This window comes from Sparus aurata, chromosome 11 (assembly GCF_900880675.1).
Source record: "Sparus aurata chromosome 11, fSpaAur1.1, whole genome shotgun sequence".
NCBI classification, from domain to species: Eukaryota; Metazoa; Chordata; class Actinopteri; order Spariformes; family Sparidae; genus Sparus; species Sparus aurata.
The window spans coordinates 16,538,902-16,827,259 of NC_044197.1; the positions used below are offsets into that span (position 1 = coordinate 16,538,902).

The window sequence follows — 288,358 nt, forward strand, 5'->3', positions numbered from 1 at the left end:
TATTTTCATTTTTGGGTGAACTTGTCCTCTAAGTTATTACGGTCACTGTTAAATTCTTATAACATAATGTGTTTGTTAACCTCCAGTTTAAAGCAGTTTATGCAGAATCATATGCCATTAAAGCTGGCTGCCTAATCCTCCCATGTTTATTTGCTGTTGATAACCTCTTTTTTAGTGCTCACTTTATTGCGCATTTGCCATTTCCTGTTTTTGTCATTGTATCAGCTATAATTGGGCTTTACTAATCATGTTGATGGCATAATAATCCGTCATCTATTGTCTCATCATTTTCACCAGGAAAAGACCACCACAATAAGAATAGCTGAATTGTCTGGTACAAAAGAAACTGGACACTCCTCTGGTCAGGTCTGTGTTCGAGGCCTGAACCCTAAATGCAGAAAGACTTTATCATCGTCTGCTCGTAGAGCCCGGATTCCCGACTTATCAGTTAAGAGGGACACAAGCTTGCCCTTTATTTTTCCCGCCTAACCTAGATATTGCTGTCACACTGTGTAGTGACGGTTGGAACGCACATCATCATGCCAAGAACCACAAAAAAAACATGTTGTTGAAATGGCCACAAAGTTCTATTTGTCACACATGTTAGGGAATACGGTTATAATATGAACCGTAACGCGAGTCTTCCTTTAATCTAAGATGAGAAAGTGGTTCTGTCACTGTGGGCTGATGTAAATAGAAACCATGCAGCAGACACATTTCATCTGCCCTAATGGCTCCAGGCACAGCTGCTGACTCATTGACCAAACAGGCTTCAGGCACAAAATACACCAAGTAAAATCCCCATTAGAGTATTCAAGGAATGTTAGAGAGACTTTCGAGTGGTGGAACACAAAGGCCTTTATTGATCTCGCTGCCAGATATTTTTTAAGCACTGCCTAAATAATCATAGCTTCTGTGATATACTGAAAACTGTGTTTGCCACGCTGTATTACAAGAAATGGCAGGATGAGACCATTACTTTACAGGTTAAAGGTAAATGTCAGGATAAGGAGGGAGTGTTACATAATTTCAGTTGGAGGTGCTGAAGCTGTGGAAACCCCCCAACAAGAGGGCCAAAGCTCCAGCAGCTAATACTCTACTCTACTCTACATCGTTGGGTGGGAAAGTAATGGATTATTTTCATCAAAGTGCATGAAGACTACTAGAAAGTCCTTGCTTGTCAAACAAAATACAAGATAAACTGTGATTTTCTTGGAACTTAAATAAAGTTACATTTGAAAAATGCACAAAATTGAGATGCATGGAAGAGGAGTGCTTATCTGCACCTTGACTAAAGATGTCTTATATCCCGTCATTTATTCACTTCCTACTCAGATTAGGGCAGAAATTGGGTGGGGGTCTGTTCTGTGAACTCTCGGGGCAAAGGGGCTCCGTCCGCCTCTGTTCTAAGTCCCACAGGGCATCAGGGACAACAAGGAGGCTGCTTTAAATAGCACCACAGTTGTGGCAACTTATCAGCACTGTAAGGACAGCTACCCTGAGTCTGACTGGGCCTTCGCTTCAGCTGCTGCAACTCAGCCCTGACACCCCTGTGAATATTTTAGTGGTGGTACAGCCCACTCACACCCCCGATGAAGCCCAGGAGACTGGCTCAGCAGGTCAAGACTGTGTGTTTGCGTGCGTGCGTGCATATGTGTGTGTGTGTGTGCTGGTGGATGGACTCAGCAGTGCCAGCTGTCCACACCTCTACTCAAATGGTTCCAGTTCATAATAAATTTTCACCGTCCGCTGCTTTGAACAGAATACACTGATCCAACTACGCAATTTGTCAACAAATCATCCGAGATTCAAGGCTTCCTCCCTCGCATCAATTGTATTACAAACATAATCTAACAGGTGAAATCATCTCTGACTCATCTCAGGCTGCTCACCAATAGCTGATGGGATGCTTCAGCTTCTTGCCCTTCAAAACATCCCGATGCCCCTAATAAAAACAACTCTTTCTAATTCATGTCTAACAAACAGTATATTAATTTTGCACGCATATCAATCATGACTTAACGTCAGTTTACAGTGACAGTACTGCTCACTGATCAAATAAGTATTCAAGTATTCATTTTGTACAGAAAATGGAGATATTCTGTTAGAAACCTTCAGGACTCTGTTGTGTTCATGCTGAGGGTTTGCATGTGCTGACCAGACCAGACTGTGACCAGACCCTAGGTGATGAACTCTAACACCATATGATCTTTTGCCCTGCAGCTGCCCAGTTACACAGGGTTAACTAAGGTTAAAACAGTGCTGTCTCTTGAATATATCATGGACCGGCAACATGTAACATTGGTGTTTCATCTCAGAGGAGTAAAGCTATTCAACCATTCCTTTTTGACACAATTGAAATACTGAAGTATTTGTTTCTGTGAGGTTCATTTTCAGCTGTTTCTCTCCTGACCCACACAAGCAGTGGATACATGTCACAATTTCCCAGCTGTGACTGCTGAGTGCTTAGCTGTTACATGGAAAAAAAGCAACTCCATTACAAAACAGGTGCTGCCTGTAAACAGACGCAGGCCAAACTCTTACAAAGCTCCTTTAAAGGCACATAGAGAGCACTTTAGGCAGGAAAACAAAATGCTTTTTTAAAGGATTTTTTGAAAGTGAAAGTGATATAAATTAATATTACATGGAAGTCTACAGCATGTATCAAAATGATTTTATACATTTGGCTACAATACACTACAAGATTGTGACTGTAAATAATCATTTAGTGGATGGGAAAAATGCCCTATATGTGTCTGCCCCTGTGCAGTGTTCGAAGACCTAATGTCAGCCCTGTCAGCTAGTAACATTAGCAAGATATAGGTCTGCTTGTTCGCAGCACTGGTCCATCGAAAGGTGTTATTATCCACAGCTGTACACAATAGCTTAAATTCATTGTGTTCATTTTATTGTTTTTGCTGCAGGAATTACGAAGAAGGACAAAGTTGTGCCTCCTCAACTGATCAAACCAATTAAATCCTAATGTGCATTTTCCCTTAGAGACACCCATCTGTGTTTCTTCCTGTTATTGTCACTGAAGTGTGCCTGTGCAGAATTCATGGATCTCTCATTGCCCCCTAGTGAAAACATGGACACATGCTTCTGACATAAATTCTGTCTTTGCTGTTACAGTCTTTACACATCTTCTTTGAGTGCTGGCTTTCAACCAAAAATGCGTGAGACAGTAAATCTCTAAATCAATAAACTTGATATTTTATACATACTTAATTCAAAGGCTGTTCATAGATTAAAGTAGACTGAAAACTGAAAACTGAACTTAAGAAGAAGATAAATAGAGGTAGAGCAACATGACTACTTTTTCCATCATACAAAGTCTGTTTTTCCTTACAAATATTTTTGTTGGGATTGTCAGCTCATGTCAGCATCCCTTAATATTGTCAAATAAGTATATATATATATATATTCTCTTCTCAAAACATACTTTTATCAGAGAGTGTATCCCGATTTCCCGATTATAGTCGAGTCTTTTGATATTATATTTATTTTGCTTTCATTGTATGTTGTTTTATTATTGAATAAGATAAGCAATTGTTATAACTTGTGTGTAGCACGTTGTAACTTGGGTCTTCAGAGAGCCCTATAAATCCCTGTTTCCTTATGTGTCCATATCTTATTAACTGGTGTGGAGCTGGTGTGAGCTGAATAGATGTAAGAGCTGCAGTCTGTTAAATCCATTTGTATTTGTAGCCACTAGGCTAGTTTTTGAGGTAAAACTTGTAGCTTTTGAGTATAAAAGAGTAAAAAATGAATGGAGTTCTACCACATGATCAGCGCAGGGGCACGGCATACAGACATGCGCAGTACTGACAGCATCAACCAGCCGATTTGAACAACTTCCTGGTCCGGGAAAATCTGACATTATCGCGATAGACAGCCTGTTCGTATGCAATTCAGCGGCAGCGGCCTTACGCTGGAATGTGAAACTACAAGTTATTTAGCCAGAACAACAATTTGACAAACCACGGCGTACTGTTTCAGAAATATCACAGCTCTCCTCGGGACTCAGCTATGGTCCGACACATGAGGGAGACTCATAACATATGGTAAGTTTTATAAAGCCGTGTTTGGCTAACGCTCGCCGACTTTAGCATGGCTAGCTAGCTAATCCATCAACACCCAGGCTTGTGACAGCTGACCAGCCAACAGGACCTAGCTAAGGCTAGCATTAGCAAAGTTAGCTGGCAGGCAGTTGACGATTGGGCTAATCTTATTTGAACTGTTGACTTGTTTGCGGGATTGTGTTGCTGAATTAGCTACGGGTAACATCGGGCAATCTTCCGTGAATGGTAATGATGTTTTCTGCCTTAGCCACACAGCACACCGGTGAGGTTGTATGTTTGAGTGATGCACGGAGGCTAACTGATTCTGATAGCTAGCCTGCTAGCTAGCGATGGTATGTCGTCGTTGCTTGGCGCAACAGTATGGCTAAACAAACAACAACAGACTGACAGGCACCTGGCTAGCACTCGTGTGTCACTGAGAGTGAATACCAGTGACGCTGGCGTGTTGTCGCTGCATTTGTGTGTGTTATATTCCGTTTGTTTCACCTCTGTTGATAGATCATTATTGCTCTATAAAAAGCTCAGATTGACATGCCTCACAAAGACTGTTTAATTGATCTGGAATTACTGCTGACACATTGGGTGTGTGACAGACTTTCGGGAGGCCAACAGCGCTTACAGGATTATTGAGAGCGCTTCCATGACATGTTTTGTCTGTCATGTCTGCATGTGCAGGGGATGAGACGAGGTCGGTTATCGAAGCGTTTGCAGCGTTGGGCTCGTTGACTTTCTATGTTGGCTGAGGATGGCGCAGGGAGGCTCTCAGCTCGACTACCACATCCTGCAGGACCTCAAGCAGCGTTTCCCAGAGATCCCAGAGGGGGTAGTGTCACAGTGCCTTCTGCAGGTATTCACACATACACTTATGCTCCATATGCTCAGATAGACTGTTTGCACAGCATGGGATATAGTTACAGGGTGATGTTCACTTTGAAAGAGGGTTGTTTTATTTCTGTACCTATTACCTTGTTTGTATGACCTGTTATGGTGTGATGTAAAATGGCAGTAAAAGCAAGATGAGCATTTAAACACTCCACATTTCCTGGCTGAGACTGTTCTCTGTTGCTGTCTCAGAACAACAATAACCTGGATCTTTGCTGCCACCTGCTGGCTCAGGAGAGTAATCGATACCTGTATGGCGAGTTCCATCACAGTCCAGAGGAGGGGCGACTGAGCCGAAACCACATGCTACACATTAGCCTGGGATACCCGGGCTCAGATGCAAACAAGGCAAATGGAGGCGCAGCAGGAGCCGGGCGCTCCCTTGTGCACAGCACCAGTGACAGTCATATCGAACCCCAGCGGCCCAGCTATCCTGAGCCACTGTCGGCCCCTGCCACCATGGCCCCCTCCCCTGGTTACAATCCTTTCTTTATGAACGATCAAAGCCGGTCAGCTAGTACTCCCACCCCTCCACCCACAATGCAGGGCATGTCTCCCACATATGCCCCCGTCCCACGTTATACTATGAACCCTATAACCGTCACACTTTCGCAAAGTATACCCAGTGTCCCACAGGCTCTGCAGATCCCTCCTGGGCACTATCCTAACAGCACTAACACCACCTTGTACATTCGACCCTCACCTTCCCAGAGCCCCCAGCCAGCACCCTGGTCCTCCTCAGGGCCGCCTGTGTATCAGCATCAGCAGTCCCCCTACAGCACGCCCACATATGGTTCCCCTTACAGCTCCCCGCAGCATCAGGTACAGCCACCACAACCACAGCCCCAGCCGCAACCCCAGCACCAGCAGTATGTTTTCCTTCCCATTAGCTCCCCAACTCTTCCCAGCATGCCCTACCATCACCAGCAGCAACCCCAGCAACAGCCAGCAGTGTATAGGCCCTACCACACAAAAAGCCCCCTCAAGAACCAGATAGAGATTACCCTGGAGGGTCCACGACCTCGCAGCAATTCACCTGTGCACACCGCCCACCCCCAAGGAGCGCTATACATGGCCAACAGCCCCTCGCCCAGCTCCCCTTCGAGGGGCATCACCATGAGTGGACCTTCAGGCCCAGCATCCTTCCACCCCGGCATGTTCCTGCAGCATCAGGGTCCTGCAAGGCCTCGGCCCGCCTCCTCTCCTCAACCGGGCCAATCAGCCTACACCTTCAAAATCAAAGTGTCCCAAGGAGGCCAGGCGCAGAGGTCGCTCAGCTCACCTCCTGTGGCAGAAGCAGAGTCTCTTCTCAACATAGTAGACCAAGGGGCGCACAACGCTGCTCCTGCACCCATCCTGCCCATCTCTGCTCTACCAGGGAATATTGCCAATCAGCTTCAGCAAATGCCCCGACGTTCAAGCTCAGGCTCTGATGACTATGCCTACACACAAGGTAAGAAATTCTTGTTTCATTTCTCTTTTTCTATTTACTAGTTTTCGTGTGTGACTTTCTGTCCGTTGGAGTTGACCTGGGATGGGTGCTTGGGGTTGTATTGCCAGAGGTAAAAACCAGAATAAAGCCTAAGAATAGCTGATTTAATCTTAGATGATATTTGACCTCCTATCGGTGTGAATGAAACCACCATTGATGTGAATTGACAAGTAAACATCATCTTAGAATTTGATAATTTTAGTAACATTGAGATTTTTAGTTTTTTGTGTACGAGCGGGTCCGACTGCTTTTGCATGTCAGTACATGTGAGCCCCCTCCCTTCAGAACCGCTGGGCCTTCCTGTTTATAGACAAAGTGGCCAGGGGTGTATGTGTGAGAGAGAGTGAGAGTGACAAACACTGATCTCAAGACCTACTTTCATTTGCATGAAAATAGTTCTACCTAACTGCCAGCACTTCAAGGCCATGTCCACGCGTACCAAAACAATCTTTTCCCCCCCGTCTTCCTTGGCATCGTTTCAAGAATATTTGCATCCAAATGTATCCATTATAAACTACTCAACACACTTTAGTTAATATTCCAGGCCTAAAGGTGACGCTTGAAATTCACTAAAAACGGAGAAGAGATGGAGCATGCGCATAAAGCTTGCACACTGTATACAAACAGACAGTAGAAGGAGAAAGCCCTTCTAAGATCTAAAATGATTTGGCGTATGCGGTTGTCCATAATCCTTTTTTGCTCAGCGTAGTGGCAGAAGAGCATAATATTTTGCCATAGTAAGCCTAATAAGCTCAATATCTTCTGCAGCACGAACGCAAGCATGTAGTCCGCCGTTGTTGTTGTAATGAGATGTCATAGGGTTAAAAGGTCAAAGGCTAGAGGTCGAGGGGTGGGGCGATGGCGTCATCGATATGCAAGTATGCAGATTCGCCGTCCAAACGAGAACGCAAGGGTGGCATTTTCAAAATGTTTCACCCTGAGACCAGGTTTCAAAAAAGTGTGTTTACAGGATCCATGTGGACGATCGGCCAAAACAATGCAAAACATGTGCATTTACACAAAAAAACGTTTCCATTTGGATGGCCCCCAAGAGTTGCCCGAGACTGCAGGAAAACAGTGGACTTGGGCTACTACTAGGTATTTTCTCAGGGGAGGTGTGGCTGGCATGCTGGCAAGTTTGTTTTGGTCTAACATGCTGATGCTGCGACACCTCGCGCTGCTCAATATGGCATTTAGGACCTTTTAAGACGTGGAACATAAAAATTGCATCTTTCTCTGTTTTGAATGTGAGTTTTTTGTTTCCCGCCTTTCTCTCTCTGTCCCCATCTTTATTGCATTTGTCTACACAGTCACTAATAATATTCGAAAGAAACATATAGAAACACTCAACTCATGTACAGTTTACTGACTGAAAAGGATACACCAATCCAAAATTTAAACCAAAATCCTTGCATATATTCTTACAGATTTTGAATGAGATCAAACTTCTCAATCAGTCATATACTGCTGCATTTTTGTGTGCTTGCCATGGATAGTAGATGTTTCTACTGTAATTGGCAGTTTTTATCAGATATCAAATATTTTTTTCGTCCCAACTGTGACAAAGAAGTGTTAATTATGTGTTAAGTGATCATCATTTTGTTGTGTTGAGCTGCGATCCTGTTGGCATAGTTTGCAGTTATATTGATATTGTCATGTGTGCTTTGTGTCTGCTTGTCCTCTTTAATTATTTTGATGTCTTTTGCCAAACTGGTGATGGCTAGACTTCTTTAAATGCAGACATTGATCCTGTACTTGATGATTTGTCTGTGATACCATCTGTTGTTTAATCAGCCTTGTAAATTGATGTCAGTGCTGAGCTTTTATATTTGTATGTTATAGTAACGGAGCACTGAAAAAAAGTTATAGCAGGTTTTATATAAACTTTTAGATGTTACTCTTAAAATTCATGCATTTCATGTGTCTGTCTTAGCTCTGTTGCTCCACCAGCGGGCCAGGATGGAGCGTCTATTGAAGGAACTGCTGCTGGAGAAGCAGAAACTAGAGCATCTGAAGGCCGACGTCAACAATATGGAATATGACGCCCTTCAAAGACGCTTTCGACGAGTCAACTCCACCAGTCTTATACCCAGAGTAAGGGTTGCACATGTGCTTGCCCTCACATAAATGTTGTTTGCGCTTTACAATTTTATGTCGCCACAAATCTTTTTGGACTCTTTCACGTACTCACAAAAGTTAATGTACAGTCACAGGCTGCGAAATTGTTATTTATACCTCAAGTTCAGAATTAGTAATATTTTAGACTCCCATCTGTAATTTGTCTTTTGCGCTGTTTAAAAGGAAGAAAAGTAATAAAGTTCATCTAAAAAAAACAATCTAATTAAACATAGTAGTCCAGGTGAGGCTAAAAAACAGCACTAATAATTTGACAAATTGCACTATTTTGTCAGTGATGTAAAACCTTCCAACTTATAAGAAGAAGTTTGAAAGGACGGACAGGCAATATTTGGTTGTCTATTTTTGTCTAATCTAAGTGGGTTGTGTGTTTTCATTGGCTGCAGCCTGAAGAGATGACCCGATTGCGGAGTCTGAACAGACAACTTCAGATTGATATCGACTGTACCCTGAAGGAGACGGATCTACTGCAGTCTAGAGGTATACATACACACACACACACACACACACACACACACACACACACACACACACATACACACACACACACACACACACGCATAGATGAACATTGCTACACATAAACCTTTGAAGTGTGCCTCTGATTTATTTGAAAGCATTGATCTTGAAAGAGCCAAGCCCAGAAGCAGAGTCTGGTCCAGAGTGATGGATGAGGCTCCATCACGCTGCGTACAGATGCAGCATTCTAAAATGACCGGCTGGTCCATGACAGGACCTGGGCCGATCCAGGGTTGGCCCTCATTGGGCACAGTGTTTGGCTGGTATGTAATCCTTGTTGATTACGCAATTGATAAGAGTGTTGCCTCGAAATGCCCCAGTGTGTGGAATTGAGTTTTAATGCTTTATATATTTGCCGGGAGCTGTTTTTTAAGAAGCTGAAGCAGTCTAACTGGCAGCAGGCTCAAGAGATTTACCAATTTTCTTGCAATCAGTCAAGTGCAACTGAAAAGTTGGCCCACAGTGTTCCTGGAAAATTGCATTAAGCATGATTCTACTTTATTTCAAACTTGAAATGCCTTTGTAATGGTATAGTTGAGATGTCCTGTATGCAAGATGTTTAATCACTTGCTTTATCTTTGCCACTCACCCAAAAAGCTGTGTATGGTGAAGCACGTGGGTAGCAGTTGTTATATGTTCAATGTCTCTTTTTCTGAGTCTTTGAATGTTGGTTCACCTCACCAGTGCCCTTTGGAGACCAAGGACTCACAGGAGGCAGAAGAGCTACAGCAGGTCTATACTCATGCGAGTGGTATAACGTACAGCTTTCAGTGTGTGTTCCTGGATAAGCGGGGCTTCACTTGCAAGGGAACATAGTTAAAAGGACCATCGCCTTGTGTGATAATCTGCGAGGAGGAGTTTCCTTCCTGTGCGTGTGTCTGCTCGTTACTGTCTGTTTGGACACAAGTGACAAGTATGTGGAATGTGTCGGTAATTTAAAAAACAGAATCAGAAACAGCATTGATAGTATTTCTGATAAATATAGTGGATCAGCATATTTTGATATTTCGTCATTGGGAGGAAACACTTGAAACTTCAGGAGCACAGCGTGGGATGCACATTTCATCATTTATCAGAATCAGGTCACTTATATCATAAAACAAATCTATTATGTAATTTATCAGAGGTTTTGGGATATCATATTAGCATACTATTAGCAGACTGGTGTACCCAACTGTTCCTTATATTTATATAGTTTATTTTTTTCCTGACTTTCACTGTTTACTTTTTCCTGCTTTTCGATTTTTGTTGATTATATCAATAAATATTTGATATTTGGAGCTGTGATTAGAGTTGTCAGAGAGAACAGTTAAAATGATGGATGCTGTTATAGATCTTGGAAAAAAACTGTTATTTTTGGTCGTCTTTGTTGTGATCGTTGTGTTCCTCTTGAGGTCCAGCTTTCATACACTCACAAAGCAGCTTATTGAGTACAAGAACTTTGCTCACAAATTTCATCCAAATGCAAAAAAAATACCAAGTAAAATAAGTTAACATCTGACTGTAAGCCTGTTTGTCTTACATTCCTTTTTAATGATGGAAAAACTATTCATAAACTATTCGTAAACAACAAATCCCCCGTTGATGATTGTGTCATAAATCTGATTTGGCACTAGCATCCCATTTGGCTATATAAACATTCCAGAAAAAGTGAGCATCCCTACTTCATGTTGCAAAGCCCTTAAATGTGTGTCATGTTCCAAGTTCAGACCCAAAAATCCTGTACATGGTTGAATAGTTTTTGTGATTGCAATAGTGACTGTTCAAACCAAATTAAGTGCTGTACTTGTAAAACTCAAATGGTGAACTCATCAGTCCTGAGGACTTCTGGATGCCAAAAACTCTGCACGGCAGTTTAAAAAAAACTTTAGTTCTTTTGTTGCTGCAAAGCTTTCTTTGCTGTTGACCTTCAGTTCTGTTTTTACTGGAGTCCTGTGTGTTGGAATGGATGAGGAGTCTGCTTATTGTCAGACTGAACACCAGAGTCAGTCAAGAGGCTCAAAGACTGGACCTGCGGTTTCGATGGCTACTTCTAAACAAACTTCTGTATCTGGTTTCTGCTCTCCTCCACAGGGAAGTTTGACCCAAAAGCAATGAGCAATTTCTATGACAACATTCAGCCCGGTCCTGTGGTGCCGCCCAAACCTGGAAGGAAAGGTGAGGACTGTCCTACGTAGCTTTCAGAACCTAGAAGTGATTCATTGGGTAAAAAAGATGAGAAAACAAGATGTCCTACAGGGTAAAATAATCTGTTGATACTGTTGCCAAGATACAGATTTTGATCATTCAGGTCGTCACTCAGATTACAGCATTTGTCTTATTTGGCTTCAGAGACTGAAGCTAAACTGACTGTGGTCTGTGTTTGTCTCCACAAATCTGTTGTCATGGAAACTAGATGAGAAACCTTGCCATTTACTGAATGGACATGTCTGTTAACATTAATACTGAATGGTGGACACTTGAATGCATGCCTCACACATGTGTGTTCAGTGACAGCCGTGGTTAATTCCAGCCATGAGTTGAAGACACTTGAATTGTTGTGACGTTATGCACTTTAACACACAAATAAACAGCTTTGTTCATAAAGTGCTTCTCTCTGCCATTATCAGAAGTGGAGCAGGGCTCCAAGCCAGTGCCGGGGCCCCAGAGGGACGAGGACTTCGAAGGGGCCCAGTGGAACTGTGAAAGCTGCACCTTCCTCAATCACCCTGCACTCAACCGCTGTGAACAGTGCGAGATGCCGCGCTACACCTGAGCTCGGTGCTGCACTGTGTCGCCCAACCCTGCCCCGTCCCCCTGGATAGTATAAGCCCCATCCCTCTGAAAATCTGCAGAATCTGTCTAGAGGTCTTCCCCTGTCAATCAATATATAAGTCCCTCTTACCTGCTGAGGAAGAGCCACTATCCCTCTCCGCCCACTCGTCCTGCTCACATCTACTACTCCTGTGCACTTTGACCCTTGTTTCCCATTGGCGGATGATGATTCTTTGTTCGGACAGCTGGAGACTCTTCTCGTGTCAAAATGTATAAAAGAGGGAGTGACACGCTGCGATTCTGGCAGCGGGTGGGTCGGGGCTTTAGAAAGGTCAAGAACGACTGAGGGTCGAGGAGGAGGAGGATGAGGATGAGGAGGAGCTAGAGAACATTCAACGCAGAATAAGTGACTGCCCTGTTTACACAAACTGCGCCCATTCCTGAACTCAAAATGGAAGCACTTCCACTTTAACCCAGGACCTGTAAACTCCCTCTCTGACAGTCAAACAATGGAAGCAATGGTATATACGTTCTGACTAATGCGAAATGTAGACTGTACACTGTATCTGGCTCTGTATTAGAGCTCATTTCACTGAAAGAACACTAAAGACATTTGCATAGGAGTATATTCCTGGTACTTTTATGCATATAATGCCACCCTGTATCATGTGTTCAAATGATATTGATTTCCTGTGCAAATGCCACAACTTGCTGTACTTAATAAAGGAGCTGATTCTATGTGACTTGACCACGCACAGCTGGCACGTCTGCATAGTTTGTCGTAATTAATGGATGAACCAAATGCACTTTTTTTTTTTCCTCCCCATTATATGTTTATTGTGTTAGTAATCAAACCAGTGTTGAAACAGAAACACAGCAGTAAATGGTAGTGGCATGCATACACTCGCTCGCTCTTATCACTCTCACTAATGTTGCAAGAGGGCGCTGGAATGTTTCTGACTAATTTTAAATTGAGGTTTAAGGTGAACGGAGCAGGTCTTCCGCCACTCTAAGTCTCAACTCTGTCCAAAATGTTTCAAAATGTCACATCTTCTTCTGGAGCGATCCCATACTCCTCGTAACACTACTCATGCACAGCACATCTCCTAAAATGCTATACCGTGGACCTTAATTAAGATGCAAGAACTACAATGATTTTCTGCTACATCCTCATCTGAAGCAGAAAAAACCTACTGTTGTGGTGTTTACTCTGCCGTGAGAGGTTCCTACACTGTGAGAAGATAAGGAGGCATCACATGGGGAAGTGTGGAAGCACATGCTGGGTGGAATGATCATGCAGACATGCGCACACACTCGGCAGACATGGTCATTCACCGTCTTCCTTCCCACTGGGCCTGGAATTAATATTCTGCCTACTTCACACACTTACATATAGTACAACAACTTTATCAAAAAGCGGGTATAACTCGGGTTATGTTGCAGGTTTTACATTAGCAGGTTTTGACCATGTGACATACTATGTGCTATTCATTCACCAGCGCATGTTCCTCTCATGAGTTTGATGTCATTTCGAAGGTGGCTGTGGAATGTTTCTACTGTCCTCTGTTTATTATGAGTATCGCTGAGCCGCAGGAGGAAAATCGAGCCAGTCCTTTGGAGCTTCATGACATGTTTTCACCAAGCTATTACACTGCTGGAGGAAGAAGACATAGTGTATCTCTAACAGAAACGCAGCATGTCGCATTTCCTTTATTTCGTCCCGTCATCACCTCAATAGGATATCTTCCTCCCTGATTCCATTTCTTCCCTGATTGGCCCGGGTTGAAGTCTCTCTCTGCTTTTCTCTGCTCAGATTGGTTAATTAGACCACAATTCGTCCCAGTGTGGGGTCAGTGAATCCATCTGTTCCCTCAAGGCCTACTGGAGTCCCACTTAAAGGGGACGTGGACACTCAGAAATTAAACAGTCTGGTTTGGATTTCTTCAGCTGCGTTTGGTGCCAAAAAGGAAAGAGCACAGGGCTCTGGTCCAATGAGTGAGGATAGTCTTTGAGACATTTAATTCACAGTATCAAATGAAAGACCTTATTTCCAGTCCTGAAACTAACAGTAAGCTTTTGTTTATTTATCCCTATTTTTCTAGTCTGTGGTTTGCACCTTGTGTAACAAACAGAGAAGTCCCTGTCACCGAGAGGACGCTGGGTGAAACAGAGTCTCAATTTCTCCTCTTGATGTGCGTGCTTTAGTAGTAGTCTTCGTAGTTCTTGGGGTTGAGGCAGTAGAGGATGGCTCCCCCGAAAGAGAAGATGGTGGATCCCCAGGCCAGGCCGTAGCCCCAGTTAAACTCGTGGTACACTCTCAGGCTGACCGTCTCAATGAACTTGATGGGAAACAGGACCAGGCTGCACACCTGGAGCACCGCTGCAAAGGAAATGCGAAGGAGAGAAGGTATGGTAGAATGCTACATATTAAAGGCACAGTTCAACCCAAAAATCGAAAAATAGATATTTTTCCTCTTTTCCTTTTTGCTATCCATCCATCTATTGTCTTTTGGTGTGAGTTGTCGAGTTTGGGAGATATCGGCTGTAGAGATGTCTGCCTCGTCTGTAACGCTGTATAATGGAACCAGATGGCACATATTATTTCTAATATCAAAACCTTTTACTCAAATTCCACTCAGATGATTGATTTCACTCCTACCATAGTAATATTATTTAAATACCTTTTACTCAATACGATTCTGGGGTACTTTTTACAACACGGATGCTTCCCTAACCCTCTGCACAGAGATACGGAGTAGTTCGGTAGAAAGAAAATAGTTCCGACATGAAACTGCTCGCAACAAGATCTGTGGATCATCTTAAAACTGTTGAATTTCTGGGAGGAGACATTGCTTTTGAGTTTTTCAAATGTATTCTCTTAAGGAGTGCCATCTAGTTCGAATTGTATCTGAGAGAAGGCAGCCATCTCTATGGTCAATACCTCCAAAACTCAGCACCTCACACCAAAACAATCTAGATGAATAAAAAGCACTGCAGGTAAGAGGGAAAATGCATAGCATAGATTTTGAGGTGAAAACTGGAAAGAGAAGGATGAAACTCTTGGGGTGACTAAAATCCTCTAATCAAACGTGAAATAATGAAATGGGTGGATCCTAATGCGGCATGATTATCACTAATCCTTCATCCCTTTCTTCTCGAATTTCTCTTTACGTACCTGCAGAAAACAGCATGACAGCCACAGGCTTGTAGCAGCGACTCCTGGAGCTGAGGCACAGGGAGATCACCGCCACGAGGAAGGAGAGCAGGGTGAGGGCCGCTCCCCCCAACAGCAGGGCCAGTGTGGCGATCTGCCAGTCTGAGACAAACACACACAGGGACAGAGGGAGGAGGGAGGGGGTGAGGGAAGAAAGGCATGAAATCACACCGAGATAGAAAGTGACATAGGTAGCTAAAACGGGGGTTACTCTGGAGAGCCGTGTCTGTGCTGCTGACTGGAGGCAGGAGAGTGGGGAGATAGAGGAGGAGGAGGAGGAGGAGGAGGAGGAGGAGGGATGCAGCAGAGCAGGTCACGGGCCTTGTTTTGGCGAGCCTCAATCTCAGAACGATTCTTCCCGCTGAAGTTTGTGGGAAATTACCGCTGTGTAAACAAACTACTTGTGGTTCAGAGGCTGACACAGCTCATCGTTCATCCTCCGAGATGCAGCGGCTTGTGATGTTTTGACGTTAACCACTGGTGATCCATGGCCAGCAGCAGAAGAAGAATGTGAACCATGCAGCGGATAACCTCCGCTGAACCTAGCACAGCAGTTTCTGGCTGACAAGAAACAAACAAAAACGCACGCCCACACGCACGGCCCGGCTACGCGCGGCTACTCTGGGCTTTGGGTTCAGCGATGGATCCTAATGCAGCAGAAAGAGACAAAGTGGTTCTGTGAGGTGACTCAGATAATGAGGATCCCTCCCCGTCGGCTGATGCCAGCTCAGCAGCATCCTCAGCGTTTTCATTCAGATTTACTCCGAAAAACACTCGACTGGAAAACAACTCGCTTCCCTATTGAAAGTGGAGAAGAAGCCTGTGTGTCAAAGAGAGAAATCATTACGGCAGGGAGAGATTTTTGTTTTCTTTGTGAAAAAAAAAAACAGTTTTTCTCAAATGCACTCTTTTTTTCTCTGCACAGACTTAATTAGACATGGGACGTCAACTGAGACTCACTTTGTTATTGTTTAGGGATTAAAGGTCTCTTCTGTAGCTTTACTGTGTGCTCGCGGAAACAGGAGGTCTATATGTAAACGGGCAGGGGATATTATGATGAGGCGTTTGATTACATGGGAGGAAATAATTAAGAATATAGTGGCTGAGGAAAAATAAATAACATCAAAGCATACAGGGGGCTTTGCATAAGTATCTCAATGTTAGAGTGGGTGGAAAAGTTCATACTGAAAGACTTAAGTTTCAAACTTTTGTTTGTCTTTTTCTTTGTCCGTATACATGCTTTTGTCTATCATGGAGCCCAGGGAAAAAAAAAGAAAAGAAAAAAAGATGAGCTTTGCCAAGAATATTTCCACTCTATTGAGGCAGAAAATCATTAAAACATTCACCAGCGGAGAAAAAGTGACGGAGCATAAGCTGCTTAAAATACAGTTCCCACTCATGTTGGAGGGAAACTTTATTCCAGGGGCCAAGCAGCTCAAATATAAACAAACATCAACCACTTCTGACCAAATATGGTTCAGGATTTAGGAGTTTAAAAATGGGCCCTGTCACCACAGGATGTTGGAAACAGCCCACAAAAAGCAGAGCACCCCCTACCTCCGGCCTGCGCGCTTGCACAACGCGAGGCCCCCTCGAACACCGACCCCTTGACTTTCTGTGTCACACTGCCTCTGTGGCCGACTTGACCTGCAGTTGTCAGAGCGAGATACATTCTCTAGGTCAGTTCGGTGCCTTCAGCCCAGCCACTCGTAAAACCGAAAAGCCTTATCAGTGCACCCACAACAAAGCAGGACGCGGAGAGTCATCTCATTTCAGATTTGGAACAGACCCTGTATGCTGTGCAAGAAACACAGCCAAAGTCAGAGTGCTTAGAGGCTTTGACGAGCAGGAAGCGCCAAACTATTAATCTGAGCCCCGCACGATGACAGATGGAAAAGGAGATACAGCGCACAAGATCCAATCTGAGCATTAATTATGGTCCCATGTGTGCACGTCAGGGCCTGCTCAAGTGTTGATCGAAAAAATCCTCCGGGGCCCCAATTCTGTTCCTTTGTCTGAGACAATGGAGGAAGATCTGTGCCACAGAAGAGCCTCGAGTGTCTCTCGCTGTCACACACACTCAGTCTCAATCTCTCAGGGTAGCAGAAGTTTAAGAAGCAGGAAGTAAATTAACCGGTTCATGAGCGAGGGCCTTCCCGTGCTCTCTGTACTAAACACCGTGCCGTGACCTCAATCAGAGAGAGGACGGTCACCCAAATACAGGATCGATAACGTGTTACATTATTAATACACCCTGCCATCACTGCGTCCGGCCGCCTCGCTCACACTCTGGCTCCACATTCGTCCCTTCATCTCACACCGACCTGGCATCCACACACACACTTCTCTTGCACGACCGTCCCACATTCCTCCCCCTGTGTCAGGCCTGTATCTTCTATACTCGACCTCCGACCCTCTGCTTAAGTGCCAGAAGAAGTGGGTGCGTGCGTGTCTGTATATTTTCAACTCTCCATGAGTTTGTAAGAAGGCAACATAGCACTTCTGCTTTCGAATTCACACTTCTTCCCCCGACACACACACACACACACACACACACACACATGCAGAGCAAGTTCAAAACATCTGAGCGGCCAGCTGGTGTTTCAAACTAACAGGATTTATTTAATGCCCAGAGCATGACACACACTGAGGAAATATTGGGGGGCTGACGAGAGAGGAGGTTGGGTGGAACCTGATTACTGGGATTCGAATCAATAAGCCTAGCCAAGCACAAGCCCGAGGAAATGGGCAGTTTGCTGTGTGCATTTACTGTGGTATGCTGCTGCTGCTGCTGCTGAGAGCTGACAAGGAGGGAGACTGCATGTCTTTATATGGCACCAAAGTGCACTTTGTCTGCGCTGACAGAGGCGGATCGGGGCCAGCGTGGCCCACAGTTACTCATCTCTCAGACAGAAAGAAAACATTTTGTCAGACTAACAAAAACACAATTCACCACTCAGCACACAGGAGGAGGTCAGAGGCAGCACAGAGTGGAATATATATATATATATATATATATATATATATATATATATATTTAGCAGCACACACACACACACAGTCACGCACACTGAGACAAACTGAAGTCAGGAGTGCAGGGTGAGATAAACCTACATAAGCTTTGCCCTAATTTTACATCTGCAGAAAAGAGTTTAGACAACTTTAGGCTGATGAAATTCCTGCTGAGATTAAATTCGCGCAATAGTAAGTGCCACATGCGCTGTAGCTGCACTGCACTACACTGACTAAGGTTGTAACACTACCTGAATTTAAACTTTGATTCTATACTAGTACAAAAAGAAAACGTCAAACGACTTGATACCTATTTTCATACCACAGCAAAAGAGGAAAAAAGTGCTACAGGTCCAGGAAAAAAGGATCTTTTTGCCTCCATCAAGGAGATTTGTTTGTTTGCTGGTTGGTTGGTTGGACTGTCACCAGGATTACACAAAAACTTCTTGACGGATGGCCATGAAACTTGGATGGAGGACGGGTCTCAGCCCAGAATACACCACATTGACTTTTGGTTTGGATCCAGATAAAGGGACAGATCCAGGGATGTTTCTCTCACTTCCTTTTACATTGCAAAATATTGGCTTTTTTATTTATATTTTACTGACATTGTCATTAATTTCTCAGGGAATAAAGCACGGAATCATATCTGGCATATTTAGGTGGCTGGTATCAATGAGTGAAAATCTAATGAAAGATTTTTTAAGCATCAGCAGAAAAAAAAAAAAAAAAAACGTATCAGAAGTATCAATGCAACCCGTAACAATCCCAGCAGCCAATTCTATCTTTAAGATTTAAACTTTTTTGAAGTTAGTCTTTTCATTTTTGTGGCTTCAGTTTGTAGTACTGGACTGGATTATAACCTGAGGTGTTTCTATTATTTTGTCCAACTTCCAGTTCGACCTAATGAAGCAATACCAAATGCTGTGGCCTAAAAACATTGTATTAAATTATTAAAGACTAGATGTCAGGGTTTAGGCTGCAACAAGATGTATTAATTACTGCTGAAACCATGATGGCCATTAACAGTGACCTATCCTCCATCACATTCGGTTTTTTTTTATCACTTACTGACCAGCTGTGATGGAAATATGACATGGAAATAAAACCCGTCATGGGGACTCCATGTGCAGACAGAAGTTTCCTTAATGGTGGAAATCTGCGTTTCTGGAGTGCTTCACTTGTTACCCTGGTTACTAATCTCCAGGCATCTGGATCTCTGGGGAGCTCTCTGCTCTGAGTTGCCCTCGCTCCTTGGCCGGTGAAGAAACCCACACAAAGGCTCATTTTGTGCGCAACAAAAGGCCAAATGAAACCCCAGCTGGACCGCTCCTGGCGAGGCAGGATTCCCACATCATTCAGTGGCTGCACTGGGCAAATGTCTCAGAAGCAAAGTTAACGCGTCTACGTGGAAAACTTAAGGTGTCTCATTCACTCTCCACACTTTGAGACTCAAGGATAAACTTTTTAATTTTTCTTTTTTAAAATTTCTGATTATTCCCCGCTCGGATGTGCAAGCCTATTGTTCACTGTCTTATTACACGTGGAAAAGTTCTGCAGTTTAAATTAACCAGGCAATGGCTAATTATAAAGTAATTAACATTTAGCTGTCTCCTGGGTGGTGTTTTATAATTCTCACCCTCGGAACAGATTGGTGGAGCAGCGCAGTGTCTGCGGGGATCCTTTGTTATCCCCTCAGGCTGCGCATCTGACTGCCATTTGAATATGAATGCGGGTGTCTGTCTGCAACCCCAAAATCTGCCATTTCAAGGGTGACACATCCCTAAAACTACAACACCCGACTGGGCGGAAAAAAAAACAAACTTCCAAAACAACATGGTGGCGCATCACCCCATCACATGAGCGTCTGTCTCACCGGTGGTCAGCGTGCTGTTGCAGGACCACTCCACGGAGCTGACGGGCTTCCAGCAGGACACCCACATGGACAGGTAGTACTGGTCATCCGCAGTGACCCACGCCGGGCTCAGCACGGCCCCGACATCCAGGCACAGGGCGAGAAACACGCACACCAGTCCCACCAACTTCAGGGGCGTCAACGCCGACACCCGGACCTCCTCTGTGCCGCTCACGGATGAAGCCATCTCTAAAGTATTTCACTCATGAAAACAAAAACTAAAAAAAAAAAAGAAGAAGAAGAAGAAGATGTATGAGCTCCTGGAGGCTTCGGTTTTCTTCTTCAAATTCAAAAATGAGTAGATGTCGTCCCCTCCCGCTCCGTGCCCGTGCTGTTGGGTGGCAGGATGGGGAGCCGCCGCCGCTCACTCCGCGTCCCGAGAACCGAGAACGCTGCTGCCGCTGCTGTAGAGCCAGAGCTCTGCGGAGGGACCGAGCTGCAGATCACTGAAATAACACCAGGCTGCACCTGCTGCTGGGTCCTAGTGCCTAGACCCGCTCTCTCTCTCTCTCTCTCTCTCTCTCTCTCTCTCTCTCTCTCTCTCTCACCCCCCCCCCCGCCTCTCTCTCTCTCTCTCTCTCTCTCTCTGTTAGTCCTCATGCTGGATGGATTCTACATAATGGCTGGTGGTGTACTTTAATTATGCTCCTTGACAACCAACACAATAAAAGGAAGTGGACAGTACTGTGGTCAACTTCTTTGGGTTTCAAAATGCAGAAGTGCTGATTTCACGTCTTTTATCAAGTCACAAAAAAGACACTAGAATGGAAAACATGTCAAAAAAATCATAAATATTTTCTATGTCAGTCACTCAAACTCTCACCAGGAGACAGGTGACTAGAGAACTACAAGTACCTTTTAAGTGAAATAGATAACAAACTGGATTGTGACAGGGATGTTGTGTAGGAGGGGTTTAGCAAAGTCTGTTCTGCTTCTAAAATTAATCTTCTCAGTTTTATGTGTTTATTGCCTCCATATTAGGCAATCAGCATCATCATCATCAGCACTATCAAGATGATGATGCTGATGATGATGATGATAATGACAATAACAGTTATGATGTTCTGCCATTGCTGACGCAGATTGTGTTGTGATGGCAGAGATGTTCACCATGCATCAAATCAGCATATCTGGTAACTCACTCTAACTCTATGCACTAGACCTGTTTTTAACTGTTGCATTTATTTAGCTTTCCTTTTGATTTTTAGATGTTATTGTTGGTTGTTTAGTTTTTTCTCCTGTGAAAAATGCTATTTCCCCACAGAGCATATTTGTGATTTTCAAAAGGCATTCTTGGAGACACACTCAAACATATAAACTACAGCACTTCAGTAATATATAGTTGAATGCACTGAACACATCCCAATCTGACTCAAAGAGTTCATTTTCATTTAAATATATCCTGTATAATTCAACATAATCTCTGGTGGATCTAACAGAGATTTCTCCATGACCACTATAAGGTGCACAAAAGCTGCATGATGACTGTATTTATCAACATTTCCTTGTAATTTTTATAACTTATTTTTGGTTTCAAGGTTTATTGTACAGTTTTTAAAACTGTCTTTACACGGTTTAAGACTTTCTGCTGCTTTACTCTTAGGAAATATATATTTTAGTTTGAATATTGGGATCATGAGGCAAACCGCCCAGAGAATATATATTTTTTCTAATTTAATTTTAGTGGGTTCACTTCATAACTACAATGCTGCTATTCTCTTGTGACACACTTTACCCTAGTTCTCCTTCTCTCCTCTGTCTCTTCAGGTGAAACACTTTGTTTAATACCACACTTTCTCTCGCCCTCTAACAGACACACACACACACACATACACACACAATCACACACACACACACACTCACACACACACACACACACACAAAAAGCTTACACCGTTAATTTTCCCCCTAATTGAACTGAGCTAATCCGTTGTCCTTAGGGAAGAATCTCGTAATTAATTCATATTGATTAACATGCACACACACGAACGCACGCACGCACGCACACACGCACACATGCACACACGCACAAACAAATAATTTCTGAAGAAAATTTACTTTATAGTTACATTAAACCAGATTCATATTTTTCTCAGACCTCTTGTTAATACATTTTGAGTTTAAGTAAAAGTTACTGTTTGGTAGAATTGCTGAATATTAACAGGAAGATTTAAATTTCTTGCACCAAATGGATTTGAATTGTGTGTGTGTGTGTGTGTGTGTAGGTCAATTGTTCCTGGTGGCAAAGTCTCTCAACATCATTACTGATGATCACAGATTGTAATCAGTAGAGACTTAGCTGGTACAAACAACCAGACACACACACACACACACACACACACACACACACACATACATACATACATACATTCGCAGTCCTGATTTAACAGCAAAACTAATCTGTGTTTATATAACGTGTGGAGTTGCTGTACGCTTCTTCAATCACATGTCTGAGGTACAAAATGTAAGATTCCCCAGAATTAAATGCTTAACTCAACAGACAGACGGATCATTAAGCAAAAGTTTAAAGTATGGAAACAAATTGATATCTACTGTCTCTTCCTCTGCCATACATAACTGGCTGTCAGAGCACCACAAGTTGATAGTTGAGTTAAAAAATATTGTATTCCTTTTATCCTTATTGGATTTAATACAGTCTAATCAAATGTAAAATAAGTATAATACAGATTTGATCAAATTTGGTGGCAATATGTATATCTACATGCTGTGGTTGTGGGGCAGCTGTAGCTCAGGAGGTAAGGCGGGTTGTCCAGTAACCAATAGGTTAACTGGTTTGATTCCCTGATCCCTCAAGTATCCTTGAGCAAACTTCTATAATATAAACCACATGGATAATGATGAGCAGTTTGGCACCTTGTATGGCTGCCTCTGCCGTCAGTGTGTGAATGGGAGCATTTGAGAAGTCAGTAGACTGGAAAAGTTCTATTGAAGTCCATATATTTCTGGTTTGCTGGAGATTTTTAAAGGGTGTTTTAGGGTGTAGGGTGTTTGCCTCTGTATTAATAAATTAATGTGTACAAAGGACTGATAAAGTAAATCAAAAAATATACTTGTTGTATATCTGTATATTGCAATAGGATATGGTTGTAACAGTATTCCTCTGCACACCTGGACATTGCTCACAGCACATCAGTGTGCAACAGCACACTGTTTTGGAACCACTGGTTCATACTGTAAAAACTACAGTGTATTTTGAAGAATAGCCATAATCAAAATGCTTAATGTGCACATCCAGTCAAAGAAAAAGGCCTACCTACACAAAATATGCATCAAGCCTAATTGCAGTTAGAGTCAAAATTATAATTGTGGTTACAATATCAAGAATTTCCCTGGGATTAGTGTGTGCTAGGATTAGAGTAAGGATGCCCCCATCCGGCCATCCCGCCCTGTTAGAATTTAACCCATCAATGACTGGCTGTATTGATTGTGGCCAGTATAATCCGTGTTTATCTGCGTACTGTCCCTTTAACTCAGGGCCAGGGGCAGTTCATGGGGCCGCTGTTCTCAAACACAGCTGTGCGCATGCGCTGCGAGCATAGCAACACTCAGGGGCAGCGGAGAAGACGAAGGACCGTTTTATGCGCATTTTGGGGACGAAAAGAGGTGAGCTCAACTGATAAAGTTCATTATTTATACAACCGGAGATAAGTAACAACCTGCGACATTTGGCTGAGCTTCTTCTGTCCTCGTTCGTGTCTGGTTAATTGAATCATGTGTCGCTCGTTAAATCGCATCCGTCGCTGTAACGTTAGGCGCACTGATCCCACAAATCATCCCCGCTTGTCAATACAGAGTCGCTAACAAGCACCGCTCCCAACGGACGAGAGGAGAGCTTTAGTATTCGTGGTGAAGCCTAGCTAACACCGCTGTAGCCCCCAGTCTCCATCCGGCCTCTGTTGGGATTTGTATAACGGGGCGGCGGCGCATTGTTTTGGGATGTTTCCGCTGCCGATAATCTATTTCGGGTAGCAACGAGCAGGACTCCCGTAACACCTCCATGTGTAACAGTGGCCAGCAGCCGCCATTGGTCACTGTCACTTCGGTCAAGGATGTCTTCACAACAACGCCCTTTAACGCATGGCTGTTGAACCCACTGTCCATCCATTGAGTCATGATATTGAATGCTTATTTTCCCCCAGCAACATTTTTGACAAGGAGGCGTGATGTTTCATATTACTGTACCACTGGTTTCTTTTCTCAAATCGAGTTTTTTTTTGGTTTTTTTTTTACTAAAAGGAATTTCCCCTCAAGCGAGAAATGTTGGCTAATTTCAGATGATCTGCTCTGTATTAGATGGTCACATGTCCATGTAAATATGTCACCACCTCCCTTTTCAGTCCGTCATAAGTTGAAGCATAGTGTTGCTGTGTGGAGTTAGAGGGATCATTTCAATGACTGTTTATCCAAAGGAAGAAACAAAGGAATATGTGTAGTTTTTAAAGGGAGTCTTAGTTAATTATTGCCTGGGTTGTATATCATGTGTCAGCAGGTTTAAAGCTGTATGTTGATGTGTGTGTTTGGTTTTTCTACAGATAAAGCACCACAAACAGACTCGCAGGAATCATGGGGACTGGTAAGTTTGCTTATACTTTTGAGGCCACAGGCACAGAAACTCATCACTTCACGAATTTCCATCAGAAACTGTATTTTCCACTGTGTTGATTTTCATTAGTGTTTGCTTCGTCCTTGGAATGGGACTATACCGGTTTCTTCTCTTGCGTTAAGCACGCAATTCCCATTCTTTCCCTTGTTTTTCAGCATTTTGACCCTTTTCATTTTCTTTGTTTTGAAATCTTGTGCTGATCACGTCCCTGAATACATGAGTCACACGGGGACGCCATAACTTGTTAATTTGGAAGCACATCAGACATTCCCAGGGCATGTTGTGGCAACTTGTGTGCAGCCTCTGTTTGAGAGTTTATGTTCTGATCCTGGATGTGTGAAACAGAGGAGCGCTCTGTCTTCTCTAAGTTCATTCCTCCAGTTTTTCTTATGTGGCCCAGGGATGGCTGCCTAAATCAAAGGAGCTTTTGTTTTTATGCAGAAATGTGGGCACTGGGCAGCGCTCAGCTCTGCCCCACAGCCTTTGTTTCAGTCCCCACCTCTCTCCCTCTCGCTTTTTTTTTTGGCATCTCTATCCTCTTTTCCTCCTCCATCTGCCTCAATCGTGTCTCTATCAATACTCTCTCTTTGCTTGTATTTCTCTGGCATTGCTTCCTCCACCATGCTGTTCCGCTTACTGACTCACCCTTACTTTCCTCCTTTTCACTCTTCTTCTTTTGTCTCCAATGTCTTTACTCATGCACGTTTTTTAAACACCTCTCAATCTAACATACTCTCTGTTCTCTGCCCTTGTGTTTGTCCCCCACGCCCCCAAAATCCTCCTCCTGTTGCCTGTCTGTCAGTGTTCCTGCCGGCGGATGCAGCCCACTCGGTGCTGCGTCGACTGCGGAGGGCCAACTCCTTGCTGGAGGAGTTGAAGCAAGGTAACATTCAGCGGGAGTGCCGGGAGGAGGCCTGCACCTACGAGGAGGCACGCGAGGCTTTCGAGAACGATGAGAAGACGGTGAGGAGATGAGTCATTTCAGAACTGCAGTTTTTCCTTTATTCAAGGCTAAATTCACACAGGAGTGGGGAAGTAGAGCACACGAAAAACTCTTTACGTATGGCTACATGTGGCCAACCACACTAACCACATGAAGGGATAGTTATTTTCTTAAGTATTAGGTTGTTGAATTTACTCACCAGTTGTAATGTCTATACAGAAATATCAGGTCCAGCAGTCCTGTGTTCAGAGATTTACTAGCCAGATGTCTGCTGCTTATTGTCACAATTATTCTTTGACCTGTAGCTGGCTCACTGGGTATGTCTAGACACATGACACTCAGCTGGAGTTAAAATCCACAGATCAATGTTACTACTACTGAGTAGCTCGAACCAGCTGCACTATGTAAAAGCATCCAACATATCCCTACGTGCTATTTCGTAGGATTTGTGTGTCCAGTAATGAAATTCTACGCTGAGAGTGGTCACTTGTGGAATGTGGGTGTTTTTTCAGGAAGTGATGATTATCAGCAGGAAGAACAGCCTAGTGTATGCCACAGAAGGAGGCCGTATTTGTAAAACTATTGTGATAGGCCAGAGAGCAAAGTCGCGCAGATGGACGTGAACAATCATGTGGTCGCCTTTTGTTCGGGTGTTATTGTCCGCTGCCTTTGTGTTGAACTAATCCAGATAAAAGTATTCATACAGTGGAGACCATGATGTGTCCTGTGACCCTGCGTTTTGGGAACATTTTGTTGCCACCACGTTGACACTATGTAGCGTGCATGAATGTAGCAGAGTCTTATCATGATGTAAATTGGCATCTGTCTTCTGATTGGCTGCAGAAACGATTCTGGGACGAATATGTGCGGGAGAGCAGTCCATCTGGAGGGTTGGAGACGGTGGTAGGAGGAGTCCACTCTCTCTACTTGATCGTGCCATTGCTGCTGGTCGTGCTCATCATTGCGGTCGTCGGCATAACTGTGTGGCGCTGCCATTCCCGAAAGCGCTCGCAGCGCAGCCCCAGCATGGGACACTCACATCATGACCACGTCCTGTCAGTGGTCTCTATGGACCATTGGGGGAGGGATTACCACCACGGTGACCAATCAGAACTCAGTGTCCACAGCAGCCCAGCCTATCCAGGCTCAGAGCTCACATCAGGAAGAGGAAGCGCTGGAGACCCTCCACCGTCTTATGAGGAGGCTGTGGGCCATGCAGATGTCCAAATAGAGACGGAGCCTCCTCCGCAGTATGAGGATATAGTCAACACCAGCTCTATCAGTGCCAACGGTGGCCATGGGAAGTAAACCTGTCTCTCACTACCAATCCAACAAAACCCCTAACTTTCACTAAGACCATTTTATCATTTAGCAGTGCCACTGTTGTGGTATCACCAGCCTCTCCCCTTCAACACACAGAAACACTATTAACTGTCTGGTCAGTGGACTAATGCAATCTTTGCCAGAGCCAGCGCTGTTAAATTTTGCACTAACCTTTCATCAATGAGGTGAAGTGGTAGCAGGAAGGAGCAAATGATATTGCAATACCAAAACCAACCTACACCTCTGGTGATTCTCCTGGAGTTGCATCTATGCTGTCACACTGTAGCAAATCATTTAAGTCAGCAGGCATAGCAAATGATGCATGTAGCTTAAAGAAAAGAAGGGTTCTGACTGCCATAATGAAGGACAACCATTCTTAAAGTGTATATTGAGTTTGACCGATGCTTTATTGAAAGGGTAATGCCAAATTTGATAAGTTTTTGATATTGGATGTTTTGCATCTATTTTTAATATGTATTTTATTTTACATATGTGTTGGCAAAAATAAGTATTTACTGTTGCCACTATTGCAAAAAAGTTTGATTTTTAAGATTCAGAAATGACAAGACCACCAAATTTTGACCACCAGAGGGCAGAAATTTTAACAAGCTAATCACATCAAAAGGGAGTCCCAAACATTTAGTAAATGATTAGGCTACAGAAATAAAACAATTACTCAACAGAGCTGCAGAGTTCTGCTGTGCTGTTGATTCACAGTGGGTTCAGCACGACATGCCACATTACAATCCCCAATTGGATTCGTTGTTGATATCAAAATGACCACTTAATGCAGGTTTAAAAAGTGAAGTTGCCAAATGAATTCATCGGTCCTCCCTGAGTCTACACTTATGAATGTTTAGATTTAATGTGTTGAAATTTTACAGGGAAATGTGTTTTGTGTACATGCGTCGTGTGCATATATTCTGGTAATGCATGCAGCTTGGTCTGTACACCTGAGGTTGGATCTAGCTAAGCACTGTTTGTTGATGCTCAGTGCTCCGCTGGCCCAGGTCCACCTCTGGGCCGTTGACAGTTGCTCAGAGCCCGCTTTAACTGTGAAAATCCTTCCCTTACCTTTCCCCTGGAGCAAATTTAACCGTGTTGGATATGACTACAGAGTCGTCTGCTGTGCCGCTTTCACTAAAAGTACACTGTCAGATGATTCCTCAAATAGGTTTGCAGCTACGCCATAAATGTCAGTTGTGGAGTGACTTGCACAGGAATGTGGGACAGAAAGCAATAGAAATAGAAACTTTGGGTAAAGTTATTAGAGGGGAGAGATTCTGAATTTAACGTCACAATGGACAGATTTCTCGTTTAGCATGTGTTATGTACCTGTATTTAAATATGTAGAGTCCGTATGTGTGAAAGTAAGTTACAGTGAGATTGTTTTTTACTGCATAGGAATGTGGTGAATGCATTGATTCTAGTGTAACTATTATACAGTAATTCGTGAATTAATGAAGGCACTTTGTGTTAAAGCTCAAAATGAGCTGTTTGATGGAAATTAGGACTGGTCTGGTTTAACGTGTTTGGCGTCACTCTCAGCCATCACAATGCCACTGTAATCCTCTGGAGATAGAAGTGCTCATACTCTCTATATGCAATGTTGCTGCATACACTAAAAACCAAATATATCTGTCTAATGTTCACAGATCCTGCGAAAGGTCACATTTTCTGTCTACACCTCACAGACTCTGAGCACTGACTATTATTACTCTACTTTTTTGTGAGTTGACCTGTGAACCTCAGCACTTGCTATGACCTTCAACTGAGTTGTGCTGGTGGGGGTAGCCATTTTGGTTAGGTCAGGTGTTTATTCTCACTTGCAAAGCCCTTTTTTTACAATGCCTTATCCAGCAGAATGTTATATAACATTAAATGCAAGGGAACTTGTTATAAATCCTTTATGTGCAGAAGCTTGAATTAATTTGTAATAAAACATTAAAAATGCACCGTGTGTTTCCATAGTTTAATTCAATACCTTGTGGAAGTGATAAGGAGAGGACAATTTTTTTATTTTGAGTTTTTAAACTTGAATTTTTATTGTTCTCGTCTAACCTGCTGGACTCACCCAATGTTTCATCATTTTACAAATGCGTGATACATTGCTGAGCTTTGGGCTGTCTCTTCAAAAGTAAAGTATAAGGTGAATTACTGGTGAATGTGCAAAATGATGCATTGATGCATGAGAACTGGAAAATGAAGCCGTTAAAATGGGGTCTTGGATTTGAGTATCAATTAAAGTGCAGAAACAAACAGTAAACGTGATTCAGGGTGAAAAAAGGACCCAGGGTAGAACAAACAATTTATTGTAATTATCTATAAACTGTTTTCACATGGCCTTTCATTTTACAAACCTTTCATAAATCAGCCACCTGGTCTGTAATTCACATTTATCCTCTCTGTGGACTCTCATCCAGAATCCCAGTATAACTCCTGTTGTGCTGACAAACCAGTAAAGCGACTCATTAACCACAAATGAATCAGGAGGGGTCAGTCATTCTTATTATTTAGCGTCAATTGAGAGCAGATGCACTGAATCATCAGAAAGCAGATGTATTAACATTTGATACCAGTGGTGGCACACGCATACATGTAGTGGCTCAGTTTGTCCTGATTTTTCCTCTCAGTGCTTTGTTTAAGAAGAGTAGAGGAGAGCAGAACTCTGACAGCTTCAAGTAGAGCAAGCCACATTTAGCCCAGACATGGAAACAAAAAAAACACTGCAAGTGTTTGACACGTCTTAAAAAAGGAGCACAGGATCAGTGTGAGATGACGTAAAAGCTGGCACAATGGCCACAAGTGAAGTTACATTATTCGGTCACTCTTTGGTTTGCCAGGCAGTAAACAATGGCAAAAAGCTCAAGTTTAAAAAACAATGTCTCATTATGAGTAATAATGCAATCAGAGAGTGATTCAGTGCTAGGAAGGCAGGTTTGACAAAAGCAAACAAAGCAAACAGGAAAGCGAGAAAAGTACCAACAGCGATTAAAAAAAACTCTTCAGACAAGTGCAGTTTCTTATTATTTTGGTAGTGATGGTGTTAAATGCTGCTGATCTGTGCGAACACTTCTGTCCATACTGACATGTAAACCTGCCAAGGAGGTCACACCCACTCCTTGGGGTTTCGTAACACATCCAGCATCTTGGCCTCCCGTGTACCTTTGGCAGGCTCGTGCATGTACTCCCACCTGAGGAGGAAGTTTGAGTTTGTTACTGAGCAACAGGAAATGCTCATTACTGTCATACAAGAGCAGGGATACCACTGCTCTGAACTAGTGTTATGTTACCTGGCAGTGAGGGGGAGGGACATGAGAATACTCTCAATTCTGGAGCCAGGTGTGGCCAGGCCGAACTTCACACCCCTGTCATACACCAGGTTGAACTCCACATATCTACAGGTCAAACACACACAATTTACTGCAGACTGATAGCGACGATTTAAATCAATAATAAACTTCACTGAAATCATTCTTGAGATAAAAATCTTTTCCAGAACACGCCATCACAATCCACACACTTACCTATAAAACAGATAATCTGCACTTTTGGCTGCAAAACCACACAACTTCATTTAATAAAATGAAGTAAAAGATAACCAAAGTTTATTGATGAGACTGAGCAGGGTTCATTCACTCCAGGCCAGTCTCTTTCTCCTCCTTTATCTGCCCCATCAAGTTTCTATCCCACCCTTACACTTATTCCCCTTTATAAACTCCCTCTCCTCTGTGTTGTAGTCTCTCACTGAATGCTGGGGCAGAGCTCTCTGCCAGGATTGACTTTTTTGCACATATCATCAATTGGTGTTACGGTTTTTATGTATTTTACTTTTTACAAAATTAAGGAAACAAAATGTTGACTGTGATGGATTACCAGAGATAAGCAAGTTTAATGGCTGTCTGAGTTTATCAATAGCAGATTAAGTTATCAATAGGTATCCCCACACTTCCCTTTAGCCCTGTACTGGCTAAATCTATTTTCATGCTGGTATAGGTGATAAAAATGCACTAGCTTGTTTGTATTTCTTTAAACCAATCACAATCGTCTTTGTACAAATCGTCAACAATCAATGATTCTTCAGTGCATATTGAACCCACCTTCCTCGTCGTACTTGCTGCCAGGCCTTCTCCTCATCAGTAAAGGACTCGTTGAGGTGTTTGTATACGATGGGCAGGTAACAGGGCACCACAGTGCGGGCGCAGCTCTTGACAAAGCTGAATGCCTCCTCCTGAGTCGGGGAGTCCAGGTCATCAAAGAAGATCCCTCCTATACCACGAGTCTCTCCTCTGTGCCGGATATAGAAGTACCTGTCACACCTAGAAATGAGAAGAAATGTTTAATAAAATCAAACAGTTTCAATGTCAGGCTATAGATTTAATTGTGGAAACGGCCGAGAGGTCAACCTGCACAGGTTTCTTAGCCATTTCATTAAAACGAATTACTATACAATATACAGCAGATTTGAATATAACAATAAATGTCAAATTATTTAACCACAATACAAAAGAGTTGAAGTTACGACAAAATTATTTAAAATTAAGTCTTGGGAAAATATTTACAGTGACTGTTTAAAAAGGAACTTAAATTAGAGTTGTCTAGAGATGTTAAAAAAAAAAGCTGAACTAGGGGATAGTTAGCTTAGCTCAGTGTAAACACTGGAAGCAGCCGGACACATCTAGCCTGCCTGCTAGCAGGTGGTATCAATGTTCTTGTTTAACTCCTGGAAAGAAAACTAATTTATCTACCCCAAATGCCTAACCTTTCCTTTAAAACTGAACTTTAAATTCACAAAAAAACAACTAAATACTAACTAATTTAGCTGAGGGACAAGCAACATCAGATAAGCCACACCCACCCCTTTCACATCCCCAGTGGTCATTTACTGGCTCAACGGTTTTTCGGCAACTGCAGATTTTAGGAAGAGACTTCCTCTTATCATCATCTGACAGAGAGGATACACCCGTTGTAATCCACACACACACTGATACGCAGAAATCAAGCTTACAGATGCTTACGTGCTGAGGCACACACACACACACACACACACACACACACACACACACACACACACACGTCTTCAGTCAAAAGCCGTACCATTTCTTAAAGTCGGGGTAGTACTTCGAGTGGTGCTTGTCACAGGCCACCTTCAGGGTGTTGTGGAAGTGGAAGGCATCTTCTTTATTAATGTAAACTGGAGTCAGGTCTGTGCCTCCACCAAACCACCACTGCTTAGAGCCTGAAACACAAACACAAGAGACAAGGAAGAAGGGGACAACGGTCATCATTCATTCATGTACTCAATAGTGTCACTGATACCAAGACACAGCGGCTGACGTCCCACACTCACCATCTTCCTCTTCGATCTCGAAGTATCTGTAGTTGAAGTGCACTGTGGGGATGTGGGGGTTCTTGGGGTGGATGACGGAGCTCACACCCATGGCCCAGAATGGCAGCTTACCTGGGAGAAAAAGCATGGCACTTCACCGTTACACACGACCCAGAATGAAGGTGACTACCAAGGTCTAAGCCTGCACGCAAATATCAAGTTAAAAGGATGTACCATCTTTCCCTTTAAGGACTTTCCCTCTGCTCCTCATCTGCTTGGCGGCCTCCTCCGTCAGGTATCCAGACACCACTGACACATTGACCCCTGCCTTCTCAAACACCTTCCCATCTTGCATCACACAGCTGATTCCTCCACCACCTGACACACACAAACACACACGCATGGTCGATAAGGAAATAATCCAAAAGAGGTTGGTGGTGCTGTATTCTGACTTTGAGAATCTCATAGACGATACTCAGGATAAACATGGGTCTGTTCTGCTCCACTCTGAGCTCTTGTGTGATACCAGGTGAGCATCCCCTCACCTTCCTTCCTCTTCCACTGGTCCACCTTGAACGTCCCACCGTCCACCTCCTGCAGGGCTTTGCAGAACTCGGCCTGCGTCTCCATGATCAACATCTCCATCCTCGTCCTCATCTCCCCTTTCGTCTGCTGCAGCAGAGCGATGTCGGTCACCGGAGGAGACATGAAACCCCGACATCTCTCCAAGATATCCCCCTCTGGCTCCTTCTCCTCGGGGTCTCGTAAAACCTTCGTTGCCATCTCTGCACGCTGGAAGTGGTTAGCGTTGGCTAAAAACCCAGCTACCGCCGCTGCCGCTGTCACCGCGGCGGCTCCACCGAGCGCCAAGGCTCCCCTCCTGGTTCGCCCGGCTCTCCCTGCGGTCCCATGAGACATGAACCGTACACTGGAGCCTCTGGAAAGCCATCTCGTTCCCGGAAGCAAAGTCAGTGACGAGCTGTGAGTGTAGGATAGCGGCAAGTGCGACTCCCCTGCACTAGCAAGCCCCTTTAAATGTGAAGTCAAGCAACGTCTCGCGGTAGTCCGGGCCGTTTTGTTCACAGAGCAGAAGACGATGGTGGCCATTTGAAGGAGAAACACCCGCTCTTTCCTCGGTGCGTGGCGCTGGCGGCCGTTTGTAGTTAAGACGCACTCTAAATATTATCAGAAGTTGTGCCTACGTGCTGTCAGTCGTGCTTCAGGAAGTTGAACCGTCAAGGGGCGTGTAGTTCCTTGGTTGTGACAGAGGCACTATGGGAAATGTCGGCATTCATCGCTTAGGGCGCCAGGCTCTCCGGGTACGGAAACTTCAACCCCCAGAATGCAGTGCGCCTAAAAACAAACGTTGGGTTCATTGACTTCTCATGTGCCTATTTTAGATTCCGCGTTGGCAACTTATTCAAGAGTTTCTGTTTGTCATGATCAACTATACAGACAGAGCGTGAACAATAATCTGACCAACACGTCGACATAGTATTTATATATTGTTTACGGAAAAAACAAATTTTTTCTACTTTATTTTAAGCCATTTTTGTTTGTCACCATTGTTTTTTCTTTCCAAGAACAAAACCTAATTTCTTCTGTATGTGTAATTTTGTCCCCTCATTTTTATTCAACAATTATGTTTCAAGTTTTTTATGATTGTTTTCCATTTGTTTTGGCAACATCTGTTTCCCATGCCAATAAAGCTATTGAAGTTGAAAATGTAGTTGAAATTTAATTGTTCATATTTCTCCCTACATTAGTTTGTAAAATAATCTTGAAGATCCTGGCATTACCAGCTCCGTGTTGATGTTTTGAAATGCTTTGATTTTATCACAATTTTTTGTTTTTATATGGATTAAAGACTCGAAATAAAGCATCACTAGCCCACGTCCATGTGCTGTCGGCCAGTTTAAATATTAACCCACACTGATCTTTTTGTGTTTACTTGACAAACATAATTTTATTAATGAATTGAAGACCTCAAGGCTAAATTATATGGCTTATTATTATGGAGTGCCATTAAAGTCAATATTTAAATAAGTACATAAATACATATGCTTCGGAAATCAATAAATATGCATACTAAATAAACAAAATATGTATTGGGTAATTAATATATTTATATTTATTAACATATTCATACAGGCATATTTTTTTCATTTCGTGTTTATTGTCGACCAAAATACCCTCCTAACTGAAATAATAATGCAAAACTTAGTTCCAAAACTTTAGCACTTAATATTGTGCTTAAATGCCACATACTCCCAAACAACCTATATAACAACATATATAGTGGTGTTCTATTCTCTAGAGTAACCTTTTAAAACCTCCTTAAAGGTCACAGTTGTTCTGTTTCATGAATGGTACTTGGCTCAACTTGGATGTTTCCCTTGTTTATAGTGTGTTCATGTAGATTTTATGACTGAGGGCGATTTTTTGCTGAGCGTTTTTGTCCCGTGTGCGCATGCGCAAGTAGTAAAGAGTGTTGTCGGTCTCTATGACGACGGCTGTATTAAAGCTTTTAGGGCTGTAGAGGGACAGGAAGCAGATTATGTGCACAGGTGTTGCTCCGCAGACTAGCAGGCACTATGTGGGCCAGTTAGATGGAGCGATAGTCACGAAACAACCCCGGCTTGATGTGTTCTGTCACCGCTTTGAACTCAACAGGAATACTGCGTAAGAACCTGCCACTGGTGAGTTTACATACAACCGCATTTCTTCAGCTTTAACTGCGACTTAATCCAATTTAGCCATTTTATAAAAAAAATAATATGATCCCCACAGGCACCAAGTGTGTCCTGCAGCTCACCCTCCTTTCTGTCCCTGTCCTGTTTATTTTTACAGCCCGCAGACCTTCAGAAATAAACAGGATTATAGTCTATGTATGTGAAACCCTGTGTTATAGCCAGTAGAATTTATTATAAATCACAACAGAAACAAAGCTACGACAAAGGTAACATACATGTAAGCAAACAGGGGATATGTTTTTGCTAAAAACATTGAGGAACAAAAATAGTTTACTGGAAACCTGCAGTACTGATTTCTGTCCAGAAGGTGACGACCGATCCTTTACACATTTACAGTACAGTTACATGTAACCTGAATATCCAATGGAGGTGAGGTGATAATTGAAAGGGTGGTCATTTGTGGATTGTAATTAGTGGCACAATAATTCAAAAACCCACAAAAACTAAAGTGAATGTTTACATCTAAATATTTTGCATGTAATTTGACATTAATGTTGTTTTGATTATCCAAATGGGCTTGATGTAACTGGGTGGGCATCCTGATGAGCACTGTACTCTTTACTGTAGTCTATGTAGTCTGTTAACATGCCCGGACCTGTCTAGTTTATCTAGCATAGCCACTCATCCAACCTCTATGTTCCCATTATAGTATACTAAACAGCACAGACATTTCCATTAATATATATTTGTATTAAACTGTGTTTCATTTGCTGCAGAATATTTACTTTAATGTGACTGCCGGGTGTTTATTATTCAGGCCAACACTGAAATTTAGAGCATAAATGTTTCAAATTGACAAACTGTTTCAGAATTATAAATTGTTATTATATGGCCACATCCAAAGTTACATGTTTGTCTACAGTTGGCAGGATTTAGAGCTAAAATTCATCAGTTGTATTATTATTTAATGCAGAGATGTCGAGGATGTCACTTGATACAGATGAAACCGTCTTGTACTAATTGTAATTCTTTGATACAAGTGTGAGTAAAACTGCATGGGCATCTCTTTGTCCATAATTATACATTTTTAAAATGTATTTTATTAAATGTAAAATTCAGTTTTAAAATTGGTATAAGCCCCGTACTGACAGGTCAACAGAGTTTTTCCTTGGGGTTGGTGGGAAATTTAGGCCGGATAAGATAAGATAAGATAAGATAAGATAAGATAAGATGTACCTTTATTGATCCCCCATAGAAAAAAAGTAGCAGTACAAGGTATGAGTTGACCAAGAGAAATATAGAATAAAATACAATGAAAATATATGCACTAATAGGAAAAGTACAACAGAATAGAAATGCTATATGCACCAAACGTACAGAGATAAACCTACACTTGAGTGTACACTCATACAGGTTTGTATATAAAGGTGCAATATCTGTCATTAACTATAAGTGGTGCATGATTTGAGTCTTGGATTGAGAGGTACTAACTGCTGAGGTGCAGTCTGATGGCTGATGTTATGAAGAAGCCCGCCAAGCACTTCGTCTCGGTGGCATCCAATCCAAAGATCTTTCCTAAAACTCATCCTTTTGGGACCATGAACAAATTCCTGTGGCTAGTCTGGCAGAAACCGTCATGTCTGAAATGTATCTTTGATCTTCTTCCAGTGGAGAATATGAGTGAGGTGGTTTGCACAAAGACCCAGGAGGAATATGAGGACGACTTTGAGAAGGATCTTGACTGGCTGATAAGTGAGGAAGGCCGGAGTGAGGACCAGGCAAGTCGGGCCTTGCTTTATAATGTGCAATTTATATAAGAACTATGCACCTCCTCTTCCTACCTTCTGTTTTCACCTTCTTATATTGTGTGAGACTGAGTTTGGATTGCTGCCCTACTTACTTTAGACTGGATGCTGCATGGGTCCCTGACCCTGCTCTGCGAAAGTGTAACAGTGAGTAGCGTTGAGTTACCCGAGCTGGCACAGCTTCCTGTTTGCATGTGAAACCTCCTCTGTCCACATAAAGTGACATACTTTCTCTCTGCCACTGCTGGATGCAATATTGATGAACACACTTACACATGTCTGTTATCACACCATCACGCCTATTACCTGTCAAGTATTGATGTTGCTCATTACCTTCCAACCCAATTAATTAAAGCATTGTTGTGTTTGCCTTTTCCACCCCACAGGGTCCCGACTATGAGGACATAGAGTCAGAAATTGACAAAGAGCTGGCGGAGGACAAGAAAGTGCGAAAAATGAAAAGAAAGCCAAAAGTCCTCAAGGAGGAGAAGAGAGGCAACAAAGCCGAGGAGTTGGAGGAAGATGACGAGAGGTGGCCTTCGCCTATGGAGCCGTTAGAGTATGATTCAGACAGAGACAGCCCCACTAAGTCATCACCTGTAGTCCCACCTCCTCCAGGGATGGATGACCAGACAGATGAGGAGAAGAAGTACATTCAGGACAAGATACAGCAGGCTAATCGAGAGCTGCAGGACCAAGAGCCTCCGGATATGAGCAGGCGCAGGCGGCTGCATTTTAAAGACAAGCTGGTTGACCTGGAGGTGCCTCCCCTGCAGTTTGAGAAGGATGGCAGCGGTGTTGAGGTGGAGGGTGGGAAGGGAACTGCGAAGGACTCAGAGGCAGAGATCGAAGTGTCAGGGAAGCTGTCTGAGCTAAAGCTTTCCCTGCGGGAAGAAAGCAGCAGGGCTGGAGAGAGCAGTGGAGGAGGGCAGGGGGTAAAGGAGGGCAGAGTCCTTGTGGAGAAGGATGGGAAGTTTGATCTGGTCAGCCTGAACGAGTTGGAGAGTCAAGGGCTTCTCCCTCCTATAGCGCACAACTACAGTGACTTCCCACGCTCCTCCCCACGTCCCCAGGAGCAGACTGCAAGCTCCAGTAAGAGCCACAGGTCCTCCACCTCTCCTCGCGCTGGCTCCTCCCTCTTCCAACAAGGTGTCGATCACCTCCGTGCTCCCAGACCTCCAGCTCAGCCCAGGAACAGACCCAGCTCGGCCAACCACAGCCACAGAGGCAGCCAGAGGAACGTCAGCAAGCGGCGGGTGCAGTCGGCCACCGGAACACCCTGCCAGGCCACCTACACCCTCTCCCCCCAGCAGAAAGAGGTGCTGCAGAGGATCCAGGAGAGGAAGGAGAAGCTGGCCAGAGAGGTCGGAAAAGAAGTGCATGCATTACATTTACAAGTTCTACCATTAAGGCTTGTTGTTAATGACTTAAATCATCCTTTTAATTGCTTTTGTTTCCCAGGAAGAGCAGAGGAAATGTGAGGAAGAGGAGCAGAAGAGGCAGGAGAATGAGCTGGCGTTTAAGGCCTGGCTGATGAAGAAGAGAGAGCAGTTTCAGGAGGAGAAAAGGGTCCACCGAGCCCAGGAGATGGAGAGGATGAATACTAAGGTAAGACCACAAGGGGGCACAACAAAGCATAGACATTGACAGTGTTATAGAGTCGCCTTTACATACTTTTTTTATTCAGTGGCTTTTTTGCAGGTTCTATTCAGGTCAAGATCTTTATAAGGAGGCGGAAACACTACCACTTTTGTCCACAGAGGCCGCCGGAGTCAGCCAAAAATTAAAGTCACTTGCAGCAGTTTTAATGAAAGCTCATTAATTTCGTTTTTTTTCAGAGCAGATCAGGACATTTGCTGCAAAAAAATCCCAGTTTGCAAAGGAGATAGATTTTTCTACTTAGTGGTGTATTATTCATAAACAGAAAAATTCAAACCTCATTTACAAAAATTACTAAGAAAAGCAAATGTAAGAAACAGTACCTGCCAGGGGTATTAAAAAAAACCCCCAAAAAAACCATTTCAATTATAAACATTTGCCATTGTTTCCTCGTTATTACTGGAAGTATTTCTGCATTTCTCTTGCAGAGAGACTCCAGCGACCCGGAGGAGTCGTTCAGGCAGTGGCTGCAGAGGAAACACCAGCAGCAGCAGAAAGAAAAGCAGCTGGAGGAGCTGAAGCGGCTCGAGGTGGACAGCGGTTACCTCTTACGCAGCCGCGAGGAGTGTGAACATGCCTTCAAAGTGTGAGTTCAGTTTATCATTCATTTTAAGCTTCAGCAACAAAGAATGGAAGTGCTAGATAACTTCATAGCTTCTGATGTTGCAGAAAAACAATCATATTACGTTGCAAGTGTGACATTTTCTAAGATCATATAGTAATGTTTTTTCCTGTGTATGTATCCTCTTACATGTGGCTTATAGGTGGCTAAGGCGGAAACGGGCCGAGAAGCGAGCTGAGCAGCAGGCGGCTCGAGAGCACTCGCGCAGGCTGGTGCTGGAGGAGCGGCGTGCGCGACGCATGAGGGACCTGATGTGTTCCGTCAATGAAACCAAGCCATTCAGATTCAACGAACAGCTGGCGTACCATTACTGAACCAGACAAATCCAACATGGCCACTGAACTCACACAAGTAGATTTGATTGTAGTTTGATGCTACGAGTCTCATACAGTCCTTTCACCACAGACTGGATGATACAGGTGGTTGATGCAGCGTTCAGTCGTTGCTAGAGATTTGTTTTGTTGTTTCCATTTCTGTGCTGTGTTACAAAAAAATGTTTACCGCAGTGACCTCTACTCAGAATGTACCTGGGTAAATAATCCATCCAAATGCACTTAAAAGTTAACTCCACTAATTTTACACATTAAAGTGCGTTTACAGGTCTTGGGGAGCGCTACTGCATATTAAAAAAAAGACTCTTTGAGGCCTTTTGTAGTTTCAGAGGAAGCTGCATGTAAAATGATAAATTGCTTCCTGTGATGTCAGTTGATGGCACAGTTGCATTGTGGGTAATGTAGGTGCACTGTGGACAGTTTAAAAAAACAAAGATCAAGATCGATACAGCGGATCCAGAGATATCACCATTTTTATTCCACACATTACTCTTCCATCTAAACCTGGCACCTTCATTACCCACAATGCATCTCAGCCATCGAGTGACATCGCTTCATGCAATTTATCTGATGACACGCAGCTTCCTCTGGAGCCACAAAAGGCTCAATATTATTTTTCAACACATGCAGTAGTAGCCTACTCCCAAAGACCTGTAAACACGCTTTATTGCGTAAAATTGGTGGAGTTACCCTTTAAGGTGTGATAAATGTATTGAGTATGTGTTTTTTTTTTTTTTTTTTACTGTAGTTACGTTTACTTTGTAGTGGCAGATGCACTTTACTTAACTTAAGCTCTTCTTCAATACAAGAGCTGAACCCACTGTATGCCTTTTGTCAAGAGAGTATTTGCTTACATAGATATTAAAGAACGCATTTGATTTTACAGCAAGTTATTTGAATGAATGAAACTGTAAAGGAATGAAATTATCAATGAGAGAAACTGGTAAACATTCCTGAGAAACAGTTTCTTCATATCAAAGGCTTTCTAGTGAGATAGAAAAGACTGATGTTTGAACAACATGACATGAAAAAAATAAAACAAAAGTCTCAATATAGATATGGCATATATTTTTTAATTTATAGGCATGTACACATACATTTCCGTGTGCTACAGCATTTCAGAATTAAATATCAGTGAACACAAAAAAGTGGCCAACCTCTTAAAACAACAGGACTAGGTTTCTGGTTAGCAGTTTGAATCTATCTCTAAAAAAAAATTTCTTTCCATTGGATTTACAGTGCATGACTCGGGCCTATATCACCTGTATCATCAACACAAATATAAAGATGTAAAAGGCCAAAAAACAAAAAAACGTATTCCTTGAAACAGGAACTATTGACATCTTTTATTAATAAAAGCTGCTCATATTTAAAACGCCGACAGTTAAAACAGCAGCTATTTATTAAAAAACACATAAATACAAAAAGTAAACCATGAACACAAAAACCATGTTCTCGTGTCAGTGAACATGTAAACCAGTATTCTGCTCTGTGTGCCTGGAAAGGTGACGAACAAACAAGTAGGAAGAGTGGACAAAAGAAGTGACACACAGAGAAGGACAGAGTGCATGATCATTAAGTATTCAGCATATTAGAACATAATAACTCTTTCTTAAAGTCTTTGTATGAGTGCTGTTTCAAAATAAAATACCCAAATTAGAAGAAAAAAAAACAAAACAGTGCACCGCCTACATTGAAAATAATCATTACTGGCACTGAAATAAAAAGACACTGTTGAATAGCATAATGTTGTTAGTGATAGCATATGTAGCAGTACCTTTTGTGAAGACTGAATCTAATATAATTTCATAACTACTGACCACTGAACCGTAGGTATCTTTAATATCTGTACATAGTGTTTTTTGAATAAACTTGTTCATAACGAGAGAAAATCAACGCAAACACGAACAAAAAGTCAAAACCACCGTTCTTCTCTTTGGCTTCTTCACAGTTCGGTGAAATTACAGATATGAGCATGAAACTCTGCCAACTAACCGGTTCCGAAAAAAAAAAAAAAAAAAAAACCCTAAAAAGACAAAGTGAAACAGATATTTTTCTCTCACTGGAAGGGAAAACAAAGAGGGTAAAACTCAAGTACTGGTGTGAAGAGAAAACATTTGAACAAAAAAAACACAAAAACGACAATAGTTTTTAATCTTGGACTTCAAACAGTACAAAAATAAAAATGTTCTGATCCAATTCAATAAATAGTTAAAATACATAGGAGGATTTGATTGACGGGGGATGGGGTCAGATGAAGCCATTTTCCTGCTTCTACAGTTCATCTTTAGGGTTGATGTTGAGGCCCTGACCCCACACCGACTGTGTGTCCAGCGCCTGGATCACCTCGTCCGCCTGCAGCCTCTCCTGGGAGAGAAACAAGATGGAGGGCGGTCAGAACAGTGAATGGTAAAAACAAGACATGCATCTGTTTTTAAAGGAAACTTTTTTTTTCCCAAGCTCGAGCAATATTTGGACTCAAGTTAATGGTAGCCTGGTGATTCATAAAGAGGTGAAGGATGGCTCATTACTTTAAAAGGGTGAAATGAAAGGTCCATCATTCACTGTGTTGGTCTCATCTGCTGCCCAAAGTTGCCAACTCTGAATTGTCTAATAGGATAAAAGTTTTCTCACCAGTGTCCATATTCATAATCCATAGAATTTAAGCACAGAGTGGATCTATGGTCTTTCATCTATGGGGAAGAAGCACTCCCCCCAGTTTATGATTTAAACAGATGAGGGTTATATTCCATTTATTCTTATGTTGTTTCTGTCGCTTAAGAGCTTCCCAACCATTTTTAGATTTTTTTATAAGAGGGACCTAGTGACATCATGATTTGTTACTATTATCAATTTGTATTTTATATAATAATTTCTGTAGCTTGCCAAGGTTCTTTAACTGAAACATTAGTTTACCAGTTCTCTGAAGAGCGGGTCCAAGGTGAACCACAAAGCCACGGCACACCTCTGCCCGCTGGTGACGGCCTTCACACCGTGCGGATTCTCCCCTCCTGATGAGAAGCCCACCATTCTGCCACACCTGGGCTTCACTGATGCCTGGAGAGGATGGAAGAGACGGAGCAGGGTCAAAGGTCAGGTTCAAATGTTACCATCATCTGCTCATATCAGCAGGACCAAAACATTACTGTTCTACTAAAGTTCAGCTGTTTTGTTGAAGCAGATATGTGATCATGGAATGCAATTCCACATAAGCACCAAATATCATGTATTAAATTAATTAATTAACCCCCATAGAGGACAGTGTGTGTCCTCTATGTGTGTGTGGTTATTTCAGACTTTTGACACTGGCTATATGTTTGGAGAGCAGAGGGCTAAGAAGGAGAGCCATCTTACCGTGACTGTTTTGGCATCCATTTCTGTGAATATGAACTCCCCTCCTTCAAAATCTCCATTTAGATATAACAGCGCACTGAAACATAATAATAAAAAAAGGCAAAGTGGAGATCAGTACAGACAGAATCAGGTTAATGAATTCTACGTGCGTTAACAACCGTAGCCTAGTACCTGTAGTCTCTGTATGTATAAGCTGGTGGTTCCTTCCAGCACTCATTGGCATCGGGGTCCAGCAGGCAGTTGTCGGCGTGGATGGGATGGCTCAGGTCATTGCGGTGATCTTGCTGGCCTGTGAACCGACACACAAAACACACAAATACTAATCGACACAGCCCTTCATACAAAATAACACATGGAGTTTCCAGGTTTTTCTTTCCGGGTCTTACCACTACCCTGACACACAGTAAACATTTATCAAACATTCAGCTGCAACTCTTTGTGGCCTGTATTTTACTTAATATTGTATGTACTTTTAAATCAAACCAAAAAAGCTGTGGACTTGTGGCTGACCTGTGATGGCCGTCCGGCACACCAGGTGTGTGTAGGAGAAGTGCAGGGTGGAGTTGAGCAGGAAGTACGACTCGATAATCCGTCTAGCTCGCTCACTGATATCGTAGAACAGGCGAGCGCTCCTCATCGGCACTCTGCCCTCGAAGCCGTGCTGCAGGGAAGAAAAAATAAAAAACATCTTCAACTGTTTTCTGATTTTTTTTTTTTAGATATTATACAGGTTTCCAGCAACCTTTACAACAAATTGGAACAGATGTGAACTTTGTAAATCATGCAGTGGTGTTTCAGTGGTTGGTGTACCTGCAGGGTTTTGAGCACAGTCGCTCCTTCAAACTTCTCATTGGGAGTGTGTGGAGACATCCTCCCTCTGTAACCGTCTCCTGCCATGGTGACCGCCTGGAAGACAAGCAAAGACACAGAATAATTCTTCAAACACAGGTTCGCACACTGACCTTTACTGGAATAAACACTCGTTCATCTTCAGTCAAATCAGACAGTCAACAGTAAACTAACATGACCAGATTTTAAATCTTAATTTTATCAATGTTGTGTAATGTCCTCACATGTGCCAGATGTCTGAGGTCCGAACACTCCTCCTCGGACATGACATGATCCAGCAGCACACGCTGGGTCCCATTCAAGGCTGCTGAGTTCTGCACCAGCTGCACGCTGTCATACACCAACGGGCCTCCTACACAGATCAGAGGACAGTATTTAAAGAACGTAACATGTTATCCAAACCATAGTGACCAGATGAGATTTAACTCTCTCAGTGGGTCAACTCTGGCTCAGCTTCACCTCTGACTACAGTGGAGGTTTACCTTCTTTGAGCTGCTGTGGAGCAGCCTCACTGACGTTCCTCTTCTCTGAGATAGGAACATACTCCATCCAGCCGTCTGTACCAGAGGGAATCCTGGGAGAAGAGGTAATAGGGAATGTCATTAGTCATGTAATTTACACTTTGAGCAAACAGAAATAAGATGTGAGCACAACACTGACATATCATAATTTAAGCTGACATGGTGAACTTGTTAGAAAGCCGTTGCTTATTTACACATCCAGCAGATAGAAAGCAACATTATCACTGACTGCGTTCTGGCCACCTGTTGAATCTAAAACCATATTCACTCTCTTTAAGCTCTATTTCGATCCTTCAGCTTTTAAATGCTGCACCATGTCGACCAGCTGGTTGCTTTCTGTGTCCATTTTTTTGTCTGGAGCTGAGCAGAGAGTACCTGTTATTAGTTTTTTTTTAGAGCTTTTTCGCTAAAATACTGAAAAATATAATGGTGTATATTAAAAATACATTTTAATATTATAAACCAAGTTCAGACATACTTAACAATAAATGCCAATATAATTTGATAATACATAGGTAATACATGCTGCTATGTTTTAAACGTCTGCATGCAACATTTGCTGCCGCAGAGAAGGAGCCCTAAAATAACTGGAAGACAAGCTATTCTTTCTGAGCACATGTGGTGTTACACTGTAATGTTACTAAACAGATGTAGAGCTCTCTACCTGTTGGAGTTGTCTCGTCCACCTGAGCTGCTCCAGTAATTCTGCAACAAAGACAAAGAGAAATCTGTGAGCAGTTGTCCAGCAGGTGTCGCTGCCGGCTGAGAGGACGCCAGTGCACGGTGGCCGTGCCAGACACCTGTTACCCTGCTCTGAGTCAGCCAGGCAGCAGGGCCACATTAATGGTTTACACACCCAGCAGTAGATCTGCTCTGCATCACAGACATGTGGACCGGTTTAAGGATAACTGCCCATTAAATTACACAAACTCTTTTCATTTCTGGGCATAACTTTGAAAATTAAAGGGCTCTGCTCTGCCAGTAAATCTGCTTTGAGTTTGTAGTTATACATGAAAAATGAAGATGATTCTGGGTAATCTTGTATTCCATTAACTCACCCCTTCAGTAAATTCCACACCCATGGTTTTACTGCCAATCAGAAGGAGCTCCAGTTCCTGTTTGTGCCTCCTCAGGTACCACGCAGCTTCCTGAAAACACACACACCAATGGTTAATAAACAATGTATTTACGGTAAATGCAAATGCATGTTTGTGTCCTCGAGAGACGTTGGTAGGAGGAAAACAACTGTTAAAAAGACCCTAAGTACCCTAAATAACTGTTAAATATGTTTCAATGTTTGGGTCCCAACCTCGTTTTGCCCACTTTTTCCTTTGTACACTTCTACGAATGAATGCTTTAAGGGACATGCTTTTTGTCAACGAACGCACGTCTCTACATTGTTTTTCTACTCACACATACATCCATCCAATCCATCCATTGTCTGTAACCGCTTTATCCCTTTTATGGGGTCGCAGGGGTTTTTGCTGGAGCCAATCCCAGCTGTCTCTGGGCGAGGGCAGGGTACACCCTGGACAAGTCACCAGCTCATCGCAGGGCCCTCACTGATGGTAGTGTAATGGCCTTTCTCTTTGTGTCCATCAGAGGGACAGTTTCACTACTGTTTCTTGTCTGGAGTAAAGACTTAAAGAAACCATGGATGCTGCTTTTGGCTTTTAATTAAGGTGGACTGTAACATAAAGACAAAGAAAGGGGATTTCTGGGGGCATTGCTGATTTTGATATGACTAAGTAACATTTCATCAGTGATATATCGGCTGATATTCATTAATTCATTCGTGATCGAGTAATCGAAATGTGTGAAAGCGATTCAGTTCGTCTTAGTTAAATAACAGCACATCATAATAAGAAAAAACAAACAAATAGGTTGACTATGACAGCTGCTTATTACATCCATATTAGCATTTCCTGTTAGGCGGCAACCTCTAGTGGAAGTAGTAATTATCATGGGAGAAGAGGAGGACGTGAGCAGAAGTAGTGTGAAGTGCGAAAAGTCCAGATAGGGAGGAGGTCAGGGATTTCACGGTCGGGTTAAACAAGCACAGTCGGGGAATAATCTTATAATGGACTGTATTCCCAATGAATACATTACATGTATGCTTCGCTCCACAGTGGACACTTTCTATAAGGTCTGGGATCCTTACTTAAATCATATTGGTCACACACTGTCATCTTCTATATTGCGGGGCTTTCCTAAATCTGCCTAGTCTGTCTTTGTACCTTTTTTTTCATTTTTTATTTTCTTTTACTTACTGTGAAGCTGATGTCTTCATGGCTTTCTTAATTTTATATTCTCATCATTTGCTTATTCCTTATGTTTTTTATTCTGATATAGAGTATAAGGAGAGGGGGATGGATACAATACTATACTATGCCCACTACTGTTTTGATCATTAACATTCCTTTTTTTTTTACCACCATTACTACTTTACCAACTCTTTCGCCATGTTATGTCTGAGCAGTTGTGTTGTGTTTGGTGTTGTTTATGAAATAAGAAAAATCAATAAATATATATAAAAAAAACAACAAGCACAGGACTGTCATCCAGGAACTGCTGTTTGTGTCCAGTGTGAAATCAGAAGTCAAAGTGAGTTACTCCTTACTGACTTCTACTAAATGAATTACAAACCTCACCTAGTAGTTTTAGTGCCTGAACCTAACCAAACTGTGACTGTAGGATGAAAGTCCAGTGGGCCTCTTCACTGGTAAGTTACAACGTTAATATTGTTTTGGGAACTGTGATTAATGTAGTTTTGGAGTTGCTGGCATTCTAGTATGAGGATGTGTTTTTTATTAAGAGAACTTAAATGCAGTGTGTTGTATTTTCTGATTAATATGGAAAATCGGTGTGAAAACATTTCCTTTCTTGACACTTTGACAGTTTATTTTGTTTATTTTTTTATACTTAAAAAAGCTAAGACAGATTATGTCTCCTCCTCCTGTACACTTCGTGTATATGTTTTTTTTTAGGATTTAAATTATGACAACAAACACATAGCACCTTTAAAGCATTAGGTCCATATACGTCTTGAGAGGAATATTTCACCGTGGAACTTGTCAGTGCTCTCTGGTGGACAATCTATGTAACAAAAACACTGTTTGTATCTATGACATTTCTGTACTTGAGTCTGGTTTCATTTGCATTTGTATGTGTGTGTGTTTGACATAAAGTGACTGAGTGTGTGAGTACGCTTTTGTGTGTGAATAGGCTAACTACATACAGTCCTATTTTTTTGTTTTTTTCCAAGCCAAGTGAGGACATTGAAGTGAGTATTATGAAACTCGACCATCCAGTAGCGATTTTCTTGTAGTGCTTAAAAAAAGAGAAGCCCCCCCCCCAGCCCCCTTAATACAAACAGCCTCCAAATTGTTCCAGAGACTTCTGTGGGCACTCTGACACGACTTTTCCTCCTCCTCCACTGTTACTGAAAGGCCAGATTCTTTGGCAAGGAGGGTAGGTCGGGGCCTGGCACTGAGATCTGGGGCTCTGTAAATGAGCTCCCCGAGGCTGGAGGGAGAGAGGAGAGGCGATCTGTCGGCCAGCGACCATACTGTAAACTGACGGGACTGGAAAGACTCGAGAGCTAGAAAAATGTAAGCTATGAGTAGAAAAACACAAGCGTGAGCTGCAACATGTCGGCTGCTCTCAGCTTCTCAAAGACAGAGTCAGCCACACACTCGCACGTTCACACAGTCCTGCTGGGAGCCTCGCTCACTCTAATGAGTACCAGGCTTTCTAGGAAAAAGGGGCTGTGTAGTTGAGACTTAACAAGGTGCTGCTTGAATTTTTCTGAGCAGCTGATCAGAGTTTAGGAAGGACAAATTCTCAGTGCTGAAGTGGCTGAGAGGTAGCCAGACTTTACAAATTAAATTTTCGTAAGACATTGAGAGTTAGTTATGAATACCTAATGATAAAGAGCAGTCCCAGAGGGGAAAATATGTTGTCGTAAACACACCGACGTAGCAAAGTTTGCTTAATACTTCCAGCTTGAAGGAGAACATATACAAGTGAAAAGCAAACTTAGGGAGGCGACAGATGCCAAGCTGCGAGAAGCAAGTTCATCCAAGAAATATAGCACACAGCCGGCTGCCTCCCGTCTCCCCCTCTTCACTCAGATCAACGCTTTTCCTCTCAAGTCTCTCTCCCTGCACGTCTTCTTCCCGATCCTCAACTCTCCCCCACAGTCCTGCTCATGTTATTGTAATATATATTCCACTCACGCTCACATGAATGATCCAAAGCTCATTCAAAAATCTCGAGCCAGGCATTAAAATGCAAACTGGTCCTTTTTAGTGTCAGTACACTTTTAGATCTCATTTAAAACAGTTTTTAATCATCAACAAGGTTAAGTTTATTGTTGATGTTAAAAGTTCCTAACCATTCCACCAAAGTCTGGAGTTTTGTCTACTCGTTTTCATCTGTTAATCCGTCTTTTACAAACCATTCATTTCAACCCATGTTTGTTTTTTTTGCATTTGCTTTTACTTTTCTTAATCACTTTGTACAATCCAAATAACCTTGGTTATCCAGCCAGTCTTTGACAATGATCCTATACTTTGTATTGACTCTATATATCGCTCTCATCCTCCGAACCGTCTACCTCTCCTCACCCCAGTGATAACAACAGATGCTGACCTCTCTCGGCTTGCTATCGTGTCCCAGCTCCTCTCTGTAGTAGTCCACGTTATCCATGAGGGACTCCTCTCCCTCGTGGAACAACAGGTAGGTCAGAGCACACTGGAGAGCCTCCTCCAGTCTGTTCACTGCAGAGAGAGACAGAAAACAGTTTGAGTGATCAACATTCGAGTGTAGATATCTGATGGGTCCCGAAAGGCTGGATAAAAATGATTGGTGGGTTCGGTCATGTCAGTTGACACATGATAAACGTATAGATCCTTTTAGATTTTTACATCCATGTGCCTCAGCAATTCTTTTCATGGTCATCAACACATGCATGTCTGTAATCAGGGGAAACAGACAAGCTGTAACCACGGTAACAACTAGGTGACTGGACACAGGTGTGGACTGACAACCTGTCGAATTTTCGGTCAGAAAAGTTGCAGCCTGTGCTACAATCTAGTTGATATAACTCTTTCTCTCTACTGATCTTTTATCACTACTTCAATGAATACAATGCTAAATAGTGGAAGATAAGACAGGTATGGAATCAACACTAAAAAAGCAACTTTGTTTTTAGTTACCAGAGATGATTGACTGTTTTCCAGTTGCAGCACCTCTCAGTACTCTTCTGTACTTTAAGTTGCCATCTATTAAATATCTGTGTACGTCTCTTTCCCCTTATGTTACTTGACATGACTCTTGTTCCGTAATCTGACGTTTTTTTGCACGTGGAATGTTTTTTATGGATTTAACACAAGGGGAACATTAGTCCAAGTCCAAAATCTTGGGGCAATAAACAAATAAATCTTGGACGAGGTTTTTGACATCCAGCAGCGCTCTGACGCTACCTATTTATGAGTTGGTTCCCACTGATTAACAGGTGGCGGTGACGCACCGAAAGGAGGAACACCACAAGCTTAAGAACGTGGACGCAAACAATATAAGATTAGAAATGTGTCACCTCACACTCACTTACAGCTCTCAGCAGGAGGAGATGAGCTGCTTTCAGTGTCCATACTGTTTTCAACTGAGCTGCTGAGCATCCACTGGATGACAAGTGTGTTTTGTGCGTGTGGAAATGTATCTATCATGGATGACATTCCAACACCATTACCACAATGGAGCAAAAGCTGCACTCTGGTTGACATAGTGGAAAAAGCGTGCGCACACACAGACACACAGACACACAGACACACACACACACACACATCAGGATGTCAATGATGAAGTGAGACAAACATACAGCAGGACCGTCCTGTACCGCCTTCCTGTGCTTAACACCTGCAACACAGTTTTACATGTAGTCATCCAAAATAAAGATGCACAAACGAGCAACCCACATCGTCTGCCAAATCTACACTACTCCTGCATACTGCACGCACAAACACATTTTTTTATTGGCTTGTAAAGGCGCAGGGCTATCCAAAGACTTCCTGTCTTGGCGGAGGCTGACGCAGCGTATCTGCTGCTGTCAGCTGTGTGTTCCCAGGTCAACAACACTCTGGAGAATTGAGCTCAGTCAAACAGTGGAACGTCACTGTGGATTTATTTAGGAAACTTAAGCAGCTAAAGCACAATGAGAGGCTGCTGCTGGGCGAAGGCGAAAGTCCAGTGCGGCAGTGTGGTGTGGAGCCACAGAGAGCAACACACAGCAGGCCGCGGAGCTGCTAGGTGTCAGAGGACTCAGATTACTGACGTGTGGAGAGCGGTGACTGACACGGACTTTAGTTCTTAAAATGAAAATGTTAGTACTTAAGAAAGACAAACCCTGCTGCATGTCAGGCACTCCAAAAAATACAATCTGACTCACTGAGACACTTTTTATAAACTCAGGTAAAAAATAAACGAGGCTTACAAACACACCCAGCAGTGACTGTAGGAAACATCCTGCTCCCTCAGTGTGTTTGCACAGACTCAATGATTCCCTTCACTTTATTAAGTGATTATGGGTCATTAAGTATGATCTGGTGATCTCACAGCACACAGTCTCTCCCAACTAGGCTTTGTTTCTGGGCCAACACCGTCGTCTATATGAGCTTTTCACTACAGGCTTGAGAGTATCCACACACATGCAAACACATGCACACACACACACACACACACACACACACACACACACACACACACACACACACACACACCTGAGAGACATCAGACTGGATACAACCATATTCAAGTTGCCCAGACACACAACACAAGCCAGATAGAGTCATAAATACTTGTGGGACAATGTGAAGCTACGAAGAGGGTGCGGTCAACTGTTGATTGACTCAGCCTGTCTGCAGCTCTTTGTGGTCACCAGGAGTTCTTGTATGTGCATGTGTCTGCGTCTGCGTGTGTGTGTGTGTGTATGGGTGCATGGGTGTATCTTTCTCCTTTGTTCATAGTTACACAAATTGTACTCAGACTGTGCTACACAGAACTCGACTCACCCTGGAAGTAGGCAAACTGTAGGTAGTCATAGTGCAGAGGCAGGTAGTTCTCCATGGGTGAGAGGCGGCCCGGCCGGTTGGCGAGGTCTCGAACACACTCATGTTCACAGTGCAGCACCTGAGTGAAGTGATCTGGAATTAAATGGTTTCAGATCATCAACATGACTGTGACATAATGAGATAATTATTCACTTGGCTTCTTATTTGGCACAATGTAAATTCAGTGAGAGTGTCAGGTCATACATGTCTACTACATATCTACATTACATGTCAAAATGTTACAGACCATTGCCACTTTCTACAAAGTGTTGCTTTAATCGTTATGTAACGTCAAATTAAGGGTAGTAAATTTTATTTATACAGCCCCAAATAAAACATTTATCTCAAAGGGCTCTGCAAATCTGAGGAGCTTTCAATTCTCTTTATCTGTTGACCTAAAAAAACTCACATAAAAACTTTAATGGGGGCCTCAGAAGAGTGATTCTTTTGGGGTAGACATAAAACCTTTTCTATTGTTGGATTGTTAGTGAAACAACATTTCGGTCAGTCCCACATACAGGTAGTTCAAAGCAGTAAAAGATTTTTCATCACACACACAGTGGCCCCCAGCTCCCATTAGACTGTTTATACTACAGTCAAAGTTTGTTACATGACCTCACTGCTGCCCCTACGGAGTCTGTGTGGTCTGTTGCACATTTAATGCACTGATGCAATACGGTCATTATCACAGAATGCCCTCATGTCCACAGATATTAACTCTGCTGAGATCATCAGCGTGATGTCAACCCGCTCTGATTTACACGCTTGAAAACCAGCTGAAAATAATTATTGACTTGTTAGATTTACAGACGTTAGTCTACTAGAAACCAACAGGGCAGATACTGAATCATTATGCTGATTTTCTTTGACTGCTGATTAACCGGTTTGGCATCGAGGCCCGAAGACAACTGACAATCTGTCACTACAGATCAGGGCGACATCAGTTAGCCGACACAGATTTTATTTGTCTAATGAACATGTGAACATAAAGACTGGGTGTAACCAGATGTTGAAAATCGCTCTGAAGGTGCATCAGTGTTGCTCCCCGTTGTCCAGTTTTAGATTCATCTGAACACGTAATCTATGGTGGAAAAAAACATTGGAATGACTCGATGAGCTGAAACAAATCAGATAAAACTGGTCCAACACGATGTCAAATGAGCGTTGTTCCCTTTTCAACAGCACAGCGCTTTCATGGTTTTGTTGTTCCTCAGGTGATGATGAATCCTGTTGTTTGTTGATCCTTCAGGGAAGACGGATTTCACGGGGTGCTACATAATGTTTCCTGATGTCGAGCCAGCAGAGAGGATGATTGCCCCTCTGTTTTTGCGTGTGTGTTGGGAACGTGAATGTATAGTGAGGTCACTCTTGAGCAGCTGCAGCACTACTCTCCTCACCCTTTCACAGCAGAGTTGTGGTCTGTTTCAATCTCTTCAAGAGTCTCTCTCAGAGGAGCGGACATCAGAATCGCGCAGTACTGCACAGGGAGTCGACGGAGTTTCAGATTTCCATTTTGAAAATCCAACCACTGCATGAGGAAGTGATTCCAGGAGATCCTTTCTCTTTTATTAAACTCACATAACAGATTACACTACCCTCAAAAGTGACATGCATACATCTCAACACAAATAAACGCGGCAATCACGGGCTCTACTCCAGTGGTGCTATGGAAAATAATTCTCTGATTGTAAGAAAAACAAAGCACGGCGAAAAACTAATTAGCCTCCTTTTCTGTGTTTATGCAACCAGGCTGACATATTTGAGACAAAGCATGCTTGTCAGCAATTAAGCTGCCGCTACTGCACAAAGCTCGCCTCAGCTTCCAGGGAGAAAATCCTGACTCGTGTCATTAAAAAAGCACCGCTGACCACTGTTGATGTATGTGTGTATAATATTGTAATTATGATGACGCTGGTGGTGGAGTTTTTGCTGCACATCCCTCCACATCAAATGTTCTCTACAGGAGCACTGTGAAGGCCCTCAGACTCCTGTTGGCTTTATGGAACGGTTGTAAACGCAACAAAATAATAACAGAGTAGCTAAAATGTGAGCTTATTTATGAAGCTCATTAAAACTGTATGAGTAATGTTTATGAAATAATGCTAAGGTTCCTCTCTGGCAGCTTGATGTATGCCACTGGCTGCTGGGATGAGCTGTCTAACAGTGACCTCTGTTGTTGAACTGCTCTGTCTGTTCAGAGAGCAGCACTTTTTTCCTCAGTACAGGCAGACACTGTCGTATTATCTTGCTTGTTAATCAAAATAAATATATCTGTATACTTCAAGTCATATATTTTGGTATAGTTTTGTGTAACAATCTACAGAGAGCTGTAACTAAAAGCTTGGACTGGTAGTGTGTTCAGGCGCTAGGAGGAAAATTCTAACCTGAAACTTTTGTAAAACCTGCAAAACAGATGTGTTTTTACAAGCCATGACATGAATCTAACAGAACAATGGGAGACAGAGAGATGGAGATATTAAAAAAAAATAATGAGTTTGTAGCATTAAAAAGATTAGCTGTTTACCAGCCAACTCTTTTAAGTCTCATTTAAAGGATAAGTTCAGCCCAAATATTTAATTTCATGGGCCATTATCTTCTCTCCCCTACACTGATGGAAAGTCAGTCAGATGAAGTTACATTTTCAAAACAAATCTCATCTACTTCAATCGTCTAGGAGAATGCTGCAACATCGTTTTGCTGTGACACTCCAGAAATGTTTTGAGGACAACTTTTGTTTTGTGAAGCTTTCAACTGAGTTTCCATCAGCGGTCAGGGGGAGGAGATAATGATTGGAGTTTTTAGTTTTGGTTGAACTTATTCTTTCGGGGAGGCTTCTGAACAAGAATCTAGGAGCACCAAGCTGAATCAAAAAATAAAATTTTTTCAACTGGAAGTCCACATAGTAATATTTATAATTTGCAGGGAATGGGCGGAAACATAAAAATACCAGATTGTTTCTTTATGAAAAGACGCCAAGAGAAAGCCATCATTTTGCAGTAAACAGACGAGGTCAAGTGAGGTTAAAGTGAGACAGAGGAGGGGGGGAAGAAGAAGAGACAGAGGGTGGTCTTGTAGTCAAGTCAGTGGAGTTTCTCAGGCTGCTCTCCTGGCCCTGGTTCAGACTGTTTTCCTGGACTGTCGGAGATGGTAATGGAGCATGCCTACCAAATCCTACAGCACAGCCCAGCTCTCAAGTTTACAGCCACAGAGAATATCACTCAATACATCTGCATTAACTGGAGTTTGGACTGGTATTCCTTTCAGTTATTTTATTTATAATTTCATTTATTTAAGAGACTGTGCGCTATTATCCAATACATTGACTGAGTGGGGAGAATTGCAAGACCAAAAAATGTGTAATGTGTGGTGAATCCAGAGGAACTGCTCCATTCTTTTTCCAGCTAATTTAAAAAAACCCTAGCGCTGTGGTCGACCACAGAATAATGAAAAGCTCATGGACGCTTAAGGGACAAAATCTCTGTCTTCGTGCCCTACTCTGATTTGTGCCTTTGACTCTGAAACCTTCGCAGTCAGAGGTTTACTTGCACCTTCTTACCTCCTAAGAAACTCAAGTCAATGTACTGACTAAATCTCTGTATTTAAAAACACATGGAGTGCCAGGAAAAGCTTGGCCACAGATGCAAACAAATATTGGTGAACTAATATCAAGCTTGACATGTAACAACAGTTCATATTTCTGCTTTACAAGTATATTTGGGCGTTTGGGGCCTTTTTTTCAAACATGGTGTTTAACAGTGGAAAGATGACAAGACATGAAGAAGAGAGAGGAGGAATGAAAAGCAATAAAACTGTGACTCGGGATTGAACTGGGGAAGTTTCGATTGCGGTATATGGTGTGCTTCAATACACAGTCAATAATTCCAACCCAACATCTTGACAGAAGACAAACACATGTGTTTGGGTGAAACTCTGTGAGACTGCACATTCGTTCAGAGAGAGGTTATGAAACGTAGCATACTCGCTGCTAAATGAACAAACTTCAGGTACCAAATGGTATTAAGTGACACGATTAGTCCGGGCTAGCTGGTTAACATGCTCACTTCAGTATACATCACTGCAACACAGTACACAGACATCTGACATCTTGTTATGTTGTTTCTTCACGTGGATTTAACACATTCATTTTGAATGTAAGTTTAAACTGAAGGAAACTTTTAGCTATATCTTACACATTCCTAATTTAAATATGTTTTTACAGTAAAAAGTATGGTTATGGTTAAACCGCTAGGAACCTTCAGTAATGTGGCTGCAATCACTCATCTGCCCTTTGACCAGGTGCCAGCGTCCAACCACTTCCAGGTTGCTGTCAGGGAGATCTTATCACCTAGTGAGCGTGAAGGGTGTTGTTCGGCCTTGTCTAAGCCTCACAAGGCTCGGGCTCACGCAGTGCAGTCAGACGTGTTGGTGGAACAGTCACGATCGGTTGATAAAATGCTCCACGCACCAAATAGACAGTCTCTATCTTTTCATCTAACTTTTCAGAATCCATCCAAGACAAGGATTTTGTGAAACCACTGTCAGAGGGTTGTGTGTCTATAAATCAACAATGTGTATTTGCGAAATCGACATAAAAACACAAGGCAGGGTTTCTCAGAGGGCGAGAAACCTAAACATCAGGGGAAGATTTAAATTATTTGCAACATGTTGGAGGGGGTCAAATATATATCAGTTCATACTAGCACTAGCATTGTTATACTACACGCACAGGGACAACAGATACAAATGATTGTGCTAAGTCTGGTGCAGTATTATCATTGTACACTGACCCTCTTATACACAAACCAATAAAAAAAAAAGAAAGCAGTATAATAACCAAATAGGCTACAGTGGATACTAAAAATCCCAAATCTTGAAAACCCAGTCGAACCATGATGTGTGTCGTCATATTGTTTACTTTGTCACTGCATGTACATTAGGTTTTAAATTAGCGCCAGCTGTCATTTCAACATCTACTCAACGCAGACATGTTGCTGTGGATGTAGCACACAAAGAGAATGATTTACAGCACAACCTAACCAAGAGAGTCCTGGTTCTAATTAAAAAACTTACAGTGTAAAGAGTTAATCATCTCTATGATTTTGCCATTTGCAAAGGACATATTCAGCTCATTACATCAATAAATCATATCCAAAATAATGTAAACCTTTTCTAGTGGACACCCAAAATTAAAAAAAAAAAATTATAATAATAATAATGATATATATTATGATAATAATAATATAATGATCATATCGAACCTTTAAAGGAGACATGTTATGCTCATTTTCAGGTTCATCATTTTATTTTGGTTCACTACTAGAATAGGTTCACAAGATCTCATCAGTTTTTCCATACTGTGTGGGGCAGCATCGCTCCTGTCTCTTTATGGCCCCACTTCCAAAATATTCAGTCTGCTATGATTGGTCAGCTCAAACCTGCCTGACTCTGCACCACTGACAACTACAAACCAGCTGTGCTAAGTTAATTTCTACATTCCAAACTAGCTGCTAGGCATAAATTACGCAAATGAGTGACACGGTGATGCAGCGTGATGTCACAAAGTCACAGAATTATAGGCGGGACTACTAAAGAGACATTTCAGGAGCAGTGATTTCTGTGGGAGAGAGGAGCTTCTGCTGACCTTGTTAACTTCTAAGAGCTTTGACATGCACAAGAACCTACACCAAACATCGAAGTAAAGGAAAAAAAACAAAAAAGAATCATAGGTCTTCTTTAATGCACCCCGGCTCTTCACTTCAAACGTTTTAGTTATGTACGTACACGCATCACAGAGACAAGACGTTCACCTTCAAGACGTTTGGCTCTTACCTGATATGACTTCATAGAGGCTGTAACGGTAGCGGAGGTAGTCGTAGCCCTCAAACCTCTGCGGCCAGTGACACAGGGCCCGACACTCCACGTCTGCTTTATAGTACTCTGTGAGAGCCTCCTCAAACAGACCGATGGCTGCTTCGTAGTCGCCGCTGTTGTACAACTTCACCGCTGCAGCGAAGGAGCGCTGCGATACAGGAGAGAGGAAGGATGGGACAAGTATTTATGACCTTTGGTGTTCAGAAAAAGCTCTTTATGGTTTGTTGGTGTATTCAAGTATTTACCTTTGACATTTTTATATGAGCAAATGTTTATTCACTTTTACCGTCAACAACACACAACTGTAAGTAAACCTGAGGCCAGTTCATAAAAGGCTTTACAGGCCCCCTGGTGCACATGAGGTTTCCTGCAGCAGCAATGATCATTTGTGTGAGATGAACAGAGAGAGAGGAGGGTGAATTAGCCACAACAGTCGCCAAGATGGATTCCTCCTGTTAGGTCTTTCGGAATAAATCTAAAATATGATGTAAAAATAACTCGGAGTAAAAGCCAAAAAAAACACACTGGCTCAAATGTAAAGTACATGCATTTACATTAACACAGCACAGAGCTATTCACGGATGAATGAAGTGAAGCCACAGTGACACAATAACTTAAATCACTGGTAATGATTGAGGTTTAGAAAAGTTTAGTTTGGTGAATAGATTTACCCAGAGGCTGCTGTAGGAACTTGTGCAAGCCTGACCTTAAGATGAATAGAGAATGTATGGGCAGAAAGAGGAATGAGAGAGGGGCCCGGAAAGGGTGTAAAACTGTAAACAAATCAGCGTACAAAGGATCCCAAACTCTTCTGCATTCAGGGCTTCAACCACAGCCAGCACTAAAAGGCCCAAATGGGGTTTCCAGTCATTAAACTGCAAGGGCCATTAACACAAAGGCCTGTTTCATTCAGGGACAACAGCTTTTACTTTTCCATTTAGGGAAAGAAGCAACGTAGAAAAAGTGGCCAGACATTTTGGCCGGGATTGAAATAAAAAGATGGCTGACAGGTCACACTGCTGAGAGGCACAAAACAAAGCAAAACAAAACAACCTTTAACCGTATGGTTTCTTTCCTTTTTTAAAGATTTTTTTAGGCATAGACACCTTTATTTAGACAGTGGATAGACTTTTGAAATGGGAGAGAGGGGGGTGTGACATGCAGCAAGCGTCACTGCGTACGTGGCATGCGCTCTAACCACTTGACTACCTGCATGCCCAAAAGGCACTGCTGGGATTCGAACCCAGGATCTCCTGTTTACTAGACAGGCGCTTTAACCAACTAAGCCACAGCGCCACTCCATGTGGTTTCTTATCTTACCTGGTGAGGCCGGGCCTCTCGATCCACAAAGTGCTCCTCCATAACGCCTTGCAGGTCTTTGTACTGCTCCAGGTTCTGGCCCATCTCCACGTGTTCTGGGTTAGCCTGGAAGTAGGTGTGAGCCGCCGCTGCTGCCTTGTCTGGCTGCTTCAACTAAAGAGAAACAGAGAGAAAGAAAGGGGTATGTTAATTAAGGAGTAACAACAGAAACTTAACCTTTTAAGGCACAACTTCACCAGTGTAGATGATGTGGTTAATTAAAATCAGTCATAACAGGTCGACTAAGGCAGTGTTGTGGTTTCATGGTAGATCAGTCCTTCATTAGTGAAGAAATATGTGAAACTCTGAGAATCTAATCAGCAACAGATGGACAGGCCTCATAATTAAAATATGCTAAAAAAAATGGGCAAAGTTCAAAAGTTACTGACTGCTTAAGTTGAAATGTTTTGAGGGGATGAGGAAAAACAGACTGACAATCTGCAGATGTTCTACGACTCCTCGCCAAAATATGAGGTTGCATTCAAGTCTTTCCTAAAACTCAGTTTTTGGCATCTCATTTTGAATCTACTTGAAATAAGTAGTATTTATGAATTTGGTTCACATAAACAGAGTAAAAGTGAGCAGATTTACAGGGGCGCACTGTTCCCATCCACTTCCTGTCTTTATTACAGCTAATGTGACTGATGAGGCACATGAACTTTATGGATTTTGGGAGTACAAAAAAGAAATAATCACCACAGGCACCCAATCCTTTTCTTAAGAAACAGTAAAGAAAGAAACGTAAAGTCCTTAGGAAAGAGACAGTTTACTGTTAGCAGCTATGAGCAAGATAAGACCGACTGTGGCAGGGAAGTGTGTTAATGAGTGATACTGATACAGTGCAGACCACGTCCAGTGTGAAGGGCTCAAAGATAGACAGGATGAAAAACAGCAGCTGTTTTCTATCAGTGTTGGCGGCTGGTTGACTGATAAACAAACTCAAACAGAAACAGTGCATTTTAACAAAGTGTATACTTTGTGTTTAAAGAAAACACAAGTAGCTGTGTGTAGCAGTTCATTCAAAATATATTTTTACGGTTTGGCGTTTTAATTTGCACAAATCAAAACCACACAGAAGGACTTGGGAATAAAAACAGTGGAGTATGCAGTGACAGACAAGAAGCTGGGAGGAGCTTGTGATTTATCTGATATCTCTGTGTTGTCCCGAGATCATCTTCATTGTGGTGTCTCCTGAACCATCTTGTCAACATAAGTAAAGCGACAACGCCCACATCTGAGACACACTGTTATACTGTTTACTTATTATTTTTAAGACTAAGTTGGCTTATTATTTGCTGTTGTTTTTCAGAGACCCTTTCCCAACATCTTCCACATGTTAGCCAGAGTTGCACAGCTGCAGGATCACAGAAATGTGATTGATTATTTGCAATGACAGCCCTGCGTAGTCAGTATTTATGATGTAACAGCAACATGGCTATCAGGTTGTGCCGGAGCCTATTAAGCCCTGCAAAACAATATCAAAAAGATAATCATTTAGGAAGCTGCCGATCATTTTCTCAATTTGTCCACAGTGACGTCTTTCAAATGTCCAAAAAAGAGAGAAGCAGCTAATCCTCTTATTGGAGAAGCTGAAACTAATGACTCATGCTTGAAAAATTCTACAGTTCATTTTCCTTTTTATCGACTCCTTGATTAATAGACTAATAGTTTCAGCTGTAGATCAGATGTCTGTATTTTTTTCTAAAAATAAGAAAGGAAATGGTCTTATGGCCAGGACAAGATCTATTTGAAAAAAGGTCTAACTCTCACAAAACTACTACATTTAATGGACATATGAACCCAAGTGACTATCACCTTAGATCGTAACATCTCAGGTTTCTAGCTCTGCATCAAGGACTCCATAGGTTACAGTACATCAGTTAAGACTCTTTCCTTTACCATCAAAGGCATGTAAACATCAACCCTCTTGTATCACTCAACACCTAAGCGCTGTGGATCAGCAAGGACAACACAAAACTCAGTGCAGGGAAGAAGATTGCAGATGTCTGGTGGTGCGAGCTGGTTCCTTGTAGCTTTAGGATGCTCTTTTATCTCTTCGAGAAGACATCGTTTTAGGAGAACTCAACCATCAGAACATGTCTGGTCCCTATCAGATAAGATCTGAATCACGCTCAAGTTCCAGCACGGGTTCAGTTTCTCCCTTGTCATATTCTCACAGGAAGAAAAAACACCTTGCAAAATATCCCTCGATGGATTTGATTCATCAAACAGGTCCTTGAACTCAACCCAGCCAGTCTGTACCCTCGAGAGGAAAACAGTTGAAGATATATGATGCCCTGTGGCCTTTGTTACTGGCCTTTCGTCTTTCTGAAATTATTCTCTATCGCAAAATAACTAATCATAAATAATCTATCAAAAAGTTGAGTTATGTTGTGTTTGGTAAAAAGTTGGAGGGAGAGCAGGAAACAGAAGGAGGATGACATACTGAGAAAAAAAAAACAGACACTGAGGGGAAAGGAGACAAGGCTGCAGACAATGAGCGCGCTCTCTCGTGAAGGACTGGATATCTTGTGTAGAAAAATCAACCCAGTCACAGCATCGCAGAGAAACATCTGACTGCTTTTGTTTAAGTCCTTCATGATCCCAACAGGTGCAAACAAAAAGCAGAGCCAAGTGTTCACAGTGTCTCAAGGTCAACAAAGCCTGGCTGCCAAAAACACAACTGACTGACTCTATTTTGCCACTCAGCACCAGCTCATGTTTTCCAGAGAAAGACAATGAAAATCTTTATACATGTTGCATTGTTTTCAAGGGAAGAATAAGAAAGATAAAAATCAAGAATTCCCACATTTATCCAAGAGCTGAGAAATCAGTAGTTCAATAGTCCAACGACCCGCAGAGATACAACTTTGTGTTTTTCTACGGGGGAGGCAAACGATTTCCACAAAGTCTGCACAATACATAATAAAAAACACGCTCTGATAGAAGAAGCAGAAGTTCTTTTCTTCCCACAAACAACCCACTCGGTTATGAAGAATGACTCCCCTTGTCAGACAGAACTGGGTCTCTTTCATGTGGCAGCACAAGAGGCAGGAGAGAAAAAAGCCCAGCTGGACATGCTTGGTTACCCCTGAAAGGCCAAAGACCGAGGTGGCGTCGAATGCATTCCTGGTGGGATCACCTGGCTGGAGCCACCCTGACTAGCCAAGGGATGAAGAGAGCGTGGGCCAGGTAAGGCACATGTTAGGTCTGTGACAACTGAAGAAAGACTGAGTATTACTGATTAGGAGCAAGGCCAGAGTTCACATAAAATAGTTCAGATAAAACTTAAAAATATTTTCCTGAGAGAGATTCATCAAACACGGGGTACTGATGTGAAAACGTCCCCTGAGATACTGCTTCAATCATGGTTTGTTTTCTTTTTCACATGGGAAATATGATCCCATGCTTTTATATTTCCGATGCAACTACAGTTACTAACGATTAAATGTACATCAATATTCAGCTTTCTTACAGCAGTAATCAGATTTTGAGGTCTGATTGTGTACACATTATATTGTAAGAACTTTATAAAATATGTAGATATAAATCACAGTCCAGTAAAGTAGAAGCCAGAGTACACCAAAGACTCATATGCAACACATAAGCATGCAGTGAAACATGGAGTGGATTAAACAATGACGCAATCAGCGTCAGTGTATGTGGGGGAGGATTTCTATCCTCTAAATGATGGCGCAACCTCCAGCACACAACCTCCAGCTCTATCTATCATGTGTCCTCCGCTGCTGCATTCCACACAAAGTCACCACAAGATAATTCAGGGAGGACACCCGCCTTAAAGGATTTGTCGACCTGGCTTTTCTGGATTTGATAATTATCTGTTGATATGTTTCGTCTGGACTCAGAGAGATAAAAAAAGCAGAGATCACAGCGGGCGGGGTGACACAGGAGGGAAGACGTGAGGGGGAAGTTAGTCTGGTCGCCTGCTTCCTCATCCTCTTGCCTCGGCTGCCCTCAGCCACTCGGGGACAACCTGGCTCGAGCCAGAGGGTCAAACTGGAGGAAGGAGGGAATTTCTCCAGTAGACCATCCCAGCACAAACACAGCTGTGCTCAGCCACTGCCAGATCTATTGTCCAGAGACTAGACATCCCAAAACCTTGAACCAGTGAGTCTCACTGTATTTTAACCCTTTTATCACAGAGTTTCACTGTCAAGGCTAACAATTCTATCAGATATAGCACTTTGTTTAAATCCAAAGAGTTAAAGTAGTTCTATAGAAATTACCGTTTATTACAGAGGGTCGATAATATTAAATTGTCCAGCAGGCAAAATTTTAAATTTTCATTGGTTGTGCAGGATAAATCCTCCCCAGGAGTTATCTGGAACAGTGGTATCAGAAGAAATTAGACAAGATCTATACTGTGTGTTTCAGTGCATGATTCACACTGGGGTGATTACATTCATATTCAACAGCACCTTTTCTCGCACATACAAGATGGTCACGGCTACTTTATGGAAACAGATAATTCAAAATGGAAAGTTTCTGGAAGTCAAAGCACTTGATCAAGCTGTCAAAAACCCCAAAAAGGGTCCAAGCTCAGAGATTGTGAAATGAAAACACATGCTCATACATCAAACTGAGAGAGTGAGCGGTTAAAACACCCCCTGAGGGTGACAGAGCACAAATCAATCACAGGTTTAAAGTAAGATTGTCATCAAACTGAAGTGAGAGAGAGAGTGCAATGGAAAACAATACAGCCTGGAAAAATTCACGTGTGGGTAAATCAACATGACTCGTCTCTCCTGTGTCTGCCACAGAGGAGAACACGGATACTGAGAAAGTAAATCATTTTCTGTGAATACCTCTGTTAGCTATTGTGCTACTTCTCTCGCTGGGATTGGGTGGTATGCATGAAATAAAATATATTCCATGATATAGTTTAATTTCTGGAATATAAGTAATGGAATAAATCAAATGCTTTGCCTTTTTTTTTGCCTGGGAAAGTGTGTGTGTCAAGTCCAAGTCGTGAAACCGGATGAACTGATAAACAGATGATGCACAAGGCCAAACACCTTTGTAAGATTATTCAGACGATACCATCATGTGTGTAATATTGACACAATATCAATATTTAGTTTTTTAATATCACAGCTATGGAGGCTATGGAAATATTGCAATATATTGCCCCTAATCCCAACTCAGAACTTTACAAATGACCATCCAAAATGTTAACGAAAAAGTATTTTATCTGAATTTTATCAGTTTATTCTCTCATTAAACTGTACAAGACTTTAAAATTGCAGCAACACTAAAACTCTGCCATCAAAAGCAAATCTGTGAGCACATTCTGAAGTGTACATCTTGTACGCCATGAGTGCATTTTTCCTCTAGTGTGAATTTCAAAGGAGCACCTGTAGAGGTGAATAACTAACACTCAGTCTAAGCCCTCAGTTTGCCCTCCTTGCTAAAGAGCGACTTGTGTTCAAGCTGCTGGACCGCCCTGCCACTCTGAGAGAAGTGCTCTTGATGTGGGCACCGAGGGGTGCCAAGCCAAACGTACATTTGCATGCCTTTCTCCTCTGGGCCTCCTGCAGGATTCACAGGTATGTAAATCGGCTTGGGCTGGCGCCGCAAACACAGAGATGATGTTGTGACAAAAAGCAAGTTTCCCAATGCTGCAAACAAGCCTGGAGACAGTCACACAGATAGGTTCTCAGAGGCAGAGGGCTTTCACCCAAATGAGCGAGGAGCTGGCAACGGGTGGTCAAATTGGCAACCACAGTCCTGAATACTTGAGAGACAGGCAGTTTCAAAGCGTAATATAGGTCCCAAGAGGACAGGAAACTCTAGTGAAGTCGACAGAGGTTAGTGTTCAGGTTAACACTGGACACAAGGGCGGCTGCAGGAAGGAGATCAGAGGAAGTCCACATGCAGCGAGGATTTCAAGGTTAAAGAGAAAGTCCTTCAGACCTCCTGGCACTGGTTTATAAATGTCAGCACGTCCTAAGAGAAGTGCTGCTCGTACTGTATGTAGGAACAGCATCTATAACCTCCTCCCCTCAAAACCAGTCTGATATCAGATTTGAGTTTTGTGTACGTCTGACAATTTTTGTAACTCTTCAAAGCAGACTTTTGTGTGTACAACTGAGTTCAAGGCTAGTCCTATTAGAATGAAAAATGTTTACCTCATGGTGATCAAGACAGGAAAACAAGAGTGTTAGCATCTAATAAGCATCTAATAAGCCTTAAAACACACATTTAACTCAAACTGGACTTTCTAGATCACACTTCATCTTCTCACCGGTACCTGTAACAACACACCCACACAATTCCCGTAGTTTTCAGCCTGAATGTTAAATAACCATCTGGCCCATTGACCCTCCCTGGAAAGGTACATTAAATCATTGGCGGTTACCTCCAGTACAGCACGGCCTCACACCACTTTGCATTGAATGCATTCCAGCTGAAACATCTGTGAGCGTGATAACGGTGTCCTCACACAGCCAACAACGGTTTTAACGCCAGTGAAGGAGAGAAGTCGTGTCTGCGTTAGAACGGTCAATGTGATACAGCTGTTCAGGAATGTACAGTCACAAAATCCAATACAAACCTATCCATTACTGCGGGAGATGTTGAGGAGGTGTGTTTCCATGTCATCACACATAAACAACCAGATGATAAAGATGACTTTCTGGCCAAAAGGCCTCATCTCTCTGGTGACGGCCTTTGTAAGGCAAACAAAAAACGTTTTCACTTACACCAGTGCTTGTTAAAAATATTGGACTGCCAAGAAAATATAGACTTTTAAACACAGGGAAATATATCTTTGCTGGTTATAAGTATTCCAGCCATCTGTCTGTGGAGCATCGAGGTGATTTGTACCTATCCAGGGAATGTTTTAATGGGGAGATTATTTACTCCTCTGTAAACACAGAGGTCGTTTTTCCTACCAGACCCATAGAAAGTTTACTGTCACTAGACCAATATTTGTGTCACGAAGCGGAGGGTTGGGGCCATTTTCGGCACCAGGTATTTATCCCCCCAAACAAGCCAGTAAACCACATAATCATCTGTCTGTATTTGGTTCAGCAGCAAATTATGAGTGCAGGTGTTTTTTAAGAAGACATAACAAGGCCAAATACTTCAGCGGTGTAGACACAACATGGGGTGAACTTTGTGATAAGAGGGTTTATTAACTGGATTGTGGCAACAAATACCTCGAGTAAGGGGTTAGCTGGCTCGGCTGCAAGTTCATCAGAAGGGCTTGGTATCAAAACACTGTCGGTACAACTGTGTCCACAGCGTGGGCGAATAGCAAGTACTGGAAGCTGTTGGCCTCTCTAATTATTTTCTATCAGACACCTCAAAATGAATGTTTTTTTCTTTCTTACAGGCGCTTCTGTTTAGGCATCATTTTAAATGAGAGAATTCTGTTTTTTGTTAGATGAAGGGTCTTTTTCTTAAATCAAGGTATACCAAAAGAGATTGTATTATTACTGATGTCGAAACTTAGGCTGCCATCAAAGAAAAACTGATCAGCAATGGCTTGTGAAGGAATTTTTACAGGCAAGAACGCCAAATATTTAATTGTTAGCACATCTAAAATAAAAAGCTTCATGGACTCCCAATAATGTTGTCATTTGGACTCTTGGTCTAAGATGTAGTGATCTGAATTTTTCACTCTTTTCTGCTGTTTTACAGACCAAACAATTAATCAGTTAGCAGTCAGCAGAACAACTGATAACTAGAATGGCACTCAGTAGAGCGCATACCTTCACCAAGGTACAACAACAGTCCCCTTCTGTACTCACTCACAGACACCAGCAACCTAAAAGTGCCCAATTTTTTTCATCAACATCCAAGCCTTATCCCCCTGAGAAATGAACAAAAATGCTCTAATTCCATCTCTTTATCCAGACCTGCCAACAGACAGATAAATAAACAAACACGGGTGAGAACATCGCCTCCTGGGCAGAAGTAATTAGAATCAGCAGTCTGTTGCAGCCCTACATGTAGCATTCTTTAAAAAAAATGTCAATATTCAGCCACCTTAAACAGAAATACATCTATCATGACAATGTATCGAGTGCCAACATGGGATGGACAGAAGTCTTCTTATTAGATATGTCAACGATGGGGTCTTTATGATTTCCACAGTTTTGGTCTATTTAATTAATGAGTTTCAAGCGAAACAAAACATATGGCACTTCAAGAGGCTGGCATTTGGACACAGGCATCCGGCTGTATAGAACATCGAGGCGATTTCACAATAGTTGTAAATCACCAACAAATAAGAGTAGGATTGGGATTATATTTGTCTGGCGAGGAAAAAACTGTACACGCACACAAACAGAGCGTTTTATTGCCAGTAAGAGCTGCAGCAGCTCTGCACGAGGGGAGGCACTGGCACCGACGCCTGGCACGAGGAACACGCAATGGGAAAGTTTGTCTAAAAGGCTGATTACCTCCCCATGAGGCGAGTGCGCCGCTTCCTTCCACTCTGGACCTTTTCAAAGAGCACTTTGAAAGACGATTCAAGGAACTTCAGAAATTCCTGGAAGTCTGGAAAACAACTTATGTCTGTTTCTGAGTGTTTACACTGGAAGATCCACCACTGTAAGACAATACAGGACCACCCTGTCCAACCAGACTTAAGCAGGATTTGACAAGATGAGGATGAGACATTTCTATTGGCGCACACCTGTCGGATCACATGCTCGAAAACCTACAGAAGCAAAGGGTGCCCGTGCTGTATGTGTGACGCTAATTGGACAGGAAAATACTACAGCCTCTACAAATTAACCTCTCCATCAAGCACCCTGAAGTCTTTCATTAACTCGCGAGCCTTCATAGACAAAAACCTGCTTCAGTACATGCTTACTGTACACACAAGGTCGCATAATGTCTTCACTGTACGCTGGAGGTGTGATTTAGTCGCTTGATAATCCCAGCTAAATGAACCAGACAAGGGTTTGTTTTGGCTCTGCTGCTAAATCAAATAACGCTTTAACACAAGATGTGGACTGTGACTCCGTGAGTCAGGAAACCTGCCAGCCGGTCGAGGTGTATGTTACATGCAACACGGCTAACAGGTTAAGCACATGCTCGGGGTACGTGAGGGGAGCACTTCCTCCCAGTGATGTCATGGGTAGAGCTGTCCACCTTGATGTCCTCCCCTCCTTCTCTGTCCTTGCTCTCTCCATCACACCAGCCCTCTTTATTCATCTGTCCGTCCTGCTGACAGCTCCTCACAGTGGCCTCTTTCTGCCTGTCTTCGCCCCACCCTGGGCCTGAGTGTGGTTCCTCCTATAAGGTCATGTCAAAGGAATGCCTGAAAAAGCCTCACTGCTGTCGCTCCTAAAAAGCCCCTTTCACTACCCCGCGGAGACACAGGAGACATGACGAGCTGGGAAAGGCTGACCATCGCTGCTCCATCCATCTGTCATCTTTCTTAAAAACCCCTGGCAGGGGCAGTAGAATAAACTGTGGTAGAATAATAATAATAATAATAATAAGAATAATAATAATAACACTGCCACTGTACACAGGAGAAACCTTGACTTTGAATAAGTTTTGCGTGGTGCTGGCTTTGCTTCGGGGGGAAAATCAATGATACTTGACCACAGCGGCCTGAACTCACGAGGAACCCAGAATGTGGAACAGGCGCTCGTGATCCAGCATCTATTACTTATCAAAACACAGTTCGGGTCCATTATGAGCTAGTCTGGATCAGGAAACTCGCACGGAGGTGGTTGCTGTACATCTGTAGCTGTCTGCCCTGTGGCTGACATCATTTGGCGGGGCGAGGGGAAATGACTGCTTCCATTTTCCTCTCCATCTCCAGTGACAGCCCGGTTAAGCTTTGTGGGAGCTGACACTGAGAGACAAGATGACCTTTTCTCTAAGCTATCTTGAGGCCACCTGACACCGCTACTGTATCCCCAGTCAACCATCACACTCTTTCCCCACGTCTGATCTCGCTTCCTGGGCAGTTTCAGGAGACACAAGGGCAGCTTTGTGTGGAAACCTTGAAAACAAGAGGTGTGTATGTTTAAGTAGTGCAGACGGGGTGGAAAATCACCTATAATGTCTTCTTCCTCCTCCCCTGACGCCTACATGCACTCCTCCCAACACGTCTCTCACGTTCCCTCCTGCCCAAAATACAGTAGAACACACACACTCACACACACACTCTTTCTCTCAGGGACTTCTAAAAACAGCCCTGGTTAGCCGACGTCTTATTTTTACGCTAAGATCCTCTGATTTCACACTCCACCGTTTCCATTCACATAAAGGAGCCCTTTTTCAAGTTTGGAAAAACACACTGTGACGGGCCCAGAAAGCTGAAATGTGGCTAACAGTTGGGTTTTGTCTCTTTGCCTTTGCTTGAGGATGTGGTGTGTGTATCAAAGGTGTATACAGACTGGAACTTGAGCCCACACATGGGATACCGCAGGTAGCAGCAGTCAGGATTTAAATTTGTAACCTTTACTGTGTAGCAATAGCTTAAAGGAGTTTTGGGAAACTTTTAGTTATTTGGTAATAGTTATCACCATTCTTATGCATATGGAGTCTATACAGGAGGTGTTTCAGACATGTTTTTCATTTCAGACATCACGTGTGACTGATTTTATAGTCGTTGCTCCTGTTTTAATAAATCCAGCTGTCTAGACAGGGCACAGAATGACTAAGGTTTTACAGTCTCAGAGCAACTCAGAACATATTTTTACACTTTAAGTCTATTCTCTCCTGTTTTACTCACGTAATTACAGTGATTATGTGATGGGCTGTTATGGGCAGTTGCAAAACGCAGGTGACCTACAACTGAATACTGTGCCTGAATGCATCTTGTGTAGAGACATATGAGGCTGCTGTTTTGCTCTAAGTCAGATGAAACGATTGACACCAATTTCATGTCTATACATCAAAAGTGTAGCTAGAGCCAGCGGCTGGTTAGCTTAGCTTAGTACAAAAAACTGTCAGGCCAGGCCCACCGGACACGGCCCGCAGGCCAATTTTTTCTGCCACTATCCTCGGGCTGGGCTGGGCCCTTGATCAAGCATTTGTGTTTTTGAAACGTTTTTTTATTAACTCAAAATAATGACTGTATTTCCAGTTTTAAAATGTGCATCTCTCTCCTCCCTCCATTGTTGTTTGTGTTTGTGTCGCTGCGTGGTGTTACATGTGAGTTGTCCTCATGCTGGAAACGGGACTTGTTGCATACGTGACATCACTACCCGAGACGCAAGAAGAAAGCAAAAATATATATATTTTTGAAGGAAAATAACAAAAATAATTGTAATGCACAGTGACTTGAATAAGTAACTTTAATTTGATTACTGGTTTGGAAATATTAACGCGTTAGATTACTTGTTACTGAAAAAAGTGGTCAGATAAGAGTAACGCGTTACTGGCATCACTGATTGTGTAGCGCAAGTGCAACGTGGAGCTTGAAGATGTAAAATAAAAAATCAAAACAGGAGAAATAACTTTGAGCAGGTTTGGAGGAAAGTCGGAGGTATGGAATCATTTTAAACAAGTCGTTGGCAGTGACAACACATGTGTTGGTTTTGTCGAGTGCATCAAATGCGGCACCTGTTGCATTATTCATTTAGATAATTCTAAACAGATTTTGTTAGTTCAAACAACTCGGAGATGAGAACATCAGTTTAGCCCACGTACTAAAAAACTGTTGGGTTTAAATCGGGCTCGGTTACAGTTAATGTGTTGGGCTGGGTCGGGCTCGGACACAACGTGCGCAGGCTCGGGTTGGGTCGGGCTTGATTTTTTGGGCCCGATCTAAGCTCTAATTTCTATTAACTTCAGGACAGAGTCAGGCTAGCTGGTTCCCCCTGTTTCCAGTCATTATGCTAAGCTAAGCTAACCAACTGCAGCTTCATACTCACCAAGAGTGGTATCATTTGTCTCATCTCAGAATTAAGCTTCTCCCAAGATATACATAAATATTGTAAATATAACAGGATGGTGTTGAAGAAAACAAGTGATCTTGTAGCAGAATATAGGAAACTAAGTTCCTCTTTATTCCCTATCTTGTCATTGAACCACATATTTATGTTGTAAAATCCAAATACTTTCATGTTTGTTTCACCAGTGTAATGGTTTTTCTTTTTTTTTTTCTTGAATGCGTCAACTTTTTCTTTACTTTGTGAACCTCATTTTCACAATTAATCAGTAAAATGTAAAAAAGAAACTGTGAAAAATGCTTGTCGCAATTTCCAAGGGTCCAAAGCAATAACTCCAGTTACTTAACTTGTCGAAAACACAAAGACACCTCATTTACGATCATAAATGACAAATAGAAGCAGACAAACCTTATATTTCAGAGGCTGGAACTAGCAAATGTTTGACTTTTTTTCATTGACTTACAGATGACTCAGTTGGAAATTAACTTACTTTCGATCGATTAATTGAGAAATAATCATAGCTCTATTGCTTACTTGAAGCCTGAAGAGACACATTTGCCTTTCAACAATAGCAAACAAGCAAAGAAGTGTATATTTCAAAATGTCAGACTATTCTGTTATCATATTTGTCTCAGACGTCAGCACTTTCTTAGCAGAGAGATAACATGAGACCAAACCACTTCAGAAATTTTGTAGACCTTTCACTCAGTTTCCCCATAAATCTCCAGATATGAGGGGATTTCCCATCTGAGAGGAACGTTATGAGAAAGAGCGCATTTGAAGAAAACATTTACGAGCAAGCTGCTCATGGTCAGGGGTCAAAGGTCACTTTTTCTACCGTGTCAGTGAAGACAGGCTGGAAAAAAAAAGAAAAAAAGGTGAGCATGATGTGGTGTTTAAGTGTTAAATCTAAAGCAGACAAATGTTTAGTTCAGACACGACAGGGCGTTCAAGAAAGCACAAAGGAGGACGCTATGGGGAGCTGTGTGTGTGTGTGTGTGTGTGTGTGTGTGTGTGTGTGAGTGCGTGTGTGAAGCAGTGAGTATGTGTGTCCCTGCAGACAATGCCAGCATTCATCCAGCTTCTCAGTTCTCACCCTGCCCGGCCCCCACATACCCCAGAGAAATATAAAATATATTTGTTCATGTTGAAATCAATCTGGTGTTGTAGCAATGAGCAGCTTTTAAAAGACAAAGGGCATTACACAACGGGCCACAACAGGCAACTCCGGCTGAGGGTGGCTTAAATGCCTCTGAGAACCAGCGATGGACACAAAGATCACAAACTGAGAGCCTTTAACACATGAGTTGTAAATAAGAAAACTATTGGAAGCCATCAAACAGACCATGTCCTCTGAAACTGACACAAATCTACAATCTGATGTTGTTTTTGCATGAAAGTGAAACCTCATGTCCTCATGTCAATAAAAAATGTCATTCAGCATAGTTGACGATGACTGAGCTGTCACGGCAGCGTCAACTGCCGTGACAGAGCATCATTTAAAAGACTCTTCAGAGTTTAGAGTTTAGAAGACTCCCCCCCAGATTATGGTATGAGAAGTTCAAGTGCCCTGGAGGAGTATTTCCTCAGTTCAAACTTCAAACGAGGTTCAGCCCCACTCTCTGATGAGGTAATGAATACACCTTTTTCCGGAGGCTAAATCAAACAGTGACAGAACGATCCTGTCCAATGGTTTCATAACAAAGTCAGCCCATCAATCATGCCGCCACCCCCTGAACCCCTGCAAAAAGAAAAACCTCCCCAGGCATACTTGAGGCAATTAAATGAAGAAGGTCAAGAAATGGCCAAGAAGGTTAGCAAAAAACACAGTCATGCCTGCATGATTTAGGGATTACCTAAAGGAGGGAAGAATGTACCCCCTTCAGTTTATCTCTGGTGGTATGCGAGCTGAGGCTAAGCTACCCTGATCAACAGCAGAGTGTGAAGGGTAAAAGACAACCGGAGAGACCAGCAATCTGTTACACAAAGTGTTTTTTAATGCTAAAGTGGTCCTGCCCATCAAATAAACCCTGTGTTCCCATCTACTGAACAGATAAGATGATGCAGAGTTTACAGTAAGTGTCTTTCCTCCTCTGGTGTTACACAGATTAGTTCCCCTGCAGAGACCACCGCTACAGAGGATGCAACTGGAGCCAGAGTACACTCCCTCCCAGGGTTAAACAGGCAGACTTTCAGAAGAGCTTAGTGCTCAGCTGCAGAAGGGAGGCAAGAAATGCAGACAGAGGTTCATCATGTAAACACTCAGCAGGAGGCCAAAGGGAGATTCCAGTTGAGAAAACATAAGCAGTTTGACTGGTGGCTTTACTGATCAGAGATAAACATGATATTTCTTTTAATTTGATGTTTTTTTGTCCAAACAGTTCCTTCTCTTACTATAAAAAAATATAAAAGACACCTGTTTTTTTTTAATCATCCCATCTGATCTGGCAGCATTCAGACTTAACTGCTGGACATTCACATTGTTTCACAGATGAGGAGGGAGGCCCTTAACACCTGACTGAACAGTCAGTCGATGAGAAGAGGCCTTAGTGGCCGATCATACCGAGACGCCTCACTGGAAATGCGTCTTTTTAGGGGTTGAAATATGTTCACCTGTTTTCTAGCGACTGTACCTGTAGCAACATGTCTCTGTGTGATCAGGGCCTTAGTCGACCAAGTTTTCATTGGTTGCAGTAGCCACAATTTAGCTCTGTTAGCTGTACAGCTAACCAGACGGAGGAATGAGCATCAGAACCAGAGCCAGGCTAGTGGGCAACAGATCTGGTCTCGGTATTGTTCAATTGAACATGGCCAGACAATATATATCTAAATAATTAAATCATTAATATCATAACCATGCAATTACAAGTTGACTTGGGATATCTTTGGTTGGGAGCAGCTCTAGAGGCATCCATCACCAGCTGAGATTATTCAGTTTGTGTTTAATTACAAAAGCAAACCTAACATCTTATTTAAGGCTGGCCTTCAGTGGCGTCTCATAAATCTGGGACAATAGTGGGAAGCTTTCTGTGTTGTGAAGTCCAATGGAGAAAAGAAAACAGCAAAAACTACAATGAAAACAGAAACACGAAACCCTGTTTTCAAACGAATGGAGAAATGTAGTCTGTTATGATGGTAAATATAATGTGGTGCAGTAAATCCAGTGAGGCTATTTAAGAGCGTAAGAATGAAGACTTTGATATAAAAGAAGAACAAAGTGTTGGATGTTAATTGCACCGACAGGCTGGAACATTTATTTTGGATATAAGAAATTCTTGACATAGTTGGAAACCCAACTAACAACCTAGAAATGATTTAAGGTCCGACTGTAAAGAGACTCACACACACTATAACATTCACACACTGGGAGATCTTGGCATGGACCGCTCATATGTGACAGCAACAATAACGGAAATTTATTGCAAAAGCATTTTAACAGTCAAGATACACTCCGCACATAACAAGATGATACAGATCGTGAATAAATCTGTAGTAGAAGTGTTGGAAGAATATGCTGACAAGACCTCATTTCAGACATTTTCTCAGCACGTCACCACTTCCCTCTGGGCTGCTTTTTTATTAAAAAACAGCCGTCGATGCACTGCGTGACACGTGGTAGAAAACCTCAAACTTGTGAGTTTGTTTGCGTGTGTAAGAGGCCGTGTCTGGCGGCTTGTGTGCAAGCGACTGTCCATAACTCTTCAGTATGGTACGTTATTTACTGCAGAGAGGCTCAATAGTGTCACCGCTGTAGTGAGAAAAGTGAAATTTGTGTAAAAGAAGAAAGGCTCAAAGTCAAATTGGCAATTTACCGCACAATCTTTATATTCTCACAAAAATCTGTTGTGAATACGGATGCATTCAGAACATTGAGATTACATTGAGAATTATTTTTGCGTCAGTCTCAAGCTCTGTGAGAGCTGCAAAAGCTGCTGAGGTGATATCAGGGAGACATTCCACAGTTACCCCAACACGCTGATGTCCTTTAGATAAGCATGACCTGCAAATTTTCAGGTCTGCAGCTCAGGTTATCGGGATCATCACAAGGAACTATGTGTGTTGTGTTAAATTAGCTTCTAGTTGATTTTCAGATCCATGGCACACACATGCACATACAACTCAACCCTGAGTTTTAGATTATCTATGTTGCGATATGAAATGATCGAACAGGTCGGTTTACTACATCTTGACTGTTCACCTGAGGCCGTATGTGTATGTGCAACAACACACACTTCAACAAATATGCTTCAGACAGGGTCCAAGGTGCAACTATTGGTCGCACATGCATCTAAAAATCTGTCATCTGTATTCACACCTTTATCACTGTTTACAGTAATTTACATAATGTGTTACCAGTGCAACCAATCTGAAAGGTTAGTCTGGAACTCTGACGTCAGATCAGATCGTACACACAGATTTCTCCAGCCAGATGCTGTTGAAATGATCAGACGCAGAAAATCAAGGCAAGAGATGTAACCTTATGATTAAGGGTTGTTTCTTTAGGTAGTTTATTTCAATTACACTAATTGAGATTTATCTTTTTTCTTATAAAAGAAAATCAAGGCTCTTTTATGGTCTTAATCTTTAATTTGAGCCATCTTTCCCCAGGTAATGTTCTTTTTACCTTGTCCTAGTCTGTTTCAAGATCGTTTATCGTTTGTCTTATTTCTATCGATCTACATCTTCGCCTGATTATGTACGACAAGTTTTACAAATATAGAGAAAGAAGTCAAATCAGCAGAGGAAAAGTTCTTTGCTACCAATAAAAAAACACACATAACACTTATGGTTGACACTAAGGTATCTAACTGAGTATCCCCAAAATGTCTAAAAAGAGTTTCCTCAACCTCAAACTCCATAATTTCTATCTACCACAAGATATCCACTCTGTTTTTCACTTTTAGGAGTATCATGCTTCCATGTAAAGTGACCCTCTTTGTGGTATCTACTGGCAGAAATGAAATACAAGATTCATAATTACGTTTTAGTAGAACTACAAATCATTCAGTTTGTTACCTTAGAATGAGCTCTGCACATCGACAGAGGAAGTGGTTCCTCTTCCACAGAGTCTGACATGTTGGTACAGTAGCCCAGAACAGACAAACCAAACACCGACTCTGGAGTGGGCCTTTCATGTTTTTGACACAACGACACAAGGATTGTTCAGTCGGTTACAATTTCACACCGCTAGATGCCACTAAATCCTGCACACTGAGCCTTTAATTAGTGGGTGTAATTAGGCACCACCAACAGGGTGGTGGTGGTAAATCTCTTCAAAGGCCTCTGAAAGTGATTTGTACTCCCTTCATAAACACGACAGGTTCCTGTTGCTGCTGTCACATTGCACAAATCTACCATTCGTGACACACAGCATGCTGACTGGAATTCAGTACAAATAAACTCTCTCTCTCTCTCTCTCTCTCTCTCTCCTCTCCTCTCTCTCTCCTCTCTCTCTCCTCTCTCTCTCTCTCCTCTCACACACACACACACACACACACCACATGATATTGATTACCCGATATTTCTCTAAGATCCAATAACGTCTCAGAATTCTGTGACTTAGAATGTGTGTGTGCGAGTGCGTTTGCTCAAATGTTTGTCTATTTCATACCTACATGAGCAGATGTTTTCCACCACAGTAAAATTCAAATGATCAGTTTGTGCTGCATTTGCTTTCAGCAGAAATGTTATTGGCTCTCAGTTTAATAGACTCAAGAGATAAACAAGCCTGGTGTTAAAGAAATGTGTTTCAGCAGGCAAGTCTGTGCCTGTCCACCTCTTCCTGTGTACTGTGAGACCCTCTGCAGAGGGACTCCAGTCTTTTTCTTTGTGACTGGTTGAGAGCGGCTGGACGGGGCTGAGGTCAGGGGTCGTGTGTGTGCCAGGCTGATGACTTTAGTGGTGAGACTTCCCAGGAACCAGCATGCTCCACATTCTCAAGACATGACGTTGGAGCTGTGTTGTTCAGACATGTTGAGTCAATGCAGTCACTCACTCCAACCAGTATGATGTCGTTTAATGTGTTTTTGTAATGTTGGTCAGTCCATCATTTTGGTGTTGACTCAATCTTTACTTAATCTCAACAACAACTGGATCGAAACTTTGTCCAGACATTCCATTGTCTCCAAAGAATGAATCTCTTTACTTTTCTGGTTTTGGGTGAAATGTCTCAACACCTATTTGATTGATTGCTATAACATTTGGTAGCCTGCATCATACATTTCAAATGGAATTAGTCCAACACATTTATCTAAGTTAATGACCAAATACTTGCAAAACTATGCCTTTCAGCTGTACTTTGAGTGCTAATCATCAATGCTAAAACTTGATATTCAACATGGTAAACATTATACCTCTTATATGTTAGCATCATCATCATCATGAGAGTTTTGTGATAAAGGAATTAGCATTTAGCTGAAATTACTGCTACTTGGGCACAAGTTATCAAGCTAACAAACCAAATTAAGATGGTGACCATGTACATTATACCTGCTTAACATGTTAGCATTGTCATCATTTGAATTTCGTCATGATAGCATTAGCATTTATCTCAAAGTACAGCTGCCTACGCATTGGTAAGTATGCTAACATTCTAAACTAAGATGGTAAGATGTATACATTGTATGTGCTCAACATATTGACATTGTAAGGTTTTAAACTTTTGTCATGATAACATTAAGCAGTTACTTCAAATCAATGCTGACTGTGCATCAGTTAGCATGCTAACATACTAAAATAAGTTGGTGAACATGTTAAATATCATACCTCCCTAAAATGTTAGGATTGTTATTGTCAGCAGATTTGGTCATAATGTCTTTAGCATTTAACTCACATACCACTGCCTGGGCATCGGTTAGCATGCTAACAGACTAAACTAAGGTGGTGAAGATGTCAATATGTTAGCATTGTCATTGTGAGCAAATTTTGTAATGACAGCGTGATATTGACCTCAACTCAGCGGTGCCTAGGCATCAGTTAGGATGGTAACGCTAAACTTACTTTAACATGTTGTAATGAAAGCTTTTGCATTTACCTCAAAGCACTGCTTGACCTAAGCACAGCCTCACAGACCTGTTAGCATGGCAGCAGACAACTGTTGTTTTAGGCAGGATTTAGGTGACCCTCAGTAATTTGTCCACCAAATATAAATGCTAGGAATATTTGACACTCGGCGATGTGACTTTCAGACTCTATTTCTAGGTAAAAGATCATAAAAAGTCTTATAGCCTCATCTGGTAAGAGCTACGCAGAGCTTGGATCACAGTCTGTGGAAAACTCAGCTCAGGACTTTCCGTCTGTCCTTTTTGTCATGAAACTTTGGTGTGTTTTATTATACATCTGCAAATCCTGATGTAAAGGGATGTCATCAAAAGGCTCACCGGGCCACTAGTGTGGTTAAGAGGAGTCACAGTAGTGACAGCAGTACACCCAGTTCTGCATTGCTTCATAAAAGACACTTTGTGAGTTGTGTTGATAACACGGCAGGGCAAAACCACTCGAGCGCAGCGTGTTATCTACGTTGTGGTTTTGCGCAACATAAATTACAGTTGGATCGTGCTTGTAATTGAAGTGATGCTGCTAGGCCTGAGTCATCAAACGAGCACATCTTTTTTTTAAAGTTACTACGATGATACAGAATCAGAGGACAACCCAGTCAAACTCTTACCCTAGAAATAAATAGATACAAAAGTCAAGCCACGCTAATCCCTTACAATCATAAATTCCAACCTGGCAATAATATGCGCCATGTGTTTTCCCTTGAGGCTTTAAATATAGTTCCAGCAAGGATTTCCATCCTTCATTATGAAAAGCTGCTTCCACTTTACTCCTGCCCTACATTGTTCTTTGTTAGAAGGGCAGCCCTCGCATGCCTCTGCTGAGAGAGGCACTAGGACCACGAGCAATGTGGGTGCAGGTGAACGGAAACTAATTGACCTCGGTTGAGTGCAAGCCTGTCCATTCGGTTAAGACAGAGTAGAAGTCTGTACCCCTATGATTGGGCCTATTTTGAGAAATTGAATTCTTACGAGCCACAAAAACTAAATTCTGGCCTAAATTCTTCATGGTGTGTTATAGGTAGGCAGCAAGAGGGACAGAGGACAGAACTGGTCCAGATGCAGGCAGCCTGTTTACAATCTTACACTATTTGCTTGTCTGTTGATAACATCGTTTAGATTCCATTTCCTGTTCTAGCAAATCCTGCATGGCCACACACCAAGAGCCCCGGTGTCCTTGTGGATCTGTGTGTGCGTCACATAATGTTTCTGTATGAATGAGAAAATGTCTTTTCTCTACCCTGTAGACTCCACAAGTGGCATTTTTTATCAGTGAGAAAGTTGTTTTATAGCTTCACTGTGACTTTTTCCACAAGACAGTGACTGTTTCTCAAAACAAAAACGTACTCAGCCCCGAGACTTACAGCAGCACCTGAGGCCACAATCAGAGAGATTGCGCTGTGGGAGGTGAAAATAATCACCTCCACTTCTCTGAAAAAGAGCTCATATCCTGTGGAGAAAGAGCCTTTTCCACATCCCTTGAGAATGTCTTTAACATAATTAAAGCATATATGCTTTTCCTGCACAGATCTGATCATTTGTTTCTAATCAACAGGAATGGCTTAGACATTTCTGTTTCTGCATCTAGTGATTTAAATCTTTCATGCAACTTGCACTTGACCACAATTTTTTTGCTTTGTCAGCACCGACAAGGCAATATTATTCAACAGAGACAATGGTTTATAATTCTGGCTACCATTTCAGCTAGGGTTTAGACATCTTCAGCTTAAAGCACAAGAACACAATGGAGAGAGAATTAAAGAGTTGATGTACTGTAACTGGCAATTAAGGGAAACACTTGAAACACATGAAACAATGAAAAACATTTTTACAGAAGTGTGGGGACAAGAGTAAGAGTTCACAATCATGATCGACTCCTGAGTTAAGTTGGATTGTGTTGCTTCAGGGTCAAAGCTTTTAAAAAGCTGAATAATGGAGGACCTTTATTTTGAGGAATTTATACAAAATGAAGCCTGTTTAACACCATATAAGTTGAACTTTGTTAGTGGTAATTCTTCAATAATGCTGCAGGGAGGAAGACCACTGACCTCTACTCAGGACAAGCACATCAACACACTTTCAAGAGGCTAACTCTGTTGTTGTGGAAATCCAAATCAGTGCCACGCTGGGCTGATGTGCCGAATTAAAACGAGTTAAGCCAATCCAGTATGGAAAAGCCCCATCGGTGAGACTGTACTGAGGTACAGCGATCAACTTGCTGATTTTTCTTCAGGTTATCTTTATCAAAATAATTGAAAAGTCTTGACCTGATGATGTAGATGTAGTTACCTTTGATGATATTTGGGATGTGCATGTCTGCACCAAATCAGCCCTTACAACTGTTTTTGAGACATTTCAGTCAAATCCACAAATCAACCGCATGGTGGCTCTAGATGAAAACTCAGGGGATTAACAAACTCAGTTGGCTTCAATCACTGATGACAATAAATGTCTGTACAAAATTCAATAGCAATCCATCTAATAGCTGTTAAGATATTTCAGTCTGAATCAAAGTGGGCTGACCACTGAAGGTCTGTTCTCTTAATGTAGCTTCACTGAATGATGGAGAGGCTGTTTGGCCAACTAAACAATAGCACACAATTAATCCTGAAACTGTCTCAACAATAAAACCACTGGCAGCATCAGACTCCATGTGGAATAAATGTTTATCTGCATGCTCCCCCTGACAGTGAATGACTGACAGCAGCTAATACCTCCGAACCAGCCATCCTGAAACACTTAGACACAGAGATAGCCATCGGCATCCCTCAGTCTGCGTGGCGCAGCAGCCCACCTGGCAATGGTTTCAGTTGAGGTCATGCTAGGTCACGGGCGAATCAACACACTTTCTACTGTACGATCGAAACACCGGCCCCCTTCCTCCAAACAGCACCTCGAGAAATAAAAACATGTGCTGAGATTACCTGTCGAGGTGAAACAAGAGTCACCATGAGATCAGCCTGGATTGGAGAAGATGTGTGTGGGCAGGAGGATGCATGTTTTGAGTTATTGCTTGTTGATGTGTCCCACCTGAATTGACTTCCCTGTCTGTGTGTGTGCGGTCCTGCATGTGTACACCTCAGGCATGGGATGTTTGAGCATCTGCGTGCTCATGCATGAATGTGCGTATCCGTGTGTACTCTGATCTCTCTGTTGGGGTTGAGAGGTTATCGACTCTCCAGTTTAATAAATAATTTTTCAGTACTGACCCTCCAAAATGACGCAGATGATCCCTCAACCTTTGCACAATTTTTCTCCCCTCGAATGTCTCTACCTCCCCAGCAAAGCACTCAAGCAGACAGAGACAAACTGTCCCTGGTTTTCTTCTGCCAAACACCACAGCACAGGCTGAGAGGATCTCCTCTTCCAAGAATCTCGAATATTCGGTCTTGGGCAGCACAGACTTTCCACTCCACTTAAAATCGTATTTTCAGGGCTGTGACACTGGCAGGAAACAATGCCAGCTGCCACTTAACATAGTTACCACAGACGCTTCTGGACCTCAGTGAGTATTTTGAGACGTTTGTTGGATGGATGTCACCTGTAACTACAGAGGTGAGAGGCTGAAAGGGCTGAGGTTTCAGGTCTGGACTCTGCCCTGTTAAACTACTGTGAGGAAGTGGTTTGGCAAAGAGGGACACGGAGGAGGTCTGGAATTAGACATCTGTTCATTATAGGACGTCTGCTTCTCTTTGCAGTCTGTGGTCAACAGACCCCCCTAAACATCTGACTTTGTTTCAGAAACAGCTCCATCCTGATGATGGAATAATGAAATAATCTGTATAACATCTAAAAACACAGTTGATCTAATTGGGCATGAAAGAAAACACAAAACAGATACAAATCTCAAAAGGTCAAAATACCTGCACTAAAAGCACCACAAGTGCTACACAATTGAATTTTCAAAAATGATTGGTCTATCAAGCTATAGGGCAAGCTTGTGAATGTGAAGCGTATTTTCATCAATTCTGCGCTTAATTGTTAAAAAATCAGGTCTTCCACAAGAATAAGCAGGACAAAAGGCCCTGTTAGATGTAAAAAAGCGATGCTGTAAATCCTGGTGCTCGGATTATATCAAGGATCATAAGTTTTATTCAGTTCCTTGAGTCTTTTGGAAGAGGAGTTTTGGACAGACGTGTTGTAGGACATCTGTTCCAACCCCTGGGGCCAGCTGATCGAGCTGCCAGGCTGTCAAACACTGCAAAGAGTTTTGGTTTGGACAAAGAAAGGTTTTGTCAAAGGTGACGCAGTGTGCATTAAAACATATTCTTCCCTTTAAAAGGACTTGTGTGGGTTCTTTAGCTGCTAAATGCTTCATTAGACTAGATAATAGTGACTTTTCACCATAACTGATGAAACAGGCAATTGACTCCTATCCCATTACCAGTAGATATGTTTACCTTGCCATTTTTCTTTCTTGCTCAACACTTTTGTCATCATGAATGCAACAGAAAAAAAAGGAAATGTAGGATGCAGCAGATCATATACATAAAAAATTAGGGAGCCTCTGGGGGAGGATACCTTTTAAGCTAAAGGTAACAACTGCTGTGAAGATAATATACAACATGTAGAACAAATATTTGAAAAATGATCTCACTGAAGCACATCTTCCTGAATTCTGCAAATTCTCAAGCCGATGAATATATTTGTGTCTCCTGAAGTCTGATGTGGATTAATTTACAAATTCCAGACTTACAGTCTTCACACACACGCTGCTCATAACATCCTGAACCAGAACTTAAAATCAACGAGGAAATGAAGAGAGAAAAATGTCTGATACTAAACTTGAACAGGATTCAAACTATGAGTCAGGAGGCCCAGGAACACAAGTTTACTCATGAAACTCATGAAAAGGCAAACAAGGTGCAAACAGGCGTAATGTTGACGCTGGCATCAAGATGTTTGCGTCTCGCTCTGTTTGACTCGAGTCCATTTTTGCCTTCAGACTTTATTGACTGCATGAATCCCCAGATCCAAACCATGTCAGTAAAATCATTATAATCTAAAATGTCAGGACTTCATCATGACCAGATAACCTCTTTTACAGTATGAGAGCACGTTTTGGGCGTGACTCTGCAGGGATACTATTAATAAGAGTCTTTCTAGGGAGGAAAAGAAAATTACAAACTGACAAGTTAACCCACGTACAGGCCGGGGAGGCCAGAGGTTACCCCACCCAGCTGTTTAACAAGAGGCCTGCAGGCACAACTGGCCTCAGTCTCCTTCCATCTATCACTCTCTGGAGAAACGTTGCATGACACAGAGCAGGCTCGACCAAAGTGTTGTCACAATGTCTGATTAATCAGGGTCGGAGTAGACGCTGAGGCCGAACAGGCATTAACACCGAACAAAGGTCATGTTCTGCTTCACTGGGGTGTACTTCACTAAAGGTACAACAAAAGAGAAATCTGCAGGACAGGTTGGAATATACTTCTGAATCCACAGCGAGCAAACAGTAGCAGAGAATAGAACAGATAGAGAAAAAGAGAGTAGAGATTAGAGAGAAAAAGAGATAGAGGAGAAGACAGAGAGAGAGAGTGATAGACAAACAGAGAGAGAGATACGACACACACAGAGAGAGATAGACAGACACACACAATAGATAGAGAGAGATAGATATATATAGAGAACAATACATAGACAATAATAGATATATACATATACATAGTACAGATAATATATATATATATAAGTATAGTATATTCTATATATATATATATATATATATATATATATATATTGTAAAGATATTTTGACTTCACCTAGTTAGTTCATTTCAAAAAGTAAGAGCTCCATTGTCTGCATACCGTTTCTACGTGACGAGCACACATCCAAACCGATATAATTGTTATGCTTTGGGATTGCTGGTCGTGTCAGCCGCTGCCCGAGTATTTATATTAGTATAGTTGGGAAGGGGACTAAGGAATTAACTATTTTACTAACAGGAGCTTTAAATATTGTAAACACAGCCTTTCTGCAGGTGCCCCAAAACCATGTATGTTTAAGTTCAATGGACACGTTCCTCTAGTGGTTGGAGTGATTATGGCGGGAGCACTGGAGGAAGTCAATAGAGGTAGAAAAGATTTTGAGTTCAGAGTGGATTGATGAGACAACAAAACGTCTGACTCTGCTTTGTGACCAGGATTTTAACCTAGAACATGATCTTTTTAACCTTGATCAGTTAATTTACATTATTTTATCTAAACAGTCCCAACTCTGGATTTTAAACTCATTCATACCTTCTTGAACTAAAAAGAATGTTTTCAGTTTTTCCTTCCTCAGAAAGGAAATCTTAGAGCAACAGAGCTGTTATATTAATCTCCCCTTCAAAAAGATTTTCCTTTTGTCCAGAACTGAGTCATCCCACACACAGCTGCTAAAGATATAGAAAGACTGATCCATGTTTCATTTCCTTTTAAGAAACTCAATTGAAAAGTTTAATGGCTATATTTCCCAATCAGATTAAATACGCATCAGGTGCAGTGTTGCGAAATGGGAGTTTTAAATGAGAAAAAATGCCTGCATCAATCAAAAGTAGTAGATCAGAGAGAAGAAAAGGTCCGGTCACTGTAATGAGCTCTTTCCACTGAGTCACAGCTCAGATAACAGGATGTCCCCTTGGGGGGGGGGGGGGGGAATTCCCCTTCAACCAGGAGGGGGGGAAAAAACTCCCAAAACAAACCCTTTCTGGAGAGCTCGACCACCACCACTATTACAAACTGGGCCAGGTGGATTTTCTGCTTCGACAAGTGTCCTGTAAAAATATATTTCAATGATGAAAAAAGCTGAAGAAATGCATCATCATTACTGGTGATGTGAATGTGTGGGCGGTTCCAAAAATGTGACTCCCTGAGTGCGGACTGACCTCATTTCCTCCCTGTTCACAGATGGCTCATACCGGGCCCCTGAGAATGAAACCAGCCATATCTTCCCTTGGATCGTCTTCCTGCCTCCATTCACCCGGGACGGAGATGTGACAAGGCGTCCAACCACACAACTGCTGTTTCCATTAACTTCATTAGCTGCGGACCACAGTCCAGAGACACAATATTCCAGTGACAGCGCTTTTGTTTCGGGCCTACATTGTGGGGCTGCGGTGCCAGGAGTTGCACTGATATATATTATGAGTGGCACTGCGAGGAAGAGTTTTAACTGGAACCAGGCAGAAAATGAAATAATTACACTCATAAAACCTGAACTTCACATTCTTCACCATCACGTCATTGGAAAAAGGGACTCACTGGATGGTTCTGATAGCCTGAGGAGGCACAAAGCTGCTGAGTCATCATAATAACACGCTTACAAGATAGGGGTAATTCCCAAAACACAAAAATTACAAAGTAGGAGGTGGCAGGTATGCGCCTAAACTTTCACTGAACAAACCAACAAAACATACGTACCAACATGTGCATGCCACAAGTGTTGAAATAGGCCATCTGTAAGGCAGTTAATAACATCTACTGTAGTCTTTCTAACGCCCACAGGATAAACAAGGATGAAGGACTGTTTTGAGTGTAAATGTCTGCACTAAGCCATGACAGCTGGAAGTGGTAGGTTTGACAAAAACAAACCAGGCGTAGGACATTTCCAGACACCATATGAAGCTTATAGGAGACAATGGAAGGGAGACCTCTAATATCTTTTAATTATAGTTCTGAGGGTAACTTCTTATGTAACAGAGGGGCAAAGGCCAATCACCTCCATTGTCTCACCCATGGCACCCATTCTTGACTTAAATGTTTGCCTCAGGCCACAGATGACAGGTTGAGGCAAAGGTGAGAGTGATTTAGCGTATGCGCTGCCTTGATTGAAAAAACACAGGGCAGGGGTTCTCTTTCCAAATGCCTCAGTCTGAAACTGGTGATCCACTTCAACTAAGGAGATAATAACAGATCTGTACCAATATGCACAGAAGCTCTTTCCATTCCTGAGCTAATACCTCATCTTAAGGCACTGGTTACTGTGACAGAGTATCTAGTGTCACCACTAACACCACTTTAACAGCACCAGAAATAATAGCTGAACGTGAACATCAGTCATGACCTAGTGTGTTACCTCATGGTGATCTTTCACAAATGGAATAAGCACTAGTCTCACCAAGGTGCAAAAAGTAGTATAAAATGTAGTATAAAGAGCCAGAAAGTTTGCAGTGGAAGGATGTCAGGCTGATTGATTCACAACTTTCACCCAGGTTACGAGGGTTCCAGTCCTGTGTGAAGCCAATAGTCGATGGTGAATTTTCGAAGTAAGTACAGTCAAACCATGAACTTTTGCAAATCGCAACAGAGATTGTTTTGCTAGTGTGACCTCGGAATGAGACCGTGTTGTTTTTTATGTGTAGGGGAGACCAAATGTAAGAGTGACACAGCAGAGTGGCAGGTCTGTTACATTTTTGTCTTGATACCAGGTTGTCCAGATACTGTAAATTATTCCACCATTACAAAGTTTGTCAACCCCACGTTCATTTCCACATTTACAAATTACATATATACAATAAGCAGGAAAAAAATCAGTTTGAAATTATTTGACACACTTTGCGATTGCGATATTGCTATTTTGATTAATTGTTCAGCTCTAATGTAAAAAGTAATTTAAGGGGTCAAAAAAATACTATAGGCTCATACATCATCAATCTCTAAAATATCCATTCTAGTTGAGCCTAAAATATCCTTTATTGATTGCGCTATAATGCTCTTTGTACTCACCCAAAAATGAAGAGTCTCAAACTTCTTGATACAGTTTGGTGGCTGATAGTTTGTTGTTCTTAGTCATTCTTAAATACTGAACTAAAGAGTCCCAGAGTTATTCTGCTCGTACATGTTTGATGTGAATGTGGCAAAAGTTTATGAATAAAGAGAGCACTGATCCCAGACGGAATTTGTGTTGGGAAAACTATGATTGCATGGCACGCATCATTCATTCCACATTTAAATTCTATTGTAGCGCCACTAATTCACATGAGCTCATCCCGACCTGGCAGTGATACGATGTCTGAGGCAGCCTCTCACACCACACATGCAGCCTGAGCTGAAGCCTCCCACTGGCTGACGGTGCACTAAAACCTCACTGCCCAAACCATAAACCACTGCCGGGCAGTACAGTAGACGCGAAGCAGCTCATGGAAAACATGAAACACGGAGGCCTCGCTGTATGTATGACATGCCTACACGTTACTGAAAACCACACGAGTAAGAGGACTTAAAGGGCTGTGTTACTTTTGGCTGTGATGGAGCCACTGTAAAGACACGGGCCCACACAAGACTTAAAGGAGATATTTTATAATAATCAATTCTTAGGTGCCTAACTAGCATGTAGGCATAATTGTGTGACATGGTGACATAGTGGATTGCTACAAAATCATTGAATTAAAAGTAGGAATGCTGACGAGGCGTTTCAGGAGCAGTGTTTGTCGTGGGAGAGAGGAGCTGCTGCTGGCGCAGACTTTGACCTTTTTAACTTTCAAGACCTTTTACATGCACTAGAACAACGAAAACGCATAATAAGTCTCATTTAAAGAGTGACGAGGCAGAGCAGATGAGGAGACTGCCTCATACGGAGAGCATCTTCAGTGAAGTTAATTAAAAAATACACAAGATTCCTTGCTGAAGATGACCTAGTGTCTGTTTTTCATGACAGCGGGCCAAACTAATGCCAGCTGTGGTCTGATGTATATTAAAAACTGTCAAGATAAGGTGACACTGCCAATAAAAGGCTTCAGAGAAACTGCACTATGGAATTCTAATAACCCCTAGCAAGATTTTCCCAGTCAAACTGTGCATGACAAAGAATAGTTGTTGACTGTCCAACATCTACATGATGTCATGAAGCAATTTCTGTACAATGGCTCTACTGTACAGAAAGTCATATTCCTCTTTTTGGGTCCACAAGACAGAACCTCTTGGGGAATTAACCGCTCATTTCCTCCGAATGACACAGTCTCAGAGATTCAGCATTCTGCCCAAACCATGTAAAAATTCCTCTTTGATGAAGAGATGCTATTGGCCACCACACCACAGAGCAGCAACTCTCTCATTGGTTCTGTTTGTATCCCTGCCGCTGCTTAGAAACCAGCCCACAAGGTGAGCTCCCGCGTGCGGTGGGTTTAATTAATAAGCAGCCTCTTCTGCGGGGAAGTAGGAACAGAACAATGCCTGACATGTCCCTCGACGCTGCTGCGCTTAATGAGATGTGGTTAAAGTCAGGAATTTACTTAATTACAGTACACAGTTTATGATTTATATCAGCTGTGCCAGGGAACTCAAAACCTCACACTCTGGCAAAATTGTGCCATAAACATGTGAGATATTCTTAGATCTCGACACCTATAATTAACCAAAACCACCCTAACTACCAGACCCAGCTTTATTTAGACCATTAAAAGCAAACATTTCTTTACAAGAGCTTGAGGTTTGACGGTAAAGCAACATGAAAGGAAATTAATCGTAATACGTCACTTTCGAGTTTCCACAGAAAACTGTACACTCCTCTCTGATGACAGCAAGTACAGCTAGACATGTTTCAACTCTCCTCACTGAAGACAGGAAGCTGTTTATTCATGCCTTGTTGTCTGGTTGAATTTAAGAGCACCAAGGAATCATCTGCATGTCGAGTGACAACGGAGTAGCTCATAAGTTTGTTTTACAGATGTTCATGAAGTTTGCCTGATGACAACAGATGGATTGTTGTCAGGGATTAAACCCACACAGCAGCACATGGCCTCTTTATCTTCACTGCTATCTGCTGTTACACAATAGTGCGATCTTTTAATCTGAGCCAACAACGCTAATTAAAACTTCATCATCGGTTCTGAATGCAGTGGTGTAATTATTATTTCAAGATAACAGAGAGTAATTCTGTCTGTCAAATAGATAGTTTTATAATTAAGTCAGTGTACTTTAGTATCGACCTGGCCAGCGTTAAGATAATCAACTTGTTATAAGCTGTTTAATCACTAAGATTAACAACTATGCTTGCAGCTTAGCAACATTAAACATGTCATTACTTTCCCTACCCTCCAAGTATAAACATTATCTCACTTGAACTGATACTTTAATATAAATATGTTGATAATAAATATTTAAAGAAGTTTTTAACTGAGAACATTTTCACAGATTAAATTCTAAAACTCAAGTGAACGTCAAGTCTGATCAGGTCAGTGTTGATCGTCCCAAGAGTGGAAATGTACTGCCAGGTTAGACACCACCCAAAACCTTAGTCTCACTTAGCCAGAACTCAGTGTGCCAGCGCTGGAGAAAGGACTGACTGGCTACACTCATTACCCTTCTGGTATAGGCTTGTTTGGATTCTTTTTAGACCAATCACAATCGTCTTGGCTAGTGGCAAGCAGTGATGGTGTCCCGGGTTGAACTTGTTGCACAAGTGGGGAGGCAAGCCCCAGCATTAAAATGACTAAATACCTGCAAAAAGAAAATGTAAGAGGTGTTAGCTTGTTTATGTTCGCACCATTAGCAACCAGGTCGGTGTTGGGATGACTTGCCATTTTCGGTGTGTAGGCTGCTGGCTCAGAGATTGCTGTTTTCTGTAAAGATGGGGATTTGGCTGTAGCTCGAGTAAGAGTAGGTCGCCCAGCAATCAGAAGGACACTACTCTGAGGAAGTTAACTATGCACAAAATGGTCAGATTATTGTACATTATAGTGTCTCCCACACATAGACTTTACTTGGGCGGGCCACCCAGGTGTAGTCACGACCCAAGTATATTTGGCTATCCATTTTAGCATTTCATACTTACATCCAAGTGAGTGACGCCATATGTGATTGATTAACTAGTGGACAATCTGCCCCCCGGCTGCATGTCGAAGTATCCTTGAACAAGATACTGAACCTCAATCTGCTTTTGATCAACAGGTTGGGATCTTGCATGCTAGTCTCTGCTATCAGTGAATGAATGTGTGTGAATAGGTGAATGTATCACCATTTACCATTTAACACGCAGATAACCAGGAATCTGACTGAAATAGTCTGCCAGGTGGGAAATAAAGCTTAAAATTATTGTACTTTATGGAAAATTATTGTACGCAAGTCAAAGCCATGAGAACAAACAGGCGTGTGTAAGGCAAGTGTGTAATTTTACAGAACACAGAGTTTAAAACAAATAACTGTGCTTGCTGGTGTATTCAAAACAACTTAACCTGAACAGTATATCTTAGTGAGAAAAGTAAAGCTCCCCCTCCAAGTCATTTTCGAATGAGTGGGGACCCTAACCCTAATCCTAAACCTAACCCTAAGTGGGGGAGAGTTAGCGACAGCTGTGTTTGTGAATCATCATCGACTACTTCGAGCACGAGGTCACCTGAGACACAGGATCCATGTTTTGCTAACCTGTTCATGTCAGGAAATTAACCAACTGAAACTATTAACATCATCAGTGTCAGGAAATGGTCAATTTAGCATATATTACAGTATATCTGGCGACCCATTTTACCATTTCATACGTTTTTTATCCATGGAAGAAAGCGACGCCATCTTCAATCGATTAACTAGCGGACAATCTGCCCTTGATCTTCAGCAGCAAGCAATGTACATAATTCCAACATTTCGGCTAAATATAGGCCCAATTTAGTCAAATATGTGTCACTCAATTCTCACCTAAATTATCTTTAAACTGCAGCAAAGTCTACAGTGATTACAAGGTGTTTATTTTCCTGTCTTTGACATGGTCTACGCTTATAGCCACAAGTTAGCACCACACTGAAATACCACATTAAAGCTTTTCTGGCATTACTGATCAGTCTTAATCTGGCAAGTCAGACTACCCCAACCAGCAAGGTTTAAGGCCCCCCACACACCGCCCAGACGTCCAACTGCCTTCTCCGACCACTCTCTGGCCACTCTGTTGCCTCTTGTCTGACCCGTTCGGCAGAAAAGTTGCATTGAACACACCGCCTCGACGCGCTGCCAGCTCCACAGTAGCCTGTACATTCTGCGCTTGCGCGAGATGCAATAAGTGGGTGGCTCTAGTGTTAAAGATGCTGGACTAGAGGTTTATGTACACAACTCTCTTTACTTTCGATCAAAATGAAACTTAACTATTTCAGACAAAAACAGCTGTATACTAAACATGCAGCGAGGCATTACCAAACAAACACAGATTAATTTGTCCTGAACGGACATAATAACAGCTAGTCTCATGCCAGTACTCCAAAACATGAAAACAAGAAATGACGGAATGGAGTGCGTAGAAAACCAATGCACACACAGTATTCCGCCCCTCCCACACACTGCGCTGATTCGCTAGCACACCGCCAATCAGAGTATCCAATGGCTCAGACGACCGACAGCCAACCTCCTCAGACTTCGCATGTTGAATCGGATAAGACAACGTCCGAGCGGCTCCGAAAGCTTCCGACACAGCTGAACACACCGAACATATTAGTTGAGTCTCTCAAAACGCTTCAGACGTCCAACGGTTGGGCCGGTGTGTTCCTGCCTTTAGAATAAACAAACAAGCAAAACTGCAAGGAATTGTGAGGATTAATCAACAATCAGCAGATAAAGTTGATGAAGGTTCTCAGTCATCCAGGTCACAGTAAATCCAGGTGCTATTATTCACACCTGGGCTCACCTAGCCTGAGCAACCCACATGAAGGCCGTTTTGACCAACGACCCATAAGTCAGCGGCCAAGTGGCGGCTTGTGGAAAAGGAGGAATATTACACCTCCTTTTAAGAAAGACAGGGTGGCACATTGCCACCTTTACTTTGGAGCAAATGTACCACCTTTTCTATCTAAAAGGGGCTTCTGAAACTCAGATCTCACACGTGTTCTTAACGACTCTGTAAGGACACTCCCACAAAGAGTTTAGAAACCTGCCAACTCCCCTCCAGTTAGTTAGAACTGAAGAAGTCTCTTGGATGAGAAGTGAAACGTCTGCAAGAAACAACTGAAACTGAAGTCCAGTTGAGATGCTATTCAGCACCCAGATCAGCAGATAAGATCATAAGTGAGAAACATGTGAAAACTTGTGAGAGGGCAGCTTTTAATGTGCAATGAGCTATTCCAAGTTGAGCACTATTGATGGCCATGTATACAAAAGGAACCTGTGGTTCTTTTGTCCTCCGTGCTAACACGGCACAGCGGCGGCCTTCATGGCAGGAGTTCAAACTCTTTGTACTGGTCAGGACTGGGTTGGATGGCCTTTGCCTTCCAGAGGACTCACATTCTGTAAATACCTCTGAGTCGGACCAAGAGCACCCAAGTATTTTGCTGCTAAATTAAGAGGCCTGTCAAGTCTGTTTTACTGGCCATGTGGAAATCTCAGCATACTGACTACAATAAAATGGGCTAATCCTGTTTCTATTAAATTCCTATGAACCGGAGCTGTCGCAGCAGAAAGAAATGTTAATTTTCCTCCAAGAGAAGAAGACACAGCTGCCCTTGTTTAAATGACATCTATATTAAAATCAAAACGGTTTCTTTTCCTGCACAGCAGCCACATATCTGTAGTGTTCTCCCAGTTAGATTACCCTCACCAGAGAGCTTTAAATCCATAATCATGTCTTTCACCTTTGCAGACTTGGGCTGAACATAGCAAACTTAATATACACTTGGTCGATTGGCCCCAAAACTTAAATAATGATTATGTAAAACAAGAATGTATCTTCCTTTTTGTTAATACAAATCTACACCATTAAGCTTATCTCCCATCCCTTTTCTTTCTGAAAGCCTCTTACATCAACACTATTATCATCCATAACTATAACAACAAAACCTGAGGCTTTAGCAAACAGGAACCAGAGATGGAACAACAGAAGAGCTTCAAGGACAAAACAAAAATAACTGTGAACGTGCCACACAATTATACAAATCAGAATGACACCAGATACCATCTGCAACTCCAAAAAGACCAAACAGTCTGAACTTTCTTGAAGTCTCTTTTCTCCAGAACTGAATAGGTCTTCGGCCGTGGCTGTGTCAGGAGGAAGCGTTTATTTTCCAGTATTCCTCCGTCTCCAAACTGAAATGATTACTTCTGTGTGCAGACATTCAACAAGACTGATGCCTTCCCCTTACATTGAGTGCATGTGGTTGGGGGGGTAATACATCGTCTTGAAGTGGCAGCGCTGAGCCCGTTTTTTTCTCAAACTCACGACTGGAGCCAAAAGGTTGACGTTCTTTGCGTGGGCTCTCCCACAGGGTGACATCATGGTCCTCTGGGTGCTCTACACAAACTTAACTCACAAATATTCACTTTAATGACTCATCACTAAACTGGCAAACAGTGATGGACATAAACACTAGCCCCGAGCAGGAGCCAACTGTAAAGAGCAGCGGTAAAATAAACTGCGACTTGGACACGAGGTGTGAGCTGACAGCAGGCTTCAGGGGTTTAACTAGGCCTTACATAGTTCAGGATGGACCTGTTAGTGTAAATCATGTTGCATCATCCTTAATGTCTTAACAGAGGAAGACATCCATGGGAAGAAAAGTGAGAGTGAACAGTGAAACACGTCTAAAATAATCAATATATACTTTAGGGTGGTCACAAAGAATCTGCAAAATATCAAATAAGATAAATATTCCTAATACATTATAAGCTGTAAAACCCTGATTTGTTTGTGTATCTTGCAGATGTGGCAGAAGCTTATAAGGTTCGGTGCCCAGGCCTGTTTTTCTCTCAAAAACACATGGTAGTCTTGAATCTGTGCTGTCAATGACTTGTGCATTTCTCAGCAGGACATGACCAACACTAACAATCATAATGGGAGTTTTTATCTGCATGTACTACACATGAAATTTTGGTTTACTGTCATCGTACTGTAAGCAAGTGTTTGAGGCAAGTAAGAAAATCGCCAATACTCCACATTTTCATAATTTGCCATGCAATTTGGGGTGGGGGTTGAAGAGGAGGGTCGCCAAGATTTCTCCCGGTGCCTCCCACAGCCTGTTGGAACACGTTGACAGAGAAGGTTAGCGGAGAGGGAATATTTAACTTATTCTCGACAGGATGACAGAAACGCGGCTCAAAATAAATTATAACGCTATTCTGTAACTGCTGTGTGTGTCAGTAAGAAACTGTGTGCTAACAAGTTCACATATCAACTTGAACAGTCAGTGTCTTTTTGCAGGTTTAAGATGAAAGATTAATTAATTGCTATGATAATCAGGATTCTTGATTTGCCATGATATTAATTTGTTGCAGCCCTGCTTTGAGCAGATGGGGACGAATTCTTTTAGACAGAAGATTAATTTGTTTTTAAGTCTTTTACTTTCCAAGCCAGAGAGCCATCAAGGACTTCCAGGCCTTCCGTGTCTTCTGCTGTCTCTTATCTTTCAGGAGTTCACAACCACTTTGAGATTTTCTGGGGGATGTATTGTTCGAAACAGATGAGTTGTTTTTGTCTAAATAGTTGTCTTGGTTCAATTTAAGAAGCATGGATAATCATGTAAACATCCAAGAAGCAGATGACACATTTCATCCTAAACCTCACTCTCTCCCATTCCTGTCCCACCACTTTGATGAAGGCCTGTTGGAGAATCCATCTGCCAAACACTGTTTAGCACTTTTATTAGCTGTCATTCACAGAGATCTGAACCAGATGTGGAGGCACTGAGGGGTCAGAGTCAGCCAGGGGTCAGGTCAACATGGGATCATGAAAACTACTTTCTCCTGTCGTCTACATAGGTGTATTACTACCTGTTCCACTGTAGGGAATAACCTCTCAGGGATGGTAGACGCTGATATCTAACGAGAAAGATAAGCAGGTCACAGAGCGACAAGGGGATAAATCCTGGTGTTATGCACTGCTAAGATAAATTATTATTTGGCAGTCAAAGAGGGGGAGGTGGAGGATGGGGGTGCAAATTGGAAATAGTCCCCTTTTCAATGCCAGCTGTCAAACTCAACTTGGTGATGTGAAGCACAGGGTGGATCAGAGAGCTGTAATGTTGTCTCGACACGGTGTGAAATAAAGACATCTGCACTGGGACTTTTATAAAACCAGACAGGCAAGACGTGGCTCAAGTACATCTATACAGAACCGACCGGGTTGACCATCTGATGTTAAACATACTCTGATATACAACCACATATCTTAAATTCTCTCTCTCACACCCACACATAAATAGTGTCACATGAGTACACATTTACTACAGAGTCACCATGGGACCATCGCGCTGCAGGCTGACGACAGCGGAGTGGGAAAGGATAAACAATCAACACTGCTGATGGAATTTTACAGGAAACAGCTGTGGGGTCAAAAAGGCAAACAAGCCGGCTTCAAAATATGAATGATTCTCACTTCTGAGGAATACTGGTCTGACTGCCAGTCAGTCAATTCATTTTTCATCTGCAGTTTCTATGCAGATTGACTTTATACATTTAAAGGGTAACTGCGTCAAATTTACACATTAAAGTGTGTTTACAGATGTCGGGAGGTAGTACTGAGTATATGAAAGGAGAATAAAGCCTCTTGTGGCTTCAGAGGAAGCTGCATATTATCTGATAAACTGTCCCAAGTGATGTCACTCTGTGACTATGTTGCATTGTGGGCAATTTAAGTTTTGAAAAGTACTCCGTTGGTCTAGCATTGCACTCCTATACCACCACTGGACTCATTATGGACAGTTTAAAAACAAATGATTACAATTAATACAGCAGAACCAGAGATTTCACGTTTTTGATTCCACTGATCCTTTTCCTTTTCAAAAACAAGCAAAAAAGGCAGATTAAACAACATAACGATTTTGACCATGATTACTGTATTTTAGGGCTGCAAATAATGATTATCTATGGTATTAATTATTCTAAGGATATTCTTTTGGTATATACATTTTTGGTACATTTTGGTTTTCTAGCATAGGAAACCTACAATAATTCAAATGTCAGGAGCTGGAGTCAAATTATCTTCAAGCATTTAAGATAATCAGAAATTATCACAGATTTGTTATCGATTAATTTTCTGACAATCAACTAATTGTTTTATCTATTTAATGTTTCAATTGAATTAAATGGAATTAATTTAGTAAGTTTAGTAAGTAAATTATAGTAATTGTAATCTGAGCCTCATGACTCAGGAGGGTTTTAAGCATCCGCTCCAGTCATATCTCTCGATAAATAGATTCTGTTTACATTCGTAAAGATGGAGCACGGTGGTAGCTGAATGGTTACTTTACAAGCTGCCGATGATGCCAGTTCAATCTTAACCAGAGATCTTTGTTGCATGCTGAGCCCCCTCACTCTCCCCTAATTTCTTAACTGCCTCTTTACTCTTCATCTGTCCAAGAAGGTTAAAATTTGAAAAGAAAAAATAATCAGCCACAAACATGAAAAGAAAGCATGGAAGAGCCGTAATATTCAGATCTGTACTGCATCCCCTAAACAGCAACACAGCTGCAGTCGTCATTCCTGCAGGACCCACATTCATGTTGGTCCACCCAGTGTCACAGCTCAGTTGAAGGTGGAGAACATCAGTGCTTGGTTGTCAATATCAGAACAATATCAGTTCCCCCTTTTGTGAGGGCGCAGTGGAAATTGCATATGATCGCATGACGCCGTGCCATGCTAAATGTGTGCTTCATCAAGCCAGTGGAAAAAGGCCACAGTAGACATGTGACCCCGCTGTGGCTCTGAATAGGCTCCCTGCTACTGCAACCACAGCACAGCAGCCACATATCAAATACCACAAATCTTCTGCACAGAAGACTAAATGAAATGTTACCAGACGAGCTCTCAGTTTAATACATGAAAGGCAACACAGACTAAATATTTATTAAAAATGTATCGTGTACATTTAAGCTGCTAAAAGACAAAAGGATAAAAGGCTTCCATACTTTGATTTCAAATCAAACTTGGAAAACTACTTCATTTGCCAGTTTTCCACAACGGATTGGACTTCCTGTACCCTCTTCTCTCTTTGTGGTTTCCAGCCTGGAGCCCACAGCTCTCCACTATGAGAAATGAAGTGCTGAGGACCGAAGTAACTTGAGACGTTAGCATAATTTATAGCTCACGCATGTGCAGGACAAGCTGTGAGGTGGTTATGGGATACCTAAGAAAAACCTGAGAGTTTCACTCTTTGTGTGGACTAAACGGTTGGCTTAAATCTGTGCCAACACCTCTGTGAAGTAAAATATGTGTTTAGTCTCAGCACATTAAGACAGAATAGCGCCTAAACTGGCTACTGGCTTCACATGAATAAACATCATCATTATATCCATCTTACATCCGTATTTTAACAGCAATTTACAGTGTGACAGTGTATGTAAAAAATATAAGTAAACACAGATCAATGTAAGTTCTTTCTCCTCAGCTGGCCCAGTCACCATAATAAAATGTTGGTGTTGTGCATTTCCACAAACTAGGCATAGGTCAAACTATTTCTTAACTTTTTTTTTTCCTTATGTCTTAGTTCTATCTGTTCAAAAGGTTTTTCCTCACTCGAATTGAGGGTCTAAGAACAGAGAATGTCATTCACTGTATGTGATTGTGATTTGGGGCTATATAAATATATTTGATTTGTTTTGATTTGATGTGTGTCAACATTTGGAATTTGACATTGAGACACTGACAGCTAGGCAAGATGGCTGCCATGCAAGAGACCACCTGGCTAATTTGAACAAGACGTAGGGAAATCTTCTAGCTGTGTGTGTGGCGACCAAACGGCTTTCTAAGCCAAAACCTAAACCTTACCTGACGTGACACTGCAAATTTTAAAAGTTGAACAATTAGGTGTACGGGCTAAAATCGACTTGACTTGGTAATTTTGAGGTAATTGGTGTCCTTGATTTTTTGAAAAAATAAAGTCATGTTTCCAGATTTTACAGTGTATTAGAGGGATTTCTGTGTCTAAAATCAACCAGGCCTTAAATACAGTGTTGTCACAATGTAAAATTGAAACACAAAGAAAGGTCAAGTTTCAACATATCTGTGGTTTGCAGAAATGTACAATCCGAACATTTATTATAGCTATTGGGTTGCTTCAGCCTCACTATTGAATCCATAAAAGGTCCCTTCTCTCTCATGCAGCCACTGGAGTTACAGCAACCTGTCGAGAGACGTTTTGTCTGGAGCAGTGCATCCTCAAAGTCAGCATATTCATCAAACACACAAAACAATCCATGCAAACACATCCTACTCAGTTTGTGAAATAACGTTTTTCCGCTTTTTCATGATATGATGGATAGCAAAAGGTGATTCTTTCTGCAGATAACATGGAGACCGAACTGTTTTCTCCCTGTAGCCCTGCAGCAGCCAAAGCATACTCCAAGTCACCATGAAGCTGAACAGATACCTGGCAAACTCTGTTTTTTCCATCCCAGCCCTGATTTCTCCTCTCAAACACCAGGGAGTCTTTGGCAAGACTGACACAAGTTTACAAGCACACACTCACACGCACATCTCTGGTAGCAACAACTGTCCTTGCTGCCCATCTTTAAGTTACTGAACGACGTCCACACATATACTTGTGTCTAAATGCTGTTTTGCAGCTGGTTGGAGCTTGGTCCAGATCCTCCCTTCTGTGACAAGGGGAATTGTGATCCTCACAGTGATAAATATCTCAATTAATCAAGACTGAAGGTTTGGAACTTGAGTCAGAAATGGTCCGGATTGCCTTCGGGTCCTGCTGCTCTTCTGTTTTATTTGGACCTCAGCTTCACATTCACAGAAGCCAACGCTCGACAGAGTCATCTCGGAGCCAGGTCCACAACCTGCTGCTGTCTCATCCCATCCCACAAACCACTGCAGTGTTTTCAGCAGCGATATCTTAACAAGCCTCCTGCCTCCTCCACTCGTTTAATTGTTAATCAGGGCGAGAACAATATTGGTGTGTTACGCCACAGCGTACCCCCACATTCCTTTGGTCCATTATCCGCTCAAGTCCAGTCATGCAGAAGGCCTTTGGCACAGCCAAGTGCCACAATGTCTGGCTGTCTGGGCAAAGCACAGCACTGCACGCTAGGTCAGGGCAGCCAGGAGGGCAGCACGGTGACACCGCAGGTGTGTGTTAGGGAGAAGGTCCACTGACCTATATTTTTACCAGGTGTTTCCATTATCAATATATGATTTACGACAGTGACACACAAGCTTATGATATTCTTGGAAATTTCAATAAGAGAAGAATTAAAAACACGTAAATCTCTTCTCAGCAACTTTGGTCTCAACATGTTGCTGCCTAGCGAGTTCAAGAAGACAACACTTTTCTTTGATTCCAGTTATTTTTCGCTTTCACGCTGATAACAGAGGAAACACATTTTTCAGCTCTGCCTTCTTAGGCACTATTCCTTTCCCTTTAGGGTTGAGTCTTCTTCTTCTTCTTACGTCAGACCGTCACTTAATCCGTCACCAGCAGTGTATCGAAGCCTCGTTCCACCAAAGCTCTTTCAGTATAATACTCATAGTAAGTAACCCGTGACATACGTACCTCTAAAGCCTAGATCTGTTTAATGTTGCCACCACCAACAAAACACTTAAGTGTAGTTGAGGTTGTTACCGTTCGGGTCCTGGAGTAACCCCATTCCAACAGTTGGGAAACAACGTGGGACACCGGTACTGACTCTTGAGAAGCTGCTGCATTTGTTAAGTGACACACTGTGAGTACTTTTTTCTTGTTATGTAGTTGTTTATTACAGCAAGGTAACAAGCTTTGCTTAAGAAAAGGCCACAGGCAGAGATTGGGAAATCCCACAACAGATCATAGCCAACAAGAGGAATCTAGTTGTTTCAACTGACCAATCAACGGTCTGAAAGGTTTCAACTCCACCTTTCAGTGTTGGATTAATGCGCTCAGTAGCTTTCACTTTCATGCCAAGACTTGCTGAGATTGGTGCCACTGTTATGTGTGTCTTCTAAATTTTGAAGCGAGTAGCAGCTTAATTTAGCTTAGCTTAACTAATGTTGAATCGGAGCAGACAATGTCTGCGTAGTTCCAAAAGCTTCCAACGCAGCTGAACACACCGAACACATTTGTTCCCGACCTTGTCCGAGTCTCCCTAAACGCTTCAGACGTCCAACAGTTGGGTCAGTGTGTTTCTGCCTTAAATGTTAAAGTGTTCCTTTAAAGTTCCATGGAAATAGAAATGTATTTGACTTGAAGATGTGAAACAGTGCTCCAGCATAGAGCCCAGCCAACACTGGAGTTTTGCAGTTGAAAAGATACGCACGTAATAAAACTTTATTTTAAATGGCATCAGAGTACTGAAACAATAAACTTCACATTACAAATTATCCCAAGCATCTTTTTACCCATTATGTTCTGTAGAAAAATGTTTTAATTTCGGGACATATTAGATAACATGTATGTCTACACTGATATATCTGAGATAGACCTAAAATATCAGTCAACCAGCATATCAGTCGTGCTCTATGGCACTATTTTACCACTGAATGCAGACGTTACGTATCAAAAACTCTAAGTGGACCTTTTCAATGAGGCACAATCTTTATTTCTTTCAGTCATGCACACATGAAACACGAGTGACCAAGTCAGTTAAGAGCCGATTTCCTACTGTCATCTACTCCTGCACTGGCTCCCAGTCACTTTGCAGGGAGGATAAACCGCAGAACGACCTTGCACATTCATCAAAAACATAAATCTGACTTGGCGGCGAACAACCTGCCTGCCTCTGAGCAAATGGCAGTGCTACTGCTTGCTTTGACCAATCCAAACACATCTTTCACTCTCCCTCTGTCTTAACCGTATGATCCCTTTATGATCAGCTACAGATGACAATAACATCATCTGTGACTCCCATCAAGCGCTGTGATCTCTGTCACTACAAATTCTGTAAATTTTCCACTCAAATGTTTACTCCATCCAACATTCCTTGCTGGGGTTTCAAGCTGTTGTGGGAGCTGGAATACTGGAAAATCATATCTTCCCAATGCTGCAGCCTAATTCTGTCGATTGCCGTCAATAAACTGAAAAGGGAATGTGAAACAAACCACAGCAAGAATTCACCATGGCATTAGGATCCAGCCCTTCACACATACACAAACCTGACTGAGGCTGTACTTGAGCCATGAGCTGCCTGCTGTGTCGTAATCAAACCATCGTGTTTGCAGTGGAATCACAAACAAGACGGACTTTCGGGAGAAAATTCCAGAGGAGGCTCACAACATCAGCAGGCTACAGAGAACGCTCTGACCTCCTGCCACCTTTGAGCATCGTGCTGGGATGAGTTCTCAAAACAAGATAATGATGGGATGTTATCAAGTTACAGTATGTGTCCGAATTCCAAAGACAAATTTACTTAATCAGCTCATGAGAAAGCTGACTCATTCACTTGCGTTACAGTGCAGTTGGAGGAAATCTCTCAAACGTGTCAAATCATAGTCAGTGTACATTTGTGACACTGATGGCTCCAAATGTCCTCAGCTCGTCCACAGAGTCATTATGAAGCATCTCTAATTGGTCGGAATTGCTCCCCCAAACTCATCCGGGATAGAAAGTCATTATCGCAGAGGATGTATTTGTTGGCAGCCTTGTAAAGCGAGCTGTCAAACAAACCCCATCATGGTCTGTGTATATCAGATGTCATGGATTGTCAGAGTGTGTGTCTGGCTGACTGTCATATGCAGAGGATTCATTCTTCCACAGAGATTGATAATGGATAATTATCTGTGCAGAATATGTGTCATGCACAAGGCAAGAATTTTATTTTGGCAGAGGCGCTGGTATGTAGCGTCTATCTCATATTGTTCCAGCTCTTCATTTAAACTACACAATGATTACGTTGAGTAAAGTATTAAAACCCAAGACTTTAATTTGTGTTTTTAATCCAATGAAAAAATGTTTTCTGCATTACTTTAAATACACAACCGACATGTTTACATACATGTGTTTGGAAATTTCCGTTATCTTCACTCTGATTCAGTCTCTTTGAGTTTGAAGAATGTTTGGCTGCACAGCAGGAGGTTGTCATGACTGACCTGTGATGGTTGGTTGAAGCTATCTGAAGATGTCACTTTGGCTATAGGAAATGGTGATATGCATGTTTTACATTTTTGACATTTTTGTGACCATAAACGTGAGATCATAATGAAAATAACCTTTTGCTGCAGCCTCAGCTTGCAGTAAAAGAGAGTGATAAGAAAAAAATGGGGGAAATGCTAAATATCTGAGTGCGTCCAAGTAAAATAAAGATGAAGACACGGTGCTTGAAACTCATATTGTATTTATAATAACAAATTTGTACTGCAATATCTGGATTATGATGTTTATCTCATTTTCACTTATTGTTTCATAATCAAAAGAAACACTGATAAACTAAATAAATCTGAAAAATGAAAGCAGGAATAAAGAGCCCTGCTTTCACAACCATTTCTTGGAATGGCAGTGCTGTGAGAAAGATCAGATTAAGGGTGTAGCGGCTGCAGATAGGATCTCCTCTTGCCCCTCTGGGAGCAGTTCAGGGCCTTTGATCGCGGCTGTACAGCGAGAGCTGTGGCCAGCGGCAGGGATCACTGGAGGCCATCAGGGTCCAGCCCAGTGGCAGCAGCTACAGAAGTCTCCCTTTAATACCTGCAGAAGGTGGCGTGTCTCTTTTTTTAGAAAAGCAAACAGGCCACAACAGGAAAATAAAATATTTGCCCAGCTAAATGATTGGCGAGCTGGGGACATGAGGCCTGAGTGAGGAGAACAGTTGGTGACTGTGGAGCCTCCTCTAACAGGACCAATGGCAGCCTTATGCCAGAGGCTGTCAGGAGGAGGGTGTGTGACGCTGGAATGTTAAATACTGCAGGAATGTTATTTATTTTCAAACACCACCAAGTGCCCCCATACTAACACACATGTGAGTGAGGGTGCCCGCACACACATACGTAGAGGGTCCTGATACTAATGTGCATATGTACACCGCCTGGCCTGATGTGCTCTGATCCTCCCGTCCAATAGGAAGGCTCCAGCTCTGCCTCTCCTCACCTGTGGTAAGATCAACACCAGTGCTCTCAGCCTTGATGTGCTGCCATGTACTCGGTTCATAAACACGTCAACACGCGAGGAGACACGAGGTAACACCGGAAGAGGGGGAATAAAGATCCTCTCAAACATTTGTGAGGGTTTTTAGTTTCTGCTTTGTCATGAGAGAAAAAAAAACACAATGTTCCATTTTTTTTTCTCCAAACAGATGTTAGAGAAACTATTCTCACAAAAGATTAGTAATATTTTTACAGCTGGGCAAGGATCTGTGTATCCGTCCATGCTCGTGTCTAGACAGGAGTGCGCGCTGTTATGAGAGGATCACATCAGCTCTTACTTTTCTCTGCTGATTCAGAGAAAAATGGGGAAACCGCTTGCCCGCAGACAGTGACGGGGCAGATTAACTTCCCACCACTTCTGAGCAGTGGAAGCTGTGTGTCATCACCCTGGCATTTTCCAGGGGACCGCAAGTCAGCCGCGGCTGAAGTCGACTGGGTCTCAGGTTCATGTGAAGAGATGGTGCCAGCTTTGGGACTGAGCTCCAACTAGGTAAAAACTGTCACTCATAGATGCCTAAGCCACACCTGGTGCCACTGAAACTGCAAGTATCCGCACCCTGAAGTGTCCTGAAGTCGAACCTTACTATGATGTTGAGGGATGGATGCAGAAAGACAATGTCCCCGCATGATTCATTGTATTATCGTTGCAACCACAGATCTTATTGTATGCCAACTCTTTTCATCTGTCGCAAGTCTACCGGGAGACAAACAAAAACCTGCAGCGCAACAAGACAAGGCTCTTCCTAAATAAGGACCTTTGTATAAAAACATCCAGATGTGTAGTGCAAATCAGCTTGCGAGTGATTCCTAGAATACAACAAACATAAATGTATTTGCTCCTTGGGGACAAATACCGCTCAGAGTCACACAGAGTCTGAATAAGCACTTTGTTCCCTGCTCTCCTGTTTTATGTCTCTTACGCTGTTCCCACGCCAAGCAGCGCTCAACATCATCCCAGCCAAAAGATGGACCTCATGGGAAATGATGTTCTGGAAAATTTGTACGTTCATGGAGGAAATAACTATGATTCCTAACATGTTAAGACTGCGGAAATGTACTTTAAAATACTTTAAACTTTAAAGTATTTGCAATAATCCAAAATTAATCTATAAACAACTTCGAGATACGTACTCTTCTGTGGCACGTTTCTTGCTGCCGCTGTGGTATATGGGATGAAGCAGGGATAAGGGAAAGAAAAAGTTGGAGCTGCCACAAACATTTGTTTATAAATAACAGAGCACACAGAGGAGCCATAAAAAAGCAAAGTGCGGTTGTAAACAAAAAAGGACTGAAGCAAGTGCACAGACATCTGTAGAGCCAACCTGCTGTGACGGGGCTGCTGAGTCTTGATGTGACAGGAAGGAAATCTAACGTCAACAACACGGCAGTCTGTGATATGTGTGTGATGCATGTAGTGGATGTTACATCACACGGATAGAAAAAGCTTTACAGCTTAGGAATATAAACATTTCAAGAGTTTGCACATACGGCTTCAGCTAGTCAGCAGAGAACAATATTATTGATCCGTATTGTGTATGTATCGGCATGAAGTACATTCATACGTTATTTTGCTCTATACATCTTTCCTATGTGATTCCAGTTACAGGTAAACATGTTTAGATACTACACTCTGATGATAGAATTTATTGTTCAACTCTAAACCGTCCTGCTGTAGCTGGAAGTTTAGTTTTACATCAACATCTGGACCTGAAAGGACCAACATCTGGTGCTGATAGTTTCTCTAGATTTTTCAGAAGTCTGTCACAACTGTAAGGATGGCGATGACTGATAGTTAACAGCTTCTTGTTGCCGATACCTGATTTCACGTTTTTGCATTTTAAAAATAAGTTCCTAACCTTTGTCTTATGCACACCTGAGGGTAAGAAAGGCAAAGATGTGGAGAGCAAAGACGGATGATGGTTGATTGTTGAGTCTCATTCTGATACCGATAAAGGCGGAATAAGTCAGAATATCGGGGCGAAGAATGACCCAAAGTGTCCCTATTTGACAACATCGGAAAGAGACTAAACAATCAACTATCTCCCTCCAGAACTGCCTTAAGTACAATCCAAGTGAAATAAGAGATGAAATAAATAAAATACATTTTTCATCAAGATTTGTAGACATTTCCCCTCCTCTTGCCGAACATGTAGTGCCATCTGTGATTTGTTTTTCCTCAACCCTGCCAGGTGCAGCTGTACCAGAGTGTGTAGATGCTGTGATGAAAACATTTTGACAATGACAATGTCATTTGCTTCATTTATCGGCTACACTTTCATTATTGGGCCAAATTCATCTGTCCAGTATTGTGCTTCCCTGACAACAACACCTTATATCACATTTAAGTGTGTAAGTTGCACAGGAGTTTGGTAACTTTGTGTGTAAGCTACACATTTCCCTTGAATCCTCTGTTGTTCCCAGTGTCCTATCATCACTTTGCATCACCTTGCCCTGAAGCATCACTAGCAGATGAGGACAGCCGCAGATAAGTTGAGGCAGAGCAGAGGCACTTTCACAGTGCAGACCCCCCCCCCCCCCCCCGCCTTACCTTCTGATAAGCCAGCTGCAGATAGTTGTAGGGGATCCTCCTGTGGAAGTCCTGCAATACATCCTCGCTCACTTTGTGCACGGACTGCGAGCCGAGCTTCTCCTCGATGCATCTGTTCATACACGCCGCTCTCTGGAGCACCGCGTCGGAGAAGCGCAGGTCCATGAAGGTCTCATCAAACGGATGCTGGTCCTGGCACGTCAGCCGGCACCGGACTCTGGTACGGCGGACCTCCGCGTAGCTGCTGAGCGCTCCCTCCATGTAGCGCACCACATTGTGATAGTCGCTGTTGTAAAACGCCTGCACGGCGTTGTCGTACAACAGGTCGTAAGGCTCCAGGAAGGCTGTGGAGGTGGACAACGCGGCGGCGAGCAGGACTACTGACGAGATAGCAGCCGGTGAGAAGTTTGTATCCATCCTCTGAGCTCGGTGGAGACGGCGGGGAGCGAGAGGCGGAGAGCAGACTGTCAGTCACGAGCCTCGTTACAGAGTCACTTTAAAGCTCCTCACGGAGAAGACACCCGGGACGGCATCGGAGCAGGGCGGAAATCATGTTGCTTCAGTCGGGGACACACATTTTGTTATGACCCCCCTCTGGCTCCGCTGACTCCGCCCCTCCGAGGAATGAATGAGCCGAAAACAATCACAGCTCGCGCTCCTTCAGGCTCCTCGAGGAGCCCAGCGCGCGGACTCACGGGCTCCCTCAATGGAGACACAAACAGCGAGGATAATCCAATATGTTTATATAATGTGATACATTCAGCACAACTGAGGGGAGATGTGCTTTTATTCAACCCTCATGTAACGTTTGATACCATTTTATGTTTTTAACTTTTTTTTGGTAATTTTGTCTGTTTTACTTTATGTTGCATGAATTCTGACAAAGATGCTCAGCTCATATAATATCTCCGTGAAACACTGTGTACATTAGAGACAGAAATGCGCATATCATGAATCATTAAAACCCATCCAAACTATTTGTCTCCATCCCTCTGTCATTACAGCACAACGACCTTGATCCCATGTTATCAGGCTTTCACTCTGTGGTCCTGGATGAGTGTCATTTATACTATTTTTCACTTGACAGGGCAATTTACATGTATTTTGGCCCATATTAAATACATGCGATTTCCCTCGTATCCTATAGGGGACTTTACTCACGATAAAACTTCACCCTCATGCATCTCATGAAAGACCACATTGCATTAGTACAAAAAATGTTCCCCATCAAAGACTGTCAAAAAAAAATAAAAAAAAATACCGTATGTTAAGAAAAACCCCTGGTATTTAGAGGGTTAAACAATGAATGAATGTAGTTATTATCAGGAATTGGTGGTTGAGAAAAAAAGTGACTGCAGGATTCTCTTCACAAAACTTGCAGCAATAGATTAAATCAAAATATGACAATTTGAAGCCATTTTGATGACAGACTTTTAATGATCTATGTAGTCATTTAATTAAATACAATGTAGGAAGCCATCTTAAATAAGTAGCAGTATAAAGTATAGTAGGTCTATTCATTAATTTGTACCGTCCCTGTTAAACAAACCAATATATAGGCTAATGATTTTGTTTATTTATTTTTGGTCCCAGAAAAAGCAAACTCAAATAATCCGATTGAACATTTGTACACAGACAAGGTGGACTAATCAAAGGCAGTTTAAATGACTGTGTTGCTTAAGAGACATGAGATGATTACAGTCAGTTATGATGAGATCTGTCCATGTAAAATTACCTGCTGTCCTGATTTCCCGAAGTTTCTCTTGTGTTCGGGGTTCAGTGTGAGGATAGGACTCAGTCAGGAACCGTCCACTTAAAGGAGACTGTCTCCCTCTGGAGGGATCTTCAGTGTAGAGCAGCTCCATCACAGGACTGCTTTAAAATTCAGCTCAAATAAATGAATAATTAATCATTAACACACAGCTTCTATTTGAACTGATCTGTAAATGTAGGCAGATCTCATGTGGAAACGCTTCCAGGTATTTGTTTTAATCTTCATTATTTCTGTGAAGTTTAAAGTCTGCAGGGAAACCGTTAAATACTCTTTACTGACATCCTGAATAGTCAAAGTCAGAATTTTAATATTTACAATATAAATGAGATAATAATACAAACTCAGAAATATTAATTTTCCATAACTGAATAAACAAGCTGTTCTCAGAGGAAGATAAGGTCCCAGAACACTGTTTGAAGCTAGAAAGGTGGCAGGGTCCGCCACATGTAAATGAAGTGAAACAGTATGAAATCTTGTCCTCCATGGATGTAAATAATACTGAGGAAAGACGCTGGTCCATTAAAAATGTGGTTGTGATTCATTAAAGCTCACAGGCTGAGCTTATTAAATACTCCCTAATGTTTTCCTGTACTTCTTATGTAAGAGATCTCTTTCTGTTTCTGTTTCAATCAATGTATTGTGGACGGACAGACTTATTCGAAAAACCTGAAATGTAGTAGGTAATGGAACAAAATTTAAAAACCTGGAGTTATCAAAGCATTTTTTGAGGTTTACTTTACTCAGATACAGAAATGATCCAAAGGAGAACAACTGTGACTGTTAAAAAGCCACACTCACAAGAAAACAGATGACTTATGATGTCGGTGTGGTAAATATCAACACAGTTCCACTGAAACACTGAGGTCACTTCTTCCAACAGCTTGGATGCTGTTCCACTAGTGTACTTCTCTTCTTCTCAACAGAATGTGAAAGTCATCTATCAAGTATTAATCTACTTTGAGGATTAGGTGTGAGGGAATACGGTTGAAAACACTTGGGATTTTTCTCCCATGTGAGGTAATGCTCTCACTACAGTGACTGTTGACTGTAAAAGGTTTTTCCTCTCCTAACAGTCAGTTGTTGTCCATGGCAGCAGCCTTGATAACAGAAGTCAGTAAACACAGTATTTAGGGTAAAACGACAGCAGATATGAAAGGAAGGAAACTATTTGAGTGTCAGGAAAGAGCTAATTAGGCTACTGGAGCACCGTCCGCCTTTTTAGGGCAACAGGATCCTCTGCGTCACAAAAACAGCAGCGTAGATTTGTTTTCTCTGTCAGTGACTAAATGCATTCATACAAGTACCATACTCAAGAGTATGTTGAGGTCACTTTATGCTTTTTGTTTACTTCACTACTACAGCACATTCTGGAGGGAAATCCATTTATTTTACAGCTTTCATTACTAGTTATTTTGCAGATCGATATAATTGATGAAAAAATATAATACAATATATAAATCATCATGTATTTTCATAGATTAAGCTATACCCGGCACAATATAAAGGTCTAATGAACCCCACCAACATTTAAGAGATGCGTGCACATGAATGCATCAGTGATTACATACATTTTCCATCCTTTTCGTGGTACTTCTGGAATATTTTGATGCTAAAACATGATTCTCTAGTTCTACTTTTGAGATTTGAACGCGTGATTTACAGTAAGCCCCTACTTTTACTTTCTACCATTACACTGCTCATAAAGCATGAGAATATATATGACTTCAAGCTGCAGCAGGGGCGTCAACATGTGAATATGAAGTGTAACTTATCTAAGAAGGCGTCGTTAATCCTGAGCGATGTGTAGACTGAGACAAAATCATATTTTATCATATCGTAGATAGAAAAACTTAATTTGTATCAGAAGCCACTATAGCTTGAATGTAAGAAACATGTTTCAAATAGGAACTGACTGAACATAATGGGACAATTAGTGAAACTAACATTACACTATTAGTTAGGGTTTCTGTCATGTGTTTTGTTGTATATGTGTATATATATATATATATCACAAAATGTGAACCTGGACAGAAGGTGAACAGCATCCTCCTGTTGCATTACATCATGTTTTGAACAAAATCATCACAAATATTAGTTTGTATAGTTTGGCTGTAGTCAGGACAACAGAACAAACATGCTTTGGACTATAAAAAACACCTTTCGTTTTCTAATTTAATGTCTTTTAAAATGGTCATACATATTTCAAACCGTTGCAAAAATAATACAAACAACCAAATGACTTGATAATTCAACAAAAAAAATCAAAACTTCAGTCATATAATTAACAACATACACACAAACAAATCTATATGAACGCTAGTGTGAAACTGAAGAGGCGACGGCCCAGCGTAAAAGTACAGAAAACTTGTTACAGAGGGTTCAAATTTTATGTTTACACTGTAAACTATCATTATTAAACACGTGCTCTTCATTGCTACCTGTGAAAAATAAAAATGTATAATTTCATATTTATTTACATTTAAAGAGCCTGACAAAGGTCATTGTGTGTAAACTGCAGTCATTTAACAGTTGACTCCTTATGATTTGCATTTCTCTGAATGGAAAATAACAGCTGACAGCAGCAGTAATCGCTGCTGTAACTGAAGGCACCGACAAAACAGACAAAACAGACAAACAAACAAACACAAGTATTGGACTGAAAACAAACAGGCGTAAAAACGAGACTTGAAGTCTTCTCACACAGTCTGATCTGTTGTGTAATCTTGATGCTGTTTACTGTCTGATGCTACTGATGTTCTGTATGTAGTATTTAGAATCCTGCAGAGGGACATTTCCTGCTCCAGTCTGTTTGTTATCGAGGCCTTTTTCTGGTTCCTCCCCAGCTTCCCCCTCCGCTACACGTAGTTGGACGTTTGGCTGCTATTGGGGAAGAGGTGGTTTGCACTTATCGACTCGCTCGATCTTGACTGCCCGCACCTCCGACAGGTGAGGAAAGCACCCCCAGCCATGGAGAGGACGCCGCCTGCCCAGCTGACGAACACCGCCTTACCAAACTCAGAGCTGCAGAGAAAACACACACATTTAAATTAATTTATGTACAGAACAGATGCTTACATTATCCAGTGTGTACATGTGTGTTTTTGTGTGTGTGTTTGTGTGTGTGTGTGTCTGTACCTTTGCAGGTGATGAGATGCATGGAAGTTCTCAACAATCATCGTGACATACCAGGAGGTGATGATGGTGGTCAGCAAACCTGAACAGGGAAACACATCATCACAGAAGTGTTCATTTAAATCCTGCTTATCTTTCATTAAGACAACAATTCTGTAAATGTTGTGTATTGTACAGTTTTCTTGTAGTTTTAGGGGTTGATCGATGGAGGAAAAACAGAGGTTAAAGGAACAGGTCACCCAAAGGGGAAAATTCAGTCATCATCTTCTCACCCTCGAGTCATTTTATGTTTTTATTCTGTCTGTTATGTTTTAAAACACGCCCCCATCTCCTTCAGTTGCTTAGGAGAATGCTGCAACTCTGTTTGGATGTGAAGCTTCAGAAATTTTTTGTGGATCCAACTTTCCGTAAGCATGATGATGAGTAGATACTGAATTCATTCAGATTTTGGGGTGAATTTGACTATTAAGTTAGTTTTTAAAATTGTTCTTAGTTATTCTTGTTATTGGTTCAGACAGCTCATTTAGGTTGTTTTTTCAATGAAATCTTTTGCAGGATTGTATGGGGAGTGCAATTCGTGATTGTATCATCTTATCTGTTGTTATTATCTTATCTATCTTCGCTTGTTTGTCTATAACTTAAAGTTATAGCTTACGCGCCTTAAAGAAGTGTTGAATCTCAACGAGGCTTTTCGAAATTTGATAAAGAGTCTGAACACACCTGAAATCATGAACATGATTCCTCCGATCATAGCTGTTGTGGCTTTGCTCCCAGGCTTGCTGTCCATGAAGTGAGTGCACTTCATTCCTATTGTGGAGACCAACACAGCCACGATGGAGAGGAGGATGCCGAGTATCATCACAGCCCGGGTAGCCTGGACCTCAGCTAGAGACAGAGGTGGAAATGTTAGTGAGAGTGAAGTTATTAATGAATTATTACACATGTTGCTTAAGTCTGTAACTGAATGTAGCCTATTGCAAATGCACATTTTTTTTGTTTACAGCAGAAAATGATAAACAACAACAAAACGCTTTTTTTTTTTTTTCAACTCAATATAATTAAAGAGTCGCAGCAGAATTGAAAACACATCCCTGTATATGAAGACCAGGCCGGTGTCATAATATCTGATGAGGTTATACAACCAAGACGCACTTCTGGTGTAATTATAGTAACTTAATGTCAGTGGAAGGTATCTCAACAGGCAGGGTCTGGTGTTTCAGAGGAGATCCAGATGTGATTAAAAAAAAAACCCACTTACTTGCCAGCTTGAAGAGGGACTCGTAAGATTCACAGATTGTTTTCTCGTTAGAGCTGCAGGTCTCCCACAAGCCCTCATATATGTGGTAAGAATTTCCCTGTGTCTGCTTCTTCCACTCAACCATGAACGTAGCGGCAACGGTAGCACCGAGGCCGACCAGTGCCAGGAGGAACCCGAAAAGCTGCAGTCCGGAGCTGGCCATCGTGTCCAGAGAGGAAGAGCAGGGAGAGATCAGCCGACTCCAAAGAAAACAGTCACAGAAAACAGGCAACTTGTTCGGAGAGGTGACCAGGAAAAAATTAAATAAAGACAAAAAATAAACGATCAGAAGGGGTTGAGGTAAACAGCCAAAGTGATCTTCCTGTTAATGGGTCTCCAGCTCTTCACACCGTTGAGCGCGCGCTCCGCTGCAGCCTCTATTTAAAGGCGCGTGACGCATGTGAGGTCTCTACTCCACCTGCGGAGGATGATGGGAAGAAGGACGTCTTATCATGACGGAATAACAACTTACGGTCAATACAGACCATTAAAAAGAAACAGAGCAATAACATAGAAATATGAATGTACAGAACGGACATCCAACACAATGTTCTCGCTCAAAATAATGGATAAAATGACATACATAGGCACACACACACACACACACACACACACACACAAACGACATACACGACACACGACATATGAATTCATTCATCTCTTAGAACCTAGTTATGATTTACAGCTGAGGAAGCTGGAACACAAATTCACAGGTTAAACCAGACTGAGACTAAAAGCACAATTATCCAATCACAGGCATCTTACATCCTCAAGTCAAACATAATATGTGGGAAGGGCGTCCACATCTTATAAAGAACCTCAACTTTACTTCTCATTATTTGAGTATGTCTTTCCAATGCCAGGCTGCAAGACATCGTAATAATCCAGGGACTAGTGTTAGGTCCTATATTGCCTGTAACAAATGTGCATTTTAGAGCGATCTATATAACACGAGAGAGGACCCCAGGTCACATACGTCATGGATAACCCAGAAAAAGTCTAAATTTAGGGGTCGATCGATATGCGGCTTTTTTAGGGCCAGTACCGATTATTAGAAATCAAGGAGACTGAACACCGATATTTTGGACCGATATGCATTTGCAGTAAAACAAAATTCTTTTGGTCAAAATTTCCAATGACCAATGATGAAATTAACCTAAATACAATTACCAAGAGAGCTGTTCTTCAGTACAATTTCCAGGTACTTTACTTGAGTATTTCCATTTTCTGCTACGCTTCCATCCAATCCATCCATTGTAAGTAACCGCTTTATCCCTTTATGGGGTCACGGGTTTTTTTGCTGGAGCCAATACCAGCTGTCTCTGGGCGAGGGCAGGGTACACCAGCTCATCGCATATGCTTCCTCTCCACCAAATTTACTAGATAACTTCAGCTACTAGTCATCATCCAGTGCCGCTAATTATCCCTAAAGTAATTATTCCAATTATGGTTCTCGATCTAAAGGCAGTGTTAATCCAAGTTGCCATCAAAACTGTGTAACAAATACATTATGAAAATCAACAGTTAAGAATATACAGCATAAACAAAATTAACTGAGGCTATGAGCTCACTCTGTTAGTTTACCAAAGCCAAAATACAACTTTCTTAAAGGCACAGTATGTAATTTCTGCCGCCATGGGTCTCTCAGTCAAATCAAAACAAAAGACTCACGTAGCATGGGATTATGGGAGTTCACGTAATACTGTCGAGTTACACCCACAGGATGCATCAATCCAAACAATATGCAGTTGTTGCTGTACGCAGGTCAGTAATGGGCTGACAGAAAAAGGACTTCAAATTGAGAGACAAGACCGTTCCACGTTCCTAACAGCCAGCGTTGAGCATGGGGCATGTGCATAGGTGCTGAAATGATCAATTTTGTCCCCATCAGTTTATAAAAGCATCATTAGTTGCACCAAGAATACTAAAGGGGGATTATGTAACAATGGTTAGCAAGTCACATTTTGAGAAAACACACTTTGGTCGGTGGTCTGCAGGAATACAAACATGGCTTTGTAGTGAACGTACAGAATCAGAAGCTTTAATCATCACAGCTCTGTTCCTTTCAGGGCGGCTGCAAATGCGCTCGCTTGACCCACTTTGATCTGTGGCTGTGATATGACGTAAAATCTTCGCTATACCTACTAAAAATCATCCGTCAGAGTATGATGCAACAGTGTCTTTCTTTACATATTGAGTTTGAATTTAGATGTAACAGCAGCGGCAACCAAAAACGAAACAAACACGACAAAAACATCAGTAAAAGAAGAGGTATTTCTCCCAAAGGATCACATGCTCAATTGTCATTCCTTTGCTCAGCAATTAACAGCAACAAGCTCATGTTTATGTGAACAAACAGTCTTCATTTAACCCAGACAATTACCAAATTATTTGACCATATTTGGTGAAAGGGATGCCAGTTTGTAAACACTGAACACTGGATCAGTGTCCACCCTTTTCCGGAAATAGGTCTTCATCAAAACATTGCACGGTAATTAAAGTCATAGCCCCCATCTGAATCAGCCTAAGGCAGATCGTTTTGTATTCCTTCCTCACAAGCATTTAGTTTTTCACTCCCATTGTTTCATATCACTTTAGAGGTCCGCTCGGGTCAAACTTTATTTCCAGGGAATTCCTGTTGAACCAGATGGTTAGTGACAATATCAGGAAAAGTATACACATTTCCCTTTGATTCTTTAATCCTTTTGGTTATTGTGTAACAAAAAAATCAAGTTATAAAATTGCATAAAGAAAATATATAAAAAACTTTATCAAATCATGTGGCTGCTGTCAGAATAGAAACAGACTTCCTCTTATAATACTCTGGGGGCCAGAGGAATGTGTAGGTGAACTTACGATCATGTCACTTCTCTTTCCAGCAGACTGTCCTCCCACGTGAACATGCTGTTTGTAAATCAGCTGTGCTCTGCAACACACTCCTTTACATGTGTAACAACTGAGTCACATCCCACAATGACTTTCTGAGAAACAATAATGGTGTAATAATAATGGTAAAACAATCTGTGTATGTGCTGATCAACAAGTTTGCACTGTGTAAGTGACCACTTTTTTCTCATTGGGACTTGATGTTTACAAGATTTAAGCAAGGGTGGTCATCCTAAATATCTTAACAGCCCCTGCAATCAATAAAACAAATAATTGAACACGTTGGCTTTCCATCAACCTGCCTGCCTGCCTGCACTCTGGAGGGCTGGGTGGATGTATTGTTATTGCTATTAGCGAGTGAGTCACACAGAATGGAGGAGAAAGCAAAGTCAAAATCTCACAATGATAACATGACAGCTTGACAGCGGTGAGAAGGCTGCTAACAAAAGCCATTTTGTTGTTTATGTACATTATAATGTTTGTTGTTTTGTTTTGTTTTTTACATGTGAGTAAAACACGAGGTGACACTAGTTGGATACAGTTAGCCATGACAACAGCCTCAGTTGTTCAACAGCTAACTTAGTAGCACAAATCGCACAGCCCTTCAACAAAGAACAGAGCCGCTGCAATGGCAACAAATGTGCTCAGCGGCTAATGTTAGCACAAAGCACACAGCTTCTAAGCAAAGAACAGAGCTGCTGCAACAACAACAGATATGTTCAGCGGTTAACATTAGCACAAAGCACACACCTACAGCCGTAGGAAATAACTGTTGTGCTAGGCAGCCTTTTTGGACTGAGGTACTGAGGTATTCAGTTTATTCATGTATTTATTAAACCATGGAAGCTAAAGCTGGGCATACACTTCAGGATTTTGGAACTCACATTGTACGAGTAAATCGTCTGTGATGTTAAGCCAGAGCTCAGACGTTACAGATGTTACTGTTTAAAAACAGCCCGTCGGCCCCTACAGGCTGTCCTGTCTATTGACAAATAAAAGTTACTTTGAAAGCTCTGAGGTAGGTATTAGCAACAATGCTAACAAGGCAGAAGCATGCTGCCTTGATAATCTGTGCAATCCTGCATGCCGAAACCTACAAAAAAAGAGGTGCTGGTACATGTGTACACGAAGATGGCTCGGAAGACGTGGACAGTATGGCTTGTCCATTTTTCAGAGAGAACTGCAGGTAATCTATGTATGTATGCGTTGCCACTTGCCACACAGTGAGGAAAAACTGACGTTGGGGAATCGTCTCGTGGCCGTGCTTCAACTGTGCGAGCGCCTGCATCAGCCAACCAAAATTTCTGACATCAGTTCTCTCTCCAACCTGTTGCCTGTCATACTTAAGAGAGCTTGTGGAACATGAGAAACTAGACACTAATATATCTCGTTGCTGGCCTGCAAGGAGGTACAGGGCGGTCAGTCTCCCGCAGGTTTTTCAGCAACCTCACCAACTCCAACCTTAATAGGGTGATATTTGGCTTGTGTTACTTTGTTTGTTCCTGGCATGACAGACAATGTAACCAAAATGTGAGTTCTTGTTTGACGCTGTACAATGCTAATAAATCAACACAAAACTTTCATCATGATGGTGAATCATTTTTCCCCTCTGTGGGCATTATATGTTGCCTACTAAAATTAAATTAGGCCTTTGCACTTCCCTTTTAGTAACCAAAAAAAGCTGTTTCCCGTGATCCTCAGAATAGAAATGACGAGTTTGCAAAAAGAGGAAGAAGAGTGTATGTGGATGTACAAATTAGGTAGGACACTTTTTTATTTTCTTGGGTGATTCAAAACAGAGAAGGGGTCAGTGTGACTGTGATACTGATGCTTATTCAGCTGATACACCCACTCCCTATCGACAGTCATGTAGGGTAGGAGTCTATCTGCCCAAGATGAGGACATGTGGGAGTTAATTCACTGTGACACACACTTGCACACGGTGGACAGATGTTAGCATGCTAACAGGCTAAGCTAAGATTATGATCGTAGTGGGCATTGCTCCTGCTTGGCAGTTATTATCAAAATGGTAGCATGTTCTTGACTCACCTAATGGATACAGGAAATAACTAGAGAGCGAATAAAAAGTAAAAAAAAGCCCAAAACAAAACAAAACATTCTGACACTTAAATTTTGAAGAACCGCCTGTAGGTCACAGGCAGTGAAAATATCAAAACGTTATCACACACACAAAGACTGACCCTCCAAAACAAAGAAGGTAGTTTATCAAAAAACAGCAGGTTGAGATTGTTTCCATGTCTGGGCTTGTATGTGGATATGAAATATGAAATGACCAGAAAGTGATTATGTGGTATGTTGTTTTAGGTTGTCTTCCTGAAGTCCTTTGAGATCAGCTTTGAACTTTTAATTGTTTTCTGTTGAAGCTTTGCGGTCACCGTCTTGTTTTATGGCGGGGTGCTGTATCGGGGCAACAGCATTACTTCAATCTTTCAGGCGAATTTTTACACACTGAGCTGCAGATTTCAACATCCTTTGTGGTGTTCTCTGTAATATGCACGGCTTCTTGTATTTTCACAAGTGACCGAACCAGTGAGATGCCCCAGATCTGTTACAAGACACTTAACAAAGTCCCTTTCCAATTTTTACATCCCTCTTACAAAATTGACGTTCTGGAGATTTAAGCATGACTACATTACAACTTTCAGTTATGGTACATGCTTATTAGCGGACTTTCACATCAGGATAACGTCCTTCGGTGGACGGAAAAGAGGTGGCATTATTACAAACAAGGCTGCCAAATGGGTGACTGGAGTCTGTTGGGACATTTCAGGTCATATTAGTGGTGACCAAAACTGCTTTTTTTTCAGTAAGTTGGACCATATCTATCTTTTGAGGCCACCAAACCAGCTATTTTGAGCCAAACCTTGATGTTTTCCTAACCCTAACCAAGTGGTTTTTAGCGCCCAAACCTGAGCAGAGCATAATTACAGCTTACTGACAAGAGAAACATAGAAAATTGAACTTAAAGCAAACATGATGTTGCAAAATAATGTAATGTTAATTTTGAGCATACTCAAAGTTTTGTATTTTGGTTTTGGAGGAACGTACCTAGCGAACGTTTATTCTGGCAATTGCGTTGTCTTGTCATTTGAATGCCATGAAGTGCTGTTCCACTGTCAAATGCATTTAAGAACAGTGACATGAATAAATTCCTTTACTTCAGCTACAGTCGTAAAATCTGGATTTTTCATTAAGATGTCATCAAATGTCAGACGCTTTGTTTGACGATAGGTAACTCAGGACCGAGGTTACTCTGGGAGTTTCCTGACGGAGAAAGTCCTTTACTTGATGCTAATGTAACTGCTATCTGCTGCCAGCTATAGCTGCTGTTAGGTAGTTAGCCCGGTTAGCCGTCCACCTCGGCATTCCCTGTCATCAAACAGACCTCTGTCGGTCTTGGAGGCAGTGTCCCGGTGATGGTCTCAGACCATGTCAAAATTGACTTGAATGGGGCGCTGTTTAGCTCAGTTGGTAGAGCAGGCATCCAACGTGCAGAGGCTTCGTCCTCGCTGCGGCGGCCCTGGGTTGAGTCCCGGCCTGGGTGCCGTTTGCCGCGTGTCACTCCCCCTCTCTTTCATCCTGTTTCCTATCATATCTTCAGCTGTTCTGTCAATAAAGCAGATAAAGAGCAAAAAAAAAAGATATTATAAAAATATGACAATAATGACAATAGTTAGGCTTTAAATGAGGTCAGGTGTATCGCCCGTACAGGGCTCCTGTAAGAGATCACAAAGTCACCAGGTGAGAGTTCAACTTCTTGACATCTTGTTCAACATGCAATTCTCATTATGTGCAAATAAAATAATCATACTCTCTAATTCAATGATAAACCAAGAGCTCCAAAAATGTATCACACACAGACTACAAGTACATTAAGAGGTTGATTATACAAGCTCCTCTCTAGTGTACAGTTAATACAATTCGTCATCATAATTCACTGTTAAAATGACTTTTCCAGCACAAGGGGAAAAGGTTAGAGGTCCAGTCATTCTCCTGGTCCGACTCTGTGCCAGCTGGCTGTGTGTGACTTCCTGTATGTGAAGTCTGTCAGCCTGTAAGTGCGGTCTAATGTTCTCCATCATCGCACAATTAGTGGAAGCCGACATGGAGGGGAGCTACTGTACAGTTTAATCGCAGTTCTGGGAATAGTTTTGAGCCATTTAGAGCCAATTATGCTCCAATATTTATTTAAGTTGCGTGGCTGAGTGGAGAGGACGGAATCGAAAGTAGGTTAAAGTCATGTGCCTTTCCATAATGTCACGCCCTAATGACTCAAGTCCGCGACAAGAGACTGGACTGTTTTACACTGCACAAAAATAAATACCACCTCTGAGAGGGGACAGCACCTGCTAATGCTACAACATGATGGGATTATCAACAGGCTTCTTCAGCACTGAACAAACAAAACAGAGGAAGGAAAAACCAACCCCATTTTCTCAGGTAGCAAGGTGTTGATGAAGAGGCCTCTCACACTGGTTAATACGTGAGGAAGGTGCCATCTAGTGGCTCCTCTGAGCAGGACAACCAGCAGAGGCAGGGGACACTGAGGACACGCTGAGACACCTGTAACAATCCCTGCTTCTGACTGTGGAGTCTTTGTAGCACTGAAGATCAGAAAAACTCAGTACAGTCACATCGACCTGCAGGATTACAGAAAGCTGTAAACGTATAAATACGTTAATGTATTTATAATGTATTTAATGATATTTGCTCATAGTATTTATCCACCTTGGCTTATTGACAGTACTTATACTGCATTACTAAACTGGTGTACAAACGAAAATTAGTAAATTAAAGTGTAACAATCCAATACACAACTACAGACCTGCTGGCACTGAACACCTGACTGCAGTTCAAATTGTGTAAGAAAGGCTTTGATTGTAACTCTAATCCTTGGATCAGAATTATTCTTAAGTTCTTGATATTGTATTAAGTCATTCTCACTGAACACTGATTTCACATGATAAGGCACAACACCCTGTGGCCTCAGGTGGCGTCTGGGAGGACTAAAGATTGACACCCAGGAAGTCTCTCTCACGAAAAGAAGGTTTGACTGGTCAAAACCAGCTGTTACATATATCATCAGCAATGGCTGTTAGTGATAATTTAGGTGTTTCAAGGTGTACATGCAGTCCATTATACATGTGCTTTTCCTGCAAAGTCACACTGCCTGCTGTGAGGAAGGTCAAAATACAACTGGGCAAGTTGTGTTTGTAGTTCAACATTTAGCATGCTTGCTGGCTGGGATTTCACTCACTTCGGACAGGCGCTGATAAGAAATCTTTCACTGAAAGAATGTTAAAATTAGCCTACAAACTCCCCAGAGGGTAGACAATCTCCTCAGTGGGAGAGGAAAATGCTGTCAGGCCCACAGCAAGCACCAGAAATCAGGATTCATTCTGTGTGACACAGCTTTTCCTTTTTTTTTTTTTTAACAAAGTCAATGCAACATGTACAAAAACAGATATTCAGCAGCTCAGTGCTGCCCCCCAAACACACTTCCATTGAAATCACTGGTTTTGCTACACATACAGTAGATGGGCTCCTTAAAGGTGCACTATGTCGTTTTGGGGAGGACATTTTAATCAGAAGAGAACAATCTTAATTTACTGATTTTTATTTATTAAAAAAACTAAATAACCAAACTGTCAAAGGACAACTCAGTATCTGTTTTACTTTGTTTATAGGTGGTAGATCCTGCCACCTTTCCAGCTTCAAACAATGTTCTTATTTTCCTCTGAGGACAGCTTGTTTATTCAGTTATGGGAAAAAAAGATATTTCTGAGTTTGTGTTATTACCTCATTAATATTGTACATATTGAAATGATTTAATATCTTGTTATATTGCTGATAAAGTTTATTAATTCTGTTTGGCTCTGATGCAGCGTGCTCTCTGCAGAGTAACTTAAGTAATCAGATGAATGTAGTGGAGTAAAAAGTACATGTTCGCCTCCACCAGTAACAGAGTGGAAGTATAAGGTAGCAGGAAATGGAAAGTATTCCCAACTCATCAGATACTGATGTTGTGAGATGGCGGCCGATGGGACCTACAATCCCAAAGCTTTGGTATTTGATGAGTTGGGACTGAGACAAAAAAAATCAACTTTCTTGAAAAAAATGACTTTAAAGTACAGTACTTGAATAAATGTATGCAGTTACGTTCCATCTCTGCTCATTATGCACTGCTATCATTATTGTACAAAGCTTTTTTTAAAGTTAGCCTCATCAAATCTGTGTGGCACGTAATCGCTGCCAAGCAAGGACCCAGGACATGCTGCTTATTGTAAGATGATTCAGAAGCTTCTGTAGGAGGAGGCATTTTAACTTGTCACAGCAGATTTTCTGACTTAGTTAGAAAAGAAGATGTGTTACCAGTATTCGACAATGACACAGACACAAGTCATGTCAGTATGACAGTGAGTCAGCATGCACGATACTAGGGCCCTGAAACTGAAGCAGCCGAGTGGAACTCAGCCCTTGTTTATAAAAACATGCATGTATATATTTTACACCTGTGCTTTCCCTACTGTCAAAATGTAGTAACACACCTGTGTCCATGACTTAAAGTCAGGCAACCCGTCCCTCAGATGTCTGAAATCCCTGCAGTGAACTTTAATGTGAATAAACTAAGCTCTGTAATTAAAGGTCAGTGTAACGCTCCTGTATTAACGCTTCATGTTTTACCTGCGAATGTTCAATCGTATCAGTATCCTAAAATAAATTCAGTAGTACTCGCTCTTCTTGTGCAAGCTTAGACAACACACCTGTGGATTGCCTTGGCATGCCTACATGGGTGACTCCCTGCACAGATGGGCCTAGGTGGTGCTGCAAACCAGTTGGGTGTCATTCCTGCTACAGGCACAGCAGAGGAGCGCCCCTGGCCAAACGGCCTGCCTAATTTTTACAACTCGCGATGAGAATGTTTGCTCTTGTCCACATGCCAGCGTTCAGGAGCTGTCACCCTCGGCAGCCGCGTGTTAACCTTTAAAATATGTCAAAAACTCCTCGGAGACTGTGAGAGTCTTCGCTTTATTAGGCTCATATGTGAAGATCTGAACCCGTGTAGATTAATAACAGATAACACGACCTTAATGCATATATATGAGCAGGATATGATCTCTCACTTAGGTGTGGACTGACTTAAGGCTATTCTCTGGAGGCTAACGTTGGATTATGAGCTCTATTCTGCAAATGCAAAGTGGGTACATTTGAGTTTATGTCTCAGGGCAAAATCTGCTATTATAAGCATTTTCCACTTGTGAAAAGACAGTTTGTTGGCGAAGGCGTGGCAGCTGTGCTGATGCAACCCAGTGAGTGTAGGATTAATACCTGACACAGGGAGAGAGGATCAGTGCAGCTATGAAGTGCTCAGGAAATGTGGTGTTCAAATGACTTCTAAGCTTTGAATCTGGCACAGACAGGGAACGTATCAGACGCCGTATTCTTTGATTTTAATTCCTATTTCAATTTCACATTTCAATGTGGGGCTGTCTGCAATGATTCCCTCACGGCTGACAGTCGGTTTTGCCTCTCCTCTTGTGGCAGGGTTGGATCACAAGAAATAGTTATCTGACCACCTGTACCGGTTTTTCCTGAAGATGTGCCCCTGGGCTTCATCATGCAGGCTGACAGAGCTAAGGGAGAGAGGGAGGGAGGGGGGGAGGGACTTTTAAAAGTTAAAGATGACTGGAGCTTTTTTTTTTTTTCTTTTATGTCAAAGAGCGTGGAGGAAGCAAGTTTTTAATTTCTCTCTCTCAGGAGGATTTACATTCTGATACAGATCTGGATGGACAGAAACTAGCATGTAGAGGAGTGTTGTTGCTCTCCCCCTCCCTCTCCCTAAAGAAAGTGGGTGTGTCTTCTTGTCTCGACACGGCGCGCTGCACTTGATAGGCAGCCGCTGCCCTCAGCCTTGTTCACCTGCCAGGTGAGACCAGAGCAACACTCAGTCCTCAGAGCTAATCCCGCTCCGCACGGTGCGACTGCCGGGCAGCTCCTTCAGTCGTTCTCAGGCCGTTTGAAGGTTTGATGACACCGGCCAGGACAGGTGAGTTAACTCACCTGTGAATACATGTTGTTCTGTTTTGTGTGCAGCAGTAATGCATCGCTGTTGCGAACGAGCAGTGTTGCCGGTGATGATCGCATGTCAGCGTCTTCTTTTTCAGCTTTCAGAGGGGAAACACCTGTTGCAGCTGGCCGGTGCCCAGCGTTGCACACAGGGATGAGACCAAGTTTAAGCCCGAGTTTGAATAAAATTTTGCTTGCATTGTTGGATTATTGTGTGTATTCTGTGACACGGCGCGAGTGTGACGAAACGTGTGTGAGACATTTCCACCAACACGCCAGCTACACCGCTGCCTCAGCCCGCCAGGTGACCTCTGGTTTTTCTCTTCGCAGTATCACCTCACAGTGTTTTCTGTTACCCGCTCAGCTGGAAACTTTGCCTGGGAATTTGTGTGCACAACTTTTTTCAGTCATTGTTTCTGGTCGTGTGTGTAATGTGCATCCAAGGCCAAACAGGAGGCACCACATCGAGGATGGATGCGTTGTTTTTGTTGCTTCATTTATTGGACATTTCAGTTGTAGAAGGTCATTGAGTCAAGTTTTCTCTTGATGCAACATAGAAAAAAGAAAATCTTGGACATTTTGTTGGGGGTGGGGCTCATGCTTAGCTGATTGCTGTAGATTTCAAGGTGGAGGCGCCATAAAATATCTGATGTTTTGTAAATGGATGACAACCTGAGGCACTGCAACACATTTTTGCACCATCACTGTAGAATTGGTCTGTGAAAGCAGCATCGCAGCAAATTCTTAGTAGGCGTCGTGTCCTAAGCTTCCTTTTTTAAAATAATAGATACCCAAGCAGAGGCTCACCTGGGAGCGGATTTCACAATAGGTGCCACAATTTCACCAGACGCTACAGCCAGCAGTTACAGTACGTTCCTGGTTATGGATGTGTATTCTTCAGCAGTTTGGTTGTGACATATCCCACAGAGGGCACGGCAGCGGTGTTACCACACGCAGACGAGGCATCAGTATGTCAGGTATGTTGGTGAACCAGATCTGCTCAGCAGTTCTCGGAGGGATGGGTGTAACTCTGTTCTCCTTCCGAGAGAGTGGCATGATTGATTATTAAATGCGCTGCCAATAAAAGACGAGCCGCCGCTGACAGGAAGCGCTGCGCACGAGGAAATGGGGGGGGGAAAAAAAACACTGCGCGCACGACTTGAGTTTAGGGGGGGAAAGAATTTGCATCAGATTTAAGTGTTTTGTGGTGTTGCAGATTAGCTCATGCTTTCAGTGAATGTATGATTGTGTTTTTGTTCTGATGAAAATAAACCTGAGAGAACCTGACGCTCGTTCAGCAGTTATTCTACTGTTTACAGAACAGGTTGGTTGTCTTGTCTTACAGCCTGTGTTGGTGAAGTCAATATTAGCACGGACAAACAGCTGGAGGTCAAACAGCCTTCCTCACACTCTGTTCCCTTTCATGTCGTATTTTGAGTCGACTTGCTTGAATATTGTCCAACAGACGAGAGACACGTTATGAAACATTCAGAGCGAATGTGACAGGAAAGAGTTGGCGCAGAGGATAAAAAGTCAGCTCGTTTTGTCAGGCTTCAAACCTGTCGCACAGGTCGGAATGTCTCATCTTGTGATACATGGTTAAGAGACATTCTGGCCCTCAAAGAAATCACCTTATAGAAACCTGAGTGTGTTTTTCTTCAGGGTTATTTCGGGACTAGACCTTTCTTCGAGTGTTTCAGTGACTTAATGAATGCGAGTCAGATTCATAAACAGTGGAAATGCCGATACACTTTATTACATTTTGAGATGCTATAGGTAAAAGCAACTTGTTAATTCATTTTACTTAAAAAAAAAAGAAAAAAGTTCCGTTACAGCAAGTTCCAGCACACACACACGTGTTGGATCATGATTGGTAGATTGCATACAAGCCCTGGACTAAAGAAAATTAAAAACGTTAACACTTGATGTTTTTTTTCCGATGTAGACAGCACTCGATTCCAAAGTAATATCTGACGCACAACATCCACAAATACACAAAGACGCATCCTGATCAGTTTTCTACACTTTTCATTTGTCAACATGGCCACAGGGTGGCGCTCTCACCAAAGAATAAATTAAGAGTCCCATCTTGGCGGGTGTGGCAGCTCTGCTACAACCACAGCAACTCTAGAAGCTTTCCCCATTATCAAGTCCCTGAAAAAATTACAAACGTATGGCACAAATCTCATCTGGTCAACAGCAATAAGCACATTATTATTCAATAACACCTGCAGGTTTGTCCTCGTCAACAAACACATTTCACACTGCTAATTTTCTCTGGACATGGAGGGAATCACTTCGGAAGCAATTCAGGATCTTCTATTACAACATGAGAACCTGAAAGCAGCCCTGGATGTTCACTAAAGTGAAGTGAATCACTTTATGGCCAAACATTAAGATTTTCCATGAACTCAAAAGTCTGAATGTGCTTTTAATTTTTTCTTTATCATTCTTATTCAATATGAACAGAAAGTATTGTATCTTAGAACAGTAAAAACACTAAAATAGGTCCCTTTGAGCAGTGATTTATAATTTACATCCTGTGATCATGTGACTGCTTTCCCTCCATCCAACTGCATGACTATTGTGGGAATGTTTGCTTTTTCTGCAGGCAGGAAGTAATGTCTGCCTTCGAGTTTGAGACAAAGAGAAGAGGACTGGAAGTGATGGCAGGAAAGCTTGAGGGAACGGAAAATTAACAGAACAATCTGAGGAAAAATCAATAAAATATTATATAAAAAATAAAATATAAGGCTCCCTTTTCTGAGCAAAGATAACCAGCGGGACACAAGATAAAGGGACTGAAGAGAGGATCTTGTATTTTCCACAATGGGGAACATGATTTGGTAACACAAGTAAAAACAAAAAAAACAAAAAAGGGATATTTACATTCAAATAAAACAAAACATAACATTTTCAACCGCACAATGTCTGTGCGTTAAGCACAAGCATGAACACAGACAAGCAATGTACATGCATTTCATTTTGGTACTGGTTCTTTTATGGTCCAGTTTTGGTTCGTAAATGACAAGCCGATATGAAATTGTGGCAGAAAAGTGATACATAGTACAGTAGTATATAAGCTTCATTCACAAAAAGAAGACTATTTACTTTTTGTGGCTTTAGCCCTTTCTGACGATAAAGAAGGAGCCAGATCATTTACAGCTGAAATGCATGTACACAGTTGTATACTTTCAGTAAGCATGCACATAGAAACAATGAGTCTTACACAGAATATCATCCACCCGCTTTCAGTTTGGGTGATGGGGTAAAAAAAGAAAAAAAAGAAAGAAAAGAAAGTGCCACGCACAAGCAGAGAGAAGACGACAGCCAATTAAATGTCCATGGGTCATCACAAAGCTCCACCTCCCTCTGCATGGGAACAAGGTGGAAAACACGTCGGAGCCAAAACCACCAGCATCTTGATAAAGGCTTATTTCATGTGTTTTGTGTGAATACAGCAACAGAAAGGTTTCCCTCCAGAGTCAAACGCTGTGTGGAACGGGCCTGTGTGGCCTCGTTGCACGGCGTGACAAGAGAACAGAACTGCAGCAGGGGTGTAAAAAGCAGCTGCCATGTTGGTACCTAAGACACTGTAGCAGCCATGTTGGCGCAGACAGGCACGTCCTATGAGGAGTCATGAGGAAATCGGAGATTGCATGGTTATATCCAGCGGAGGCCTTGAGCCCTTGTGACGGCATGGTCCACCGATGGGACGAACATCAGCACGCGACGACCGCAGCAGGTTAGGAGGCGGTTCCTTGATTTCAACAGTTAAGACCAGGGGAGTTTATGTCACATGGTGCAGATTTTAGCTTGTCTTGATGTTGAGTCAGTTAAAAAGAAATAATGATTTGAAATCACAATAAAAAAAGGATGAGGATGATGAGGATGAGGGTGAGGATGATGATGACGACGACGACGACGACGACTACTGTGGTTCCAGCACTCAGAGACCCATGTCTTTAACTCTGGGCCAAACTTTGGAGGGTATAAGAAAAAAAAACATCCCATTGCCAACTCAGTAGATTGTCCCAAGGCTTTTGGTCAAAAGAGTGCGAATGGTTGAGAACAAAAAGATAAATAATAAAAATAAGAGGACGAAGGAGGACTGACAACATGTCTGCACATGGTAGAGAGCCTGAGTCACCGCTTGTAATAGGCACCTGGAAAAGATAGAAGAGACAGAGATCCATCAGCAGCTTCATACGTCACACTGCAATTTCAGTTCTATTGGCCTTTTGGTGTTTTTGCGCTGCACTTTTTGAGACATCGTTTTTTCTTTTTGGAGGTCATGAATTTATTTCTGCTGATTATGTGAGCTACCCTTCTAGTTATATGAAACAAGGACTGTTAGTGTTTGAATAAAAATACATCAATTCCCAGAAACTAGGATACCAGGTGTATAAAACAGCATTTTAAAAGCGCTCATCAACTTAAAATGGACTAATTATGCCTGCGATAACTGCAGTAGGAACATTTTCTAGAAGTATAATTAAGCAATAAAATAGTTTCAGCCATTTAAATGTAAGGATTTGCTGCTTGTCTGTGTCACTGGTGATAGAAAATGTTGAGTGGGTTTTGGACTGTTATTTTTCATCACCAAGTCAAAAGAAGTTTATAAAAACAAAATATAAGAATAGAAATCCAACATGTGACAAATATATGTACGTATCTAATATGCTAAACATTTTACGTGATCAGGTTAACGATATGCAATGTGTCGCTTATATGTAATAATGAAAAACACACCAATGTTGTCCTTAAACAAAAGTAATTAATTAAATATACGTTATGTGAGGATGGACTAAGTGCAGCCACTCTGTCACATGAACTACATACCTTTGTAAGCAGCCTCAGGTCTGGCAGGAGCCCGAGGGGGAACAGGATGATCCGAGTAGCCGTAGCCAGAGTTCACATTCTCATAATCGTGAGCTCGAGGCTGAGGAGGCCTGAGACAGACGGAGAGAGGGCGGGGGGGGGGGGGGGGGGGGGGGGGGGGGGGGAAGGAAAAATTAATGACATTTCTGCTCCTCGACTGAGTGGAAATATTTGGTTTTAAGAAGTATTCTTGCCGAGTGTTGGTACCTGGCAGGCTTATTGTGGTTCCTCTGCCTCTGGTAATCATACTCGTCTCGTGTCCTGGGCCGGACGACTTCCTCCGAGTTTGGCTGGAAATCAAAAATAAATTATAGTCCCTACAATTATGGTTCTAGTACCACAGTGGAAATACACTTTGTTTTTTATAAAATAAAGTCACAGGCCGCAAAAATATTTCACCCCAAAGCACACAATTTAAAATGAGTATGGTTAAAGAAAATTACCCTGTAGTCTCCCTCTTGCCGCCTCCTTTCCATCGCCATCCTCTCCATGGCCAACCTCTCCCTCTCTCGCTCCTTCTCTTTCTCCCGCTCTCTCTCGTGGTCCCGTTCTCGATTCTTTTTGTATTCCTTCTTCTCTTGTTCCATCATGAGCCGGGCGATTTCCTGCAAGACAACGAGACATCACACACCTCAGGAGCTGACATGATTCTATCAGTTGGTGACACGTTCTGAAAACACCCTGTTTACATTCAGTGTGATGTCACGAATACAGAAGTAGGTTTCTTCTTCTAAACATTATTTAGGCAGAAGGAGTGTGGTTCAGACATAGCTTTATACACTCAAGGTTAGATGATAAAAAAACAGAGCTCAGGAAATGTAGGATATAAAAAGAGGTCAGACAGTATAAGTAAAGTTTCCAGACTTCTGCCCACTCACCTCATCCTGCGCCACTTGGGCTGCACGCACATGCAACTTGCTCGCCTGAAACCAGACAACAAACAAAAAAGTCACATTTTCCCCAGAGCTGGAACACATTGTTCTGACATTATATAACATAGGAAATGACTGAGATTGAGGCCTTTCAGTATGTTTTTTTGACCTTCTGGCTTCAAGTCAAGTACAGCAAAGGCCGAGTGTATTGCTTTATCATATCCTACTCTAGCACATACAGAACTCCCTCCAGATATGGAAGCTGTTGCAGTAGCAATGTTTACTGAAGTTGGCTTTAAGTAAAAGCAGACATCACACAGTTTGATTTATCTTAACAAACATCTTAGAATTTTTTTTATTTCCGAATCGTTTGATAAAATGAAGCAGTTCATGTTATGCACTGAAACCTTATTCTATAGAAATCTGAACAATGCCTATTATTTTTAGTATCAGATTTACTGTTATTTAGCTGACTTGACACAATTGAGCATCATACAGAAGCTGGGTGTTAGGCTTAATTCAGACATTGTCACTATTAGCACAGGATTGTTCATGTATGGGAGATAAAAGTGGGAGTGTCATTGTTTGGTCCATGAACTTCGCCTGCATTGCTCCAGCTCTCCGGCTCCTGACGTTGGAGCAACAACTCTTTCAGATGGGTTTTCTCCATCTGTAAGGAGTATTTCTTCTCCCCTGGTGGTTGAATCTCCCGGCTTTATTGTTGTTTGAGTCACCAAGCAACATTATAGAAACTTAGAGCAATTTGGCGGACAGCTAAATGTTTGTGCATTTGTCTTTTTTTGGCTAAAAATGATGATGCCTGATTTGGTCTGAATGAGCTCTTGCTCTTTATAGCCTTCAGTCATATGGGCGGCTGTGGCTCAGGAGGTAGAGTGGTCGACTACCAATTGGGCAAGAAACTGAACTTTAGGTTGGACTTTGTATACAGTATCTAATGTCTGCACTTTAACATGTTCAGTAAGACATTTTGAAATCTTACATTAGCCGTTTAATGGAGGAAGAGTTGTTAAATGTACAAAAATTTATCATATCTTCAACACATGATACCGTATGCTTTATCGGTTGTTTAAATTGATTTCAGTCATGTGCATAAAACTATTCACTTTTCTTCAGCACAAAAGACCCCAACAAAATGTAACACTTCTCTGCCTTCCTTACTCACTTTGATTTCCTCCTCTTGCAGTTTTCTGGCCACCTCCATGTCCTTCAGCTCCAGCTCACGGAGATCAAGGTTTGTCAGCCCCTTGGTGGCCTCGCTCAGTTTGAACTCAGTTTCTGCTACTACCGCTCCACTCCCTTTGTGCACTATACGCCCTGCGGATGTCAGCACATTACAGGAACAATAGATTAGGACTGCAACTAACAATCATTTTGATTAGTGAATTATCTGTTAATTGTTTTCTCATCTAGTTCTTAGTCTTTTTAATAAAAAAAAACAACTTATAACATTTTTTTTTCATTTACAAATCAGAGCTTTTGTTTTTTCATATTTATTGTGATAAATTACATAATCAAGAATTAAAATGATCAAAACATTTTTTTGGTTTGATTGTTGGATTAAAGCCATTAGGCACCTGAAAGGGCTGCATTGCATCTTTGCTGCGTTTTGTTGAATGTTTTGAGATAAGATAATAAAGCCAGCTCACCAGCCCTGAAGCCCTCTGTGAATGCCAAAACTTTAACCCATCAAAATCCACAGAGCTATTCTACTACAAAATCACAGCAAACGTTTAAAGGCTCAGCACGTTTTGATCTTTGCCTTGCTCAATGCAACAAGCAGCCAGCAACCCCCACATCACAACAGCAACAGATTGAACCATTTCAGACATTTAAAACCATATCAGTCATGAGAAATTACCGTGAAATCACTGCTGTGCTCATCAGAAGAGAAAATTAGTGTTTTCATTAGTGATTGCGATTTTAGATCAACCCACCACCTGACATTGACACAGCAAAGAAAGCAAATCCAGCACACCACACAAACACCCCCGCAGAGCCCAGAGGGGAGCTCAGGGTGGTACCTGTCTCTTCGTCGGGGTGAGTGTCACTCCGTTTTCTGCTGGGACCCTCCCACTGTCTGTTGTCCCCTCTCCCTTCGTTGCTCCTGAGCTCCTCAAACACCTCTTCAGCGCCTGAGTGGACGCGCTGCCGGCCCCTCGCCCTCCTTTCCCTCTCACCATCATCCCACTCCTCCTCCAAAGAAGCCCTGCCCTCCCTCGGCCAGTCTCTGCTGGGCCTCGGATCTTCTTCAAGTCCCCTCTCCATGCTCCTGGCTCTCGCTCGTTGTCTGCCTCTCTCGTTCTCCTTCTGTCTCTGCCTCTCTGTTTCTCTGTATCTGTCCCCACTCTGTACTCTGTCTCTGGATCTTTCCCTGTGTCTTCTCTCTCGCCTTCTATAGTCCTGCTCCCTGTCTTTCCTCTGGTCTTTTACCATCTGCCTCTCCGATTCAATGCCTCTTCCCTGAACTCTGTCCCGTTGGCTGTCCCTGTCCCTCTCCCAATCCTTGTCTCTATCTATGGGGCTCTGCGGTGGAGCTGGTCTGGCTGGTCTCTCCTTCCTCCTCACTACTGTCTCTGGTTCCTCTCCCCATGGGCCCCTTGCTCTGCCAGTCTCTGCGGGCTCATAATCTGGATATCTGTCCCAATGCTTCCCTCTGGAGGGCAGCAGATGCTCTGGGTACGGATCTGCATGCTTGCTCCGCCCTCCTTCTCCCACTAGGTAGTGCTCAGGGTATCTGGAGCGGCTGTGGGGTGCCGCTGGGTCCTGTCTTGGGTACCTGCTCCTTTTGGGCTCTACGGAGCTATAATCTGGGGAGTAATCACGATGTGAGCTCACTGGAGCATGTGCATCGTAACGGCCTGGGGATGTGGATTTGTGACGGGTGGGTTTGTCTAAGTCAAGGGGTCTTCTCGCAGCAGCTGAACAGGGCAGAGATGAAGGAGTGAGGTCGGGAGGATGACAGCGTGGAGAGAATGATGAAGATGGTGATGGTTGATGAGAACATGGAAACATGAAAAATGACACACAGGAATTACATACGCTAAGATGGTTAGTAAGCACCGAGTTAGACAGCACCTGTGAGGAGAGGGATGGACAAAAGATAAAGTGCTGCAGATATAAAGAGGGTAGGTGCCCAAAATGTCCAGAGATGTTATTACTGCAGGAAAAGAACAACATGTTCCTTTAAGAACACCTGCCTGCTGGGAGTTGGCCTGTGACTGACAAAAGTTTGAATGAAAACAAATGAGCTGAAAAGCACATTGAGAAAGCACACAGCAGAGGCCTGAGGTCTGAGCACTGACAGTCAGCTCAATGGAATTCACTTATCTAACCGGCTGCTTAACGTCTAATCGAGTTGACAGGACTTTGTTGACATTCAAACGTTTGAAAAAAAGAGGCAGGTACAAAGACCTGCTCAGAGTGACCAGGCAGGTAAAATATACTTTCCCATCTTTATCTCACAGTTTTTTTCACAGATGTGTATCTGTTAAGCGCAGACAGGTTCTGCCCACACAGTGGTTTGTGAGCAACTGTAATCCACTGGATTAAGACAAACACAGCCAGCAGCATCTAATTTCCTGGGAGGAGCAGCCAATTACATGACTACTGATGAAAAGCAACATGAGGATATACAAAAAATAAATACTGGGATTGAGATTTGTAATGCAACACCCTACTATGAATTGACAAAAAGGCATTCTTTTAGAATCTGAAAAACTGAACACTTTCGTGCACAGTCACCATCTCTAACCTGCATAAAATGTATCTGTACTCACTGTGACGACAGTCTCTTACAGCATTAGCTGCAGGGTAAACAAAGGTGCTGAATCTTTGTTCTACTGTGTACATTCACACTGCCACAGTTGTACGCACGCACGCACGCACGCATGCACGCGCGCACGCGCGCACACACACACACACACACACACACACACACACACACACACACAGACACACACAGACACACACAGACACACAGACACACAGACACACACACTCAGTAGGGATGTTACAGGCAGGTGTGTTGTTACAGAAGACAACACAGCAAACGGAGTGAGCTTGGCAGTGGCACAAATATTTGAGCATAAAGAGAGCAGTCAGCATCAGCAAGGACGTACTGTAGCTTCATCCAGCCCACCAGCAGGTGATCCATACAGACACAACAGGACAGGTAGACTGACAGCTGGAGATATTTGTTCAGACGTGCTTAGTCATAGTCACTGTAGTCTATCCTCTCTCTGTCCTGTAATGCATATTTAACTTAGGACATCCAGAGAGCAAAAGGGGTGGAAAGACCCAAAAGCCCCGTTTTAAACAAAACAGTGCTCTGATTGTTCAAGTAAATACGAAATACACGTTTTCCAAGTATATTTGTAAATATACATGTATTTAGAGCTGCAACTAACAATCACTTTCATGACATATCAAGTAAACATTTAGTTTATCAAATGAAAACTCACAAAAATGCTCATCATAATTTCCCAGAGCCCGCAGTGAATGAACGGTCCAAACTCTCAGTCTAAGACTCTTCATTTGTCATAATGACGATGAAAAGCAGCAATACCTTACATTTTAGAAGCGTTTACTGTAAACCTGCAATTCCAACGTGTAGATGAGGCAGAATCAACTCTGATCTGAATGTGAATCGTCTACACTGGCTAGTTGATTCAGAGCAAGACTTTACAAACAACACAAAGAAGAATGAGCCACAGTTTGTGTTTCAGTAGAAAGCGATCAACCCTCCAGTGGGATGAATCATGCAGGGTGCTGTGTGCATGAAAAGACTTGAAACAGATTCCAATTCAAGACGTTGATAGTGCTCAAAAATATGTTATGGAAGCAAACAAACACAGATTTGTGGACAAGGATGTCTTCAGTGGGTATGTTTTCTACATACATTCATCTCTATCCAACTGGAGATTACTTCTGAACTGATACTAAAGCACATTTAAGCTGCATCTTAAAACTGGAGCACTCAACCCATTCACAGAGGTGTTTGCTCTTGAATGGGAGTGAAATGACAAATAACGTCTCCGTGGAAACATGTTGGGTTCCTTTCAAGGTCAATTATGAGCTTATAAATGCATTCCAAAACCTTCGCTTCATGTCAGCAACAGTCTCATGAGCTGTGCGGCATCAAAAGCACATCCACACACACTCAGAGCTGGAAGAAAATCCCAGCCCACGGAAGAGGACCGTTCCTTCCCATGTCCTCACACACATACACACATTAAAAGTCACAAACACAAACTAAGAAAGAGACAGAGGAACAGCCAAACAAACATGAACCCGTTGTGCTCTACCCACCTCCATGATCCTCAAAGTACTCCTCGTCGAAGTTCGCTTCCAGCTGCTTCTGTCGCTTCCTTTCCTCTTTCATCTCCTTCTCCTGCAGCTTGCGAGCGATGGCCTACAAGCAAACAAACATGGCCACAGTAAACACGCTGTCCCACATGAATACAAACAAGTCTCCATTTGGGTTGCTCTGTAACAAATATGTCACTGGGTTTTGTTTTTCCTCTGCCAGTCAGCGTCAATTCAAACATGTCAGATTACAGCGGTGAGACGCATCATTCTCTGATTATTCAAACAAGTAACAAAGTGCTGTGGAGCACTTCCTCAGGCCAAATAGTGTCTTTTTTTACAATAAAAATTAGATCAATTGGATGCATCACCTCCTCAATTTAGAGGCAGGAAATGTTAACCCTTTGGAGCAATACATAAGATACTAGAAATGTAAAATAATACACTGTCAGGAATGATGGATGGACCAAAACTAAACCAGAGCCCTTTGTCTTATCTCACTGTGGAGATAAACCACAGACACGGTCAAAAAACATCCAGATTCCGTGCCATCAGAATGTAATTAAATCTCTTCTCTTATGTAGGGCATTTACACATGTGATTAACACAATGAAATACAGGTCGGGTCACTGTGGACGTCATTCAATGACAATGAAGTTGCACAAACAAGGTGATGATTCGAGTACAATGACCCACCCATGACAGCTCAGCGATACTATAAGTCAAATCACTGATGGGTGGCTGCAACTCATTTTGTGCTTAATTGGGCAGAAACATGTGTGTGTGTGTGTGTGTGTGTGTGTGTGTGTGTTTCATACCGCATCCTTCTCTTCCTGCTGTCGCTGTTGTTCTGCCTGTCGGACCAGTTCTTCCTGAATCTCCTGTGCGATCTCATTGTCTTGGCGCTCACTGAGGTCCCCATAGGTCGGCATGTGTTCAAGTGCATATGAAGAGGGGTTTGGAGAACAATCAGATATAAGTGACGGATATATATAAAGACATCTGTTTGCAACCATATAAGTAAGGATGTCGGTGAGATTCTCTACTTCAGGATTCAATTCCAATAAACGGCACACAATCTTGCTCATCTGTTACGTTTCACCATCCCACTGGTTGAACTGTAAGAGAAGTACAGCCCAGTAATACAAATTGTTACAGGTGACCATATTGTTGATAGATTTAAATTTCAGATTATTGAATTTTCTGCAGACCTGATCTTTCCATAGAGAATCACCATGCATCTAAGAATCTTTTTTCCCCCACCATTAAAGATTGTTATAATAGTGTTTAGACAGTAGAAATGACATTGATTTCAATGCTTCTCGTATAAATTCTTCAGTGTCTCCCTTTTGAGCACTTTCTGTTGATGCTTTTGCTGGCATTCTTCTGACCCTTGACCCTTTTATCTCACGCTCAGTGTTTTACCATTAGATTGAAATTTACTCTAGCCTTAATCCAGACTGGATTAATGCAGCAGACTGAGACTTCTCAAGGAAAATGAAGCAGACTGACTTTAACAGAAAATGTAAACATTCCAACGCTGCCAATCTTCATAGATTTTAATCCTGAAAACAATATATTACATATGGATAAACAAGCTGCACAGCAATTTAAAATCATCATGTTACTGCAGAGAAACATGATCAGCTGTGAAGCTACTATCTAACAGTTACGAGAGGCAGAGTGTGTGTTTGCTTCAGGCAGGAGCATGAATATCTTCACTTTGTCTTACTCATCTTTAAATGTTGTGATTTTGAAAACAACACCATAAGCCTTGAGATCATTTCTCTTCTCCGTTTGTATTCATAGACATACATGAGTTTGTAATGCTTTACTTAAAAGACACACTGACAGCTTAACTACATTGGCGCTGCACCTGTTTTTAACCTGAGCAGCCGACAGCTCAGGAAGGCTTAAGCTGGTAAAAGAAAACAGTGTTCCTTCATTATAATGTTCTGAGAAACGAGTGATGCATTCTTCTCCTGCGTGCATGTGTGTGTGTAGTGAGATATCTGAGAGTGGGTGAACATGCAGGGGCATTGGCAAGTGCAGGGTGGATGGCAGTATGAGCTCCCAGCACGACAAGAAGTATTGGCCTGCCTGCATGGATGGTGGAGCATCTGGTCTCTCCCCAGGGGCGCAATCCTGCTGCTGGATTCTTCTGTGTATGTGAGGGTTTGAAGTAGCACTCTCACTAAGCTATGAATTGGCAATTTTATTTTCAATAAAGGGGGAAAGGGGGGGCTCTTGATGCAGCGCTTTATTTGGACTGAAAAAAACGTAGCTATGTTTGTGTGGAAGCTGCATAACTCTGGACGAGCAGCTTGAGCTGATCCAAACCCCTTACAAAACATAATGATACAGCAGAGCTGTGGAGACACCACACAGACCACAAGAATTGTGAATGGTCTGCTTGCGTTTTCCTTCGCGTTTATGCTGCTAGTTACAGCTGCCAATATTCAAGACAGCATTTATCAAACGGAAAACAGGATTTATATTATTCTTCTTTTCAGTCAAGCTGGATATTTTTCTCCTCTAGCAAAGCCTTTACTAGCTAAAATCTTAACTTAAAGTCACTTTAATCTGATTTATACTCCAGTAATCATAGAAAAAAAAGAGTGTTGCACTCTAGCACCAGCTGAGCGTTGACAAGTTTATTTCTGGTGATAAATACAACCAACTCATTTTCAACATCAAAGGGTTAATCCTACACTGAATGGTAAATCAAGTCCTCTCTGGCAGGACTTCTGGATCACCTCGCTGGAGAAGTTTTAGGTACAGGAATTACACTAATCTAAAACAGATGCTATTGCATATGTCCACAGCTACCACTGCAAAGGATTGTGATGATTGCTTGAGGCCTTTGAGTGGCAACAGGCATTTAATTTAGGAAGTTAGGCCAAATTAAACCAATACAGATTCATCATTCTGCACATAAAATAAACAACAAGATAAGAGCTTTCAGGTATATCCTGAATCTGTACTGAACCCTAACTAGTACAGACAACTACATTTCTAATAGACATGTCTCCTCTTTATAGGTCGCCTTCACGCGTCCTAACAACTTGTGTGTATGTCTATGTGTGTGTGTGTGTGTGTGTGTGTGTGTGTGTTATTGACAATTTCTTCCATTGGAATTTTGCTTTGATATAAGCATGTATACAATAACTGTGTGTGTGACTGTTGGTGTGTGTGAGAGAGACATACAGCTCAACAAACTGTTTCTGGCTCTGGACCTTGGCCCTCTTATCCTCCTCCTCCTGCAGCTTCTTGGCCACCTGCAGGTCCTTCTGCACCAGACGACTCTTATTGACGTTGGACGCCAAGTGGCTCTCAACTGTGGACACAAACACATATAAGCACTGCTCTTAAATCTGTGTACACACAAACTGGCTGCCTGGACATTGCTAGTGGATGAAGTGATGGCAAGTTTATTTACAGATCCACGCTTTCTTGATGTTTTTCTCTCTCAGGGGCAGTAGTTTTGTTTGGATGGTCTGCAGAGAAGACTAACGTCGAGGATGCAGACGCTTCTGTCTCTGCCAATAAACAGAGGGTGCTCTTAGTCACTGAGAAATGAATGTTCGCAGCTGAGGTGCCATTCCAAGGTTGTGTGATGGCACGTTGTGGGCCGTAACAGATGATAAATCCTGCTTGCTGACGCACTCCCGCCACTTGGAGAGCACGGAGAGCATCACTCACTCCCTCAGCTCTCTTTCACCTGCCTATCGATCTGCTTCCAGCTATCGTGTGTAAAGGACCGAATTACGTTTGGCAATTTTCTTGTGACAAGCTCCATAAAGTTTCTGCTTTCTGACTGGTGGGATTGAAAGAGGAAACTGTGAGTCACATCTGTGGCAACTTGATAACAAGTCAAGGGGTTGACATTGATTTTTTTTTTTGGATGACGCTGATCAATTGTTTCAGTTTACGATACCGTACAAGAAAACATTTGAAGGCAAAACTGATGTCACAGCCCAAGATAAGGCAATCATTAATCCAGTGCCACGTTTTTTATTGCTTCATCTTTCAAGGCAGCAAAACAATGAAAAACATGACCGGATACTGTGAAATTGGTTCATTCAACAAACTCAATGATGTCTCAGGTCATTCAGAAAAAAGGGGAGTTAGGGTGAGAAAGCAGAACCGTCTGAAGCTCAGACACATCAGTGTGGAGCTACCCACTGAAACAGAGAAAACACTTTGCAGAGACTAAGGCGCCTAGTGCTGACACAGCCATAAAGAAATAATTCCCATGGGACATTTGGATGCTTCAGTGTTCTGTATGTTCAACATTTTGAACGAAAATGAAAGCCAGCTGTAACTCTACATTAACTTGAACTAAATGTGTTAAAAAGCACTTTTTATAGGATGGCCATCTGTCGATACGATCCAGGGAAAAAAAAAAGACAACTTTGAGCAGCATTCTCCTCAGTGACTTCCAGGGTCAAAGGTCAAACAAATGTTTTGCCAGCTCAGGCAGATCAGTTGGTGTAGTGACAAAGGGAGACAATCCTCGGTTATGGATCGCTAAGGCTTTAAAAGGGTAATAACAACACAAGGACAGGCCAGCCAAAACCAAATTAATCACAGCTAAAACACTGCCTAATCTGCAGTTAGGCTATGGCTGGGTGACAACTGGCCTTCTAGCTTACAAAGCCTGCTGCATTTTTTATCCTTTTATGGTGACATAAAGTGACATGTTTACAGAAACTGTAAAACAAACTACTATTCAAAGAAGAAGAAGAAGAAGAAGTGGTTATGTTTCTAAATCTGGGCACACTGAAAACAAAAGCTCATGAAAGAAATCTGAACATTAACTGACTAATTTCCTGCCGTCCCCTAAAGCACTCACCTCTTCCTGTCATTTCATGTACGAGAAGATGTGGTGGCCATTAGCCATTTTTGTCAGGAAGAACCTGTTATGTCTGGGTCTTTGTTTGTCAGTCAGCGCGTTTACATGCACAGCTTAGTCGGATTACAGCCATAGTTCGACTATGCTACTCAACCAGACAACTGCAATTATCCGAGTATACATGCCGTTGAGAAAATCGGATTGGGCCGAAGCATGTCTTACCCTGGTACGCTAGGTGGCGCTGTATCCATTTCAACTAGTGGTAACAGAGACACCTCCGGCTGACCTCTTTACGTCCCCAGCTGCCTCGGCATTCAAGAAACATGGCATACGAAGAGCGAGACGAAGCTACACCTTTGTACATTTCGTATATGGTGTACATAATTACACAAACTAGGTGCACAATGGCGCTCTTTCACGGCCTCGGGAGAGAAATGCCTGCGCAGAACGCAAAATCCGATCCGATCTGATGGAACGTATACATGCAGGAGTAATGCGACTATCAATTGAATAATCTGGGTGCTTTAATTCGACTATGAGAAATCCGATCCGGTCCAGTTTTAGTCAGACTAAGGTGTATACATGCATCTTAAAGAACTAACACAGTAATTCGGTTTTTTCGAGGGTCATGTAAACGCACTAGTGTGTCATGGAAGAATGTGTTCTTTCAAACAAACTCAGCAGAAGATAGTTTAACCTCCAGTGAGTTCCTGAGATTATTTCTACTGGAAACACTTCAGCAGAGGAGAAAACCAAGACTCCGGCTAATTAAACACACATGTGCTTTCATAGAAGAAGCAGCCAATCTAATGACGCATCCAGTGACAAACACAGAGCTAACAAAAACGCTGTACACGCAAAATAATCCGTCTCAGTGCAAACATACAGTGTGTCCTATATAAAAACCTTTGTTAAGCTGTCTGTGCTGTCTAACTGTAGATCCAGATCACAGTCCACTGCATCCTACCACAGCCCTTGACTGATATAGCATTGTTGTGGCATTCTGCACCATTCACAATGTTAACAGTGTGGCTGAAGCGGGGTTTATGTCGGCTTAATCAGGCTGCAGCCACTGACACTGCAGTTTATGCTGTTGATCTGGACACATTTTCCAGAAGGGAGAAATGGATGGTGCTGGACAGCATTCATTTTTCTCTCGGAAAACATCTTTCTTTGTTTGTTCTTTTGCAAAGTAATCATTAAATTACGTTCTATAGGAATGAAGCAGGGCAGCTTGACAAAAAACACCTAGCAGTGACGTGACGGTTCTGATACAGAAACCAATGAGGTTTTTAAAGAGACTGTCTGGAAAAAAGGGAGTGGACCTATCTGGATGAAAAGAATTTAGCAAAGGCAGCTGAGCTTTCTCTGGACCAAAGCAGTTAACAATTAAAGCAGAAAAGAAGGAGACATCCCCATTTTTATAGAAGTACTAGTAAATTGTCTCTTAGGTTGAAAACAGGCAAGCTATTAGGGGACAAATCAGATAAAAAAAAACATACTTTCTTGTTCCTGGAGGTTGTAGGCCAGGCAGTGGTCCTCCAACACAGCAAAGTCTCGGCACACTGCAGAAAGATAAAGAGACCGGAATTGAAAAAGAATACCAATACAGCCCTCTATTGAAAATGTAAAAAAAGCTTCCACTGTTGAATAAATAAAGTCATCATTTTAGCAACCCAGATGTTCGTCCTCATTCACAGTTTCAGATGTTTAACATCCGGCCCATCTGTCTGCACACATGCTTGAACAGAAAAAATAGATGACCCACACCTGCGGACAGGTGGTGGAGTTTAATGGTTTAACTAGAATACACAAGAAGAGAATCGACTATGCAAAGTAGGACAGAGTCTGTTTGTGTTTTTTTATGAACCGACTGGTATGTTTCATAGCAAAATGAATGAAAACCAGCAACATACTTAATATTATGACTTTTTATAAAGTGATGAAAGAATTTGCCCTGTGAGCCCAACAACAGGATATGAGACATTTAAAAACTGTACATCTATAGTTTCTCAGATTAGAAACTGGGATAAACTGTCTGATAAGGAGATATCTTGCTTGTGGGTTGGTTGTTTTCGGACTGCAAAGCCACGAAGTGAAACTGAGAATGAGGAAACATCATTTGCCCTCATCCTTTAAACGCCTCAATAGAGACAGATGTTTGTCAAAAGTTATTTAGAGGTGTTAATGTAGGCCGACAAACGGGCAGTACATGAGTAAAACTCTCCCCCTCGGAAAAAAAACATTTTGTGTATATTAGCAGAAACAGATAAAAAAGCATTTATATTTTGGTCATTCATTATTCAAGTTCAATCATTTTACTCAAGCCCCATCCTAAAACATTATAGGCAACAAATCTAGAAAATCTTATTGTTCCAACAAACCTATTTAACATGGGTCATATTTACTGTAGCAGTTTTTGACAGCAACTTATCTTTTTTTATTCATTTTCCTCTCTTCACATTGCTAACACAGAGCACTAAAACTGTATGGCTTTAATTGTGATCTCACTGATCTCTATATAAAGTATGATCACATTTTTGATGATCACAAGATTTTCTTGGAAGAATCAATATTCTTTTGCTTGTTTTCCCTCTTCACAAATGCCGGCAGACTTTTCATTTACAGTTGCAATATTACAGATACTGCCAAAAAGCTGTGAACATTCTTTCTGGAAACAATTATGCAAACTGCTGTGGGAGGGAAGTTGTCGATACCATCGCCACACATGCATCTGAACTGTTGTGAAATGAGGCAGATAGCTTTTTGGGATCCACCGTTCTTCACATGCTGACAGTTTCCTGTGTAGGAAACTGTAGAAGCGAAGAGGACATCTAAGACCTTTCTCACAACCTCAGCTAATTATGGGTTTGTGGACATTATAGCATAGAATGTACTGTTATGTACCCCATAGCATTTTGCTTCTAGGTTTCAGTCGACATGGATCTGACTGGCCTCTGTTTTGCATGTATTGTCCCACAGTAGGAAAATGTTTTGTTCAGCAGCAGAACTCATGTAAACATCACTGCTTCAAATACAGAAGAATTAAATGAAGGCATGATTTCAACCAGGATGTAGTCATGCAACACTTTGCTCAGTGACCAAAATAAAGAGTCATTTACTGACTCAGACTGTTTCTTTTACTTACTCTTTTTTTATTATTGAGTATTCTAACCATATCATACATAATTTTCAAAGTCATATCAATCCTTTCTTTGACATTAATCTCGAATTTAAAGCTCTTCTCCTCCAAGGTTTCATCACAGAGCCTAGCCACACTCAATAACCTCACATCACCAGGCTCACAGCCCAAACATTACTTCATCCCTATAAAAAATTAATAACCAGCTACGGTCTGTGTGTATTAAAGATTGCACTGAGAAAAAACAGATTATAGGCCAATATTATCAAGAAGCACAAGAAGGCCAGGGACTCAAACGAATGCACAGACGGGTCGTCCAGATTGCTTGGTCGTATTAGATAGAACAAGACTGTGTGAGTAGTTGGGCTGAAACAGATGCTGTGAAGAGAGGGCGAGACCTTGGACAAAACCCCCTCCACCGCCTCAAAGCAGTATGGGATTTGATTAACACAGACCATTTTTCAACCATATGCTTAATCTTCTTAGCCAAGAAACCTGAGATTAATTCTGGCTGGTCGAGTTGTATACGTGAGACATTTTAACCCCCGTTACGATTTGGTGCTGCATGACAGTTCCTTGACAAATGCACCATCTAGCTCTTCAGAACGACATGAAGCAACAAGTGACAGGCGGATTACAGCTGCGAGGCCAAGATTTAAGTTCTCCCGCCATCATTTGATTGCTTTGAGCTTGGCCACACAATGCACCAGCCCATAAGGGTCAGGTGTTTGTGCTTCGTGTGTGCAGTTAAAGCGGTGTGCAACAAGAGCAGATGAGGGATGAAACTGAAACTTTTCCAGCAGCTCTATCCGTCTTTCCCCACTGCAGACTAGCCAAGTAGCGGGAATGCACGTTCCTTCTTCTTCTCTCTCTGACCAGAATACCAAGCATCCTGCTGAGCAGCTGCATCCCTCCCCTTCAAAATCTGCTCCAGAGCATAAAAGACCCTCTTCTCCACCTGTTTTTAGCCTTTTATACATCAATAACAGTGGTCGACACAGTTCTGGGTGTATATAAAAGTTGTAAGAGAAGTGGCTGGTGGCTGTTGCATTTTTCTTTTCTCTCCTATCCTACTGCTCACAAAGTCTTTGAGACTAAGGTTTCAAAGCAGTGTCTGACAGACAAGACACATGCAAAGTGAAGCCAGATATGCCAAACATGAGACTAAAACAGAAGAGAGCATAGGTCACTTTCAAATCACTGTCTATGCAGCTTTCATCAGAACGACATATGCATCTTGAACTACATAGCTCACAGCGGATAAACACCTCCATGTGATCAGCACTGCACTCCTATACTGCATTGACCCACAGCAGTGTCGTGCCAGACTGTGTACATCCCATTGGCCCGCAAAGCTTTTTTACCACAACAGTGAGATAAACATGGAGAGGAACCGAATGAACCAACCTGCTAGAAGAACAATTCTCCTTCTAACCATGAATGAAAACACATTCGATCACAAGAAACCTGGCACGACGCCTGCATCCAGGCTAAGAAGTCTTATAATCAGTGCTGGCCACCTGACTCCTGACGTGCTAGCATCACCTAGCAAGCCGTGCTAACAACCATAATAGAGACACCTGTGTTCGCTCGGCTAACGTTAGCCTCGCTGCTGTCACCTAGCTAGCTATACACCTGTGATGCTAAACATGTAACCAAGCTCGCTTCACATTTAGCCAGGAAATGTATAATGGACGTTACCCTCTTTCACTCCAGGTAGTTTATTCTTGTCGATGCTAACGTTACATTCAGCCATGTTGTCACCGATAATAAGTCACCAAAAAAAAAAAGAAAAGAAAAAAAAACACGTTGACGTTGAATTACACTTCCGCGTTTCTTCCGAAGGTTAACCGCAGGCAGATTGATCGCCTTTCCTCGTACAGCCGATTGATGGTTCAGGTGCTGGACGGCCTTTTTTGATTAGTTTCGGTCGCCACCCTCCCTCGATACGTCTCTGCTGTAATTGCCTTGCAGCTACTCTGCTGAAGCTAGCGTGTCACGGTTTCTACGAGCGTCCCTCCCTCTGATCTCCCCCGCAGCCCGCCAAGCCACACCAGGTATCATACAACTTCCGCTCAGACGTTTCAAAATAAAAGCTTTTAACGGTTGTAAATCCTGATCGATAGATTAGAGTTCATCGCGTAAGATTTTTTTTTTTCCAAATGTCCTCTGCAACTTTAAACAGTTCAAACAGTCCTAAAGATAAATAATCTCATGTGAAATAACCATTTCATTTGGGAGCAGCTGAATATATTGTTTTTTTTGTACATTGTATATTTACATTTAGGGCATTTAGCAGGCACTTTTGACCAACGGATGTATAGTAATTCATACATACATTCATGATGACGGTGGCTGCCATGCAAAGTGCCAACCAGCACATCAGGAACAGTTTGGGGTTCAGTATCTTGCCCAAGGACACTGGCTGTATGTATATAATTATTTATTGTTTCTATATCTGCCCTTGTATTTTGATGGTATTTGTACATGAATGTACCCACTGCTATGATAACCGTATTTCCCCTCGGGTTAATAAAGCTATCTATCTATCTGTCAGTATATCTTATTGAGAAAATGTGTTTTCAAAATCAATTTTAGCATGTCAGGATTTCCCAGTCTTACATTGTACATTGCTAAAATATCTGACAGAAGTTGTGTACGTATGGTAACAGATTACATTTCATGAATTAATCTGTAATAAATTGATGAAAGTTAGCAGTCATCCAGGTCATGGTCATTTTAATCGTGTGTCGTTGGCAACTGTCCACTTACATCTAAAGGAGAACACAAGTTGAAAGTGACGAAAGTCAATCTTTTACACCTAATACACAAATCCATACTACACTTAATATGAATTTATTAAATATATCTAAAGAGGCACATCAGCAGGAATGCGCTCAACTGTAATTTAAGTTTGAAGACGGAATGATCCCACTTCCGGTATGATTCCAGCTCCATGTGGTCCACTTGACGGAGCTCCCTCTGCAAGGTTCAGTGACTGGAGACATCAGATTCTGCAGCTGCAGCTACAGAAGGCTTCGGCGTGAAGCGGATGGGAACGCACCTCCTTGGGCCAAAACTACGGTGTGATGGATGATGATGGCTCGAGGCGGTGCTCGCGGACAATATGCGGGATGAAATTTAAAAACAAACGGAGTGGACTGACTGCACGCGCCTGTTTGTTTGTTTGAATGAAGATGACACCCATTAAGCTCTTCAGTGTAGTGACAGCGCATTACAACCTTTGTCTGTGGTCTCTCTTTTTCATTTACACACACACACACACACACACACACACACACACACACACACACACACACACACACACACGTCATGTGACCAAGAGAGCAGCTGGTATTCTCATTACCTGTATGTTAATGTGTTTGCTCCCTCTAGTGTTCGACATTTTAACGTGCAGGACTGTAAACCCAGCACACATATGCCAGCCTTCTTTAATGAATGCATACATAAATTATAATGAGTTGGTATCAGGGGACCATTCACTGGCCAGTCAGTAGTAACATTAATATATGCGAATGGGATTAACTGCTGAATTAGTCCCAGTGTTTATTGTCCAGTTAGATATCATGGTCCTGAGCTCTTTCATTAGTGATGCAGGAGACTGACTGGGAGTAGGAACAGGATTAGTGACTACACGGCCTTGGCTCACGCATCACAAACATTTCTTACACTAATAGAAACTCAGAACTGGTTCAATTGTCGGCAAAACGCTTTGAACTATTGCTGTATCCTTTAGGTTTCTTAAGGGTTTAGGCTACAATTAAGGCCTTGGTGCATACAGCTGACATTTACTTGTTATGGGCATTAAGAAATACATCTCCTGTGTTGTCGTTGTCTCATGTGCCTCGTCAGTACATTTAATTTTACTTTACAGGATTGTAACTGCAAATTTGTGGACACTCCCCTTAGCTCTTTCATGTTGTTCCACATTGCTAAGTCTTCGATCGGGTTGTGTATTCAAAAGCTGAATGACCAAAGTGATGGATTCATGAAAGGCTCCTGGATTCGAGGCTTCCAGACGTCACCGGGCTCCTAAGTCAAGTCCGAAGGGGTGCATGGTGGCCCTTCTTACGAGACCCTCGCATGCCAAATCCAGTAGTTGCCAGCCAGCTCATTTCCCTAAAACTGCACAAGCACAATGGCTGCTCCTCTGGCAGAGGTATGAGATGTGATTTCCTTGATGCACAAAATAGACCACAGTGACTGAGGAGGTGTTGGGTAGTTGTTGGCTCGGCCGCAGTGATAGATGTTCCTTCAGTTCCAAATCAGTCCTGAAGCCAAGATTGAGGAGCTCATCTCTGGCTTCGATGCACTTAGAGACTGAATCAATTTACTTCACCCAGACCAACACACTCCTGTGTTTCTATTTAAAGAAGCAATTAATGTAAAAGAAAAAAAGACCTGCAAGTGCCAAGAAGAACATCTGATTCTGGTCTTTCACAACCAACAGGCTGATTTATAACTTCCTCTCTCGGTTTGATTTGCAGCTGTCAGAGTGATGTAGGGTTACTGGCCTCACCTACAACGTCAGATCCCCGTATTTCATTCAGACGCCCTATGGTACCACGTGTAAAGGTGGCCTATTGACGAAAAACGCGACGTGTGGTTATTGATTTAGTACACGAGAGGCTGACAGGCCCCTCCTCCTGGCCCCTGGAAGGATAAATATATTGACGGGATGGACCCAAGGCAGTGGATTGCTCGCCTTGCTTGAGGGAGAGTTCGGACCTAGTTTTGGACCATACAACGAGTATGATGGATAGAGTTACAGTTGTGAACTGCTGCTTAGGACTCCTGAGTTTATTACTACTGCAGGGAGTGCTAAACGTGGAGGGAAGGAGCATATTTAACCCTGGTAAGTGTGCAAACAGCGTATTACTTATGCCGCCGGGGCCGTTGCATGCACACCCCTGAAACTGGTGCCATCCCTTGTTCAAGGGTTAGCAGATTAAGAGATGATGCATGACAATGTCATTTTCTGTTCATGTTTTTTAAAGCTTGCAGTGCCTAAAGTCGCATTTTTATGTTTGCTTTGTGTTTGCAGGAAACAGTGTTTTTAATCCAAAAGAAGACACAGATGCCCAGAGCAAGATTCTAGCATTGTTACTCCACAAGAGCTTAGCTCCTGTTGAAAAGGACGATCCTCTAGGTGAGAGATAAACATGAAACTAGTGAAACTAGAATAAATGAAAAAAATCTTGCTGTGATGCTGATTTGGCTGTCTTGTCTGCAGGTGTCGAGCTGGCCAATAAATTAGCTGAATTAGAAGAGGTAAGGAAGCAGCTTGGGGGGAAAAAAATGTGGATTAGGCTAAAAAACCTGTAAAGATTTACAACAGTGTGTAATTTGGATGTTGGCATCTTGTATACATTTCTGCCAAAAAAAAGTGGATCAATTCTACGTAGGTGGCTCTGAAAGTAAAACAGTCACTCTGTCTCCTGAATTGATAGCACACCAATAATGCGATGACGTCTACATGTTTAATCTCTGCTGTCTGCTTGTAGCTGCGGGTGCTCAGGGAGGACCTGCAGCTGGAGAGGGAGATCACAGCCAGTCTGGCAGAAGGCAAATCCATAACTAGGAAGAGGGGTGAACGTGAGTTAACTTTGATTATGCGTATCATTTGCAGCATTAATATCCCGTGTGTAAGGTGTCACTCTACAAGTCTTTATCTCTTCTCCTGCAGCTTGCTTCTGGAAGTACTGTGTCTGATACCAGGGGAGGAGGAGCACTGTGAAAATCTTGCTGCAAAGCCCGACATAGCCTTAAGACTCCACACACCAGTAATATATTCACACTGTATTTATCCCAGCAATATAGAGTTGTTCCATGATCAAAGTCATCAGTAAACATGCACTGCACCAAGGTGCTTGCTGTACACATGTAATCTGTAAATAATCAGCCACTCACTGGAAATACTTGATGGTCTCATGTGACAAAATGTACTTGACTGCAAAGACATATTATTATTTTTAGCAAGGATTTATTTATTTTTTTGCCTTCTGCTTGTTTATGTCGCTCTCTTGTGGCAAAATTGGGCATTTTTTTGTACCACTGCCAACAAACATCACGTCTGTCACTGCTGCTCATTTTACAATATAAATAAAATGATTATGTGAATCTCTACTATTTGTTTTGCTTTTGTCTTCTGATTATCTTTATGTTTAATATGACCATTTTTATATAAAATTGTGTTTCTTGCAATCTAGGGTCCTATGTCTATTGTTTTATATTTAGCTGTATGGTAAATGAGGTATTTTTTTTTAAGTTAAACTGAAGTTAAAATGAAGGATGAATGATAATGATAATATCAAAACAGTAAAAGTAGGCACCTCAGAGAAAGAACTTGGCACATGGTGCACCTCTGCAGTGAGGGGTGAATTACTGTGCAATGGAGTTCATTTGTCTGGGTCTTTAGAAAGAGAGGTGACAAAGCTGAGTCACAGGCTGAGTCTAAACAATGGGACAGCTGTTCTGAAAATATATGAATCACACAGAGCCCGATGAACACTGGGGGTTTCAGCGAAACCAGACTGCATGTGACGCAGAGCTGCGTTTACAGTCGGATCAAAAGAAAGTGTTGACTTTTGCTTTCAGTACTCTGCACTGGGTACTTTGGACTGGATGTTTTCAGAGCTTAGACATGCACTTCCATACAGACAACAAAAGCCACATGCACATGGGATAAACCTCGCATAAATATCCACACCATAAACCATTTATATCACATTCTTCTTCGTATAGAGACACAGCGTTTTGATCAGGGAGTGCTTCAAGAGTTAATGTCCAAATTTTCCTTAAACTTTTGTTTTGGCACCCTCTCTGCTATCATGTTACAAGATAAGGGCCGACCCAATTGACTTACATCATATAAGATTATCATTGTATCATATGAAAAAGTTACCTGATAAAATGTAACTTCATATAATGACCCGGCGATCAGTCACATTTTACTTACATCTCTGCCAAGTGAGACATGGATAGATTTTTGCCTCTTCATTTAGGGAGGTCAAGCTGACTCAACATCCATAACCGCAAAGTGTTGTACAAATATGGCTAATATGGATACTTCTGTGAACCTGTTAGAAATCAGGGGGAATCCGTCATCGCTTCCTTGTACTCAGTTAAATGTGAAATTATAAACACTAATAGAACACTTTCTTTCTCTGCCTGTCTGACACATACAAGTTCAGAGGTGTCAAATCTATTGAAAAGTGATTGTGACTGTACTAATTTTGTTTCATTGTGGTCAGACGACAAGTTATTACAATTATCCTTCTTCTCACTCACACTGCAGGCATCAGACACAAACAGCCTAACTGACTTGACAGAGAAGCGGGTTTTTATCTGTTTAGTTCAGTCCACAAACTGGAGCACAGGCCCACCATCCTGTCAAGATTAGTCCAAAGGAAATGAACCAGCATCCTCTCTGTCACTCATATGATAGCAGTCAAACATACAGCATCCTGCCAGTAAGAGTTTTCGACATGTCAAGAGTTCAAGTACAATTTTCGACACAGCCCCAGACAAGAAATAAAAACAAAAAAGAAAAGTAAGGATTTTAGTCAAACCAAATAAAAGGTAATTAAATGATTCAAAGATGGTGCACCAAGACAACAAGAGGGACTGTGATCCTACTGTGAAATTACAACAGCTCCAATATCAACACATCTTGTTGAGATCGGGGGTTAAAGGGAAATTTCTCCCAAAATCATGAGTTCACTTATTATCTACTAAGCCCCATCCCAAAGGAAATATTATTTAAATATTTAAAGGATAGTCCCTTAAGATGAATCATCTTGTTTTCAAGGGAGTCCTTAACATGTATACAGACAATAACAAGACAAAACATTACAACATGACATTACATTACAGGACATACAAGAGTAAGACAGAACATTACAACAAAACAATACATTACAAGACGATAACATCCACACAATACACTCTTGACCCAACCGTTCCCTGCCCCCCCCCAGTCCATCTAGATTCAATTTATACATGAGTGGTATTATATACCACTCTTATTATATACCTATCATCATATCCAGTATGTACATTCAGTGTCAGTGAGATGTATTTTATCCACAGTTCACCAAAGATCAACATTATCGTCAGTAATTTGTTAGAAACAAGAACAGGGTTTTTGTAAATGAATAAAAAGGGACTTCCTAAAAGAGATGAAAAGAAGTGATAGATTTTAGAAAATTAGGCATGGTATTCCAATCTGACGGAGCTTTAAATTGAAAGGAAAATCGACCAATTTCCTTCTGAATTCTCGGAACAAAAAAAATCAACTGTCAGTATGGCGTAAGTAGTGCTGTGACCAATAAGGGGTCAAATATTTTTTTAAGTATGGGGGGTCTTTATAATAAATACATTTGAAAATAAACTGCAGCCAATGAAACTGCCTTCGGGACTCGGTTGTTAACCAATTTAGAGAATGATACATAGTGCAGTGATGAGTTCTGTATGGACATCTTAATATAAATCTGCAGAGGTTGTTAAGTGACTTTGAGAGAGGACAAGTTGGTTGCTGAAGTGTTCTGATATACAATATCTGTATAATCAAGTATAGGAAGAATAAGCTGTGTGACAATCTTTTTCCTAATCTGTAGAGTGAAACAATTTATTGAACGATACAGAAGACCCAAGCTGCAGTTTATTTTCTTGATAACTGAGTCAATATGTACTTTCAAGGTAAGTTGAGAATCAAGCCAGACACAAAGATATTTGAAACGATCTATTACCTCAAGGGGAGTACCATCGGGATAATTAATGGACAGTTTAGCAGAATGTAAAAGTTTCTGTCTAGTGCCGAATAACATATTATATGACTTCTTCTTATTAAGTAAAAGTTTGTTGGATGAAAACCATTTTTGTATGTAATCAAAATTTAACTGTAATATTGACTGGATTTGAAAAATATTGGATCCAGAGGTGTAAATAACAGTTTCATCCGCATAAAGATGAATTTGACAATCAGAACAAGCTTGTGGTAAGTCATTGATAAAGATACTGAACAATAGTGGACCTAAGGAAGAACCTTGGGGGATACCCTTTTCCATTAACATAAAGTCTGACTGTGTGCCATGAAGAGAAACACATTAGTATCTGTGATGAAGGTCGGAGTTGAACCAGAGCAATGAGCTTTCAGAGAGTCCTATGGCATGGAGCTTCTCGAGGAGGAGATAGTGGTCAACCATGTCAAAAGCCTTGATAAGATCTATGAATATTGCACCTGTGAGCATGTTGTAGTCTGAGGAGGATGTTATGTCATTAGTGAATTTAAGGAGAGCCGTTGTTGTTGAGAAATTTGATCTGAAACCAGATTGATAAGGGGATAAAATGTCAAACTCATTAATATAATGAGAAAGTTGATTAAAAACTAATTTTTCAAATAATTTGACTACACAACTTATTATGGAAATGGGTCTATAGTTATTAAAGTCATGAGAGTCGCCACCTTTATGTAAAGGTGTGATTCTGGAACATTTCCAACTTGAGGGAACAACACAGGTATTAATTGACATATTAAAAAGATCAGACAAGGGATACGACAGAATGTGAGAGACAATTTTTACAAACTTAATTTCAAGGCCATCTGGACCAGCTCCACTGGTAGGACTTATTTCCTAAAGGAGAAGGAGTGACTGCAATTAACACTATTTGATGCTACATTATTGTAAGAAGGGCAAAAGGAATGAGAGCAACAGATCTTGGAGAAATGTTGGATAAAGGCATTAGCAATTGTTGAAGGATCGTTCACAATTTCGTTATTAATTCTCAGATGAGTAGTGGAATCTTTTGAAGACTTACTCATTATGCTATTAGTTGTGTTCCAGAATTGTTTTGGGTTTTTAAAATCATTATTAAGTGAGTCTTTATAGTAGCTGGATTTTGCATTCCTAGTTTTAGTTGTACAGATGTTTCTTAGTTGTTTATATGCATTCCAGTCCCCTAAATCTTTTGTGGAACGATATTTCTGCCAGGCCTTATCCCTTTATTTGAATAAACCTAATAAGTCAGCATTTATCCATCATAGGTGTCTGCCCTTAAATCTCCTTATTGTCCAGGGGGCATGTTTGTTAATAACATTAGTAAATTCTGTGTAAAAACAATCCCAAGCATCGTTAACAAAAGATATTAGTTGTAGTCTATCCCATTTTATAGCACTTATATCTTTTCAATAAATTGTTCAACATTGATATTTTTTATTTTTTTTACTTTTATACACTTTGGTAGAAGACGAGGAACTTTAATTTTCCAAACACAGAAAATGATTGAATGGTCACTTAAACTGTCAGGTAATACCCCTGATTTTATAATTCCATTAGGATGAGTGACAAGTATCCAGTCTAAGAGGGTTGAAGATGTTCTATCAACTCTTGTTGGTTCAGTGATAATTTGCGTAAGGTTTATGCTGCTAAATACATTTTTATCTTTGAGGGATACACATTCCAACCAATTTTTATTAAAATCACCAAGTAAAATCATTTCTCCTGGTCGATCTAAGGAGTTGATGGTGGAGAGTATACAATCAGTAGATTCTGAATGAGCATTTGGGGGTCTGTAAATATTACCTATGGTTAAGTGTTTATTTTTATGAAAAATTAATTTGACAAAAAAGCATTCAAAATGCAGAGGTGTAACTGTTGGCACAACAAGTTCTGAGCATAAATGAGATGAAACATATGTAGCCACTCCACCTCCTCTAGATCCTCTATCAGCTCAATACAAAACATAATCAACAAGTTTGATTTCATTATCTGAAATATTACTGTGAAGTTTCAGACAAAGTGAGCACACTAGGTTTATTGTAAGCAATCCATGCTTTTAGGAGGTCGATTTTGGATGGTAGGCTCCTAATATTAATTAATAATGTGTAAACCTTTTTCTGTATTCATAAATCAAAAATATTTATATACAGATTTGTATACACATGCAAATGTGTATACAAACACCAAGCAATTCAATTAAATACATCACAGATACTGATAGGGTGTGTAGTAAGGGGGTGGTGGTGACTTGGGAGAGGGGAGAGCCATGATCACACAAACAAACACATTCACACACATATAACACAATCTAACAGATCTCCTAAACAGAGACATAATAAGCTTTGTCTAGTCTACCAATTATCAGTGAGAATAATTTCAAGGATTTCAATAATCATAAGGAGAGCGAAATCAAGGTTTCTCACTTCACTTACTTTTATTACTAGGCCTTGACAAAATTTCATTTTTCTTTTTTTTTTGTTCCATGGACCAAATAAAAACTAACAAACAGAAGCAAACAGAAATAACCTTCTTCCGCCGGTAAAGATTAACAACGGAGCTTTACAACAGTTCATTGCAACACTGTGCTTTATGTGCCAAAACACACGGCAGACAACAAACAAAAATCACCATGCTAACAAGCACCAAAGCACATTTGGGTGAAGTTTCATAGTCCACAAAACATTTCCACAAAGCAGCTGAAGCAGATGAGGGCTTGTTTTTAAATGTAAAAAATAACAACTTAACCCCCCATAAAAATAATTCCACACAGCTTGTCTGGCGTGATCCAGGTTTCCAGAAGCCCTGAGATCCACTTTGATCCTGCACCCACTTCGGACATGGTGTGTGCAAACGTTTTTAACTCAGCAGCTACAGTGAGGGTTTCAGATTTTAAAGAGTGTAAATAATTTCCTTTCAAATCATTTTGGGGTTGCTGGGTTTCTGGACACTTACATCATCCTGGACAAGCTTTCTTTTGGTTGTTTCCATGGACTTCTCATCGGCATGGAGGTGAGTTGTTCATTTTTGGTTGAACTGTTCCTTTAAGGTCAGTGGTTGGGCATACTGAAGGAGGGTTTTTGGCAGTACATTATTGAACGGAGGGCAGGGTCACTTCATAGACAGGGTGCCCTGCTCTTAAAGACAGAACCTGAGAGAGGAGCAGCACAAAGACACGATACTAAAGTTGAATGGACAATGATGGATTCTTATTTCAGAGGTTGGTAAAATATTTAGGTTTTTACCTTGAGTCATACTTGGTCTATGCTGTTGTTCAAGTGTAGAAAAAAAATAATCTAAGACTTATATTAAGGTTTGCATATTTAGATTCTTTTAAGGATGCATATTAGCTCTTTATTAGTCGTTATAAAGCACTTATGAATGCCTGATTCTACATCTATTAAACCACATACTGAACAAAACATATCAAGATCATAATTGATATGTAACACTTTCATTACTTACCAATACGCAGCTTGATTAGGATGTCTTTGAAGGAAAATTGACATAATAGCTGTAGAATAAATGCTTTATTATGACTAACAAAAAGTCAATAAGCCACCAATATTCAACGAGCAAAAACTTAATGGTGAATATTTACCCTTGATATAAAGAAGCACATACAGGTCTAATATATCTAATAAATATCTTTTGCTTAATTTTTATAATTATTGTTTGAGAACTAATGGTGTTAAGAACTGAATTCCAGATGTGCATTAAAACCTGATTTGAAAAATGTGTCAAAATGTGTTTTTATGTCAAATTTGCAGGCACCACGTGGATGATACTCCTCGTCTTCACACTGCCACTCCTCAGCTGCGATGATGTCTGCCCCAGCAGCTGCATTTGTAAAAGTGGTGCTGTTCAGTGTGTCGACTTCACCCTCACAGATATACCAAAGCACCTGCCTCTCCACACGTACCTGCTGCAGCTAGATAGGACAAACATGCAAGTCATAAACGAGCGGAGCCTGGCAGACCTGGACCTCATGCTACGTTTCAGTCTGACTCACAGCCATCTGCACACCATCCATCAAAGGGCATTCCATGTCGCTCAACAGCTTAAGTCTGTCAAGCTGTCGTACAATGATCTCTCTACCTTTCCTGCTCGGGTTTTCAGTCCACTGACCACTCTGGAACAGCTGCATTTAAATGGGAACCAGTTCGAGACCTTAGCTCCAGACATGTTGGAAGGACTTGTTGAGTTGCTGGATCTGGACCTGAGCCGGAACCAACTGGGCAATCTTTCTTCAGATATTTTTGACGGGCTGACCAAACTCAACTTTCTGAACCTTGGCAGGAACTCTATCAAGAAGCTTCCCCCTACCATCTTTCACTCCTTGACTGAACTTCAGCAGCTCCTGATCTATAACAATGAGCTGGAGGTGCTAGAAGCTGGGATATTTGACCGACTTGTCAACCTGGAGGAGCTAAAACTGCACCATAACCAGATCACCAGCCTTCCCCCTCAGGTGTTCTGGTCCCTGAGGAACCTGAAGATCCTCACCTTGTCCTCCAACCGACTGACAGCAATCCCTGAAAAGTCCTTCTACAACATGCCCTTGATGAGAAAGCTTACCATTTACAACAACCCCCTATTATCTCTACCTGACCAGCTGATGGGTCACATGCCTGACATTAATGAATTTTATCTGTATGCCACCAACCTCACCACTGTTCCTGGAAATTTGTTTGCTAACATGTCCGGACTCCTGACCCTTAACTTCCATTTAAACAACTGGCTATCTGAATTGCCTTCAGACCTCTTCTGCTGCCTTCCCAACCTCCATAAGCTGTCACTGAAATCCAACAACCTTGTTTACCTGCATCCTCAGCTTTTCTCCAGGCTAACCACACTGGGCATACTGCTCCTTAATGAGAATAAGCTGCAAAGCCTTCCAGGAAACATCTTTCAGGGCCTTGGGCAGGTTCTGACGATTGATTTGCAACACAACCAACTCAAGACTCTACCAGGAGATATCTTCTTGTCAAATAAAGCTCTGACGAATCTTAAACTGAGTGACAACCCCTGGAACTGCACCTGTAGTATCAGAGGTTTTGCAAAATGGATAAGACAGAATGAGCATGGGGTTCTTGACAGAGACGATGTGCTGTGTCATAGTCCAGCGTACCAACTGCTGCGTACACTTGGCTCACTGTCTGATGACGAGTTCAACTTTTGCGACGCTAAAGCGCCCACGACTTACTTTCCAACGCTGAAATACCTGCCTGAGCCAACAGTGACACCATTCCACACAAGTTCAACCACTGGACAAAAAACCACTGCTGCTTTAACAACCACACCACCCACAACGACACCAGCCCCCACTCAAGGAGCTACCCAACGAGCCACCACCCCCATTACCACCACCTCAACAACAACAAAGACAACTCACATAATCAGACGGTCTCACAAATCAGCCACTTTCTATGACACGTTGGTTATTGAGCAGGGACCCGACTTTGTTCACCACAGTCTTCACAATGGATGGGTCTATGTGTGGTTTCTGCCTTCGGATACATCCTCGACTGGGGTCCTCATGTTTTGTCACATCTTTCTCATGGCAACAGGCTTGTTCCTCATTATTACTGCCATGTATAGCATGTATCGCCTCAGCAAGACCATGTATGAGCTAAAGGCTGAGTCGGCAAGTACTCCAGAGTAAGACAACATGTTATCAGGCCGAGTGCACAGGAGGCCTAGATAAACTCTTCCAAAAGTTGCGGTCTCTTGGTTATTATCTTCTAGCGTTACTTTAGGTCAGTCAGTCTCGGAATATGGGACGAAAAATATTTTGAGAGAATTTAAAGATGAAGATTGATACCAAAACATTATTGTGTTTGTTATAGTTAATAATAGAAAGTATACATTATGGAAGCTTCCAACACTGAGCTACGCGGATGTGATTTACTGATTTTTGCCATTGTCTTTGTTTGTTCATAATCTTATATAATTAATGTTAGTCTAAATTAGCTTAATTAGTTGATTAATCAGTTAGTGATTAGAAGAAAATAGATCAGCAACGAAAAACACAGAATAGGAAGGCTGTGTAAAATGTAAATTAAAACTGGATGCAAGGACTTTCAGATCCTTTTTTTTTCCGACCAATATTCAGTTGATTACAGAACAAGGACAACAACACATTCAACATTAAAACTGAACATTATTTTGAAATACACAGTCATTCTGAGTTTGATGCCTGCAACATGCTAAATTAGAAGAGCAACAGTGTTCCAATCTCTCTGGAATTGAGGGTGTCATTAAGTAACTATCTCAAGAATTTTTCTGGAGACAAGGCCAAACAGTTGCCGGCGCCGTCTTCTCCAATGTGAGACTTGCTGCTTTTCTCCGTCTTATATGACAATAAATCAAATGTCGTTTTGGACTGTTAGGCGTACAAAGTAAGCAATCTGAAGATGACACATTGGGCTCTGAAAGATCTGTTTTTCATTACTTTTTGACATATCATGGACCAAACAATTAATCAGTTAATCAGGAAATGATCTATCTAACCAATGATACAAAATAACCAGTGCTTTAATAATGTCAGTTGCAGCCTGAGATATACGTAATATATATATATATATATATATATATATATATATATATATATTTACGTTTTGACATAAATATATATATAAAAAACTGCTCTCTCATTGTCTTACATTTAGTAAAAATACTAATCTCTTATCTCTCAAAGTTTTCCATACTGTATTCATCTGCCCACTAGCGTACTCAAGCAAATGTTCAATAATGTGTAAAATGTGCTTTGCCTCTGATAAATAAAATAAAATAAAATCTGCTTTTCTCTTATGACAGCAAAGCTTACAGAGTACAATGTTACAGCTCATGAAGCAAAGTTAAGCCAATAACATCCATAGAAGTCACAGGTGATTTGCTTCTCTCTAGTGGTGAAAGCATCAAACTGCTTTAAGAGACACCACAACCTAAAAACACTGTTTCACCAAAACTTTGGAGCTGTTTGACAATACATTTTATGTATAAATCACGTTGAGTGCAGATGTTCTTCTGTAATTTACCATGTTGATAAAAGTAAAGCTTGTTTCTCTGAAGGTTTGACTGTAAAAATGCCATCAAGCTCTGTCATAATGATATTTTTCCTGCCTCTCCCATCAGTAATTACAGGGCTATTCCCTCACATCAGATGTTATCTGTTTGCCTCTAATCAAGGCCAGGCGTTACATTGTAGTAATAAGATCGTTATCAATATCATAATAAAGATGGTTAAAGGACTGTACAGTCAGGGATATTTGAATCTGTTGGTCTCATTCTTTACTTCTCTCTGAAATGTAGTCATAAATCGTAGTCTAACAAGTTATCAAAGTACATTTCAGAAACTGCACTATTATGTAGTCTGGTTCATCCCTGCAGAGTGTTTTTTATTTTATTTTATTTTATATATATATATATATGTACCAATAAATCTACGTCTACCCATATTTGTGTGCTGTCTCGCAAACTTGTGCCAGAACATTCTTCACCTCTTATCTCGTGTTCTGACGAGGACAACTCATCCTCGAACGGGAATGGGGGAGACATTTGAATTCCCAAAATTAATCACATCTTGGAAATTGGGAAAATTACACCATCATCTCCGTAACAGCCTTCAAAACAGGAAGCTCTGATTCAGTCATCTGTCAGTATTCAGTTGGTCAGAGAGCTAGATAATGTTTGTGAGGACAATTTCACAAGTTTCCGTTGAGAAACAAAGCCACAGTGATGAGCAAACAGTTAATTCCCTTTTTGAAAGTGGGCCATGGTCACTTGCAACATAACAACATTTACAGTATAGATGGATGCCCTCACTAAAGTTTGAATGTTTTTACACAAGAACTTTGAAGATGATTTTTAATGAGGCTCACATTTTAAACCCCTTATTCTGATAATTACACATTGGACTACTAACACAAATGTAACATTGTTCGCCGGAGACAAAAAATAAAAGAAGACTGCTGATCAAAAAAGCTTTCAAAGCGTTTAAACCTTTGCAAAATGACAGCGGATGCCATGAATTCCACTAGAAGTGATTGGACTTTAACACAAACAGCAAACAAAGGAGGATGAATTGGTGAACGGCACCCAAGTTCATTGCTATGACAACGGAAGATTAGGCCTTTCCAGTACGCTGAGCTCACACAACAGTGGGTGCTCCTACACACACACACACACACACACACACACACACACACACACACACACACACACACAGTGTGGGTGTGGGGAGATGGAATTATACAGCAGGGGTCACAAAACAAGATTCAGCTACAGTGAAAACAAGTGGAAAAATTGAGAAAAGCATTTAACCTTTATTCGTCTGTGATGAACTTATTCTAACCTGCTCTTCTCATGGATTTTCCTCAGAACATTTGTAACTCAGGTCTCAGTAGATTCCTGGCTGCAGGGTAGAGAGATAAGCCTCTTTCCGTAAGTCTAATGATGAACTGTTAGATAGCATTCTGACATTAGCAAAATAAAGTCTTAGCAATCGGCTCAGAACAGCTACAATAACATCACACTGCAATGTGTTTCTCTTTAGTCGTTTTAAAGGGGCTTAGTTGACATGTTTAGTTGTGTCCATTTTAGCTATATAGACCACAGTCATGTCAATCTAGTGCCAGTTCACCCTCAATCTCTAACCAAAAGAGTTGCAACACTACTAGAGCTGATTTAATGATTTCTAGCTGATGTGGAAGAGAGCGTTGTTATTTGTTTGTGTCTATTTTTCCTCAAAGAACAACTGATAAAGTCTTCACACTCTTGACCTTCTGACTCACTCAGAGGACAGGAAATATGACCTGACAATTTTCATTTATAATTTATCAGTACCTGACAGGCTGTTGTGTTCACGGGATCCTGTGACTCAACCTCAAGGAAAAAAAATATTTCCTCCAATTCTCAAATCAGTGAGAAGCATTCTCAGAAATGTCTAGTGTCACAGGCACCTGACCCGACTAAGTTATTATTTTGTTAAAGGGTAACTACACCAACTTCACATTTGAAAGTGTGTTTTACAGGTCCTGGGGAGAACTACTGCATTTCTTTAAAAATCAGTATAAGGCCTTTTGTTGCTCCAGAGGAAGCTGCCTGTAGTAAACTGCCTCCAGTGATGACACTCAGCTGCTAAGTTGCATTGTGGTTAATGGAGGCGGCAATTTGAGCTGTAACCTTTTGTTATCAATTGTTTTCAAACTGTCCATGATGAGTCCAACAGTGTTATAGTGTGATACCCATAATGCAACTCAGCCCCTGAGTGAAATCACTGGTGGCAATTTATCAACTTACATGCAGCTTTCCCTGGAGTCAGAAAAAGCTTTATGCTACTTCACACTAATACGCCCTTCATCTCACCCTCCTTACAGTGGCTGTGAAAAATGCAAAAGACCTCCATGAAGTTTGTCCATTGTGGGCTGCTGCTGACAGAAGCATCATGACGCTTATTTTCAGGGTGATTATACACAAGTGAAAAAATAATCAAGAATATCAGATATCATTTCTGGCCCCAAATCTCACTAAATCCTTCACAGCTCTTTAAATAAAGTACTTTCACATCACTCAACAGAATGACACGCTCATAACACAACAGTCATTCTTAACTTGTCACTCAGTCTGCCACAGTATGTGCTGTTTGGTTATGTTGTGGACCAATGTGGATACATATCAGAGGTAAAGTTTGGAAACCTTAGTAAGGACATTATGGGAAAGAAGGGGAGAATGTAGATGTCATTAAACAGTGGATAACATGTGTTCCAGCTTAATGATCCAGGGAAGTCATGATGGTTTGGTCAGTTTATTAGGTGCTGGGGCTGTTTTGAAACTCGGACATGACCTGCAACAGTTGTTGCACACAGTTGAATACATATATATCAGTATCTTTACAGTAATATCAGAAAAACACAACACTTCCAGTATGAATTTTGCATGCCGGAGCAACTGACTGCCTTTACATTAACCCCACCCTCACTATCTCTTTTCTGCGGTGAGGAGGCAGTGTGTTACAGAACAGATGGATTTACTTACGGCAACACAGGAATGTTGAAAGCTGCAGAATGCTCCCTGCCTGGCCTTTTTTTATTTTTTTTATTTTCACGCTGATTTATTGGAGAACAGACCACACTTTGGCAGGGTAGGCCTCATCACATACTCTTAATCAAGAATAATGCAACGCTAAAAGCTGTTTACACGCCAGTACAGTAAGTTCATTGTGGCATGTGAACAGAAAATGTATTATTTAAGTATGACTGAAGAGACGTTTGCAGGTTGTTTGGTTGTTTTTTTGGATCATTTTGCAATCGGTAATCCCTCTAACAGTCGGATACAGTGTGAACACCCAAGATTGCCAAGTGCCCTAAACCAGCAGTCCACAAACATTCCATGGACGTCATACCAAACATTAGTGCAGCTGTTACTTAAATTCGCACACCCAAACAAGAATGCACATCCACAAAAAACTGTGTCACAAACAAAAACACACAACAAAAACAACTCTATTATCTTTCACCAAACCAAATTCTCACTGTCGGTCCAGCCCCAACCTCCAAAAAACAACCATGTCTGTTTTTCTTGGAAGTAAAAACAGGTAGTTATATTTCAGAAAACACATGGATCCCCTAAGACGATCACACAACCTTTTACATGCTTTCAAACAAGCATAGTCACACATCTAAACACAGTTCAGCAGAGGGTGGGGCCTGGATGGGTGATCCCCCCACCACCACATTTAGCAAAACAATGTGAGCTTGAGTGTGTGAGAGCAGCAGAGGGGGCAGGGGGATGGCCGGGACGCTGAACAGTGGCAGTAAAACCTCAGCAAAAGGACCTACGGATTTCATGAGCTCAGGGCAAAAAATAGAAGAAAAAAAAACAAGAATGGTGAGGGGAATCGAATGATGACGAAGAACAGGAAAATGTGATGGTGTGAGAGTTCAGACAGTTCTGGAAACTTTCATCAGAGGATCTGTGAAGCTGAGGAGGAAGGGGGGACGTGCATAAAAGATAACCACCCCGAGTCATTCACTCAATCGTCGGGCACTCCGAGAGGTAAGTTCTTCTAAAGCTTAACAGAGTGCCAGTTGCTGTTTAGTTGCAACATACTTGACAGGGATAAAGTGGCAGGATGGTTTCATGGTGAAATTAATCAGAACTGAAATATGATAAGGATGATGATAGACCTATACAAGCTAAACAAGTTTGTGTAATGTATAACACTTCTATTTTAAAAAATATAACCCTCTGTTCAAATTCAACCCTTGACTTTCTTGAAAAATCTGTGTATTCATGTGTAAACTATAATACTGCCTGTGGGATTCTTAATTTGCGCCTAATTTTGTGAGTAAGTGAAATATTCTGACCAAAAATGTGTTTTTATTTTGACAGCTTGAGTGGTCATCAAACCCTTTTATATAACAGATAAATTAACCTCTGTGGCTTGACTACTGGTCTCTGGCACCCGCTTCGCTGGTTCAGTCTTTTCATGACCGACAAAGTGCTGATCCTTCAGCTATGGCAAAGGGGGGGAAAAAAATCAAAGCAATTAATGGTGAACTGGAAATGCCTTTGCCATTACACTGTCCCGTTCGAGAGCAGACAGTGGTTTTGGTTGGACTGGGATTTTTTAATATATACCAGAGAGGAAACATGGTCTTGCTGTCAGGTTTTGATCAAAGAAGAAACGTATTAAATTCATGCTTGTGAGGAGTCACGACAGGCACATAGGTTGCACAGTTCACGCTGATTTATGTGTCAAGAGACAGTGACAGTCACAGTGAAGGTGACAGCTTCCCGACAGTGGTTTTTTCCAATGTTTTCCATTGTGACACGTATGAAGGAAGGGGATCTATAGCGGGCCTTCAGATATCACAATAGGTCCAATAAAGGTCCGATAATGGATATCGGACCTTTGGTTTTCTTATAGTTGTGTAATCGGGCACAAATGCCTGACTTCTACGTCAACTCTGACCTTTCCCAGCAGTTAAAAAAAAAAGGAAGTGGTGATAATAATGCAACCACTGGGTGTTGTCCGTTTAAAAAAATAGAAGTAAAAGTAGGGAGTACTGCTTGAGAATAAAGAACAACATGTTTGAAAATTGCACTATTTTAGGATCAAAGAAAACATTATTTTCCCTCCCACAGCAGGGACCCAGCAACCCAACTGCTTGAATGAAAGCAGACATGAGAACAAAGTGAAAAAATCTGAACAGCTGTGAACCAGCATGTATTTTATGACCCAATCTGTCATGAGAAAAAAGAAAGAACGAAAGAAAGAAAGAAAGAAAAGAAAGAAAAAAGGAAGAAAGAAAGAAAAGCGATCTGGTACCTCTGTAACTGAGCTCATATTGGTCTCTTTAGAAAGTTACTTCCTTGAGAAGACTCTTTCTGCACCCTAATCCACCTCAGCTACTGAGAAACTACTCATGCTTGCCAACCTTAAGTTGCAGAACTTTAATGGATTTGTATGGAGAAGCAGGTCATGATGTTGGCACCGCTTCATCTTTGGAGCCTCCTGAGCCATTACAAACACTGAGCACAGCCTCCTCCACAGCCTCGAACATGTGCTGACGTTCATGTTGAGATGCACTGTAGACACAACACAGAAAAAATGATTTTGTAGGAGCAGACTAAACACCACATGCATATTTAATGAGGATTCTGCAGAAGTCTTTTCAAACATAAGTGAGCTCTAAAACTGCTGTTGAACACAAACCTTGCATACATGATTTTTATGCCAAAAGGCTGCTAAGCAGAGTGATTCACCAGCCAGTTCTGTTGACAATGCTAACGGGCAGAGCTCCGAGCCACATGCAACAAAGTACAACACAGGATACATTTATGGAAATATCTCTGTTTTGGTTGAAACAGGAATGCTGAGGCTGCAACATGTAGGGGCTGTTACTAATTAGGGTTGCCTTCAGTACAACAGCCTTACTGTAGTGGTGATTTCAAAATACAGAGAATCCTTTTTGTGGCTGTTCCCTCAATAAGAGGATGTCACTAAATTGTTTAGTATCCTGAAATCTATTGTGCATTCAATCTCACAAGTGATGTAAAAACACAACAAACGCAGACAGGCTCCCCACGGCTTTAACTCATTTCCTTTATGTGCAAAAGTAGACCTGTTATTGTAATGTAGAGCTAACAATAAGTTCTTATTTGAGTAGGAACTACTTTTTAGAGCTGCAAATTAAAGTTTCCTTTCACGCTGGTGGTGTTTTGGTGAAATCAATGGTCAGTCAGCTTTTAGACAAAGATACTGGCATCAAACACACTGACCTAAAGGGGTACTCCTGTGACTTAGTATTGCACTTCCATAAATTTCCATAAGCAGTACATACAAAAGACAATTATATAAAAGCATCGCTTAACAACTAACTTTTAGTGCCTTGTATGGGTCAAGCTGCATAAACACTAGACCAGCCTGGAAAATACACATCTTTCAAACATCTCACCACCAATTGTAGCACTGGCTTTCTTTTTGCATAGCTTCCTAACCAGAAGTTACTCAAGTAAAATCCAAGTCAAGGTCATAATGTAATGTTTATTTTCCCTGAGGGCAAATTTGTTGCACAGCCAAGCAGTAACATAATCAACAAAACATAAATATGACATGTTATTTCACATCCTAATAACAGCAGGGACCAATAAGTGCTTAAATCTATTGGTTCTTCATCCCGGCAGATTATGTTTTGCGACCAGTGAACTCACTGAACAATGGGACCAGGATCAGCCAGAATTGACTGGGCCTTCTTTGTAACTCTGACCTGATATTTAAAGTGAAACTCTCACCAAAAGGCAACCGAGGCTTTATTTGCGATTGAATATGAGTCAAACCTTCGTGTAAAAGCATATTTACGATGAAAGAGGCACTTTTAAGATTTGCCGTAGTTTCTTTTTCGGGTGTGTATGGGGCACTGGCACGCTAGCATCAAAATCACTATTTTTAAAACACTAAGAAGGCTCGACACAACATGAAACTTTGCTCGTAGTATCACCAGGATCTGTACACATGAACACGAGCATTGAGAACATTGTTTGTCTACGCAGAGTTTACTAAAGAGAAAGTTTCGAACTACTCACCGTAGGAGCTGGATCTCCGGTGCGTCATGGCAGACAAAAAGTGTCGTTCCCTGAGTGCGACCTAACAGGCAGGAGAGTAATGGTAGATCTCTCCTCAAGCCTGCCTGTAAGGTCGCACTCGGGGATCAACACTTTGTCTGGCATGACGGCAGTGTGCTGGAGGTGTTACTGCTAACGTGAGTTGTCCAAAAACCTTCTTTTTAGTAAACTCTGTGTACACAAACAATGTTCTCAATGCTCATGTTCATGTGTAGAGACCCTGGTGATACTACGAGCACAGTTTCATGTTGTGTCGAGCCTTTTTAGTGTTTTAAAAATAGAGATTTTGATGCTAGCGTAAAAGTGCCCCTGCACCCCTTTGAAAATTAGCTTGCCCAAAAACGAAACTACGGTAAATCTTAAAAGTGCCTCTTTCGTCGTAAATATGCTTTTACATGAAGGTTTGACTCATATTCAATCACCAATAAAGCCTTGGTTGATTTTTTGAGAGAGTTTCACTTGAAGTCTAGGAAAAAACAGTTTTCCAGGCTGAGTCGAATACTCCCAGTGCTAGTTAAAGCGATTCGATTATTGAGTCTCATTCCGAACTATCAAATAGTGATGTTTTGGGATGCTGGCCAACCTCGACCTAGAATCCCAAAGTGTCAGTACTTGACAAGTTAGGAATTAGACTAGTGATGGGAACGGCAGTTCTTTTTACTGTACTGAATCTCTAGAATCCGTTCATTAAAATGATTAGTTCAAAAGAATTGTTCACCGAATCGTTCAGTGCTCTCCAACTCCCTGAACTGATAAACAGCCAAACGATCCATCATTCAGTTCATGATTCAGCCCCGAGGTTCACGTTCACTTACTGAGGGACGGTGCGTTCACGGACTATAGTACACAATCATTTGCGGGAGACGCAGCGCTGCTTTGAGTGGTATACATGCACTAAAATTATTACACGGTGAAAGTGTCCTCTGTGCACAGTAAAATCACTTAACATGATGCTACACGGATGTTAGCAACTAAGCGCTAATTTTAGCAGTACGGTTACTGAACGTGAATCAACTCCTCTGCCCTGAGTGAGTGAGTGACACAGCACCACTTTCAGCACAGTACGTGAACGAGAATCACGTCCTCAGCGACGCAAATCATGAGTGAGTGACAGCACGAATGTGATTCACGTCCTCAGCAGGTCGTTCAGTGAACGAACTGAGCGACGCGAATCACGTTCGCGAACGTGAGTGAGGGCGCGATCGTGATAGCGTCCTCAGCAGGTCGCTCAATGAACGAACTGCTCATTCATGATTTGCATCGCTGAGAATCATGTTCGCGAACATGAGTGACTTTTACTGTGCAGTAAAATCACTTAACATGATGCTACACGGATGTTAGAAACACAGCGCCAATTTTAGCAGTACAGTTACTGAACGTGAATCAACTCCTCTGCCCTGAGTGAGTGAGTGAGTGACACAGTGCCACTTTCAGCACAATACGTGAACGAGAATCACGTCCTCAGCGACAGTTCTCTGTGTGCAGTAGGTTCGCAAATCATGAAGCTCAACTGAACTGAGAAAGGAACGAATCAGTTCATGAAGTGATTCCGTTCAGTTCGTTCACTCAAAAGATTTGTTCGTTCGAACGACACGTTCGCGACCGACACAACACTAAATTACACTAAAAAATCAAACATCTTGGCAAAAGGAGCTTTAAGTAACTTTGACATGTAAAATTGGAATGTCCCTTCAACCATTACATGTTTATATGTATTAACCATAACATGAGCTATGAGCTTCTATGTAAATCTGATATGAGATTTATAAATTTGACTGTAACATAGCTGTTTCTTCTGTTTAAAGGAAATAATGGATCTGTACCTGACCCTTCACGTGCTCCTACTTCTCTGTTCTCTCAATGCTGTGGCTTGGGCGTGTCCGGATGGATGTAAATGTCAAGGACCCAAAGTCTTCTGCAGTGGCCTCTCAGACTTCCCCTCAACTGTTCCCTCATCTACCACCACCCTCTACTTCTCCGACTGTAGTATCTACTTCCTAAAACAAGAGGACCTGGCTGATTTCTCCAATGCCCTTAGCATCTTTGTGATTAAAGACACTGTCTTGAGGGAAGTGCGCCTTGGCACATTTGATTCCACCACGAACATAGGGGCCTTAGGGTTTACTGGCACCGAACTGCAAGATCTCCCTGAGGACTTATTCCAAAATCTTCAGAAGCTTGAGAGTCTGACTCTGAAGAGCAATAGGCTTCTGGTACTCCGACCTAACTGGTTTTCCCGGCTGGCAGATCTGAAAGTCCTTGACCTCAGTAAGAACCTGTTCACCTCTGTTCCTGTGGAAACTTTTCACCCTCTTGTCGAGCTGCAGTACTTAACACTTTCAGCAAACAATATCAGTCAACTGTCTAAAGACACATTCAAGGGTCTTTCTAAGCTGAAGACTTTACGACTTAACAAAAACTTAATACAGGAACTCCCCATTGGCATTTTTGATGACCTTAGAAACCTGGAGGAACTATCCCTACATGACAATATGATCACTCATCTCCCCCAAGACCTGTTCACTAATACTTTGAAACTCCAGAAGCTGTTCCTCTCTAACAACAGACTCACATCTCTTCCACAAGGGATCTTCTTAAACCTCCCCCTCCTTACCCAGATCTCCCTGTATGAAAACCAGCTGGAGAGTTTGGGACCAGGGGTGTTTGGACCCATGGCCCTGCAGGACTTGTGGCTGTATGACAACAAGCTGAGTCATGTGGAAGATGACACATTTAAGAACTTGACTCAGCTGCGTCTGCTGGTGCTCAGTCGCAACCAGATCAGCCACGTGTCCACCAAGGCTTTTAGCGGGTTGGAGATGCTGGGAGAGGTATCACTTCACACCAATCGGCTCACAACCCTTCAAGCTGGGACTTTCCAAGGTCTGCCCAGACTGATCAACATTTCCTTGGAGCACAACTTCATCAACTCCCTGCCTTTGGGTTTTCTTCAGGGCCTGAGCCATCTGGGACAGATAGACCTGCGAAATAACTCCTTTCCCAACCTGCCACAGGAGAGTCTAGATGCCCTCACAGTCGCATCTGAAGTACTCCTGCAGCAGAATCCCTGGAGGTGTGACAAGGATATTATGCCACTTAGAGACTGGCTGAAACAGCACCCATCCAAAACCAACCAAACTCTTGTGGTCTGTGAAACTCCTTTCAGTCTGAATGGCGAGCCAGTCGCTCTGCTGACTGATGAAAATGTGACACTTCTCAGCTCTACTGAGCCACCTGTTTGGACCTCAACGGAGAAGAGGAGGAAACCCAACACACATCCAACCAGACGAAGCACTTCCTCACCGGTTGTCAAGACCATCCCGACCTCAGAGTATGAGGAGGTCACCAGCGGAGGACAAGGAGAAAAGGAAACTGTTTTTACTGACACTTCATTCATCCTCATCATCATTGCAGTAGTGTCCACTGTCATCATCAGCACTGTCATCATCAGCTGTCTGTGCTGGAAGAGGAACAAGAGAGGCAGAGGAAACATAGGTAGCAGAAATAAGAACTCTGTGCTGTAGAGTAGACCATCCGATATCCCAGCAACGCAAGAACTTTAAAACCAAGGGAAACAGCTCACTGATTACAGTGGTTTACTCTGAAAATCTAGAGCTTAGCGTTGATTTTAGAGCCTCAACGGCAACAGAAAAACCACTTTAGCTCCATTCAGAAGAGCGAACTAGATCAGACAACTTTCAAACATTTGCCAGTATTCTTTTCATGTGTGCTGTAAAAAAATGAGAACGGACATTGTATGTACTAACTGTAAAAACAGGCAACTTGGACATTTTACTGATTGTAACTTCAGATGCACTAAAACAGTGTTTTACTCTTCAGTCAAAACCATATATTAGGGTACATGTATTCAACATGAACTTGTTAAATAAGTTGCTTATTAACATGCATATGAATGCAATATTTGCTATTTAAAGCATGTATTAATGTCTTATTCTGAAAGAACTACTATGCCAATATACTAATTTGCTAATAGTTTGACACCTACACAGTAACATTAGAATTGGGAACATACTGAGATAATTTAAATGTCATGTTATTTGGACAAACTTTGTTTTAAGAACAGACCAGGGGAGAATGATAATTCTTGCAGGACTTCCAACTCGTACTGAGTAAAACATTTTTCCATTGTATACAACAACCTCCATACTTACCATCAATAAACAGAAATAAGGGGGTTATTGAGGGTAGCTCAATGATATCAAGAATATCGTAATACAGAATAAGGCATCAATTAATCCTTTAAAATGACCAATAATGAGCCAATATTCTATTTATATATGATAATAAGCAACCACTTAATGGTTACAATAATGTGTACCCTACAGGTTTTTTTTTTTAGGAAATAAAGACTGCATTCAGTACTTCTTCAAAATGTTTCATTTTTCTTTTCCTTTCTAAAGTACTAATAGTTGCAGTTGGACAATGGCTTTTTGTGCTAACAACATTACATAAAGGAGCTTTGCAAAATGGCTATCCATGAAAAATCAAATGTCATCTTGACTCCACTGTAAAATATAAATGCTATGGCTTCCATACTTACAATGCAAAATGCTACAATACAATAAATGCACTTCTTTCAGTTGGAGCAATCTTGTGTTGTCATCATCATTTACTGAACTAAGTGTTGACTTACATTCATCCCCTTGAAGCAAGAGATCCTCATGAGTGTAAAGGGGGAGTAAACTCCTCTCAAAGATACTGTACCCAAAAATAAAAACTCACATATGAAAATAGGAAGTTGCATCACACTGACGAACTGTTCTGTACATCAGATAGAGAGAAAAGGAAAAAGAAGCACCAAGACATCCAAAAGTATTAAGATGTGTTATGTCTGTTGTGGCCTATGCTTTACATGATGACTATCCTACTGTGATCACTAAATTGTTAACAAACAGGATTTTTAATAAAGACTAAGTTTCTGATTATGTTGATTGTGCCAGTTCTGTTTGTGGAAGGCCCCAAAAAACAAAACATGTCCAGCCTGAGTAGATTTTAAGATTGTGAGCCTAAACTTTGTTTGTTTGTTTTTTTTTTTTTTTTTTTTTAAATAAACACAGACTAGTCATGTCACTTATCTAACCTATTACCTCTTTCCTCTTTATTAAATCAATTAGAAAACAGTGGAAAAGACTGAAACTAAGTTTCTGATTATGCTGATTATGCCAGTTCTGTTTGTGGAAGGCCCCAAAAAACAAGTCCAGTCTGAGTAGATTTAAAATTGGGTCATGAAGAATAGAGGGAGGCACCAGACTGCCAGATTTGGGGGATGCATTCACAGTAATCTTTATAAATTTTTCAACCTAAACTTTTTTTTTTTTTTTATATAAACACAGAGCAGTGGAGTAAACATGTCACTTATCTAACCCATTCCTACTTTCCTCTTCATTAAATCAATAAGGAAACAGTGGAAAAGACTGCCATCTAATGGACAGAAGTCAGGAAATGGATGAAAGTAGTGGATAATAAAAGTTTAAGTTTGAAAGATGTGGGAAGAGCTTCATATTTTAAAAATGGCCAAATGTTTACGTACCATCAAGGGTGTTAACATATACATTATTTGGATGAATGCTAAATATTAAAGCTTTTAAAAAACATCTGGTATTTACATTTTGCCCTAGGTGAAGAACATACAGTAACATTCCTAACACGCCTTTGTGTTGATCATCCATCAAATTTACAATCAACATTCAGTCATGTGTATGCAGCGATAACAGAAGACATTGTTCTTTAAAACTACATTTAATAATACTCAGAATTTTGAAGATATAGAAGTGTGAGTGCTGTAGAAACATCAGTGATGATAACTGACCATAAAAAATTCAGGTTTGTTATCTTGGAGCCATGTTGCAGAGCAGTGCAGTAACAGGCTGAAACATCAAATAATTTCAGTTCTTGCTCTTATCTCAAGCTGCAGAAGTGTGTTCAGCCACGCCTTACATGGGATGCAACACACTCTAAACCTGGTGGCTCACAACGATACATCAGATATAGAATTAGACTGAGCTTGTTAGTGCCTCCTCGTTGCTGTACAGCCTGTTTAATCCTGGGACAGGAAATAACAAGGTAAGCAAAAGTTTTTTGGGGGGCATTTTTATAGTAAAGTTTTATATGATGTTATTGATATGTAACTACTCTTAGTTACTAGTGGTTGGCTATTTATCAGCAGAGGGACACACAAGCCATGCATTCAACTTCCCTCCAAACTGTATGAAATGTTTCAAAATCAACTTACGTCTTAAGTTATAAATGACCACATTTTCTTTCTTTTTACAGTGAATAAGCATGTCAAGAGGGGAAATCATCATTCTTTTTCTGTATTTGCTGTTTAAGTCTTCATTGACTCAAGACAAAGCATGCGAAAAGGGGGAAGAATGCAAATTTGTTTTCGACCATGTGACAGAAATCCCACGTGTCCTCAGACCAGGTGTGACAGGGTTCTACTTTCTGGATAGTCAGATTCAAACAATCCCCAAAGGAGCCTTTGTTGAAAACCCCCAACTTACAAGAGTGGAATTCTTGAACACTATCATAACATCTATTGAGCCAGGAGCCTTTGAAGGTTTGGTAAACCTCCAGATCGTTGAGATCTCTGGAACCCTGTTAATGTCAATCCCAGTGGGAGTCTTTAAAGATCTCAGCAACCTGGATAAGATTATACTAAAGTCTAACAAGCTCCGCAGTCTGGAGACAGGCTTGTTTGACGGCCTTAAAAGTCTAACAGAGATCCAGTTACACGGAAATGAGATCGAATCGATTGAGGATGGGACCTTTAACAATCTTGAGAACCTTTCATTGCTTCATCTAGCTAAAAATAATATCTCAGCTGTATCCACTGACTGGTTCTCGAACCTAAACAAACTTACAACTCTAAGACTTTACGAGAACCAGCTGACCAGCATTCCTGATGACATATTTCAGAATTTGCCAAACTTGAAAGAAATTGGCTTGGCGGGAAACAAAATAGCAGAATTATCACCTAATCTATTTCCACATAAAGATAAACTAACAAAACTGACTTTGGACAGTAATCTTCTAACTGGTTTACCTCAAGAATTTTTCATTGACTTCCCTCAGCTTAAAACACTGTCCCTACATAATAACCAACTGACCAGCCTACCACCAGTGCTTTTTGGAGCACTGCCTAAATTGGGCTCCATAAGCCTCAGTCAGAACAATCTAAGCACTCTTCCTAATGGAATATTCAGCCCTATGAAGAAACTCAAGAAGGTAGATCTGTCTAAAAACCACTTTGTCACATTTAATGCTGAGTACTTTGAAGGCCTTGACAAGCTCACAGAGCTGAATCTACAGTACAACAAGATAAATTCACTGGATGCTGGTGTGTTTGAAAAGCTACAATCTCTGATCACACTCAAGCTCGCTCACAACGACCTCCAGACGCTTCCTGAGGATATTTTCCAGCCTTTAGCAAAACTAAAAAAACTGTACCTGGATCATAACCCCTGGCACTGTGACTGTAATCTGATAAATCTTCATTTCTGGATGACAGCAAACTCTGAGAAGATTGTGTCTCAAGTGTTCTGTGAGTACCCAGAAGATCTAAAAGGGCGGGAAATCAGATCATTAACAGAGGATCAATTAATTTGCCCCACCCTTCCCTCCACGACCACGACCTTAACCACCACCACAACAACATACACGACGTTCCCAACTACAGTACCAACAACCACCATCCTTACAGCTACAACACCGACCACAACTTTGCTAACCACCACTACACCCACCACGACTCTTCCAACCACATTGCAAACCACCTCCATAATACTTACTACCACAACACCAACAACCACTTTACCAACTACAATAGCCACAACAACAATTCCAACAACCACACCCACAACCCTGACCACAATAACAACAACTGCACCAACCACTACTATCCCAACACTTGCACCAACAACAGCTGCACCAACAACCACCATTACAACACTTGCACCAACAACGACAGCACCATCCACCACCATAACAACACTTGCACCACCAACAACAGCACAAACGACCAGCATTACAACACTTGCACCAACAACGTCAGCACCAACCACACCCATTACAACACTTGCACCAACAACGGCTGCACCAACAACCACCATTACAACACTTACACCAACAACGACAGCACCATCCACCACCATAACAACACTTGCACCACCAACAACAGCACAAACGACCAGCATTACAACACTTGCACCAACAACGTCAGCACCAACCACACCCATTACAACACTTGCACCAACAACGGCTGCACCAACAACCACCATTACAACACTTACACCAACAACGACAGCACCATCCACCACCATAACAACACTTGCACCACCAACAACAGCACAAACGACCAGCATTACAACACTTGCACCAACAACGACAGCACCAACCACCACCATTACAACACTTGCACCAACAACGACTGCATCAACCACCACTATCACAACACTTGCACCAACAACAACAGCACCAACCACCACTATCACAACACTTGCACCAACAACGACAGCACCAACCACCACTATCACAACAACTTCACCATCCACTACTATAATAACAACTCCAACCCCAACCACCAAAACAACTACATCCATGACGACGACCACCACCAGCACAACAACAAGTATCCCCACAACTATACTTACAACAACAACAGCCACAATCACCACCTTTGGCACTACCCAACCAACCACCATCCGAACAACAGCATCTCCTCAGTCCTACTGTCCCACCGAGCAGCCATCACCTTCGTTCATGTTTCAGCAAACACACAAACTTCTGCAGTGCAAATCTGAGATGTGGTTCTACACCACACTGCTGGTGGTAGAGATCACCTGCACACTGGCGCTGGCTAGGTTCACCCTCTCTCTTTACCATCTGCTGCAACGTGGGCAAAGGATGTACCACGGGGTCAAACTCACCCACTTCTCCTACAGGAAAGAGGTTCTCCTCAGACCGCTACACGAGACAGAGACCCACAGCCTTTAAACAACAGCATCCTTGAGTAAGCCATCAAACTCCTTTTTGCTAATCTAATGGCTAATATAACATTTCGAGAAATTCTAATCATTATGTTTTTTTTAATAATATTTTATAAAAACAATGTATTAGTGTGAAAACAATGTGACATTGTGGGGAACCTGCAGAAAATGATTCACTGAATCTATAGCATCCTTCAGCTATATAGACCTCATAATGAATATCAGCTCATTGTTTAGCTGTACAACATAAATCGATTCACATGTGGATGATCTAAAATGTTAAACTTTAACAGAGCTGTGCCTGTAATAAGCGTGACACCTGTGGTGATGTCAACCGAGGTTTGTTGTGTTCTGTTCGAAGCATTGATTTTGGCATTACGAGCATCACCATCCTGTTTTTTTAAGCAAGAAGTGACCAGATTTGGATGATGGGGTTGAGCTGAGCAGTTTGTATAAATCTGTTGTCAGTTTTACTAAAAATGGGACCATAATTTATGCTATGAATATCATGTTGTGTTGAGGAAGACTTGAAACTAGTGATTAAGACCATTAATGAATCAAGTGAGAAATAGGGTCATTTTCCCATAAGCCTATAGATAATCAGATTTCTTTTTGAAACCAGTGAAATGGTCCCCTATGGGCTATTATTTTGCCTGTGAACACAATGCTGTATGTATTATCACCTTAAAAGGTTGATACAAGCTTGTTAGAAAGCATTGTCCATTTGAATATCCAAAAGATTTAGAGCAAGTTTGGAGTCGTACTTTTTGTCCACCTCATGAATATAAGCAGAAATGTACTCTCCTTTTAACTTTTATTGGTCTCTTCTAATTCCTGAGTGAAATATCTGGCTTTTAAGTTGCTAAATGCTACACTGTGTTCAAGAGGTTGTCTGTAACATTGTTAGTCTGCTACTTCAATGCATCATAGAGCTGAGGTGAACTGCTGAGTCAGGTGATGATCCTCTGTTGGGTCATCATGATGCGTTCCATTGTTAAATTTAAAAAAAAGTAAAAATACTAACTATAGCACCTTTAAAGGGATATTCCGGTGTAAATTTAATCCTTGGTCTAAATCACCATGAAACTGTGTTAGACTGCCTCTCAAGAGATCAAGTTAGCAGACCGCTAATTTACAGAGTTTTATCAACCTCAGAAACGACCACACGACAACAATACACTGCAGTAAATGGATCCAAATATAAACCGCCACCAAAAAGCCACAAATAATGCTCAGAACAGCACCAAACTTCAGCAACAGTACAAATAGGGTCTCAGCACATAGTCTGGAGCATCTAACCTCCGCTAGCTTAGCCGGACTAACATGTTCAGTGTTTTCATCTTGGTGATGACATGTTTAAGGAGGTTAGACACTGTATATAAGTATCACCTGGAACATTTCTTTTATTCATTCTTTTTCTTTTTTTTGCTGTGAAAGATGCTGAATGTACAATGATACAACATGTTTTCCTGGACATTTCTTTGACTTGTAATAAATTTCCCAGAGAGTCTAGATGCCCTCACTGTCACATCTGAAGACCTCCTGCAGCAGAACCCCTGGAGGTGTGACAATGATATTCTGCCCCTTAGAGACTGTCTGATACAGCAGCCGTCCAAAGCAAAGCCAATCAAACTCTTGCGATGTGTGAAACTCCTTTCAGTCTGAATGGCGAGCCAGTTGCTCTGCTGGATGTAACCTCAGATGCACTAAAAGTGTTTTACTCTTCAGTGACACCGAATGTTACGATACATATGTTAATCATTCACTTGTTAAATAAGTTGCTTATTAACATGAATATGCTTGCAATATTTGCTGTTTAAAGCATGCATTAATGTCTTATTTTGAAAGAACTACTATGCCAATAACTAATTTGCTAATAGTTTGACACCCACACAAGTCACATTAGATTTGGGAACATATTGAGATATTTTAAATGTCATGTTATTTGGACAATTGTGTTTTAAGAACAGACCACCTCTATTAAGTCTTATGAGGGGAAAATTATAAGTCTTGCAGGACCTCCACCTTATAAGAAAAATCAAACATCATCTTGACTCCACTTTAGAAATATTTCAGTCAGACAGCTCACGTTTTAAATGTTTATTGCAAGCGGAACATAGTTAGAGTTTGGCGTCTAGGCTCTGACCTCATCACTCCCCGCAGATATGTTTACATGAGATATTGGGGAGTGATGATTAAATATATTCCCCCCAAAACTGTACGGATTAGGAGCCCGACGCTTCTGACGTGAGGATCTACTACGTGTGGGCCTGGCACCAGCCGCCATGTGGCCACTCCCCATGAGAACCTCGGCTACGAGGGGAATATACTATCTGGTGAAACTACTATGTGTGGGCCTGGCACCAGTCGCCATTTGACCATTCCCCATGAGCACCTCGGCCACGAAGGGAAATATTCTATCTAATCAGCAGCAATCCTCCCTTAAGCACATAGCGATGAAATGCTAAGACGAATGAATAATAACCCAGCAAACCACCTGAAAGAGCAGGTGATGATGCTTGTGCGGGGCAACAGCAGCATTGACGAGCCAGAGGGAGAGAAGGGAAATTCATGCAGTTTAAATAGCCCGCTCAATAGAGAGGGTGCGTTTGTGAGATGGTCTGGAGAATGAAGCATGTCACGTGTGTATGTGGCAGTGCAGCTCGAGTTGACTGCCTGAGCTAGCTCGCAGGCGTCGCTTCATAAATGCTATGGTTTCCACACTTACAATGCAAAATGCTACAATACAATAAATGCACTACATTTAGTGGGACCAATCTTGTGTTGTCATCATCATTTACTGAACTAAGTGTTAAATTTAATTCATCTTCTTGAAGCAAGTGATCCTCAGGAGTGTAAAGGGGGAGTAAACTTCTCTCAAAGGTACTGTACCCACAAAGAAAGACTCACGTATAAAAATAGGAAGTTGCATCACACTGACAGACTGTTGTGTACATCAGATGGAAAGAAAAAGGACAAAGAATCACACACACATCCAAAAGTATTAAGATTTTTTATGTCTGTTGTGGCCTATGCTTTACATGTTGACTATCCTACTGTGATCACTTAATAGTTAACAGACAGTTTTATTAATAAAGACCAAGTTTCTGATTATGTTGATTGTGCCAGTTCTGTTTGTGGAAGGCCCCAAAAAACAAAACAAGTCCAGTCTGAGTAGGTTTTAAGATTGTGAGGCAAAACTTTCTTGTTTTATTTTTTTTGTTTTAATAAACACAGACTAGTAAACCATTACTTCTTTCCTGTTTATAAATCAATTAGAAAACAGTGGAAAAGACTGCCATCTTATGGACTGAATACAGAGTAATGTTTGAAACCTTTGGCTCCAATCCAAACATTCCAGTTTTTGCTTTGCCAGTGTAGCAGAGTAGAGCAGTGCAGTATTCTGCTCTGGTTTAAGTGCGCTTGTATTGTTTTGCTTCTCAATTAGTTTGTGATCAATAGCCAATCATTGCATGTGGGCATTCTATAAAGGCAGGTAATGGTTCTCTTGACTCGGTCTCTGACGCCTAAAGCAGCGCCTCGGTTCCTGTGAGAGTTTTTCCGTTTTCTTATCGCGTTGCAGTTGATTTTGTACCTCAGCCTGTTGTGGACTCTCTGCCCTCCATCAGAAGTGACAGATCGCTGCAGGTAGGTCCACCTATATCGTGCACTGGCGTATGATGTGTGGAGTAACTTCAGCGGCGGTTCTAGGGGGGGGCCAACAGGGGCCAGTGCCCCCGTAACTCTGAGTCTGGACCCCCCTGTGGCCCCCCTGACAGGGAGTCTGCATCAATAATACAATGACAGATTTCTTGCAATGATTTTGTTATGAAGGGAAAGGCAGAAATAAAGTGTCTCAGCAGTTTACTACCCAATCAAAATTGTTGAAATTGTAAACACTGCTTTGTCTGAATGAGGGATTTATCCTTTTTTCCGGGTTGTATGTGCCCCCTGACAAAAAAGCCGGCCCCAACCTAGCCCCCCTATGAAAACTGGTCTAGAACCGCCACTGAGTAGCTGAGTTTACTACCGTAATAAGGTAGACAAAGAGCTACAACCGTATTTTCATCAAGACAAGCCGACTGGACAAATAACATTGATTTTCTCAGCCGTCTGTGAGAAGAGGGCGCAAGGACCATCTACAAAGTGCAACACCGAGAAGAGATACTACAAAAAATATTCAATAACTTCACTATTATTCAGTGTAGTGTGCACAAATTTAGTTCAACCACCAGGGGTCTCTCTGTTGGTTATACTACAACTGCTAGTTTGAGAAAGACGGTTTTTCTATAATTTTGAGGAATTTCTATTGGGAGAAATATTCAATAACTTAACTATTATTCAGTGTAGTGTGCCCAAAATTAGTTCAACCACCAGGGGGTGTCCCTGTTGGTTATTCTTCAACTGAAAAATAAGCACTGCAGGTATAGAGCTTGCTCCTGATGGCTGGTGACTTAGTCACCCAATGCATCCTTCATTTGATTGGATCAAAGGCAGTGGCCATCAGGCAGCCATGACATTATACAGTTGTAGAATAACCAACAGGAGACCTTTGATGTGTGGAACGTTTTTGGTGACACTACAGTGAATAATTAGAGAAGTTATTGAATATTTCTCCCAATAGAAACTCCCCAAAAATTATGCCAAACCACATTTGTCAAAACTAACAGCTGTAGTATAACCAGCAGGAGACCATTGGTGTGTGGAGTGATTTTGAGGACACTACACTGAATAATTGTGACGTTATTGAATATTTTTTGTAGTATCTCTTTTTGGTGTTGCATTTTGTAGACGGTCCATGCGCCCTCGTCTCACAGAAGGCTGACCATAGAGACCAATGTTATTTGTCCAGCTACTGTAGTAAAGAGTCATCGTTTGTGTTTTAACAATGTTTCGCTTATGAGTTACTGATCCGGGAAGTTCGAATGTGTGAATATATTTACAACTTTACCAAACTCCATTTTTAGCAGATGTGCTGTGAGTGGGGCTTTTTTCAGTGACTTTGTCCCCGATTGTAATCTGTTTGAATCCTACATGAGTGATAGTTTGTGTAGTTCATTTAATGTATTTTGTTCTGCACATGGGAATTGTTTGGGAAGGTAACTTTTTGTTTCCTGGCTGCTACTCTCACATCATTAATAGGCGCGTTCAAGTTGAACTCCAGCTGACCTCCTGCAACAACGAGATCTGCCGGCGACTGCAGGGGCTACAAATGCTGCTATGAAGTTGGACACTCTCTACGTGACGGGAACAGAAAAGGCTAATAAGAGTGAATAGTACAGATAACACTGGACTTGAACTTGTGTTGTCTGCATGCAAGACACAGCAGTTAACCACTTCTCTATCATCACCACAAGTACAGTGACAGAACTGAGCAATTTATTGACGACATCATCATCACATAATTCTAACACTGTACATATTATTATTTTTAATATACTTACACTGCACTAATGCCTTTTTACTTGTTCTTCTTACTCTATTTATGTTATGTGAATAACCGGATGCTGCTAAAATTTCATTGTACACTGTGCAAAGACAAAAAAAGGATTTAATTCTGATTCTGATCTTTCAGGGTTGTTGCGTTACATGAAGGCTTTTATAGGTTTATTCATGTTGACTCTCCCATAGGTGCCACCACACGGCTGCTACTTATCTGAACTACTACTTAAAAAAGAGGCACTATGGATATGAGAATTCATCGAAACACGCATTATATAAATCAGCATAGATAAAAGTCAATTAGGGCAGAGTCCTGACGTCAGGATGGTGGGGTCTGCAATAACCTAAGGTCATGTGACTTCGAATGCGTAGCAGAAACCACTCCCATCCAGGTCATCATGGACACATTTTAACCCGGCATGCATCAAGATTTAGGCAGCCCTGTGCAGGGCTGCGTGATCTTGAACTCGCCTAATATCATTTTGTGTAGTTTATTCTGTTTACTATCTTTATCTTATTTCTCTTGCTGTTTTGTTGATTTTTCATGATTCACCAATATCTGGCTGCTTAGCCCCCATCATTAATATCGTTTTGTGTACTTCACTTTATCTTATTTCTTTTGTTGTTTTGTTTTTAAGTTAAACTTTAAGTGGTGGGTCATTCACCAAGGGCAGGAGGCCCATTTCCCTGTCATTGCTGATAACCAGTGTTTAGTGCTTCAGCCTTTAGTCACTGCAATAAAGTGTTTGTTTATTTGCCTGAGTGGAGCCCCACTAACTTTATCTCATCCCGTCTACTGTTTTAGAAGCTGAGAGCCTAAGGTGGTCGGGTTTTGTGTCTTCCAGTGGTGGTGTCCCATTCCTGTGTGCTGTGCTTTGTTGTCCATCCCCTGGTGTGATTCTTGACATGTTTGTGTGTGCACATGTGATTGGGGTGACTCTTCTTCAGGATACCTCATTCCTGGTGGTGTGCCTGTCCACTGGTAAGCCTCAGCCTCAGCCTCAGCCTCAGCAATTTTCTTTGCCCTTCCCTAATTACCTTTTGTTAGTATTTTGATATTGTTAAAATAAATAATTATTGTTGGATGGAATCAATCTTGATCTGAGGAATATATTAATCCTTGGGTGAAATTCCCAGGGTGGCGTTGTCAGCGTCTCCTTGATTATACCAGCTCACTGGTCGTCCTTCTAACCGCTCGCCACACCAGCAATTTTAGACACCAGACTAAACAAACAAGTTGCAAACATTTTTTATGTATGTTTAGCAGTTACCTGTCAACAGCAGTGATCTAGTAAGAAGGTTAAAACAAAACATAATCAGCAAAGCAGAGAGTGACATAGGAAATGGATGAAAGTGGAGGATAATAAAAGTTTGAGTTTGAAAGATGTGGGAAGAGCTGCATATTTTAAAAATGTCAGAAAGTTTATGTACCATGAAGGATACTAACATATAGAGTATGTGCATTAATGCTAATTACTAAAGCTTTTAAAAACAGAAACATACCTATGATGACTTTTTTGTGATCATCCATCAAATTAAGAATCAATATTCAGTCATGTGTATAAAGTGATAACAGAAGACATTGTTCTATAAACTACTTTATATATATTATAATAATTTATATAAGTTGTACATTATCACATTTTCTTTCTTTTTACAGCGAATAAGCATTTCAAGAGGAGAAGTCATCATTCTTTTTCTGTCTTTGCTGTTTAAGTCTTCATTGACTCAAGACAAAGCATGCGAAAAGGGGGAAGAATGCAAATATGTTTTCGACCATGTGACAGAAAGCCCATGTGTCCTGAGACCAGGTGCGACAGAGTTATACTTTCTGGATAGTCAGATTCAAACAATCCCCAAAGGAGCCTTTGTTGAAAATTTCGAGGGTGGAATTCTTGAACACTATCATAACATCTATTGAGCCAGGAGCCTTTGAAGGTTTGGTAAACCTCCAGATCGTTGAGATCTCTGGAACCCTGTTAACATCAATCCCAGTGGGAGTCTTTAAAGATCTCAGCAACCTGGATAAGATTAAACTAAAGTCTAACAAGCTCCGCAGTCTGGAGACAGGCTTGTTTGACGGAGGTCAGAGGTCCACTTACATGGAAATGAGATCGAATCGATTGAGGATGGGACCTTTGACAATCTTGAGAACCTTTCATTTCTTCATCTAGCTAGAAATAATCTATCTGCTGTATCCACTGACTGGTTCTCGAACCTTAACAAATTTACGATTCTAAGACTTTATGAGAACCAGCTGACCAGCATTCCTGATGACATATTTCAGAATTTGCAAAACTTGAAGGAAATTGGCTTGGGCGGGAAACAAAATAGCAGAATTATCACCTAATTTTTTTTTTTTTATTTAATTTTTTATTTTTTGTATGTTAATTTTGTGTTTCCTTATAACATTGTGAAATTTTAACATTATTTAGGTGGAGGCTTCAAATAAGCCCACCGGGTTTTCTGCCTCTTCCTGAACTGTATGTTATTTGTATTCTTTGTCAGTATTTGTGTATTTTTAAAAAAAACATTGTGCTAAATTAATAAAATACTAAATACTAATCTATTTCCACATGAAGACAAACTAACAAAGCTTACTTTGGATGGTAATCTTCTGACTGGTTTACCTCAAGAACTTTCGTTGACTTCCCTCAGTTTAAACACTGACTCTACATAATAACCAACTGACCAGTCTACCACCAGTGCTTTTTGGAGCACTGCCTAAATTGGGTTCCATAAGCCTCAGTCAAAGCAATCTCAGCACTCTTCCTAATGGAATATTCAGCCCTATGAAGAAACTCAAGAAGGTAGATCTGTCTAAAAACCACTTTGTCACATTGAATGCTGAGTACTTTGAAGGCCTTGACAAGCTCACAGAGCTGAATCTACAGTACAACAAGATACATTCACTGGATGCTGGTGTGTTTGAAAAGCTACAATCTCTGATCAAACTCAAGCTCGCTCACAACGACCTCCAGGCGCTTCCTGAGGATATTTTCCAGCCTTTAGCAAAACTAAAAAAACTGTACCTGGATCATAACCCCTGGCACTGTGACTGTAATCTAATACATCTTCACTTCTGGATGACGGCGAACTCTGAGAAGATTGTGTCTCAAGTGTTCTGTGAGTACCCAGAAGATCTAAAAGGGCGGGAAATCGGATCATTAACAGAGGATCAATTAATTTGCCCCACCCTTCCCTCCACGACCACGACCTTCACGACCACCACAACAACAACATACATGACACTCCCAACTACAGTACCAACAACCACATCCTTACAACTACAATACCGACCACCACTACTACACCCCCCCATAACTCTTCCAACCACATTGTAAACCACCTCCACAATACTTACTACCACAACACCAACACCCACTTTACATAATCTACAACAACCACCACAACAATACCAACAACCACATCCACAACCACTCAAACAACAATTGCACCAACTACCACTACAACAACAACTGCACCAACCACCACTGTAACAACAACTGCACCAACCACCACGATAACAACAACAGCACCAACCACCACTATAACAACAACAGCACCAACCACCACTATAACAACAACAGCACCAACCACCACAATAACGACAACTGCACCAACCACCACGAAAACAACAACACCACCAACCACCACTATAACAACAACAGCACCAACCACCACTACACCAACAACAGCACCAACCACCACTATAAAGACAACAGCACCAACCACCACAATAACAACAACTGCACCAACCACCACTGTAACAACAACTGCACAAACGATCACTTTAACAACAACTGCACCAACCACCACGATAACAACAACAGCATCAACTACCACTATAACAACAACTGCACCAATCACCACTGTAACAACAACTGCACAAACGACCACTTTAACAACAACTGCACCAACCACCACGAAAACAACAACAGCACCAACCACCACTATAACAACAACAGCACCAATCACCACAATAACAACAACTGCACCAACCACCACAAAACAACAACACCACCAACCACCACTATAACAACAACAGCACCAACCACCACAACAACAACTGCACCAACCACCACTACACCAACAACAGCACCAACCACCAGAAAACCAAAAACTGCACCAACCACCACTATAAAGACAACAGCACCAACCACCACAATAACAACCTATTGGGTTTAAATCTGTTAAGAAATGAGACACGGACACGGAGATTGTCTTTCTAGGCAAAGGGGGAGAGCAGAAGTCAGCACACAAAGTCTGGGCTCCTGAGTTCCAATGAGCTGCTCTCCCCAAGCATCTTTTATTCACCTACAACTGCACCAAAACTGCACCTGTAAGCGTATATGATTGGCTCTTTGACAGTACATATGAGTCATACAGTTTTTATGCATGATAGAGAAGTACACGTACACACTTTCGGACCTTTGGCCTTCAGCATCTATCCTTCACACAAACATTCTTATGATGTCCACCATCAGTTATTCACACAAGATGCCATTCGAGGCCTTGTGGTCCCGCCGGAGGGTGAGTGTGTTTCTTTGCAATACTTTTCCAGGAGCTTGGTACACTTCCACAAACATATAAAGGAAGACAAGCAGGTTATATCAATGCAATGCAAGAAACTGATAATATAAGCATAATTTTTTCCAACATTTCCCTCCTGTTTATCAGTTTTATTGCTCGTACTTTTAGTTCGTCAGGTCATTATCTCTTGTCGCCATTTTCGATAATACCTTCATTGGAAAAAGACGAGGCGTAAAACATTTTTACACTCGGGAATCAGCATAAGGTTGAGGATTAACAAACTCATACCTTTGGGATGATAATTGCATTTGCACAAAACTTTGTTGAACCATTTTCTCAAACATCGATCGTATACAGGGTATCACACAAGAGATAAAACAGAGGAACAACAGCATGACTACGAACACGGGTACCAATGCCTTTAGGAGAACCTGCCACCAGGTGCCGTTAAAGAATCCAGTCATCCAGTCCGGGAGTGGGTCAGCACCGGGGGTTTGCTCCAGCACATAGCTTTGGAGATCGGTCAGGTTTTGCAGAGCTTGGTAGATATCTCCTCCATCCGTCATGCCGTCAGGGATGTAGGTACAGCATGTTTGTCCAATAACTGCACACACTCCTCCTTGTGATCCTGTTAATAAGTCCAGAACAATCCGATTCTGCATCACCATGTCCCGAATTTTCATCTGTTCGTTGGCGAGGCCTCGTCCCAATGCCAGAGTCACGTCGATATGACGTAGGAGGGCGTAACGGTTGACCTCCACGTGATCTCTGACGAAGCCCAATCCCACTTGAGGGAGGAGGCTCTGATCAACCTTCGCTCCCGCCCCCCAGATGCGGTACTGCATAGGAACGGGGTCAGTGAGCGAGATGGAGGCGGTGTCTCTCCTCTTCCTGGTTTGGGGAGCGTTGCCATTAGACGGGTGGGTGAATGATTCTGCAGGCATGAAGAAAACATGATCCGAGAGAGAAACTAGAGCACATAAACCTCCCCACTGTGGAGGCAGGGAAGGATATGCTTTGTGTCCACACAGCCAGTAGTAGTCAGCTGTCACGCGAGTGCCGAGATGGGTTGGCCCGATCGAGAGCACTGGGCGAGTTCGCTTCCTCGTCCTGGAATTTTCATCGCGTAGGAATAGTCCATGGAGCATGCAGCTCGCCGGCCGGTGGTGTCAGAGCTGCAAGAGTAGTTAGCCTTACACTTACGGCAGTGTTACGACCCTAGAGGTCAAATGTTTCTGTCTTTTAATAACCCTCTTTTTACCTGAGTGAGAGTGTGTGTGTGATTGGGTGCAGGTGTGTTTGAGTGGTTGCAGGTTGCCCAGGGAGCTGATTGGTTCCTGCCTGACAACAAGAGTTTAAAGGTGGGCTCTGCCCAGTTCCTGTGAACTCTCCTCCATTGACCCAGACTGCCAGCATGCTTGTCGAAAATGTGTTTGTTTTGAATAAAACTTCGTCAAAACGTTCGCTGCTGGTGGTGTTTGGGGAACAGGAAGAGGGGAGTCTCAATTTCTTGTTGCACCAGGGTTTCCCCTAGGCCCTGGTCGTAACAATCCTGCTGGTGCTTGGAGACGGGGAAGGGGGGAGTCTCACACACTTGTTGCACCAGGGTTTCCCCTAGGCCCTGGCCGTAACAATTGGGGGCTCGTCAGGGATCTGAATGTCCATGAGGTGAGGTAGATTTGGTTTGGTTTAGTTTGTTTGTGTAAGTGGCCTTTAGTTAAGTGTAGTGGTCATCTTTTTTGTTAAGTTGTTGTTGCTGCATGTTGTGTTTCTGACTGAGCACCCTAACCAGAAAGCTGCCGGGCATTTTCAAGGATTTGCTATGTTTGTTATTTTGCCTTTCTTATTTTTGGTGGTAATCCTGGGTGGGGGTACGCTTCAGTGATTCGCAGTTGACTAGATTCCTGGTCTTCGGTGATTCACTGAGTTCAGCGTTTAAAGACGCCTCGAGCTCGGCAAGCCACTGAAGACTAGCTAGGTGAGTTAGCCACCTTTTATAGGCAGGTAAAGTTGGGGTGTCTCTGCAGTTTGTTTCCCTTCGTTTATACTTTGCACAGCAACGTAGTTTTGTGTGAGATGGCTGCTTTTGTGTTGGTCACGTTGTGATGTGTGGCCCTAATTAATACTTGTGTGCAGTAACTTATTCTGACCTTTTGGTTGTGGAACTGCACTCTCAGAAATAGGGGTACAGAAGGGGGACATTTCTGTACTTAAAGGTACAGTTCTGTCCTACTGTAGCCTATAGGGCCAATTATTGTACTTTAAAGTACCTATGTGTACCGTTTGGGGGTAAAAAAGGCACATAAATGTTCCAAAATAGCAAAGGGTACATGTATGTACTCCTAAGGTACACATATTTACCCTCTAAAGGTACAATATTAGAGACAGTGTGTTGTGTTTGATAAAGTGAAAAAATGTAGGACTGTTGGGTTACCTATTAAGCCTATTATTATTTCTGTCAGACTATTAATATGAATTAACATGATGATTAAAAATTAAACACAATATGTTTGGATTAATTGAAGTATTAATTAGTATTACTTATTATTATTAATTTTGTCATAATTTGTTTGTGCACACACGCACACACAAGGTATAATGGTACAAACATGGTACAAACACCGGCGTGATCATTGACTCCAGAGGGTTAATGTGGAAACAACTTGGAGGCTACAAAGAATGTTACATTAGTCTTATTGGTTGGAGTGATAAACAACACGTTGATTTGCTTTTCAGTTTCTATGTCGTTTTTCCAACAGCACCTGAATGCAGCATACTTTGCCAACGTCTCGCAGCGAACTTTTTTTTTTTCTTTTCGGCCCGCGCGCTGCAGCCTGCCGGCGGGTTGGTGAGAGGGTGACACGGAGGGCGCAGCAGGTGCAACCCTCTCCAGTCAACCCAGTGTTTCAACGGAGGATTTACTACAAATAATCACCGACATAGGCGGCATTGAGGTCACAGAAGCCGAAGCACAGAGATTCAGAGGTAAGTTTAAATCCAAACTGGATTACAGTTGGCTCTCAGTTTTAGTATCAGCCCGAGCGTTAGCTTGACGGGCAGCTAACGTTAGCTTCATAGTTAACGTTAGCTCACTCAAGAATGAGCTAATGTTTGTGAATTTGTTTAATGCTAACATACATTTTCAGCTTTGCTGTGCACGTGTAAAGTGAGTTAAGCTTTGGCAAACACCAAGCAGAAGATTTAATATTATAGGTAGGCTGAATGGAGGGTTCACAAGATGGTGCTAAGTTACATGTTCGGCTCAGATATAAAATCGCGCTTGTGAATCCTCACTGCGAGGAGATATGGAGGGTAAATTAGGTTAACATAAGTCAAGTAAAACTGCTTTGCGCTTGCTTTCCTATTGTTTGTCTACCGAAAGGGCGGCACCGCCGCTGCGCTCAGCGTTCAAATTATTTGAACTCTGTTTGCCGCTGACTGTTGAAAGCACAACCAATGAGAGTCCAGCTGTATGTGCTGTAGTCAGATGGCAGATTGCCGCAGTCTTGTTTGGGCCCGCCATATTCTCTCAATTGATCCCGTCGGACGGTCCAGCCAGACACCTTTCCGCCATAGTCTCACACATCACACAGCTCATGAACCTGATTAATGGTTTACTGTCTCACAACCGCAATATCCGTGTTTAAAAAAAAAAAAAAAAAAACTGACAGTGAGTGAGTGTCAGGACTTCTTGTGTATGGCCTTTCAAATTAAAAGCCCTCTAGCCTTTCATACACAGTTCATATAGATTTTATATTAATTTTTACAAGACGAGGTTCCAAATGTTTTTTTCTGCGACCAATCAACCAATAAAATTTAGGTGACTAATGACTTCTTGGTCAACTAACACTTTATCAACTAATTGGGGGCAGCCCTAGATAGGAGAGTCACTGAATCCTAACCATATTTGTGGGGTGTAGGTTAAATTTTTCAATGGCTAGGGAACTTTTACATAGTGGACACAAAGCCAACAAGAACTCAATATTAGTTAAAATGGCTGAATTTATTGTGCCAGACTTATCATATTGTTAGCATTTAATCTCTCTCACTCACTTAATTACTCTCTCTCTCTCTCTCTCTCTCTCTCTCTCTCTCTCTCTCTCTAGATCATGAAGTTGACGTGAAACCACTGAAGATGGTCTCACAGAGAGCAGATAAAATTTCAACAGCTTGTGTCCAAGTTGAAAGAGTACAACAGTCTAACACCGAGCTCTGCGCCTGAAGAGGAATGCCCTCAACTTACTTCTTCAGCAACATTTACATCAAGGCAAGTGTTTGGTGAATGTTTTAATACCATCTTCCTGGTCTAACGCTCAAATTGATTTATTATTACAGCCTAAATTTTCACACATGGCCTGTTGGAAGGAATTAGACAGCAAAGAACTGTAGCAGGGGAAAAGGTTTTTTTCCTTTAATAGTAATCCATATTATGAGGCTTGACCTGTGAGTATGAAAGTGATTCATAAGTCACAACAAGGTAACACTTGTAGACTGGACTGTGTTTGGAGCAATTGGTGTGTCTTTGTGTGTAACACAAACAGACACAGCATACATGTTCTTGTTTAATTAGGGATTATGAAAAATAGGTTCAATTTCACAAATAGTGGTGCGTTCCTCAGGTGATTGTAACATGGCGGACAATGTTTTTTTTCTGTTGTCTTGCAGTTTGGAACCCTCCTGCCAAAGGCTGCCGGCAATCATTTCGTTTCCGCAATTCCCAAGAGATGTCCAGAGCCGGCTGGACGCCAAAGAACCAGTCCAAAAGACACAGAAATAACACAACAAAATCATTGGTACTTTGTATGAAATATTGTCACAGTACACAATGTAAGTATTTCTTTCCAAATACAGTGATATCCATTTTTGATTTTTTTTTGTTTTTTGTTTTTTTTTTTGAGGAAGAACAGAATTTAATTTCCATACCAGTGGAATGTTTGTTTTGATTATTAGTCTTGTGTTGTGTCGAGCTCAGCATCCAGGGCCTTCCCTGCCTTATTAACTCAAAGGTGGGCCACCCTTGCATTACTGGCCACCACAATTGCAAAGGCTTTTTTTTTTACACCAAAATATTTTGTCTTTTATCAGCAACTACTTTGAAACCATAACAATGTTGAGCATGTTGATATGAAAATGTGCAGTTTATTGATAAAGTGCTTCAGCGTGTGTCGTCTGTATCTGTCAATACTGTTAAATATGCACTTGGGGATGTTTTTGTTGTAGGGCATGTGCACACTGAAGCCGTCCCTTTATTCTTTAAAACCAAGTACATACTGAATGTGGACACATTGTGGGTGTTGTGTGGAAAACTGTTGATTCCTTCCTCTTATGAAAGTCATTTCCATACTTACCATGTCACAGTTGACAGGGACTGGACTCTGCTCAATCCCGGAAATGAATTAGACCATCAAGCTCTTGACACGTATTTGGTTGATGACAGACTGTTTGTGTCTTTGAGGTACTCAGTTTAAGGTGTAAGGTTTCGTTTGTTGTCATTCTTTTAGGTTTGCAAAATTTAAGAAATGACAATTGTATGAATGAAATGTATTTTACTAAATTGTATGAAATAATAAATAAATTGCAATGAACCGTCAAGAAATTGTGGCACATTTTTGTCTCTTTAGAGTCCAAAACAGCTTGTCGCAGGGCGGTACCAATATCAGTACACTATTGTACCCTTTTATGGACACATTTTTGTTTTATTATTTGAAGCTACATTTTTGGCATGCTAGGTGCACAATTGTACTTAAACTGGTACAATTTGATAAGGTGCAAAAATGTTCCGGCACCAATGGGTACAAAATTGTCTTTCAAAAAGGTACACCTGGTGCGACAAGGGTTTGTACCCTTTTAGGTACATTTTCGTACTTCTATTTTTGAGTGTGTGGACTCCACTTTTGTTGGGTCACTTGTGGTTGCAGCTTAAGTGTAAGCTGGCAACATTTTGTGTAGTGGTGACTACAGAGTGATGCCTTTTGTGTGTGGTTGTTGCAGTCCACTTTTGGTGTGGTCAAACAGGTGTTGCTGCTTTAGTGTATTAATTAGTGATTGGGATGGCGTCACTCCCCAGATCAGTGGATCTTGAGTGGTGGGTATGTCTTCCCAGTTTATCCGGTCACTTTGTCTCTTTTTGTTACACTCCTTTTACAGTAACGTGTGGTTGCAGCTTGGGTGTAAGCTGGCAACATTTGTGTGTAGTGTTGACTACACAGTGATGCCTTTTGTGTGGTGGCTGTTGCACTCCACTGTTGTGTTGGGCACCTGTTGCTGTTTTGGTGTGTGTGTCTGTTACCACAGTTGGTGCATTTGCTTTTTGTGTTCTCTTCTCATGGTGGTGGCCATTTTGTTTGTGGGGGTGGCACCCACGGACTTGATTTTGGTCCTGTGCAGAAGTGTTTTTATGTAGATTGGTTTTAAGGGGGAACAGACTTATGATTGCTCAAAACCTGACTACATTAACTTGAACATTTCTTTAGGGGAGAAATGTTCAGTTTTAAGGGGGAACAGGAAGAGGGGAGTCTCAATTTCTTGTTGCACCAGGGTTTCCCCTAGGCCCTGGTTGTAACAGGCAGTCATCAAGGTTTTTGGCCAGGCAGTCTGTGGCTACGAACCCGCAGAGGAGCTCTGGCACGGAGCCCACGTTCACCCTTCCATTTCCTAAGTAGCAGCTGGGTAGGTCTCCAGGCTTGAGACGGTTCAGAAGGACCAGGCCGGGCAAAGGTTCGGTCAGTTGTGGCCAGCCTAGGAGGTCCTTCTCTGGGGTGCAGTCAGAGCCTAATACAGGCACCGAGGACCAGGTAATTTGGAAGGGCGAGGTGAAATTAGCATCAAATGGATTGACACCAGCTCCAGGGTGTGTGGCCAGCCCCACCAGGCATGCAGTGCGGTCTGCGTCCGCAGGATAGGGCCAAAGGCCGGGAAAGTTGGTGGACACCGGCATGTGATTACACACATAGCAGTTGGTCTGGTTGTTCAGATGGGCCGTAGTATTCATGAACCACCACCACTCGTTTGTAGCGAACCCATGAGGATAATCAACATGTGGCAGGTGGTCCTTAGTCGTCCGTTTCCCTCTTAGTAGTGTCTGGCAGGGGCGGCGGAGTCGGAACCAGATTACCCCTCCAATGAGCATGAGGAGCAGTACCACAGGGAACACCCAGAGGTCCATGCACCATTGAGGGCAGCTCCATCTAGAGGGCGGCGGTGGTGGTTGTCGTCGTTGCAGATTGGTGTGGATGAACCACTCGTCTAGAGGGATTCCTTCCTCCTCCTTTTCCTCCACTGGTTGAAGTGTTGCATCACCTTGCTCTGTCATCCTAATAGGACAGGGATCAGTTGTTTTCTTCACTGGGGTTTGAGATGGCCCTGCCGCTATATAGCAGAGCCCCCTTTGTAGCCCAGACTTCCCCACTGTCCAGTTGAGACAGAGGTAGGCTGCAGTTTGCAGTGGCTGAGGTAGATCCAAGTTGTCCTTTCTGCAATCTTTACTGCTGTTGGTGTTGTTAGCAGGACCTGGTACGGACCCTCCCACCGTGGGCTGGACCAACATTTTCTTTTGATGATTTTGACGAATATGTAGTCCCCTGGCCTCACTTTCTGGCTGTCCTGTGGAGGGGGAAGAGAATCAGAGGGCAGTAAATTTGTTTTGGAAACATCTTTTTGGTCCAACAGTTTTCTCATGTGCTCTGCCAATGTTGTCTCTTCTTCAGATACCTCAAGGTCTTTTGAGAAAGCAGGGAGTCTAAATGCCCTACCATGAACTATCTCAAATGGGGTTAACCCTTTATCGGTCAGAGTGATTCTCATGTACAATTTCACTAGATCTAAGCAGTCAGGCCATGGTCTCTTTGTTTTTTCCATGCATTTCTTTAACTGAGATTTGACAGTCCCATTTGTTCTTTCTACCAGACCTGCACTTTGAGGGTGGTAGGCACAATGATTTTTTAGATTTATTTGTAAGTGTTTTGCAACTTGACTTACAACTTGGTTTACAAAATGTGCACCATCACTGTACAACACTTCGGGGATCCCATACTGTGGCACAATTGTTTTGCACAATGCTTTTGCTACTGTCAGTGAGTCTGCAGCTTTTGAAGGTATTATTTCAACCCATTTTGAATATGCACCAACTAGTACTAAACAGTATTTGTATGGCCCGCTTCTGTTTAGTTCTATGAAATCCATGTGCATAGTTTGAAAAGGTTCAGTTGGTTCTGGGAATTTCCCTCGTTTTGGTCTTACATTGCCCTGTGGGTTGTGTTTTATGCAAATTACACATGATCTGCAAAAGTTTTTTGAGTAGGAATTAAATCCATAGGTTACAAAGCTTCTGTTTACTAGGTCTGTCATCCCTCCTGTTGAGACATGGCAAGGCCCATGACTCAAAATGGTGGCAGCTTTGTACAAGTTTTTAGGGATAATAGGTTTGTTAGCCTGTGTATACAGTCCTGTTTTGTCTGTTTCAGCCCCTTGTTTGACCCAATACTGTTTTTCATTATCAGGAGCAGAGGTCTGCATATCACGGAGGACATCGAGGGTGATAAGAGGGTGTATTGCCTCTGCTGAGTACGTGTCAGAATTGCCAAACCATCCCGAGGCCGCTCTCTTTGCCATTTCATCCGCTAAGCGGTTTCCTGAAGTAACAGTATCATCTCCCTTTTGGTGAGCAGCACATTTGCACACAGCAACATGTGCAGGAAGTTGTACTGCGGAGAGAAGGGAGGTGAGTAGGGAGGCATGTGATACAGGCTTCCCTGTTGAGGTTATCATCCCCCTTCGTTTCCAGTGTGCAGCAAAGAAGAACAGAGTAGAGAAGGCATATTGGCTGTCTGTATAAATTGTCACAGCTTTATTCTCAGCTAAAGTACATGCTCTTGTTAATGATATTAATTCAGCAGCTTGTGCTGAGTGTTTCCCATGGATTTTCTTTGCTTCGATAACTTTATCTGGCAGCTGCACGACAGAATAATCTGACATATTTTCCCCTAGCTCATTCTTTGAGCATAAGCCATCTACAAACCAGACATCTCCAAAAGATAACGGTGTGTCAGTGAGATCCTTGCGCGGCACTGCAAAGCTTCAGTAGTTGAAATGCAACTGTGAGGCTCCCCCTCATGAGCGGAGGGGAGTAGAGTTGCCGGGTTGAGAACAGTACATCTTTTCACAGTTAGATGAGGTTGTGACAGTAGTATTCCTGTATATGAAAGTTGCCTAGCTGGCGACAAGAAAGTCATTTTTGGCCTGAAGTAAGAGCACATCAACTGCATGAGGAACTAACAGCGTAAGTGGGTGAAACAGAACAACATCAGCCGATTGTTGTACAGCTAGAGCAGCAGCAGCTGTAGCCTGTACACAAGGAGGCAGAGCTATAGCTACAGAGTCTAATCATTTGGAGTAGAATGCAACAGGTTTCATTTTCCCGCCATGCAGTTGAGTGAGCACAGAAGTCATAAATCCTTCTCTGCAATCTACAGTTTGAGTAAAGGGTTTATCATAGTCTGGCAGTGAGAGGACTGTGGCTGAGACAAGATCCTTTTTAATGGTTTCGAATGCTTTTAGTGCGTCGGGGTTCCAGGCCAATCTGTCGGTCAATGCCATGGGAGCAGGGTAGATAAGGTCTAATAATGGTTGAGTTTTCTCAGCATAAGAGGAAACCCAAGCTCTACAGTAGTTGCAGAGACCTAAGAAGGCCATCATTTGTTTTTTTGTCGTGGGTTTGGGTGCTTCTGCGATCGCTTGCTTGCGCGTTTCCTGTATCTCTCTTCCTGCAGCGCTAAGTGTGTGACCGAGATACTGAACTTTGTCTCTAACCCACTGTAGCTTCTCCTTTTTGACTTTGTTTCCCGTTTTCTGCAGGTGTTGTAAGTGAGCATAAGAGTCGGTCCTGCAATTCTCGGCCGAAGTGGCTGCTATCAAAATGTCATCTACATACACAACAATTTGGCTGTCACAAGGGGGTGAGAAGGTTGACAAGCATGCATTTATAGCTTGTGAAAAGATGGCTGGGCTATCACAGTAGCCTTGTGGTAGCCTATTATAAGTGTAGCTTTTTCCATTATAAGAAAATGCAAACCAATGCTGCGAGTCTGGATGGACTGGGATGGAGAAAAAGGCATTGCTGAGGTCTATGACGGTAAAATGTGTGTTTTGGGCTTTCAGAGAATTCAGCAGTGTGTGTGGATCAGGCACTAAGGGAGCACGTGATTGGACAGCTTCATTTATCTGCCTAAGGTCCTGTACCATTTGCCAGTTTTTACCGTCAGCCTTTTTCACAGGAAAAATGGGTGTATTACACGGGGAATCGGGGCATTCGCGAATAACATTAGCTTTCAACTATTGTTCAATCACTGGGCGAATGCCTTGTAATGCTTCCGGTTTTAACGGATACTGTTTAACGCGGGGCCTCCTGTCAGATTTTGGCTGGATTCGCACTGGGGCTGCAGTTGTCATTAAACCTACATCTGCAGGTCCTGTAGTCCATAAACTGGGTGAGAGGCCCTTTAAGTCTGCTTCCTCCTCTTCAGTAAGCAAACAGCTTGTGGGAGGGTGTCAAGGGCGCAACTCATGTACAGCGGGAAGTGCACTGACAGTGTGGTTTATGACTTTTCTGTACAGGCCTGTGTTACTGCTAAAGCTCCATCCTTCATCATCTACTATCCCGAAGTCTGTAGCTCGTGTGGCTTTGGTTACTAGGCGACCGAGGTCACGCCAGTCAAGGTTTGTGGCCTTCGCGAGAGAAATATGTGCAGGTAGCAAAACATCTGTTGCAGCAAAAGTGTCTTTATCAGTATAAAGATACGGAATCGTGAGGGATTCTTCTTTCAAGGCAAAAAGTTTATCTTGGTACTTCATGTCGGGGTTTTCAGCTATCATCATGGTTACATGTAGCTCTGTGGCTCTCATCGTATCATGTGGTTCAGATAGCACAGTGTCAGCTGTGCACAACAAGCGTGGCAAAGTATCAGTTGTCTGATGTGTGGTCCCTAAATCGAGAGAGTAATAGAGTCATGGCGGTGCTCCGTCCATATGATACAAATCTCCTGTATCATAGTTTAAGTGGGCAATTCTGATACCGCCTGTGGTTGGAACAATAGCTATGCGCAGGATTTCCATGAGGTCGCGCCCTAAGAGATTTATAGGGCACTCTGGGGAAATGACAACAGAAGCTCGAAATCTTTTAAGAACAATGGTTTGGACAGTCTGTTCATGGTCACTGCTCCATTGGCTGATTTAACCCAGATACAGCCATTAGAGGGACAGAGATTTGGCACACGAGTTTTTAGCACAGTTCGACATGCCCCTGAGTCACAAAGGAATGTTACTGGTTTGCCATTTATGTTCAACGTTATTTCAGGGCGAATAGCCATTGCACTGAAAACTTCCCATGAGTTAAACACATTAACAAATGCTTCTGGATCTGAGGAATCGTTTACAGGCTTCTCCTCAGGTCCCGGGGCTAGTCATTTAAGGTTATAATCATTTGAGCGGCGGTTGTCCTCGCGGTTATCACGTGGCTGACTAGACCAGCTGGACCTTTTTTGAAAACCGCGTCCCCTGTAATTACCCCTACTGTACACGGCCTTCCCTGCAGTCTCGTGCCCAATGGCCTTTTTTACCACAACAGTGGCAGATGGTAGGGTCATAATTGTCATTTTTGTCGTTATAGTTTCGATTGCGGTATCCCCTAGAGTCAGTGTTTGGTCTGCGGTCAGGTGTGTCACGATCTGGGCTGTCATTGAGGAAAGCATCACAGTCTTCGTCGTCATAGAAAAATGTGTTCGCTCCTTTCCCTTTCTTATTCTTGGAGTCTAAGTGTTTGGTTGCATGGCGGACCCACTGCATAGTTGTAGGAACGTCCGCGGTGTCAAATTCAATGAAATGTTTGCGGACCCAGCCTGCAACATCTGGGTGTAAACCATGCATAATAGCATGTTTGAGTTGTTGTTGGTATGCATCAGTTTTATTTTCATTAAATGCTATACCACTATTAGCACGAAACACGGGTTCCATTCGGGCCCTAAAATCCTCAGGATCCTCGTCTGGTTTCTGTTTTATGGCAGCTATGCGAGAGTAGTTCACGGTGCGCGCAAAAGCAGCCTTCACTCTAGTTGCTATTGCATCGAGAGCCTCTTTATTGTCTCCCGCCAGCAGTCCAACGGCTGGATATGCAAACACTGTCCCTACACCATTTCTCCCTGTGTAATTACCCTTTACTCTCCCCCATTTAATTTTCAATGATGATTGCATAGCTTCCCCTGCTTCCTGTCCATTCAAGCGGTAGGAGTCTATCAGCTCTCTCATACATCATATCCATTCCTCTGGATCATCCTCCGGTGGAGGAATGCCGGCTACAGCATTCGCGGCCTCCGCGAGGGTCCAAGGACGAAAAACGTACAGGATTGGAGGCTGATCCTCACCCCCCGCCTGAGGATTGGCAACTTGGATCTGGGGAAACACTTCTTCAGCTATCATATTTGAAGATTTTTTCCCTGGTGGTTTACTTTTTTGATTTCTGACAGTCAGGCTGGGGCTTCCAGCCGGGCTGTTCATGGGGGTGTGTCTGTTGGGTAAGTGGAGGAGGTCTGTTGGTCGCAAAGTGTGACTAGGGCCCCCCTATTGCTAATTTCTACAGTTTCAGGAGACGGCACCTTTGGGTACAGAGGCGGACGGTTGGACAAATGGGAGGGCTTAGCTGCAGGTGCCGGTTTCGGCTCTGGAACTGGCTCTGGAATGTTTTGTTCGACAGGCGCATTAGCTAATGGCATGTATGGGGGAGGGGAAGGTTCAGGCGCTTGCCTGCAGTTTGTCTCATTGTCTTCTTTGCGCAAAAAAAGAATGTGGTTTTTCTTAGCTTCCTTTTTCACTTCTTTTTGCTTCTTAAGGTTATTCTGTCTGGCTTTAGACTGTGTTAACCATCCATGCGCTATGCGGAGCTCGTCAGCTCTTTCTTCATGCTTTTTCCCTCGCTTGGTGATGAGACTGGTCTCCAAGCGGGATATTAAATCCTCTATTTCTCTTACTTTTAGGCGGCCCGTAAATCCATACTTCTTTTTCAATTTTTTCAGATACTTGACACTTTGAGGATTCCATTGTTTCATATATTTTTTATCACCTGTACTGTCTTCTTCTACAGTTTCACAAGAATTCTTCCCACCCATTGTATGCAAATTTTTGTTTCAGTGATCGTTATTTTAATGCTTTTCCCTGGTCTGCGTTGTGTTTTTTATGCGTTCTCTTCTACTTCAACAGGCCATAGACGTTCGTTAATACCGATAAGGTTTCAGTCTATGCTGCTGCTTCAAAGAGAAATACTATTTAAACTGATTTTAATTTTATTTCTATTTTACTTTACCTAGGAACTTGCAATATCCTGTTACTAAGTGTAGAGTGTTTTTACTCACAAGAAAAGGTGATATGATTTTTCCTCAGTTCTCCGGTCCTGTCTCCTTAGTTTCAAAGTCCGGATCCCGTCAATCCAACCCTGTTTAGTTGGAGGGGACGTCTCCTTCAGACCGCCTGTTGTGGTCCTGCCCGTCAACGGGCTTCGGTGTGTCGTCCTCCTTCTGGCAGAGCTGGGTATATTGGGATCCGGGTCACGGCACCAAGAAATGTTGGGTTTAAATCTGTTAAGAAATGAGACACGGACACGGAGATTGTCTTTCTAGGCAAAGGGGGAGAGCAGAAGTCAGCACACAAAGTCTGGGCTCCTGAGTTCCAATGAGCTGCTCTCCCCAAGCATCTTTTATTCACCTACAACAGGGCGTTAGCGTATATGATTGGCTCTTTGACAGTATATATGAGTCATACAGTTGTTATGCATGATGGAGAAGTACACGTACACACTTTCGGACCTATGGCCTTCAGCATCTATCCTTCACACAAACATTCTTATGATGTCCACCATCAGTTATTCACACAAGATGCCATTCGAGGCCTTGTGGTCCCGCCGAAGGGTGAGTGTGTTTCTTCGCAGTACTTTTCCAGGAGCTCGGTACACTTCCACAAACATATAAAGGAAGACAAGCAGGTTATATCAATGCAATGCAAGAAACTGATAATATAAGCATAATTTTTCCAACAACCAACCACCACTATAACAACAATAGCACCAACCACCACTATAACAACAACTGCACCAACCACCACAATAACAACAACAGCACCAACCACCACAATAACAACAACTGCACCAGCCACCATGATAACAGCAACACAAACCACCACTGCAACAGCAACAGCACCAACCACCACAATAACAACAACTGCACCAACCACCACGATAACAACAACAGCACCAACCACCACTATAACAACAGCAGCACCAACCACCACAATAACAACAACTGCACCAACCACCACGAAAACAACAACACCACCAACCACCACGAAAACAACAACACCACCAACCACCACTATAACAACAACAGCACCAACCACCACAACAACAACAACTGCACCAACCACCACTACACCAACAACAGCACCAACCACCAGAAAAATAACAACACCACCAACCATCACTATAAAGACAACAGCACCAACCACCACAATAACAACAACTGCACCAACCACCACTACAACAACAATAGCACCAACCACCACTATAACAACAACTGCACCAATCACCACAATAACAACAACAGCACCAACCACCACTATAACAACAACTGCTCCAGCCACCACGATAACAGCAACAGCACCAACCACCACTATAACAACAACAGCACCAACCACCACTATAACAACAACTGCACCAACCACCATAATAAGCACATCTGAGATGATGTTCTACACCGCACTGTTGGTGGTAGAGATCACCTGCACAGTGGTGCTCGCTAAGTTCATCCTCTCTCTTGACCACCTGCTGCAACGCGGGCAAAGGATGTACCACGGGGTCGAACGCTTCCACTTCTCCCACAGGAAAGAGGTTCTCCTTAGACCTCTACAAGAGGCAGAGACTCACAGCCTTTAAACAACAGCACTTTACAGAGCATCCTCTCTAAGCATCAGCATATGACCTATCAAATCATTCTTGAGTAAGACATCAAACCCCTTTTTGCTCATCTAATGGCTTATATAACACTGATAGGCTTTATAATCATTGCGGGTTTTTTCTTTTTTTAATTAAAACAATGTATCAGATAAGAGTGTGAAAACAATGTGACATTGTGGGGAACCTGCAGAAAATGATTTACTGAATCTACAGCATCCTTCAGCTAAACGAAACTCATAGTGAGTATCAACTCATTGTTGTTCAGCGGTACAGAAGGAATCAATTCACATGTGGATGATCTAAGGTGATAAACTTTAATAGAGCTGTGCTGGTAATAAGTGTGACACCCATGGTGACGTCACCCCAGGTTTGTTGAGTCTGTTTTGAAGCATTGTTTACTGTTTACTGAGGTAATGAATCAAGTGAGAAATAGGGTAATGTTCTCATAAGCTTATAGACAATCAGACTTCTTTTTGAAACCAGTGGTGTGGTCCCCAGCTATCTTAGAAAGAATGCAGGTTTAAAGACCCCCACACGCCGCCCAGACTCAAACCAACAGCCAATTGCCTTACTCCGACCACTCCTACCTCTCGTCTGACCCGTTGGGCAGAAAAGTTGCACTGAACACACTGCTTTGATGTGCTGCCAACTCCACAGTAGCGTGTACGTTCTGTGCTTGCGCGAGATGCAATAAGCGGGTGGCGCTAGTGTTGTGTATAAAAGACGCTGGACGATAGGTTTATGCATGCAACTCTCTTTAATTTCGAGCAAAACGAAACTTAACTATTTCAGACAAAAACAGCTGCATACTAAACATGCAGGGAGGCATTACCAAACGAACACAGACTAATTCGTCCTGAACGGATGCAACAGCTAGTCTGTCCAAAACATGAAAACAAGAAATGATGGAATGGAGTTCATAGAAAAACAAAGCGCGCAAAGTATTCCAAACGGCCAACGGCCAGCCTCCTTAGACTTCACATGTTGAATCGGAGCATACAACGTCCAAGTGGCTCTGAAAGCTTCCAATGCAGCTGAACACAACGAACAGATTTGTTCCCGACCTCGTCCGAGTCTCCCGCTTCAGACGTCCAATGGTTGGGCCAGTGTGTTCCCGCCTTAAGGCACTTCTGATTCACTTTTCAAACATGAAAGACCGTCCATACATTATGCCATCAATGGCAAGGACTCTAACCGGCACTAAATAATTTATTTTGCCTGTCAAAACAATGCTGTCTGTATTATCACCTTACAAAATTGATACAAACTTGTTAGAAAGCATTGACCATTTAAACATCCAACACATATAGAGCAACTTTGGAGTCCAGCTTTTTGGCCACCTCATGAATATTGGCAGGAAATTCACTCTCTTTTTAACTTGTATTGGTCTCTTCTAATTCCTGAGAGAAATATCTGGCTTTTAAGTTGCTAAATGCTACACTGTGTTCACCAGGTCATCTGTAACATTGTAAGTCTGCTACTTCAATGCATCATAGAGCTGAGGTGAACTGCTGAGTCAGTCAATGATTCTCTGTTGGGTCGTCATGATGTGTTCCATTGTTGATATAAAAATACTAACTATAGTACTTTTAAATATGTTAAGTATTTTCATCTTGGTGATGACATGTTTAAGGAGGTTGTACTTAAATACTGTATATAAGTCTCACCTGGAACATTTCTTTTATTTAATCATTTTTTTTGCTGTGAACTATTTAGGACACATAGTAATGTGTGCTGAATTTAAAATGATGAAAACATGTTTTCCTGGACATTTCTTTGACTTGTGTTAACTTTCCCAGAGAATCAAGATGCCCTCACTGTCACATCTGAGGTACTCCTGCAGCAGAACCCCTGGAGGTTTGACAAGGATATTATGCCACCAGTGTTGGGATTAACAGAATAAACGGCGTTACTAACGGCATTACTTTTTTTCAGTAACGGGTAATCTAACTAATTACTATTTCCATCGTTACAACGCCATTACCGTTAACAGCTATTAAATGTGGCGCGTTACAAACTGAACCTGATTATTGAAGCTGTTGTCATCCGACTCGGCTCTCAGCCACCGGAGCTGCAGAGCTGTTTTTTTTTCCTCCGGTGAGGGAGGAGAGAGGGGTGATGATGATTGGCTCTCTAACGTTGAGTGAGAGTTTTTAAGCCAATCAGTGGCAATGTTCGGTTTACACACAAGCCACACATGCACACAGCAGCCTCACACACACAAACTAGCAGAGGTGAACTGCAGCAATGGCGAGTTCGGAGAGAAAGTTAACGTTTTTAAAGTCGAAGTACAGACACTACTTTAATCTCCTGTCCACATCTGTTATAAGCAACTCTGATCTAATGAAGCATCTCTCAGTGGCACACGCTTCTACAAAACTAACACTGGCCAAAAACTCTGTTGCTGACGCTGCTGATGATGATAGCAGGCCAGGTGTGGCAAACGTGAGCTCCGCTAACAGCTTCACAAAAACTTATGACACAGACTGACTTGAATGCAATGATAGACAGGTATGTTGTTGAGAACTTGCTCCCGTTATCAACAGTTGAATCAGACTCCTTCAGAGCACTCACTGGCAAAATATCGGGGAGAGCAGGTGCCGGTCCGCCATGCAGAAATACATTTTCTAAATACATATGTAGATGCTGAGTACGCTAAAATGGCTGCCGAGCTCAAAAGGGGGAAGAAATAAAAGTAACGCAATAGTTACTTTTCCTGGTAACTAATTACTTTTATAGTGGAGTAATTCCGTTACTAACTCAGTTACTTTTTGGAAGAAGTAACTAGTAACTATAACTAATCACTTTTTAAAAGTAACGTGCCCAACACTGTATGCCACTTAGCGACTGGCTGATACAGCAGCGTCCATAGCCACCCAAACTCTTGCGGACTGTGAAACTCCTTTTAGTCTAAATGGCGAGCCAGTTGCTCTGCTGAATGTAACCTCAGATGCACTGCAAAAAAGGGTTTTACTCTTCAGTGATACAGAATATTAGGATACACATATTCATCATTCACTTGTTGAATAAGTTGCTTATTAACATGCATATGAATGCAATATTTTCTGTTTAAAGCACGTATTAATGTGTTATTCTGAAATAACTACTATGCCGATAACTAATTTACTAATAGTTTGACACACACAGTCACATTAGAATTGGGGACATATTCTGAGAGATAAACTAAATTTCATGTTATTTGGACAAAGTGTGTTTTAAGAACAGACCATATCTATTAAGTGTTATGAGGGGAGTATTATAAATCTTGCAGGACCTCCACCTTATATTAATAGTTTAGTTATGTTATGATGTGTTCTGTATTATGTCACGTGGCTATCGTGGATGTAACTGTGAAATTATTATTTGATGAATATGATTAGTGTCTAATAAGCCCATGAGGGCTGGGCACCAACCATGGTGTTTGACACTTAAATAAACCAATCAATCAATCAATCAAAATTATAAGCATCGTAAAACATATTTCGATTGTATACAACAACCTCCATACTTACCATCAATAAGATGCAATTAGGGGGTTATTGAGGGAAAACGCAATAATATCAAGAATATGATAATACAGAATAAGGCATGATTTATTCCTTTAAAATAACCAATAATGAGCCAATATTCTACTTACATATGATAATAAGCATCTAGTTAATGGTTACAGTAATGTGTACCCTACAGTTCTTTTCGGGAAATAAAGACTGCATTCAGTACTTCCTCAAAATGTTTCATTTTTCTTTTCCTTTCTACAGTACTAATAGTTGCAGTTGGACAATGGCTTTTTGTGCTAACAACAATACATAAAGGAGTTTTGCACAATGGCTCATCAAATGTCATTTTGACTCCACTGTAAAATATAAATGCCATGCTTTCCATACTTACAATGCAAATTGCTACAATACAATAAATGCAGTATTTTTAGTGGGAGCAATCTTGTGTTGTGTTCATCATTTACAGAACTAAGTGGTAAATTACGTTAGACAAGATCATACTGAAGCAAGTGATCCAGGAGTGTAAAGGGGGAGCAAACTCCTCTCAAAGGCACTGTACCCACAAATAAAGACTCACTTATAAAAATAGTAAGTTGCATCACACTGACGGACTGATTTGTACATCAGATGGAGAGAAAAAGGAAAAAGAAGCACCCACCCATTTAAAAGTATTAAGATTTGTTATTTCTCTTGTGGCCTATGCTTTACTTGATGATTATCCTACTGTGATCACTAAACTGTTAACTGCCATTGTTGCAGGTATGAGAGTGATTCTTATTGTTTGTGCTTTAGTTTCAGTTTTCTTATTGTGTTGTTTATACTAGTTACATATGATTTCACTTTTCAAACATGAAAGACTGTCCATACTTTATGCAATCAATGGCAGGGACCCTTACCGGCATTAAATAATTTATTTTGCCTGTGAACATAATGCTGTCTGTATCATCAACTTCTAAAGTCATGACATTTACTCTCCTTTTAACTTTTATTGGTCTCTTCCAATTCCTGAGTGAAATATTTGGCTTTTTAGCTGACAGATAGATAGATAGATAGATAGATAGATAGATAGATAGATAGATAATATATACATCAAAACAGTGGAGCGATCAGAGTTCTCTCTGTCAGGCAGAGGTGAGAGAGTTATTGTGTAATGAAATGGCTTGTGGCAGTAAAGATCTTGCTGCACACATTGAAGGATCTCAGCTTCCTCAGGAAGTAAAGTCTGCTCATCCCCTTCTTGTAAACAGCTTCAGTGTTAGATCTCCAGACCAGTCTGTGGTTGATGGTAACACCAAGGTACTTGTAATCCTCCACAATGCTACACTATGTTCACCAGATCATCTGTGTAATTGTTACTTTGCTACTTTGACGTGATAGAGGCCGCTCTTATCACTGGCATTTCCTGCCATTGTCGTAGGGATAAGAGCGGTCTCTCTTCTTAGTGCTTTAGTTTAATTTTTCTCATCGTGTTGCTTATATCAGTTGATTTTGTACATCCATTTGCTTGGGACCCTCTCTACTCCATCAGAAGTGACTCTCGCACAGATTCCTGCAGGTAGGTGAGTATAGTTTCAGGAGTTAGCTCATAGTGGCAGAATAAGCACCAGAGTCTCGTCCGCTCTCCCCCTTGGGCTCACAGGCGTGGCCGGATCAGGACTGCTGCCCTGTGTTGGTGTTCAGCAGCTTTACTGTGTGTGTAGTCCCTAAATATTTTAGCTTGGGCCAATTTTAGCGGAGTGTGTGTTGTGAGTGTGGCTTTTTTCATTTACTTTGTCCCTGATTGTAATCTGTTTGTATCCTCTGTCAGTGATTATCTCGTGTAGTTTATTTAATTTATTTTGTTCTGCACGTGGGAAGTGTTTGGGACAGAAACTTTTCATTTTGCGTTTCTTTAATTTCCAACTTCCTGGCTACTTCTCTCACATCATTAATATCGTTTTGTGTAGTTTATTCTGGTTACTTTATCTTATTTCTTTTGTTATTTTGTTGTTAAGTTAAACTTCAAGTAGTGGATCATTCACCACAGGCAGGAGGCCCATTTCCCTGTCATTGCAGCTAACCAGTGTTTTGTGTGCCTTTAGTCATTACAATAAAGTGTTTGTTTATTTGCCTGAGTGGAGCCCCACTAAATTTATCTCATCCCTTATTCTGTTTTAGAAGCTGAGAGCCTAAGGTTGCAGAGGTTTGTGTCTTCCAGTGGTGGTGCCCCCTTTCTGTGTGCTGTGCTTAGTAGTCCATCCCCTGGTGTGATCCTTCACGAGTGTGTGTGTGTGTGTGTGTGTGTGTGTGTGTGTGTGTGTGTGTGTGCATGTGTGATTGGGGTGACTCTTCTTCAGGATACCTCATTCCTGGTGGCGCACCTCTCCACTGGTAAGACTCAGCTTTTCCCTTCCCTAATTACCTTTTGTTAGTATTCTGATTTTGTAAAAGCTAAGAATTATTGTTGGATGGAACCACGTCTCTTAACTCTCAGTATCATGAACCTGTATGCTTTTGAGTTATCAGTCTTGAGCTGAGGTAGATATTATTCCTTGGTTGAAATACCCAGGGTGGCGTTGTCAGCGTCTCCTTAATTATACCAGCTTGCTGGTCGTCTTCCTAACAGCTCGCCACACTAGCAATTACAGACACCAGACTAAACAAACAAGTTGCAAATGTTGTGATGTATGTTTAGTAGTTACCTGTCAAAAGCAATGATCCAGTAAGGAAGTTAAAACAAAACGAGGCGACCGTGGCTCAGGTAGTAGAGCGGGTCGGCCTATGTTCGGAGGGTTGGTAGGGGTTCCCCACCCCTGCCAACTGTGCCATGGTCGTTGTGTCCTTGGGCAAGACACTTAGGTCAGCTCCGAACCTCTGGAATGAGAGCTGACCTCAGTTCAGACATCCGTATGGGCCTCTTCCTTTAGTTAACCTCTGATGCACCCACAGAGCTGATTAATAGCTCCGGGGGCTCTAAAGCTTTTAAAAAACAGAAACATACAATTGACATCTTTTTGGTTATCATCCATCAAATTAAGAATCAACATTCAGTTATGTGTATGAAGTGATAACAGAAGACATTGTTCCTAAAACTACTTTAATTTATATAAGTTATAAATTATCACATTTTCTTTCTTTTTACAGTGAATAAGCATGTCAAGAGGGGAAATCATCATTCTTTTTCTGTCTTTGCTGTTTGAGACTTCACTGACTCAAGACGAAGCATGCGAAAAGGGGGAAGAATGCAAATTTGTTTTCGACCGTGTGACAGAAATCCCACGTGTCCTCAGACCAGGTGTGACAGGGTTCTACATTCTGGATAGTCAGATTCAAACAATCCCCAAAGAAGCCTTTGTTGAAAACCCCCAACTTACAAGAGTGGAATTCTTGAACACTATCATAACATCTATTGAGCCAGGAGCCTTTGAAGGTTTGGTAAACCTCCAGATCGTTGAGATCTCCGGCACCCTGTTAATGTCAATCCCAGTGGGAGTCTTTAAAGATCTCAGCAACCTGGATAAGATTAAACTAAAGTCTAACGAGCTCCGCAGTCTGGAGACAGGCTTGTTTGACGGCCTTAAAAGTCTAACAGAGATCCAGTTACACGGAAATGAGATCGAATCGATTGAGGATGGGATCTTTAACAACCTTGAGAACCTTTCATTGCTTCATCTAGCTAGAAATAATCTCTCAGCTGTATCCACTGACTGGTTCTCGAACCTAAACAAACTTACGATTCTAAGACTTTACAAGAACCAGCTGACCAGCATTCCTGATGACATATTTCAGAATTTGCCAAACTTGAAGGAAATTGGCTTGGCGGGAAACAAAATAGCAGAATTATCACCTAATCTATTCCCACATAAAGACAAACTGACAAAACTGACTTTGGATGGTAATCTTCTGACTGGTTTACCTCGAGAATTTTTCATTGACTTCCCTCAGCTTAAAACACTGACCCTACATAATAACCAACTGACCAGCCTACCACCAGTGCTTTTTGGAGCACTGCCTAAATTGGACTCCATAAGCCTCAGTCAGAACAATCTAAGCACTCTTCCTAATGGAATATTCAGCCCTATGAAGAAACTCAAGAAGGTAGATCTGTCTAAAAACCACTTTGTCACATTGAATGCTGAGTACTTTGAAGGCCTTGACAAGCTCACAGAGCTGAATCTACAGTACAACAAGATACATTCACTGGATGCTGGTGTGTTTGAAAAGCTACAATCTCTGATCACACTCAAGCTCGCTCACAACGACCTCCAGACGCTTCCTGAGGATATTTTCCAGCCTTTAGCAAAACTAAAAAAACTGTACCTTGAACATAACCCCTGGCACTGTGACTGTAATCTAATAAATCTTCACTTCTGGATGACAGCGAACTCTGAGAAGATTGTGTCTCAAGTGTTCTGTGAGTACCCAGAAGATCTAAAAGGGCGGGAAATCAGTTCATTAACAGAGGATCAATTAATTTGCCCCACCCCTCCCTCCACGACCACGACCTTAACCACCACCACAACAACATACACGACACTCCCAACTACAGTACCAACAACCACCATCCTTACAACTACAACACCGACCACCACTTCACCCACCACGACTCTTCCAACCACATTGCAAACAACCTCCACAATACTTAGTACCACAACACCAACACCCACTTTACCAACTACAACAACCACAACAACAATACCAACAACCACACCCACAACCCCGACCACAATAACAACAATAGCACCAACCACCACTATAACAATGACTGCACCAACCGACACTATAACAACAACAGCACCAACCACTACTATAACAACAGCACCAACAACCACAATAAGCACATCTGAGATTATGTTCTACATCGCACTGCTGGTGGTGGTGATCACCTGCACACTGGCGCTGGCTAGGTTCACCCTCTGTCTTTACCACCTGCTGCAACGAAGGCAAAGGATGTACCACGGGGTCGAACTCATCCATTTCTCCTACAGGAAAGGGGTTCTCCTCAGACCGCTACAAGAGGCAGAGACTCACAGCCTTTAAACAACAGCTCTTTACAGAGCATCCTCTTGTCTGTTGCCAGTGATGGTAAATGAGCCAATCAGCTGAGCATATGACCTATCAATGCATCCTTGAGTAAGACATCAAACCCCTTTTTGCTTATCTAATGGCTAATATAACTTTGATAGCCTTTATAATCATTTCTTTTTTTAAATTAAAACAATAGTGAGTATCAGCTCATTATTTAGCTGTACAACATAAATCGATTCACATGTCGATGGTCTAAAATGATAAACTTTAACACAGCTATGCTGGTAATAAGTATGACGCCCATGGTGATGTCAACCAGGTTTGTTGATTTCTGCCATTAAATAACTTATTTTGCCTGCGAACACAAAGCTGTTTGTATTATCACTTTATAAAGTTGATACAAACTTGTTAGAAACCATTGTCCATTTAAACATCCAACATATATAGAGCAACTTTGGAATTGTTATTGTTGAATATTGGCGGGAAATATACTCTTCTTTAACTTTTGTTGGTCTTTTCCAAATTCTGTGTGAAATATCTGGTGTTTTAGCTGCTAAATGCTACACTGTGTTCACCAGGTCGGCTGTGATATTGTTAGTCTGCTACTTCAATCCACCATGGAGCTGAGGTGAACTGCTGAGTCAGTTGATGATTCTCTGTTAGGTCGTCATGATGTGTTCCATTGTTAATATAAATATACTAACTATAGCACCTTTAATAAAAATGTTCAGTATTTTCAGTCTTGGTGATGACATGTTTTAGCAGGCTGTCCTTACACACTCTGTATGAAAGTCTCACCTGGAATGTTTTTTTTCTTTCCTTTTGCTTTGCTGTGAATGATTTATGAAACATAGTAATGTGTTCTCAATGTACAATGAATAAAACCTATTTTCCTGGACATTTCTTTGCCTTGTAATGACTGAAATCCAGCACTTGGCTACAATCGACACACTGCAGGGAAAGCCAAAGATTATAGAGACGTAATTCTTTGCCTCATTCATTAGTTTTCGTTAATCAAAAAACAAATCTTAAGAAACTTAAAGGATAACTTCGGTCAATTTCAATATGCAGCTATATTGCTCAAGCTACCCTTGACTTGCCAGTACTGAAGACGCAAACATTTTTGGTCCAACCCGTAGGGGAGACTGGGGTAAGTTGAGCCAAAGGGTAAGTTGAGCCACCCCTTGTTGCTGTGAAATGGTAAAAAACATTGATCATGTGACCAAATATTTAGGAGGAAGGCATCATTTCATTGAGCCTGTGAAAGTAATAACCACATGGGTAAAGTAGTTAGACATTTAATTCCAAAAAAACATTTTTCACTCTTGAAAGTGAATTTAGTCTATCGTAAGTTTCATGAGAATTGTGTTTAGACCAAAATAGATCATTTTAAATTTGTTTTATACATCAATTGTGGTATCTATGAGCTACAACATGAGGTCATAAACCTAGCACAAAAGTGCACCATTTTAGCTGTGGGGACTAATAAAGTCAAAATGGTAGCTTTGGAGTAAGTTGAACCATTTGGCCAGTTGTAAGTTGAGCCACCCAGCGGAGGTGGGAGATGGATGGATCAAGGGAGAGATGGGGATAGATGAAACGGGAGGAAGATGAAGGGAGGAGTTTAACGAGGATGTAGAAGAAAGGATAGATAGAGGAAGGAAGGAAGGATGATGAGAGGATGAGAGTTTCAGTTCAGATTGTTCAAATGTGTTACTAGTCCATAACTGACCTTACTGTCAGCAAGGACACCCAGTAACTATGATTCTGGACCAAAAATTCAGTTCTAGGGTTTTCTTTCCAAAAACACAGTTGTTAACATTCTCTTCCCAAGCGCACTTTATGGTATTCTCATGTTGAAATGTATTTTTACAAAACAGCTGTTTAGCAGTAATATGCAGTAATAATAAAAAAAAAGTTATTGTACCTGTTGAATTGTGTATAATAAATAAAAATACAGTTTGTTTACAGCCCTGTCTTCCAGTAGTCCAAACAAGTCAATCCGTCAAGCTACTGCCTCTGCCTGTTCCGCTCTCTGCGCCTTTCTTTCCGCTCTCTCATTCTCTAGTCACGTGCAAGTAACTCCTCATCTGTATACTCCGGTTCAAACAAATATGGTCTACCGTCGAATTCAAAAGGTTTGTCGTTGATATCTTCGACTTCGACATCAGACAAGTTCTCCATCGTGACTGCCTCTGTATGAGCTACGATCATGCGCAGACAAGCTAGCTTTCAGTGCAGAGTGAATAGACTCATAACATGCTGTTGTAAGGCTTATGGCTCATGATCAGGCTGTAACATGGTCATGTATAAACAGAAAACGAAGATGTTGGATTACGGTTTCTGTCTGCAAAGTTCAAGTTTTCGTCTCTGCCAGTGAGGGAGTAAGCGCAAGCTCGACGGATCGACTTGTTTGGACTACCGGAAGACAGGGCTGTAAACAAACCGGTATGTGGCTGCTTGCACAAACACACTGTTTTAACCACTTTTTAATTCATTTTGAGTCATACACGCTGCAGTGCTGTGTTGTAAGGTGTCTGATGATGTTGCATAACTTTTGGGGTGAGATTTGGAGCATGTTAAGACGCTTAAAATACAGTGTAAAGTTCTGCCCCCATGGGTTAGTTGTCAATGCTAACTCTCCGTTCAAGGAGGCCTGTAAGGGTTGGACCAAAAATGTTAGCGTCTTCAGTACTGGCAAGTCAAGGGTAGCTTGAGCAATATAGCTGCATGTTGAAACTGACCGACGTTATCCTTTAAGAAATAACATGTGTCAGTAATTAAGATGCCATTGTAATAGACTGAATTACATGTAGGCCTATAGTTTAAGATTCTTCTCCAAGTATTACAGCGATAATTTTTCTTCATCAGATATGCACATATGTGTATTTTTCTATTAAAGCAATAATCTTATAATGTCAGTTCCTAAAAACATAAATTATTGTGCTTTTTCTGCAAAGCCAGTGGAGCAAAACAAATTCATCTCTGAAGTTAAAAATTCATGAAGTGGCAGAGGGGAAACCACTGAGCAGGACTTTGGGACTGGAATTTATGATTGGTTGGGTTGTCGGCCTGATAGCAAAAGGTTAGAAAGCATTAATTAGGCCTTCCATTAGACAGTAACACAAGAACAGAACAGTAAGTCAGATCCATTAACCCCCGTCTGTGTGAACTTGTGTGTGAGTTTTGTGCATGTGTATGTGAGAGATAACAATCAAATTAAAACTAAAGAACTAAGAATGTTTTCCTGCTGTCTGCTCTTAAATAGAGTAGAGTAAAATAATGTCTGACTTTGTACAGTAACAATAAGTAACAGTGTATGAACTACACTGCAGGCTGGAGTCTCTGTTAACCGTAAGACAGGCAGATCAGTGTTACGTATGCTCCTCTCCACTATGAGATGTCTATATTCATGTATAACATTTGCTGAATTTACAAGAAGGACACTATATAGTAGAAAGCCTTGCAATACAAAGTTTATAAAGTTTCTTCCAACTCAATAACACACAAAATTGAGAGATTTTAGAAGGCAGTCTGTGGAATTCCTCTGTCTGTAACATAATTGTCTTTATGATCTGACAGCAGAATATGATACAGATCCACTGTTCTAAAAATCCATTGTCTGTGGCTCCACCCAGTGGCTTTTATTTGATTTGCAAGAATCCACCACTCCCAAATCAACACAACCGAACAGATCCAAGGGGAGTGTCAATCATGCTCGTGCTTACACTGCTGGCAGCCCCTCTACGTCAGTGCATACTCCGCAGTGCCCCTCCCCCGCGCAGCATCTGCTCTCACCCAGTGTTGCCAACTTTGTTGTTATATTTAGTGAGTTTTCATACCCCTCTAGCGACTAGCGACAAATTTAGAGACTTTTTTGTGGTTTTATTGGAGACTTTTGGAGACTCTGACGTGAAAGCGAGTATAATTCTTGCTCTTTTCATTGAGCAGCAGGTGCTGCCTTGGGCCCCTCCCCCGTCCCAAAGCACTCACAGGTGACCCAGCCCTTGCACAGCTGTCCCTCCCAGCTGTATTCAGAGCTGGAGGAGATGTTAACCTCTCCGCGTGCACACTGCGAAATCGCCCAGGCACCACTGGCTATCTGATGTAAATTTAAAAATGTTTCTGTCTAAAACATCACTGCACTGATACGTTTATTTGTAGTTCTAAACATAATAGGGGTGTTTTTTTTCTCCCTTTTTGTCCCTCCCACAACGTTATTCCTCTCTCCTAACAGTGCATTACAATTTAATGCACATGGCCAGTTATGCAAATTAGGCGATGACATCATTTCGTGACTTCTAGCGACTTTTAGGACAGCCAATAGCGACTTTATCCACTGAGGAGTTGGCAACAGTGCTCTCACCTGGTCAGATAGGTACAATTTCAAGCTCAAACTGCTAACAATGGCTGAGAGGCAATAGAGCAGATAAATATCCAACCATTGCCCACGTCAAAGAGAAGAAATTAGAAGACAGAGGAATAAAAGCAGTGTTAAAAGAAAGAATTGGACCATACCAGAAAGAAAACCAGGATAAATATCAGAGCCTGATTTCAGAGGTGGACAGAGCTGCGGGTTTTGGAAGGACTCAAGAGCGACGCAGAGTTCCCGCTTTTCTGCTGGACAAGTAAGGACCACTGCTTGATATATGTTTCATTCTATGACTTAACCACGAGGCTAAGATGGTGGCAGTTACAGTAATACTCACTATAGCGCATATCGCCTTATGATGTTGCAGTTGAGCTATGTAGCTTGTTGGTAAATGTAGCTTGTATGTTAAATCCAGTGTTTAGCTTTGTCTTTATGGCTTCTGGTTAGCAAAAGTGTCTTTCAAGTTATAACGTTGGTTTGTGTTCAGTACGCTCTGAGTGGTTGAATTGGTTTAGAGAAATAACGTTACTTATGCTTCAGAAAGGCAGCATGGCGTTGCACTGGGTAATGATTACCTGGTAACTCCATCTACCGCGATGTGAGGAATATTGTTTGTTACTCGGGTTACTACAGTGACCAGGCATGAGGCACTCGTCATTGTAATTTAGTTGTATTGATCAGAAATAGAACAATCAGGGCTTATGATGTTGACAATCCCCAACCAAAGCAATGAGCATTCAACCCGATGTGAATGCGGCATCTTGGTTATCTGGCTTCCTCTGTTACCGTGGTTACAAGCCTGTTCATGCACAGCAGGCTCCTTTGTGGGGAGGGGCTTTGAAGGGAGGGCTGCAGCTCAGCAGAGAGGAAGAAGGAGGGACCCGGGAGCTGTACTTATACAAATATTCTGGTTAAGTCTCATTACTCCGGACTGCATCTTTAACAGGTCCAACATCTACTGTATTTATTGATTTCCTTATATATTCATGTCTCTTAATTTTTTCTTGATTTATTCATATATTTTTGTCTATTTATGATTCCATTTAAAGGTGCAATATGTTAGAACTTGCCACCGGTCAGGTTCATACTCCAAACAAATAGGGGCGACATCACCAGAGTAACTGCAAAGGGCCTGTGTCCACATAGTTTTGTTTTTGGTGGCCGGCTGTGCATTCAGGAGTGCTGAGTCAATGTGTTTGTTCGCTGACAGAAAAAACGCTGCATGGCGTCTTGTCTCTATGGCAACAATATCTTGCCAACTGCCAGTGTATGATCACAACCGCCTCTTTGCGGTTCACCATCCATTTATTTTATTTGGCATCAGAGCAAAGAGGATGTGGGTGTGTGACATGATCTGTTGGAGACAAAATTAAAGTGAACATTATTACCTATAGGCCAGGAAAAAGAGTCACAGTGACATCATCAGTGGAGGTCTGAAAAATTGAGAGATTTTCAACTTGCAGCGCTCAGAAATTTTTTTAGAAAAAATTGCTATGCAGACACAGTAACTGTAGCTCCGCTTAGTTATTTAGCTCCCTTAGCTGTACAGATGCCGGTTCAGAGCAGGCTCTCGAGGTTGGGGAAGGGTCTGTGTTTACACCACTAGCACAGGGGCTCTGGAGCTTTTATTTATAATCTGATCTAATTTTAGTTGATTTTGAATTGTTCTTAAACAATAAGTTAATTAAAGTGGCAACCTTCAATAAATGTATTTCTGTCTTTAAATATTATACATACATACAGTGCAGACCTTGTGCTGTCATTACAGACCATGTCACATGACTTCATGTCACCCTTGTGACATACTCCTAATGAGTCTCAACTCTTGTGGCGCAGATAGACAGACTGTAACACGCCTGCAGGGGGAGACAGAGACCTGAGGAGTGCAGTGGAGCGCTCACACAGGCTGCTGCTGGTCCTGAGATGGGAGGATAGTTATGGACTCAGTGTTGTAATCCCTCCCTGCTGCCGTAACATTACACAGACATTAAGTTCACCACACTTTTTCGAAGCTTGGGGATTTCTGATAATTTATCAATCATAAAAATTCTGAATATTGGCCTTGATTATCTGCCGAATCGTCTATCCCTACTCAATTTATTATTTCATTGTTTCTCAAAACAAATTACTAACTTACTAAACTTTACAATGACCTGCACATTACTGAAGAGCTTGTTGAGTCATGTTGAGAGTGACATGTCAGCAAGCATACAGCTGAGTATCAATCTCTGCTCGAAGACCATTTTCCTAAATGGATAGTACTGATGATATTATGGGTTTACCTTGCTGAAACATTACTAAACTTCCATGTTGTAATCTTCTTTGGAATTTTGGTTTCTGCTTCTCATCTTTGCCTTTTGCCCATTTTGGAACAATTTACTGTATAATAGGGCACACATGTTAACCATTAATGCTGTCTGTAACTATTTTTTTGTTATATTTGCTAAAATTGTCATTATGATCTGACAGTAGGATAAGATACTGGTCAGCTGTGTAAAAATCCACTGCCTGTGGCTCCACCCAGTGGCCCTAATTTGATTTGCAAGAATCTACCGCTCCGGTAGAATACAACCAATCAGAGCCAAGGTGAGTGTCCAGAAGTGTCAATCATGCTCATGCATTTCCTGCTGACAGCTCCCCTCCCTCAAGCAGTGTGTACTTGGCAATGGCCTTCCCCTTGCAGGAACATATTCTACAACTACAAACAAGAATTCCCCCTCCATAAACTCCTAATTACTGCTTACTGATTAGGGCTGGGAATCGAGAACCGGTTCCGACTCAGAACCGGTTCCAACAGAACAATTCCATCAGAATTGTAAGCCTCATTATCAATTCTTCTTAACGATTCTCTAATTTCCCTGCCTGCACAAGGAAATTTTGCGTTGAGGTACATTTGTGTCACACTCTCTGACGACTCAGACCTTCAACCAAGGCAGCATCATGGAGAAGAAGCGATCTATTCTGCCTATCAGTACAATCAACCTGGATATGCCGCTTCTCAATTCTTAGCAAAATTGCTTTTTTTTTTTTAGATAGAAAGCCAAGTTGTCCCTACAAGCTCTGGGACTGTGCTACTAACTCTGAAGGCTGCACACCTGAACAACTGGCTCCATGGACTCACCTTTCTCACCTGATCAGCTGTTAGCCCCGCCATCAGCTGTTAGCCCCGTCGATCAGCTGTTAGCCTAGCAACGCTAACTTTCAAACCGATGTACTCAATACTCTGTGGGCTGCCCATCGTTGCTCCGTTGGTCCTCCCTCCACCACAACCTCAAGGGTTATTCACTGCCTGGCTGATTTGTCGCTCTCCTTTGCTGCTGTGCTCTCCCCCGGCTGCGGCGATGTTGGACGGGACCTCCAGACGCAAGTCTGTTTATAAGAACGTAGCTATTCCCTCCGTGCGGACTGACAGGCGCTCCATTTGTTCTTTGTTTTGTTTGTTTCACTTTGTTAAGTGTCCTTGGGTACCCTGAAAGACGTTATATAAATTAAATATATTATTAATAATGCTGTAATATCGTGTTAGGGCGTCAAACAAACTCCACTGGGACCTCTGTTGACGACGGTAACGATGACATTAAATATCCTGCATTAGCCACTGTCGCCTTGCAACTGCAAGCAGCATGCACAGTTTTTTGCTGTATGTTTGAGTTGAATATGTTCATGTCCACAGTCTTGTGCAGACATAATTTTGGGAAAAAATAAAATGGTTGCTTTTGATGCAGAAGACTGTGTAGAACTCCTTTTTTGCCACTCAATGAACTACTCAGGAATTGATATGAGAATTGATAAGGAATTGAATCGATAGGCAGAATCGACAATGGCACTGATATTGATAAAAACTTATCAATTACCACCCCTACTACTGATAGTCAGTAAAGAAGCCGTTGTACCTGAATAACAATCTCATCCTAAACATTGTCAGTTCTGTCAATGCAAATAATGTGTTCCCTATTCTAAATAGAGGCCTTGCACGCAACAAATTCACTGGTAAAACCTGTGTGGGTTGATATAAGAGCCAAAATACTAGCAACTAATTAATGGTTAATACGTATAAATAATGTAGTGTTACCCTAATATTTGTTAACTTGTTTATTGTAAGTTAATATTCTTGTGCTGAAAAAAAGAAGAATCTCAGCAATGTGGAGGTGTAGAGACGTGAATCTCTTCCACTAGATGGCACTTCTGTATTGGACAAAAAGAGCACAAAGACTTCAGAAAACGTTTAACTGTCTCACGTCTTCAAATGTTCCCCAGTGGGGCCTCTCCCCTCGAGCAAACTGCTGTGTTGAATTACAGAGTGGTTTCCTGCTGAAAACAAGTGACACAGACAAGAGAATCTTGTTTCGAGTAAAATAAAATATGTGTTCATATTTAATCAGATGGCATCCGAATGGAGACTTCTCCAGACACGGCAACTTACATAAATCCCTTCGGAGGAGGCTTCTGCGTGTGTTGTGCCAGGCGGCAAGAATAGTGAATGAAGAGACTGAATGAGGGTAACATAACTTTGCTTTATCAGATTTACCCCCAGGCTGTATGGAGAAACACTCACACACACAGCTAGAGGGATAGATGACTTGATTACATCAGCAATGGCTCTTCTGATGCTGTAAGAGGGAAATGATAAATAAGCAGCTCTATTAGAAGGGACAGAATATAAACCAAAGTTAAAAGCATTTATTAATGTCAGTGTCTTAATCATATAACAAGTCCTAAGCAATCACTCCATGTACAACATAAAACCTCATACATAGCTCAACTAAAAGACTGCAAGAGCTGAGAAGTTGTGTTGTTTAATATTTCATCCTGTTGGTAAGCTTTAGTGAGGTTCCCTCTTGTAATGTTGGATCACAGAGCTATTCCTGTCTTAGTCTGATGTCTTTACCGTTTATCCAGATTTGAGTGACTGATCTATTTTAGTCCACTCTATACGTACCTGTGTCTCTGATTACAAATAAAGCGGTTGCAGTCCTGCGGTATTTGTGACTTAATGACAGGGCAGACACAGGTGAAATCAACCAGTCCATGACACGGCCTGGAATAAAACTCTGAGAGAATACTTAAGGTTTACTTTTTTATCCATTTGTTGATCAAAAAGAAGTTAAATGCAAATATGTAAATCGGCTCACAAAATATCCATGTCCACGTTATTAATTGTAAAACAAATAGGAAAGGAAAAAAAAAATTATCTATCATCTTTAAATCCATGCATCCTATCTACAACACCATGTGAGCTGTTCGATTCTCTCACTGTGAAGCTCGCAAACACTTTTACTGTAATACCTTTGCATCAGTTATGGAGTAGAAAGACTTGCAGTATCACCAGTGTCATCTCTGGACTCTCTGTTCAACTGTGAACTGGTTTCAGTTTCATGTCTTTTATGTTTCAGGTTCGGAACATGTTCTGTCACAATATGGTATCCCACAAGGATCTGTTCTCTCCCCTTAATCTTCATTTTCTGTGTCCATGTTAATAAGAACTATGGAATTTTATCTTAGAGCTATCGTAACCAGAGACAGCTGTACATAATACTGCCCATTGTTCCTCTGTTGCCTCATTAAATCTTAAAGTGTACAGCTGGACGCTTCCACATGTGAAAATAGCAAATTGCTCATGAAAGTGTGTCATCAACATGTGAAAATGTATTTCTTATGTAGAAGTTTTCATTCAAACAGTATGTGAATAATCAGTTGTGAAAGTGCCCATTTCACATAAGACTGGCAGCTCCAAATGTGCATTCAAAACTATGTGCATCCATCAAAATGTCCGGCTTCCCTCACAGGAACAATCGTTCTTATCTGTGGGCCAAAAATTCAAACCTCCAGGTGAAACTCCAGATGTGAACCGCATGACCACTTAAAACACCCTGTACTTTGACAACACTGCTGCCAATTAAATGTGTCTATATTAAATGTACAGTTCAATTCCTGAAGCATTTTAACATTTGACACAATCTACTTGCAAATAGGCCAAAAAGAACCAACACCAAAGGTTAGTTGTATCTGACAATGTAGCCGGTGACCTTGCCATCAGGCAATGTGACTATAATGACTTGCTACAGCTATTTGCTGACTATGGAGTTTAATGCTCTGCCCCGAAGGTTATCTGCGTTTTAAATGTTTTACAGTGATGCAAGTGAGCGTACTGCTACATGTGCTGACATATGACAATAAGCAGCTGACCCTCTTTTATCCACAGAAACATACAATGAGGTGGAGGGCAGAGGGTTAGATACCTGCTCATAAACACCTTGAAAGGTTGCTGTACGATTCAAACCTCTAAAAGCCTCCACTCGTCTCATAAGTATGAAGAAATCTGCAGGAGATCCTCACTGCTGCTACCAAACAGTGTCAGAAGCCAAAGTATGAAAGTATAAGTTAATATGAGAACTTCAAACTCACATTTATTTTCCCTCAGTGATCAGCTCTATTGCCACACAGGTCTACCGTGCTCAATTCAGCTCATTTTACTCTCCCATTTTGAATTTCAATGGCTTTACAGTTCCACAGTTTTAGTTGAGCTAAACGATCCTCTTCCAGAGGCAGAAGAACTTGTCATATCCCTTGAAGCCTCTGCTCTTAGGGAAGGATAAGCCTGCAAGTCCTGCTAATGGGCCCGAAATGGAGCTGAGGAGGTAATTGTGTGTGAAAAGGGCAATGTGCTGAAGAACATAAGAGGCCATAAAATGAGGAGGAGCCCATTACAGCCAAACTAAGACACTTCAACTGGAAAATAGTTTTCAGTAAGCAGGCGGGTTTTCGTAATACAGCTGATTACCTGGGGTTAATGACCAACAGAGGCCCATTATAGATAATATGTGGAACATACGATAGAGATTTGGCTGGCTGGTTCTTGAGCACCCCACCTTCCATTCTTCACAGTTTTTTCTCGCATAATGAAGTCGTAAGAAAAGCTCTTGGGGGATGTTCAGTTCTTGGTCAACTGTGGCTACACAATATAAATCTTAAAGCAAAAGTAAATTTAAAGAAACACTGACATATTCACAGCCGATGTTCATATTCCTTCGATTCTCGACCCACTACTGCAGCACTCAAAACTCACCAAGAAATAATGCATTTTTGATGGAAAGCAAGAAGTTCACAGCCCCTTCTGTATTCAGTGTCAAAAGTCATTCTGGGAAATTGCCAAGCAGAAGAAGACGAGGCAGGTTGAGGAAAATTGCCAACAGCAAAAGGAAATGAAGTGCTTCATAACAAGGTGCTCCAATCACAACAACCGTCCCAATTTAATGGATTTGATGAGTGTTTATCAGTCTGTTTTCTCATTTATTTTCTTAGCATGAGTGCTGGGATCCTACACAGATGCAACATGTTTTGGCTATTTACCAGCCACAGATTTCTCCTTTTTTGTTTTTGTCCTTGCTACCCTCACACAAGTGAAGTCCGAGATGTCACCAATTTCCATGAGCTAACCAGAGTTTAGCAATATTTGAATACAAATCTGATGAACCGTGAATTACTTTAGATAAAACCACACACACATACAGTCACGATGATGTATTTGAGTGTTCATACACAATACATATGAGAAATATAAAAAATATGGGTTTTTTTTAGTACTCAGTATTTATTGTAGTGAAAATTGCTCAGATGTTAAACCATATTTTCAGGGGCATCAGATGCACAGTGTGTGATTTCAGCCACTAAGGGCCTCTTATTCAGGACAGTGAAAACAAAAAAGTAGTTTGATGATGTCATGAAGTAGCCTCAGTGAAGTAATGTTTTCAAGTTTCATTTACAACACCTTTAGAGGCCAACTTCTGCACACTCTCTGGCAAAGAAGAGTTAGCGACGGGTGACCAAGACAAACATGCCATTACCTTGAATAAAGTTATGGACTACAGATGCTGCTGATCCCACTGCGAATCAACACTAGTTACATGCTGCTGTGGGTCTATAGTTGTAGTCGACCCGTCTGTATGGTTGACTAACAATCTCAATAACTTCACCATATGAATGTGTAGACCGTCACTTTCACCCAGCTCAGACACACTGAAGATATTATACATTGCGGAGACAATGTAAATGATTTGCTATTGAAGAGAAAAGAGACAGACATGTTTTTTTTATAGAATTTGGAGGACCAGACCAGACATGAAAAGAGTGAGTGATAACTAGATTTGCATTGGAAAGATTGTAAAAACAAAAAAAGGAAAAAAGAGGACTCTAAGGTTCCCATATTGTTCTGTATCTGCTGAGTTTGCTTTTGAGGCTTTATGAACAATTGTAGCTTTATCCACAACACCTGTGGGCTGTCATTTTATTTTGCGTTTTTCAATTTTTCATGCTATTATTCCTACCTTCATGTTATAATGACTCATAAGCTTGTGTTGTCTGACACAGACTGACAGACGTCTTCTCTTGGCTCATTGGATTTAGTCCTACAGCTGCCCTCCAGCCTTCAGAAACCTCCTTATGGTGCATCTGCAACCGGCTGTTGTGAACACACGTACAAATGTCAACAGACACAGAATTCTGTTTTTCTTTTCTTTTTCTTTCTTTTTTTTAAACACTCAGAGTACTTTGCTATGTGAACGCATAGATGAAAATTAAAAAGCAACACAATTCTGGATAATTCTGTGGTACACTAAATGTTCCCCAAATAGTAACAGGTAAAAGCTCCCTGGGATTTGTTGTGTCCCTATGCACAGTGGGAACAAAGAGAGCCTGGAACAAACTGTAACTCAGTCAGTCAGATTTTAAGGCAGCTACCTCCCAGATATTAGCAGCATTAAAGTCATCATTCAGTTAAAGCAAAAGTGCCAATATTAGAATAAGATACAATGTCACATTTAACACAACTTTGTACAATGAACAGTTCTGAAATAAGTTAAGTAAGTATTTAAGTAATATTTTACCATCTATCCACTCACACACGTATACTGAGTGTTTTTAATCTTCAACCCCTAGCTTCTCACTGTGACATTCACCACCATGCCCCTAAATCTAATCCCAAACCTTGCACTGACCCCTTTAAATAAGTAAGGACCATCACATTGTTTCCTCTTGCAGAAGAGCTTCCTCGTCCTTGTATTGTTTTTGTTCTGTGGCAAAGGTCCTCATAAGTATAGCGAGACAGGGGCAAATATGCACAAGCAGTCTCACACAGGCAGACAGCGCTGAGGGGCACTCCTGGCCTCTGGCTCTGGAAAACACAGCAGGTTTGGCTCTGGTGTCTCACGCATCCGTTCCACAAACCCAACCTCCTACCCAAAGAGTCCCCAGCAGTGCCAGCTGAGTCCAATCTCTCCCTGCCAGCTGCACCCCCGCCAGGCAGGCTGCAGCTACATGGAGCTGGGGTCACCATAACACCTTCTCCCTTACTGCTAAAAATGGAAACTGTCAGGTACTGAAACTTGTCATGCCTACATTGTGGCACAGCAGACTGGACACAGAGGATGTTCAATATTTTAACACTTCCAATAATTTACACAAGACAATAGATCAAGAAAGTTGCATCCAGTGATGTAGATAAAGTAGCAGTGACATTTTTTCAGGCAGACTCTTTAACCTCTAGCCAGTGCATAAAGGTTTATACATTCACAGATTAGAGCTCACAAGTCTTTTATAAGGACCGTCTAGTTAATAATATTATATTAGAGTTTGAATGCTAACATTTGCCACTTAGCAATGAACTTAAAGTACGGCTGAGGTGAAATGTAAATTGGACAAATGCTGATGTTGACCAGATGTTGCGCTAAGAAAAGTCACAAAAGTGATGATAGTTCGTCTTGAGGTGGACATGGTTGTCTCTTTAGTTGTTGAGATTTTACCATAATGGTGGCATCAGAGGACATGCTATCAATGTACAACCAGGTACACAAAATGTGAGTAGTTACTAAGGAGTGAGTAAGAAACAAATCAAAAATGATTTGAATATTAATTAATCGTTAACGAGTAGTTTCTGAATAACGGCGATTCAAGGACTTTAGTTTATATGCATGAATTACTAGAGAACAGACAAGAGATTTTGAATTCATGAATAATTAAGTCATGATTAGTTCATGAATATCTTCAGTATTCATGAAGTGACTACCTGTCAAATTCATATGACAAACAAATAGGGGGCAGCATAACGCCATAGTAGCTGCTAACTGATGATAACTGTAGCTACCATTAGCTAGTTAGCTCAGTTAGCAGTGCAGATAGCAGCCCTATTAGCTGACTCAAGTCTGCATGGACTAAAATCTCGGTCTCATCATTTGAGAATCATGTTTCATTAAATGCCATGAAATCATATGGACAGAATTCAATTAAAAAATGTAAATTAAATTCACAGATATGAATGGCAGCCTCTATGAATTTGTGTGTGAGAGGTCGGTACACTAGATAAGTCGGTAGGGTAGAAAGTGCTATAAAAATGCTGTCCATTTGACCATTTCACAAAAAGACTGCACAAGACAAACATATCACCAAAATCCTTTACTTAAAAACACAAGAATTATGTTTGAGGGATAAAAGATCTATAGCTTGTTTTAAATATCTTATCAATCAGACATGAATACTGATGCGGACAGACTTCTGTTCACAAATATTATACCATACATCAGAAAATACACATAAACACTAAACATAGAGCTTTGAAATGTGAACTAAGATCACACTTTTGAGTCCTAGACAGGGAATAATCCTTATTAATGTGAGTGATGGCAGCATTACAATCCCACTATTGACTCTATTAGTCAAAGTACCATCAGAGCTTTTTGACTGACTAAATGCAGTGAGCAGCAGCTGCCATAGAGGTGAGAAAGGTGAAGACTCCTTTAGAGAAAATGCTATAATCAGAACACAAAGTGCGCTGTACTGCCACATATTTTAAACCGTTTAAAAGTTATACAGTCTAATTGAAAAGTTATAAAATCTAATTCACAGGTTCACCCGTCAGTGTGATCTCAGCATTAGTAACTACAGTACATATTAACAGTCCCTGGAGAGAATAAAGAAAAAATTGGTGAAAAATGTCCAAACGCCTCAGCTGATGAGAAGATGAATCTTGGATGATACTTTGAATAACGATGCCAACGACCCAGCTGCCAAAACAAGAAGAAATAATGGCCTCAAATAATGACTTGTCAGGATTTGTATGAGGAAATGAGACAGAAATAGCACGGCTTGGAAAAAAAAAAAGACATGCCTATTTTTACCCCGTCCTCTTCTCCTTTGTCTAATTTTAGTTAAGAATTACTCTTGCTGGCTGCCCAGGCGGAGGTCTCATCCATCTGCACGAGGGTACTGTGAATATTAGAGGGACTTTGAGAGTGATAATCTCTGACATCCACGTTTAAACACCTGGATTTACAGACACACACACACACGCACGCACACACGCACGCACGCACGCACGCACACACACACACACAATAGCTTTGCTCTCAAAGTCACAACATTTTGTTCGTTTCGAGGTCAATTTGAGTCCCTGCATTAGAGAGGAGTTTGCGATATTTCGGGATCGTTTGGACTGTGATGTCATTCTCAAACACACCAGTGATAATGGTGTCATTGACTTAATGAGATGTTTCACCTTCACAATACCCCAAGTAGATGATGAAGCATCCAGCCCAGCGTACTGGACACAAGAGAACACTTTGCCATTCAACTTCCAAATTTCAGGGGCGAAGCATTTGGCTCTTAATTGGCCATTTGCAATTAGAGCGATTCTTTCTCCTCTCTTCTCCTACCCCACAGGACTGCTCCGTTGGTCAAAAACCAAGCGAAGGTTTGGGGTTTAATTAGAAGAAAATTAAGTTTACTGCAGTTTTCAACATGACCTATAGATACGCAGCCATCCAGTTATTCTATATCGTATTCTGACTGACTGACTGACTAACTGGATCACTCCATACTGTGCTGCACTCGCACTGAAAGTCACTCAGTTCTACAAAATAAGCTTAACTTCAACTCAATTTAAAGGTTAAGAGCAAAATATGGGGCTTTTCACGTGAATGGGATTGAGAGGCAAATTCTTAACACAGTATTAAAATATGTCACACAGTGAAAAGTTGACAGCAGGTACTGTTGTGTTTTAGTACATGTTTTTTTCACCCTGCACTGTATGTAGGTGGGAGAAAATGGCTTTTTCCTGTCTCCAGGGATAAAATGACAACTCAAGCAACGCCAGCAGAAACACAAGTGATCATTAATATTGTGCTCCAGGGTGACCTCTGACCAACATATTGAGACACTGCAGATTAGTAACAGCACCTAACTCAGACATTTTGAATCACTAAATCTTAATCGTACAGAATGAATGTATTCCTAAAGGAATATTTCTTTGTTCAAAAACCAACTTCAATAAATCAATCTGACAAATCTTAAAGCTACAGTAAATGATATATTTTAAATCAAACAAGTCTTAAATGGCTCTCCAACAGTAATCACTGTTGTGGTGTTTGGTCAGTAACCCATGTCTCTCCCCGCCATGCTCATGTAGTAAAAGAGAAAAGAAATGCTCTAGTATCCCTGCCGTCTTTATCCAATCAGGACAGAGAAGTCCAGAGAGACACATAGAGAGCAGCATCCTCCTGTTCTGGTACCTACACTGGCGACGGCAAAACAGGGAAAGCTATCAATTCTAGCGCTCCCGGTGATGACTTACACTACCAAAGACTTTTTCTTTAGCTCATTTGTTTTGGTTTTACTGTCAAATCATTTGCTAAATAATTGAATCTGAGCTGCTTTCTCATTTAGGTGTCTGTTTTCAGAAAATCAGTCCTGACAAACTTGGTGTATGCTACGGAGGCATATTTTCCCTCAGGAGTATGTGTAGAGCAAACCAGAGCCAAAACCAGAGAGAATAATGGACTGACATTGAACAGAAACAGTTGGAATGCAGTATTTGTTGTAGTAGTAGTGGTAGTAATAATATTCATGCATTTATCAAACCATTTTGGCTCGGATGATGTAGAAGGTTTGGTCTGTTTTGTCCTTACTTGAATGCCCTTGTTTCACGTTCTGAAAGCTGGATATTTTTAGATTCGAGCATCACCATTCTGTCAAATTAGACTCAAACATTTTGAGACAGCCAATGAAATCTTCCAAACAATCCAACAACAAAGTCTCATCAAATTAACAGCCTTGGATGGGACCGCCAAGGCAGCTGATTATATCACAATGCACCACAAATTTATTTAGCAGCCTCTCATGATAGAGTGCTGGGGGAATTTTTTCAGTGGAATTTCTTAAATCTGTAAATTTCTTTAAAATCAAGACTTAAAACATTTCTTTTTGCCACTGCTTTTAACTGAAGCAATTCAAGTCTTTGAACTACATTATTACTCTGACTCTACAGTCTTGTTTCTTTTAAAGCTTCTCTATTTTAGCCTACTTGTTTTGATGTTTGTCTCTTAATGTTTTTACTGGTCTTAAAATGCTATTTTTTATTTATTTTTATTATTATTATTATTATTATTATTATTTTTTAATGCCATTTTTAATGTCTTTTAAATGAAATGTTTATGTCTTTTAATGTAATTTGTGTGTGCCTGTAAAGCACTTTGAGTTGCCTTGTGTCTGAATTGTGCTATACAAATAAACTTGCCTTGCCTTGCCTTGCCTAAAAAGCAAAGAATGAACTGATTCTCGTGTGTTTGTAGGAGCATAAATAAGGTTCCCTCACTTAACTAAGGCAGCAAAACAAATTCAACTAACTCTAAAACACAGAATGATTCAATGGCCACATCGACGCACACGCACACACACACAGGCTCAGCGCTTCCTGTTTCTCACATCTGATGGCCTGAACCACTCAGTGTAGCTAATCTAAAGAAGGAACATTCCTCTACCTACGAAAAGAGGAAAGCCCTTGCTGGGGGGGATGAAAAAGCAATCATACTGTATCAGTTTCAAGACTGATGTTCAGCAGGTCAATAATCAATCAGTGCAGAGCTCATTTGTGTTGATGAAATTTACCAACAGCTTTAGCTAAAGTTGGTAAAGTAAGTAAGCAGCTATCCATCTCCAGCCATCTCAACAGTTATGGTTTTTTACCACACAAGCTACAAACTAGTATTTAACTTAAGCTACAGGGGCACGCTCGTGGTGAACTCTGACACAAAGGTTGTAACAAACAATTATATCCGTTACCGAGTGTCTTGATTAACCATTTGATGTTTATGTCAAAAAAGAGATAAAACTTACATTCAGGAGACGATGGCTCTCTATGTGAGTTCTTTTTAGATACCAATGAAGTTCTGTTATGTACACAATTAAAGGCAGGTTACTAATGTAACATAGATATGTTTCTAACTGAAGTTTCAGAAGTAACGTAGTAATTTAAACCCAAACCACAAAGTTTTCCTAAACCTATCCAAACTGTGACCATATGACGAAGGCCTGTCGCTGGTATGCTGTGATGGTCATGTTGCTTTGGGAGCGGTAATATATCATCTTTAGAGTCGCCTGCAATTGAAGTTTTCATTCGTATTGACACAAGGCTGTAATGCTATGGGACACACGGCAACAATGGACCTTCTCTGCATCGTCACTCACATCATGAAGCCAGCAACTTGAAAATGAAAAGTGTATTTTCCTCTTTTGTTGTTTTATTGAATGAATCCACCTTTGGGGCACCTATAAATCACCCACAGCAGGTATATTGGACAAACAATAGCAAGAAGCACAATAGAGAGGGTGTTTAAGGTTATACAGTTAGGCCCTAGATGACACAGCATCCTCGATCACATCACTCTGTGTGTGAATGCACCTGCCTAGATGTGGCTAAGTGTCACCTGAGCCAGAAATCAATTGCAATCACCCTCCACTCTTGTCTCCCAGGAGCTGGTTGTTCCTCCACCCCGCAGCTCCACACTGCCCGAGCACACAGAGGACGTAAACTCCCTGCTGGATCAGGACTCAATGGTAGACTGTGGGTTTACATTGCTTTCAAACATTAGAAATTGATGACTAAATTGGCTAAGTTGATATTTTTTTTACACGGTATATGAACTGACATACAGGTACAAAACAATCTAATGCAAGAGTTGCGTAAGACGTACTTGTGATGATGAAGCCATCCAGTTCCTGGTGTGTACTTCACAGCGCCTCTCAGTCATTGTGAAGTGACGGTGCAGGGTGAGATGGAACAGCAGGTGATTTAGAGTCCGGCGGCAGCCGTCATCAGACAGATTTACACTTTGGACAATAATAGCAAGCACATGATTTGTGTCTGCGCTCAAAATTCTCTGTCAAGGCCCTGAAAAATTGAGCCGTATTGCCAGATTATCTGAGCTCCGTTTCGGTATTCATTTCAGACATCATCTTAAAACATCAGATTGACGAAGAGTTCCAATTCAGCCGGTAAATTTAGTTAGGATTTGATTACAGCGCCATATTTTACAAACAGCACTGATGAAATATAAAGTTTCACACATAAAAGATGATGGAATTTAATCTTTTCTTCTTCTTCTTCTGCTTCTTCTGTTTGCAAATTTAAATGAATGTTGATAGTGTTTTGTGACAACATTTGAAGTTGTGGTGCTGTATTTGTTGGTTTTGGTTTAATGCTGTGATGATGAACAGAGTGAAAGTTTTGCCATCTGTCAACAATATTGGTTTTGGCAAACACTTTTACCTTCATAATTATAACAGATCTGTGTACACAGACATGGAGGACTATAATTTTCTTTGTATATTTATAGCATATTAGCACAAGTAAACGCTGGATTAGTACTAGTGAAGGTTGTCAACAGCACAGCAGGCCCTTATTCAGTAAGGGTGTTTTCACATATGGTCCCTTTCAGCCCTTAAAACGAACTCAGACCGATGACTCAGCATTTTTTGCGTATATGTGAACACAACAACCGTACTCAGACCCCTTTAAAGCGAACCGTACTGAGACCACCTCGGGAGGCACCGGGACGCGGTGTAGTTTGGGGAGAAGACGAAACAGAATGTCTTTTGGAAATCTGGAACGACGAGAGCATAAAAGCACAACTATCAACGACTCACCGTAATGCGAAAGTCTTCCAAGAATTTTCAGAGAGGATGAAGGCGGCCGGTTATAATCGAACACCTGTACAGTGCAGAATTAAAGTGAAAAAACTAAGACAGAAGTACCTTGGCACTCGTGATAAAATGCGAAGAAGTGGGGAATCTGCGGATATCAAAGATACCTGCCCTTTGTACGACGAACTTGACGACATTCTTGGACATGGCGCCTGTGCAAAACCACCAAACATTGTCGAGGGGGGAAGCGTGGACATGGAAAAACAGGGTGATGAAGGTATGGCAGTGTCTGTCTGTCTCTTGAAAAATTTTCACAATGTTGCAGAGGCAGCAATTCTGCCAAATAGCAAGCCATGACACATTAACGTCATGTGATGAAGAAAAATTGACAATTTTTAGAATTTAATAATAAATTAGAATTAATAAGAAGGAGTGCAGTGATGGCAGTCTGTGCCCTGTCACACACACGTGCAGTGATGGCAGTAGTAGTACATCCTTACACACATACACACACATACGCATTCTCTTCATCACAGAGACTGTTATTAGGAAAAAAGCAAGATTTGATATTTTACTATGATTTTTCTACTACAGATATGGACAGCAGCATTGATGATGCCGAAGAGGAAACTGCTGGACCAAGCTCCATTCATCCCCCTGTACCAAATACATTCAGATCCCCTGATGCCAGTACTTCTGCCAGAGCTTCCTGTAGCTCTTCAAAGTCCAATAAGAAGAGTGTCACACAGGAGATAACAAGTCTCATATCTTCTGTCTTGGAGCAACAGAGAAGGGACCACGAGCTTTTCATGCTTAAAGAAGACCAAAGGCTTGAGAGAGAAATGGAGATGGAGAGGGAGCGGTACAGGCTCCACATGGAAATGGAGGAGCGGCGAAGGCAGGCGCAAATTGAAAGTGACCAGGCGACAATGCGATTAATCGCACAAGTCCTAACCACGGTTGCAACGCAATCCAACCATCCAACCAACCCAACCAACTCACTTCACACACTGACACCAGTACAGCATACAAACACCATGGCTTCAAGTGGAGATAATTCATCAGAGTTCAACACAGAACAGCCACTGTCCTCAGTTCTTCACGAACTTAATAGGTTTCACTAGCCGGAGAAATTCTTGTAGTTCCTGTTCTTGCAAGTATTTCAGCCATAGAAGTTCAAAGTTGTCAGATATGTTGACTGATATGTTTGTGACAAAGGTGACCAGATATGTTTTTCGGTTGTATTTACAATGCACTTTATTTTTGTTAAAAAAATGACTGAGCTGTGTCATTGATAGGCCAGATAAGCCTTTTTTTCTTTCCATAGATGACCGAGGACCAAAGAAAAGAAAATGTTTATTTTATGTAACTAATATATTTGTCGCATTAATAGGCCAGTTTGCCTTTTTTGGTTATGCGGGAAGTTAAGAAAAACATTTATTTTTATCTAACAATTGTGTTTTTTCACAAAATGATGAGCAGATGTCAGTCAGTCAACATACTTTGTTAACATACTGGATGATGAACAAGTTCAAACAAGCAATAAACATTTTGCCTATCATAAACAATGCACATTGTGGCACTGATTAGTAGTTCTGAACGGGTAAGTAGCTTTTCTGTTAACAAGAACAAAAATACTGTTAACCTTTTAACTAAATACACAAAACCCATAGCCTAACAAATGCCTATGGCTGGGGGTCAGACGCTTTGCACAAAGTGAAACTATGTGAAAGTGGCTGATGCATCAGGCTACTAAACCTACTGATGCTAATGACAAACTCAATTATATAACTAATCACCACAACCTAGGCCTAAAATACTAAGGATTTAAAATTAGATTTGAGCAAAGTATGAGGTAAGTGCCCTGCGAATTTCCTGTCCAGTCCCATGGTCAGGGATGGGCCCACCCCCATCTATTCCCTCCTCTGTTCCATCAGCCACATCTTCTAAAAGATGTGGCTCCAGTTCTTCCCCTCTGTTCTCACAAATATTGTGAAGTATGCAACAGGCGGTTACCACCTGAGTTATTTTGCTGATGTTGTGGTCATTTCGTTTCAGTAAGCATCGCCAGCGAGCTTTTAGCCTCCCAAAAGCCCCTTCAACACACATTCTTGCTCGACTCAATTTATAGTTGTACCGTCGCTGGTCTTGGGTTAAGCCGTGTCCTTCAGGGTGGGGTTTTTGAACCCATGGCAACAGTGGGTAAGCCGCATCAGCGACTATTGATATAGGGATGCCAACTCCATGGAATTCTTCGGTCCAGGGTGGGAAGAGTCTGCCAGACTGCCCTTTTTGGAAAAGAGTGGAGTTGGCGAACACTCTGGCGTCATGTACTTTTCCTGGCCAACCAACATTGATGTCCCAGAATTGCAATTTGTGGTCGACAACAGCCTGGAGTATAACTGAGTAGTGACCCTTGCGATTGTAATAGTCGGCTCTGTTGACATGAGGGGCTATGATGGGCACATGTGTGCCATCAATAGCCCCAGCACACTGGGGAAAACCCCATCTATCCCTGAAGCCGTTAATCACATCCCTCAAAGCAGTGCCTCCTGGGACACTGATGAAGCGTGACTTGAGAACATGTACAATGGCAGAGACGGTTTCATGTGTAATCATGCAGGCAGTGGAGAGACCTATACCAAAAAGATGTGAGACTGAACGGTATTCTATATTAGTAGAGAGCCTCCATAATGCAACAGCAACGCGGTGCTCCACTGTCAGAGGTACCCTGTACCGACTTCTCTGCCGCTCAAGGTAAGGCCTCAACTGCTCGCAGAGGTAGTGGAAGGTGTCCCTGCCCATCCGGAAATTACGCTTCCAGTCAGTGTCAGCCCAAGCACTTGTGCTCTCCCACCAAATGCGAGACCTTGGTTTTGTCCAACAAGCTCTGTTAACAAATGTCAACATTTCAAATGTCAAACACGTCATGCAGTCTGTCTATTTCAGCTCTATATATCTATCTATCTATTCATTCATTAATGCCTACCTTTCAGATGAAAGCTGAAGTGTCAAAAGTGTTGCTAGAATCAGATGTTGTCTGATAATTTTTTGTCGCAACAAAGTTCTTCTCCGCCATGCCAGTCTTCTTTTTAGTCTCCTCAATCGCTTTTTGTGCTCATATGTAATCTGGATAACTCTGTTTTCCCAACGAATATGTGCAAATCTAACCAGAAAACACAGGAGGGCAAGCATGGCAGCAGACATTTTGTTGCAAGTGAAAACTACCCAGAATTCAGTGCATTGGGGGTCTGAGAGCTCTAGAGGACCAGGTGTGAACAAAAAGGGGACTGAGGCCCCATCAAAGCTGAACTGGACCAGAAAGAGAACCCATTCCTCTTTACAATGTGAACAGAAAAAGAAATCAGTTCTTTTTCTTTCTTTTTCAACAGAAAAAGAACTCAGTTCTTTTTCTGTTGGTCTACTTTTTGGTCCACTTACAGAGGACTGAGTTCGGTTCGCTTAAAGGGGACCATATGTGAAAACACCCTAAATGTATATCTATCTGTCATTTGAGAGTTACTTTTGTTGTGAACATGAAACAGCAACATTTGTTCAAATCAAAGAGGAATTCGGCAAACATTACTCTCTGAACTCCAATGCCAAAAGTCAGCTGTCATTATCAGTGTCAGCGCTGACACACTGTCATTAACACAAAAGCTCTGATCATCTGTTCTCCTGAACTCAAAAAACTGAAAACAAACTTAAGAGTCTCATTAAAGGGTTACCATCAATTTTACTCATTAACATGTGTTTAAAGCTCTTGGGGAGTAATCTATTACTGTGTACTGTGTATAAAAGAGTAGAATAACGCATGTTGTGGCTCCAGAGGACCCTACATGAATCTGATAAATTGCCTCCAATGATGTCACTCAACTACGAAGTGTCATTGTGAGAAATGGAGGCGCCAGGTTTTAGAAATAAAGAAGAATGTGTGTTGTAAAAAAGCTGATATCTCTGATTCTGCCATATTGATTTTGATAATCTGTTCTTAAGGTGTCAATAATGAGTCAAAACATTGTGATGCCAGACCAGTGGACTGCGTTTTGAAATATTACCCACAATGCACCTTAGCCACTGAGTGACATCACTGGAGGCACTTTATCAAATGACATCCACAAAAGTCTATATACTACTATTTTCACATATGTAGTAGTGCTCCCCAAGACCTGTTATCACACTTTAATGTGGAACATATTTGAAGTTACAATTAAGAGTATGTTGAGCTTTCAGTTTTGGTTGATGGACCAACATTTTCTTATATTTAGATGATGACTTTTTGTCTTTTAAAGGAGCACTGTGTAGTTTTGGAAAGACATTTTAATCAGAGGAGACATAAAAAACTAAACGTAATTAATATTGTGTATATTAAAATTATAGGTTTGAACTTGTTCTCCAAAACTACATGGTGCCCCTTTAAAATAATTACAGGCAGTAACATGATAAGATCAGACTGTTCGGTTTGTGTGTGATTCTCATTTGTTTGCTTCTTCCAACTGAGGGTGAGAACAACAAGTGGTGGATGGATGGATGGATGAATAATGGATGAATAATTCCCTCCTCACTGCAAAAAGTGACACATCACAATAAAAAAAATCAAAGCTGTGCTAATTGACCAACTGCTTTTCAGTCTGTTGTCTCAAGAGTTGTCATACATTCTCTTCTGCCAGTACAGTAAAGATGCACATATCAAATACTACAATCCATGACAACAACCCTTCTCTCTCTCCTGCTATCTTTGAGGACACACGCACACACGCACGCACGCACGCACGCACACATGCACACACACACACACACACACACACACACAAACTCTCTCTCGACTTGACCCCTTCTTCTCTCTGACATTCAGTTGACCCATGAGGACTCGTCTCAGCTGTGTCGTCCCTGCGAGGGGGCCTGTCTGCTGTGTCAGGGTGCTCCTCCAGTTAACCACACAATGAACCACTCTGAGCATTAAGTAGCAATATAAATGTAAATGAGTCCCTTGAATGTGGGGAAGATAGAGTGCGAGGAAACAATATATGTTTCCAGATGAGTAAGGATGATAAAGATGCCATGGACACGACTATCTGGATTACCTGTTAGTGTTGAGGAGTTAATCCTCAGAGAGAACGCCTCGTTTGAGAACTGCGCAGGGGTTTATTGATCCATGTGTCCATTGTTGAAAAAGGACTCTGCACTTTTGTACTGTACAGCTTGATAAGACTTTTAGTTTACCTACTGTCAATCTTCCATTTTCCTTCAAAATCTTACAGTCACAACTCTGATAAACCTTTGCTGAATCTGCTGGACGAAGACAGGGAAAAAGCTCTTTGTATCATCATGCTTAAATGTGCCCCTGAAGACACCTACTGTTTTTTTGTTTTTTTGTTTACCTGTATATATTAATTCCCTATCTTAATTTTGCATATTTAGAATTCCCTTATCTCACTGCAAATTGTATATGTCCTCGGAATGTGATTGTACCTGACTGTAAGTGTAGTTTAATCTTTTCTCTATGATGGGGTTCTCAGTGTATTTAGTTTTGGTTCACTTAACTGGTTGCTTCGGTATCACTGTGTTATGTCTTCTGGGTTTTGTATTGTGTTTTCTGTTTGTTTGACACAAATAATGACATCATAAATTTCAGTTAATATGACATTGCATCATCTGTTCACCACTTTATTATGGCTGAGTGAAATTATGGAGCCTTCAAGGTCCTGAAAATGTTATATCTAACACATACAAGGTCATAATTTGCACACACAAGTTATTATCCTGTGCAAAAAGATAAAAGAGAGCGCCTTTTGGTGTGGGTAATTTAGCCAGTTGGAGCTAACTTCCCATGAAAGCGGTACAATCTGATTGAGGTCGTTGATACATTACAAACAACAATGATTTTAATCAGGAATAATGCACTTTTCAATATGATGATTTATGTTATACAAATAGGCAAATAAAAAAAGAGCTGCCCTTTTCTTCCAGACCTGATGATGCTGTATGTAGGACTAGTTCAGAAGAGGAGCAGGATGTAGCATGGGATGCTCAAAACACAGCAGTATTTTATTTAAATTTTTACCCCAAACATTAGTTATTTAAGAGACACTCCCAATAAACCAAACCCTGTGGGCACAGTTCTATGACATTCTGTCTTTGGCACAGTTTTATACACCCCTGGGAGTGTTTCAGAAGTGAGACGTTTGTGCTCAGATATTGTTATGTTGGTCATCATTTCCCTTGATTTCTGGCCTGGTACCACAGTTATGATTAAATGTTGATTTAGTAATGTGATATACCATCAGTTATCAACAGCTTCTCCCATTATATACACTAGTCACGTGTTTTAAGTGGTGCAGAGAAAAAGAGCCAATTCTTGCACCCCTCCGGTGTAGACGGTGACTGCTGTTGGTTCTGGCATCTACGTTGCAGCCGGAACGCCACACAGCCTCTTCTGCTGGAATCAAGCCGTCATGAGTACATGGTGACCTCACAACAATCCTAACATAGCTTCACACAACTCCACCTGAGCATGTCTAATCAGCAGGATTACTGAAGAAGTCTGTGAGGTTAAGTGTGGCCTTTTAATCTATAACAATGCATCTATGGAGTCAAATGATATGTAAACTGTAAGTAATTAGAAACTATACATATGTAGCAAAATAAAAAGTACAATACTTTCCTCCAGTGTTTATATTTCCCTGCTCCAGCACAGTTGATTCAAATGATCAGCTAGTCATTAAGCTCTGCTGCAGCCTAATAGCAATTTGTTCATTTCAGTCAGGTGTGTTGGAGCAGAGAAATATTAAGGGCATGCTCGGAATGGATACAATTGGGACATGCTACTTTGAACTTGAACTTTGACCCTCCTGCTCTCATATGACGCCTCATCCTTTGCACGGTATTAGTGTTCAAAGTGTACAAAGAACATAGTACTCACACTTAAATGTGCTTCATCTTTGAATGACGTTTCAGTCATTCTGTCAAATGAGCCGTCAAATGTTTGTGCAGTGTCCGCAATGTTTACATTTGCGTGACACACTGTAATGTATATCATGTATGTATGTTTCTTTCACTGTGCAGACTGTGAGTCAGAATAGCCAGAAAGGCATGCTATCTTGCATACTGCAAAATAGACCACATGTAGTAGGACGTCCTGGTATTTTTGGCGTACTGCCTTCCACATACTTCATATTGGAACATACTAAATCTTTTTCTGGTAGTATTGTAGTATGGGTAATGGGACGCAGGGCTCATACATGCAGGTCAGGGGGCCCCAGACACAGGATTGAAAAACACTGTAGTGGAGTATAAGTATGAAGTGTATAATAATATGATTACTGATAAAAAAATAAAAAAATAAATAAAAGTGATCAAAAATGGCTCCTCTGTGATGTGACGTCTTGAGATAGACTGTTGGCCTGTCAAGGCTGAAACTTGCCTCTCACCCAGTGGTTGCTGGGAGAAGCGCTGGGCCTCTCTGACCGTGCACAGGATGAGCAGGTATGGAAACTAGATAGTAGGATGTTTGCTGTTGTTCGGAGATGGAGCATGACTCATCGGTCAACCGCTGGGACAGGGGCCGGCAGGTTAGAGGGTGACTGTCGGTTTTATCAGAACTCTCAAACGTCACATAACTATCTCACATCTCAGCCTGCCTGAACCTGCCACATCTCACTTGATGTTTGTTTTTTCAGACCAAGGTAGCACACCTCCTCCTCCTCCACCATCATTAAAACAAGGCTTGTGTTTTTCAAGACAAGCTTTCTTTGAACAATACAAAGTTTCAACAAATGTTTGCAGTTCAACGAGAGGAATCATGCAAATGCTGCTCGCAGAATTATGCAAATCATTTGTCAAAGAGAGACCCGGGAACAAAGCAAAGAGAAAAGAAGAGATTCATATAAATAAAACAGAAGTGCTGATAGACTGAAAGAGGTTTAGATATAAATAAAGAAAATGGCTCAGTGTCTCTACAGTGGCCAACGATTCCATCAACCAAAGTAGGAAAAGATGGAGTATAAAAATAGCTTTAAAGAAGTATGGATTATATCGAGTGCACTGGATGCACACATTCAAATGTGAATGTAAATATTCAATTAAATATAAAAATATAATGTGCTAAATGTATAACATGGAGATTGAGACACAGGTGTATCTAATGGAGGTAATTAACTTGAGGATAAAGCAGTAGTGATGGCTGAATCATGCAGTGGTCCATTAGAAGCATTTAAATTTATGAGTCTTCCAAAGAAGAGCCGTGCGCTCTGCTCTCCTCTGTGCCGTGTCTCACGTTGACAGAACAGTTTTTGTTAGCTGTTGACGTGATTACAATACATCTCTACTACAGGGACAGATTTAAACGCTGCCTTGCTCCATTAGAATCTACATCAGCGGGTAAACTTGTCAACCAGACTCCCAGCCTTTCTCTCACTAGCATTACTTATGCGACTCGTGCGGTATCGGAAAACTTCTGGAGTTTGTTGCGAGCTCTGAGGTAAACTGAGACTGGCACGATGTGTAGCCACTGAAATCATTTGCAAAAAAGAATATTAAAAAAACTCTTCTCACTCAACTTAATTAAGAAATGTATCTGTAATCGGGTGTGTTTTCATTTTTGTTTAAGCAGTCCTGTCTCCTGATGCACCCGTTACATATTAGGTGCGAAAAGAGTTTTTCAAGAACTAAAAGAAAAAAAAGACATTTAAATGAAAGCTTGATGGGAGACTTTTTAGATAACTTTTTTAGTCATAGATGCACATTTAGCCTCTAAATCTGCATTTTACTCCACGGTCAAGTGAGCAACAATAATTATTCAATGTCTGGTCTGACTTCCAAAATAAAGCAGAAAAATGTTTCACATATAATGTCTTTTAGACTGTGAATGTTGTGAAACGTGGAGTTTGGTTGGCGAGGTTAAAGAAAGGATCATGGTTTGGTTCTGAAGTGCATAAGTTCAGTAACATAACTTTGGTAACTTAAGTCAAAAACAGGTCTTTCACCGTTGGGTACACACAGGACTCAAACTCAGGTCTCCTGGGTAGAAGTCTTGTGTCTGACCCACCCAATCTCCCCTTTCTATTCCTGAGCTTTGGCATTGAGCAATGGCCAGAAACATGCAAAACATTATGATGTCATAGTGAAGTTGACCTTTGACCTTTTGGATATAAATCGTCATCGCTTCATTTTATCCTAATAGACATTTATGTGAAATTCTGCTAGAATGAGCACTTGAATTCTCGAGTTATAGCCAAAAACCTGTTTTGTGAAGTCACGGTGACATTGACCTTTTACCACGAAATCCTAATGAGTTCATCGTTGAGTGCAAATTAGAATAAATTCCCTCCAGGTGTTCCTGAGAAATCACTTTCAAGAGAATGGAACAGAGAGACAACTCCTGCCGCGGCTGTCGCCAGCACAGTGGCATAAAAAATACATTCTGCTGCCGGCTCGCTGACTGAGGAGTTGCACAGAGTTTGCAGAGGAGTGACAGTAATGTGACTGAGAATCTTAATGGATGAGGAGTATATATACAGAGTTGTTGCACTATGATGCAACAAACTACAGCCCAGACTAAAATTCAGTTTGACCTCCTCAGACATTAAACTCTAACCTTCAACCTGCAGCTCAAGCCTATGTGAGGCATGATTACCCTGCTTCAAATTCATACCCCATACCAAATTACAGTCTTTTTTTAGATGTACCTGTTTTGTAAGAGTTTCTAATTGAGGCACTTCAACTGTAAATGTCGAAGGTTTCCCTCATCGCTGTGTACGGGTTTCATTCATCTCCAGGGGACAGGAAACAAAGTGCGGCAACATCTTGAAACCTTTCAGACGAGTGGCTGCAAGGTCACACCTGCAGGTGGTGAGTGGCCTACTTCAATTTCCATGAAGTGAACACATCACTGATATGAGGTCAGAGAGTTCTCAACTGGTTTTGAGTGTCTACCACCGTCATAGCCTTTTGTTAATCAGCATGCTTCAGGTGGAAATTGTATAAAGCTAATCAAAATCAGCTGGGCCGACCAGCTCGCAACCACATTGCAAAGGTACTTCATCATAAATGTTTCCAGTGGCAGAAAAAAGACCAGAGTCTGCCCATATAAACCATTTCCATCTGCAAGGGATATCTATGTATGTGTATATGTGGATGTTTGTTGTTGCTCACACGCAGGTAACTTGTTTAAATGAAAAGAGAAGAGCTGTGAACTCCCTTGGAGGCAATGCAGTGGACTTGCCACTGTTACGTAAGGCAATGATTGCTCCCTTTAAAGACACTGGCAACCCTGTGCTGTGCTATGCTGTGCCCAACTCCTGGCACCATTTTTCCATATTGGCAAAGATTGGATCTATTACATGTCAGTTTGGCTCTGACTTGAAATACTGGGAAACAATGGCCCGAACGGGCCAAATTCATCTAAGATTTTCTCAGTTCTTAAGGAAAGAAGGACATTTGCTTTTAATCTCTAAGAGGCTTAACCCCCTGATGAGAGAGGAAGTAATGTTTTTAATCCCTGAAGACACAAGTTCATCAAAGTTGTGGATTTAGCGATGAAACATCCTCCCAGCACTGTCCTTCATCAGAGTCAGTTCAGACTAGTTTCAAAGAAAACACAACCTCAGACATAAAGTTCAACCAGTCAGTCATCCATCCATTATCTGTAACTGCTTATCCTTTGCAGGGTCATGGGAACAGATCCAAGCTGACAGTGAGCAAGAGGTGGGGTACACCCTGGACAGGCCCCCAAATCATCACAGGACACATAGACACAAATAACTATTTACATGTATAATTAAGAGATGCCAATTCACCTAACTTGCTTGTCTTTGGACTATGAGAGGAAGCCAGAGAACCCTTAAGGAACCAACTCAACACAGGAGAACATGCAAACTCCATGTAGAGAGGCCACAGCCGGCCAGGGGGTTCAAACCCACACCTTTCTTGCACCACCATGCTGCCCTCAGTCTGTGATGTTGAATATAGAAAATACTAGCATTTGCTTTCACCTTTGTCTTGATCTGACTTCTCTGCTTTAACTTATTTTGGCCTATTTTCATTCATGAGATTAAAAGGTAACTCCACCAATATTTACATTGAAGTGTGTCTACAGGTCTTAGAGAGTACTGCTACATATGTGAAAAAAAGTACTAGTAGCTGCATCGAATCCTCCAGTGATGTCAATCAGTGGCTAAAATGCATGGTGGGTAATATAGGTAGCAGATTTTGAAAAGTAAGCCATTGGTCTAGCATTGCACTCTAATGTTTCCCCTCACTATATCATTGTCATTATCATTATGGACAGTTTCAAAACAAATTATCAAGACAGCAGAACCAGAGATATTCTTCTTTTTTTAAAAATTGGTGCCTAATTTACCCATGATGCAGTTTGGCCACTGGGTGACATCACCGGAAGCAATAAATCAGATTACATGCAGCTCCCTCGGGAGCCACAAAAGGTTTCATACTATTTTATCATATACAGCACGAAGTAGAACTCAATTTATTAATAAAATTGGTGGAGTTACTCTTTGATCCCACTGGTTGTGTTTGCAATATACAGTACACATTTGTGTGGAGACTCATGGGAAGAAATTACCAGAAAGTAACAAAACTGCTGTGAATGAGACCACAACGCAACACATTAGAAAAACGGGCTGCAAAGACCTCACCACAACGGAAGTGTTTCCAGAGGACACTTAAAATTGATGCACACATCCGGACACGCTTGTTGTTGACATGAATTTAATATAATGTAATATTAGCCTATTGCAGTGATCTTGTGTTGTGGTCTTTGCAACACGTTTTCTAAATGCTGCGCATGTGTTGCCAAATTGATGAAGATGTTTTCTTAATTTGCTTGTGTATTGTCTTTTTGCAACTATTTCTTAAGTTGCAGTGCTGTGAGCTCCCAGGTCCACTGTACTAACTACACCAAACCCCAACTATATTTAACCACGATTAAAAGATGACTATCATCAACTCAAATCTGATCATCTCAAGTTTGACTGTATATCCAGTCCTTTTTCATCATATGCCTTAACCAGTGGCGTAAGTATCGGCGGTGCAACCGGTGCAGCTACACCGGGGCCCAGACTCCGTCAGGGGCCCATGAAGGAAGAAAAAAAAAAAGACAGCTGTCCAGAATTGCCACAGGCCCCTGTTTTTGTGAATGAAATAGCTGGGGGGCGGGTTGGTAAGGTAACGCTGATTGGCTGGTATAGGAGGAGGAAATGATAATTTGTCCAATAACCTTGATGCCTGTCAGTCATGATGAGTCGCGTCTCGTCACCTCTCTGCTGTGTCTGCAGCTGAGCACTGTGGGCCGAGCCGATGCATGTCTCTCTCCCCGGGCCGGGAGAGTTATCACACTGTAAAAAATACCAAATAATAGCCGGAGCGTTTATTTGTTTCAATCACTTAACAGACCAGGCGTTTATTTGGGACCTGGCGGCAATTTGGGACAGGCATTTAATTCCTTCCTCTCAAAAATCCGGGATGAAAATGTCACGTTTGAATGGAACGTTTGAATTGCAAGTCGTACTTTTTATTTTTTTGCTGTACTGGAGCCATGGCGATCATCAGTGTGATATTGACTGACAGAAAGCAAGCACAACGTGTGAAAAAGGCGAAGAAGAAAAACATGCGGTGTCAGTGGTCACGTCTTCTTCCTTGATGTTTTAAAAGAATAAATTAGACTCGGCATTTATTTGGAATCGGCAGTTATTTATCCAAATATACACCTGCACCCGGCGTTTAAAGGGGACCCTGCGGTTAATTGAAACCCGGCTATCATTTGGTAATATACGGTAGTTACCAAGGCAAGGCGCAGAAGAAAAAAATAAAAATAAATGAATGAATAAATAAATAAATAAAAATAAAATAAAAAACGGCCGTCCATCGGCCCACCGGGAAAAATCCTGGTACTCCCGATGGCCAGTCCACCCCTGCAATAGCAGTTCTCTTGAGTGGTTGTGTGACTGTGTGTGTGTGTGTGTGTGTAGGTGTGTGTGTGTGTGGATGTGCGTGCAGTGAGCACGAGCATGCGCTTGTGTTTAGGGCGGGGGTAGGGGCACAAAAAAAAATTTGCACCGGGGCCTATCACCATGATGTTACGCTAATGGCCTTAACCAACTGTCCCTTAATCACACTGCCCCTTCTCATAATCTTCTTCCATTCAGAGGGGGAAAAATTATGTTGCAGTGTGTGAAGACTTTTAATTCACTACGAGGATAATCTATTTCACACGTTATCACTGACAGATCTGAAAGCATCTGCTCGGGCTACAGATCTTTTCTGTGTCAACTACTTAATCACTGTCTTGATGTATGTTTTGCCTCAGTGACTTACTAAATATATTCAAATGGGCTGTGCTGCTCTGCTGTGACTGAGATGTTCAATACTTTTGGTCTAATTTGAGAATTGAAGACTCCAGTTGGAAAATGTACGGCGTGGTACTAAACATCACATTTGGGTTTGCTGCAGCTTATTCAATAATCTGTTAATTTATGCACCATAGCAGGTTACAGCGAAATAAATAACTGTCTGTAAAATAATGACTATAAATATAACTCTCATTGAATAAATTCACTGTTTTTTTTTTAAATGTGTTCCTGTGTTTTGCCCTCGATGTGCGTGTTTTATTGTGTATTCTCCCCTCAGGGAATCCCATCCATCCATGCCTCCCTGAACGAGCTCACTGTTGGCTCATGACCAGCACAAAAAAAAAAAAAACAATAAAAAAGAGCAGAAAGAATTTGATTCAGCTTGGCAGAGGTACTGAATGCTGGAGGTACTGCTTGTCTCAGTGTGTGCTGCTGTTTGAACAAAAACAGTACAGCGGGAGCGTGACAGCCTGCAGATATTTGCTGAGGTAAACTATTGGTGGTTAGTTAGAGGCTGCATTTTATATGTACTTGTGTGAATAATGAAATTAGTTTCATGCCCTCCTATGTGCTTATTTGCAGACTATGAATTGAATGTTGAAGGAATTGATTTTTGTGATGTCTGATGTAATACAGTGCACATTGTAGACCTGGTTTTGTTTGTTTGTTTGGTTGGTTGGTTGGTTAATTTCAAGTTAAATGTTTTGTTTCATTAAATGTTTTGTTGGTAGTCTGATAAAACATATTGTCTGTTGTTTGGTTCAATGTTTTGTCTGTTTGGTTAAATGTTTTGTCTGTTGTTTGGTTAAATGTTTTGTTTATTGTTTGGCTAAATGTTTTGTTTATTGTTGGTTAAATGTTTTGTTTATTGTTGGTTAAATGTTTTGTCTGTTGTTTGGTTAAATGTTTTGTCTGTTGTTTGGATAAATGTTTTGTCTGTTGTTTGGTTTAATGTTTTGTTTGTTGTTTAGTTTAATGTTTAGTTTTTTGTTTGATAAAGTTAGACACGTGACAAATTTCTGATCTCAAAGCGACATCAAAACCATATCAAAAGTCTTGAATTGTCTCCTGTTGATATAAATAATGCATCAAACTAAAAATAGAATATTTTAAAAAACAACCAAGATTATAATTCATTGTCACAAAAACCTCTACATCACAGAGTTATACATGATAATAGATTAAATGAATGAATTAATCATAAAACATTCCTCATAGTCATTCCCTGCCGTCCACTGGTCTAAAACATGCACTGCGCTTAATAAGCTGTCTTAAGACCCAGAGGTGTGCTGCATCTCATCTTCAATAAGCATTTCTTCTCTTATTGCATTTTCCAACAGCCTTCAGCGTCACTGTTTGTTTCTTTGCCAGACTGTTATGCAACAAAGTAATTTTAAGTCAAAACAATGTGTTCCTCTAAAAACAGACACACACAAATATAGAAAACAAGAAGGAGAAACATCCTCATTCATATTGATTCCCCCACAATGAGTCAACACAAGGATGACTGAAAGCTCTTACTGTAAATAGAGATCTGGGTTGACTAAATGTGACAATAATAAAAAAAAAAAAACAGCAAGTACATTTCCATTTGTAAAGACACATTTTACTCCACAGGACTGAGTAGTTTAACCCCTAATGGCTGATATTATTGGATGAGGCAAAGGGCAATCTCTTTCTACCACAGATCGCTCTAATGTGAAGTTCAGAGGTCACGAATCGGTCACCAGTAATTGGTCACTGATGAATTAGGTGTTCTCAGACAGGTAGAGACACGGCTAATCAGCATGTAATCCCTGTTTACTCCAGGAATTGACCTAATTCTCCAACAAAAAGAGTGGATAAAGATGTCGGCGGCATATAAATCAGCACCTGCAGTGCTGAGTCACCTGGTGAGCAGACAGTACTCTGTACAATGGTTAGACTCATTTAAATAATGTCGGGCTATTTTTAACATTTTACACGGCACAAAAAATGCTCACAGATGAAGAAAAGTGTATTTCAGGTGTGACAAACGTGTTTGGATGTTTACTTTGCTTTAGAAAAAGCAAAATAAACATGAATGCAAAAGAGTAAGTGAAAACAAAATCCGTCCCTTTCCCTCGAGACTGGCACCTCATGTTTGCTAAAAGCAACGAGCACATCTCTACCTGTATACCTTCTGCTTTTCCTTCTGCTCACCTGTCACGATGGTGACAAGACTGGGCCTAGGCAGACCGACCGACAGACAGACAGACAGGCAGAGAGAGAGACTGAACAGAGAGAGCAGTTCTGTGCTGCATAGCCGGGCTTGCACCCCATCATTTCTCCATCTCATTTAATTTATCAGATATGGCCTGACGGAATCAGCCAACCTTGGCAGTGATTATTCTCACCTTGTCAGTCATTCTCTCAGGATGTGTCTGTGGAATCACATGAAAGTTGCAGAACTGCTGAGGGTGGTAAACTGCAAAGTCATTATAACAAATGGAGCTGGATAAAGTGCGATTTTATGTTTCAGAAATAGATATCAGTAATACAAACCCTCTTTTTTCATATTAGGTTTGCAAGGAAGTTGTTTTGTTGTTAGCTTACTCAAAGTGTAGATAACCAACTTTTTGATCTCTCTCTCCAGCGGCAGTGTTTCCCCATGGTATTAGATTTGGAGCCACTGTCGTGAACAGAGCATTAGCAACTGTCCAAAACAGTGGCGTAAGTATCGGCGGTGCAACCAGTGCAGCTGCACCAGGGCCCAGACGCCGCCAGGGGCCCATGAAGGAAGAAAAAAAAACAAAAAAACAGCTGTCCAGAATTGCCACAGGCCCCTGTTTTTGTGAATGAAATAGCTGGGGGGTGGGTCGGTAAGGTAACGCTGATTGGCTGGTATAGGAGGAGGAAATGATAATTTGTCCAATAACCTTGATGCCTGTCAGTCATGATGAGTCGCATCTCGTCACCTCTCTGCTGCGTCTGCAGCTGAGCACTGTGGGCCAAGCCGATGCATGTCTCTCTCCCCGGCCGGGAGAGTTATCCTACCGTAAAATACCAAATAATAGCCGTTTAATTCCTTCCTCTCAAAAATCCGGGATGAAAATGTCACAAACTTCGCCAGCTTCTGGGTGAACTCTCTGGCATCCTTTAGGGCAATAGTTGTGCGTCTTCTGCAAGTGAAGTTGTTTTGCGGCGGAGGAAATGATTCAACCAACCAGCACTCGCGGCAAACTCCTCATGAGTCTCCTGAGTTTTCCTCTGCATATTTTAAGACGGAACGTTTGAATTGCAAGTCGTACTTTTTATTTTTTTGCTGTACCGGAGCCATGGCGATCATCAGTGTGATATTGACTGACAGAAAGCAAGCACAACGCGTGAAAAAGGCGAAGAAGAAAAATGTGCAGTGTCAGTGGTCACGTCTTCTTCCTTGATGTTTTAAAAGAATAAATTAGACTCGGCATTTATTTGGAACCGGCGGTTATTTATCCAAATATACACCTGCACCCGGCGTTTAAAGGGGACCCTGCGGTTAATTGAAACCCGGCTTTTATTTGGTAATATGCGGTAGTTACCAAGGCAAGGCGCAGAAGAAAAAAATAAAAATAAATAAATGAATAAATAAATAAATAAAAATAAAATAAAAAACGGCCGTCCATCGGCCCACCGGGAAAAATCCCGGTACTCCCGATGGCCAGTCCACCCCTGCAATAGCAGTTCTCTCGAGTGGCTGAGTGACTGTGTGTGTGTGTGCGTGCAGTGAGCACGAGCATGCGCTTGTGTTTAGGGCGGGGGTAGGGCCACAAAAAAAATGTGCACCGGGGCCTATCACCATGATGTTACGCTACTGGTCCAAAGCTAAAACAACTGTAGGAATTTCTATTTGACTTACATCCCTGAACACCCACATGTATTAATCTGTTGACGGAAGTAGAAAATAATGCTGGTTTTGAAGATCCTGTGGTACAAACTTTGAACATACTTTGACATAACACTGGCACTCCCGCCTGTATTACCTCAGTTTCTATCACTCCCCCCCTTTACCTTCTTTGGCTCCTCCATCATCATCATCATCTTTTGCTTTTGTTGTGTAGAGTTTCCACAGTTATTCCAGATTTTTCACCATTGCCTGATCATAGTAACTGTAGAGTAACAAAGCTTCTTCCTTTTCTGGTTGTACAATGGCAGACAACTTCCCTTTTGCTGTCGTATGACCTTCATTTTTGCTGGAAGAATCCATCCTGAATGCAGGCTGAAAAGCATAGTGAAAGCAAGGCTTGTTGGGAACCTAATCTATACACAGATGGTGTCATTTGTCCAAAGCCATCACATTGTGGAATCAGTTTTTTTGCTTCAGAATGATAAATTAAAGCTCAAATGTTGCCTATTGCCAATTCAAAATGAGGATAAATGCAGAAATGTTGCATTTGTTCTCCGGCTCCCAGCAGTGCTGCTGGGCCTCTGTTTAACTTTAGGCAATCTACTCAATTAGGTTTAAACTGTGAAGAGTCAGTCGACAGTATCTTCAGCATGTATCTTGTAATCCAAATCGAACAGCGCAAATGCTAATCCTAAGTTTTAAGAACTGCTTTCCTAAAGCAGTGCGTCTTTAAATTCCAGCTTGTTGAAGACATTATTGTGTACGTAACCCTGCCACAGAAACCCTTTAGTCTGCACAGACTTTTATGCTAAGCCTCCAATTTCTTTTACCAATAACTGGTGAATTCTTATGTTCTGTCTTAACGCTTGCACAGAGTTGTCTTTGTCTCTGTCGGCCCTTTCCGTTGTGAGTCTGGTTGAACAGCATTTTGTTTGCCATCTACAAAAAACTACTTTTTTCACAAAGCCTTCATATAAAATGACATTGATTTATCAAGAGGATTTTAAACAAATCGCAGTCCTCTTGTCCATTTGATTGTACAGAATCAAGCTTTGGTGCACTTATGACGCATGAAGACAACACTGAATCATATTTTTTCAATGATGTTTTTTTTTTTTTTTTTTACGATTTTTTCCGGCATAGACACCTTTATTAACCAATAGACAGATAGGAAATATGGGAGAGAGAGGGGGATGTGACATGCAGCAAAAGACCTCCGGACAGAATCGAACCAGGGTCGGCTGCGTATGTGGCATGCACTCTAACCACTCGACCACCTGCACACCAATAATGTTTTTGAACATTTTGTTAAATTTTATGTAGCTCACCCTTGTTGATATAAACGAGGGGAACGAAATATAAGGAAAACCTTTAAATTTGAGGTTGAATCAACAGCTCTCTCAAACAAACTGAACATGGTTCATGGCTAGGTGCTCCTAACAAACTGGCAAGAGTGTGTATAAACATCTCACTGCACAGGATTGTTCCTCCAAAAATATTATATTCGAGCACAAACAATTTCTAAAACTGACAGAGCATTTAACTGTTGAGATGCCATATGGCGTTGTGATCAACACATGCTTACAGCATGTTCAGGTCCCTGGTGTGAATTTGTCAGAGCAGCAGCCAGCTGTTCAGTGTTAGGGGTCAGCAGAGGATCGTCCTGACTCCGTATGACACCCCACAGCTGCCAAAGAGCGCCAGAGTGGCTGACATAATGACACAGTCGGGATATGGTTTCCATCAGTGGCTGTAGTGTCAGGATGCCCTTGAGAAATTGTGACTTTCCCAGCAGACCTGCTTCACGCCCAAAAGCAGCTGTGGGTGGATGAAGACAACTAAGGCTGCTCCCATCTACAGTATGTGGAATCGAACTGAGAAACAATTAAGCTCTATGGTGATGAACCACACAGTCCCAGGTAGCATATTTTATTCATTATCCCTTTGGTTTATGTTGCATTGTTTTCTCTCCTGTTTGTGTTTTGGGTGTTGCTTGAAACACAATAAAAGAAAATAAATTCATCAAACAACCAGACTCATTATACTACTACTACTACTAACATCTGTCTATACTGCACTCTGAAAAGATACATTTCATTGTATTTTGTGTGTTTGTTTGCCTCTTTATTTTCCTGAAGGTTTTCCATGACTGGCTTCTGACTGAGCCATTGTTTTTCTAAATCTCATCCAGTATGTGGTGTTTTAAACCAGTGGCTGGTGTTTTTCCACAAAGATGGTGAACGTTGATTTAAGATTCTACTTGTGCATAACTTAATGTTTCTGTTTGCAACCACATTATATTTGGAGAAAGAAAACAATACTACCTTGCGTGACATTTTAGCAATCCCATTGCATTGTACTTGCTATCTTTATTTTGGCTGAATTTCCAAACCCCTCTGGACTGATTGCAGTGGATTCAGATCACCTGTGTGCAGGGTGCAGGAGGCTGGCTCCTAATTAATGAGTGAAAGCAGCTTGGGGCATTCCTCTTCCAGCCAATCACGGTGTGACAATGCACTTTTGGTGAAGGCTTAAGAGAGGTGGGGGCTGGCACCCATGTCAGGCTCCTTCCGTTCTGATTCGGTCTGTGGCAGGCTGCAGACTCAGTCTCCGTAGAGCCAGGCACTCTGGTTGGTTTAGGCTCCGTTGAGGTTTTCTTTGCTGCCCTGTGTGTGTCCTTTTTAAAAAATTTAGTGGTGTGACTGGCAACAGTCACCCTTCAACTGGGCCACATTCATCAGCATCGGGCTTATTTTAGCAAGTGTGTAGCTTGCCTTTCGAACCCAAGCCCCTCCATACTACCTTAGTTTTCCTATTTTACTTTGTTGTGGACTTGAGAGATTGCAAAAGCATATTTCAGTCTCACTGTCCCCTGAAGAGGCATTTTTTGATTATTATTTAAGTATCTGGCATTACCTGTATGTATTTATATTTTTTGTTTCTTTATTAAAGGTTGACTATGTAATATGCTTATTAAAAGCTATATTTTTTCAAAAATAATACATTCACGGGGCGTTTAGAGGGGCGCAGATTAAAAGTAATGCGTTTCCTTGAAAAATTATATTTAGTCTGAAATAAATAATTTAAGAAATTATGACGGGTTCGACAATGACTTCCTGTTTACATCGTACCAGCCAAATAGCGGCCGGCATTGCGGGTTGCCAATTTCGCAACCTCGGCAATGCTCGGCAAAGCTCGGCACAGCTAGGCTGACACTGGGTAAAATGGCGGAGTCTGCAAGCTCTTCAGAGCCCCAGCGAACAGTGCGTTATCTGTCCCAGCAGCTGAGTGACCGGAGAAGAGCAAAAACCAGAGTAAATATCGGTGAAGCATACGCTCGATGGACTCAAGTAAAGGACTTCCACGGCATCAAAACACACGCGGAAATGGCGAACTTTCTCCTGGATCGGTAAGCTAACTCGCTTGCTAACTTAGCTAACGTTACCTGTCGGTCAAACTTCTCTGCTATACTTATTTTCATTATATCGTGTTGATCCTAGATATGAGAATACTGATCGTGACCCATCAACCGCCACACCCAGTAAACGGAGGAAACGGAGGCGGCTCAATCCTCCTGCCCTGTCCAAACCTGGCAACCCGACCGCTGGAATTACCTTTTTTGTTGTCGCGACTACGATCTTGAGACACTAGATGGTGGCATTCAGCTCATATTCCATATTCCACCTTTAACGTGGGTTGGAGCTGGTTCGTAAGCATTTTACTGCCAGTATGGCCACAACATGACACAATGTGTGCAGGGTTGCTATGGGTGAAAGAAATGCCGTCCTGAGGAGGAACCATTGATCCCTTCTCCACATCATCACTTCTGTCTCTGAACACTTGTCCCATCAGTCTAATATTGACAAATGATGAGTAATGGTGTCTGAGGTCTACTGACTTTTTTTTGTTATCTATAAAGGGAGCAGCCCACTGAGGTTTGAACTGAGTCCATGCCCATGACTGTCAGAGTTGGATACATTGACTAGTCGGTGAGCACGAGTACCAAACAACTGAAGAGATAATTATAGAGCTCCATGTACGGATGATGATGATGATGATGATGATGATGATGATGATGATGATGATGATGATGATGAAAGGAGAAAAAAAAAAAAAAAAAAGGCTTCACACTTGTCCCCTCACTTAGATTGAGTAGGACAGTGAACAAACAACTCAGAATTGACCAACGAAGCATGATGGGAGGTAGTGGAGTTTCATGTAGCAGCTAACTTAACAGCCAGTGGTGTGTGGTAGTTAAACTGTCCCCAAAATCGAGAAGCTTTCTGGCTTGTTGTTTCCATAAAGTATTAAACTCAAAATTGCTGGTTACGGTGGACAAACAGCAAAAGTGATTTTAGATTTGGTATATTAAAAAGCAAACTAAAGACTTCTTCACAGTGCTTTAAAGGGATAGTTCGGGTTTTTTGAAGTGGGGTCATATAAAGTACATATCTATAGTCGATCTGTTTCCTACCGTAATCACCGATCAGCGCAGCCTCAGTTTGGAGAAGTAGAGAGCTGCTCCAGCCCAGACGCTCAGCTTTGTACTGCAGTGAACGGGGTCCAGCAAAAAAGCGAAATTAACCACCTAAAACAAGGCTCACGTAAAAATTTTTTTTACACCAGTTCAAGTGTATGTTGTATAGGTAAAATTCACACCGCTTTACATCACTGTCAGACCGCGCTTTCTTTTGGCACTACATTTTCTCAACCGCAGAACCTCCGTATCACTACGCATTAGCGTAACTGGGCAACAGCTGATCTGCGAGTGGCGGCTGGACGAGAGGTTTACTTTCGATAAAACCGAAACTTAACTCTCCATATCCTTCCGCATTAGCACTCATGCGTAGGGATACGGGGGTTCTGCGGTTGAGAAAATGTAGTGCCAAAAGAAAGCGCGGTCTGACAGCGATGTAAAGCGGTGTGAATTTTACCTATACAACGTACACTTGACCTGATATAGATTTTTTTTTTAGGTGAGCCTTGTTTTAGGTGGTTAATTTCGCTTTTTTGCTGAACCCCGTTCACTGCAGTACAAAGCTGAGCGTCTGGGCTGGAGCGGCTCTCTACTTCTCCAAATTGAGGCTGCACTGATCGGTGATTACGGTAGGAAACAGATTGACTATAGATATGTACTTTATATGACCCCACTTCAAAAAACCCGAACTATCCCTTTAAGTCTGTGAGAGTGTTTTATTTACCTTTTTTTTTTTTTTTAAGCTCCAGCTGGTTTCACTTCACTCCTTCTGAAGCTGGCATGAACAGAAATTAAGATTTCATTTAGTAAACTAGACCTATGAGTCATTGTCTGTGGAGCGTGGACACACAGTAAAGCACATGCAATGGGAACAAGAAGACTATTAGTTGAACTTTTTCTCTGCACTTTAACCCACACCGGCTCACAAATCATCTCACCAAAGCAATCCATTTGTAAAAGTCACTCCAATTGATCGAGGAGCACAAGAAGACTCTTTAATAATCCAACAACTGAGAGAGGGTGGGAAGATGTGACCCTGTTTCTCTGTGTGTGTGTGTAATGAGGCTTACTATGGGTGGACATGTACAGTAAGGGATGTTTAGGGCAGGGTTAGGGTTATGTCTCCTCTGTCAGGGTGACACTGACATGTGACAGGTGTTGGACAGTGTTTGCAGTTCCTCAACATTGTTTGATTTACACAAATTGGAGTAAAAGCTGGGAGATGTTTGCTTCTGATGACACCAAGCCGTGTGAGACACAAAGGCATTTAAATCAATTTAGTGGATGATTTAGCCTTTAGAAAGCACATGACCCTTCCTGAAATGTCTTAGTGGGGAAAAAGCTCAATTATCTTTTGCTCAAAGAGGATAAAAATACAGTAAAACAATGTCATGTTAATCATTAAGCTGCTAATTCAATTGGGATGGCAAGCACTGAGGCTAAATTCTGCGGTGGTGATAGTTTTCAACTCATTGAGTCCAATAATGTGACAAAGAAAATGTACAGCAGTGTGCTTTGTATCAAGAATGTGTTAGCTCGTCAGTGCCATGAGCTTTACATTCACAGAAATTAATATTTTCACATCAGAAAGCTCCACGGTGCAACGACAGCCTCCTGCTGTTGGCTGCTGAGCAGCCTTTGGTTCAATTTAGGCTTCAGATGATCTGCACAAAGGCAGGTAACTATTAAGAGTGAACTTTTTTGCTGTGAAACTAGGAACATGATCTTAGACAGCCTGTGAATTGGGACTAAAGATGTTCGATGCATCGGGTAACATCTTCCAGCTACAGAGACGAACCAAAATGATGACATTTAGGAAGGCTGAAATTAATGCAATAATCCGAAGGGGAGGAGAGAGGCATTCAAATTCTGATATAAATAGAGGTGGCACACAGTCTTTACTCAAGTAGAAGTACAGATACTTTACTAACATAAAAGGACATTTCTACCAGCCATTTCTGTCAAATAAATTTCAAAGTTTTAAAATAGACCTAGAATGAGTAGGATTTGGCTGAGCTGAACTGAGACGCACCAGAAAGATAGTTGATTGAGTCTCATTGCCGGGACGTCAAATACCGACATTTTGGGTTGGTAAAGCGTTCTGAGGGAGAGGGCTACAGGCCCCTGCAGATACGACACTAACACAACTAATCTCCCCATCACTCTCCGTCTGTTTCCGTCTTGCTACATCAGCCATGCGTGATATGCACTGATGCGTTGAAACCAGTCTTGAGATGTTGGGAAGGTGGCGTGCAATGATGCAAAATAAAAATAAACACTAATTCAAAATGTTGATGTACTTTTTCTCCCTGCAACACAAAGGTCTGCTGAGCATGCTCAGATGAAACGAGAGAAAGCTGCAAAACAATTAAAGAATGGGCCTTGACATGAGACTGTTTTGTCAGCTACATAAACAGTGATTTTCTTACAACTCTCAAGTTCCTTTTTTTTAACTTGTCAGGATAAAATAAAAGCAGACTTGTTTAATGTGGCTATCATGATTTTATGACATATCCAGACTCTAATGAAAATGAAATCCCTCAGCTTGAATGACAACATGAAAAACTGACATTATGCCGTTCAAGCGCAGCTACATTACGCCTTTTGTGTGCGTGTGTATCACTGTAAGTCTATCCAGCAAATTATCCCATTGTACTGTGGTGTACTGAGAGGTCACAGAAGTGTTATTGGCTGTCACAATGACAGGCGGCATTGAGGGATCATCACACCATCTCTGTCGGCCTGAAAAGCCTGAATACACTTCACCCGGTCAAACACACACCGGGCACCCCGCCAGCACTGATGGGATTTGCGCGAGGGGGGGGGGGAACACTACTGATGTCTAATCCTTTGTGAGTCAAATGTAATCATTTTGTTTTTCATGCAGGTTGAATATGAAGATATCTCTGTCACACTTGGCGCAAATGTTACTTGGTGTTTTGTTCGGATTTAAATCCGGCTCAAAAAACTAAATGTAGGCTTATACTGTTTAATCTTGTCACATGAATACATTTTGAAAAAAAAATCGATAAATCCCTGTCATTCTTGATTTTTCTTTCTTTCATAATCCAGCCCTTCCTGTCCTCACCACCACAGCTTTACTATACTCTCACAGGTCATAGTACTGCTGGCACTAATGGACTAAAATGGTGGAAATGGCTAAAGAAATAATGAGTTGTGGTGGGTTGTCTCTGCACCAGAAATAACCTGTATTATGACATGACATTGTGGCATTATTTGAATTTAGCTTTTTTTAAATCCTTTTGACAGTTTCATTTCACCGTAACCTTGCAGACTCCTGACGGATCAAACAAGAACAACATTTATTTGATTAATCATTCTCGAGTCAACACTGAGTCCAATATTATCCCAGAAGGGTTACATCTCTTCTTTACTCTCTCATTTGTTTTAGCTCATTATCTGCTCGGCGACAGAATTAGCCTGCTATAATACAGTGGTTCTGCCTTTTTTGACTTTGAACAAAACCCAGGTGATTCTTCGATGTAACGCATTAACAAGAAGATTTAAAAACTTTTTATTATGTGTTTCTCCTCTGTTTGGTGGAAACTGGCTTGCGTCATGCTAAGCTAGGCTATAAACATGTCCAGGACCAACCTACTGAACATACTGAGATGAAACCGGTCCACTCATTTAATTTCTGGGAAAGGAGGCAGTAAAGAGGCATATTTCTTTGACACATTCTTAATTCTTTTAGGAAAAACAACAGTATTTTTAAATCTTCCTATACTTAATGGTACTTAATGGTGTTTCTTTGCCAAAATTTGTGTTGTGAATCTTAACCTAAGAGGTTTGAGTTACTCACTAAGCACATTATGGAACTCTAAGCCAGCAGAAACGCTGCAGCATGTGGATGCCTCGGTGCTAACAGGATGTGTAATTAGCCTCCTTGTGAAACTTGCAAAGTTATCGGCCTACTGCGACAATTAACCACCTTCGGCTTCACACTGTGGATCCCTCCGTCTGTCTCATATCTCATCTCATCTCATCATATCTCCATCCCTTTGTACTGTGTGTAGGTGTCAGGTTTCTATTCATCGGTGTGAGCAGGCAGATGAGGCCGGGAGGAGAGAGAGGGGAGAGAGAGAGAGAGAGAGAGAGAGAGAGATCAGATGCAGGGATGACTAACGGCTCATTGTTATGAACAAGGAGCTTGTTCACATGTGAGCCAACCTGTTCGGCACCGCAAAGCCAAACTGCCATGACAAAGTACAAACGTGCTTCTTCTTCTTGTTGAACGGACAAAAATGATGAATGCATGAGCGACGGATTTACATAGCAGTCTGCTTAAATGATTCATGCAACTACTGACTGATTCATCAAGTAGGTCATCCGTCGAAAGTCTTCACTGACAAGGGCTGCACACAAGAACGTTCTGTATCTCTGAACTGTAAGCTAACATACAGTTTTCTGGCTACGGGGAATTCCAACTAGCTAAAGTCCTGGTTTCATTCAGGGTCAAGTGCATTCATTGCATCACTGCACTTCTGTCCAGATGAAGGAGTCAACGAGGTGATTATGTTCAAAGTGGAAACACAAGTCAGCAGCCAAGTGCTGCAAAGTTTTGGCCACCACACACAAGATCTTTCTGCTCAACCAACCCGGCCTTTTAATTGGAGGTCCCACTCTTCTGGCATCATAGCAAGTTCTTTTTTTTTTTTTTTAATTGAAACTTTACATAATAAAAACAGCTAAGGTGTTTATAAGGCGTCAGCAGTGGGTAGATGAATACCTAAAGCATCAGTACAACAAACACTTTATTTTAGTGTCAGTTGGACTGATAGATTGAAAAGAACACTCTCTGCGTCTCTGCTGCTTATCATCTCAAATAGCTCACACTGTGGACTTTATTTTTTACTATTAATTCACTTCCTTGTGTGTAAACGTGTATGACTAGGTACAGGAATAGCGAAAAGAAACAATAAAAACCCATTTAGTGATAATGACAGTGTATTCAGAAGCAGCTCTAATGGCATCATAAATCACAACATATTGCACTCCCTTACATAATGGTACATTAGCCGCTTTTAATAATAAAAACTCAAAATCAATATCAGTGATTCTATCCTTGAAGTACTTATCGGAGGGTAACCGAATTATGTGCCTTCATCCACTCTGAGCAATTGCATAGTTTTTTCACTGCCTCGCCTTTTGTAGGTTATCCTGTTCGGGGGGGGAACAAGGGAAGATATCAGCCAATTCTTGTGTCGCGCTGACACAAGCGCACAGCTGAGATTCACAACAGTTTCATCTGATTTGGTGTGGCTGGAGAAACACTTCAAATGAGCACAGAAACTAATGCCGCAGGATTACCAAGCAAGGTGAGGTTATTTAAAGATCAGACATTAAATCAGCATTTTTAATGGTATTTATAGAGTTCGGTACTTCATGGAAATGAAGACGGGGCGGACCTACTGTACATCACGACAAATAGCACTCCATTAGCCGTTTCATGGGAACTTTAAATCCTTTTTAGTAATCTCATTAATTTAGCTGCAGTGATACAGTGCACGGAGAGGTAAGAGCTTCTATTGAAAAAGAATAGTTCATTTAGAATTAAAACCTATATAATTATGTCTGTGGAAACTGAACTTTGAACTGTTCTTTTTTGTGAAGTGTAAACATGCACAACACATTCACTTTTACCTGCATGTCCCTGGATTCTGTGATTATACCTGAGAGCCTTTTGCAGGAGGTAACCCATGCTGTCACAGTGAGAACATCACCTTGTATTCTGCTTATCAATAAGCACAAGAAGGAGCGTGAAAACAAATGTGTTTCAATCACACTACCAGGCACTTTGTTCCTTCCATTTATATAACCTTGCTGTCAAAAACTGTTGGTGCTACACGGTCTTCTGATTGTGTTTTTCTGCCACGCTGGGACAAACAGAGCTCACCTTTGGCATTAGCTAAACGGATCCTTAATAAAATACAAATAATCTCTATTGCCGCAGTAATTGACCTTGCCACAAATAGCAAAGTGCATAGATAAAAGGAGAGGCACCGAGGGGTCAACATTGTTTGAAGGCGCTCGCGGCTCAGCGGGCTCGTGAATGCAACCAGCTTTTATCGGCCACCAAACGACTGAATACAGCAGAAGCAGGCAGCTGTATTTGCATTCTAAACACTCAACAATCAGCGGGTAGTGATATCAAAGCACCGCAGACCCCCTTGATCTACTTTTGTATTCATCAAGAAAATCCTGCATTTACTGATAAATATAAATACTTCTGCATATGAATATTTCTAGTTTTGGTTAATCTGGAGCAGCTGACATACAAGCATGTGTTTGCATTGGAAACGAATGGGATTTCTGTGTATGCCTCTCCTCATCTGAGGGAATATTTGAGAAACATGAATTATGAATCCCATGGCCACGGACAGATAACCGTGGTAATGAAGCCAGCAGAACAACTAGATAGGCTACATATTTAAAGAGGCTACTTCCTTTGTGGACATGTCATTTGGGCATTAAAGATTCAGACGCTGTGATAGCCCAACATTACGGACGACTGCAGGGTGAGTGGGTTTGAGACAAGAGCTTTATCTGGACGGCATTATGCGGTTGATGCTTATAAGAAACCAGAGCTGCGAGGGCAAGGCTGCTGAAATAAAACAGCACGTGTAAGCTTTACTCTGAAGTGTCCATAATGCCTCTGCAAACACTTCAAAAATACCCGAAATTGTTTATGTTGCACATCCAGGATGCTGATTAAATTCACGTGCTGAATTTATTCAGCACATATGAGAGGATTATTTATGGCCTCCAACTTCACAGCCTCTACAAACAACCTCTTTAATCACACCAGAAACGGGATTAAAACAAGAGCCATGAACCTCAGCTCAGGTAGCATTACCATCACTGCAAAATGTTTATTTTCTCCAAATGAGTTTCTGTGTAATTAAACATTCCTGCTACACAGCTCTGCCCACACCATCGAGTTTCTCTGCGACGCTGGCCTTACTTATCATTATCCTGTCCAGGCTACAGGCATCAGGCTATACATTTACCAGGGGAGAGAACAAGGCCAACACATGCTATTTAATCCTCCACTACATCATGGTTAACCAAGACCATTTGTTTAATCAAACACCTACTGGAGTCAGTTCACTGCAGACACTGATAAAGAAACATTATACTACCAAAAGGTCCCGACTGTCATTAAAGAACTGAAAGAGTATGTCACCCTTTGTCCAGGTGAGCTCTTAAAGCCACAGCTACTGGGTGTCAGGATGGCAGCTTGTATTGTTCAATGGATATATATGGTGAGATCTAACCCCAGTTTGTGCCCAACCACTATATTCTAGTAGTTACAGAACTAAGGACCAGTTTTTAAAAAAAGGATTAATACCTGGTCAAACAAACAAGAAGGTCGTTGAGCAACACCTCACACTTTTCTGAAGATATTTTCAGGATCTCCTCAAAGACTCTTCTAACCAGGGTCACCAATAGTCTTGCTCATACCCAGGACAAGAAGACCTCCAAAGGCCCCCCCAAGCAGATTATGTGGAGGGTTAGGGGGTCATTTGGGGTCCTCTGATGACCCAATATTTCAGTCACATAAGAGATAAAAACTGTCTGTAGAGCAATGCCCTTTTTCATGGTAGACGACACTGTACATGTCTGTGTTCCAGGTAAACAGGCAAGCAGTTACCATGGTAACAACTGTGCCAGAATAACACAAACTCAGCTCATCAGTGAACTTTACCTGCGTCGGGCTCGAGTTTGGTTATTCGAGCACAGCTTTGGTCTTGTTTAAAAATGTGTGGGGCAAAGTGAGGTAATGCAAACATACATGTAGTAAACTACCAATATTAAAATTGTGACCAGTCTCTCAACATGAATATATTCAGTGATCATAGTAATATTGTCACACTGTTCATTTAGCAAAAGGCTAGCTGAGTCAGGGCACAGCACAGCTTCAACAGGAAACATGTTTGTTGGAGTGTAAACTGGTACAAGGTGTGTGCCACTCGAGGTCATTTGACATCATTTGTTTGCTCTATTAACTTTTTGTCATTTTCCTCTTCAGCTCTGCGTTTTGTTGGCTCACTGCTAATGATTTGTCCTCCACACTGCAGATTAGGTGTTAGCGTGGTACTTACACCGCGTGCTAAATCAAAATAAATCACATTTGGTCTGCGGTGACCTGATAGACCATGTAGTTTTTCAGTAAATGGGTTTTTTTGTATGGGGAAAAAAGGGTGGTAAGATGTCACAATAAAAATATGATCAAACAGATAAAAGCACAAGAAACATCTTGGTGGTGCATAATTAATTTTTATCATGATTGAGCTGAAAGACAGATTATTCCCCTGCATATTGCTCTGACTAACTACAGGAGCAATATCTCTCCAGTTACAGAACAAACAATCACCTCCCCTAATAGCTTTGTTTGTGACAATACACACTTTCAGATTGCTGAGTGACACAGACTGAAGGTCAGACTCCCCTCGAGCAAACAAAGCATGATGGTGATGTCAAAAACAAAGAAACACACACAACCCAGGCTGACAAATGGCCAGGACATAAGATGGCAATTTCCATTTGATCATGAATTGAGGTGCAGAATCGTGTTGACCGACACAGACAGTGACCCGTGGGTTGTGCAACAGATGGCTGTCTTAACATCACCTGTGAAAAAACGAAGACAGTTGCAGGCTCAGCTTCTATGTAAGAAATGTGTAATTTAATTTATTTGAGACACGAATCGTACGTTGAATTAATCAAATACTCTTTTACTGCTTTGCCCATGTGTTCAACTTCAGCTTTGGCGGGAGTCTCACCTCAACGTGAACTGTGACATTACATGATATACCTGTCAGCCAATAGATGATACACGTAATAAATGGGGGTTTAAATTTTTAATTAGCACATTTGTCAAGTTACTTTGGCAAACGTCTGCTAATAATGGGCTCACCAAATGTGTTACCTGCATCTATTTTTGTCCTCATTCATAATAACAACTTCATTTGAAACACTGTGAAGCCAGAGATCAATGTGTTCTGACACATTTCTTTGAGATTTATGATATTTTTAGACTTCAAAGACCTGTCCTGAGAGGCTATTTCACAAATCACTATCAGTGATCCAGTTTTGAATGCTGACAGGTAATGATTATATTACGATGAATTGATGACAGTCCGTACTGCAGAAAAAGTATTAAGTCTGATTGTAGTATGTTTTCGCCAGAAATAACACTGCTGCTAATGATCAAAACAATCATGTCACTTCTTTTGATTACCATAGATTTATCATAATGACAATACACACTCATCTGAAGTGGCACTACAGTGCGAGAGTCTCTTTAGGTGTGATTCTCTCATCAAAGTAATTAAGCGAAGCCTGAGTGCCTTGATCCAAAAACAGTTCACACATCCTGTAGTACTCCTGCTTTCAATGTTGATGGATGAGAACCTCACATCCACAGGTTTGCTGATTTTAATATTTTCAAATGAGCTAACAAATAGCAATTAGCTGTGCAAAAGTTGAAAAATAAAAAGAGATGATAATTAATATAAAGAAATATCTAAATTATTTCACCCATGAGGCTTAACATGTGAAAATTCATTTGTTCATTAAGTCTAGAACAAAACTGTATACAGCCATCTGTACTAATACACTTATAAGTGTTTTGAGCTACATGCTAACATAAGCATGCTATCAGGCACCAATGACAATGCTAGCAAGCTAATGTTTGGAAGACAATGTTTACCATGTTCACCATCTTAGCTTAGTGTGTTAGCATGCTCGTTAACGTTTGCTAATTACCCCTAAACACAAACTTGCCAAGGCTAAAGAAAAAATGTCAGTAGTTCATCAGTATTGCGTGAAATTTGAGAAAAACCTGACATGATGATGATGATCAACCATGATGGGGGCGCCGTGACATTCCGACAACCCTCCATTGCGAAACACCACCCTTCCGAAACACCCCCACTCCGAAACACCGCTGTTCCGAAATTAAACACCGCCGTTCCCAAATTAAACACCGCTTTTCCGAAATTGATTTTCAAGTTTACATTACTTCCTACATCAAACACTGCCGTCCGCTCACCGGCCGCATTCACACAACTCAGTGCTTTTATTGCTAATAGGCCTATGTCACTATCTTCATTTATTATATAGTATATTTTCACTTGCAGCAAACACTTTTAAACGTTTGTCTAATCTTTTTACACGCACTATCCGTGGTGCTGAAATCCCCACTTCCAGCCGCACTCGCACAATTCTGAAATAAACTGTCGCCCATGGGTGCGATCGGCCGGGGAATGACCCCTCTGCTCCTATGTTTTAACATAACTTGTCTTTGTGGAAGGTTAACAATGTATGAGTGGATTGAGCACTGCTGCTCAGTTTGTCTTTGAAAAAAAAAGCAATTCAAAAAAGCATTCAATAAACATTACATGAAATTGATTGTGTATCCATCTCTTATAGCCATAGACTATCATGACCACGGGCCTACACACGCAAACTGTGCGCACGCAAAGGCGCTGTAAGGCAAGGGCGCAAAGGCTGTTACATAATTACATTGAATGTAATAATGTCCGCAAACGTAATAAACCTCAAACACCTACTAATAATACTGACCGTGCGTGCAAAATTCAACTGCTGACCCTCCGCTCCGCTGTCACACAACGGATCCCCCGTCCGCGCTACCTCTCTAATTGCCCGAAAAATTATTTCCATGAAGAAAACATCGCCTGGCATTTAAATTTAAATTCCCATTTAAAGTACAAATCTCAAGAAATCTGGATGTATTGCTCATTTGTAAACACAACACTTGTCAGTCTATAGGCAAGAATCTAAAGGTTTATTAATGCAATTCATTTCAAATTCGCTTTATTGGCATGAATGCCACAACAACAATATTGCTCCAAGCACCAAGAACCACAAAAAGAATACCTAGCACAGTAAATAATAATAATAATAATAATAATGATAATAATAATAATAATACTAATACTAATACTAATAATAATAATAATAATAATAATGATAACTTTGAACATTATCACAATTAAGTTATCAATCTGCGATGTAAACAAAATGCAAACATTACAGACTTCTAACCATTTTTCTAAAAGTGTCTGTATTTTAATTGAGAATAGTTTTTATATAAATTACACAAAAGGAAAAGCAAATATGATTTGTTTTACCTATTTCAGCCATAAGCGGTCATATTGACCGCACATAATTTCGCGGGATTTCATACATTGTCTCTCTTGTCTCTAACTTTGTTAGCGGTCTCCAGCTGTGCGACTGTAACACAACATTATATGAAGAAGGACTAACACTAATAGCCTAACTGATTGTTATTTCTTACACTTACAGAACTGTTTACGACTCGAAACAATGTTATTATATATGACGTTTCTAAACCAAATGTCGCGGCTTCAAATGCATCAAATTCCCACATCCAGTTACGCAGGCAGCTGTCCAGGGTGCTGAACCAGGTGACAGACAAAGGTTGCACTCTGCGTTCTGATGTTTGCTGGGCAGATCTGTCCCCCTTGTTTTCTCATCCACTCTGTTGTGGGAGATCTCCCACAGAGCAAAAGTAATACACATTTTTTCTCTCCCCGCTCGGCTCGAGCGCGGCGGAACTCTGGCCTGAGCCCACTTCACCCAGGCGCGAGCCTGCAGCCCCCGCTCCTGCTGACAACAGACCGGGGGAGAAAACAGACATTCCTTTGCCCAGAACCCATATCAGGCTGTGTCTGAATATGCACGAAGATCGGTATAACGCATTGGAGCAATTTTCATACAATTTCGGATATTTAGCATGATAAAGTAATTTCAGTTCAAAATAGCCATTTGTCCAGCTGAAGCATAATGAGCGTTATGTCTTAACATCAAGTAGGCTTGTCTGCGGTTAATCAGCCACATGATCCGTTTGAACCCACAAAGAAAAAAAGGATAAATGCGCAGCCTCCGTTTCCTTTCTGATTGAGTCCGTTCGGAGTGGGGGGGTTTCGGAATGGAGGGGTTTCCCCAATAGACTTTTCGGAATAGCGGGGTCTTTGAAAAAAAGGGAAACCCCGCCATTACGATGAATTGAAGTATATGTTCGGAACAGTGGGGTTTCGGAAAGGCGGGGTGTAACCGCTTCATCTCTTGACTGTCCGTACAAATACTCATGGAAATCCAACTGATAGTAGTTTTGGTATTTCACTGCGGTCCAAAGTGCTGGACTGTCTGACAGACCGACATTGCCATCCCTTGAGCTATGCCTCCAGCATGGCCAAAAATCTTCTTAAAAGAGAAAAGGAAAACATTGCCAATTTTTCATGCAAGGTCCAGAGACATACTGGGCACATACTTGTACCTAAAGAAAATGCTGTATTGAATAACAGAAAATCCCTTTGGTCTAGGTGATGCAGGTTTTTTTGATGATTCATTTCGTATTCATTAGATGGATTTCTATATTTCTGACACAACATGACAGAACTCATGTGCACAAAAGCCAAATCTCGAGGTTCCCATTTCTCTTCAAATGAGACTTTTACTTAGTTTGTGACATTTATTTAAAATTCCAATTTTCTTCAACACTGAGATGAAGACAGCTTTCCCTCTTTTCCCAAAACAAACACAAGGTTCTTAGCTTTTTTGTAAATGTAGCAAATGTGGCATGATATCCACATGCAATGTATGCCCAGTGGCTCCTCAAATTATTTTTCACTCACTATCCTGATGGAACCTCGACTTGACTCTCTCTCTCAGCTGCTACATTTCAGAGGCAGATAAAACATTTCAATTTGACAGAAATAATTTGTCCGTCAGAGAGTGCTGGCTGTCTGCTCTGTTGTTGTACGGAGAAGTAATTCCCCCTCATCTTAACATTAATTATGTTCTCCTTGTGTCTGTCAACACAGGGAGATTGATGGCCGAGGGAGGAGGAGAAAACGGAGCCACAGTCCGATGGAGTCTAAAAATAGACTGAGAGGTCGGCACGTACACGTCTGTCATCTCACATCACCAGCATGAATGTGTAATTATCATTCATTGATTAAACACGTTGGGAGGGATATGAAGAAACTAGAACCTATTGACACACAGCACGGCATATCTATGTGTATGTATTTCAGATAAACAATATATATAGAACAAATGGACTAATTATCAGGCTGACTTTCCTGCCTGGGGGCTGGATTTGTTTTCATCTGGTGGGGGATGAAGAATATCAAAACACTGCTGATGGAAGAGACTGCTGAGCTCCTGTTGTTGTACAAAACACTGGGTGTTCGAGGTTTGGCTGGTTGCTGCGTTGGAACAAAACCCAATCATTCAAAAAAGGCAGTGTGTAATTATTGAAGATTTTTTCATATCCACTGAGGTCTAAAAGCCAGAGAAAATGAAGAAAGGAGTGACAGGTGCGACCTTATCGGCATTTTGCAAACCACGAAAGTGTCGCAGTTTTACTTTTCTTTAGATTTGGTTTCCAATTTCATCCTCTGAAACCGCTGTGGTTAAGCACTGGTTAGGTGTAGGCATTTTTTTGCCTAAACCCAAACAGAGCAAAACACAAAAAAACACTTGGTTAGGGTTAGGAAAACATCCTTTTTTTTACTTGAAATACCTGTTTTTAGTTGGCACAAACATGGCTAGAGATGTTCTGACCTCCTGTCAAAAAAATACATTTCTGTCGCCACAATTGAAGCTGTAAATAGTCCCCAGATTTCCTTTTAAGAATATCCAGCATTGTCAAACTTAAAAAATCTTCAAATGCATACTTGGCAGCCTCGGCACCACCATTCCATAATGTCCCCTTCACCTCCTTATACGAAAGTCAGGTCATAAACATGCAATGTGAACATGATATATCAAGTTTTGTAGAAATGTCAAGGTACGTCTCAGTGGTTCTCAATAACATTAAATGCCAACATTTTCTGCCGGCAGGTGACAGCTTTCTGCCCGGAGAAACGGATGGATCAAATATAAAGAGTGGAAATAGGACTTGTGCCTTAATCAAAGAACACTAGACACACTGGGGTTAAATCCTTTGCCTCTTGACAGGCAGCAGACACGAGAGCGCTGCATGCGGTTACATCACATTTCTTGACTTCCGGGCAAATGAAGTTCATACTGTCAGTTACCTCTCGTTGCCATCTGGAACTGCCAATGTGAGAAGTTGCCTGGTGTAGCCTTCATTCACACGCTTAGTGGTAACATGTGACCCGAGTACAGTGTTTTGCAGTGGTTGTCCAGATGGTGGTTCATCGTGATCCTCAGCTACATCTAATGAACAACTGCAAGGTGAGAAAAGGGTTTGGATGAAAACATATGGTGCACTCTTTATTTTCTTTATTTAGAAGAGGCATTACAAAATAAGTGTGAATGGTTCATCACACATTGTTATTCAGCGAGAATAAGAAAGATCAATCACTCATAGTTATTTATGATATAGATGCAGCCCTATCACAAGTTGCATACCAAAATTAAGGTATCTTTTTATTTTTGTTTTACGGTTATGATTAACATTTTTACACTAACAATGTTGCAAATGACAAAAAGGAAAGAAAAAACGAAAAAGTTTGTGCTTACTTTTACACTCTGACTGGTTGATTTTATACTGTAAAACTACACTTTTATCTCTCTGTTCTGTATCTGATATCATGATCTTTGTCGGAAACACTGGCACTTTGCATGTAAATAGACTTTCTATCCACATGCTGTAGAAGCTCAACCCATTGAAGAAAAAATAGAGAATGAAACAAACAGTGAAAGACTAATGTAGATGGTGAAATACATGGGGCTTGAACACTGATGATTTTAAAATCAGTTTTGGGGACATGCAAATAATGCAATCAATTTATAACTTAAGTATTTCAAATCAAATGTTCATGTTTAAATACAGTAAGGTGATGAGCAACACAGAAAATGTGACAATCAATAGGCAGCTGATGTTGCCTCTGTTGTTGCTGCTGCAGCTGCTAGCAGGAAGAACCAGTTGTGCAATTATGCAAACTACAAAGTTAATTAATAAATGCAAAATAGTACTCTGAGGTACTGCTCTTCTCTATATTTGAAAAATAGTCCATATCTAGTCCCTTACTCTCCTGTTTGAACAGCAACATCTGGTGCTTAGCCTCTGCCTCTCTGTGTCTGATGCAGAGGAAGGCACCCCATCATTTGATTCTGGATCAGAGGGCTACAATGTGATAATAAAGTAATCATGGATTTATCTTTAAGCATCAACATTTTTAACATTGTGTAGCCTTCATGATTGAGTTTTTCTCAGTTTTTGCTTCTTTTAAAACAGTTGTTGTACTCGTGATGATCCCTAGTTAAAGTAACAGTTGACGTTACTTCAGTTATCTTTGCTTACATGATGTGTATTAACTCACTTTTAAGTTTCACAATTCACTTGGTTCAGTTGCACAGAACGTGCAGCCCGGTCTTACAGACTTGTTGCAGGCAATCTTGTGAAGAACTGAGGATCACATTTTTCAGTGATCCACTGTTCTGCATTAAAACATACTCTTTCAAGAGGGATTGTTACTATGCATCTGACAGTCTCCTTGTCTGATGGGGCTTTGTTCTGCCGCTAAGGGACCAGATTCCTGTGGATCTTTCTTCCCTTGAGCAGTTCTGCTGGGTTTAATGCTAATAGTAGGTCAATGTGTTTTGAGGATGCCTCTCCATTTCCACAAAACATTTCTTACTGTCTGCAGAAGTCCCTCCATGTCTCACCTGTGTATTGTTGATGATTGTCACTTATTATCTTTTAGGAAATGCCAAATATTAAAAATGTGGATTTCACTGATTTTACAACCTGGTCTGTCCTGGTAGAAATTAGATGCAATCTCTCCATGTAAAATGAGTAATGGACTGCTACTGTAACCCAGTGCTTGGCTTGATGCTCCCATGCGTCTGTGTAGGTTGAAATGCCTCCGTCTGCCCTTTGTGTGCACTTGATTTCCAGAAGTGGCAGGTTTCCACTATGCATCCCATATTGGCAGATATTTTAGGCCTCCATACAGTTTCCTCTGCCTCTTCTCTGCATTTTGACAAGCTCTTAATGCTTTGACATCACACATGCTCTCTAACATTTCCTGTGCCATTGACTGTGGAATTACAAGGTGACAGACTGGCGTGATAAGGCCCTCATCACATTCTGATAATGAGTCTATCAGCGTGTAACAGTCTTTTGCACGGCGCGTGATGCCATCCACCTTTGATCGGCTTCAGTACACTTTGCAGCTGCTCGTCCCTCGGCGGAGCAGACTTATTCATGTCCAGTTTGTGCCGTGATATTGGCCAACTGTGACGGCATTTTACATGACAAGCAACGTCACTGTGTCTCTGTGGTGTTGTCTCTGTCCTCTAATGTTCTGTGTGACAGTGCATAAGCGGTGAAAGGTGGGGTTTTCCTGGTGTCTACTCTGCTTTGGCATTGAACTGCATCAGTCGCATAAGCTGCCAGGTGTCCAGGCAGCTTCTCCTCTCAGCAGATCATACAGGGGGCCTGCATCTGTTGACAATTTGGTTATATACATCATAAAGTACAATTAATCATGGTTATGGACATTTGTGGGCTCCTGTGGCTTGCTGATGATGTTCGTCTGCTCTGATTCCCCTGACATCCACCATGTGGCTCAGGGACCACAGCTCTGGCTGTCTGAACACACAGCCTTCCTTGTTGAGTCTGAGGCCAGCCTCCGTTCTCTCCAGTGGGTGTGATGCAGGTGTGTTTTAATGTACAGGTAAGTCTCTCCCTTCCAGCAGTTTATGTAGTTAGCACTGGAATATATTTGGAGGGATATGTATTCAAAAAGGCAGGAGCTTTAATCAACACCTCCATAAGACGAGACACATATTGTTTGGAGGCTGTCCTCATGCAGTGGTGTCCAACAATATGAAGACTGTGGATCCTGACAGCTTGGCCAGTGTCTCCTCCATTCTTGGCAGATGAATTCTCACACTTTTGGCGTTCAGCTTTTGGAGGCAGGGTTCGATAAATGAACTAATGTTTCCAGCAGCCAAATTGCTCGCGAATGTGCAAATTTTACCAGCAACTACACAGATTACCATCTATCAGCCGCTTGCATATTTTACCAGCATTTGGCTGGTGACTCGTGCTGTTTTTGTGCCCCATTTCGAGGCCTACGCAGATTCTCGATGAGCTTATTGGCTGCAGCATGAGTGAGCACCAGTCTGTAAGGCTGCCTGACCCTCTGTCACACCCCTCAACTTGCCTTGGACTTTAGAAGGAAGTGGTAGAGGAACTCTTCCGTGTGACATACGGTACTGCTCCCTCTCGTAGGTGGATCTCGAACAACCCAAAATGCTGAATGTATATTTTGCCTATGTATATTTCTGCAAACCACAAATATGTGGAAACTTTTTGTTTCTTTTGGCTCAGTTTTCAGTTGTATGGTATGATAACGCTATGCTTATTCTTTGGTTGGGTTAAGACAAACCACTCGGTATAAAGTGCAGGTAAAGATCATGTTTTGGCTTAAAATACCCATTTTGGTTGGCATAAACACAGGCCATATGTATGTCATATGAACATGATATGACATGTCTTGTAGAAACATCAATATAGAATGCAGCCTATGATATGATCAAATGTACATTTTACCCTGGCGACTGAGCTGTCTTCACTGGGTCTTTATCTTTGGTCTAAGTGCTCTGAATTTACTTTACAGCATCAACATCGGCTCCTTTTTAATAATTCTGAGACCAAATGGAGCTTATTCTTTATTTATTTATTCTGTCTAATGACCTGATTTTATGAGTTAAGTGTATTTTTCTCAGTCTCCTCTCTAGTACTGACCTTACTAAGATCTTACTAATTTGGATTAGGCAGCATTTTTTTTTATCCAAATGTCTTCCCCCCCAGATTCGAATAGTTGTCTGGAGCTTTATATTTATGTTATGCTTGTGCACCATTTGCACTACAGTTTCAAAGGTAATGCCGGACATGAGCTTCAGTCACCTGGAGAGCTCTTTGACCTGTATGCCGACAACCAGTCTGCTGGTTATGTGTTCACTGTTTTTAGTTTGCCCACAGCATCTGCACAAACTGTTGCAGGCAGGCTCCCTCATGTAGTGGTTTTCTTTGGTATGAAATAATCATCACATTCAGCAAGTCATCCTCTTTGTCCCCTCTTCCGAAGATGATTTCCTTGAAAACATTTTAAACTTCATTAACTCTACAGCGACATCTCAACATGAATATTATGACGTGCCATAAACCAATCATTGGTACTCACGTACTGTAAAACTTGCCATAGCATTGCTCTCTGCACAGTCTCACCTGGCACATGCCTCTGCATTGTCATTTATTTATAACCATTAATTCATCTGCCGGTTTTGCACCCTTGCAGTTCTCGCTTTTGCCGCTGTGCTGCTGGCCTGGGGCACATTTGATTTGCCAACTGGTCAGGTCAGAAGTTTTATACTGACAAGTCAGACTGGTACTGGAGCTGAATGATAATGGTAACAGGACGGTCGATGCTGAACCTCGCAAGGTACATTGCCGGGTTTGCAAAACTAGAATAATTTATGGATATGGACAGAGAATGTATTTCTTCCCATTTTGCAAACTTGTTTAAACTTTTTAACAACATTTCCTATTGCTTTCACTGCATATAGGACTACAGGATTGAAATATGTGTGGCTGATGATTATTTCTTTTCTAACCGTCTAACTCGCAAAATCAATTATTTGCGACTTCGCAATGCTGGACATTCATCAGGCCATTAGGTTATTCCAGTGAGAATCCATCATAAATATAGAGTGACTGCAAGTCTGCAACCAATCACATTCTATGCATGAAATATAAAGACATAAATAATGACAAAAAACACATGAAAGTAAATATCTTGTATCAAACAGGGATCAAGAGAAGCAAAACACTTCACATAATACATATGAAGAAGAAGACCATGAAGGACAAAGTGTTCCACCCACCGATGTGAGTGATTATTCCTCCATAATTAACTGCAACATACAGGACTTACATATTTTTGGTTATATTATTGTTTCCTCCACTAATTGCACAGCTGGGAATAACAATGCAGACATAACACCCTTTCACACATAACATGTGCTGTGCAGTTTGCTTTTTTTGCAATCTAATTAGAAAATTACACGGTGTGTTGCGTAACAATGTCCAAGAGAGGACTAATAATGATGATGAAGTCATTGAAAATGCACAGAACTTGGCCAACATATGTGTAAATATATAGAATTAAAGTTAAAAAAAAACCTGTGTGGTGTTCACAGGAAAGGAGGGAAAAGATGGTATAAAAGCACAGATGGATGGATCGAAATACATTTGTAATTAATGGCATGTCCATTTTTATGACCTGCTGTGAGTTGTGTGTGAAATGTGCTTGTGTGCCTCCTTGTGGAGCACGTCAGCACTAGAGGAGGCACCGGAGGGCTGGGTCACAGGGAGTAGTTGGCAAACAGGAAAAGAGGAGCGCACTATAAGAAGAGACTGAACCCGAGGAGCGTCAAAACATTTAAACCACATCCGAGAGAGGGGGAGAGGAGAGAGGGAGACGGAGCGCAGTTAAAGGACAGACACGGCGAAGAGTCCAGAATGAAGCGGTGATTTTTATTCCCACAAGGACCGCGAGGCTGCCTTTAAAAAAAAAAAAAAACACCCCATACCGGTCCTTGTCACAAACCAGCGTCAGCACACTGTGAAGGGGAAGGTAAAAAGTGAGGTCCGACGTCGCACTCCTCCTGCGCCCGGCGCGCCTCGCTGTCACCGCGCACAGAAACCCTGGATGCGCACAAAGTGTCGGCTTCAGCACCTGAGGAGAGGACAGCTCCGCTCTGGACCTCCCGTCCGACACAACTCCCAACACAGCTGTTTCATGTGCACACTTCCAGGTCTGACAATCTGCTTCACAAGTCTGGAAGAAGTCTGAAGACCCGCTGACGGAGAGATCCGCGACCGACTGTGTGCTCAATATGTACCAGGGGCATTTACAGGTAAGGAGGCAGCATCTTTTTGTTTTGCCCATTCGTCCATGAAAAGGGAAGTGTTTTTTGTTTTAGTTGGGATGGGACTGACGTTGACGGGGCGCGCACCCACACGCATCCGAGTTCATGTCAAGGGCATTTCTTTTTTTAAGAGGTACTGACGGTTAATGCTCTGACAGCAGGGACAAGGCTGGGAAACAATGTGCCCATTCTCATCTCCAGAGGGAAGTGTTCTCCCATCAATCACTGCTGAAAATTTAGGTTCATGGCAAAATTGCCTACATTGCTGAAAAGAGATGACCCAGGAGCTATAAATATATACATTAATTTCTAATATCCACTGACAACAGAGAGATATGATAGGTTGCACGTGCAGGCGCGTGCCAGATGTAAACAGGAGGTGAGCGTGACGAGCAGGGCAGCCTCGACTCTGGCAAAAACAAATCATGAGTTTCTTAACGTGCATGCTTAGGGCTCACGTGACGTCATGCAATCTGACGTCAGTTTCTATACAGCAAAAAAAAACAAAACAAAAAAAACCTACAGTACTAAACAAAACACAGATCAGGAGAAGAGACCTGAAACTGGAGCAAAAATGATCCAAGGCGTGAAAGGAGAGGAGCATCAAACACTTCATGTCTGATGTACAACATAATCACACAATGTCAGGGCTTCCTCGGTGGTTGATGACAGCCTTCTCCTCCAGTTTGGATGCACGGATTGAAATGAATACTGGTGGTTGACAGAGATACCTCGGCTCCCAGACAGTTGATTATGTAACAGAAAACGACCACTCCTGAACTGACTTGGTGCTCGGGAGCATTAAAGACCAAGATTTAATATTTCATGATGGATTACTCAAGCAGCAGTATTCATTGAAAAATGCATGAAAAAGGCGGTCAGCAGTTCTCGTCTGCATTGTGTTTGTTCCGGGTCAACGAGGAGCCTGTGATGCTGAGTTAAGACAATGTAATCAGTGCTGTCTCTGCGCCACAGCTTTGCATGTTCCATCCCATGATCTCACACTTTCAGTGTTTCTCATCACATGCATGCAAGCCAGTACACTGTGCATTGTTCAGAACCTGACTGAAACAGGACATCTTGTTTAAAATATAAGGCTGACTTAGCAGCAAAAGGTATTGAATCTAAAGCCGTGATGCTCGTTTGTATAACTGCTGCACTTTCTCCTTTAAGGTGTGTGTGTGTGTGTGTGTGTGTGTGTGTGTGTGTGTGTGTGTGTATGTGTGCTCATGTGTGTGCATATGAAACTAGAGCTACCAGAGCCTCGGTCAGATCTTTGTCTCATACTGTAATGATGTATTGGCTGTGTGGAGAAGGGGTGTGGTTTGCTTTGCACGTATACATGATTTCCAAAACTTACTATTCATTTACTCAAATGCTCAGGAAGATATACATTTACGTCAAGATGTTTCTGCAAAAGTATTCTGAAAAAAAGAAAGGTGAGGGTGCATGCTGTCAGAACAAGGGGACTGCTTCGAAACTTGTCAGGAATGTTGAGCATGCCCTCTAAAATGTTCCCTTTTACATAATTCTCTCCATGCCCAAATGCTGGCTCGAGGCATAAATCATTAAGGGTTGTGAATCTCCGCAGCTTGGAGATCTAAATGAAGCTCATACTGTACACACTTCCTGATGCAGCAGCGACGGAGCATCAGTCAGTCGCTCGTAATCAGAGCTATCAGATTTCCTTCCTCACGGTAGATACACTTGTAAATCCCTCTTTATTACACGATTGTCTGTCAGAAACATTTGTCAGCTTATGGTGCTGCAGCTCAGGAGGCTGTTGGGCTGTGGGAACAAGATAAGGACATCACAGCTTTCAGTTTTTTTATTTCCCCGGATGACCTCCTCATCTCTCTGTGACCTGGAGCATCTTTCACGTGAAGGTTTCTCTCCACGAACTCACTAACATTTTTGCATGAATTATGTGGATCTTCACACAACGATGCAATATTTAGTGGATCAAATATCTTGGCGTGAGTTTCCTCAACGACGCCAGAGCTCGTCCTTGTGGTCGGCATGTGTGGAATCGGGCTGTGCATGGATAATATCCGAGTTTGGCATAACCAGTGCTGCTTGGCAGAAATATAATACTGGACTCAATTTCCGTAATCATTAACATTTGTATCGTGTTAGTATTAAGAATGGGGTTATTGTCAGCGTACCGCAGTTGCTTTGTGCATGAAATGAAATGAGCATTGTTCCTGTTTATTCGAGAGCATGGGATCACCTTCCTGTATCAAGTGTGGGAAGAGATTGATGGTGTTTAAGAAAAGTGATTCAGAGGTGTGGATGTCAGCCTCATTCTCTTTCAGTGAAGGCGCAGCCGAAGACGCTGCGAGGCGAGCTGATTCAGCTGATTCGACTGCTCAGAAGAGATATTGTTCCAGTCAACGCTCTGTGTATTTCTTCGTTGATGAACTGCACCTAAAGAAAGACCTTGAGTTGTCTCCGTCCACCCTCCCTCAGATGGCACTTTCTCATAACGTTATAGATCGCTGTGTAATTGCCGGGATGGCCTCCCTACTCGGGTATTCCTGTTTACAGGGTGTCTACTAACGAGAGCGTTTGTACTGTGTATATAAAACACATCCAGGCTTAATGGAAGTGATGCTCCAAGGCCTGTGGATATTTGCTCAGTTAAGCACAACATGATTACATAATTCGATTACCATATTCCAAGTCCCCCGGGGTAAAACTTGGATGAGCGATACCGCTGATCAAGTCTCTTAAGATCTCAGTCATTCGCACCGTCTTTTCATTAAGCTCCTGGTTTGTTTATGCAGTTTGGTTTGTCAGGTGAAAGATTACTTGTTTAAAAGGTTGTCGTCGAGCGCTCTGGGGGAGTCAGAAAGGCCACTGATATAAACTAGTGTAAAGTCGCTGAGTGGTTCAGAATTATACATTTCCCCATTTGCATTTCCTGTTCACTGTTTTCTGTTTCTGTTTCGGTGGTGTCGACATTTGTGGCCACTCAGTGCACGTCTTTGTGTTTTTGATATCTCTCCTCATCGTCCAAAAACTGTGTCTCAAGGGACACTGAAGCCCTGACAGATTATTTTTACAGCAGTCCGACACATTAAAATGCTCTTAATTAGCATAATCAGACGTGTCTTATGAGATGCAAATACCATATTACAATTCCTAATGATTTAAAATATTCCAATCAATGCTAAAAAGGAAAAATTAAGCGGTGTCTGTTGTAGGAAAGCCTCTCGGAGAGAATAAACAGGCGGTGAAAACAAGAGCCCCGCAATCAATCAAATCAATAAGTCGACACGCAAGTCGACAGCAGATCACAACACCAGCAGGGGTCTTTATGCAAGCATGCGGCGCTCCACAAGCGCTTATCAATCATAGCTGCACAGTCCAGTGGGCCGTCTCTCGCTGATGTTGACGCATGTCTTCTAAAGCTCTTTCAAGAGGCTTTCATCCAGACTGGGCAGCCCACCAGCAGGACAAAGGGGTCCTGAACACTTTTTTTCACACAGACTGTTTTAAAGTCTCCTTGATTTAATGAAGCATGGTCTTGATTAAGAGTGATTTAATAGCCTCAACTATTTCAGGAGCCAGGATAATGAGTGAAATCAGGTGGTATCCGGCTGGAACGAAAAGCTCCACAGACAGCTATGCTCTCCTTGTTGGAGACGTGTAGTAGGGCAGGAAGGAGCATGGCCCAGAACTGTTCAGTCGCCGTGTTTTGGAGCCTACAGTGTCAGGAAATGACCAAAGTCATAAAAAATACATCAACACCAAAGAAGAGAGGAGTAGAAACAGGTCATTGTTTGACAGCTGGGCTGAAAGGTATGCTTGCGAGGTTGAGTGCAGTGGAGGTAAATAGTTTTATCTCCAGCTTTAATAACTCGGTTTTCATTCCAAACAAAATATCAGAAATTGTTTGGAGAAACTGTGGAGAAATAAATGCTTTCAGCCTTCTTACTCAAACAGGGACAACATGCTCAGTGCATATTATCTCAGTCTGTGATCATGTTACACATTGTTTTTATAGTTTGTGTTTCAAATATTAATTTGAATGGCATGTGAGGAGGAATTATAAAAAAAAAACCTCTTGCTACCACTTGTTTTTGTGTCGCCTACATACTGTACAACTTTCAAAGCAGTCCGATCGCTGCTCTGATCACGTTACACGACTGTTTAACAATGGGGGTATCTTGGAGTTGTTGTGGCTTGCACATTACACGAGTGGTGGGTGATCGGCAACACGGGGTCACAAGTCTAATGTGTGAATACTGGGAATCTCTCATCCTCCCTGGTTGGGTAGTTAAGGCTCTGTAGAGGTCCTGAGCAGCTTTCGTTGCTTGAAAAGCGGACTAGAGGGAGACTAAGAGGGATTCCAGCATATATCAGCAGCAGTTGTGCTGTAAGCTGATTGAGGGGGACGGGGGTTTGTTGTTTCTTGGCCACATAGCATGAGAATTTGCTCCGTTTGCTGTTCACTGTCAACTGCACTCCGCTCTCCTAACACCCACCCACCCATCCTATAGAACATCATTTAATGTGAACATTAGGGACAGATGTGTTTTTTATGGATGATATAAGAAAAGTAAAATGTTTTTTTGACTGAGTACATAGACTTCCTTGCATCTCCAAAATTGTTTTGACAGGGATTCATAAACCCAAAGTGAAGCATTTAATCATTAAAGCGAAAACTACATATTTTTCACCAAACTTTTGATGTCGCAGTGTCTCATCTTCACAGTTTATGCCTTAATGATTCAGTCTATCAATCTATGGTCAGAGCCAGACGCCTTACATGCTGCATGTTTATTAATAACCTTGAACGGATAATTATCCTCTGACTGATTCTCTGCTGAGGGAAACAACAATTCAATAGAGTAATAGAGCAGCTCCATCTACTATTGATTATCTGGTTTAAGACATTCATTAAATAATAGCTTGTGTCTTAAGTTTATGTAATTCGGCTGTTTGATAAATGATTGAAATGACACTGACATGGTTATTACATCTTTTGAAGGGCCCAAAATACAAGTCTCCTTCAAAAACAATTGAATAAGGCTAAATTAAAATGGTTCAATTAGCGTCGCCACTCAGCTGTCTTTTTATACTGAAATGGCTTTGGGATTTCGTTTCATATTCTGATGTGTGTGTCGATGTGTGGGGAAAAAAATGATGCAGAAGTGGAGTTTTATGTCAAGAGGGAGTTGATTCAAACATATGCGCATGAATATCACTTCATAAGTAAAAAAAACACCAACTGTTACTGTGGCCCTTTGGGAAACAGCATCAACATCTCTGATACTAACAAACCAAGATGACACCTCTGGCAACTACACTACTGATGATAGTGCTAATTATATTACGCGTGTGGGGGAGAAGAATAAATTGTGAATTTTATTATATTTCATTTATTTACAGTAAAAAAAAAAATATTAGGGCACCATCGCACAGAAAGCCCTGATCTATGTGTGATGAGGGAGGGCACTTTGTCATCTTCTATCTACCAAAGGGGCATTCAGGAGTTTATTTTAATGCTGTTTATACTGTACTATAAACTCTAATATATATACTATATTGAAAACTGCATGTCCGAGACAACAATATAATCTTGTTTTGTTCAAAATGAAGTGTTAAGTGTCAAGTTCTTTCTTTATAGTTTTATTAATAACTGAAAAGCTGATAATATATGGACAATTTTAACTAAATGACAGAAGTCAGTAAGTGACCTAGACCCAACACAGGACTCAAATGCAGCACACAGAGGCAGGCAGGCTAAAAAACAAAATGCGGGCTTTAGAAACAAAGCCTGGGTCCAGAAATCCAAAACCCAAACCCCAAGCAAGAAAAAAGCAGGCAACTAAAACGATGCCAACAAAAGTTGGAGAAACTGAAGAGTAACTACAGAGTAACTTGAGGACAAAGCAGAAAGCCACGGAGAATGACGATGACACAAGAGGACCGGGGACAGACACAGGAAACACAGACAACCCAACAAAAAGTGAAGTCAGGAAGTGGGAAGTAAAACATGACACTTGAGGATATAATCTACAAAATAAAACAGGAAACAGACAAACTAAATCCCCAAAACTTGTGACAATAATAGATTCATGGTGTATGCCAGACTTGTGTTGCTTATTCAAGCTCAAAAAAACTCATGCTTCTGGGTTCTGACAGAAAGGGTGACACAGGCTAAGTGTTATAGCAGCTCACAAGCCTCGCTCAACATTATGAGTCTCGGACTGAGTGTCATGGGGGCCGCCTTGAACTACGCACACGCATGCACACACCAAATGTCAACACAGTGTAGCGGGCTTTCTCAAACAAGCTGCCTGTATCTGAGAAGGGATACGATAAACATGAAGCACCCAAATTCACAGCTTCACAGCTCGACATCATTCTCTCTGTTGGTAGATTTCCTCTGGGTGTCTTTCTGCTCCGAGTCGGTTAACACGGCAGCCCTCGCAGCCCCACATGGTGAGTCCCCTGAGCTACTGTACTAAGCCACATTCTTCCTCGCACAAAAGTAGGACAAGCCCCGGCATCTTTGTTACTCGGAGCAGAGGGCTGTGCAGAAGAGCGGGTAGCCCATCCATCTCTCTCGCCCAGCCCATTCATAACAGTCACTCTCCAACTGGGAATTAATTTGCTCCAGAAACCAGGCGTCTCGGCGTCGGAGTGGAGGGAGCATGTGTTTGGTCCTCTGGGGAGACATGAGCTGATCATGGATGAGAGCTGTTGATAAACAAATATGCACTTCGCTGTGGCTGGTTTTTAGATACTTAGAGGGGCTGCCCAGTGATGAGTTAGTGCCAACACTACATGCTGTGTCAGTTTACAAAATACATCGAATGTGCTCAACATCCTTTTGAACTTGAACTGTACTTACATGTTAAATTTACTTCTCCTCATTTAATTATAAAATTGATAGGAAGTTGAGGTTTGTACATAATTTCACAGCAATCTAAGTCTTGAATTAGAGTCAATCACGGTACATTTCCCGTATCACAGTCACTTCCAGGAGCCATGTATTACAGCCACTGCTACTTGTGCAGCCATGTTGATGATCTAAGCGAATCAATGGACCAAACACCAACTTCTGTCATTATCACAGTCAAACCCTTCTCTTACACTCATACTGTACACTAACTTCACCTTACGTCTCTCCTTCTGAGCCCCCCTGGAGCTCACCCTTTATGGAAGACACCCCCGCAGGATTCATTGTAAGTGTTGAAGATGCAACATGTAAGAAGTCCCACTCCAAACAGAAAGGGGACAGCATGTCACCTGAGTATCGCTCACTGCTGCAAACAGTGGCTTTGGACCAGCTGCTTAGCATGTTATGCTAGCTTCAGTCGGCATGACTGCAACACAACACATAGATGTCATGTTATCACAACTGCTATTTTTTTCTCATTCTGTTGATTTTTGGTCGGTGGTATTTGGTTTTCAAAATGGTTTCAGCTAAAACTCGAACATATTGCACCTTTTTAACTTTTAACTTACTGCATCATCAGTTCAAAATAGTCCGTTTGTCCAATACTTTTGGTTCATGACCAAATATACCTGACAGTCAGACCTGACTGTTGAATACTTTATTTTCCACGCTAACATATTGAACAAAGGCTACAAACGTGATACCTTCTCACCATCAATATGTTGGCATTGTCGTTGTGAGCATGTTAGCGTGCACATACAGTGTCACAGAACTGCTAGCGTGGCTGAAGACAGTTGAGCTTCCATCATTCTTCAATACGAACATGGACAACTGCGGACTCGCACATGGATAGTGTTATATGCTGTGCCTTTCTTTTCATATTACAATCGAGGGAAAGAAAGATCATGGGGACCTGATGGTAAGAAGAAGAGCTCATTTGTTTGATGTCCAAGATGTCCAAAGAACTTCATGACAATAGGACAAGGATGGAGATTACAGTACATAAGTCATTTTTTCAAAGCTTACACAATGAATACAGTTGAAACAAACTCAGGCACTCTTGCATGTAGTGTTTGGCTCTCTCTAGAAGCTACAGTCAACTAAGATTGAATAGTGGGGACAGATTCACATATTTAAGTGAGGTGTATCTGAAGGCTGTTCCTACACGGGGAACACACGAAGCGCTGCTCCCGTCTTCATCACGGCAATAGATCATTCTCTGTTTTTGCCAGGAAAATCTGTTTTTCTCGCCTCCAGGAAGAGATGCTCATCTTTTGATTTGCCGGCTCCCGACATCCTGCCTCTGGATTTGAACCTCACAACTCTATCTTCACCCCTCAGCCCTGCACAATAGCTCTTCCTCTCTGAGCCAGTGATCTTGTCAGATAATTGCAGACGAACGCTGCGCAAAAAAAAAAAAACAAGGTCTGCATATTATCACAGCAATTAGTGTGTACCCACAAACAGCAATTACCTCCCGCTCATGATCACTGCTAATGACAATTCTTCGTCACAGCTCCACTTACAACCGAGCTGTGAGGAGTCAAAATAATAAAATGTAAACTGAAGCTGCTCTAATTTCCCTTAAATTAATTTCAAGAGCTTTTTGCCGCCCAAACCAGTCATTTGTCTCTCTCATGTGTAAGGCTGGAGTGGAAATAGGAATCCTTGATGTTATTTGTACGCGCTGAATGAAGGATGAAGTGTGGAGGATAATGATACTGCAGCTGGAAATTGCAGCAAATGTACCCTTAGCAAAGACAGACAGAAAAATATCATTTGTTTAGTGTTTTGAGGTGGATGGATTTACAGCAGTAAAAGTGAAGATTGAAGGTCAAATTTTGGCTTTTTCTTCATGTATTCCAGTATCTGTGCAACTTAACTTTCTGCGGGAGTTTGTCTGTCGGAAGCGGGTGAGGGTGCCTCGCGTTTCTATAAATACCTTTGAGACGTGCGGTTAATGAATTCCCTGGCAGAAGACGAAGGGCTGGGCTGCAGAGCGGAGCACAGAGAGGAGCAGGCTGTACAGATGGGATGTATGCAGAGTTCAAGGGTACACCAGCTGAGAGGTCTAAAGGCACGGAGGTTTCGTTAGCAGAGCAGCACCAACTCCTCACCCAGCCTGGTGCACTCCCACAGGCCCCGATCTGAATCCAACTGACTGCATCGCGGTTCACGTACGTACGTGCGCAGGTAGGAGCTTTACAGTATATACGGGCTGCTGCCTAGTTCATCCATAAGGCTCCAAGCAAACATGTTCACACACATGTAGGTAATGGCGTGAGGCATGGACGTGTGACTCATATTCCTCCACATGACAGAGACTGCATTGTGTCAGGGAAGAGGTCAGAGGCCCAGCTCCCACCTGACTTCAGTCCATACATGCAGGGAATGAACAATGCCTCTTGGCAGCCGTGTGAACGATGACACATATGTGTTTGTATGATGATGCAGGCATCAGAGCTCGCATGGGTTATGTCCTGGGGTCAATTCACCACCTTAAATCACAGACATGTTCTACATGGACAGAAAGTGAAATATGTTTCAGGTACTACTTTGGAAATAGTCTTTTTCTGGTTTGCAGAACCTTGGGCCTCATGGATTCAAATATTCTTGGATTTATACTTGAGGTTTTACAATTAACAACTCTAATTTTAAGATCATTACCAACGCTGTGTTTGTGCCCCCATGGAAATGAATGAGTGGCCAGGTCATATATTTCTTCTGAACAGACACCTTGTGTGATGCATGGACAGCCGCGATGTCCAAGAGGAGTGTAACATTTTGAGCTGTGACCAGCAGCTCCATGTCTCGTCCTGTTGGTCCATACATCCATCGTTTGCCATTGAGGTGAAATGTTTGTGAAGCTGTGTGTGACGCATGCATGTTTGTGGTCACAGGTATTGTGAATGTGAGGGTGTGAATAAAGGTACACTACATATAGTACTGGAGAAGAGTTGTGTGACGGCAGGTTTTTAATTTTGATGGACTCGATGTTTGAAATAGTTGTGATTGGAGATTAATGTTTTTTAGTGACTGATAACTCTTTGTGCGCAGTCATTTCTGTCAAGGTTTGTGATCAAATATTTGTGTGCACTTTTATCCACTTGGTGAAGTAATTGGACCTGTAATTAGCTACATATCTCCGTTTCCATGTTTAGAGAAGACCACAGACCTAATTGATGATACTAGCTACATCCTTGAGACCTGATCAACCCAGACTCATACTGCCAAAGTGACAGTTGACACCTGACCTGAGCCTGACCTGACCTGATGTGACAGATTGAGCAACTAAATTATAATTGAATATTAAACAGCTTCATTAAGTTATCACCTTCTGAGTTGGCACCTGTGTGGCGAGAGAGAAAGATGGATAAGAGGACGGGGAGAAAAGAACCAATGGGACTGTATTTTCACTGAGAAGAGCTACTCTGACGGAGATAAACAAATGTTTCTATATGATGTGACATCTCAGTTACTCGGAAACAAGACGGAGTACATATGTTAACGCAGAAGACAGTGCACAATGTAGACGTGGCAGAAAAACAAATAAACGTCTTGCTTTATGTCGGTGTTTATAAAAACGTACCTATTCATTTCTTTAACCCTCATCTCTTGTGGCACGATGAATGTTGTTCCATTGTATCCTCCAATTCATTCCTCTCTCGGCGTAATCCATCACTGACAGAGGCAATGAATGTGTAGGTGCTTCTGTGTGTCTCTGACGGTGTCTGCGTGTCTGTAAGAGGCCCTGCTGGCTGTGAGAATGTCTAGTTCAAGTCATATAGATATGAGAGTCTGTTGCTATTTTGGGCTCTTCAAGTTTTCTATCTGCATGGTATGTCTCTGTTGGATCATCACACACTCTCCGAGAAAGTGATAAGATCGATAAAGTTGGCCAGTGTCCCACGCCTCACGCCTATGCACAGTAAATAATGTCAAATCTGGGTATCTCGGATTTGATCTTATTCCCTCAGGGACCATTTTGTCTAGACTGGTCTGAACATTTGTGACCAAAATGGCTTAAAATGTATGAAGGGAATGTTTCTGCAGGCATTAAAGATGGAGTAATCTGTTTTCCCTGAGGTGACACAAAAAGTATGAAGGATGTTGTGGTTGTACGAACCTGTGCTGGATTTACATTTCTGCATTGCTGCATACCTGCTGGTGTCGTGAGTTTCTGAGGTGGGTGGAGATGGTTCAGAGTGAAAACAACAGGAGGGGGGTTAAAAAATGCTCCTTAACCTCTGCCTTCCTGTAACAAACACAGAGAAAAGCCTTTTCTTCCCACTGCGAATCCTCTGCTCTCCCTAATCACAGCTGTCTATCTCAGTCAATGAAACAAGCACTATGACAGCACAGAATAATCTCATATTCAGCTGTTAGACAGAATGAATTATATAACGTAAACACAGTTACCAGCGGGAATGTAATTTCGTTGTGATGCTGCTCAATCAGGTACAGCACTTCTGTCAAGTGCTGCGGGGGAGCGTCAAGGTTCAAAGTTCATTGTCATTCTATAACACAGGGTCATACAACGTAAGGTGTGTTATAATCTCTTGATGCGCTCCACCATAAAAAAAAAAGTTGTTGAGTTCGGGATTGTCCGCAGTCCGGTGGTAGTTGTTTCTGTATCTTTTGGCAGATGGCAGCAGATTGTGGCTGGGGTAGTAGTAGTAGTAGTAGTAGTAGTAGTAGTAGTAGTAGTAGTCGTCGTAGTCTCCGTGCAGACATCTCACTTCACTGATGCTCAGTAGATGGGCACCAGTGATGTTCAGCCGCTGTAGAGCCTTCCTGTCCCCAGCCGTGCATGAACTATGCCACTTTGTTTCCACTCAGGATGCTTTCAATTGCTTCAAATTGGCCAGAATTTGGCTCCAGGATTAAGTATATTTAGCAAGTCGAGCCTTTTGATGTGCAATGACCATAACAGGTTCTTCCGTGAAGACGATTCCCAGGAACTTTCACATGCTCCACCTCAGCTCCACTAATTTTCCCATGTGCAGGCTTTGTGCAACCCTTCTATTTTCTTTTTCTTAAAGATATAGACACAGTCACAGTGACACAGAATTTAGCTTGTTAGCTTGGCTCAGTGTAATCCATCACTGACAGAGGCAATGAGTGTGTTAGTGTTTTTGTGTGTCTCTGACGGTGTCTGTGTGTCTGTTAGAGGCCCTGCTGGCTGTGAGAACGTCTCGTTCAAGTCATATAGATACCAGAGTCTGTTGCTATTTTGGGCTCTTCAAGTTTTCTGTCTGTGTGGTATGTTTCTGTTGGATCATCACACATCACGCTATTTCACATGCTCCTGCTCAGATCCACTAATTTTCACATGTGCAGGCTTTGTGCAGCCCCTATACTTAATTTTCCGAAAGATATAGACTTTAAAGTCACAATGAAACGGAATTTAGCTAATTTATTTCAAACAGTGCTTATCATCGGACATCTAAATACACACCTCTGGCACATGAGATTTTGCAAGGTACCAACAAGGTAATGGTGGAGTATAGTCAAAGAAGACCGGCATGATTACAGTACAGTATTTTCCCCAAAATCACATTGGACTGGAAAATTTTTTTTATTGTGATTCTGAGTTAGTAGTACAAATATTTCAACATTTTGCAGGAAAAGAGGAATTTTGCTATAAAAACACACTCGAGGTATTTTTTTTTTGACGTCACAAAATGTTTTCGTTATCACTTGATTAGTTTGAAAGGTACTTAACAAATAAAGTCTGATGTTTTTTGACATATCAATATCTACAAAAAGATAAATTAAACAACATTGAACGTTATTATTTCAGTCTTTAACCATTAGTTGTGTTGGTTATTAGTTAGCTGTACATTTAGATAAGTCAAATTCTTTGCAAAGTACAAAAATTAAGCAATTACTTTTGCTCTAGCAAAGTTCTGCCATGTGTGAAACAGTGTAACAATGTTACACGGATCGAATTCCAACTGTATGAGGTACTGTAGATGCTGGAGTCTTCTTAAACAACAGTTAAAGTATGTGCCTGGGTTTAAGTTCCCATTAATGCCCTGATAGCCCAGAGGAAATGCACCAATGTGCATCATAAGATACACTGAATGGATGGATGGAGATAAACTTCCAGTAAAGATAATGGATCACGATCTACTCCTATTTCTGGTCTGCTGAATCCTCCGCTGTGATTCATCTCAGCGGAGGATTCACCTTTGACTATCATCTTATAATGTATAGACATTCAAATGCTGTGAAAGGGAGTTATTTTTTTAAATGAATGTATAGAAGCACTTCATTCAAGTTCATTTAGAGTTGAGGCAAGACTGAAAGAGGTTCGTCTCATTTTAGTTAACTAAAGATTACGCGAGCTGTTGCGATAAGAACTACATGTCTGTGGTACTCAAAGCAGCAGCCAGAGTATTTTGTCAGGCTTTGCACTGTTGTTTTCTTTCCAACTCAACTACTATAGAGAGGAATCTATATGGTTTGAAGAAAAGGTCATGGAAAAGACTCCGGCTCAATTGGGTGCAGTCAGGCAGTGAAACATGGTTCAGCCGAATAATTTCAGAATGACTTTCCTGAATTGACTGTACATCGACTCTGGAGAGGTCTTTAACCGCGGGCAGTGCATCTCATTGAAAAACTACTTTCAAAATTTCATACGCTGCCTCATTTCAAAGCAAAAACAGCGACCACAGTAGTGGCACCTCTAGATAAAGAATAAATGCTTCCAATGAAACAAACCCGGCTGACATAATCACATCACCATCATTATGAGGAGCCATTTACAACCTTGAGGAGAGACTCAAGAGCGTAACCTTTCTACTTCCAACATTTCTCTTTACCTACTCCTCTCCCTCACCCGGCCCAACCCTGAGAATGCTATCACGTCAATTAAAGCCTATCCTCCAGCTATCAAATACCCCAGGGTAGTTAGACAGGCTGCCACAGAAAAGGTCAGTCACAGATTTAACAATGGTGCACACAGAAATAAAGACACAGAAGATGGAAGAGTGTTGTAGTTAGGAGTGATAGGTCGATCTGACACAAACCAAGAGCTGGTGGACGAGAACTTACACACAGTTTTACAAAATGTTGCCATATTATCTCGAAGAATCTTTAGACTTTAGAAAGGATTGTCGCACCAACAAATCCGGCTTTAAAGGTCCAATTTGTTCCCAAGTTTGAGTCTCATTCCCAGCTTGTCAAAAAAACAACGCTTTGGGATGGCAGCTGTCCAAATAAGTCCAAAATTGGAAATGAAACAAATAAACTTTCTTACAAATAAGATCTTGAAGCCAAATTAAATATGGACGCCTTCAACTTGATTAAACCTAACCCAAACCTTAAACCACAAACTTGAGGTTTGGGTGAGGTTTTGGGCTAAATGACAAAAACATTAATTTCACTATTGATTGATCTTCCAATTATGTGTTTTTGCTTAATGGAATGAATGTTTGGTCTATGCTGTAATTTCATGGAACAGTGGTCACGTCTTTATATTGCTTTTTTTGTCAAACAGAAGATATTACTGGCATTTTTGGGCATTTCTCTTGGGACAAGACAAAAGCCGAACTCTTAGCTAACCATGATATGCTAACCTGCTGATGTTTAAGCTGCACGTGTGGCTGAAATAACTTAAACAAGCATTTTAACTAGTTAATTGGTTTATTGTTTCGACTTTTGTTGAAGGGAACGTACTCATTCATCTGCCACCCTCACGTCCTTTGTTTTAACTGCATTATTTCAAAGACAAAAGTGTTTCTTGTCAAACTTGTCACTTTTATGTGCACAGATCCTGGGACCGTTCAATTCTCCAGATTGGTAAACCTTGTCAATCTATTAACTCTAATGCATGCACAGACATTGTTCCTTATATCCGCGACAGACAGCAGCGGATATATATTGTACATTGTAAATTAGCATCTCATAGACATCCAGCAAGAAGTGCATAATATAAGAAGAAACATCAGCAGGTCCCAGCTCCATCCGTCCTGTTCGAGCATTATTACCAGTTTTTTTTTGTATTTGTTAATGTAAATCAGTCTGCACTACAGAGGATGTATTCACGCTTTGAAGAGCGAGACAATGCGTGGTGTTGTCAGTGCACTGCTGGCTGCCTCTTTTATGGCCAACAGCTTTAACTCCCAATAACAGACGGAGACTGCAAGAGAAAAGTCATATATTGGATCTATTGGAGAGGAGATGGTTGCCTCTTCACAGCGTGTTCATTATTACAGTTTGTGCAGCAAATGAATGCAGGGAGGAACAAAGTTTTCGAAAAGGCAGCCAGACGGAGCGGAGATGGAAACTCTCCAGTCGGGCAGAGGGGAGGAGACGCTAACAAACTAAGCTGTATGACGTGATCACAGCCCCTTGTGTAATCAGCACCGCTGCCCACATCTAATCTTGTGTGAAGAGCACCCTCCCAACCCCACCTCATCCCCGACGCACGCACGCACACACACACACACACACACACACACACACACACACACACACACACACACAAAACCATCAACCTATTCTAGATGACCGGTACAGAAATTGTCCTTTGATAATGAACCCCTCAGCGTGGTGATTGGTGCTGAAACTCTGATATTTATATGAGGAAAGCTACAAGCAGCAGCAATCCCTCATCAGGAAAATCATACTTCTTTTATGCATAAATGAAAGCTGCTCTTTACACTGATTGGTGCGTCATCTGATATTTCCAGTCTGTTATTATCAGAACTGTTTGCTTGATGTTTAAGTATCCAAACCCAAGATCACGATCTCCCGACTGTGGTTGAAAAACTAATGGCACTAACGACTGAAAAGAGTTGCTTCGGCCCTCAGTTGTAAAAATAGGAACCTAAATTGGCCACGCACCTGGAAGCTATTGTGAAATCTGAGATCTCCCGATCGATGGTCGGGCAGAGAGCCAGCATCTGCTCCAGACCTGTGCCGAGGAATCCCTTCCTCGTGCCCTCAGTGAATATCTGTTTCCGTGCAGAAAACAGCCCTCTCACTCCGATATAATTTTCGCAAACACCTAATCATTTCAGATGGTCCTGTCATGCTTCTCTGTTGTAGCAGCTCGATGAAACAACATATCTTTCTGCTGCTTTACTGTACAAGCTCGTCACCCCAGCATAATCTGGCATTGAAGGGCGACTGCTGAAGTGCGACTGTATGTATGTTTCCCAAGGGGTGAGATCATTATAGATTAGCCTAATTACATGTGATGCTAATGGGCCGCCTTGTGCTGATTCATTGTTTGATGATGAATGAAACCAGTGCTATCTTGGCTTGCTGGTGCCAGTCTCTGCTGTTTTGTTTTTTTTGTTGTTTTTTTAAAGGAGTTAAGTGATAAAGAGGCACGTCTCGAGGGAAAAGCGAAAAAGGCACACAGTGTCTAAATCTGCCTCAAAAGCCATCAGGACAACAGCAAATTAAACCCAGCAAGCCAGCGTGTGGAGAATTAGAAGGAAATAAAAGTAAAGCTGCCGTCAGTATCTCACCTTGCACAGCTACTCTGCATGAATGGCCTTGGTCAAATCTGTTTTTGTGACATTCGGCTTAGTGCTAGCAGTCATATCAGGACATCAGTCTTCCTCTGATAAAGGGCTCAGGGGGGAAAATCCAGCCTGGTCTGAGTTTTGCCAAAGTTTGAAGACGTAACACTGGCACTGCTCTTGATGCCGTCTTTACTTCCAATAAATGGCATCAGGCCACAGTGGCCCTTGATCAGAGCTTAATGTACTGTCGCAGATTTCAAAAGCGATTACTGCTGATTTTAAGCAAAAAATCCTCAAAATGCTTTAATCCGAAAAGGGAGATAACAAGCAGGAACAGTGACACATCACCTCTACAGTTTGGCTGCGTGACAGATACGTGGCTGCGAGTGCGGTGACCCTGCGCTTCAGTCCGTGATGTCTCGCCATGTTGAGTTAGATGGCATCCTGCTTCCATTGAGATCAATGGCACAGTGAGAGGGCATTTCTCTTCTGACAGATTTCCTTGTGGTCGAGGAGGACAGTTAATGAGCTGCCTTTGGGCGTCTCGCTCACTTTCTGTCTTTGTCACAATTTCTCTCCAGCACACATGCAGGTGAACCAACACTAATCTGTGCAACCCCTCTCTCACGAAATACAGTGTATATCTCTCAGACGTATGAAAGAGAAGAAATTCATGCTCATTGTAAAGCATTTCCCCAGTAAGGAATCATCCATAATGGCTGGCAGCTCCCCTTTAAGGCACGCTCCTCTCTATGGTTCATACTTCAGTTTGATAGATTCGTACTATTACAATGTGATGATCACAATAGGGCCATTAGGAGGTTGACTGCACCCTTTCTTAAAATGAAATGACTTTGCATGCCTTGCAGGGTACAGTGTCATTCTAAGGAAGTCCTCCAAATTCGTTTAGTTCATCGTGTCCAGAGAAACAAGCAGCTCTTCATACAAACCTCTGAAATGTTCCACTTTAAAGAGGACGTGCGCTCATCCACTTTACTCGGTTGAACACCTCGAAAACTATGATGGGACTTGCTGAAAATTGACACTTCACATTAGGTTTGCACAACGTTGGAGGCTTTTGCGTCTTCTTGAATAATTCGAAATTTAATCATAATTCTTCAAAATGTCAACGATGATGATCAGCAGTGTTGCTCAGCCCAGCCCAAATGCTTATTAGCCACCTTTTACATCAGGCGGTGGAGCTGACATTATTACAGCAGTTCGAGTCACACCACTGGATATTTTCAAGGATATATGGGCCATTTGAGGCTGTTTTGGGTGCACCAAAAGTGGATGTTTTTATGCCACAGCGCCATTGATTACTGGGGCCAGTCATTATGTTTGAGTGAATGCAATAACTCAAGAAGGCCCTGAAGGAAATTCTTTAGATTTGGTAGAATTGTTAACTCGAAGTCAAGGATGAACTAATCAGAATTTGATGGCTAACAGTCAAAGATCAAGATCATTCAGACCTCATGGAGCCACATTCTCGTGAGCGAGACATCTCAAGAACAATTTGAGCAAATTTCTTCAAATTTAGTAAAAATATACGCTACGACTCCAAGATGAAGTTAATGGAATTTGATGGCAAAAGGTCAAAACACATTTTGGGCCACAACTCAAAAATTCACAAGATGATTATGATAAAAAATTGTACACAAGAAAACTCAGACCATCTCCATCCGCGATCATAGAGATTAAACATTTTAGTATGTTTTTTTTGTGCCTAGGCAGAACATAAGCACAGCATTATGACAAGAGAGAAATAGAAAATTCAGTGTAAACAGACATGAAGGTGCAGCATTGAGAAACGTCCTCCGCTGTGTTGTTCCTCTCTAAACTAGGGAGATATCTGACTGTAAAGATCTTCCATGATGGTCTTCCATATTCGGCACATTCGGCTCAGTTCGAATCCATGAGGATGAGTGCATTACTGTATATTCAAATGTGGCCACAGTCACCGCCAGTCACATAACTCATTTTGTTGCTCAGCCATAAAGCACTGCTGAAAACAGAAACCTTGTAACCTGTAATTCATCACTTTATTGAAGTTAAAAGGGCTGCTTTTTATTCCCTCCTCTGGTGGAAATTAGTACTATAAATATCGAGGACATGTATTTCAAAAAGGATAATGTGTTTGCCTGTGAAGAGAATGTGTGTTATGGAGAAAAATGCAAGCAAGACAGAAAAATAACTTAAATAAGAGATGTGGATGCTGATGCTGGCAGTCTGAGGTATAATTCTGCGGTGTCTGTGTGTGGTTTACCTAATGGCTTTTAAAAATGTTTGCTTAATCACTTGGATCTGTCTGTGCAGTGGAAGTCCAAAAAGCTTCCTGGCTCAGTTTTGCTGATAACAGTATCGTCCCAAGTAGGCACTGGTCCAGATAGTGTTCTTTAGACAAATGCCTGACTGGAACACACTGTCGGTTCACTTGTAATGTGTAATGAGAGTAATGATTACAATGCAAAGAGATCCCACTGCTTAAAATTAAAGAGGAATTTTTGGAGCTGCAACATTTTTCGAGGAATTCCAGAAATTCTGCAATATATGCAACAAAAAATAATCACAAGAATCACATCATGATGAGAGAAACCCTCCATGAATGACTGATGAATGATTACTGTGGTATCAACGAGCAGTCAGATCTTTTTTATGATATGTAAATGGCTGCTCCTAAAGAGTCTTAATTTCCTCTCACAGCATGGGTGAGCATCCTCAAAACAATAAGCCATTACTGGCAGCCTATCTTGTTTGCGCAGCAGGACCTCGATCCATTCCAGCGAAGGACCGGTGAAAGAGAGGCAGGCTCGGTGACAGCAGGGAGGTGGGGCTGGGTGTCTTCAGAGAGGCTGTGTTACACCGTACTAATCATCAGGGTGGGGGTGGGGCAGGTGTAACATCATTTCAGGGGACCTACACTTGACCTAGGGTTGCTTGTTAATGTATAATCACTGGCTCCTCTTGTTTGTTTATTTTAACATTTACCCTCCGTCGTATGGCAAATACAACGATCTGCGGGGTGATGATGCAATACATCTTTATCAGACTTTTACGGCTATAATTAAGATCCTTGGAGGTAGATTTTTGGATAGTCTGTTGGCCTCGAGGGACTGTAATCAGCGAGCCACACTACCTTGCAAGACGGAAATAAGTAACTCAGTGATAGGTTTATCAACAGGAGTTTGATCAGAGCTGACTGGTATGTAAGAAATATGAAAAAAAAGGAGGATCGGGTTAAAAAATGGTCACGATCAGCATACTGGGAGGATGATGTGGTGCTGATGCTTGCACATTCTCAACCATTCCCGCCTCCTCCTCCTCCTCCTCCTCCTCCTCCTCCTCCCAAAAACTCTCTATTCCTGCAGCTGCTGTTTTCAAAGCTTTAATTGGCCAAAGTCACTCAAGGTAACAAGGCCCTCATGGGCTTGTGTCTGGGCAACCTGATTATTGTGTGTGTTTGT

General features: G+C 41.7%; 12 protein-coding genes, 1 non-coding gene and 1 pseudogene across 19 annotated transcripts in view; 8 read left to right on the forward strand and 6 right to left on the reverse strand.

The window, feature by feature from the left end:
• The first annotated feature begins 3,822 nt into the window (after positions 1–3,822).
• On the forward strand, positions 3,823–12,622 carry tab3 (TGF-beta activated kinase 1 (MAP3K7) binding protein 3). 2 transcript variants are annotated; one of them, XM_030433107.1, is made up of 7 exons: positions 3,823–4,064; positions 4,758–4,929; positions 5,157–6,417; positions 8,390–8,550; positions 8,979–9,072; positions 11,185–11,268; positions 11,721–12,622. In XM_030433107.1, exons 2-7 carry the CDS (start codon positions 4,828–4,830, stop codon positions 11,864–11,866), a joined length of 1,848 nt encoding a protein of 615 aa, XP_030288967.1. In that variant the 5' UTR covers positions 3,823–4,064; positions 4,758–4,827; the 3' UTR covers positions 11,867–12,622. The 2 variants fall into 2 exon arrangements, with proteins under 2 accessions (XP_030288967.1, XP_030288968.1); XM_030433108.1 differs by lacking the exon at positions 3,823–4,064 and adding an exon at positions 4,165–4,307.
• Positions 12,623–12,682: 60 nt separating this feature from the next.
• tmem47 (transmembrane protein 47) lies at positions 12,683–20,470 on the reverse strand. Its single transcript, XM_030433109.1, has 3 exons — positions 19,968–20,470; positions 15,041–15,181; positions 12,683–14,245 (listed from the first exon to the last, which is right to left on the reverse strand). The coding sequence occupies exons 1-3, from the start codon at positions 20,191–20,193 to the stop codon at positions 14,067–14,069; spliced, it is 546 nt and encodes a 181-aa protein (XP_030288969.1). The 5' UTR covers positions 20,194–20,470; the 3' UTR covers positions 12,683–14,066.
• A 3,042-nt stretch (positions 20,471–23,512) lies between these two features.
• On the forward strand, positions 23,513–28,851 carry prrg1 (proline rich Gla (G-carboxyglutamic acid) 1). Its single transcript, XM_030433320.1, has 4 exons — positions 23,513–23,630; positions 24,560–24,600; positions 25,433–25,593; positions 26,417–28,851. Exons 2-4 carry the CDS (start codon positions 24,591–24,593, stop codon positions 26,879–26,881), a joined length of 636 nt encoding a protein of 211 aa, XP_030289180.1. The 5' UTR covers positions 23,513–23,630; positions 24,560–24,590; the 3' UTR covers positions 26,882–28,851.
• Positions 28,852–29,187: 336 nt separating this feature from the next.
• On the reverse strand, positions 29,188–33,478 carry cpox (coproporphyrinogen oxidase). Its single transcript, XM_030433318.1, has 7 exons — positions 32,771–33,478; positions 32,460–32,603; positions 32,247–32,357; positions 31,994–32,135; positions 30,997–31,215; positions 30,190–30,294; positions 29,188–30,090 (listed from the first exon to the last, which is right to left on the reverse strand). The coding sequence occupies exons 1-7, from the start codon at positions 33,330–33,332 to the stop codon at positions 30,006–30,008; spliced, it is 1,368 nt and encodes a 455-aa protein (XP_030289178.1). The 5' UTR covers positions 33,333–33,478; the 3' UTR covers positions 29,188–30,005.
• Positions 33,479–34,726: 1,248 nt separating this feature from the next.
• ccdc181 (coiled-coil domain containing 181) lies at positions 34,727–40,391 on the forward strand. The gene is made up of 6 exons (XM_030434364.1): positions 34,727–34,924; positions 36,587–36,696; positions 37,110–38,087; positions 38,185–38,331; positions 38,811–38,968; positions 39,147–40,391. The coding sequence occupies exons 2-6, from the start codon at positions 36,595–36,597 to the stop codon at positions 39,316–39,318; spliced, it is 1,557 nt and encodes a 518-aa protein (XP_030290224.1). The 5' UTR covers positions 34,727–34,924; positions 36,587–36,594; the 3' UTR covers positions 39,319–40,391.
• Positions 40,390–105,514, reverse strand: p3h2 (prolyl 3-hydroxylase 2). Its single transcript, XM_030434363.1, has 15 exons — positions 104,826–105,514; positions 58,361–58,513; positions 56,999–57,188; positions 51,131–51,262; positions 48,714–48,841; positions 45,119–45,208; positions 44,725–44,765; positions 44,022–44,113; positions 43,764–43,891; positions 43,501–43,596; positions 43,201–43,351; positions 42,862–42,979; positions 42,691–42,766; positions 42,253–42,393; positions 40,390–41,703 (listed from the first exon to the last, which is right to left on the reverse strand). The coding sequence occupies exons 1-15, from the start codon at positions 105,240–105,242 to the stop codon at positions 41,611–41,613; spliced, it is 2,046 nt and encodes a 681-aa protein (XP_030290223.1). The 5' UTR covers positions 105,243–105,514; the 3' UTR covers positions 40,390–41,610.
• Positions 58,263–58,336, reverse strand: trnat-agu (transfer RNA threonine (anticodon AGU)). The gene has a single exon. It is a non-coding gene; the product is annotated as a tRNA-Thr (tRNA).
• A 3,223-nt stretch (positions 105,515–108,737) lies between the features above and the next one.
• On the reverse strand, positions 108,738–111,419 carry LOC115590970 (claudin-1). Its single transcript, XM_030432481.1, has 4 exons — positions 110,990–111,419; positions 110,452–110,616; positions 109,735–109,813; positions 108,738–109,620 (listed from the first exon to the last, which is right to left on the reverse strand). The coding sequence occupies exons 1-4, from the start codon at positions 111,189–111,191 to the stop codon at positions 109,455–109,457; spliced, it is 612 nt and encodes a 203-aa protein (XP_030288341.1). The 5' UTR covers positions 111,192–111,419; the 3' UTR covers positions 108,738–109,454.
• A 12,312-nt stretch (positions 111,420–123,731) lies between these two features.
• On the reverse strand, positions 123,732–143,120 carry ccdc50a (coiled-coil domain containing 50a). 2 transcript variants are annotated; one of them, XM_030433692.1, is made up of 12 exons: positions 142,779–143,120; positions 139,438–139,500; positions 136,288–136,417; positions 133,899–133,989; positions 133,084–133,186; positions 129,798–130,694; positions 128,939–129,090; positions 127,762–127,806; positions 127,327–127,488; positions 127,091–127,173; positions 126,845–126,954; positions 123,732–126,168 (listed from the first exon to the last, which is right to left on the reverse strand). In XM_030433692.1, the coding sequence occupies exons 1-12, from the start codon at positions 142,831–142,833 to the stop codon at positions 126,149–126,151; spliced, it is 1,911 nt and encodes a 636-aa protein (XP_030289552.1). In that variant the 5' UTR covers positions 142,834–143,120; the 3' UTR covers positions 123,732–126,148. The 2 variants fall into 2 exon arrangements, with proteins under 2 accessions (XP_030289552.1, XP_030289551.1); XM_030433691.1 differs by having other exon boundaries at positions 133,899–133,998.
• A 9,866-nt stretch (positions 143,121–152,986) lies between these two features.
• Positions 152,987–168,951, forward strand: LOC115591545 (slit homolog 1 protein-like). The gene is made up of 3 exons (XM_030433629.1): positions 152,987–153,095; positions 153,646–155,537; positions 165,811–168,951. Exons 1-3 carry the CDS (start codon positions 153,074–153,076, stop codon positions 167,527–167,529), a joined length of 3,633 nt encoding a protein of 1,210 aa, XP_030289489.1. The 5' UTR covers positions 152,987–153,073; the 3' UTR covers positions 167,530–168,951.
• Positions 168,952–174,526: 5,575 nt separating this feature from the next.
• LOC115591546 (leucine-rich repeat-containing protein 15-like) lies at positions 174,527–181,009 on the forward strand (annotated as a pseudogene).
• On the forward strand, positions 181,007–181,953 carry LOC115591549 (leucine-rich repeat-containing protein 4C-like; the record flags this gene model as incomplete). The annotated part of the gene is given in 2 exon segments (XM_030433634.1): positions 181,007–181,092; positions 181,094–181,953. Coding segments are annotated over 2 exon segments (792 nt in total), but the record flags the coding sequence as incomplete, so codon positions are not given.
• Positions 181,954–202,197: 20,244 nt separating this feature from the next.
• Positions 202,198–207,381, forward strand: LOC115591156 (carboxypeptidase N subunit 2-like). Of its 2 annotated transcripts, XM_030432890.1 has the most exons (3): positions 202,198–203,029; positions 203,632–203,844; positions 204,598–207,381. In XM_030432890.1, the coding sequence occupies exon 3, from the start codon at positions 204,607–204,609 to the stop codon at positions 206,491–206,493; it is 1,887 nt and encodes a 628-aa protein (XP_030288750.1). In that variant the 5' UTR covers positions 202,198–203,029; positions 203,632–203,844; positions 204,598–204,606; the 3' UTR covers positions 206,494–207,381. The 2 variants fall into 2 exon arrangements, with proteins under 2 accessions (XP_030288750.1, XP_030288748.1); XM_030432888.1 differs by having other exon boundaries at positions 202,198–203,844.
• Positions 207,382–267,878: 60,497 nt separating this feature from the next.
• pex5la (peroxisomal biogenesis factor 5-like a) overlaps positions 267,879–288,358 on the forward strand; it is a 103,972-nt gene continuing 83,492 nt past the window's right edge. For 2 of the 4 annotated variants that reach the window (XM_030433005.1, XM_030433007.1), the window contains exon 1: positions 267,879–268,487. In XM_030433005.1, the coding sequence (XP_030288865.1) occupies positions 268,467–268,487 (21 nt within the window). In that variant the 5' untranslated portion in view covers positions 267,879–268,466. The remainder of the gene's footprint in view (positions 268,488–288,358) is intronic. The other 2 variants (XM_030433006.1, XM_030433008.1) reach the window with 1 other exon arrangement.

What these genes read in the sequence shown, in the direction of transcription:
- ccdc50a (XM_030433691.1), bottom strand. Translation starts at nt 142,833, where the DNA reads ATGGCTGAATGTAACGTTAGCATCGACAAGAATAAACTACCTGGAGTG. An exon ending in ACTACCTGGAGTGAAAGAGG is followed by an intron (nt 139,501 to 142,778) that starts GTAACGTCCATT and finishes ATCTTTCTGCAG; the next exon opens with TGTGCCGAGACTTTGCTGTG. An exon ending in AGCAGGAAGAGAAGGATGCG is followed by an intron (nt 133,187 to 133,898) that starts GTATGAAACACA and finishes GTTTGCTTGTAG; the next exon opens with GCCATCGCTCGCAAGCTGCA.
- LOC115590970 (XM_030432481.1), bottom strand. Translation starts at nt 111,191, where the DNA reads ATGGCCAGCTCCGGACTGCAGCTTTTCGGGTTCCTCCTGGCACTGGTC. An exon ending in AATCATGTTCATGATTTCAG is followed by an intron (nt 109,814 to 110,451) that starts GTGTGTTCAGAC and finishes TTCCCTGTTCAG; the next exon opens with GTTTGCTGACCACCATCATC. An exon ending in GCATCTCATCACCTGCAAAG is followed by an intron (nt 109,621 to 109,734) that starts GTACAGACACAC and finishes TTTTCTCTGCAG; the next exon opens with CTCTGAGTTTGGTAAGGCGG.
- tab3 (XM_030433107.1), top strand. Translation starts at nt 4,828, where the DNA reads ATGGCGCAGGGAGGCTCTCAGCTCGACTACCACATCCTGCAGGACCTC. An exon ending in TGTCACAGTGCCTTCTGCAG is followed by an intron (nt 4,930 to 5,156) that starts GTATTCACACAT and finishes TTGCTGTCTCAG; the next exon opens with AACAACAATAACCTGGATCT. An exon ending in TGACTATGCCTACACACAAG is followed by an intron (nt 6,418 to 8,389) that starts GTAAGAAATTCT and finishes TGTCTGTCTTAG; the next exon opens with CTCTGTTGCTCCACCAGCGG.
- cpox (XM_030433318.1), bottom strand. Translation starts at nt 33,332, where the DNA reads ATGGCCACCATCGTCTTCTGCTCTGTGAACAAAACGGCCCGGACTACC. An exon ending in TACCCCGACTTTAAGAAATG is followed by an intron (nt 31,216 to 31,993) that starts GTACGGCTTTTG and finishes TCTCATTTCTAG; the next exon opens with GTGTGACAGGTACTTCTATA. An exon ending in CAGCAAGTACGACGAGGAAG is followed by an intron (nt 30,295 to 30,996) that starts GTGGGTTCAATA and finishes TTTGACCTGTAG; the next exon opens with ATATGTGGAGTTCAACCTGG.
- LOC115591545 (XM_030433629.1), top strand. Translation starts at nt 153,074, where the DNA reads ATGATGGATTCTTATTTCAGAG. An exon ending in GATGGATTCTTATTTCAGAG is followed by an intron (nt 153,096 to 153,645) that starts GTTGGTAAAATA and finishes TCAAATTTGCAG; the next exon opens with GCACCACGTGGATGATACTC. An exon ending in AGTCGGCAAGTACTCCAGAG is followed by an intron (nt 155,538 to 165,810) that starts TAAGACAACATG and finishes TTCTGTTTAAAG; the next exon opens with GAAATAATGGATCTGTACCT.
- LOC115591156 (XM_030432888.1), top strand. Translation starts at nt 204,607, where the DNA reads ATGTCAAGAGGGGAAATCATCATTCTTTTTCTGTCTTTGCTGTTTGAG.
- prrg1 (XM_030433320.1), top strand. An exon ending in TCGAGAACGATGAGAAGACG is followed by an intron (nt 25,594 to 26,416) that starts GTGAGGAGATGA and finishes GATTGGCTGCAG; the next exon opens with AAACGATTCTGGGACGAATA.
- tmem47 (XM_030433109.1), bottom strand. Translation starts at nt 20,193, where the DNA reads ATGGCTTCATCCGTGAGCGGCACAGAGGAGGTCCGGGTGTCGGCGTTG. An exon ending in CAACAGCACGCTGACCACCG is followed by an intron (nt 15,182 to 19,967) that starts GTGAGACAGACG and finishes TGTTTGTCTCAG; the next exon opens with ACTGGCAGATCGCCACACTG. An exon ending in TGTCATGCTGTTTTCTGCAG is followed by an intron (nt 14,246 to 15,040) that starts GTACGTAAAGAG and finishes TTTCCTTTGCAG; the next exon opens with CGGTGCTCCAGGTGTGCAGC.
- p3h2 (XM_030434363.1), bottom strand. Translation starts at nt 105,242, where the DNA reads ATGGATACAAACTTCTCACCGGCTGCTATCTCGTCAGTAGTCCTGCTC. An exon ending in GAGAGGCCCGGCCTCACCAG is followed by an intron (nt 57,189 to 58,360) that starts GTAAGATAAGAA and finishes CCTGTATCGCAG; the next exon opens with CGCTCCTTCGCTGCAGCGGT. An exon ending in CTGTGCTCAAAACCCTGCAG is followed by an intron (nt 43,352 to 43,500) that starts GTACACCAACCA and finishes TCTTCCCTGCAG; the next exon opens with CACGGCTTCGAGGGCAGAGT.
- ccdc181 (XM_030434364.1), top strand. Translation starts at nt 36,595, where the DNA reads ATGAGTGAGGTGGTTTGCACAAAGACCCAGGAGGAATATGAGGACGAC. An exon ending in AAGGCCGGAGTGAGGACCAG is followed by an intron (nt 36,697 to 37,109) that starts GCAAGTCGGGCC and finishes TCCACCCCACAG; the next exon opens with GGTCCCGACTATGAGGACAT. An exon ending in TGGAGAGGATGAATACTAAG is followed by an intron (nt 38,332 to 38,810) that starts GTAAGACCACAA and finishes TTTCTCTTGCAG; the next exon opens with AGAGACTCCAGCGACCCGGA.